This window comes from Eptesicus fuscus, chromosome 22 (assembly GCF_027574615.1).
Source record: "Eptesicus fuscus isolate TK198812 chromosome 22, DD_ASM_mEF_20220401, whole genome shotgun sequence".
Taxonomy (NCBI): Eukaryota; Metazoa; Chordata; class Mammalia; order Chiroptera; family Vespertilionidae; genus Eptesicus; species Eptesicus fuscus.
This window is the reverse complement of record NC_072494.1, coordinates 40,212,155-40,499,733: the sequence shown is the minus strand read 5'-3', so window position 1 is coordinate 40,499,733 and position 287,579 is coordinate 40,212,155. Positions and strand designations below refer to the sequence as shown.

The window sequence follows — 287,579 nt, the reverse complement described above, 5'->3', positions numbered from 1 at the left end:
GGATTCTTGGTACTGACTCCCAGCCAAGTATCACTTGTACTTCCTGAGGCCGGAAAGACGGGGCCCCGTGAGTCAACAGCCTCCTGGACGGAGCACAGTCGTCTCAGCAGCACTTGGCAATCTCCCCGCAGCTGACGGGAGCGGGGCTGCCAGGCGGAGAGCGGGGCTGCCGTTGCCTCATCCCCGGGAAGGGTCTGTGCGTGCCCTGTCTGTGAAGGCCAGTAGCCAGCGGCCGAGCACAGTGACTGCACGGTTCTCCTGCGACCTCGGAGAACTAAGGATGACACCTGCCCGGGGAAGCAGCAGGCATGTTGGCGGGACCCACTACTTGAGCTGCCGGAGTCACATTGTTTTTCATCAAAAAATGCTTTAGTCCAGTCGGTGTGGCTCAGTGGTTGAGTGGTGATCTATGAACCAGGAGTTCACAATTCAATTCCCGATCAGGGTTCGTGCCCAGGTTGTGGCCTTGATCCCCAGTGTGGGCATGCAGGAGGCAGCCGATCAATGATTCTCTCTCATCATTGATGCTTCTATCTCTAACTCCCTTTCCCTTCCTCTCTGAAATCAATAAATATATATCCTATATAATGAAGAGGTAATATACAAATTAACCCTCACACCCTCACAAGATGGCTGCCTATGGCCAGGCCAGCAGGGGTGTTAGTGAGGGATGACTAAACAACTGAACAGCAGGCTGCGTGGGGCGACCAGGCAGGTGTGTGGGGGGGCATGAGGGGTGACCAGGCTGGCAGGGGTGGTAGTTGGGGGCGACCAGGCCAGCAGTGGGGGCAGTTAGGGGCAAGAAGGCCAGCAGGGGGGGCAGTTAGGGGTAAGCAGGCCAGCAGGGGGGGCAGTGAGGGGTGACTAGGCTGGCGGGGGGGTGCAGTTGGAGGCAACCTGGCTGGCAGGGAGGGGGGCAGTTAGGGGCTACCAGGCCAGCAGAAGGGGCAGTTAGGGGTGATCAGGCCAGCATGCAGAAGCAGTGAGGGGTGATCAGGCCAGCGGGGGGGCGGGGGCAGTTAGAGGCAACCAGGCAGGCAGGCAGGTGAGCGATTAAGAGCCAGTGGTCCAGGATTGTGAGAGGGATGTTCCCGAGGGGTCCTGGATTGGAGAGGGTGCAGGCTGGGCTGAGGGGGACCACCCCCCCCCCGTGCACGAATTTCATGCACCAGCCCTCTAGTATATATATATATATATATATATATATATAGATATATAGATAGATAGATATAGATATAGATATGTGTGTATATAGATATATATATAGATATATATATATATATATATATATCCGTTTTATTCATGTGTGTTGTTCTGTTTGTGATGTTCAAGTTCAGGAGGAGGGGCTGTGGCAAGGAAGCCAGGTTGCAGAGGCTGCCAGGAGTGCCCACAAGTAAACGTATAGGCTGCCCTATAGCTGCGCCTTCATCAGCCTCAGGGAGAGGGGCAGCAGCAAAGACCGGCTGCAATGGAGCCAGAAGCTACAGGAAGAAGTCGGAGGAGCCCACACTTAAACCCTGGTTTGGCCCTGAGCTGTGTGACCGTGGGAAAATGACTTCACTTGTTTTAGCCTCAGTTTCCTTATTTTATAAATGGAGATAGTGGTGTCTGCCTTGCAGGGCCTTTTCGAGGTTAGAACTAACATTCAGAGAGATGCCAGGCTGGTATAGAACTAACATTCATTCAGAGAGATGCCAGGCTGGTGTCTGGCTCTGGAGCCAGTCCTTCACTCTGCGGGCAGCCTCTCGGTCGCCCTCCTCGCCTCCCCTCTCCCTCCTCTCCGCTGTCATTCGATCAGGCCATTGTCTCACGCTCATGCTACTGTTCCCATGCAGCTGCTGGATCTCGCGGAGTCATTTCTTGGCGCTGGGTATCCATGACAATAACGACTTGAATTGCATATTAGTTGTATTTTTGTCGTTGTCTCAGAAAAGGAGAGCGAGCAGGAGCTGAGCGGGAGCCAATGAGAGCAGGCGAGCCCAGAGAAGAGACAGAAACCACGTTTGATTCCGTGCGTTTGCCGGAGGCCCTGCCCAGTGCCTCCAGGTGCGGGGACAGACAGGTGTGATGGTCAGGAACAAATGCAGCGGGAATGGCACTCTGATGCCCGCTTCCCGGGCCCCTCGCCATGGTCATTCTCTCTTCTCTTCCCGGACCAGTCCTCCTCCCTGGGGCCTGCCTCTGGCCTGCCCTGAGCCTGCCGTCCTCGCGGAACTCTGGCCCCAGGCCTCCACTCTGTCCTCCCCTCAGGGCGGTCGGAATGACTCTCCTGACCCCGATGTCTTCTGTGGGCCTCTCTCAATGGGGCCGGCTTGGCTCCTCCCTGCCCACCCTCCCCCTGAGCTCCCCGTCGTTGCTGGCCTCTGTGCCTGGCTCCAGCGCTGTCTCCTGACTAGTTCGTGCTTCCTGCCGCCTCTTTGATCCCAGAAGACCAGGAAAATCTCTTGTGAGTGATGCTTGCACACCAAGGGCTAATCCACCGCCCAACGACCACATGTGACCTCGACTAGACATGTGTGGCCTGTCCATGTGCTAACCCTGGGCTCCTGCCATCAAGGGGCTCACGCACAATTGTCAGGTAACACAGACTTGTTGGCGGCTTAAAGAAAACTGGCTACACACAAGCCCCGAATGAATAAACTACCATGTGGAATTGTGTGATCTGGGAGTAAAACAGCAGATGCATTCAACAACGAAATGGCTACTAAGGGGTCATTTTCATGACCAGCCACTTTGAAAGTCATGCCACCATAACGCGTGAGCCTGATTTACTCCAGTGTAGCGGGCAGGAAAGAGAGACTGCTCAGCCGAGTGACCGCGGCAGTGCCACTGCGCACTGAGCGGTGCAGGGAATGTGGGGCGACACCACGGACATCGCAAAGTCGCACCAGCACCCGATGAGCTGGTAGCTTATGTTTCACAAAGAGCAGCGGTTCGAAAGCATTGGATTGCAATTAACACACACACAGCACGCGGAAGCAGCTCTTTCAATCCTTGCACCTTTTTTGCGATAAGTATTTAAAATTTTAGAATTATTGGAAACAAATCAAGTTGTTTGCATTTTGGATAAAGGCATTGTCTATAATGCAAACGAACGAGGGCTATTGATGAAAGCCGAATTATTCAAATAACTGAATTGGCGAATTAAGAAAACACCTGGAGCCCTAGCCGGTTTGACTCAGTGGATAGAGTGTTGGCCTGAGGACTGAAGGGTACTGGGTTTGATTCTGGCCAAGGGCACATACCCAGGTTGCAGGCTCAATCCCCACTAGGGGGTGTGCAGGAGGCAGCCAATCAACGATTCCCTCTCATCATTGATGCTTCTATCTCTCTCTCCCTCTCCCTTCCGCTCTGAAATCAATAAAATATGTTAAATAAGAAAACATCTGACCTTGCATGTTGGGGGACTTTGCATGTTGGAGGACCTTGCATGTTGGTGGACCTTGCATGTTGGTGGACCTTGCATGTTGGGGTCTGTAGGGAAATCTGTCCATGGAGTACGTGGCGTCTGCTTAGGAGGGTTTCAAAGGGGGAATTGCAGTGACCTCCACAGGCTCCCAGCTTGAGTGGTTCCGGATGTAAAACCCACAGTGTTGGGGGCTGGGCTGGGAGAGTAGGGTTCCGTGGCAGGATGCTACCAAAACAAATAGAAGCGGAGAGAGCCGGAGGACGGACTTGAACTGGAGTCCTCTGAAAGGTACGAGGTGAAGAAGCTGGTCCTGGAGCAGGAGCAAGAAGGTCAAGAGTGAAGTCAGGTAGAACTTGGAGGACTGCCAAGAACGGGGCAGGAACCCCAGGGTGACCTTGGTCCAAGTGGGTGTGGCTCACTTCCTCCTTCCCTGGCCCCTCCTGAGAACACAGCCCCAAATCACCTGCCATGCGGGAGCAGCTGAAAGAATTGTACCTGTTCAACCTGAAAATGCAACTAAGGAGCTGGGACCCTCCTCACATGAGGGCTGCAGCCGCGCAGAGAAGGGAGCAAGTGTACGCCACGCTGTCCCACGATGTGTGGGATCTACAAGGAGGCAGATTCCGAGGCGGGAGGCAGGGCTTCTGGGATTAGCTGCATCTGGTGATGCAGACAGCAGGTTGCCACCGCCTCTGTGTCTATTTGCCCCTCTGCGTCAGCATTGCAGGAGTCACCTAGGAAGCCCAGTGTGTGTGAGGGATCACAGCACAGGACGATAGACACAGGAAACAGGAAACGCTTTGCAACCATAAAATCTATACTAATAAAAGGGTAATACGCTAATTAGACCAGAAGACCTTCTGGGAGACCTTCCGGACGTCCTTCCAGACAAAGCCATGATGGCAGGGCTGAGGCAGAGGTGGTTAGGGGCGATCAGGCCAGAAAGAAAGGGCAGTTGGGGGTGATCAAGCTGGCGAGGGAGCAGTTGGGGGTGAGCAGGCAGGCGGGGTGCAGTTGGGGGCAAGCAGGCAGGCAGGGGGGCAGTTGGGGGCAAGCAGGCCAGCAGGGAGGGCAGTTGGGGGTGATCAGGCCAGCAGGGGGGGCAGTTGGGGGTGAGCATGCTGGCGAGGGGGGGCAGTTGGGGACGATCAGGCTGGCAGGCAGAGTGGTTAGAGGCAATCAGGCAGGCAGGCAGGTGAGCAGTTAGGAGCCAGTGGTCCAAGATTGTGAGAGGGATGTCCCAGATTGGAGAGGGTGCAGGCTGGGCTTAGGGACACCCCCATCCCCTCCGTGCATGAATTTCATGCAACGGGCCACTAGTATTAAATAAAAATTTTAAAAAATTTTGGTCTTCTTTCAATTTTCAACATTATCAAAAAGTGCATTTGCTTTCTTTCTTCGCTCAGACCTCCCCCCCAACCCCCCAACTCCCCAATCCCCCCATTAGAAATCTCACTCAGCCAGATGCCAACCAACCTTCCGTTCACTCCACTGCAATTCATTCAAAGTCATGGGAGTCCCCGGGTGATTAAAGGCAGGAGCTGGCGACGTGCATAGTGGGGCAGCCAGACCCAGGATGCGCCCCAAGAAGGAACATCCCTCCGAGGGTCCGGGCCAGTCGTGACACTGGTAGGGAAATGCACGCACAGGCAGGCGTCCTGGACAACTGGATGTCTCTTAGCCAGGAAATCGTATTTCAAATGAAGACATGAAAGCATGTTGCTTTGAGGTTCCAAAGGGCCTGAGGAAATGGTCCCGGGAAAAGGAATAAGGGTGGTAACGTAGACTGTACCAGACATGTTACCATCGTGTCTAATTTAATCCTCCCGAAGCCAGAGGTCACTATAGAGTGAGTGGCAGCCCCAGCCAGTTGGGCTCAGTGGCTAGAGCGTTGGCCTGTGGATTGAAAGATCTCGGGTTTGATTCTGGTCAAGGGCATGTACTTCGGTTGCAGGCTCGATCCCCGGCCCTGATCGGGGCTTGTATGGGAGGCAGCCAATTGATGTGTCTCTCTCACATCAATTTTTCTCTCTCTGTCTCTCCCCCTCCCTTCCACTCTTTATAAAAATCAGTGGGAAAAATGTCCTCGGGTGAGATTTAACAACAACAACAACAAAAGAGTGAGTGGCAGAGTCGCTGTGTGAACTCAGTTCGTCCTGATTCCAAAGCCATGGTCCTGCTTCTCTATCACGCAGCTTAATGTATTGAGCAATGGACTGCGGTATATTGACAACTTTGCCTTTAAGAAGGCGTTCTGAGTCTTCTTCCCAGAGTCTAATGCTACGTCAGGTATCTGATGCCATTGTGGTACCAGGTCACACAGCCAAGAGCAAGCATTTGATGGATGGCCAGCGTTTGCCCGGTGCTGCCCGGGCTGCAGGTGCCCATGGGCTCATCAAGGAGAAAGCTGTGGGCAACGTGGACCTCACCAACTCCGTGCAGCGCGGGCCCTGCAGACTGAGAGGCGGCCTTGCCTACGTGGCCCACAGGCTGAGCCTGCCTGTGTGCCGATGTTTACATTCTCATCATGTGATCAGAGAGCCAACCAGGAAGTGCAACCCCAGCAAAATCCCCAGCAGACACACCCACGAAGACAGAACCGAGGGGACAAAGGGCCTCTGTAGAGGCCCAGCTGTAGGTGAGGAAGCTTCTGGTGAAAGGCAGGCGAAGGATTTGGATATCAGAGCGTTAAGGGGAAACAGAAGTTACAAAGGAACAAGAGAGAGCCCACAGTGCATGCATGCCTGCGTCTTCAAATTCAGAGACTCAGAGTCCTAGCCTCTGAGCCCTGGAAACACAAGGGCCCGTGCTTCCATGCTACTGAGACCCGTGGTTCAGCTCATGGAAGGAACGACTATCTAGTCATCAGAGTCAATTCAAAATGGAATGACTTGTGTGGGGAGGTGGGAAGATCCTTTTTAATGGAGATGTCATGCCCCTCATGAAAACACACATGTGTGCGCGTGCGCGCGCGCGCGCGCGCGCGCACACACACACACACACACACACTTAGCCAAATTGCCATTGCCATGGTTACGGTGAGGGTACCATGTAATCCATGTGTCCCTGGTGCCTCCCAGCTTTCTCTATAGGAAGAGATCCCCAGCATTTGCTCCATGTCCCAAAGCAAATATTCTTTCCTGACCTTTCTCTGCTGAGTAAGTAGATGACCCCTCACTGTACACGCTGGGTGACTGCCTCCACTTGAGTCAAATCAGGCTTCTTTTCAGTCTTCCTGTTGGGATGTGTCCTTGCTCCCATATTCCTCACTCTGTGGTCCTTGACCTTTGTTAGCATGTCAATGGCTCACCTTCAAATGCAACCCAGGAGGCTGGCTGGGCTCTGGAACAGGATGGGTGAGTCAAGTACAGAGAGCAAAAGCCAGAGGGGAGGTTATTACAAGCATCCTCCTTACCAGCCACACCCTGCTCTGTTATCACAGTGTCTCCTCCATCCCTCCACTTACCCAGCGTCAGGTTCCAGGGAACATTCTCCTTTGCTGTTAGATCCACCCAAAGTCCACGGCGTTCACAGTCTCACGCTACTTCCTGAAAGCTGATTTTTGTTGCGTTGACACCATTGTATTCAAGGAAGCATGGAGTCTCAGAGCTGGAAGAGCTCCTAGATTCCTCACACCCTTCGTAGGGGAGGTGTCCGTCCTCAGGTAATGCTGGCTGGCAACAGCTGGCCTCCCGACACCTGCCATTCGGACCATTCTGCACGCACCAGGCTCTGCCTAGCTCATGTCTTAAAGTACAGTAGGACAAGGTATCCAGGCCTTTCTTTAGCAAAGATCATCACTCCTTCTGGTTGGGAGATCATTGTGTGGAGGCACCAGTCCAATCAGAAAACTAGTTAGTTTTGCTTTTGACAATATACGAAGGTGTGTGTGTGTGTGTGTGTGTGCTAAAGAAGGGAGGGGTTGCCCAGGTGGCATGGCTCAGTGGTTGAGCGTCCACCTAGAACCAGCAGATCACTCTTCAATTCCCGGTCAGGGCACATGCCCAGGCTGCCAGGCTCAATCCCAATGTGGGGTGTGCAGGAGGCAGCCAATCAATGATTCTCTCTCATCATTGATGTTTCTATCTCCCTCTCCCTCTCCCTTTCTCTCTGAAATCAGTAATAAAAATACATTTTTTTAAAAAGAAGGGATAGATTTAAACAAAAGATTCATATGAACCCAAACTGAGGCAAAATAAAACAATATTAATTCTAAAAAGGCATTCGGTTTTGTTTTTTTTTTTGTTTGTTTGTTTTTGTGTCCTGTGCCACCACCTAAAGTAAAGATTTACAAGTTTTGTTTATTTAAAATATAGTATAGACTTGAACAAAACCTATTTGTTTCTTAATCTGTAACATAACAAAGCTGGGAGATCAAAAATCTCAAACCAAATCCGCGCCATGCATTTGTCTTTCATTTTGTTGGCGTTCCTAATCAGCCCTAAATTACTGCAGATGGCACATTGTCATCCCATAAACATCAAGTCATCCAGAGACCAGCCGGCCCACAGCCCATCTGGTGGAAGGATGGAAACCAGCGCTTACCGAGCACCCACTATGTGCCAGACTCTGTCCGGTGCGTCCGCCACGTTGGTGCCACGGCAGCCCTGAGTGGACATTGCCATTGCATCGGCTCTCACGGTGGAGGGAAGGGGCAGAGCCGGGATCTGGCTGCTCTCCTTTTTCTCCGTAGCACACTGCCTGTCCCCAGACTCTCAGAGACCAGCCATAAACACGGAATATTCACTGAGCAGGCCTGTGCCGACCACTAGAGAATGGGGAGAAAGAAAGGACTCAGGACTCGGAGAAGAATGTCCACATGGTTCAGTGGTCTCAGCAGAAGACGCATTCCCACCGCATGGAGGAGAGCAGCCAGGTGGCCGGCTCCGGTCAAGTAGTGAAGCAGAGGCCGAGCCAGGGTCCTCTTGTCTGTCCTCACCTGAAGCCTGGGCAGAAGGCCAAGGTCAGCACACACATTCTTACATCGTGCACTTGGAAGTGGTTTGCTGCAGAGGAAAACAGAAGTCTAAGGGGAGTCAGGAGCCCTGGATTTGGGTTTCGGGCTGTCACTAACTGCTCCTCCCTGCTGACACAATTGTCACCTCAATCTTGTTAAAGAGGACTGGATTATATGACCTCTAACTGTGGTTAGTCTATGGATTATTTAATGCAGGTAAAGATGGTAGGTGTGAGTGTGTGTGTGTGTGTGTGTGTGTGTGTGCGCGCGCGTGTGTATAAAAGAGAAAGAGAGAAGAAGAATGAGAATATGAAAGGATTAAAGAGAGAGTGAGAGAGAGAGTACAAGGAGAAAGTACTTAACATCCTTCAGATAATGAACTTTTGAGGCTCCGGTTCTTACATAATAGTTCTAATGCTCAGAGCAAATGGGTCTGTGGATAGCTATTCATACTGTAATTCAAGTCAGTAAATAGCATCCATGTTTTCTGAAATGCTGGCTGGACTGCTGAGAGACAGGTAACTTAGCACCTGATTGTGGATATCGTCGGACTGGGAGATCTTTTCTGAGCTTCATGGGAACCAGGAGGATTTAAGAATTAGCAATGAGGAATCTGCTTTTAACACCATGTTCAAAGCTTCCCGATGGAAGAATAAGGTCAATGGAGAGTCTAAGTGAAAAGGAGATTAGCCTTGATCCTTCAGAGAACATGTCCTGAACAAAGTGTCGCTGGTGGGGAAAGTGGAGATGTCAGAAAATAACTCATTTGCTGTCACACCCACTGCCTGCAGAGCCAGGCTCTTAAGCTCCCCGCTTTGACCTCATACTCCAGGACCGTGTTTCCACTTGGTTGACTTCCTTCTTTGCTGTAGTACAAGAGAAATAGTGAACTGAGAAACTTAGAGCCAGTGATGATATTGGTGAGAAACTTACAAGGATTTTACTGTTTATTGGGTTTTCTGAATAGGTTGTAGAGCAGTATTCCAGAACCTTCCATCTCACTGTTTGCCCATCCTATTCCCCTCTTAAGGTACCCCTCATCCCCGCCCCCACAAACCTCCTTTCTTTTCTCTCTTCCTTTTTTCCTCTAGTCATTCTCACCTTCCTTCCTTTATCACTTCCTCCATCCATTTATTCATTCTATTGAATCAACAATTTTTGAAGGGAGAGTCTGCTATATCCCAGGCTTATACTGTGGATGACCGTGACCCATATTTCTAGGTGTCCCATCCTCATCCTTGACCTCCACTCTCTCCCTATTTGGGGGCGGGGGTCATGGCTTTTCTTTTCCTTTCTCTCCACCATTGTCTGAGTGCAGTGGACTCCCGCTCTCTTCTTCAAACCTGTTCTCAAATTCTCCATACGTTTGTAGCAGGGACAGACACCAATTTATTGTTGCCTCATATAAAACAATCGCCCCTACTCCACTTGGCTCATAGGTGCTCAGCGAATTCCTTTCTCTAATTCATCAGACCCCACATCACCTGGGCAGTTAGCCTTAGCTGGCAACCACTTGCATGAATACCTAATCGGTCAACTAACCAGCATGCATTGAGGGCCTACTTGATGCTGGCACTATGGGGCACCGTAGGGTGGCTTACACCACATGCCTTCTTCAAGGAGATGCCAACCTGGCTAGGGAATGTGTGTGTGAACACAGGGGAGATTAAATAACAATAGAAGATGTTGGTTCATCATGCTGAAGTCATAAAACCCACCCTAATTAAAGGCCCTATGACTGGCACTGCCATGCAGGAGGTGGAGTTCTGCAGACTGGAGAGAAATGGGATGCTCTCACAGAAGGAAAAGGACGTGAGCAGGGCTTTGGAGAAGAAGGGTTGGATTTTGGCAACCTGGGAGGACAGAGGGTGGTAGTTTATTCCGGGCAAACCCTTTGGCTTCTTCTCCAGTGACCTTCAGAGTTCTTGATTTCCCTTAGGACAGCATTCAGCTCCAGACAGGGGAAGGCAGCCCCAGGAACAGCACCAGGAAACACTGCTGTCTCCCACCTCCTCCCCTTGGACAGCCTCCCTCCTTGCCAGGTTCCTGTCTCCTCCTTCCCGGAGCTCAGGGTGATACAAAGCAGCCTTTCTTTTGTCTGAGGTTACTTAGAAGCAGTCCCCCATAATTACAGTAATCTTATCTCCTTTGAATCCACCAAAATTACCCCTTTTCCTTATGTTGGCACCGTTGCCATACGACAGGCATCGTTGGTAAGCTTTGTGTAATGCTGCAATGTTGTTTTTTTACAGTGACATCTGCTCAAAGAGACGAATGTTCTATGTGACTGACTCATTTGGTGGGAACTCATCCACATGCCCAAGTGAATGGGTGGAGGTGGAGGACGCAGGAAGAGGGAAGCATTTAGATGGATATTTTTCAGATTTTAGATTAAGAATATGACCATTTTATTTCCTACAGAACAGCAGAGAACATTAGTTGTAGTGGAAGTCATGCCTAAATGTCTCCTAATGTCTGAAATGTATCATGTTTCAGGATGGGTAAAGATGGTCATGTTTCGCTAATACATTTTGGTTACCTTGGTGATTCTCATCCACATTACCTTGTCCCCCTCAACCGGGAGCTTCCTCAGGTCCTCTCTCCAACTGTGGTCTTCTTGAGTGAACTCTCTGAGACAGCTCTGAGACTCCAAGATGAGCTCTCTGAAATTTCATGGTGAGCTCTCTAAGATTCCATGGTGAGCGCTCTGAGGCTCCACAGTGAGCTCTCTGAGGTTCCATGGAGAACTCTCTGAGGTTCCACGGTGAGCTCTCTGAGGCTCCACAGTGAGCTCTCTGAGGTTCCACGGTGAACTCTCTGAGGCTCCACGGTGAGCTCTCTGAGGTTCCACGGTGAGCTCTCTGAGGTTCCATGGAGAGCTCTCTGAGGCTCCACGGTGAGCTCTCTGAGGTTCCTCGGTGAACTCTCTGAGGTTCCACGGTGAACTCTCTGAGGTTCCACGGTGAACTCTCTGAGGTTCCTCGGTGAACTCTCTGAGGTTCCATGGTGAGCTCTCTGAGGCTCCATGGTGAGCTCTCTGAGGCTCCACGGTGAGCTCTCTGAGGTTCCATGGAGAACTCTCTGAGATTCGATGGTGAGCTCTCTGAGGCTCCATGGTGAGCTCTCGGAGGTTCCACGGTGAGCTCTCTGAGGCTCCATGGTGAACTCTGAGATTTGATGGTGAGCTCTCTGATATTCCATGGTGAACTTCCTGAGATGGCTCTGGGATTTTGGCCGTGCACTTTCTTGCCATCAACTCTGCAACCTAGGTCAACAGCCTTCCTCTCCTTCACCCACCTGGGAACAGCACTGAGGAGTTAGAGGAGCACATGGTTCTCTGTTACAGTGTGTTTACTCCGTTCATTCACTGAGCACTTCCTATGCACCAGGTCTTGGAGACTCATGGAAAAGTGAGTCAGAACAACTCTTTCCTCAGAGAGCTACAGTCTGTATGGCCATGGCCAGGGACACCATGAAAGTGACACACAAAGCTCAGCATCATGGGGGGGGGGTGCCAGATAAGGCTTTTCTGAGGTGACACTGAGTAGGACACCAAATCACCACCTTCCTTACACACTTCCAAATCTCTCAATGGCTGTTTCATGATATTCTAGGCCCACTGCCTGGATTACTCAGCCCTGCATCATCTAACCCCTCTTGCCATACCCACCCATCCTCCTTCCTACCATCGTGAACCATCTGGTCCTGTTGGTTCTCCTGTTCCCTTGTTTCCCCTGCGTAACCCCTTCTTCTTGACTCGGTCTTCATTCATACTTTCTGTTTAAAGTGAGCCTTCCTCCACCACCACCCCAATAACACCAGCAACAGCTCTCAGACCCATGTCACCTTCAGGGACCAGCTCATCCAAATGTTTTATGAGTCCTTCTCTAGCCACACTAAACATTTTATAGTTTCTCTGAATTCTCATAGAAGTAAGCTACAGGTACAACTTGGATAATGTATGGAATAAATAATACTTAAAATCTTGGAAAGCACAATGCAATCATAATTGCTATTACCTTTACCTGGTAGAAGAACTTCTGATGCCTTTACCAACACTAGCTGTATTTCTTTAGGCAAATTCTTTAGCAGCTAAATAGGGAAAACAACATTTCAGGGTTGCTGTAAAAATTAATCAAATGTATTGACATGAATATAAATAAAATTTCTGACTTGTGGTAGGCAGATCTTGATGGACTGATGATAGTAGTAGGGGTGTTATTTTTTCTTAAAGAGAATTCATATTTTTCGTATTATTTAATTCATGTTCCTTTATTGTCCAGTAGACCAAGATAGGTATGTGTTTTGGGGTGAGAGGAGCAGAAAAGGTCTCTTACGGAGGTTGATCATGAAGGATAACTGAACATCCTTCAGAGCCCTGCAACTTTCACCTCAGAAACCAGAGAAGAATCGCAATACTGCGATGGGTTGATGGCATCCCATTTCCTTTGTCATCACTTCTTGGCAAGAAGGCAATCGTTTGGCCCTGACATTCCCTTGGAGACTAAGGGGTCATTGTTCTCTCATAGACAGTGTTTGTCAGAAACGAAGGCCCTCACTGGCCCAGGGAAGCGGGGCTGAAGGAGGCAGCTGTCCTCTCAGGGAGTGGTCACTTTCTGACCTTTAAGGAGGCTCTCCGTGCAGTGCCTGGATGCTGCGTCACCAGCGCACACAGGGTGGCGAACAGGAGCACGGGATTGGAGGGAGCCAGGGCTGTGGGCCACCACCCTTCCAGCAGGGTTTTGCAACTTCAACATTATTGACATTTTGGGCCAAATAATTCTCAGTTAGGGTGCTGTCCTGTGCACTATAGGAGGTTTAGCTGCATCCTTGGCCTCTTCCCACCAGATGCCATGGAACCCCCATCCTGCCCAAGTTGACAACCAAAAATGTCTCCAGGCACTGTCTGGTGCCCCCTGGTGGGGTGGAGTGAGGGACTGTGGGTAAATCACTCCAGTCAGCAATACACAATAGAGAAAGGAAAGAAACAACAACAAAGTGACAAATGGAGTTCCATAGTATTTCTCAGACTTAAGGATGGCAACCAGATGTTCTAGAAAACTTGTTAACCAGGTGCCTGGGCCCCAGACTTCGATTCCGATTCTGTATATTTGGGGTGCGGCCTGAGAGTTTGCATTTCTAACCAGCACCCAAGTGATGCTGCTGCTGCTGGTCCAGCGACCACACCTCTGGAGCATTGCCGTAGAAAACGGTGCCGGAAGGAGGGAGGCAAGTCGATGAAAACTGTCCATTGTCTTCAGCACAGCCTCGGTGCGGGTGGGGCCCTTTAAAATCATGTAAGTGATACGTGTGCAAAGCTAAAGTTATCCACATTTCTATGCTGGAAAGATCACTAAAGAACCAGGAAGAAAGAAATTGGCGGCTCGAATAGGGGACCCAAGTGGCTCAATGGAAGGGGATTCTGAGCCTACAGAGACCCTGGGCGTGCCGGGGTCTTTGCCAGCTCATCTCTGGGTCCTGTCGGCCAGCTTGGCCAAGGCCGCGGAGAGGTGCTCCCAGAGCGTGGCCATTGCAGTGGTCCCTTCGGAGAGCTGCCACGACGGGAGACGCAGGAAACTTTAGACCCCGTGCCAAGCCAGCACAATTAAGCATACAATGTGAGTTTTTACAAAATGCTTTTGCATTCAAGCACAATTTCAGTGCACGCTTCTAGCCTACCACCCTTTCCCAACTAAATGACCACTCTCTGGAGAACGGAGCACACAGAAACGCTGACCCGCCACTGCCCAGGAGCGTGGGGTCAGCCCTGCCCTCCCTGCAGTCGTCTGACCCACTTTTGTGCTGTGTGTGAGATTTCACAGGCAGCAGGGCAGAGCCAGGGAGTTCACGGGCCTGGGAACAGGTCACTGGCTGTCTACACATAGACACCAAATTTAGATATTGACAGAGCTTAACACAAAGCTTCCTCCTTCCTCCTCCATTTTCCGTCTCCTTCCTTTTTATTTCTCTTTTTTCATGTGTCCAATGCCCATGCTCACCCGCGCTCTGGGAACAAGCAGTGATCTCTGTAGTAGTGGGCTCTGTGGCAGTGAGGCCTGTGGCCGAGGGCTCAGTGGCACTGGGCAGTGGGCTCGGTGGCAGTGGGCTTTGTGGCAGTGGGCTCCGTGGCAGTGGGCTCGGTGGCAGTGGGCTCGGTGGCAGTGGGCAGTGAGCTCAGTGGCAGTGGGCTCGGTGGCAGTGGGCTCTGTGGCAGTGGGCTCGGTGGCAGTGGGCTCGGTGGCAGTGGGCTCTGTGGCAGTGGGCTCTGTGGCAGTGGGCTCCATGGCAGTGGGCTCTGTGGCAGTGGGCTCTGTGGCAGTGGGCTCGGTGGCAGTGGGCTCCATGGCAGTGGGCTCTGTGGCAGTGGGCTCCGTGGCAGTGGGCTCTGTGGCAGTGGGCTCGGTGGCAGTGGGCTATGTGGCAGTGGGCTCCGTGGCAGTGGGCTCGGTGGCAGTATCCCACTTCATCCAGCAGTTCTTCGTTCTCCTTTACTGAACTGGCAGAACTTAAAGGCAGGTACAGTACCCTCCTTTTGTAATTAAATGTCTGTTAGGCCTTGCTCTTAATTAACCAGATGGGCCTGTAAGGATGGGGTTGCCTGGGCCTCAGGGGCTCCTGTCACACCGTCTCTGGATCTGAATGATCCGGCCAGAGGACTAGGACCAGGGACTGGCCGCCCTGCCTGCGTTATCCATGGGGGGCTGGTGGCTGGGAACCTTCCCCTCAGTTCAGAGATTGAGGCTACACAGCCACAAACTTGCATGTCACATGTGAAGATTAATGTCATCCTCAAAGCTGCCCCAGAAGAAGGCTCTGGGAGTTGTTTATCTCGAGTCTTCATACCTTATCTCCACTTCCCTCAAAAACAAAGTCTGTCATGGAAAATCTTATCCCTTCCTTGGAATTTTGGAATTCTGAGGTCAGGTTTCTGAAATTTCTCTCTGTCTTTTTTTGTTTTCCCATAAAATCTATCGGCCAAACATGGTGTCATGCTTCTGGACCTAGAGTTCTGTGGCCATTACGCCTTTGGCCTTCTCCCTGTCAGCACCATGGCCGTGGGAGTGACATGGCTCCAGGCACACAGGGTGTCACATTAGGGGAGATACGGTCCTTCCCTGAAAGGGGTGTTTGAAATTGTTGGGGGAAAAATAAAAAATAAACAAAATAAAAATAAAATAATATTGTCAGGCATATAATCAAATACCATCTTCAACAGATACTTCAGTGAGACCGCATCCTCCACCCTATTCCCTTTCTATGTGGCTGTACAACTTATTTGAGATACCTTAAGGTTCATATATTTCCATTTGCTTTGTGTTTGTGCTTTCCTTCCCATCCTTGTTGGTGGGATTATATGTGATACATATCTTTTAACTATGTAGGACATCTACATGCTTACAAAAGGCAACAATATACAAAAGATACTCCTCTTCCCTACGAATAACCCTATGCCACTCCATCCCAGGGCCTTCCACCTCACTTTTCCAACACCCGTGTCCATAGCCAATGTCATTGTTTTCCTGTTTATTCCTGTGTATATATATATATGTATACACACACACACACACACACACACACACACACACACACACACTGAGTGGCCAGGTTATTATGATCTCTGAATGCATAATAATCTGGCCACTCAGTGTGTGTGTGTATATATATATATATATATATATATATATATGTGCAGAAGGTTATTTCAAAAATGTAGAACCACCTAAAGGTCCAAGTATAAGAGATTATCTGAGTAAACTATGATATGTTCACTATCATGGAATGCAGTATAGTGTAAGGAATATATAAGAAAGATCTCTATGAACCAATATTCAGTGATATATATATATATATATATATATATATATATATACTGTTAGAGGTATAGCTTCAAAATAGAGCCTTGGATCAAATGAAAAATGCTAACCTTGACAAAGTTGCCCCCATGTATCAGGATGATGCTCTAGGCACCGGAGCTACCTGGCCAGAGCTATTTTACATTTTCACCAGCAATGTAGGAAAATGCCTGCTTCCCTAGCCCCATAATATGTGTAGTCAAGCTTATGAATTTTTGCCAATCTTGGTGAGTAGAAATAGTATCTCATCTATACATATTGTATCATTTTTCTCAGAGTAAAAAATAAAAAAGCACAAATGAAGCAGGAATACTACTCACGTGAACTGGGGTTCACAAGCACTCGATACCGAATGCTCAACTCAGAGAGGTTTCCAACCCCACCCCCCACCCCCGCCCGCTCCTGCGATGTTGGCGGCGTGAGCTCTGGAAGGGCCGTGTGCAGAGCTGCACGTTGAAACCTGGCCGAGTCCTATTTCTAACGCGCTCTGCCAACTGGAGAGCCAATCCACTAGCCCAAATGGGTTGTTCTCACAACTGCACTCTCGGATATCTCTGTCTGTCTTTAATTCTTTAATCTTCTATTTGGCTTTATTGCCTAATAAAAGTGGGGAAAAATTCCATGTGGCCAGTTGGTTCAAATATAGTGGCCACTTGACTTCACCGAATTCTCTGGAAAGACCATCTGTTATACAGCCATTTAAGAGTCTGACTCTGGTGGATCCGTCTCCTCCCTGCACGTCTGCTCTGCGGTCAGCTTCTGAGATCGCTCTGTGATGCGAGCCCTCAGCCTGCCTTTCAAGCCTCCTCCCACTTTCCCACAGCCCTGGTATTCCAGATCAGGGTTTCCATGGTAGAAAATGGTTTCTCAGGAAATTCAATCATATGAAAGATGTATACAAAGGATAAATCAGAAGATGGCCATTTGCTACACAAAACATTTCAGAAGAATATTTCTTTATTTGCAAACTTTCTACGTGCATTTTTATTTATTTATTTATTTATTTTTTGTATAGAGTTGAATGTATAACGCCAACTGATAAGAACAATGGCATTCTAGTGAAAAACATGACATTTTTTAATTCTGGGAGTAGAAATGACATTTGTCTTTTCATATCAACCTTGGGATCAATTTTGTTTTCAACAGGATCCCATGCAATCATAGACCATACTTCAATTATGTGGCTACAAATGCTTAAAAGGGGAGTAATAGCCCGGCTGGCATGGCTCAAAGGCTGAGTGTCGACCTATGAACCAGGAGGTCACAGGTTCAATTTCCACTCAGGGCACATGCTTGGGTTGTGGGCTCGATCCCCAGGGTGGGGCATGCAGGAGGCAGCCAATCCATGGCTCTCTCTCATCATTGATGTTTCTATCTCTCAATCTCTCTCCCTGCTTCTCTGAAATCAATAAAAATATATTTTAAAAAATAAAATAAAAAATAGAAGAGGAGTAATACTATTTCACTAGGGATCACTAGCAGTATCTAACAATAGTAGGCACTCACCATGAATATCAAGTCAGCCAAGTCTAACATAAACTATGCAAAGAAAGTATCAAGTGTAACATGATCACTACCTGTTAGCTTGTTGTGGGACCACTGACTTCATTTCTTGGACAAGGACATGTGACGGCTATGACTGCCTGAGCCTTGCGGGCATGTGATTAGGCAGAGCACCCCAGACTCACCCGGGCAGAAGTAAGTGGGTCTGAATTCCAAAACTCACTGATGCTGTAGTGCAAGAGCCAGCCATCAGCATTTATCATACGTTAGAGCAGTGGTCAGCAAACTCATTAGTCATCAGAGCCAAATATCAACAGTACAACCGATTGAAATTTCTTTTGAGAGCCAAATTTTTTAAACTTAAACTTCTTCTAACGCCGTTTCTTCAAAATAGACTCACCCAGGCCGTGGTATTTTGTGGAAGAGCCACACTCAAGGGGCCAAAGAGCCGCATGTGGCTCGCGAGCCGCGGTTTGCCGACCACTGCATTAGACCATGAGCACAGGGTGGTGAGGGCAGTTTTCTCATAGATCTGCCCCAGTAAGACTTACCATTGGCGGGTTCAAAGGGCCCAGTTTGTCAGCTCACACAATTGGTTGAGCACGGGCTTCTAAAATTAATTCATTACACATTTAATAAATATATTTTTAAAGAAGAGATACAGGATAGATAGATAGATGATGGAACGAAAGCCAGACATTTTTGCTGTCTCGGTGTTCCAGGCAAGGTGGCTTCCAGCAAGTGCCATGACACTCCTGTGCTGTCAGTGCCATGACACTCCTGTGCTGTCAGTGCCAGGACACTCCTGTGCTGTCAGTGCCAGGACACTCCTGTGCTGTCAGTGCCATGACACTCCTGTGCTGTCAGTGCCAGGACACGCCTATGCTGTAAGAATATTATTGGTCCCATTAGGCTTAGGGAAGTTGAGCAAGTTGCCGAAAGCGTCAGCTCCTGCGATGGAATGCGAGCCCATCAGTGACTCCCGTTGACCCTCCATTGCTATGTTAACACCATTTCCAGTTCCCAGTGCCATGCCTAGCCCCTCCCTAATACTCTTAAGCATCCAAGAAATTGAGGAATGTTGACCATTATATGGGTACATTATTTATAAACAAATATCAAAATCCTGATTTGATAATGTAGAGTTGCTTATTTGCTGCAAAAAAATTGTTCAAAATAATACACACACATATACACACACACACACAAGCACACACACACATATATGTATGTATAATCTCCCTGCATACATTTAAAATACCATTCAGTTTACCAGAAATCAAACTACACATAATTCTTTAAGCTTTAATAAGCCTCGTGAATAATGCACTGGATTTCAGCACCAACCTATCTTGTCTCTGAGATATGAGCCCACACAGTGTAACTTTAGGGCCACAGCAGCCAGCCTCCAGGACACCCCTCATGACCCCGCGTCCTGGTACTTGCCCTCTGCGGAGTCCCTCCCACAATGCACCAGTGTCTAGTGCTCTGTGTCAGTAGACGGAGGCGGAAGGAATAGCATGTCTCTGCTGAGAACAGGTTACACTAGACATCGCAGCTTCCATCTTGGCGGCTTTTCTTTCTCGGGAGAAACCAGCTTCCACGTTAAACAACCCGACTGAGTGGGCCACACGGTGAGGAACTGAGGCTGCCAGGGAAGCCAGCAGCCAGCGAGGAGCAGTCCTCCGGCCACTGGCATTGGCCGGGAGCGACAGCCTGGCCGCAGCCACAGGGCCACCCTGAGCCAGGACCACCAGGCTAGGCCATTGCAGAGTCCTAGCCTGCTCAATGTTGGAGTTGTTTCCCAGAAACAGATAACATTGAACCTCTACATCGATGCTCGAAAGCTCCTCCCAACCCCACTGGCCATGTGCTAATTCATTCATGCAATGATTATTTATTGATGTGTTTATTATGTAGATGCCAACCCATGTTGGGTTGTCAAGAACCTAAGACTGTAGCCATGAATGAGATTAGTCAAGTTCCTGTTTTCGTAGAGTTCACATTATAATGCAGTTATTTATAGTTATTTGCGTATTTATCTTATCTTCCTGGCAAGATCACAAAATACTTGAGGAAGGAACATTTATTTTTATATTCCTATAGAATTTAGTCTAAGTCTAGTTATTGTGCTGTATTATCCTGGTGTGTTTCCCCCCGCCCAAAAAAAAAATATCTGTGATTTTTTTATCCATAAGAGATTTCAAGATTCTTGAATGCAGAGATGTGTGTGTGTGTGTGTGTGTGTGTGTGTGTGTGTGTGTGTGTGTGTTGAAATAGTGACAGGATCCCCAAACACCTGCAGCGGCTGAACCAATGGGATTCTGGTGAGGATTCTGGGCCGGAATGCTCTTAGGATCACAGCTCCGTCGCCCTTCTCGTGGTTCCCAACGAGCAGCTGTGGTCGGGTCAAGTGCTCGGCGGGTCTTTGCCGAGAAGGACAGGACTCCTACAGATAAGGAGAAGTCCACTAAGTAATATTCAAAGCATTGAATCTTCTCTGTAGGGCTACTTAATCTATGCTAATTACTTAACTGCACGTTACTTAATCTCATCTCTAAAGTTGGGGTAACTTACTCCGAAAGGTGGCTTTAGTGACTAAACATGTTACTAGGTATAAAATGTGTCACCAGCGCCTGGCCAGTGAGACTCAGACTATGCGAGCGGGTACTGCAGTGCACCAAGTGTGAGCAGGTGCTGAGCTTCACCCGGCTCGTGGGCACGTGTCTCATTTACCCGTAGTGGATCCCACGCTACCGATTCTGCAGCAGCTGCTGAAGCACGATTTCCCGAGCAGCGGGAATCAGCGGGTCCCTGCGCCCCTCCGGCCCCACACCCGCGACGTCCATGCAGGGGTAGCATCGTCTCGGGCTGAGTTTTGCTTCTTTTCCCGCAAAGCGTTGGAGGTGCTGGGTGGGGGGAGCAACGAGATCGGCAGCCAGGCTTCAGGAGAAGAATTGGACAGGCATTGCCAAAACTTGGCTGCCCGTCAATGCCAAATAATAAGACTCCTTACTCAGGAACAGGGGCGCCTAGCGGGAGAGGAGCGTGAAGAATTCCAGGAAGCACAGGCTCGAAGCCCGTTTCCCAGGCAGCGAAGCCGCCCACCTTTCCTCGAGCAAATGGAGCCAAATCCATTCTCACATGTGCCTTTCTTTGCCTTTCCAAGCGGCCCTGAGGGGCTGGCAGCATTCGCTCCTGCACGAGGCCTGCGAGGGAGGCTTCGGTGCTGCCCAAAATCTGGCCTTGGCACTCCTTGTCCCACCCCATCCCCTCCCAGCACCTGCCTGCGCTTCCATCCACCTACGTGGTGGCCTCAAGCTCGGTTGTCACTTCAGCGGCTGTGGATCTAGAAGTGACAGTAGGTCTCTCGGGAAGGACTAGCACAGACCATGTATTGCTGGCTTCCAGGCCCTGAGGGTGGCTTTCCAAGCCTGGCTTTCATGGGAATGTGAGGCAGGGCGACCGATCTGGGGGAGGAAAGGACAGTTTGCTCAGATAATTATAGCACATCAATATGGCAAAATATTCTACAGCCACTAAGAAGTGTGCTGTATGAGAGGACTTAATTATGTAGGGAAAGTTCAAGGATAAAATATTAAATGGAAAAAAAAAGCAAGTTTCAAAGTAGAATTGTTCCAGTAAAGTAAAAATGTGTGTTTTCAGAAGGAAAAATACCAAAGTGTTCATTGTGGTTACATCTGGATAATAGGATTATGGGTGGTTTTTAATTCCTTCTTTGTTTGTCTCTTCTTTCAATTTTTCTACGATGAACACATTAAATTTTAATCATGAAGGGGTATTACTGTGGAATAAAACAGAAATAATGAAAGAAGTGCGATGGAACTCACCGGGTGAGGTAGGGCGGCTTATGCCAGAGTCCTCCCTGGACTCACAGCCTCCCTCATCTCTTCTCTCCACACCCTGCGCTCACCGTTCTGTCCACACAACTTCACACTCACTGTGGGGGCGTCCGACAGTGGTACTCCAGGTACTGCGGCCCACACATTGGGAATTGGTGAATTATTTCCAATGCTCAATACACACTTCCAATAAACCATGTACAGAGTTTTAAAATCCTGCACATCATTTGTTCTTTATATGTTAAAATTGTGTATTGAATCTAAATATATATAGTCTTTATATTATTCTCTGTCATTTTATTATTCACCAAGAAATTGTTGTCTTGGAATGTTATATCTTACAGAAAAGCAAAGCTTTTTATCAATTGCATTAAATCAAATCTATAACCACGCCACTTCAGGCTTTGTCATTTAGAGGCAGTCACGGTTTTACGCTGATGCATTTGCAGATATGTTACAGCTTTAGAAAAATCCATGAAAAAGACTCTGACTTATTCTAAATTGCAGGCTTTCAAGCAGGGCATATCTTTGAACTGAATGAAGACTTATAGAACTCTGAGGAATAACTGAATTCATAAAAAATGCTGGCAAATAATCAGGATAAACAAAAATGGTTATGGGACAAAAATGAACTAAGAATAATTCTTATGACTCTGTTTTAAATATTGCTGATTTTTAAAATCCTTTTGTTTTCCAAATATAAGGAAAACTAATAGGAGATATTCTGCATTATCATCAATGATTCATTAATAAGGTAATAGGGTCTGATAAATTAGTAGCATTCATTTCACAGTACCCCCAGGAGACGAAGACTTCAAAGACCTCGACTTACAACCAGAAGATTCTTGTCCATGGGGACAACATTAATTAAAGTCTCTCTCCAACAGTTAAAAGGGACGTTACCTCATCGGTGCCTACCCACGAATGGACATCTGCCCCTGACTCTAACACTGCCCTCCATCTGCAGTGGAAATCAAAGGCTTTTCAAGGATGAGCAGCTGCCGACCACGCAGGCGGCACACAATGGCAAGCTGTGGAACCAGGGTCTGTCTGACCTTCATGGGGCTTTAAAGGATGTTAAGAAAAAAATAAATTGTGAAAAAGAAAACAAGCCTAAACTCTTCCATTTCATACACGACTCCAAGTCATTTATGTGGTAATATGAGGGCTTACGCACAGGTCAGCCAGTCTCTCTCCTTCCTTCCTTCCTCCCATCCACCGGCTCTTGGCTTAGGAGAACTGTGCACAGTGGGGGCTTGGTTGCAGAGCCGGGGTCCTCCTTTGCTAGAGAGGCTGGCCTCCATGGTGATGGAGAGCCATGAAGGTAGATCACAGCCACGAGAGCTGATCCGCATGTCATGGTATTGACAATAAAGCTCTTTGCAGCTTAGCTAGCTGCTCTGGTATTATTTCAATACTAGAGGCCTGGTGCACGAAATTCATGCATGGGGAGGGGGTCCCCTCAGCCCAGCCTGCACCCTCTCTAATCTGGGACCCCTTGGGGGATGTCCGACTGCCGGTTTAGGTCCAAGGGGATCGGGCCTAAACCAGAAGTGGGACATCCCTCTCATAATCTTGGACTGCTGGCTCCTAATCACTCACCTGGCTGCCTGCCTGGCACCCCTAACTCCCCCCCCCACTGCTGGCCTGATCACCTCTCACTGCCTCTGTGTGCCAGCCTGATCACCCCTAACTTCCACCCTACCGACCTGGTCACCCCCAACTACCCCCACTGCCAGCCTAGTTGCCCCTTGCCCCTCACTACCACCAATTGCCCCCCCTGCTGGTCTGGTCACCCCCAAGTGCACCCCCCTGCTTCCTAGTTGCCCCTAACTGCCCCCCAACTGGCCTGGTCACCGCTTACTGCCCCCCATGCCGGCCTGGTTGCCCCCAACTGCCCCCCCCCTCGCCAGCCTGGTCACTCCTCATGGCCCCCCTGCCAGCCTGGTCACCCCATGCATCCTGCTGTTCAGTTGTTTGGTCATCCCTCACTAACCCTCCTACCGGCCTGATCGTAGGCAGCCATCTTGTGAGGGTGTGAGGGTTAATTTGCATATTACCTCCTTATTATACACTGAGTGGCCAGATTATTATGACCACCCCATCAGTACTTCGTTGGGCCACCTTTTGCCTTCAATACTGCGGCTATTCTTCTTGGCATTGACTCCATGAGATGTTGAAAGGTGATGTGAGGAATCTGACCCCATGCCTGATGAATAGCACTGTCCAGTTCTATGAGATGTGATGGTTGTGGAACCAGCTGCCTGATGGCTCTTTTAACTTCATCCCACAAATGCTCAACTGGATTGAGATCTGGTGATGGTGGGGGCCACCTAAGCAAGGTCAAGTCTCCCTCATGTTCTGGAAACCACTCCTGCACAATACGAGCACCGTGGCATGGCGCATTGTCTTGTTGGAAGAAGCCATCTCCATTGGGATACGCCATCAACATGATAGGATGAACTTGATCAGCAGCAATACTTAGGTGTGTTGTGCTATTCAGACGTTGTTCCACACAAATTAAAGGGCCCAAATCATGCCAGGAAAACATGCCACAAACCATAACACTGCCCCCACCAGCTTGAAGGGTTGTACTCATGCATGTAGAGTACACGCTTTCATGCTGTTTCCATGAAATTCTCACTCTGCCATCTGCATGATGCAACTGGAAATGTGATTCATCGACCACGTGACTTTTTTCCAATGCTCTACTGTCCAATCCTTGTGTTCCTGTGCGAATTGGAGACGTTTTATCTTGGTACCTGCAGACAGCAAAGGTGTTCGAACAGGCCTTCAGCTTCCATATCCCAAACGATGCAGTGTACGGCTAATCTGCCTACAAACGTCAGGTGGTCATAATAACCTGGCCACTCAGTGTATAGGATATTTGAACCAAATAATTCTGTAAAAGCTGAGTCATATATTCATACACTCAACAAATATTTACTCAGACCCACTTTTTTCAAGATGTCGTCATGAGCAAGACAGGCTTTTGCAAAGTTGTGCCAAGGAGAGGTGATGCCTTGAGGCAGTGACATGACAACAAGCACCTGTGACTCTCACCTTTGTCATCTCCCGGCAATACGGTGAGGCTCTCTGCAGGTTGCATTGCAGGTCTGTCCTTTGAGTTCCGCCAGTCCCCATGCATTAATTTCATGCTCTGAACGTCACACAAAAGCACAAGCAAGTCAACGGAGGGCTCACACAGCCACGCTGCCCTGCGTCCCCCTAAGTAATTGCCTGTTTTCTGTGCCTGGACCCTTACCGTTGTGGTAGACACAGGATGTGTTAGTGATTGCCAAAATCCCCAGAGACAAAGATCCCCTTAGGAAGTCACAGCACAACTGAAACAACAATGGCTCCTCCTGGGTTTCCTACAGGTGCCTGGAGTGGTTTCTTTTCTTAAGAACATGATACCTCCTGGGTCCGCCACAGCTCCCTTTGTCACCGGGTGTTAAAGAAGGTACAGTGCAATCGAACACTAACAGTACTTTGAAAAACCTACTTCTGTTTTCAAGGTATTTTACGGTGGCATATGTAGTCTCATTGAAATAGTAGTTCTTATAGATACACAATATAATTTAATTTTTAAATTTTACTCTTAAACCACAGAAGGGAAAATATTATCATAATTTTACAGATGAGAAAAACTGAAGCTTAAAGTTTTTGAGTCATACCATTCTGTTTGTTTCCACTGTGCAGAGCTAGAGGGTGATAATTTTATTTGAATGGATTTTTTTTTTTTGCTTCCACATTTTTTGTTTTTATATATATCCCAGAGGGCATTTTCTTCCATTGTTTATTTTCCATTTTATTCTGCCACAATTAAAAGAAAAATCAAAGAAAGGGCTACTGTGTTATTAGTTTTTTATTCTCTTAGTATATAATATTATCTTGAAACCAGACAATTATGGAAAATGGCCCCCTGTTGCTATCTCACTGGTCAGTAAATTATTTTAATAATTATTTTTGCTGAATTCGCTCACATATGATGTTGAGACACTATTATGGCTGAAATCTCTGGTCAGTGATTGAGATCCATCTCTTTATTACCAATAATCGTCATATAACCAGTACTTGTACACTGTCCGTTTAATACGACTCAGTGTGAAAGGAAAACATTTCTTGAAACTTTAGCCTGTAAGCTCTGTGGAGGCCGAAGCCACGCCTGTTTGTCTTCATGAGTTAAAGGCAGGGCCTGGCACAAAGGAGGGGCGCCCCTGAGGGCATCAAAACCCAGAGTGGGAAAAGGTGGGCGCACCAGGAAGTGGGTGCAGGAGGCTGGCACAGAAAAACAAGGAGCAGCAAATAAAATCCACGGAAAAGGCTCGGTTGAGGAAAAGGTTAAAGTTACTGACCTTGAAAGAGAAATTCTACCCGTCAGTTTCACAGCCACACAGCCCTGCCCTTTTCCCAGGCTCCCTCCCCGCCCCGGGTCCCCAGAGCCCCGTGCTCATGGAGACGTATGATGACAATGACAAGAGAAGGCCGAGGGGACATGCTATCTCATCAGCTCCCATCCTTACACACCCCTTCCCTGGAGGACTACATGGCTGTTGATAGATGGAACTTAGGAAAGAAATGCGGGTTGCTGATGGAGGTGAGTAAGGGGAAGGTCTGCAGAAATCTAGGTGTCTGAGTTTCAGAGCCACAAAATGGGTTGGTGATGATTAAAGAAACTCGATGAATGAAGCGTGGAGATGGGTGCTTCTTCATCCTTTTTGGTGTGGGCGATCTCTGAGGTTCTTATGAAAACCATAAACCCTATCTCAAAAACAAAACAAAAGAAAAGAAAAGAAAAAAGAAGGCTTGCTCCTACTCGTACTCATCCTTCTTCTCGGCTTCTCTTGGCTTTCCCTCTGCCTGATGGACCCGTGGGCTCCAAACCAACAGACGCAGGGCCGGAATTCCTGGGCCGGACTGTCGGCAAGGCCCTCCTGGCGCTAACATTCTGTTTGCCTCCGCGCTGACATAGTTGTGAGCAGATTGCAATGCGGCCAAGCGTCAGCCCTACGACCTGGGTTACGTTTCTTCACGCTGCTGAGTTCCGGCTGCTTCGTTGTAATTGTGAGGATAAGGAGGGATCGTGTGCGTGACCGCTAACCCTCACCTCTGCGGAAGAGCACATAATGGCCCCTTCCCAATGAGGCCCCACTCCAATGCAGCGTCCTACCAGCATGTTAGGTTATAGGCCAAAGGAGACTCTGCAGATACAGTTAAGGCAACAGACTTGTAGACGGAGATGAGATGGGCCCAGTCGAATCACTTTGGCCTTAAGGGCCGAGAAGCGTCTCTGGCTGGAGCTGGGGAGACTCCGTGGAGGAAGCAGCAGGAGAGATGAGGCGGAGGAGAGGTGAGCGTGAGGACCCAGCCTGCATCGCTGGCTTTGAACCTGGACAAAGGGCGCCATAGCCAGGGCATGCAGGCGCCTCTAGTCAGTAGTTAAACAAGGGAATGGGGACCTCGGTCCTACAACTGGGAAACGTGGATTCTGCCAACAACCTGGGAGGTCCCGGAGGTGGGCTCTGCCCCAGAACCTCCAGGAAGGAATGACACCTTGATCTTGGCCTTGTGAGACCTGAGCAGGCCCAGCCAAGGTCCCAGACGTTCGATCTGCAGACCATGAGGCAGTAAGTGTGTGCTGTTTTAAGCCTCTAAGTTTGGGGGTTATGCCAGCAATAGACAACCAATACCATCTCATCCCTCTACCCTACGACAACCTCCTCTCAGGAGTTGACACCGGGATGCTGCTGTTCCTAGGTTTTGGGGGAGAGGGGTGCCTCAAATTATACTCACTCTGCAGCTGGTAAGTGAAAGGAATCCCAGGCGGCCGAGCCAGCAGGAGTTCCAAGAGCGTGATGGGTTTTTCCTGGCGTTCCTGAAACTACCCCACGCAGGAAGCTGCAAGTCCCCTCGGCCTTTCACAGGTGAGACTCCGTGGGTGTCGGTCAGGTTCTGCGGGGACAACACTACACTGCCCCCCCCCCCACCACACACACACACACGAGGATGGCTCCCTTGTTTTTCCCGGACCCCGACGCTCCTGTAACTGTCCTCACCAGCCTGTGCTGCCCGGGGGCCCCTCCAGCATATGGTCCCAGAACCCTTCACTCGCCCACAGGAAGCCGGGGACAGCGGGTGGGGACACAGATCCCCTGGTAGATGAGCGGCTCCGATGGAGTCCCTGCGGGCTGGGAGCCGCAGAGCCCATCCCGAGAGCGCTGGGCCGGGGGGATGGCAGGTTGCTCCTCTGCAGGAGTGAGCCCAGTGCTCTCATCCGCTGCCTCTTCGGGTCAATACACTGTTCTGGCCCGACCGGCGTAGCTCAGTGGTTGAGCGTCGACCTATGAACCAGGAGGTCACTGTTCAATTCCCGGTCAGGGCAACATGCCCGGGTTGTGGGCTTGATGCCCAGGTTGGGGCCTGCAGGAGGCAGCCAATCCATGATTCTCTCATCATTGATGTTTCTATCGCTCTCTCCCTCTCCTTTTCTCTCTGAAATCAGTAAACATATATTTTAAAAATAATAAAATAAAAATAAACTCTCCTGACCATTAGTTTGCACAGGAAATGACTTGCACTTCAGGGGGTCATGCTGAGGAGTCCAGGCACCTGAGCTGGAAGGCCCCACGCGGCCTGGAGCCCAGGCGTGAACGAGGGAGGTGAGCTCGGGAGTCAGTGCGGGGCCTCGGCTCAGCAGGAAGCGCCATCACAGGGACAGCTTTCCGGGTGGCAGGATGTGGCTGGCCACCATGCTTGCCGGGATGCTGAACTACTTGGAGAGGAGAGATTTGCCTCTTTGGCTTCAGTGGCCATGGCCGAAGGGCCTGGGACCAGAGCCCGGGACCAGAGGCTGGGACAGCGCTCTCTCTGTGGGCATCTCAGGAGGTTCCTGGGCAGCGGGTGCAGGGCACCTCCGCCTGGTCCTCAGGGCCCCGCCCGGGCCTCCCGAGGGGCTGCCTTCACCGGCCTCTTTGATTGCTGCCCGTTCAGGTGCCCGTCTCCCAACTGGCAGCCGCGCTTCCTCTCCTCTGCCTGCTTCCTGCTGCTGCAGACAAAGCGCCCATTGTCTGGGTTACAACCCCCAATGCAGCGGACACAACGTCTCAGAATGCACTTTGCCTCTCGTTACGATGCCCTGAATGACTTTTTTCTTAATATCTACCCTTGGGAGACGTGCATCAAGACTTACAAGTGCTGTGGCCACAGCTAATTGTCGGGAGTCTCTATTCGGGACTGGGGGGCAGCAGGGTCTTCAGATAGGAGGAGAGAGAGAGCAAACGTTGGAATCAGAAATTCTGCACTTAAACCCCTGACCAGCCTGCAGCCACCTTGCGAGACGGTGAAATGCCTCTTCGCACATCTCTTAACTTTAAACCAGGGTAATCCGCTGTAACTGTTGCGAAGCTGCATTGGAGACCCATGTCAGACTATGGCCGCCATGCCCCCTGGACCTCTACCCTCCTCTTCCTGTCTCCCCACTCCTCCTGCTCGGGCCACGTGGGTCTGGAGGCGCTCCTCAGACGCACCTGCCCACTCTCTGAGGACACGCACACTCTTCCCGCCTGGAAAACCCTGTCCCCAGACAACCACCTGGCTTCTCTCCTCCCGTGTCCTCGGGTGAGCTGCTCAAAGCAGAGACCTGCCCAACCACATCTCCACCTCGCCACACGGCCCCGGCCCAGCCAGCCCTGCCACCCCATCCCTCTTGAGTACGGAATGTATGCCACACCTTGTATCACCCTGACATGTTACTTATTTGTTTATTTTGCATATTATTCACCCCCCTTCCCCCCCATACACACCCCACAGCAGGTTGGGGTTGATCCTTTGGTTCACTGCTTTCCCTGAAGCTCTTAGAGACGTGCCCAGAGCATTGCAGATGCTCAAAAAGTAAATGCTGACAGTGACAAGGGACTTACGTAAAGTGCTAACGTATAGCACCGGGAGGGGACCATAAGTCACAGCTAAACGGTGTATCGGCGGGGGAGTGGCTAACAGACCACTGTTCTTGGTGACTTGGGGTTGAAACGTATTTCACTTGGTGACTTGGAATTTGAACTTGACTCTGAAGCTCTGAGAGGAAGGGATGTTTTGGGTCTGGGGGACCAGACTTCACATTGGAAGTCGCTCCTTCCTGGCCGGTGGGGACTCTAGGCTGCTTCTGGGATCCGATTGCTCACTCCTCACTGGAGAGGAGTCCTTTGTAAGGGCAGGAGGTCGGAGGGCAGGAGGTCGGAGGGCAGGGGGTGTTCGGCTCTCTGAAGAAGCAGCCCCACGGAGCGGAAAATGCATGGATTTTGGCACCAAAACATCTGTATTCAGTTGCTGATTTTGCTGCGTAACAGCTGAGGGACTTGACTAACACGTGCCCTCCCTGAGCCGCAGGCTCCCTTCATGTTAGAGGATGGGAGAATCGGTATTATCGCACAGGGTCTGTGTCCTGTGCCGTCTCCTTGATGAGAAACAAGACGGTGTGTGTGCAAGTGCTTGGCAATCCGTTCATCGCTGCAGGGCTGCTTGCTTCTCTTCGGCGGGAACTGCATTTCTCCTGACCTCCGACCTCAAAGCCAGGCCACGCGGCACTTGGACCCGACTGTGATGCTGAGGTGCTGTTCCCCGGTGCCAGCTCCTCCCCCGGCTGTGACTTCCTTTGCTTTGGGTTTGATACCTAGCTGTCTAGCACATCCCCTCTCAGACCCAGACAGTGCTTTTCTTCCGGAAAATCACGAGGCTTCCCGGACGAGTCCTCGTGCCCCTCGCCTCCTGAGAGAAGGAAGAAGAAGCACCGGGCTGGCCACCTGGAGAAGCAGGACCGGGAAGCCAGGACCCCTCTCGCCCGCAGGGACGCCCATTTCCAAGTCTGTGGAGGGGGGTTGGCCCTCTTCTCTGGCCTCTGCTCCCAGGTCTACTTGGAGTCGAGGTCCCGATGCCCCCGGCCCGTGCGGAGAGCCGGGCCCTCCGGGAACATTGGGTCCAACAGGAACTTCAACGTAGACCGCCGTGGAGAGGAAATGAGGGGATTCATGCTGGCTGGCCATCCCAGGCAAGGCCCCAGCATCGCACCCCAAGGCCGGATCCTGATGCCCGTCCACACTGTTCACGGGGCCGCAGCCTCGGCTGCCCGTTCGCTTAGCGCCTGGGCAGCGGGAGGCCCAGCCGAGTCCCCGGCTTCCGTCAGCCCCAGATGACAAGATAGTGGCTTCTCAGAGCAGCTCCTCCTCAGACTGAGCTGACTAAACGCCTCGTGACTCCTGGGGTGTGGGGCTTTGGGGGGCTCCTGCAGGACCCGCAGTGCCAGACGGCCCGTCCTGCTTTCCATTGTGCCGTTTCGTTGGGCACAGAGGTGACAGGAAGAGACTGTGGGAACTGATGCTTTGGCTCGGTCACCTCCTGCTGTGCGTGTGTGTGTGCATGCATGTGTGTGTGCGTGCGTGTGTGCATGTGTGCGTGCGTGCGTGTGTGCATGTGTGCGTGCATGTGTGTGCATGTGTGTGCGTGTGTGCGTGCGTGTGTGTGCTTTCCAAAAACAGAACTGTTTCCTTTTGGGAAACCCAGAACTCAAGAAGGGCAAGACACACGAGGAAGCAAGTGCTTCCTGCCGGTGCTGGTTGTGCTTTTCCATAAACATTTACTTTTGTCCTCGCCCGGCTCTCCTTGACCTTGGCGCTCCTCCACCAAGTAGCCAGAAGTCCAGGCTCCCTCGAGGGCCCAGTGGCCGGAGGGGCGGGGCCCTGCCCTGCGAGTGTCCAGGCGGGGGATATCCCGTGGGCTCTCAGCTGTGGCGACGGCGTGCGGTGCAGCTGCCCTGGGCGGGGAGGCTCAGGGCAGAGGAGGGTCGGATGGCACGAGTTTAAGGCCAAAGTCTGTGCCAAAAGAAGTCCCTGGCAGGAAAGGAAGGAAAGAGAGGAGGGGGGTCTAGCACCCCCATGATGGTCAGTGGACTGGGGCGATCAGAGCGCTGCTCAGGCCAGACCCCCAGGCCCTGCGGCTGCTGGCCCGGCACAGGGGCCACTTTCCCAAGCGGGTGCTTCCCGGTGGGACGAAGTGACCGCTCAGAGCCGGGGACAGGGGCAGGACTGCGCCGCTCGGGGCACACCTTCCCCCACGGGGGCCGCTGCCAGCTTAGGTCTTCGTCTAACGGCTCACAGAACTCGGGGGGAGGGACAGTGGAGTCGTCACTGATGCTGTGCCGCCCTCCTGCCACAGGGACCCACCGAGGAGCTGGTGTGGTGGCCAGCGTGTCCCCTCCCCGCACCACGCGACACAATGCCCAACGCCACGCCTCTCCCCGCAGACAGAGTCCCCCGTGCGCCCTGTCACGTGGCCTCTGCCCTCAGGTGTCACACACACCGAAAGGACCGGAGCCTGCCACACTGCACCTGTGGGCGCCCCGCTCCACCGCCCCCTCCGGCTCCGCCTCGGCATCCTCCTGCCCGGCTGCGTCCCCGGCACAGGGCCAGCCTGGCCTTCGAAACCCATGACTCCTTTGTGCTCCGGGTGAGTCAGGTGACCTCGCTCAGCAGTCAGCTTCCCTTCATCTTCTTCCTTCCCAGGCCTGCGCTTTGCTTCTGCCGCCTGAGAGAAGGGCAGCGCTGCCTCTGGGGTGGCCAGGTGCTCGGCAGGTAGACTCCCCCCGCACCCCCCGCCCGGGAGTGGGAAGGACAGAGGCCTTGCTGAAAGCCTCTCTCGCTGGGTCGGGTTTAGCTGGCCGTGTTTGTGCATCTGCAGCCGACACTGAGGGAGGGAAGGACAGTGAAGTTTCTCTCACGTCGGCACCTGCTCTGCACTGTGGGTCCCCCCGCTGAGGACTCACAGAGACGGTGAAGGCGTGGCCAGCGCTGCTACACCGGAGTCATGCTCCTGAAGTGAGAGTTCCCACGCGCACCCCTAGCACGTTTCAGAAATCAGTGCAGGGCTGAGCCAGCCCCTCCGCCACCCCGGGGCCCTGGCTTTGCTCCTCAGCCTCCTCCCTCCACACACGGCTTCCTCCATCCCTGACAGTGATCACGGAGCCCGATGTCACCTTCGTCCTCGCTGGGCAGGCGCCTTCCCTCCAGCGCACCTCAGTTTGGAAAGACAGGTGAGAGAGAAGCTCTCTTATCTGTGCCAGGGGTGTGGTAGAAGGCGCCTGGTCACTGTGATGGCAACATGCTGTGAGAGTGAGTGCCCCCCCCCCCCTGCCCCGAGTGCTCGGCCCTGGGGCTCAGAGGCTCAGAAATGTGATCAGGGGTCAGACCTATGCCTCTGACCTCTCAGTACCATACCACCTTCCTGGGTACTCCCCACAGAACCACAGGGACAAGCTGGAAGAGGAATGGCCAGACACTGTGCTATGACGGACTGCTGTCTGATTCAGCACAGAATGGCCCATTTGGGGAAAGAGAATATTAAAGGGAACCTGTCAGCAGTTTCCAAACAGGTGAGGATGGCTAGTACCCAGGTTTTTTTTTTGGGGGGGGGGTGGGCGGGGGGTGCAGGGAGGAAAGGGACCAATAGGGGTAAAGGTTGCAGCGAGGCAATTTTCAGCTCGACAGGAAAGAGCAATTTGAGCCACACAAATCATGCTATCAATGAATTAGTGAGCGCCCCACTGCCGGGGTGTTCAATCGGACAACAGAACCCGCGCTACAGAGGACTTCCTTTTCTTTCTAATGAAAAAAAAGTTATTGAATTTATTGGGGTGACGTTGGTTAATAAAATTATATAGGTTTCAGGGGTGTGATTCTATAACACACCATCTGTATATTGTATTGTGTGTTCACCACCCCAAGTCAAGTCTCCTTCCTTCACCATTGTCACCCCTGAACCCCCTTCTTCCTCCCCCACCCCCTTCCCTCTGGTAACGGCCATACCGCTGTCTGTGTGTGTGAGCGTGTTTTCTCTTTGCTAATCCCTTCACTCTTCTCACCCATCCCACCAGCCCCTCCCCTCTGACAGCTGTCTTTCTGTTCTATTTTGTTGGTTAGTTTACTGTGCTCATTAGATTCCACAGGTGAGTGAAATATATGGTACTTGTCTTTCTCTAACTGGCTTATTTCACTTAGCACAATGCTTGATTTCTGCCATGAGCAGAATAATGGAGATGCTGTTGGAAGTTCCCACTAACCCTAATCTCTTATGATCATCATGTGAGACCATGGGTATTGGGCCAGGTCCTGGGCAAAGCTCTGAAACTACCAGGAAGAAGATTTCTGGGTTCATTCGTCCATTCTCCCACTCATGTAACCATACACAGAAGCGTGTACACAAACAGCCAAGGACACGGTGACACTAATTCTCCCTGTGTAGGCTGGCGAGGACGTCACAGCTGAGATGACACCATAGCAGGGGCTTTTACTTTTTAAAAAAATTTATTTATTTATTATTTCTTTTTTGTTAATCCTCACCCAAGGATATTTTCTCCATTGATTTCTAGAGAGAGTAGGAGGAAGGGAGGGGGAGAGAGAGAAACACTGATGTGAGAGAGACACATCGATTGGTTACCTCCCGCATGAGGGGATCAAACCTGCAACCCAGGGACGTGCCCTTGACCAGGAATTGGACCCACAAACCTTTGGTGTGCAGGGCGAAACTCTAACCATTGAGCAACACCGGCCAGGGCCATAGCAGCGGTTTTCAGATGGATACGTCTTCACCAGGGAAGCCGCCGTAGAGAGGGGGGATCCCCATGCAAAGCATCAAAAGAGACAGGAAGGGTCTGTGTGCAATCACACCCATTGAATGTGCAGAAATGGCAGCATGACCAACCATACCCATCACTGGCACGCTGGGTCAGGCACCAGACAACCCAAACAGCAAAAATACGTCGCGGTGGCAGGAGGAACGGGGCTGTGCAAGCAACCTTCGAGGACTCTTGTCCCCAAACTCCTTGCACCACGTGACGAGGCGTGGCTCCTGGCCGCCTCCTGGCCTGGATCGGTCTCTGAAGCAGAAACCGCTGCCCGTGAACTTTCTTAAGGTTAGTCCACGAAGGCCGACCCTCCTTCGGGAACCAGGTGGCTGCTCTGTCCCTCTGTCTCCCACGATCCTTCGGATTCCTTCTCCCCAGCCACACTTTTTTTTTTTTTTTAATATATTTTTATTGGTTTCAGAGAGGAAGGGAGAGGGAGAGAGAGAGATAGAAACATCAATGATGAGAGAGAATCATTGATCGGCTGCCTCCTGCCTGCCCCCCACTGGGGATTGAGCCTGCAACCCGGGCATGTGCCCTTGACCGAAATCAAACCCGGGACCTTTCGGTCCCCAGGCCGATGCTCTAACCACTGAGCAACACCAGCCAGGGCCCCAGCCACACTCTTTAACACTCCCTACCAGAGTCAGAGGAACGGTGCCCCCAAACTAGATGTAAACCTCTCCAGCGCTTCGGTGATTACAGCCTAACAAACACCCTGCAGCGGCCTTACTAGCCCGGGGCATCAGCACGCCAGTCCCGGTCATTTCAAGGAGGACTGTGTGGAGAGGGGGTGGAGGGAGACACCCAGGGGGACCGTTTTCCCCGCAGGGGAGGAGGCGGCCCAGAACGGCCACCGAAGAAAGGCTGGCACCACCCTGTGTGAGGGGCTGGCACCCAGCCACCGGGCACTGCCCCCGGCCTCCGTCCGCGGTGCGGGCCTCCGCCCCGTGGAAATTTTCTGCTCGTGTGGAAAACCTCCAGGAATGCAGACTCCAAGAACCTGGCGTGCTGGCGGGGTGCGCTCCGGCTCTCAGCATGCAGCGTGCGCTCCTGGCTGACGGTCCGCCGCATCCCCAGGGAACCACAACATACCCAAGAGGGGAAAATAAACTGCCCTTCCCGTGATATGAGAGACTCTGCGTTGAGCCCGCCGCGTCGAAAATGCTCGAAATGCTGGTGAGCTGGGTCTGGTGAACGGAAGTGGGCCTTCTGGCTGCTAAAAGCTTCTGTGTCTTGACCTAGGTTTTGGTTATACAGCTGTGTTCAGTTTGTGAAAACATCATGGGGTTGTATACATACAACCCCCACATAGGTCAGACTTGCATTAAAAGTCACGGAGTTCGCTATTTTCAATGTTGCTGTTGCAAGTGAGTGATCACGTGCAGCCAGGGCCACCTCTCCGTGAGCTACTTAAAGCACTTACTTGAGAGATTTAAAGGTTAATGTCTCTTCAAATACTCAGGAATCTGACATTTCCTCCTAGTATTTTCCTATGGGCTTCTGTAGCAAGTAAGTGTAGAAAGAAAGGTGAGGACGAAGGGGCCGCATCGCAGAACAATGCCCTCTATTTATCCTTCACAGCTCATCATAATTGTGATTATGTAGTTCTTTGTGAAATTTGTGTGACTATTAGCTTAGCATCCATGTCGTAAGAGTCAGGATTCTATTCCCCGCATCTAGCCAGGCGTCTGGTCCATAATAGATGCTCAGTAAACACTTGCTGAGTGAGTGAGTGAGTGAGTGAGTGACTGGATGAATCCCACGGATGAATGAACTTGAAATCTAGCATGAGTTGTAGCTGGGTAAGCAGTTGGAGCAGTGATTTTCAGCTGGTCAGATAAAAGGCTGGCAACAAAGAACACTGTAATAGCCATGTGGTGGGAATGAGTCAAAATTACACCTACATTTTTGTCAGGTCCGGAAGCATGTATGTCTGTGCCCGGAGCCACGCTCTTTTCTCTTAAAACTTCTCTCACGCCCTGGCTGGCGTTCTCAGTGGTGAGAGCATCAGCCTGTGCACCGAAGGGTTGAGGGTTCCAGCCCCGGCCAAGGGCATGTACCTGGGTTGCAAGTTCATCCCTGGCCCTCACTGGGGTGGGTGCAGACCAGTCAACCTTCTCACACTGGTGCTTCTCTCTCCTCACCTCCCTCCCTTCCACTCTCTCTGAACATCAACGGGGAAAAATACCCCCCGGATGAGGATGCACAGCAACAACAAAACTTCTTTCCTCACATTCCTTAAAAACAATAACAACTTTATTGAGATATAATTCACAGGCCATGCGATTCACCCGCTTATACTGGACAATCCCATCGCTTTATACTCACGGAGTTGTGCAATCATCACCACAAGTCATTTTAGAACATTTTCATCATCTCACAAAGATGCCCTGTACCCAGGAGCAGTCATCCCATTAATTCCCAAGCCCCAGGCCGAGGCAGCCACGGACCCACCTTCTGTCTCTGTCGATTAGCCTTTCCTATCAGGGGAGTCCTGCCACGTGTGGTCTTCCTGTCTGGCTTCTTTCACCATCATGATGTTTTCAAGGGTCACCTGTGCTGTAGCTTGTATCAGTACTTGATTTCTATTACCAATCGATCTACCTCAGTGAGGAGCTACGCCACCTTTCTGTATCCATTCACCAGTCGGTGGGCCGTCCATCTATGCCCACTTATTGGCTGTTACGAATGATGCTTCTGTGAACATTTGCATCTGTCCTTTCACGGGACGTAGAACTGGGAGGAAGTTTAGCAGTCATCTGGCCTGATCCCCGTTCAGCTCAGGGCACATGGCCCAGCAGACAGGAGATGGGAAAAGGGTGTCAGCCCCTGGCCAGTGTGGCTCAGTTGGTTGAGCGTCATCCTGGGCACCAAAAGGTCACTAATTCGATTCCCAGTCAGGGCATATGCCCAGGTTTCGGGCTCAGGGTGCACGCTGGTGGCAACCAATCGATGTTTCTCTCCCTTTCCCTCTCCCTTCCTCTCTCTCTAAAATAAACATTAAAAAAATGCCTGTGTTGGCATAAGACCCAACCCTACCTTCGGCACCAGTATTGCCAAGAGGAAGTACACACTCGTCCCTTAGTGAGCTCAGTCATTCCATCCCTGCTTCAGTTCCAAGTGGCTCTTCCCGCCTTGCCTGTTTAAGCCCTCAGGGGAGCCCACTGAAACTGATGGCTTTCTTCTTTATTAACGTCTCTAGAAGTGGCTGTTCCACAGGCCTCCTCAGACTCCAGTGCACCCACTCGAATCCGCACCCACCACCCTGCGCCAGGCACGGGGACAGTGAAACGGGTGCCCTCCCTGTCATCACTCATGCACAAATCCTGCAGCAGGCGCTGCCCTTGGTGCCGAGGGCGCCACCCGGGACGGCAGACACCATCCCTGTCCTCTCAGGATCTGAGTCCCATGGGGGAGGCGGACAAACACGGGGACCAATGACTGTGGATGAGTGTGAGGGCCATGAAGAAAACGAACGAGTGATCTGACCGACATGAGCAGAGGGTCCTGCTTTAGGAGGCATCACCAGGGGAGGCCCGAACAGTGAGTGAGTGAGTGAATGAATGAACGAATGGATGAATGAATGAATGAGATCACAAGCACAATGGAGCGGGCCCCGAGCAGCCTTGTCACTTGAGGCCCCTGTGATTTAGGAGAGTGTCTGTCACCTCGGAGTTCAGGTGGCCGCAGGGCAGGCAGCCTCTCTGGGTGGTGACAGGGCAGATTAATTGACCCAAAGATCCCATTCCGGGCGCTTATCTGTGGGGTTAGTGAGAGGGGGTGCATTGGGGTTGTGGACAGTCCTGTGGGAATAAAATGCAGTCTATCCCGAGACACCAGTAAGTGGGAGCCGTGAGCCTGGCCTTGGGGTCACCGTGAAAGGCCTGCAGAGCGCACGCTGCCACAGGTGCCAACACCCGACGTCACACCGGAAGGGCAGCGACAGGCGTGTGCTGGGAAGCAGAGCGGAGGAGGGGCAGGGCCTGCGGGTGGGGGTGGCGGGGGCCCTGCTGAGCCCTATGTGAGCGGGAGGGTTGGTGGGTTAAGAGAAGCGGGGAGCAAGCAGGATGTTTCCAACCGAGAAGAAGGCCAGAGAAAAGGCCAGCGAGGATGGAGCGTGGGGGGGCCAGAGTGGCCCGTGGCGCAGTGCGGCGGAAGAAGGGCGAAGAGGCCAAACTGGGCCCACCTGTGATTCTTCCAGAAGGAAGCACACACAGGGCGCAGAAACTCACATGCAAATTTAGATACAAGCCCTGGCTGGTTTGGCACAGTGGCTAGAGCAGTAGTCGGCAAACTGCGGCTTTCGAGCCACGGTTTGCCACTCTGTTGACTAATGAGTTTGCCGACCACTGCGTGAGGCATTGCCCTTACCCAGAAGTTTTGACTTCAGGTTAAAGACATTAGTACATTATTAAATGTTTTTTAAGTGTTTTTCCCTAAGGCAGTGGTCAGCAAACTCATTAGTCAGCAGAGCAGCAAACCTCGGCTCGAGAGCCGCAGTTTGCCGACCACTGGGCTAGAGCATCGGCCTGTGGACTGAAGGGTCCCGGGTTCGGTTCCAGTCAAGGGCACGTACCTTGGATGCAGGCTCCTCCCCTGCCCAGGCCCTGGTTGGGGCGCATGCAGGAGGCAACCAATCGATGTGTTTCTCTCACATCGATATTTCTCTCTGTCTTTCCCTCTCTCTTCCACTCTCTCTAAAAATCAAGGGAAAAATATCCTCGGGTGAGATTAAGAAAAAAAATTCAGATACAACTCCTGGAAGAGAGGCTCTGAGGTGGGGGCAGGGCGGCCCCCACCGGGGGTGCAGGCCCCTGAGGGGAGGTCCCTGGGGAGCTAAGGCAGGAAGTAAAGAAACGGGGCCCACGTCTGGCTCATCAGACCCAGAGAGGAGCGCCCTCCTGAGTCCCTGCCTCAGAGTAGCCACCACTTGGTCGCGCTGTGGGGGCCACATGGGGGCGCTCCTGGGAGAGGACTGCCGGGCCCCTCCCGAGGGGCTGTCCCGCCCCTTGGAGTTTATGGAAGGAGCCACACCTCCGGGCCAAGTGCAGGGCACGGCCAAATGGTTACATCCGGACCGGAAGGACCCAGCCACACCCTGTGAATGGCATGTGCCCCCGGGCGGGGTGGGGGGTGGAGAACATGGCCTCTGGTTGTCCTCGCAGGTGATCTGACACAGAGACCTCCTTGTGAGAGGTCCCAGGTGCAGGCCTCCAGCCACCTGACAGGATCAGCACAGGCCGGTGGCAGAGCGAAGACGAGTGTCTAACAGGAGGGAAGAGCCGCCACACTGAGAGAGCTTCCCCTGTGCCGGAGTACAGGCGTGTGCCCTTCCATACATGTACCCGTCCACACGTGAGAACACATGCTTGGACAGCGGCTTGTCAGATCTCATTGGACAAATGAAATCCTCCTCCATTCCCAGCTTTACCCAAGGCCCAGCGCCGCCCCACAGCTGGCCACCAGCTGCCCCACAGCTGCCTGGGAGCCGGCGTCCTCCCTCTCCACCTGTGTGGTGTGCGTGAAGGGCGCACGGGGGGAGCTGCACCCGCCTGCTCCAGGCTCCCCATCCACGGGACTTAGTCTTTTTCCCTAAAAAGCCTGACCGATGCGAACACCCCCCAAGGCAGGTAGAGCGGCCACGTGGGGATGCATCTGGCAAGGCCCATCAGCAGCGCGCACCTGATTCTCAGTGGCCCTGCGCCCGCCACACAGGAGTCACCGAGGGCAGGGCAGGGCGGGGGTGCAGGGAGGGCTCGCCCCACCACACCCTGCCCGCCGGCCTTGGGCCCTTGGGCTCTTGGGCGACTTCCTCCTGGAATCTCCGGTGTCATAAATCCGCACGCGGCCTCACCCCCTTGCCGCTCCTCTGTCCTCCAGGCCCGGGCGGAGGCCGGCTCTGACCTGCCCGGTGTGTCCTGGGCGGCCCTCTGGCATCAGAAGGCGGCTCGCTGGCCTTCCCGCCCCCGGCTCCCGCCTGTTCCAGCTCCCTTAGCCGGGGCTCGGCAGGCAGGGAGGAGAGCGGGCCGGAGCGGAAAGAAAGCTCCGAGGAGACAGGCATAAAACCCAGGGGAGCAGTGAGAGGGGATGAGAGGCAGGTCGCTTCGGCAGTGGGAAGATGAGGGGTCACCAGATGGAAAAGAACCCCCTGGGAGGGTGTGAGCTGGGGAGGGTGTGAGCTGGGCCTGAGAGGATGGGTGGGACCAAAGGGAGAGGTGAGGTGCAAAGGGTGGTGGCCGGAGGAGTCCATTGTAGAAACCTCCGCTGTCCCTGGGCCAGTGGTTCTCAGATGCCAGTGTGAGCAACAGTCTCGGGATCTTGTGAGAGCAGATTCCGGAGCCAGAGCTGCGGCTCTGGGTCTGGGCAGGCACTGGAGACCGCGTTTGTTTGGGAATGAGCAGCTCAGGAGCTTCTGATGAAGGTGGGAACGCTGTCCTCCTGTCAGGACGGCCCATCACACGGCCGCAGGGACCCCTGGACTGGACATGTTCCGTGCTCAACACTGGGACTCACCAGCCTTGTGCCACGAATGCAGAGGCCGGGCTTCGACAAGGGGCTGGCTCTGCCTCCAGGCACCACAGGCACCCGGAAGGGCCCATGCTTCCGGGGCCGCGGGCCCATCTGTGGGCGGAGGGTCAGGCTCACCATCTCCCAGGGCCTTTCGTGGAGAATCCTCTGTTTTCCTGAAACCCGGCCCATGTGGGTCTGGCTGGATAGATTTGTTAATGAAAAAAACCATTGAAACCTGTAAAGAATTTTAGTGAGTTTATTTGAGCCAAACTGTCGACATATGCCGGGAAGCAGAACCTCAATGAATTGAGATAATGCTCCAAGGAATGGTGGGTTACATCTGTATTTATACATTGCCATCAAAGGAGGGACATAGGTCAGCTACATGAAATTCATTGGTGACGGATTAAGGAGGTGGGATAAAGTCAAACGGTGGGAAACCCCTGGGATTGGATAAAGAGTAAAATGATGGACACATACTTAGGTGGGTACAGGAACAATTAACATGATAATGAAGGAATTTGAAGTATCTATCCTGGCGCCCACCACATTTGGTTGTGCCCCAGGGGCTCCAGCAAAAGAAGGAAGTTACAAGTTACCCAGACATGTCACAGATATGTTATCTTAGAGGCAAAAAGGCAAATGGGCTCAGGAAAGAAGATCTAAGTTGATCTTTGTCAGGGAAGATATCAGCTTAGGAATTACTGCCCACTATAACCTGTTTGTAGTTAAATATTTAATTTTCAGACCATCTTTTGTGGTTATTTTAGGTCTCTGAGTTTTCAAGACTGCCACACAGGCCTCCCCTGAGCTTGTCAGGTTAGCAGGTGGCTTCTTTCGTTCACAGATTCCACAAAGAGACCAAAACCAGCCCCCAGCTCCTTCCCCTCCAGGCACCGTGTTCGACAATGACCGTGTGTTGCTGTCTAAAGACAGGTTTGAGAACGGTGTTGTGCTCTGTGACCTGCCGTAAAGTTGAAGCCAATCGGTTAAGCTGTATGTGTAATGCTTCGCTCACGCCTTTCCTTTGAGCGTTTCTAACGCCTTAAAAGGAAGATGACTTGTGCTGTGAGGAGTCTGTGAAGCATAGCAGTCAAGGTCAAGGTAGGGGCAGTGGGTATTCCTAGGCCTCTTTCCTGGGCTTGCAGATGGCCACCTGCCTGCCGTGCCCTCATGTGGCCTTTCTTATTGCAGAGAAAAAGTGTTTTCTGTACGCACACAATGGAATACTATTCAGCCACAGAAGAGAAGGAAATTTCTCCATTTGTAACGACATGGATGGACCTCAAGGACATAAGTCAGATGGAGAAAGACAAATACCATTCGCTTTCACTTGTATGTGGAATTGAAACAAGCTCACAGATACAGAGAACAGACTGGGGGTTGTCAGAGGCCGGGGGAAGGGGTGATCAAAATGGGTGAAGGGATCAATTGAACAGACTTCCAGTTATAAAATAAATGTCATGGCATGTCCAGCACACTGACTATAGTTAAGAATACGGGGTTGCATATTTGAAAGTTGCTAAGAGAGTAGATCTGAAAAGTCTTCATCACAACAAAAAAAATTTTGTAACTATTCTTGTCTTGACAAAATAAATAATTTTTCACTAAAAATGTCAAGGTGATAAGAGAAATTTTTATTTTAGGCTCTGGAACTATATCCTAGATTTTTAAAGGACAGCTAATGGGATTAATATTTATTGATTGCATTCTGAATTGAAAACCAAAAAGCATTTTAAAGTATTATTGGGACAGTTGGGGACATTGGAATTTGGTCTTTGTATCAGATAACACGCCTTCAATGTTAGATTTCCCGAGTGTAATTTTTATGTTGCTGCTATGTAGGATAATGTCCTTGCTCTTAGAAGACATGTGCTAAGGTTCTGTGGAACCAACTCTCAAAAAGGTCGCCCAAGAATATGTGTAAGAATGTGCATGCTTGTGGAAAGAGATAAACCAATGTGGGAAGCCTGGCTGGTGTGGCTCAGTGGTTGAGCATTGACCTATGAACCAGGAGGTCATGGTTCAATTCCCCGTCAGGGCACATGCCTGTGGTATGGACTTGATCCCCGGTAGGCGGTGTGCAAGAGGCAGCCGATCAATGATTCTCTCTCAACATTGATGTTTCTATCTTCTCTCCCTCTTCCTTCCTCTCTAAAATCAATAAAAATATATTAAAAAAACTAGTCAACAAGTCCGATTGTTTCTAAGTCTGTAGTGTGGCCCCACAGTAACCAACACGCACATCCAATGTAGCACAAGACACGCGGCTTCAGAGCGCAGCTTCCTGGCTCGAACCCCAGCTCTGCCATGCACTTCTGTGACCCGCCTCCAGAACCTCCCTCCATGCCTCAGTTTTCTCACCTATAAAGTGGGGGGAGGGGGATGCTAACAGCTTCCGATGTGAGGGTTAAAGTAGTTCATCCTTAGAACAGCGCCCGGCACATAAAAGTGTAGCAACTGCCAGCACCATTGGTTCCTGTGAGCACTCAGGGTCCCCCGAGGCCTGCAGACCGTCATGGCGTCAGCTCCAGCGCTGCTTTCTTATTGCAGCTCTCTTAAAAAGATGTTCTTATCTTCCCTCTCTTATGCCCACTGCCTGTAGCATTTACAGTAAGATGCTGGCTCTTTGACAACTAGGGACATTTTCACAATCTGCGCTGGGGTCCTGAGGTCTGAACAATGAACCTACCTTTTCCATAAACAAGAGCCTGTGATTCCAAAGTGGCATTAACTATGATAGCTTTTTTCTCTCGTTCCTAGTTTGGCGTTGCCTTTCAAAAAAAGTAAAACCCAGCGGCCACACGTGAGGCGGTGATCGCCGGCTCCGGAGCACAGCTCAGACCACGAGCACCAGTCCGTGAAAGGCTGTACAGGTGTCTGTACTCAGAGTGGAAAATACATATTCCCCTGAAGAACCACACAGACTCCATCTCGCCATGCCCAGAGGCGAGGCGCACGTGCGCAGACACACAACAGAATGAGGAGATGACAAGCATTTTGATAAACACTCTATACGTTTTTCTCTCTCATAATTAAAACAAACACAAAAGGTAGTGTTATCATCTGCCCTCTAGAGATACGGAAACAATTAACCTGCCCTGCTCAACAGCCTGCCGGGCAAAGCCACGGCCTGAACCCCAGCTTCTGGCTCTGAACCCCCTTTCCCCCCACCCAGTGAGCAGGCTGGGGTGGGACTCATCAGAGGGGCCGTGCTGAGCAGCGGGGCAGGCTGAGGTCAGAGAGCCAGGGCACCTGCGGGGCCCCATCCGTTCTCGAAGAAGCAGGAGCACGAGACACCCCACCTGGGCGGGGGGGAGCCAGGTGTGCCGGCTGCTGCAGGGGGAGCCCCGCCGCGGCCAGTGAGGGCCGTACCAGCCAGGCCGGCCTCCTTGGCTTTCCACTGGGTTCTTCCTTTATTGGTGCACAGCCTCCTCAGTCGCCTGGTTATAGGAGCAATAGACTCGCGTTTAAAATTTCAGGCAATTCAGAACGATATTTTAAATACATAAAAATGTCCTCTAATCCCACCACATGGCATAACATTCTGTGGGGCGTGTTCATACCTTTTTAATGCCCCGAGCAGGACCCCTTCGGAACCCAGGGCCGCACCCATTGACCTGCCTCTGCTTCTGATACTCACGCTTCAGTGTTCCTTTGTAAAGTGGCAATAGGGTTACGTATTTTTATTTAACATAACATTACCATGCCATTTTGGCTGTAGGGGATGGTTTCTATTTTAAAATTAAGTTCTTACTACAGTACCCCCCTGCTGATGTCAACGTAGACGTTATAAAGAGTGCAGCCAAACAGTGAATATTGACACTTATTTTAGAACTAGAGGCCGATGCACAGAGATTCGTGCAAGAATGGGCCTTCCTTCCCCTGGCTGCCGGCACCGCCTTCTCTCTGGCCGGAGCCGCCTTTTCGCCTTCCCACGCTGCCCAGAGGCCCGGAGCGGCTGGGGCAGTGCGGAACGCCTGCCGGGCCGCTCAGCACCTGCATATGCAAATTAACCACCATCTTTGTTGGGTTGATTTGCATACTCACTCCTGATTGGCTGGTACAGTCAATTTGCATCTTACTCTTTTATTAGTGTAGATGCCGTTTAAATACTCGCCTGGAAATGTGCGAGCCCTCGAGCTAGTAAAGTCTGGGCGAGGTGCGGGCCGATGGGCGCCTCTGGGCCTCGTCCCTCGATGTGATAGAAACATCAATGAGAGAGTGAGGGCTGCAGGGACTATTCTGCAGAAACCACATCACTATTGGATACAGGAAGCGAATTGTGACGTATTTCTTCGTTGAAGTAAACCTCCTTGCTGCTGTCCTCTGCTCTTGATCGCGGTCTTTCTGTTGAACCTCAGCAGGTGGCATGTACCGTGCGATGTCATGTGACATCCGTGGAGGAAGGCGAGGCCTGGAGGAGGCCGACCAGCCGAGTGGGGCGCCTCTGGGGGCAGCATGTCGGCCCAGGTGAGGGAGAGGCAGGCCCTGGCTGCGCAGCACCGGCTCCCAGAGAGTGGAGTCCTTCCCGTGTCCTGACCGCCTGGTTCAAGCCCGCCCACACCAAGCTGACCTGAACTCTAAGTCTGTGGAAACAGGGAGAGTCCCAGCACAGGGCGGGGTGCGCAGTGAGTGAGCCAGTGAGGAAGAACTTGCCGTGGAAGCCGGATGTGGGCCACGTTCAGCAGATTAAGGAGGCGGGATAAAGCAAAGTGGGGGAAAACCCCTGGGATTGGATAAAAAGTAAAATGATGGATACATACCTCGGTGGGTGCAGGAACAATTAACATAATAACAATGAAGGAATTTGTGGCATCTGTCCTGGTGCCCCCTTGTGCCCCAAGGGGTCCAGAAAAAGGGAAGTTACAAGTGACCCAGACATTTCAAAGGGTATGTTATTATAGATGCAAAAAGACAGATGGGCTCAGTTAAGGTAAAGGTTGACCTTGTCGGGGAAGATACCGGCCTAGGACATAACTGCCCACCATCACTGCTTTAGTTAAAGTTTCATTTCAGACCATCCTTTGTGGTGACTTTAGGTCTCTGGGTTTGCAAGGCCATCATGCAGGCCTCCCCTGAGCTGTCAGGTCAGCGTGTGGCCCCTTCCGTCCACAGTGTCAGGGTCCGTGTGCAGGCAGTGTCTGTCTCTTTCTTAGAGACGCGCTTTTCAATGACCAGGCGCACGTGACCATCTGAGCATAAACAGCGGAAAGTAAAACTTAGAATAAAAAGCTCCTTTGCAGGTAGCTGAACTCATTTGCCGAAAGCAATAATTTCATTTCTTTTGACTCGTTTCTGCATGTTCTTCACGAGGGCTCCTGCCCCGTGCACCGAGGGGCCTGCGCCGCCTCAGGAAGGCCCGGCTCTGAGTTACCCGATATGTTCGGATTCCGTGTACACGCATTGGAAAATAAAGTCGCGCTCGATGCTGTCAGAGGTGGGATGCTGTGGAGAGACGCGCAGGGCGGACAGGGCCGGGCTGCTGGGAGAGGGCAGGATTAACAATGCTCGTCCAGATGGGCCTCGGAGAAGGCAATCTTAGCACAGGCGTGCGGGAGGCGAGTGTCCGGGAGAGCACACACAGAGGGAGGACAGGCTGAGCAAAGGCCCTGTGGTGGGGGTGCCCGGGGTAGTGAGAGTGCCCGGAGTGGTGGGTGTGCCCAGGTGGTGAGTGTGCCCAGGGTAGTGAGTGTGCCCAGGTGGTGGGTGTGCCCGGGGTGGAGGGTGTGCCTAGGGTAGTGAGTGTGCCCGGGGTGGAGGGTGCCTGGGGTGGAGGGTGCCTGGGTGGAGGGTGTGCCCGGGGTGGAGGGTGTGCCTGGGCAGTGGGGGTGCCTCGGGTGATGAGGGTGCCTGGGGTGGAGGGTGCCTGGGATGATGAGGGTGCCTGGGGTGGAGGGTGTGCCTGGGGTGGTGAGTGTGCCTGGGCAGTGGGGGTGCCTCGGGAGATGAGGGTGCCTGGGGTGGAGGGTGCCTGGGGTGGAGGGGGACCAGCCCCGGGTCAGAGGCACTGGAGTAACGTGAGTGAAGGGAACAGAAACAGGCGAAACGTCAGAGAAGAAGCGGGTCGGACTGACGGGCCCTTGGTCACTAGGGCTGCGGCCTTTGCCCCCGGGGGGAACCGTGCGGGGTGTGAGCAGAGGAACGAGCGATAGGCTCTGCTTCCCAGCCGGGCCCTGGCGGAGACGAGGGCTTGCAAGCGAGAGAAAGGGAGAACCGAGTGCCACCGTGAGAACGTCGCTGTTGAGGCAGCAACACAGCAGCCAGGTGAGCCTGCCCAGCCCTCCCCACCGGCGACGCTGCCGGAGCTACCATCCGCAGGAGTCACGGAGTCACCGGCCGTTTAAACGCCTCCTGCTTCCTGTTAGCCCACAGGCACCTCCACATCCCTTTCCTCAGCAACAGGATCTCTCACACCCACCGGGCCTGCTGAACGCTCGGTGCGCTGTCTCCCTCCCTCCCCTCCAGGGCACTGTCCCCCCTGCCTGCAACACCCTCTCTGCACACCCAACTCCTCTCCATCCTTCAGAACCCAGACCTAATCACCTCTGTGAGACGGCCGCACCCCTCCCTGGTCTCTTCGGAGGGGCGCTCACCTCGTCCTCCCCTGCAGTCTCAGGGCCCTCTGCGTGGTCCGGGACCTGCACACGGAAATGTAACGGGACTGCACGTCTGAGAGGCAGGGGCCGGCGCCGAACCACCGTGGCTTCAGACCTGGACTAACCTGCGTTAACACCCGGGCACTCGCGTGTCGCATCCTCTTTACTGTCTCTGAGCTCAGTCTCTAGTCCAGGGAACACTGCCTGTTTTATAGGCCTGCTGGCGAGATTAGACGCGCTGACAGGCAAGTCGCTCACTGTGGGGCCAGCACACAGTGGGTCTCGCAGGCATCGCTTCCCTGCAGACCTCCGGCTCCTCCGGGGCAGGCAGTTTCATCTCTGTCCTGTGTCCCAGCCTCCCAGGTGCCCGGCCGTGATGGTGCTGGATGGAGGTGTGCCCAGCCGTGATCGGTGCTGGATGGAGGTGCGCCTGGCTGTGATTGGTGCTGGATGGAGGTGAGCCTGGCTGTGATCGGTGCTGGATGGAGGTGTGCCTGGCTGTGATCGGTGCTGGATGGAGGTGAGCCTGGCTGTGATTGGTGCTGGATGGAGGTGTGCCTGGCCGTGATGGGTGCTGGATGGAGGTGTGCCTGGCTGTGATGGGTGCTGGATGGAGGTGCGCCTGGCTGTGATTGGTGCTGGATGGAGGTGTGCCTGGCTGTGATCGGTGCTGGATGGAGGTGCGCCTGCGTGAACACCTGCCTCTGGACACCGGCATGCAGGCTCGCTAGGGAGGTGCAACGAGTGGCGCAGAGGCTGTGCGGGACCCTGTGGGCTGGCGTGTGCATCCCTGGGCGCTCCCTTCGGCAGCTCAGGGGCCCTTCTGCTTGCCTTGGGGACACTCATCGTCCTCTGTGCATATGTTCTCATTGCTCTTTGGGACTTGTGCCACCGGCACCTCCTCAGCCGTCCTCCCGCCCTCAGCGCTGCTGTTCTGTCTTCCCCACCTGGTGCCCCGTACACCACGTGGCTCCTCCCGCCTGCCGTTCCCAGCCTCCTCCCCTGCCTGGCCTCCCCGAGGCCCCGCTCTGTCCGGAGTTGTCACACAGGAGCCGTGTGGCAGGGCCGTTGGGGTCACCTGCGTGAGCCTGAGCGAGCCGAGCCCGTGGTGATCTTCCGAGCGCAGGGCGAGCGCGTGCAGCCAGCCCAGTGAGCACCTGTGGGGCAGCTGCCGCCGGGAGCTGGCGCCCCATTCCTCCCACCGGCCGCAGGACGCACGAGGCTGCCCCCGGCAGGGCCTGGAGCGACTCTGAGGTCACATGGACGCCTTCTGCGTCCCCGCATCTTCCTGGTGGCATCTTACACGTGCTCCTCGGATTCCCTGAAGCTTAGTTTCTTCATTTGTAAAACAGATAATACCGTGACGCAGTTCCTAGTGGGTGACGCCTTCTTGTGATCGATGAATACTTGACCAACCTGCCCAAAATGTAGTGGCTTCCAAGAGCAAGAGCTGCCTCGTGGGCCAGGAATTGAGAGCAGCTGAGCCCGGCTGCTCACCTGGGGTCTCTGAGGGGGTCGCGGTCAGCTGGTGGCTCGGGTGGGGTCACTTTGGGAGCCTCCTCATTCCCGGGTCTGAGGCCTGGGCTGGAGCAGCTGGGCTCCCTGGCCGCTCCCTGGCCGCTCCCTGGCCGCTCCCTGGCCGCTCCCTGGCCGCTCCCTGGCCGCTCCCTGGCCTCTCCCTGCACCTGGGGTGCCTTGCCACGCAGCCTTCCTCCTCGGCCCCTGCTGGACCACTGGATTTCTTCCATGGGGGACAGGGCTCCCCAGACACCCAGCCTGGCCCCCAAGTCTCCAGGCGCCACCGGGCTTCCCGCTGGTGAGACGCGGGCCCCTCCTCCGCCCACAGTCTAGATGGGATGAGACTCTCCTCCTGTGGAGTCTGCTTTGCAAGGAGGCCCACCGCAGCCGAGGGCCTGGCCTTCAACAAGCAACGACTGTTGTTAAAAATGTATCTGGTGATTTTAAAGTAAACAGAAGCCTCTGCCCCCTCCATTCTCATCTCCACTCCCCACAAACTCCCGTCCTGTAAGGGGGCGACGTTCTGATCTATTTAGGTGAGAGACACAAAGACGATGGAGAGGAGAAGCCACATGTAGATGGCTGGCATTCATTGGTCGCTGGCTGCGTGCCAGCCCCTGGTAAACGCCTCTGTGCGTTCTCTGTTTCCGTCCTCAGCACAGCCCCGTGGGCTTCTCTCGGCCACCTCCCTGGCGGAGGGCTCTGCCCTCTGCAGGCGTGGAGAGAGCCCACCGGACAAGCGCTGGGAAGGGCAGAGCCGCTGCCTCGGCCATCTCGGCCGGTCCTCAGCGGAGAACCTCTGACGAATCCTTCCCATCCTTGGGGAGGAGCTGAGAGCAGAGTCCCTGGTGAAGCAGGCGCAACAGAGCCAGGAACACGAGGGGTTGTGAGTCAGAAGAGAAGGGCCGGGATGTTGATGGAGAGACTGCAGAGGGAGGCGAGGCCCCGCGCAGACACGGGCAGCGGGGCCGGCAGAGGGCCCGGGAACAGCGTCTAAGGAGAACCTGCCTCCAGCTCGTCTCCGGGAATAACGCAGGGGCTTCCCCACAGCCGTCCCTCCGGCTCTGGAAACCACCCTGGAAATGTGCTGAGTGACGGAACAGGGACCAAGGACAGTCTTGTCATCAGATTCAGTGCTGGCCGGGCCATGGGGGTGCTAAGCGGGGGAGCCCGGTTCTGTCCTGGGCCCACAGAGCATGGCCTGGCCCGGATCTGGACCCAGGCCAGCAGAAGTTCCCACGCACGTAAAGGTGAGCTGTTCTCCCACGTGGCTCATGAGAACGCGGGTGGGGCCACCCTGCCTTCTCCCGAAGCTCCTGCCGGCCCCCTCCAAGGCTCCATCTTCCACTTCTCTCTACCCTGCCGTCTAACTCTGCGCAGAGTCCAGGTGCACGGGGCACTCTCCTCTGTCCCACTGTGCTGTGGGCTCAGAGCACCCCCAATCCAAGCTCATCCAAGCCAGTCATTCCGAAATACTCATGAAACACACAGGAGACGCCAGACAGCTCGGGTGCTGGGGAGCCTGTAGGGACCAGACCTAAAAAGTCCTGTGCCCCCCCCCTCCACCCACCCCATCCTAGAGGCTTCATGGAAGGAGGGTCTTGATGTCACCACAAAGGCCAGTCTGGGTGGGGAGACAGGAAGGAACCCAGGGCAAGGTCAGTGATGGGTCCTTTTGCCTGAACCCAGCCAGCCAGGGTTCCAGAGCCCAGGGGGAGGCCACGCCCTGATGTTGAATGAAGGCGGGGAGGTGGGGGGGGGGGGCAGTTTGGGCTCTCAGCTGTGATGACTGCGCCCTTCATGCAACCTGGGAATTCACCTCAGACCTCACCTGAGGCAGGAATGCGGCCGGAGCTGGGCTCTGTCACCACCACCTGCCCTGGCTTTCCAGGGAGGATCCCGGGGAAGGGAAAGTTGCTACATCCACCCCAGGTGCTTCCTCCTGCTCTGCCCTTTGGTGTTTGCAACCGTCGCTGCCTGGGTCTCAGCAGGTGCTGGCCGCCCTCTGGGATAGCCTGTGGCGTGCGGCCCGGGCCGGGCACAGCTGCTTCACGTGGACAACATGCCGAGGGGGGTTCAGCCATTTAACTGGAAAGTGGGGGAAAGATCAGCTCTAAGTGAAGAAAAATGTTAGGAACTAGAATGAAGAAGCCCCATGAATTCCAAAGCTGAAGATGGACATCGAGTGGATTTCTGCTCTCTGAGCCCCAATCCTCCGGGGCGTGGGGGCCTCCCCCCTCCCCCCGCCTCTCGCCCTGGTTTGAAAGGCTCTGCAGGAGGGAAGGGTGGGCACCTTGAGGAGCTTCACACGGCCGTTAGGCACCCAGCCAGGGGGCCCTGGGCAGCGGGACAGGCCATTCCCTCTCGCAGTGGGAGCGTCACAGGTGGAGAGGATCCACGTTACTTACGTGAGCGGCAGAGACATCATCGAGGACCCAGGTTCTCCCCATGTCCTCCCTCTGCCGTCCCCCTTTGCTCATGGTGTCCCGTGTCATGTCCCTCAGCAGATGTCCCCAGGTCTCTGGCCAGAATCAGCACAACCCACCCCGCTTAGCACTCTCCAGGCCAGCGAGGAGTCACCCAGGGAGCTGGGCGGAGCCCACGGGCCTGAAGAGGACATGACCCTAAGAGGAGAGCAACCCCCAGGGCCCTGCCCGCCAGGCAGCGAGGAGGACGGCTCCCTGTGGGCATCCCACAGTGTCTGCGTGGAGCAGGTGGCCCATCGCCCTCCTAAGGGAGGAACGGAAAACGATCTCAATGTTATACTCCGGGAAAGCACACTATTCTAAGACCAGGATCCTGCTCGCTCAGCGCTGCGTCCCGTTGAGGAGATGAAGCCCCAGCCCCCCACAGTGATGACTCAGAGGGCTCCACACCATCCCTGTGGGCGGGCGACTCCGTGGAGGCCCCTGCAGCCTCTGCCAGGCTCACGGCGCACTGAGCAGGGTCTCCTGGTGGCACTGAGTCAGGCACATGCTCGATGGTGTGCACATCCTGATTCTGTTAGGGGCAAAAATAGAATATTGGGGTTGTTAAGTAAAAACATTCAAACCTGTGAAGAATAAACTGTCGACAATTGCCGGGAAGCAGAACCTCAGTGGGTGGGGATAGTGCTCTGGAGAATGCTGGTCTTTCATCTATTTTTATACATTGCAATCAAAGCAGGGAGACGTAGGTGGGTTACATGAACTCCATTGGTGATAGATTAGGGAGGCGGGAGAAAGCAAAGTGGGGAAACCTCTGGGATTGGATAAAAAGTAAAATGATAGGCACATACTTAGGTGGGTGCAGGATAGTTAACAGTCAACAATAACATGATAACAATAACAATGAAGGAATGTATGGTCTCTGTCCTGGTGCCCAGGAAGTTACAAGGGAAGTTATAAGTTACCCTGACATTTCAAGGATACGTTATCATAGATGCAAAAAGACAGAGAGGCTCAGTTAAGGTAAAGGTTGACCTTGTCAGGAAGGATACCGGCCTAGGAGGTGACTGCCCACCATAACTGCTTTTAGTTCAAGTTTAATTTCAGACCATCCTTTGTGGTGACGTTAGGTCTGAGTTTGCAAGGCTGCCATGCAGGCCTCCCCTGATCTTGTCAGGTCAGCATGTGGCCCCTTCCGTCCACAGGGACTAGCTATGGTTATGGGAAGTAGTAATCATGCTCTCTTAACCATGGTGCCTTGTGCTGGTTAAAGAAAGGACATTGTAAGCTGGCTGGGAGTTGTACGCCCCCAGGACCTGGGAGTCAACCTTGGAATGTGGTCTATTCTCATTCAAGAACTGCCCATTGCAATGGAAAGATTGACAACCTCTTTGCCCAAACAATGGAGTCCCGCCCCAGCCTGCATAGCCTACTTCCTCATGCCTGTAACCTCACTTCCCCATGTAATCCTTGTCCCACCCCATAGAAGCAGCTGGCTTATGGGAGGCAGAGAGATGTTTGTGGGTGACCTGCTGCTCTCCATGCTGCCGTTAGTACTGGAATAAACGCTCATATATGATTCAACCCTGTCTCTGCTGAATTGGCTCACGTAGTGACAGGCAGCCCGGACCCCCTGGCTGTCCGGTTACAATTCCAGATCAATGTCAGGACGGAAGCGGAGAGGCTTGGCCTCAGCTTCTGCCTGTGTGTCCCAAGTAGATCCCAGGAAAGGATCTGGGGTGTTTATCTAAGGCGTCCCTTTTGATAAACTTTAACTGGGCAGGTGTTGGGACATTCAAGTAGTTGCTATCGAAGAGGCTACTCTACGCAAGCAGGACCGAGGGCGGGCCTAGGACCGAAAAGACCAGAAGCTTTAATATTAATTTTAAGCGTACGCAAAATAATTCAATTATCTGCCGGAGGAATTACACCACATGAAACATATGCAGTTGCAAATCACACAGCACTTTATTACTCACAAAGTTCCTGATGCTGCGGGTACAGGCTTAATGGGGTCCCGGTGGTGCTGTCCTCTGGGGTCCGGCAGCTGGGCTGGTCCGGTCCGGGTGCAGGGGGCCGGCGTTCCTCACCGGAGAGCTCGGTCGCGTCTCGATCGGGAGGTACTAGCCGTTCTTCTGTCGTCTGGCAGGGAGAGGAGCCTGGAGCGGCGTCGCTTGCCGGACTGACAAAAGGACGTGCCTGTGTGGCGGTCTCGACAGGCGAGCACCATTAGCTGGCCAGGACCCATTCAGGTGGCTGTCAGTGAATGACGTCAGTGCACACATACTAACCTCAAACAGGGCGAGGGGCTGCACGTGGTGATCTAGGGGGGTACATCACTCACACACATGGTTCTCTTAGCAAGTCACTCTGAGTCCGTAACTGAGGTTCAAACCCTTATCTGTGGGGCACACACGCTTCAGGGCAGTGGGGAATGTGTCCTTAACATCACACTTTAAGTTTCAAGGAAACATTTCAAAACCTTCCTAACGTTTTTACACATTCTTTAAGCATTTTTAAACATTTCTATATTTTACTACAACACTGTGGGATCAAACCGGCCTGTGTCCCTGCCTGGAGGAAGCTTACTCTCAGGGATAAGAAGTGCCTGCCGCTCCACTGGAGATTCCGCGAGGGCTTGTGAAGGTTCTCGTCAAAACACTGGAAACCTTGTGAGAAAAAAACACCACGTAGCACTTCTACAAAGAGAGAGAGGCCAGAAGCCCGTGTGTCCTGGAGGCCGGACTGTCCTCCTGTGGGCCCTCCCCGCCGCTCGCCATCACTCGCTTGATTTGGGTGGGCTGTCTCTCTGATGCCCGCTCTCTGGGTCAGCAGGGCCGCCGTGCCTAAAGCACAGGCCTCCATCCTGGCTTTCTCAGAGGGGCCCAGGGAGCAGAGGGTGCCTGGGAGCCTCCTCCGATCCTCCTCCCTCTCCAGGAAGTCCTCCCGGGCACACACCCTCCTCCCACAGCAGCCTCCCTTCCACCCCACACTTGCAAAGCAGGGCTCAGATTCCTCAGCCGTGAACCACTGTCCACGTTATGAAACGTCTTCCTTCTCCCACTGTTCCCTCCAGAGAGGGCGGGTGTGTTCTGGCTCCGGCCACAGAAGCAGGTTCCTTCTGGAACAGTCTGGAGAAGAACTGGGTCACAGAACCACCCCAAGAAAACAGCCGGGTGTTGCCAAAGGGCCTGCCAGTTCCCAAAAGCGCGGTCTGCGTGGCTGTGCTTGTCTGAGACCCAGGCTCCCCCCTGCCAGGCAGCTGGCTGCACCGAACCCCGGTCCCTGCAGACAGGAGCGTCCTCCTGCCCGTGGGACTGTTAGGGGCAGAAGTAGGATAATGGGGACCAGCTGCAGTTATAAGAAATATGAATCACAAGGAATATTGATTCATATTTGAATAAAAGCTCATGTATGAGTCTACCCTGTCCCTGCTGAAGGAAACATTCACACCTGTCAAGAACTTTTTAATTTATTTAAGCCAAACTGTCGACAATTGCCGGGAAGCAGACTCTCAACAGATTAGGATAATGCTCCCGGAAATGGTGATTTTTTTTTTTTAAATATACTTTATTGATTTTTTTACAGAGAGGAAGGGAGAGGGATAGAGTGTCAGAAACATCGATGAGAGAGAAACATCGATCAGCTGCCTCCTGCACACCTCCCACCGGGGATGTGCCCACAACCAAGGTACATGCCCTTGACCGGAATCGAACCTGGGACCTTTTAGTCCCCAGGCCAACGCTCTATCCACTGAGCCAAACCAGTTAGGGCGAAATGGTGATTTTTTAACCTATTTTTATAAATTACTATCCAAGGAGGAGATGTAAGTGGGTTACATGAAATCCATTGGTGATAGATTAGGGAGGCGGGAGGAAGCAAAGCTGGGGAAGCTCTGGGATTGGAGAAAAAGAGACACGATAGACACACGGTGCTTCCTTTCCACAGGTGGACGTAGGATAGTTAACTGCCAATAACTAACATGATAATGCAAATTGTCCCCTCGGCCAGGAGTTTGACCAGCAGGCAGGCCGGCCAACCACCCATGTCCCCTCCCCCTGGCCAGGCTGGCCAGACCCCACCCATGCATGAATTCATGCACTGGGCCTCTATATATATATATATATATACTGAGTGGCCAGATTATTATGCGTTCAGAGATCATAATAATCTGGCCACTCAGTGTATATATTTTTAAAAGTTTTAATTTTAGACCATCCTTTGTGGTTATGTTAGTCCTATGAGTTTGCAGGGCCACCACTCAGGCCTCCCCTAGTTAGTCAGGTGAGCATGCGGCCCCTTTTCATCCACAAACCATGCTCTGTAACTGTGATTACCTCGTTCTGATGAAAGAAAGCTCATTCTAACCTGGCTGGGAGTCGAATGGCCCAGGGACCTGGGAGTCAACCTTGGAATGAGGTCCATTATCATGGAAAGATTACATCCTTGTTGCCCAAACAATGGAGTCCCACCCGCATTGCCTGTTACCTATAACCATTATGCCCATTCTTCTTCCTTTTGCCTACTTTTCCGTGTAATCTTTGTCCTACCCAATGTAAGCAGCTGGCTCATGGGGGCGGGGACAGAGCAGATTTTTGTGGATGGCCTGCTGCTCTCCACACTGCCAGCAGGATTGAAATAAACACTCATATATGAGTCTACCCTGTCCCTGCTGAATTGGCTCAGGTACCGACAGGCAGCTTGGACCCCTTGGTTGTCCAGTTTCAGGTTTAAGTTTTCAGTGTCAGTTGTGTGTGGCCCTTTTTCAGGGAAGAGAAGTGGAAGTCCCAACCCATAGATAGGAGCTAGAGATGAAGAGAAAAGAGAGGAGTTTAAACATTAAGGGTTGAAAATTCAACAGCGGCCAGGGTCAGCGTTGCTGCCGCGCCACGTGCTAACTGCACGGCCTCCATCGCTCACCCTGACCCGGAGTGACAGCGACCTCTCCCGGCTGCTGGTGGTTGTCCACCGGTGGACAGTACAGCCAGACTGTGGGCTGTGGAGGGAGGTGGGGAGCAGCAGCGCCCAGCAGCCCTGGGGATGGTCTTCAGTAAAATGGGGGCCCCACCCAAAGAACCCACTGATGTGAGGGCGCTCTCCGCATCTCTGTGGGGTCGAGAGGAGGAGGGGGAGGCGGAGGGCCAGCGAGGAGTTGCCCTTGGAGCTGGGTGGGGCCCACGGTCCTAAAGAGGACAGAACCCGTGGGGTGGAGGTTGCTGGGTGGACCAGCGGGATGGAGGGGAGGTGGTGAGGAAACAGCCCTGGCGCCAGAGGTTCCCTCCCCCTTGGGCTGAACTCAGTACGTTGGTAAAAGTGAGTAATGCTTCTCCCACTAGACTCGGTTACTCCATCTCAGACATTACTTGAAGTTACTCCACCTCAGAAGCGATCTTCCCCAGGCACGGTCACAGCTAAGCCACCTGGGACACACCCGGGGCAGCAGTCCAAGGCACACAGCTCTGGCCGCAGGGTCCGCGGCTACTGGGAAAAGAAGACTGAAACCAGGGAGCCCCGAGGAAGGTCACAGCCTGGCCGGACTCAGAACCCTCCCTGCCAAAGGCCTTCAGGAGGGACGCTCGCTCACTGGTGCCAGCATCAGGGGTCCTCCATCCTAAACGTTCTAACCAGTTCACCGCCACACGTCCAAAACGGAAACCATCCCCACACGCCACGATATTTTGAATTTAATTTTGAAAAGCCCTATAGATGCTTATGGTGTACTAAGGGTTAAGGGTGGAGATTTTAGGGGAGGTCTCAGGGGAAGACCTCAATAGAATTTTCAGTGGTTTTCCAGGTGTGTCCATTCAGGGTTGTGGTCTCCACTGATGGGTTGGCCAGCGCCAGGGCGGGGGTCAGTATCCAATGTCCTGAGGACCAGCGATATGCTGGGGGAGGGAAGGTCACCCGGGGGGCGGGGCCCCACCCTACAACTGATCGTCCCTTGCTGGGCACCTGGGCTTTCTACGCTGGCGGCCTTCTGTGCCTGGCCCATCGCCCTTGTCTGCTCACGTCTGTCTAACCGCCCACAGCAGACGGATGAACACGGAGGGGAAAGGGCTGGATGGAACCCACCACAACCCTAACAGCGGTCTCTAGATGAAGGGTGTGGGAAGGGTTATTTCCTTCTTTCTCCTTGCCTGAGTTTTTCTAATTTTCCAACACAAAACCGTATTTATTTTACAATCAGTAACACATTCTTCTTTTACGTAGGTAATTTTTTAAAAAATTACAAAGCAGAACCTCTCGCCAAGTTGACCAGGGGACTTTCAAGTACTAATAGGTCATCTCAGAAGGCAGGGCCGGCCCTGCAGGGACCTGCTTAGGCCGGTTTCATAGGAGCCTGACTTCTAGGCCAGGCCCTGGGTCCCCAAGCTCCAGAGAGGATGAGCGTCATCTCGATGCCCCTCTCCTTCCCTCCCCACCACACCCACCACCGCAGCATCCTCACTCCCCAAGGATTCTGTGCCTCAGTTCCCTTCTGTTCACACAAATCACAACCTGACAGCCCCGGGGCCAAACAGGCTCATAGATCCCTTTCTCGGATGACCCTGCCCTAGTGTGTGCCTTTCGTTTTAATGAGGCACCACATGGAAAACAGGAGAGCTGTTCTCTCCCAGGAAGTGGGAGCACCTGCCTTCCCCCCTCCTCCCTCAGCACGGTCTGCCACCCAGGACCTGCTGCACACACAGCAGACAGAGAGGATGAGACGGGGAGGATGAGACGGGGAGGATGAGACAGAGAGGATGAGACGGGGAGGATGAGACGGGGAGGATGAGGTGGGGAGGATGAGGTGAGGAGGATGAGATGGGGAGGATGAGGTGGGGAGGATGAGGTGGGGAGGATGAGACGGGGAGGGTGAGACGGGGAGGGTAAGGTGGGGAGGGTGAGGTGGGGAGGATGAGACGGGGAGGATGAGGTGGGGAGGATGAGGAGGGGAGGGTGAGACGGGGAGGATGAGGTGGGGAGGATGAGACAGGGAGGATGAGACAGGGAGGATGAGACGTGTCTGGGCTCTGGATCTGCTGCTGTTGTTACCCGCGTCCCTGCTGTCAAGCATCCTGGGAGGGCTCCCTGCCTGGCCCACAGGCATTTGACTTTTCAACTTTTGTTGCCCCGGATTCCTGACACCAGGGTGGCTCGGTCGTGTGAGGCAGTGCGTTCATGGAAGCATCTTATCTCGTTACCTCTCCTGTCTGAAAACTGTGTCCCTGAGACATGACACCACGTGTGCAAACCCTTGAAAGTCAGACAGACCTGAGTCAGAATCACAGTTTTCCCATCTGACCTTGAGCAAACGACTTGCATTCTCACATCTTCACTTGTAAACTGGGGAGAGTCGTACATGCCTCAAGATGACTGAAACACGGGCCATCGCTGCAGAGCCGCTCGCTGCTGTTCCCCCAGCACCAGGCGGCCTCTCTCTCACTGGGTGGGGTCCCTCCTTAGTAACCAACAGCTTGGCCCAGAGAGGCTGGCTCCCCGGAGGTGTGGACACATTTACCATGAACTCGTGATCCTTCCCGCCGGTCTCACCATCCTCCTGAAAACCCTGCAAAGCGTGCTTGTCTCATGCCCATCTTGCGAAGGCGGGCTCTGAGGCCTGCGGTTGTTTGGTGGTTTAAGCTTCCGCCCAGGCCTCTGACCCTAGGAGCTGTGGGTACCCGAGGTTCCCGCCGCCCCGGCTGCCTGTGGCTCAGCAGAGCTGGGGAGAGGCTGTTCCAGACCCCCCGACACCGGCCCATACCTTCGCAAGGTTGCTACAGGTAAGTCTGACACTGGTGACCTCCTGGCCAGCCTCGGTTCCCGGCCAAGGGGAGACAGAGATTTCCATGTCCATTTCTCCTTCCTCCCTGACGCAGGAAGTCTCCGGAGGAGCAGGAGTCGCACAGCCGGCGCCCTGCCTGGAGGTTCAGCCCCGGGCGCCCAGCAGTGGCACAGACAGCCGGGCCTGCGTTCCTATAGCAGCCCCATCGGCATCTCTCCCGCAACCCGATGATCTTCCTTTGGCACCGACTTACATTGGCGAAGAGAGGGGGACAAAAAACACACCGCACAGGCCGAGGGAAATCTTAGCTCTCCCCTGAGGGTGGCTTGCTGGCCGAGCTGCTCCGGGCCCGTCCCTCGCCGGAGATGAAGCTACTCAAAAACAACAGGACACTCCCTGGCTCCTGACACGGCGTCCAGGAGCTTCCCAGGGTGTGAAACCAGAGAAACGGCCGAGGCGCCTTTCTCAGCGGTCGGCCGGGCCTGTCCAGGAAGACGGAGCTGGGCTGGCCGCCGGCTCCCGGGCTGTGCGGGCCTGCGCAAGGCCCCACCCGCTCCTGCTAAGCCGGTGCTCTCGTTTGTAAAACGGAGATGGTGATCATTGCAGGCCTTCCTCACAGGGTCTGTACAGGGGATGCAGAAAGTGCTGGCTCCAGGGCCCCAGACTGGGCACTCGGCAATGGTAGGGGGTTCCATGAGATCTGTGATAGGTCAGAAAAGCGTAATAGCCACCAGCAGTGCTGCAAATGCTGTTTTCCCATATGCTGAGAAACGGTGCTGGTGGTGAGAAGGCTAACCCCTATTTTGTAAAACTACTGTTTGGAATTCTCTGCTATTTTTCAGATGGCCTCTTCTTCTAAAAAATAACTTTGCTTTCTAGCCTGCTTTAGCCTGCTTGAATAATGAGGAAGATAAACTTAGCTGTCTGACCTTGTAGGCCAGAGACTAGATATGCCCATTCTCTCAATGCCATGCCAGGTATATTTTTTAATTGGATAGAACTGTGTTGTTTTCAAGGCCAGCAGAGAGATAACCACTAAGCGCACATAGGGCTGGCTCCTTAATAAAAAGGGAAGTTCTGCTTGTAGCTCTGCTTAGAATTTGAATTCATTTTCTCTAAGCCCACTGCGGTGAATAAAGTGTGACTCCAAACTCTCTGAGCATGGCTTGATGTATTCAGGTTCTCTGTAACAGTGGGGTGGTATTTTAGGTATTATCAGCAAAAAAGCCAGAGGTGGGAGGTGGAAACCAGACTTCAGAGAGTGCTCTGGGGGAGTTCACCTCCCACAAAAGTTTTATTTTTTGGAGATTCTCTTTTGGTTTTTAAAAATGAAACCATGTTTTCCTACTACATTATAGTTCCAAAAATGTTCTCTCTTCAGTTGTGATACATTTAACTATTTTCTTTCAATGATATCCTGACTTCTCCTCTTTCTACCTCTATGATCTTGGCCAACATAATTTACCTCTGTAAATATTTGTTTTCTCATCTATCAAATTAAGTTCTAGAATCACCTTTGATAATGGACAAAAAAGCTTCATACTCTGTGTGTGATTCCAATTATGTATCATCCTAGAGAAGGCGAAACTGTGGAGACAAAAAGGATCCATGATTGCCAGGATTTGGGGTGAGGAGGAGGCAATGAGGGGATGACTAGGCGGAGCACAGAGGACTTTTAGGGCAGTCAAAACACTCAGGGCCTGGCCGGCTGGCTCTGTTGGTTAGAATATGATCCTGATAATTCAAGGTTGTGGGTTCAATCCCTGGTCAGGGCACATGCACAAATCACCAATGAATACATAAATAAGTGGAACAACAAATTGATGTTCTCTCTCTCTCTCTCTTCTCTCTCTCTCTCTCTCTCTCTCTCTCTCTCTCCCAGTTCCCCTTTCTCTCTCTCTTAAAAGTCAATAAATAATTTTTTTAAAGTCTTAAAAAAAAGTGAATGCACATGGCTATTGTGGTGCAGAGAACAATAATCACTCACCAATTTCTGGGTATGACTCTCCTCATGGGCAGTTTGATGATGTATGAGTATCCAGAGCCTTTGAATCAGAATGCCTCCTCGCCAAGAAATTCCACGTTAGAAATTTACTGTAAGAAAGTAATCGAGAACATGTACAAATATTTAGTTTTAAAGATGTCCATTTGTAGTAGATAAAAGTCGGGAGCAACTTCAAGTGACCACAGCCCGTTAGTGACATAGATACGTACAAATGTGCATACAAACTGTAGCTTTTATAACACGTCGTCGGTGTGTGTTTATCAACATGAAGGCTGTGCACAGCGCCTCGTTGCAGAAGAGCAGGCTGGAGGAGCATGCAGACCCCGGCACCGCCTGCGCTGTCACGTGGTGCTGTCAGTGTGTCACACAGAGCTCTGTCGAGGTGCACAGCGCGGTGGCAGCGTCACCGTCTCTGGGTGACAGGGTTAGGGGGTAACTTTCTACCCTTTCCGAATAATTATATGTGCCTTTTACAAAAGATGCACGTTGTTTTCATTTTCAAGGTCTTTAAAGTGAGTCAATAATGGAAGAAGACCGAGCCCACTAGGACTGCGGCACGGAAGGTAAGTGTGGTTCTGGACCACTAGGACGGGTCCGTGTGGTTCTGGACCACTAGGACGGGTACATGTGGTTCTGGACAACTGGGACGGGTCCTTGTGGTTCTGGACAACTAGGACGGGTCCGTGTGGTTCTGGACAACTAGGACAGGTCCGTGTGGTTCTGGACAACTAGGACGGGTACGTGTGGTTCTGGACAACTAGGACGGGTACGTGTGGTTCGGGATGACTAGGACGGGTCAGTGTGGTTCTGAACAACTAGGACGGGCACGTGTGGTTCTGAATGACTAGGACGGGTCCGTGTGGTTCTGGACGAGTAGGACAGGCACGTGTGGTTCTAAATGACTAGGATGGGCCATGTGGTTCTGAATGACTAGGATGGGTCAGTGTGGTTCTGGACGACTAGGACGGGCACATGTGGTTTGGTTCTGAATGACTAGGACGGGTCAGTGTGGTTCTGAATGACTGCTGATATTTGGTCCCGCTGGTGCTGTAACTGTGCGCCAAGCGAATTGCCTTTTCCAGCCCGCCGACGGAAGGAACGGCGAGGAAAGGACAGCATCATTTGATTCTGACTACGGCTCATGCTTCTGCTCTGGGCGTTCACATCGTAGTAACTTGCAGATGTGCTTTCAGCAGAAAACTCCCACAGCGTTGTTCTCTGTCGTGCCCTGGCCAGGGGAGCCATCTCGTCGTCTGAAGAAGCACCCGGGGTGGTGTGTGTGGTGGTTTTCCTTTCCCGGTTCCCGGGGCAGCCACAGGCCGCGCTCCGGCCGCGCTCAGGGACGCGGCTGACTTCTGGAAGCGAAGCACCGAGTAGACACAGCAGGCAGATTCCTCTGCCCTAACAGCTCCGATCAGGACACGAAGAAACCACGAGAAGCCACCTCCCTGTCCACGAGAAACACACGGATAAGGACACCGAGAGGAGCCTTTCCCCGGAGACCGGACACCAGCCCCAGAGCCATCACCGTCACCGCCTGGAGAGAGCGACACAGCACTCGGAGAGGGTGGCCTGCCCGGAGTCAGGCCGAGATGCCGAGGTGAGGCCGGGCCTAGAGACCCTCTCCCCGACTGTGCCGGAGGCTCTGTAAGTAAAGCAGGCAGTGCCCTGTGACAGGCGGGAACAGGTTTGCTCAGTGTCGGCGTGTCCCTTAATGAGCTGCGTGTCCTTGGGCAGGAACCTTCCCAGCGGGACTCTGCCTCTCTGCCCGGAGCACGAGGAGCTTCTATTGGAAATGCTTCCTCCTTGGAGGAAACAGCCCATGCTGGCCAAGTCGCTCACGAGCTCCCCTCCCCTGGCCCTGCAGGGTCAGGCCTCACCGGCCGCTTGCCCCTCTGGGCGCCCTCTGTCCACCTTCCCCTGCACACCTGTCCCCTGATCGCCCAGCTGTGCAAGGTCAGGGTGTCCTTTGAGCTGGCCCGGCAGGTGCTGGGACGTGTCCCCACGGCGCCTCTTGTTTGTTTGTTCTGTTCTGCCCAACTGGCCTAACCAGACACCCACGTCTGTAGGCAGAACACCGCTGAACACACTTTGCAGAGTAAACAGAAGTTTAATTTTCCCTAAGCGGACACCTGTGGAGTGTGAGTGACGTCCCCCGGCAGCCTGGGGAGGGCCTGCCCAGCCCCGACCCGGCCCTGACCCGGACAGGAGGGAAGAGAGGGGTCTGCCACATTGAGCTGTGCCAGATCGGAGCACAACCCAGGTGACAGGAGGGACCGAGAGAACGGGACTGCCAGTCAGTTCTCAGCTCCAGTTCACTCTATGGCGGGACAAGGTGGGCCCGGTGCCCAAGTCAGCCCAGTAGGTGTGTGTGCCCGCGGCGGGCTTCGTCCCAGCGGCCACAGGTCATACTGAAGGTCACAGAATTAGGTTTGGGGCCCTCAAACCAAATGTATGGCAAGGGTCTTCTCTCCTCATGAACTTACAGTTTTACTTTAACATACAGTGTGCAAAAATAAAACATAAACAAATATTTTATTCAGATAGGATATTGTTACAATAGTCACTTCCTAGGCAGGTTTCTAAAGTAAAAGATGTCACTAAGAAGTGGACCTAACATGTTCTTACCCAAACAGTTTGCTGTGAGGTTTCCATTTCTAGTGAACATCTAATCCAGCCGGGTCTTTGGCTCGTTTCTGGTTGGCTGAGGTTCCGTGTCATGGTCACCGTTGATGGAGACCCGCCCCGCATTATTCTTAGCAGGAACCCAGCCCCAGAGGCCAGGCCGGAAAGCACGAATAGGCAACAGATAAAATCAGACCATGAACAGATTATGACTCTAGCCAGCAAGTATGTGATAATGGCTAAGCTTAATGTTTAAACAAATATTTGTTTCATCGCAGGTGAAAAGAGGGAGTGTACATACGTTTTTGATACAACATAGGTATGGCGAAAGCCTCCACATGCCTGACAGACAAAGCCTCCCCTCACCTGGTGGCAGCGGGCACTAATTGCACAGGTGTTTTCTTGTGAGCTTCCTGTACTAAATGACTGAGGAAGCGCATTTGTCCCTATGAGACCTAGAGTACTGAGCTGTAAGGAACCTACCAAGTCAGCTAGTGTAATTCCTCTCGTGTTATAAAAGCTGAGACGCAGGTATTTTTTGTTCAAGGTCGATGTTTAATGACTAAGGTGATACTAGAATTCAGGTCTCCTGACTCTCAGAGCAGTTAATGTTCCACTATACCAGGATGCTCCTTGGATTCTGTACTTTGCCCTTGATATATTCATATAAAAGTTAAAGCTCAAGTCTATAACAGGTCAATGTTCACAAATAACAAAGAATCTAGACGTCCTACCTATTTCTCCGCTCCTGCTCACAGCTCACTCCTCCACGCCCACGGGTGGTCGGGTGGTCGGGTTGGTTGGTTGGTTAAAGATACTCTGCAACTGAATTAAAAAACCAAGAGGTAATCAAAGCCTCCCGAGGTTTATGCTGGAGTTTTGATGAGCATTTCCAAAGAAGGTCATTGTTATCACTAATGCAATCACAACACCAGGCATGTGAGAAAGAAAATATACATACATAATTGAACATATATGTATAGAGTTATTCATACTAGTATATGTAACGAAAAAGTATATATCATTATATATATACTAGAGGCCCGGTGCACGAAATTCGTGCACAGGGGTGTGTGACCCTCAGCCCAGCCTGCACCCTCTCCAATCTGGGACATCCCTTTCACAATCCAGGACTACTGGCTCCCAACTGCTTGCCTGCTTGCCTTCCTGATTGCCCCTAACCGCTTCTGCCTGCCAGCCTGATCACCCCCTAACCACTCCCCTGACAGCCTGATTGATGCCTAACTGCTCCCCTGCCAGCCTGATTGCCCCTAACTGCCATTCCCTGCAGGCCTGGTCATCCCTAACTGCTCTCCCCTTCAGGCCTGGTTGCCCCCAACTTCCCTCCTCTGCTGGCCTGGTCACACCTAACTGCCCTTCCCTGCAGGCTTGATTGCCCCCAACTGCCCTCCCTTGCAAGCCTGGTCCCTCCCAACTGCCCTCCCCTGCTGGCCATCTTGTCACAGCCATCTTGTGTCCACATGGGGGCAGCCATCTTTGACCACATGGGAGCAGCCATCTTGTGTGTTGGAGTGATGGTTGATTTGCATATTACTCTTTTATTAGATAGGATATACATACATACATACATACATACATACATATTATATATATACTAGTAGCCCGTTTGCACGAAGATTCGTGCAATAGACCTTCATTTACCTGTCTGCCTGCACCAGTTTTCTGCCGGCACCAGGGACCCAGGCCTTGGCTGTGGCCACCGCCTTCTGCCTTCTTTCAGGGTCGGGGCTTGGCCCCAGGCAGTGGCCTTGGGCTCGGCTGCACCCAACATCCCTGCTAAGGATCGCAGGAGCCGACCCACGGTGGTTTCCTGCGATCCATGCAGGCTGGTGCCCAAGGCCGGGTGGTGCCCAAGGCCGGGAAAGCCTTTGCCTGAGGCTTTCCCGGCCTTGGGCTCAGCAGCACCCAGCGTCCCTGCAACGGTTTCCTGGTGGGCATGGTTGGTGGGCATGGCTTGGTTGGTGGGCGTGGCTTGGGCGTAGCGAAGGTGCGGTCAATTTGCATATTTGTCTATTATAAGGTAAGATATATATATGCATATATATGCATATATGTGTGTGTATATATATATATATCCCTTCATATATATATATATATATATATATATATATATCCCTTCTTGTCTTCTAAATATTTGAGCATTTCTTCAAATTACATACATATAAAAGTTAAATTATATACATATATAATTATGCATATATGTATAGAGTTATACATATATGTAAAGAAAAAATATATATCATATATATCTTGCCTTCTAAATATTTGAGCATTTCTTCAAAAGTTACATTTTTCAGGGGACTGCATGGCTGGTGAGTGTGGACGGTGGGGCTACATGCTTGTCAGAGATAAACGATACAAACAATCCTGTTCTGAACTTTTCTCCCACCCGCCCCCCCCGCCCCCCGCCCCCAGCAAAAACCGCGGGCACCGCAGCTCCCAAGGCGGAAGCTCCGGGGTCCTGTGCACTCCACGTGCTCCCTGTTGGGGTTCTCACTGGTTTCCAAGTGCCCGCACTGAGGCCTGGGATGAAGGCCAGGACCAGGGCTGATGCGGAGCAGCTCGCTCCCAGAACGGCACCTCCTGCCTTGGTGGGAAATGACAACCTCCCCCCAGATGCTGTTGGTCAGACATGGTCCACCTGAATTCCAGCTGCAGAATACACCGTGTAGCATTAATAATGTGGCAAGTCAGCAGCCGGGGGCCGAGAGCCTGGCCTGGGCAGCTCTGCTGACCCCAGCACCGGTGGAGAGTGAGCAAGGGGGGAGAAGCAGGCTGGCACTCCGAGCCCCTCGACCCCTCAAGGACGGGCACGCGCTCGCCCTCAGCGTCTCCAACTGGGCACCCGTCTGCTCCCCGGACTCCAAGGCAGAGAGCGTGGCAGCATTGAAAGGTTCAGTGGGGACAGGCGTCGGGGAGGGCGGAGGCACCAGGCACTGAGCTCCTGCAAACCAGCAAGAGGAGGTGTGGGGGCACAGCCAGGGACCACCGAGCTGTCCTCCAGGCCACACTGGGGCCAGCTGGTCCCCGCTCAGCCGCGGTGTGGCCAGGCGCCGGCCCGGCCCGCACACCCAGGTGCACGGGGACAGTGTCACACAAGCGTGTTTCAGGGCTCCCTGTGCAACGATGGCCCGGGACCCAAACCAGGGCGCCGGGATCATGTCTGAACAGGCAAAAACATGAACGTCATCCGATGCTTCAGGATGACTCCCATCCCCAGTCACAGAATCGCCTCTGGCAGCAGCTGATACAGAGCAAAGTCCTGCCCCTTTAAACCCAATGCCCTGTCCCCCAAACAAACAAGCCCAAATCCTTTCCCAGCTCCTCTGCCCGAGACACCCTGTGCACTTACCCTCAACGCCACAAGCAGCAGACCCAGCGTGTCCAGCGGGAGACGGGACTTGCAGTGTGGCCTCAGCTCCATGCATTCAACGGGCCGTCCGTCCCCGCTCTACTCGCTCATAGGCGACAGGGCTGGAATCACTTTTCTCTCCGCAGGGCACCTGGGTCTCCGCCCCAGGAAACTGGGGAATTCGGTTTGTGAAGGTCTGAGAGCACGTCGTGTAGTGCTGACAATGTGGTATGAAGAAGAAAATTGTGTTCTGTGTATTTTTAATTTTAAGAGATTTGGGCCAATTAGCATGAGAGCCTCGGAATGAGGATTTAAAATATAACTGGGTAATTCACGTGGAGTTTTTATGATTGTGAAGTGATTTTTTACCAGGTTTATTGGATCAGATAAGAGAACTTTAGGACCCTATACATTAAATTAAAGGGCGGTAATGTATATAAGCATTGAAGGACTCCAGAAAGCTGTTAGTTAATTCAAATGTGTGTGTGTGTGTGTGTGTGTGTGTGTGTGTGTGTGTGTGTGTGGTGTATGCATACACTAGTATGTGTGTATATAAGGTTTATAACCGCAGCTTAAAATGTTCGGAGGTAACTGACTACCTTTATTCATAGGCCCTTCCGAAGTGATTGCTGAGCTCCACTGGAAACATCGCATAATTACACCTGTAAGCTGAACGAAAAGAAACCCTTCTTCTAGTTTTTACTTGAATTTTAGTAAGTAAAATATCAATTTTTAATCCAGAAAGTGAGCCTTTGAATGATGTTTTCTGCACACAAAAGGCACCTCCGATGACAACTGAAAACTGATGTGAACAGAAGCAGATGCCCGGTGAGGACAGGCATGTAACAGGTGTGTGACAGGTATGCAACAGGCATGTGACAGGTGAGTGACAGGGACAGAATGCCGTCGGGGAGAAGCAGGACACCCCACTCTGGGCATGGGGGGGGGGAGTCTTTGGAGGAGAATCAGGGAAATCCAGAAAAAGAGGAGGACCAGGCGCATAGCCAGGGGCCCAGACGACAGTGAACAGAACAGGGTTCCCTCAGGAGGCCAAGGCCAGGAGGTAAGAGGGGGCATAGTCTCTTCGGGGAAACAGGAGAGAAGTTCAGGGTGAAGACACCCATCCCGGCGGGTGGACGGTCCCACTCGGTCTCCATGAAGTGCCTAATGCAGCGCTGGGGACATGAGAGCCTCAGCCAGCCATGTCTTTTTTTTTTTTTTTATATATATTTTATTGATTTTTTACAGAGAGGAAGGGAGAGGGATAGAGAGTTAGAAACATCAATGAGAGAGAAACATCCATCAGCTGCCTCCTGCACACCCCCTACTGGGGATGTGCCCGCAACCAAGGTACATGCCCTTGACCAGAATTGAACCTGGGACCCTTCAGTCCGCAGGCCGACGCTCTATCCACTGAGCCAAACCGGTTAGGGCCAGCCATGTCTTCTTCCTCGAGGGGCCTGTATTTAACTTCTTTTTGCTCTGGGGTCGGAAGCCCATTGTAAATCAAGCATTTAAACTTACCTGTGGCTCAACCACCTACAGTGGTCAGCAAACTGTGGCTCGTGAGCCACATGCGGCTCTTTGGCCCCTTGAGTGTGGCTCTTCCACAAAATACCATGTGCAGGCACGCACGTACAGTACGATTGAAACTTCGTGGCCCATGCGCAGAAGTCGGTTTTTGGCTCTCAAAAGAAATTTCAATCGTTGTACTGTTGATATTTGGCTCTGTTGACTAATGAGTTTGCCGACCACTGACCTACACTATTGAACTATGGACCCTTAACCCAGTGACGCTGAAACCTGAAAGGCCAAAGGGGAGTAAGACCCCATCTTTGCTTAAGCCTAAGGTCCCGTGCATGAGCCTGAGGTCTGGGCTTGAGCCTGAGGTCCCGAGCTTGGACGGAGGTCCCGGGCATGAGCCTGAGGTCTGGGCTGAGCCTGAGGTCCCGGGCTGTGGGGACGGCATCTTTGTTCCTAAAGACCCTGAAGACCTGCCGAGGGTGGCCCTTGTCCCCAGGGTTGCCATGGGAATGGGTAGCTGGGTTCGGTGAATGCCCTGCAGATAATGGCTCTTTTCCAAAGAGAAAAGAGATGCTATTTTCCAAAGGCCAAATGGGGGGCGAGGTGGTGGTGAAGGGGTCAGGAGTCTGTGAGGGTCGGCAGTGGGGACTGGGGTTGGATTCAAAAAAGAGCGGGGACAGAAATGGCTTCGGGCCAGGCGCTCGAGAGCCATGCCCACCCTCCGGGACTGACACTCATTTTCTTTCATTTTCATATATTTTATTGATTTAAGAGAGGAAGGATGGGGGAGAGAGATAGAAACATCAATGATGAGAGAGTCATTGATTGGCTGCCTCCTACATGCCCCATGCTGGGGATTGAGCCCACAACCTGGGTATGTGCCCTGACCAGGAAACAAGCCATGACTTCCTGGTTCATAGGTCGACGCTCAACCACTGAGCGATGCCAGCCGGGCTCATTTTTTATTTAATAGGCAACAGCTGTGAAGTTGGTCTAAGCAACATCACATGTCTAACGGAGCCCCTGGTCTCAGGGAGGCGGTGAGAAGCATCGAAAAGCATCCCCCACAGTGACACTGAAGGGCTCCAGTGCAGGCCCCGCCCCAGCGCGGGCAGGCCCGACCATGGCATGTGCAGGCCCCACCATGGCGTGTGCAGGCCCCACCATGGCATGTGCAGGCCGCACCATGGCATGTGCAGGCCCCACCATGGCGTGTGCAGGCCCCACCATGGCATGTGCAGGCCCGACCATGGCGTGTGCAGCCCCCACCATGGCGTGTGCAGGCCCCACCATGGCGTGTGCAGGCCCCTGCGCTGCAGCCCTCTGGGTCTGAGAGCCGCAGGACACCAAGCCTGGCACCTGGGCATGCCCTTGGGAGCTGCTGGTGGCCCTCGGGCTATAGGACTAGGACGCTCTCCCCAGCGCTCCATGGAAGATTGTCCCTGCGCTTCCTGTCACAGCAGGTGAGCCACTCCGCTTGATGTTCCAGGTGACCGGATGTCCCAGGTGACCCTGACCGGAGCTGGATGACTGCGAGGTGGCAGCCCAGCCCTGACATCTGCCCAAGGCCAGCAGCCAGGGCTCCAGGAGCTGGAGGGCCATGGTCCGTGCGCCTGCCACCTGTCACTGGTTTCCCCTGCACCTCGGGCACCGAGTCCTCACTCCCTGCCATCTGTGAGCTGTGCATACAGCACCGCGTGTCCTTCTCTCCCTCCTCCCTCCTCCCTGCTCCCTGCTCTCGCTCACCTTTCCTCCCTCCCTCCTTCCCCTCCTCCTCCTCCTCCCGCTCTCCTCTCCTCTCCTCTCCTCTCCTCTCCTCTCCTCTCCTCTTCTCTCCTCTCCTCTCCTCTCTCTCTTTTTCTCTCTCTCTCCCCTTCTCCCCCCACCCCCCAGAAGATAATGTGTCTGTAAAGTACTTTGAGCTCCTTAGAGATAGAGGGTCTATAAATACAGGCTGTTATCACTGTCGCCATGGAAACAGAGGCTGTGCTCCATTCCTGCATCTGTGAGCAGAGCTCTGGCCGCCCCTGGCTGCGGCTCCTGGAGGCTGCCACACCCCGGTGGTTTCAGGCAGCACTGCAGCCAGGTCGCGGTGGGGACCCCGGGCAGCACTTGTTTGCTATGGACGCTCCTTCGTGTCCGTTGCTAAAAGCTGTGCTTCTGTTCGCTAAGGTAGAAGATGGAATGAGGCTGGCCAGATACTAGTCCAAGGATGCAAACCATGACGGGTGCAGGGGTGCCACCCAAGCCGGGGCCCAGCCTAGAGTGAGCTTCAGAATAATATTCCGCCCACAGCGGCTCTGACCCCTGGCCCCTCGGCCTCACCCCCAGCCTGGTGAAACGTGGGGGGAAGGGGCCGCGTCTGAGCTCTCTGCCGCCTGTGACGCTCCGGAAAGCAGGAGCTGTGTTCTTCCTGGTTGTCTCTGCAGTGCCTGGTCCGGCGCCTGGTGCACAGCAGATGCTGGACAGAGGTTTGTGGGGGGAATGACCCTGTGGCAGCCATTCCTGTGACAACGTGTGGCTGGGACACAGTGTCCCCAGCACAGCGGTCCCTGGTGGCCAGTCTGCTCACCCCACCCCCTCCCCTGCTCATAGCCCCCAGGCTGATGATGCCCCTTCATTCCCAGCTTCCTGGGTGGTCCTGGGCTCTAGCTGGGTAACGGAAAGCTGGGAGCTAGAATAAGTATCCTGCTTGTCAGCCCAACAGCCGTGAGAGGCGCGGGGAAGGGAGGGTGAGAGCGGTGGGCCAAGTCCCATCCTTTCGGGCCATGCTGGATCTCAGGGGGTTCCCCAGGCAGGAGATGGGAGGGGCGTTGGCGTCACGGTCAGGATTCCACGGGGGAGCCCTCATGCACCCCGTCCTCAGTGCACCCGCTGTGAGATCAGAGGGGCAATCCCCAGGCTCGGGCGATGGTGAGGCAAGCACCGCCCCCCCCCCCCCCCCCGACCCCCGGGCTCCACGTGTGGGATTAACGCGTCGTTCCGTCCCAGCAGCGGGGCCTGGGCACAGGAAGCAGCCTGTTTGGAATAACGCACCTGCCAGTTTATCCTCCAGGTCTGGCAGGGGTTCGATCCCACCACACGTGGGCGTGAGTGCCCCGCCTGGGGAAGAGGTGGGCGAGGGGCGAGAGGGCGCAGGCTCTGTGGTTGGCAGGATGCTGGGCAACAGGAAAATGCGAGGCCGCTGGTGAAACGATTTCAAGAGGGAGGGGCGGCGGCGAACTTGCCTCTGGGTCCCAGCCGGGGGGGGGGGGGGGGGGGGGGGGGGGGGAGCTCACACCGAGGGCACAGGTCCACGGTGTTGCTCAGACGCGGTTTGTGTCGTCCCTCTGAGCCTAAGACAACCGTGGGGACCAGAATGCTGTCCACAAAGCGCTCGGATGCACGGAGTTCATGTTCTGAGCCAGACGGGGCCGCAGGGAAGGTCACTCCCGGAGAAACGCTCACAAACACAGCCGGACCCCACGGCTGCCTAACGATGCGCGGGATGCATTTCCCGGCCCGGCGGGCTCCCGTTCCCTCACTCAGGGGTGCCGGGTGAGGTCCAATGACAAACCACAGAAAGGACGTGCACGATCTATTCAATCGCTACTTAATGAGCCCCTACTGCATACCAAGAAGGCGCCGGGCATGTCAGGGAAACAGAAGACTGTCTTCAGCCAAAAATGAGGCTGGACTAGATGATGCTCAAGCCCTCTGGGCTCTAGCATCTCAGGAGTCCTTGGCGCGGACACGGGGCTCACCGGTAAGAAGCTTAAATCTGTGCGGCAGCGAAACGAAGCCGCTCCGCGTGGAGCGCCCTTAGAACCCGCTTCCGTCTTCCTACCTACGCCTTCCTGTCTGCTGGGCTCGCACCTGCTCTCGCGCCTAGATTTTTACGGAGCCGTCCAAACACTGAGAGTATTGTCTTTGTTGTTGTTGGTCCTCGCCCGAGGATATTTTTGCCATTGACTTTTAGAGAGTGGAAGGGATGGTGGGGGGGGGGGGGGAGGAAAGGGAGGAATTGAGAGAGAGAGAGAGAGAGAGAGAGAGAGACATCGATGTGAGAGAGACACATAGATTGGATGCCTGGGATCGAACCTGCAACCCACCTATGAGCCCTTGACCAGGAATTGAACCAAAGACCCTTGGGTGTGCGGCTGACACTCTAACCACTGGGCAGCACTGGCCAGTGCTCAACTCCAGGCCTGGCCCAGCAGGTCCTGGCCACTCAGCCCACGTCGCCCACACCTGCCCCTCCTCTTCTTTCCCTTCCTTCTGAGAAGCCTGCCGTGACAGAATGCGCTGTTTCACGGAAAACCACGCCCGGGGAAGGGCAAACGCCCGCAGAGCGCGCCAGGAACCCAGGATGGCGCCCCCGGGACAGTGCTGAGCGGGTTAAGTCTAAACACTGACTCTGTTTTCAGCGTCGAATGTGCCAGCTCCCACAAGGCTTTCTGGGGTCCCTCAGCTGATCAGAGCCCTCACTGGGCGCCGCGCCCCGCAGACCTGGTTGCACTTGGGGTCACACAGGGCAAGGGAGCCAGGTTGGGGAGGCGAGGCCAGGGCGCGCCTGCTCCCCCCGCCCCCCCTGCCCTGCACCTGCGGCCCTGAGCTGACCCAGCACTTCCGGGGTGTTGGTAGGCGGCCCCGCCAGCCATCCTACAGGACAGAGTAACCCCACAGGGAGGAAGAGGGCTCATTTTTTACAGACGGTGTCCTCTGAAGAGGTCGGAGGGATGCTGCAGCAACGTGCACCAAGGACCTGGCTGGGTGCCATTTGCAGAGCAACAAGAGCCCCGATAAACCGAGACTGATGCCCCCCGGCCTGAAATGGGCCCGTTACTAAAGACTCACATGTCACTATAAGGCCGGAGCCCCAGGAGTCCCCGCACCCCACCTCCATCCTCCCCCCCAGAGTCCCAGGCATCCCTCACCCCGCACCCCACCTCCCCCCTCCCCCACAGAGCCCCAGGAGTCCCCGCACCCCACCTTCCTCCTCCCCCCGAGAGCCCCAGGAGTCCCCGCACCCCACCTCCATCCTCCCCTCCAGAGTCCCAGGAGTCCCCGCACCCCTCCTCCCCCCTCCCCCCCAGAGCCCCAGGCATCCCTCACCCCGCACCCCCCCAGGAGAGCCCCAGGAGTCCCCGCACCCCGCACCCCCCCCAGGAGAGCCCCAGGCGTCCCCCACCCTGCCTTCCTCCCTCCCCCCCCCAGGAGGGTCCCAGGAGGGAACGCACGGATGTGGGAAGGTAAGGCAGGGCTCCCACGGGCAAAAATACGGGAGAGAATGAAGGCTGCCAAAGTCACGGTCAGGCACCCAGGGGCCTGGCTCGGCTCTCGGTGGAGGTGACTGTGCCCAGGTCGGCTCACAGGCGTGTTCTCCCCTCACCACACCCCACCCACCACCGCCATCCTGGGGGCCAGACCTGTCCTCTCGGGGTTTGTGTTCAGGGCTGGCTCTGAGCCCCCCAGTGACATCAGGTGTATTGCAACCTTCACTGAGGTCTGAGGGATTGGAGGTACGTTGTTCGAATCTGCAGCATCTGGTACCAGAGAAGTTTCCACTCGCTAATTCAAGGAAAGGGGGTTACTGGCCCGTGTGGCTCAGCTGCTTGGAGTGTCATCCTGGCAGCAAAAGGCGGCGGGTTCAGTCCTGGCTGGTTTGGCTCAGTGGTTAGAGTGTCAGCCCTCAGACCCAAGGGTCACAGGTTCGAGTCCCTATCAAGTGCATGTACCTCGGTTGCAGGTTCAATCCCTGGCCCCCGTCGGGGTGTGTGCTGGAGGCAACAGATCGATGTTTCTCTCTCTCCCTCATTCTCTCTCTCTCTCTCTCTCTCTCTCTCTCTCTCTCTCTCAAATAAAAATAAATAAATAAAGACACAGACGTCTCACAGGCACCCAAGGTTAGGGCTGGGCCCACGCGCAGGCGGAGGAAGGGCAGCTGCGTCAGGTCTGGCAGAGGTGCCCTCTGTCTCCCAGGGTTCGTCTCAGGACCTTCTTCCTGTGACAGACCCTGTGCTTCCCGGGGGCACAGCTGCCGTGGTCCCAGCCGCCTCGCCGCTGGGGTGACTGTGTGAGTAACGGGGTATAAATGGAAGCGAGATGTGTAAATGTGGCATCATCTTCAAATCAAAGCCACTTGTCCTGGATCTCCTCCTTGCAGTGAGACGGGTTGGAGGTGTGCTGTGGACCAGCCTTAGCCAGGCCGGGACGGCCCCGGGGGGACGCACAGGTTCAGAGAACCTGCGCTCGGCTCGCCTCTGGCCTGTCCTGAAGGAAAGCGAGCGGCTCTTTTTGAGTCACTTTATCTTTTTTGTTTTTGCTATTAATCCTCACCCGAGGATATTTTCCCATTGATTTTTAGGGAGAGTGGGAGAGGGAGGGAAAGACAGAGGGAAACATCGATGTGAGGGAAACGCATCGATTGGCTGCCTCCTGCATGAGCCCTGATCAGGGTCCGGGCCGGGGAGGAGCCTGCAACTGAGGTCCGTGTCCTTGACCGGAATCGAACTCAGGACCCTTTGGTCCGTAGGCCAACGCTCTATCCACTGAGCCAAACCGGCCAGGGCTTGAGTCACTTTATCTTGAGGTCTCCGTTGCAGCGTCTTGGTTTTCGTCCTCACTGATCAAGGATGGGGGCAGCCCACAGAGGGAGCCCCCTGGGGCAGGGCCACCCTGGCCCACGGTCTCAATCAGCTCGAGCTGCGGTGACAGTACCACAGGCTTCCATAACAGACACTATTTCTCCGTCCTGGAGTCTGCAAGTTCAAGACCAGGCGCCAGCATGGCGGGGGATTGGCGAGGCCCTCCTCCTGGCCGCAGACAGTCCTGCCGCATTCGGGGTGCAGAGACAGAGGCTCGGGTGTCCCCTAGAAGGGCACTATCCCTCCACGGGGCCCCACCCTCACGACCTCATCTGCACCTAATTTCCTCCGAAGGTCCCACCTCCTGACAGCATCGTGTTGGGGGGTAGGACTTCAGTAAATGAGTTTGGGGGGACACACACATCCTATCTAATAAAGAGGGAATATGCAAATTGACCATCACGCCATCACAAAGATGGCGGCGCCCACAGTGGAGGTGGGTTTCTATAACACAATATGGCTGAACCCACAGCCGAGGCTGAGTTCCTGTAAGGAGCCTTAAGGAGCAATCAGCAGGGACCTGAGGCTGTGCCCCCCGCCCTGTGGGGCTTGATGGGGGACCTGAGACTGTGACCCCCACCAGGCAGGGCTTGACGGGGGTGGGGCCAGCCAGGTCTGGATCTCGCCCAATGGGGGTGGGGCCGGCTGGGTCTGGGTCTCACACGATTTTGAGGCACCGCTGGTGGGCGGGGACTTGACTCTGGGTCCCATGGCACGCCCCAGACTCTGACAGGAGGAAGATTTTTCATATACATTTTATTAATGTTCTTTCATCTCTGACACTTTTATTATAGAGAAAGGGCAAATAGCAATATTAAAATATTTCCTCTAATTAATCCCCTATTAATGTGCACGAATTTCGTGCACCAGGCCACTAGTTTGGTCTATAATGGCCTGAGTGGGCGGTTCGGGCAGGACTTGCAGCCCACAGACCACGCCTGGGGCCGGGTAGGTGAGTCCGCAGCTGAACGCACATCAATCACTCGGCTTAGGCTCCTGAGAGCCCTCTGCCTGGAGGGTGCTTGTTGGTAAGCGTCTTCCTCTCACCTCTCTGGTGGATGCTGTTTGCCTAGTGCCAGGCATCTATTCTTTTTAATTTTTTTTCTGTTTCAGACATTTTATTTTTCCAGCTCTAACATTAGGCTTTGATAGGTACAAAAGGCTCACAGGTACAAACATTTCTGTATCGCTTTGCAGTTTTAGAAAAAAACACCATAAAAACAAAACAATTTTTTTCAGTTGGGCAATACTCATCTCTGTATAGCTGAGTGACGGCGTTCTTGAAGTGTGGCTGTAAAACGGCAGGAAGTATTTCACTGTGATGACATCGACATCTCTGTGACTCTTTTCCACTTGTTTCGGGAAACCTGTCCTGTGACATGGATGCTGGGTGGACTCCTTGCTCCTCACTCCCTGCTCCTTCAGGGCTTCGACGGGGACGCCTTCGCGGTGCGGCCCTGATGCTCCGACCAAAGGAAGGTTCTGGCCCAGCTTCAGCAGCAAGTGAAGCTTAGGTTTGTAACTATCATCCTTCCGATGTGGAAGAGAGGGTGATGATGAAAATGATCAACGAATTTTTTCCGTAATAATTTCTCTTCCGGCAAGGGTTTAATTTACATAGGCACACTGCAGATGAATTACATTGGATGAGCTTTAACTTTTTCAACGTATTTTTAAAAAACTCTCTTGAAAAGATGAATTCTTCCTACCTGTAGGATTCTGAGTACAAATGGCCCGCTGGAACAGGGGAAGTCTGAGTTGATCTTTGTTTTCCTCCTAGGAACCTGCTGGACACAGAGAACAGATCTCTAGGTCTTCATTCAGCAGCTCTGGGTGTGGCGGAGATTAAACAAAACAACAAAACAAAACTCACTTTAATGAGTAAGAAGATTGGCAGAATGCTGTAGACTCGAAGCGCAGACCAACGCTGGAAAGCCAAGTCGGCAGCTGTCTCACAGCCTAGACCCTTTTTCCTCTGCTTACTGAGAAGAGTTATCCTGCCCTCCTCTCCACGCAGCGCTCCGCTCCTCAGCCGCCCGTGGCCCCCTCCCACAGCTTGTCTTCTCGGGCCTGTGCTGGAGGGAGTGGTGAAAGGACTGCGAGGCTCTGGGTGTTGCAGGTGCCGAGGGAAGAGTGGGTTCTGGGGCCTCTGGGAAAGTCCTCGTCCACGTCACGACACCTGTGGGCCTTCCTGTGCTTCCACGCTCTCCCTGGTTCCTGCCTGTTGCTTCTTTTGGGGTTTCTTTCTCTTCTTGAGGCCACCTGCTGTTTCTCCTTGAGGCCGGCCTCTTCTTCGTGTCATGGTGGGACCTCTGATTCGCTGCTTTCATATGCGGCCTCTTGAACTGCCTTGGAAAATCCCCATTTTTCTGGAGTTCTCTTACTTTTCATTTTATTTTGTATTCTTGCTCCCGAGTTTCATGTTTGTCATCCTAGTAGTAGATGAATGGAGATGTTGGAGAGGTCTGGTGAAACATTCTCCGTTCTGTCCACTCATGTCCATAAGGGCCTTCTTGACCACAGCTGTAGCAGTACATCGAGGCTGATTGCCCAGAGGGGTCTTCGGCTCTTTGGGGGGTCCAGGTTGAGTCGTTAGGTGATACTGCCGTCAGGTTTCCGGGCAAGCATCAGCATAGCGGCCTAGCATATCACACCGGTCACACTGTGTTCTCCAGGAAGGTCTGCCATGACACCTGTGCGTAGAAGACAAAGGCCAAGAACAGCCAAGCCAAAGCGGGCGGCACGGGCATACTGGAGGTGGCCTCTCTCGGAGCAGAGGGAGCAGGCACGGACTTTTTGTGGTAAGGGGCAATTTTTTGACATATGGCCACATTTGTCACAATTTCTACAGGTGACGACTTTGTTTGCTGTATGGTATTGGTGGGTCCCTCTTCCAGATGATCTGTTATTATATATCTGGGCCTCAACGTCTTTGTCACTGATGAACCAGTTTACACCATCTTCTCCTTTTGTAAATCAGAGCTCCCTTGGAGTCAAGTCATCTATTCTTGAATCCATGAGGGACCTGGTTAAAACTGGAGATCCTTCCTTTAGTCATTTATTCAATCGGTAATTCTTCAAACCACTGAGTCCCAGGCCCTGTGCTGGGAACTGTGGAGTGCAGGTCAGACAAGGTCCCTGTTCTCCAGGAGCTTAATTTACAACTGAATGGGAGCTGGCTCAGTGGATAGAGTGCTGGCCCGTGGACTGAAGGGTCCCAGGTTCGATTCTGGTCAAGGGCACGTACCTCAGTTGCAGGCTGGATCCCTGGCCCTGGTGGGGACATGTGTGAGAGGCAACCAGTTTATGTGTCTCTATCACATCGAAGCTTCTCTCTCTCTTTGTCTCTCCCCCTCCCTTCCACTCTCTAAAAATCAATGGAAAAATGTTCTCAGGTGAGTATTAACCAAAAAAAAAAAACACAAAATAAAAATGTATTAATCCTTTGCACTCGCTTGCTTTTTTCTCGATTCCTTTATTCTAATGCTAACTGTGTCGAGTCACACTCGACATCCGAGTGCAAAAGGTTAAAAAATAAATAAATAGCCTGGCTGGCATGGCTCAGTGGTTGAACATCAACCCATGAACCAGGAGGTCATAGTTCAATTCCCAGTCAGGGCTGTGGGCTCGATCCCCAGTGTGGGTCGTGCAGGAGGCAGCCAATCAATCATTCTCTCTCATCACTGATGCTCCTCTCTCTCTCTCTCTCTCTCTCTCTCTCTCTCTCTCTCTCTCTCCTTCTCCATTCCTCTCTGAAGTCAATAAAAATATATATTTAAACATAAATAAATAAATAAATAAAACCCATTGTCAGTTACCATGCTGCAACTGACCAGGCAGCTGCCGGCTGGGTGGGTACCTCACACCCGTGCCACCACCCCGCAGGCCAGCTGCCCCGGGTGCTAAGTGCCCTGTGCGCACTAAGATTAGGCGGCAGCTGTCACATCTCCCCAGCCCCAGGGAGGCTGGTGGTTCTGAACCCGTGGCGGCTGCGGGAATGTGAGCAGCCCAGCCCTGCCCGTGGGGCAGAGCCGCAGACTGTGCCTGGAGCACCTGCGTCTGTTTCCCGGCCGCCCTCTGAGACCCTGTCCAGCTCTGGCCCTGCTCTTTCCAGAGCCTCCTCTGGCCCGTGGCCTGGACACACCTAATGAATTACTCTCCTAATGAATTACTCATCTAATGAATTACCTTCCAATGGCTCCTCATTGTCTCCACAAAGGGAAGAGGTTGATGCTCTTGTTGGACAAATGTCAGATGATGGCAACCCTCTGGGCTCTGTCATTTGAAAAGGGCCTGGATGACACTAACTCGCAAATCCATGTGTCAGTTCCCCGGATTGCTGTGGCAGAGACGGACAGACCCTCCGATTTTCCCCTGCACAAGCTGCCCAAAGAGACTGTGCGCCTCAGCTCCCCTGCAGCCAGGCGCTGCCCCGGGGCCGCGTTCTGACCAGTGAGCCCAGCAGACGGACCTGGGCGGTGTCTCCATCACAGGCTGGCACGTCTGCCCTTTGTCTGCTCCGGCCTTCAGGCCTGGCTGTGACGACCGCCCACGCACCACTGGGGCCAGGGGAGCAGGGGCTATGGGAGGGCTGGTCAAGGGTGAGCTGGAAGGGGCCTGGCCCCTGAGGACGCAGTGAACAAAGCCAGCATCCTCCTCCGGGACCACCTTCCGGGACTGAGTGAGAGGGAGGAACCCACACTGTTGATGCCATTGTATTGTGGGGTTCTCTAGCTCACAGCCAAGCCCCAGCTCTAAGGATAACATTGTCCCTCCCTCCCTCCCTCCTCCCTTCCTTCCTCCCTCCCTCCCTCCCTCCCTCCCTCCCTCCCTCCCTCCTTCCTTCCTTCCTCTTTCCTTTTCTTTCTTAATTTATTTAGTGTTAAATTCACCGTTTTATTTTTTAATATATTTTTATTGATTTCAGAGAGGAAGGGAGAGGGAGAGAGCGATAGAAACATCAATGGTGAGAGAGAATCATTGATCAGCTGCCTCCTGCACACCCCACATTGGGGATTGAGCCCAAAACCCAGGCATGTGCCCTGACCGGGAATTGAACCGTGACCTCCTGGTTCATAGGTCGACACTCAAGCACTGAGCCACGCCGGCCGGGGTCTTGTTTTCTTTTTAATGGAGGGTCACAGGGAAGCCTCTCCCAGGGCCCCTCACGTGTAGACAACAGTACTCTCCACCTTCATGTGGTCATCTCCGGTCAGCCCAGCGGAGTCGCGATGGGAATGGACACGGACGGGGCAGGCGTTTCCCTGCGCCTCATCGTCCTGGTCGGAAGAGTGTCCTCTCAGTTCTCTACAGATCAAAGCCCTGCTCAGGCTCAGCTCCTCTGAAAGGGGTGCCTCTGCTCAATCCCCACTATTTCTCTCGTCAGTGCTGTCCGCCGCGGGACTTTGTCATCTGCCCCCTTGCATATAATAATAGGACTAAAGCAATAATAATAATAATAATAATCTATAATAATAAGAGTGTAATATACTAATTAGACTGGACAGCCGAACAACCTTCTGGATATCATTCCGGACATCCTTCCAGACGAAGCCATGGCAGCAGGGGCTGAGGCAGAGGCACTTAGGGGTGATCAGGCAGGCAGAGGTGGTTACAGGCAGGCAGGCAGAGTGGTTAGGGGTGATCAGGCGGGCAGAGGTGGTTAGAGATGATCAGGCAGGCAGAGGCACTTAGGGGTGATCAGGCAGGCAGATGAGTGGTTAGGGGCAATCAGGCAGGCAGGTGAGCAGTTAGGGGTGATCAGGCAGGCAGAGGTGGTTACAGGCAGGCAGAGGTGGTTAGGGGCAATCAGGCAGGCAGAGGCAGTTAGGGGGATCAGGCAGGCAGGTAGAGTGCTTAGGGACGATCAGGCAGGTAGAGGTGGTTAGGAGCGATCAGGCAGGCAGGCAGGCAGGCAAGTGGTTAGGAGCCAGTAGTCCCAGATTTCGAGAGGGATGTCCAACTGCCAGTTCATCCCCTGAGGGGTCCTGTATTGCAAGAGGGTGCAGGCCAGGCTGAGGGACTCTCACCTCCTCTTCCCCGTGCACATATTTTGTGCACCGGGCCTCTAGTAATCCTATCTAATAAAGAGGGAATATGCTAATTGACCATCACCCCATCACAAAGATGGCTGCACCCACAGCTGAGGCCAAGTTCCCTTAAGGAGCCTTAAGGAGCAATCAGCAGGGACCTGAGGCTACACCCTCCCCCGCCCCCATGGGGCTTGACGGGGACCTCAGGCCTTGCCCCTGCCCTGATGCCAGGCCAGGGGACCTCAGGCCGCACCCCCTGCCCCAGCACCGGGCCAGGGGACCTGAGGCTGCGCCCCCCTGCCTGGCTGGGCTTGACAGGGGACCTCAGGCCGTGCTCCCCACCCAGTGGGGCTTGACGGAGGACCTCAAGGTGCACCCCCAGTGCTGGGTCAGGGGAACTCAGGCCGTGCCCCCCATTCTGGCACCAGGTCAGGGGACCTGAGGCTATGCCCCCTGCCCGGTGGGGCTTGACAAGGGTGGGACTGGCTGGGTCTGGATCTAGCCCAATTGGGGGGTGTGGCTGGGTCTGGGTCTCAAGCAATTTTGAGGTGCATGTGGGTGGGCAGGGACTTGACTCTGGGTCCCCCTTTTATTTATTTTATTTTTATATATATATATATATATATATATATATATATTTTATTGATTTTTCACAGAGAGGAAGGGAGAGGGACAGAGAGTTAGAAACATTGATGAGAGAGAAACATCGATCAGCTGCCTCCTGCACACCTCCTACTGGGGGATGTGCCCACAACCAAGGTACATGCCTTGACCAGAATCGAACCTGGGACCTTTCAGTCCACAGGCTGACGCTCTATCCACTGAGCCAAACCGGTTTCGGCTGGGACCCCCTTTTAATGTGCATGAATTTCGTGCACCGGGCCACTAGTCCTATATAATAAAAGCCCAGTGACTGAAATGGCGGAACGACCAGAACAACGAGAGACCAGAACTACCATGGTCCCTCGCCCAGTGGCCGCCCTCCAGTGAGTGGTTAGGGACAATCAGGCAGGCAGGCAGAGGCAGTTAGGGGCAATCAGGCAGGCAGAGTGCTTAGGGGCAGTCAGGTAGGCAGAGGTGATTAGGGGCGATCAGGCAGGTGAGCAGTTAGGGGCCAGTGGTCCCAGATTGCAAGAGCGATGTCCGACTGCTGGTTTAGGCCAGATCCCGCAGGTATTGAGGGGTCCTGGATTTTGAGAGGGTGCAGGCTGGGCTGAGGGACTCCCCCGCAGTGCATGCACCAGGCCTCTAGTAATAATAATAATAGGACTATACCAGTCAGGGTTCTCCAGAGAAATAGAACCAATAGGAGATCTATGTACCTATCAATCTATTATCTATCAGATCTTTTTATCATCTATCATCTATCTATTTTCTATCACCTGTCTACTTATCTCCTGTTTATCTATTATCTATCATCTATCTATCATCTATCACCTGTCTATCTATCTACCCACTTATCTATCTAACTAGAGGCCCAGTGCATGAATTTGTGCACATTGAAAGGAAATTAATAAGAAGAAATATTTTAATATCACTATTCGCCCTTTCTCTATAATAGGTCAACCAAATTCACAATCAACAATGACAGATGGAAACACACATGTGCAATTGGTGCCAGCAAGAGCTTTATATGTATAGATCAACTTAGCCTTTTATATATATAGAATAAACTTGCTTAATTAGACCTGCTTTCTGATGTATCTAAACTTTTTCCAGCCCAGTGAAGCACCCCAACTTCTCTTTCAGGTATTGTCAGCAACACAGCAGTAAATATCCACAAAGCATACTATTATTGTGGATCACGCAGGGAGAACAAAGGGTAAAATATTTAACTGCAGCAGTGTTTGACTATATTCTGCACAGTGAGAAAACCTGAAGTCATTTTCAAGGTCCACCATTTCTTACTTCTTTTCAGTCGGGTCAAGTTTCTAAGCTTTCTAAACCTCCATTTTCCAGCTAATGAAAAGAAAATAGGATTCCACCGAGTCTCCTATCTACCTACTCTAGGACTTCTGTGAGGATCAATGAGATGAGGCACAGGAAAATGCTTCACAGACATTTGGTTAAAGTGTAAAATGTTTCCACCTGGCTATAAAGCAAGTCATGTTCCTGGGCTGAAGAAATTGCAAGGAGGCTAGTCGTCGCTAGGGAGAGGAAGCCAGGCGTTGCTATGTGACATCATTCCCCAGATGGTTGGATACTTAGCATATTAGCCTTTTATATAGAGAGATGATAGGAACTGTGGAGGCAGAGAAGTCCCCTACTCTGCCATCTGCCAGTGATATCATGCAGGTCAAGTGATATCGTTCAGGCCAAGTCTGAAGGCATGAGAATCGAGGGCAGATGGTGCAGCCCCAATGGGAGTCTGCAAGAACCAGGAGCCCTGATGGCCGAGGGTGGGAGGTAGACACCTGGGCCTGAGCCAAGGCTGAGAGGTAGCCCTGCCTCCGCCTTCTGTCCCACCCAGGCCTCAGCAGCTGGACGCCCAGCTGAGTGCATCTCTGTTAACTCGTCTACCATTTCAAACCCAGTCTCTCCCAGATACACCCTCACAGCCATGTTTTACCAGCCACCTGGCATCACTCAGCCAGGCCGACTGACACGGAAAAGTGACCGTCACCAGACCCACCTCCCTGACGTAGAAAACAGGAGAAGTTCATCCACAGTACATACTTGGCACCGCGCCTGCCTGGAGTGTCTGTCATGCAGTTAGCACGCATCCGTGTGGATTCCCGTCGGCGGGCGGCAGGAGGTGTAATGGAGCCGGAGCTGTTGGGAAGGCCCGTCTTCTGGCATTCTGCTCACTTACGGGGGCTCCGTCCCCCATGCCGCTGTGAGGGAAGGCACCCCAACAGCTTTAGAAGCTGAGGACCTGGCGGGGGTTATGCCATGTGATCGGACACAGGTTACCTGCAATCCATACATTTGGGCAAGGGCACAGGTCTCCTGGGGGTTGTGGGGTGATGCCACGTAGATGGTGGGTATGAAAGGCGGGTGTTCCCTTTATTAACACAAAAGCTACTCTGTGAGCGAGCTGGGATGCAGGTACCGCAAAGGCAGACCCCGCACACAGCCAGTCCGCCGAAGGGTTTGCTCCTGAGAGCGCCCCAGCCGCCCTTTGCCGTATGCAGGGGCAGAAATTAGGTTGGAATTGTCAGCAAATGTTGTTGTGGTTTTTTTGTTTTGTTTTTTGTTGTTGTTGTTTTTGCATTTCCCTGCCTCCCAGCTCCTCCTCGAAGTAAAATAAATGCAAAACAGCCTTTTTCATTCCTCCCTTGGGTTTGATTCCTACGGACTAGCTCCTTAACAGGCAGTGTTTCTAGAAGGACGTGGAAAGGTCAAGTCCGTCAGGAAGAGGAAAAGCCGGCATGTGTTACAGCTGGGCAGGTTCCGTGCTGCCAATCTGAGTGTCCTGTGCCCCCCACAGCTCGGCAGCCCCGGGAAGGGCACGGCCCCTCCTCCGTGTCCCAGCCACGTGGAGGGCGGTCAGTGCTGAGGCCGGTGATGGTGGGATCTGTGGGCCTGACCCCCGCCTCGACTGAGACTGAAGGCAGAGCAAGCCCAGACCAGCCGGCAGGGGCTGCAGATGCTGGCGAGGGGTGCAGGCCCTGCCAAGACTCGCCGGCTGCCATGCCCAGCTGCTGCCCTGCACATGGGGCATCGCGGCTGAGGGGGTGGGAGGAGGAGACCAGCCCCTGGCGGCAGCGCCCCCCCCCCCCGCCCCCGCCGCAGGCGGTGTTTGCAGCCCGGGGCCCCACCCTGAGGGCGTCAGGTGTGTCCCTGTCCTGGAGCTGGACTGAAGGGGGCGGGGGGCTTCCTATTTCTCCCCAAGAGCAAAGCCTTTTCTGAAACATTCACCCGGCTTCGGCCGGAAGGAGGCCTGGGCTCCAGGAAACCACGAGGCCAGTGCTGGGAGGACTAGCGATGCCAGTGCCGCGGCCAGGGCACCCTCCACTCTGCCGCCTCGGAGCCAGGTCCTCGCTTTAAAAAGGACGTCAATAAACTGGAGCCGCCGGCGTGGCTCCTGCTTGAGCATCGACCTATGAACCAGGAGGTCTCCGTTCAGTTCCCCATCGGGGCACAGGCCCGGGTTGCGGGCTCCATCCCCAGCGTGGGGCGTTGAGGAGGCAGCTGATCAATGGTTCTCTTCCATCACTGATGTTTCTCCCTCTCTCCCTCTCTCCCTGCCTCTCTGAAATCAATAAAAATATATTTACAAAAACTAAATGGAAAAGTGCCGAGGAGAGGAGCTGAGCATGACGGGGAAGGTGAGAGACCACCTCACAGGGGGCTGGAGAAGGGACTGCGTCCATGTGAAGGGTGAACATTCCAGCAGGAGGAGGGCTGTGTCGCCCATGGAGGGCTGCGCCCCGGGCCTCCCGCCCTCCAGGTGAGCAGCAGGGCTGGGCCGCAGGTGGAAGGAGCCAGGCTTCCGCTCAGCTTCCAGCAGCGGGATGTCCCCGGCAGGTGGGTGTGCACAGCCCGACAGTCACCTAGAGGCTGACTGTCCCGGGAGATGGAGATGAGCTAGGACACCCGGGCATTAGCGCCCGCGCTGGCCACGGTGGGCTTGGCCGCGGCGACCTGCATTGCCGGGAGCCCTGAGCTGAGGCTGCAGGACGAAGGTAAAGACTCCGAGGACGGACCACAGCACCGGCGTTTCTCAGATCTCTGGCAAACTCAAGTGGTCCCGCCAGAAAAGGATCGTAAAGTGCCCGCTATTCCCATCTGCACCTGCCCGAGGCCGAGGCCCTGAGCCCACCCTCTCAGAGGGTCCCCTTGTTATCTGTTAGAGAGAATTCCCCAGAGGAACTGCCCTTTCTGAGGCCGAGAGGATGTGCTGGTTGGTACCAGACCTTTTTCCAGGGAAAAGGCAAATGGGACCTCTTAGCCCTCGGGAAGGAGAGGGCAGGCAGGCTGGGAGGCTCTCACAGTGTGGCCAGGCCCCCCAGCCCTTCGCCCCGCCGCCCTTCCCACCCAGGATCCCTGCGCTGACCGCGCATCGCTGTGTGTCCCCGCTACTCTGCCACCTCCACCTGCACACGCCTTACAACTAATTGGCAAAGGACCCGGATGGTGGAGAGGAATCCCAGCCTCTCCCGCCTCACACGATGCTCTCTGGACTCACACGATGCTCTCTGGACTCGCCAGTTTCCCGACTTACAAGCTAGGGACCAGGTCAGCAGGAAGCAACTTCTGGAAGTCTGCCAGCCAGGGCCCGGTGACCAAGGTGGCAAGGTCACTTCCACTGAGGGCAGGCGCAGTCCGCCTTCCCAAGGGGCCTTCTAAAACAGCCCCTCCTTCTAACACTTCCACACCACGTCCTCACCTAGAGCAAGAGCTCAACCCCAGACCCAGTGACAGGCAAGGGGCAGATGACTTAAATGCTGACACCGAAGGGACCTTTCTACTTGTCCCCATTCAGGGTCCCTGGTCTCCCATCAGACACACAGGGTCCAAGGGGAAGCACCGAATGACACCATATGGGGCTCCTGTGATGGCCGGTGAGGGGTTCCCACCCAGCCTGCCAGGCCTCCACCCACATCCCACCAGCGTGACCAGTCGGCCCCATGTCACAGTGCTCCCCACTCCCAGCCCTCACCCCACTGCAGAGCTGTGCATCCGGGCCGCTCGCCACTGCGAACAGACCTGCCGTGGAGCATGGAGTCCTCTTCCTCAGCGTGCACACTTTCTGCTGCCAGGATGAGTCATCATGCAATCCGCACCCTCCCCCGCTGGGCACCCTCCCCTGTGGGCACCCCCCCCCCCGCCCCCCGGCACTAAAGCAGCAGGTGCATGAGCTGGCTGTGGCCCCGATGGTGGCTTGCCCTCGGAGGCCTCTGCGGGGCAGTCTGCATTGTTGGCCCAGGGGCTCAGAGAGCCAAAAGCTGGGGTGGGGGTGGGGGTGGGGTCTGATTTTTAGATCTGAATCTCCCTCATGCACCTGCCAAGCCACACCCCCTCTTCTGCAGGCCTGTGAAGCTCCATTTCAGTCTGTTTCCTGGGTTTGAACCTGTCCTCCTCACTTGGATGAGGTCCCTAACCCGCTGCTCTTCCTGCCCTCTGCTCCCCTCTGCCCAGCCCGCACACCTCACCAGTCCTGGGCAGAACCATTCACTCACAGTCCTCCAGACCCATTCCTCCCCTCTCACCTGCACAGAAAAGAGATGTAAAAATTGCTCTCTCTTTCCCGCCCCCCCCGAGGCTTCAAATTCCTCCATCCTCTTTTCTGCAGAGAAAAACGATCTCCGTAGGCAGGCACTGAGCCACTTGCCTGGTTCCCGTGGTCCACACCTCCTCCCCGCTCCCCACGCCCAGCCACACTCTCCACCTGCCAGAGGCTCCCTGCCCTCCGGAGAACCTCGAACTTTCCACTTTCAACTCGCTGCTACAGCACCCTTCGCCGAAGGGGCCTCAGAACAAAGGCCCAGCCCAGCCCAGCCCAGCCCAGCGCAGTCCAAAGGAACACCGTGTGCTCAGGTTATTCATTACTAGAGTCAGAGGAGGTCACCGGGCGCGAAGCACGTTGGAAAGCAAGGAGAAAGGTGCTGAGAGGATGGGGACCTCCTAAGGGTATCTAAGGGCATCCGAGTGGGAAGGTGGCAAAGTCATAGCAACAGCCCCGAGGTTGGATGAGGTCAAATGGAAACAGTTCATTACAATTAAGCTAGCTACTTAATAGCTCTTGCTATGCAATAGGCACTGTGCTTAGTTAGCACTTTGCCACAACTCCCATTTGATCCTTGCAACAATGTAGCACTCCATTTTTACAACGGAGAGAGGACAGGCGACTTGACCCAGGTCACACAGCTAGCACGGTGGCAGCTGGGAGTGTGAATGCAGGCCCGCCTTGCTCTTCACCAGGTGGCTCTTTGTGGTGATGCACTTAGGTGGGTGACTTAGGTGGGTGACACAATTCTGGAAGGTCTAGAGTGGCAGGGAAGCTGGCATCTGCACCGGGTTCCCATGGGGCTGAGATCCTGTTCTCTATAGGCAATGCGGGGTTCGAGGGCGGGGGGCGGGGGTGAGCAGGGAGTTCCTCGGAGGCCTAGGGGAGGCTGATTTAGAATGAGATTCCTCTTTGGCGGAGAAGGCAGGACCCTCAGGGCCTGTCAGAGTTTACACGCAGGGAAGGGAAAAGGAGCGAGCTGGGGAGCTAACGTTTGATGGGGAAGGGGAAGGAGTATCCCCCAGAGGGAGACAGTAGGTCAAGGACAAGAGGGCAAGTTCATCCTGGCCAAACGCAGTCTCCTTGGCATTTGCTACAGCCCCACAGAGCTAGAGAGCTAAGACAACTCTTTTTTTTTTTTTTCTCTTTAAGACAAAGTGGGGGTTCTAATTAAAAATCTGTCACTCTGAGCCTTTCTCCACCGGCTTCGTTTTATGGCAGGCTTCTACTGGGAAGGAAAGAGAGGAGAGACGGAGACAGAGAAATCAGGGTGGGGGGTGGGAAGGGTGGACAAGGCGAGTGTGCACAGGGAGGCCCACTCCCTCCCCACCCCGCGCGGCCTGTTCCACCTCCTCCGCTCTCATCCATTCCTGCCGATGCTGCCCTCCAGCTCTCTTCCCTCTCACGGGCAGCTGGTGTCCAATGCACACTCGCCCTTGCAAGTGACCTGACCTGCTGGAAACTCCTCCGTGAGGCAACTCCTGTGGGCGGGGCCAGGGCATCCTGTCTGCAGGTGCAGCCTCTTCCTGCAGCGCTTCAGCAGCTGGCGCTCTGCCAACACAAACTGCAGGGGAAGCAGGGCGGCTTCCGGTCTCAGCACTGGTCTCCGGGTCGCCCTTGAGGCAGCCCTGCCGGCAGCACCCCCTGGGGCTGGGCAGACAGGTGGCTGCTGCTTTCCAAAACTTCAGGGATTTTCAGGTTTGCCCAGGCCTTGCAGGTGGGTCTGAAGAAGGATTCGCGGGAAAGAGCGCATTCCATTCAGTTCATGCTTATCCTCAGACCTGCAAGGTTGACCTTGGAGACAAAGGTGCCCCAGACTGGGTGATTCCTGGACACGGGGCTGGGAATCCTCCCCGAGGGGCCCTGTTGCCCTGGGATGGGATGGATGCCCCTCCCCTGTGGTGACTGCAGAGCACCCTGCCTTTCTGCTGTGTCACTGCCCCGAGAGGCACGTGCGAAGCCGCTCAGGGGCTCCGGGAGGTGGGGGAGATGAAACCAAGGAGTCTGGCTTTTCAGCAATAGGGACGGGAGGGGAGCGCATGCCCAGGACTGCCCGGAACGTCTGGCCATTTGAGCTGTCTCCCCAATCCCTTCCGTCCCAGGGATTTCACAACCAAACGAAGGGGTCGGGACCCGCAAAGGGGCGCCAAAGCATGCCAGCCAGGGACTCCGCACCCCGGAGAGTCCGCGGCGGCTGGGTCACGTGCAGACAGGGTCGCCGGGGTCTAGACTAGCATGGATCGCCTGGCAGTGCCATTGGTCTCCGAAGGAAGACTCCGTGGGGTCGGTCGGCCTCCACCACCTTCCAGGCCCCGCGGCCCGGCTGCGCTCTGGGTGGGTCTGGCAAGTGTCCTGCTTGAGGTGGTTCGGGCCGCCCACACGGAGCGCAGCCGGGCAGCCGGGGGAGGGCAGGGCTGGAACTTCAACCGCAGCGGCGGGGAGCGCCCAGGGGGCGGCAGGTGCAGGAGCGGGGAGGCGGGGCGGAGCTGGGCAGAGTCCCCGACTCCTAGGCGTCCCGGAGTGACCTTCCCCACCCGCCCGGGCCTAGGAGGGCGGACCTGCGGCAGAGGAAGCCAGGAGCGCGCTGGGAGAGCGGGCGCGGACGGGACTGCGGGGCGCCGGGCGACGCAGGTGCAAGACCCCGCACGACGGAGGGGCTGGTGGGCGCCGGGCCGGAGCGAGGAGAGGGCTGCGCGGGGCCGCCTGCTCTCTCCCCGCCGCCCCTTTCCGCGCCCCCGCGCGCCTGCCCACCCCTCTCGCCACCGCGGCTCCTTTGTGCCGGCCCCACGCCCGCCCCCCGCCTCGCCCCAGGGCCCCGCCCCTCCGCGCCAGCGATTGGCCAGCTTGGCCGCTAGTGGGCGGGGCCCCGCGGCGCCGCGGCGCGGTATATAGTAAAGGTAGAGCGCGCGCCCTCCGCCAATTGCTGGGCTCGCGGCGTCGCAGTCGTGCCCGGCGCCAGCCCGTTTGTCCGTCCTTCCCTCTGACTTTCTCCGGCCCCGGCCGTCTCCGCAGAGGTCACCGGAGGCGGGGGCCCAGTTCGCGTCCCCGGTGGCAGCAGGAGTGGCAGCTGCGGGCTCCCGGAGCCCCCCGAGCTCCAAGGGCAAGAGGAGCGGGTGGTGGACCAAAGAGAGCCCGTGAGCGGCCGCGTGCCCACCAATAGGTGCGGGGCTCGGAGCCGCCCAGCCCGCGGTCCCTCCCTCCGCCCCCGCCTCCTCCCCCCTCTCGCTCTCGCTCCCGCTCCTCCGCGGCGCGTCTGGCACTCGGAGCGCCGCAGCGGCAGCGGCGGGTGCAGCCTGCGCAGATCCCGGCCGGCGCCGAGCGGCAGCGGACCCAGGGCGCACGCCGCAGTCCCTCTGCAGCCCCGCGGCAGCTGCTGAGCCGCCACCATGGCCCGCGGAAAAGCCAAGGAGGAGGGCGGCTGGAAGAAATTCATTTGGAACTCGGAGAAGAAGGAGTTTCTGGGCAGGACCGGTGGCAGCTGGTGTAAGTACGGGGGCCGCGGCTCCCCCCCGGCGCCTGTCTCTAGGGCGGCGCATCCCCCGCGGGCCGCTCCGCTCCGCACCGCACCGCGCGCCGTGGAGGGTGGAGGCGCCGCGCCGCGGCTGGTCGCCCAGGGCGGACTGCGGAGAAGCCGGCGCGGGCGCGGGGTGGGGGCCGAGCGCAGGCGGAGGGTGCTCCGCACCGTAGCGGTCTGGTTTTGGTCATTTGCGGTCTATCGATCGAGACCTTCCCTGCTGGGAACCGTCAGGCATGGGAAACCAGATGGGTCTCTCCCAACGGTCATGTCCCAGGTCCTTAAAAAACAACCAGGAGGCGTGAGGATGAGGGTGATCGGGCGCAATGCCGGCGAGGCTGCGTGTTTCAGCGCCTTGTAGCCTCCATAGGTGCCTGGGGCGCGGGCGGGCACCGTCCCCACTGCAGTGTTTCAGAGCGGTGCCCAGTCCCCCGCGACCTCCCCCAGCCAGCACCGCCCGCCGGGGCCCTGAATCACCGCAACGTCTGGTTGTTTCCATGTCCACTCAGAGCTGCGGCATCGGTGCCGAGTGGATTATGGTGAAGGGTTTGTCTCAGGAATAAATGGCACAAAGACAAGCAGGTCATTGTGTAAGATTTTGGGCAGCCTGTAGCTTAGCTGGATACGTCCCCCCCCCAACCCCCATTGAAAATTAAATACCACACGTGTCTTCTGCCTCCCTGCACCTGGAGGGTGACATAGGTGTGTGTGTGTGTGTGTGTGTGTGTGTGTGTGTGTTTAAAGGTCATTTTGAAGGGCAGAGTTGTAGGCAAATCTGAGTCGTGACTGCAGTGAGAGCGGGAGGGACCCCCCTGCTGCATCACTGCCCCCTCCCCTCTGGTATCATCACCACCACCATCATGGACACCACCTGCACCCCTTTGCAGCCCGAGGGAGCCCGGACAGGGGCCGGCGGAGGGTCCTGATTGGGAGACGCTGTGGGCATCAGCAGAATGAGTCAGGGAAATAGTGCTTGGCTGACATTTTGAAATGGAAGAAGCCATAATCTATGGTTTTTTCATAAAGAAAAAGAAAATGCAGCCTGTGGTGTAGGCCCCTCTTGATTGAAAAGTGAAGGGTTAATAATGCATCACCCTTCAAGGTTAGTCAAGGTGAAACCTCATCCCGAGGTGTCCCTGGGAAGCACGGGGCCCCTGAGCCGTGTTACATGTAGATCTTCACGGAGATGGCTCTTCGCTCGTGTTTTATGTTTTCCTGTGTTCGGGGGAGACTGTTCTTCAGTGGGTGATTGCCATAGCGGCTCTGCGTTGTCCTAACGCGGAGGGAACCTGGCAGTCAGGGTGTGTGGCGTGAACAGCTCCCTGTGACTGGATGGAGGCCTGGGGGTGGGGGTGCCTTGCGGAGGGGCCCCCTTCTCCCACTCCCCGGAACCTCCCTGCCCTGGTGGGCTGTCTCCAGCCTTGGCAGGGGCCGTGGCCGCATTGACTCTGGGAATATTGCGAAATTTGCCCTCTCGTGTCCCCCCCTCCCTGACTAAGTATATATTTTTTTCCTCATTCCAATTGCAGACTAATATTTGCTTTGGAGGGTGAAGCTGTATGGAAGTGCTTGTTCTCTAAGCCGACATTTAAGGGGGCAGCACCTCCGTGGGAGAATGGGGCGGGGGAGAGGGGGAGGGAGGGAGAGGGAGTGAATGTGTTAATGTTTGTGTCTCGGGTCCACACCGCACAATGGATGGGCACGCAGACACCGGGACCGTGGCCTGGCCCACCTTTCCTTCGCTCCCGGGCAGGTGCCGGCCGGAGCTCAGGGTCTGCTCTGCGCCAACATGTCGCGGCGCCGGGCGCTGTGGGAAAGGTCAGGGCCCGGCAGCAGAGGCAGCGGCGGCGGCCTCCCCCGGGAAAGGCCACCTTTGCAGCCCGGCCTGCACGCGCCCTTGGGACTCGGGCAGGGCGCCCTTGGCTCAGTCTCGCCTGCAGGTAGACGTCACCCAGGGGCGCGAGCCTCCCCGGCACCTGCTGGGAGACCTTGGCAGGAAGTCCCACCTTTTTAAGTGAATGCACATCACCCGTGCCCCCCCCCTCCCACCCTGCTTTACTGCGTTCACAGGACCCGCAGGTTTCATGTTTCCTGCTCCCTGTGACCCCTTTGAAGGGTCCTCCCCTCCCCACTTTGGACAACCTTTATATTACCTGTATTTTTTAAAAGGAAGAAAAACTGCAGCAGAGAAAAACGCCTCTACAGCCTGCCCCCTGTGCCCTGGCTGGCTGGTGCCATTTGCCCAGCTCTCTCTGAGCAGCCCCCGGGGGCCAGTGCAGGCCCCGCCAGACCAGCGTTACCCCCACCCCCCACCCCCCACCCCAGGGGCTGCGCCGAGGCACCTGGGCACCTTTTGCTAAGTGACACCTCGGAGCAAGAGGGGAATTCCTCACCTCCCCCCGCCTCCCTAGGCCCATGCATCTTAAGTGCAATCAGAGTGGCTGGCCCGTGCCCTGTTCCCCCGCCTCCCCCCCCCCAGCCCCCCCTCCCGCTGCATTCATGTTGCAGATGGCAGCCTCCATTATGCACCTCCCCATGTGGTTGGCGTGGGGGTTCTGGGTCCGAGGGCAGGTCTGGAAAGGCTCTGGGCGTTGGAGCCAGTGTGGCTGAGCCAAGGGCACGGCCGAGGTGGGGGCAAAGGCTCCGTGTTCTCGCGGACCGTGCCGCACCGCCTTGCACCTCTCAGGAGCAGCCGCTGGAAAAATTTTCCAGATCTCTTGACGTCACGGCCTTGCCATTTGCCTGCCGCTGCCTGGATACGGAGCAGCGCTTAACCCTTGCTGGCCGGGCGGCCGCGACGGAGCTGGGCAGCTGACTTCTGCCTTCGGCCGCCTTTGCCTTTGCCTTCGCTGGCCTCTGCCTGGACCCCTTCTGAAAGGGTCATAATCAGTCACTTTGGTGTGCTTTTTTGGCATGGTTTGCTTATTTTAACAACTCTCTGGTAGGATTACTTGCTGATAGGAAAGCTGGGGTTTTAAATGGATGGAGACCTGGCTAATGCCCCCCCAACCCCACCCAGCACCCACACACACACACAGATCCCTCTCACCACCCTCGTCCACTTCTTTTCAGTAACACGTTTGTTCTGTAGCTCGTTCCCAAGGACCCCGCACCTCATGCCTGCGATCTGGACCTTTTCTGGACGCCACGCAGGGCCCCTCTGCAGTCACGTTGCAGATGGTAACCTCACGCTCACTGCTCCCCACTTTGCATTCGCGATGAGCTGTTTGGCTGGCGCAGGCGGCCGGGCCGCGCCTGGTACAGCCTGTTACCATGCGGCTAATCGGGAGGTAATCCTGGTAAACCGGTAACTGATAGCTCAGGGAGCCTCCGGCCCGGGTTTTTGGCTTTTTTGCTTCTTCAGCTATCTCAGCCTCTGCTGTTCTGGGAAAAAGAAAATGCAGCTCACATTAGTCATGTCATTCTTCTGGGTGCAGTCAGAGGATGAAATACAAATGGGCTGGCCATTTTTACTAGTGCATTTTCTTTCTTTTTTTTAAATACTTTTTTATTGATTTCAGAGAGGAAGGGAGAGGGAGAGATAAAAACATCAATGATGAGAGAGATCATTGATGGGCTGCCTCCTGCACGCACGCCCCCTACTGGGGATCAAGCCCACAACTCGGGCATGTGCCCTTGACCGGAATCGAACCCGGGATCCTTCAGTCCGCAGGCCGACTTGCTACCCACTGGGCCACACCAGCCAGGGCTGCGTTTTCTTTTTTTCTGGTTTGGTGCACCCAGAGGGAAGCCTGGGTGTGAGTGACGAGTGACGAGCAGGAGAGCCGCCGGCCCTGGGCACTCCTGGCGGCCGCAGCGCCGTGTGCTGGAACGAGCAGCAGAGGCATGGCTGTGAGAGGGAAGTGGCGGGTAAGCTGGCACCGCACAGGGTTCTGCGGGAAGAGGCTGCCATTTGCAGCGCGTTGCAGAAGCACAGACAGGGCCCTGGATTTCATGGGCGACCTTCATGAACGTTTCTTAAATTTGGGGAATACAATTTTTTCCTATAAAGAATCTTAGTCCTAGTTGAACATTCCTCCTACCCCCAACCCCCCCTGACAGGCACACCGCAATGGAGGCTCTCCCCCCACCCTCCTCCCCCCGCCTGTCATACTGGTCAGGGCCAGAGCAGGAGCCCTGCAGCACAGGTGCGGGGGTGGCGGGCGGGGGGGAGGAGAGGAAGGCATGCACGCTTCTCTGGGAAGATTCGAGGGGCGTTCTGAGCACGTGACTGCATCACAGCATCTGTTCTGTCTGCTCTCCTTGCAGTTAAGATCCTTCTGTTCTACTTGATCTTTTACGGCTGCCTGGCCGGCATCTTCATCGGGACCATCCAGGTGCTGCTGCTCACCATCAGTGAATTTAAGCCCACCTACCAGGACCGCGTGGCCCCGCCAGGTAACGTGAGCGTGCGGACGCTCAGTGCTTCCCGAGGGGGTTGGGGGGGGGCGGGCCGTGGAGGCGGATTCTCTGACAGCCGTCCGTGAGGCAGCAGGACACAGCCTGCGGGGACAAGCAGCAGCTTCCCTCTGAGTCCGGCTCCTGCCCTCGCTGCAGGCGGAGCCGGGCCACAGGGGGCATCTCTCCGCTCCCCGCCCCCGCCACTGGCCATGGGGTCCAGCTGGCCTCCGTCCTGGGTCCGGTCCCTGTGGGCCACAGGCTGTTAGGGGGCTCTTATACACTGTCTCGAGGGGACTGTGACTCAGAGAAATCCTTTAAAACACCGCTTGGCTCCTGTTTTCGAAGGCGAACTGATTTCACACGGGAGGAGCCAGCGTTTCAGGGGTCCATTCCCCGACCTGCTGCTGACTTACAGTTTGACCTTGAACAAAAGCTCCCTCTTCTGTTCTCAGTATTATTACCTGTTTAGTGAGCATCTATTTACTGGCTTTTGGGACCCACTGCTGTTTAACTGTCTCCTTTAGCTCTGAAAACGTGACTTCCCAAAGCTTCTGGAAAATGCAGGACCACACGAGGGCCGGCACCCCCGCCGCTCGCAGGGCAGGGCGTGCAGCCTCGGGCGTGGCTGTCCTGTCTCTGAAGAGTCACTGTCGGGAGGGCCTGGAGGGAAGGAAATGTTGCATAACTTCCAGGTTCTCATATAGGTGACCTTGGGGGTGGCCGTGGCGTGTCCCCTCCAGTGTCCCTGGGCAGCTGTTGGGTAGCAGCTGTGTTGGGGTGACAGTCCTGGGCTGTCTTCGGGCACTGAGCAGCCTCGGTCCCGTATGGCTGCCGTTGCAGACTCGTCACACCACCTCCTTGGCTGTGGGAGGGACTCAGAACATCCCCGAATGTGGAGGTGGCGAGCGGGCCTTTTAGCCTCACGTCAAGTTGTGTCTGATGTCAGGAAACCCCAATATTCCCAGATACGTTTAGGTCTAGGGGATGTGGGAAGTGGAAAAAGAAAACATGTAAGTATATAAAATTACTTAAACCTGCTCTTCATAACCCCGTTTCCAGCAACATCCCCAAGGAGAGGGCGTCTGTGGGAGGCTGCAGGGGATTCTGGGAAACGTCCGCCACAGCAAAGCGTGGCTTGTCTTCCTGCGTCCTCTTCTGTTCCAGTGTTACGGGGGCATAAGTAATCCTGGTTTAAATTTGTACAGACCTTTCGTTTGCCATTTGAAAGCTATTTTTCAATAATGATGCTGTTTTAGAAGAATTCTTACATTTACAATCACAGTTGACCAGATAGTCCAGCATCTTGTCTCATGTGCCACAGTTAGAAAATGGTCCTTTAGGTGTGGACTCTGGGAGTCAGCCGTTGCTGACGTTCCGCATCTCCTCCGTGTCCTGTGCAGAAGGAGCTGCTACTTTCAAGGGGAAACCACGTACCTGCCTTTCCAGGGGGATCCTGCAGGTGACCTTGCAGATGACCTTGCTGGGAAACCCCTGGCCGAGGCGCTGGTCCTCCCGCCACCCTCCCGCCTCGTCCAGCCCCTTCCTGAAGGCACATGCTTAGCGCCTATATTTAGCGTCCTCGCAACCATTGCGGTCCCTGGCCCACAGGAATGCCGGTGGCTCATCTCGGAAATATGCGGTCCTGTCCTCTGGCTGAGTCACAGCCTCATCCTCCCGCTTCCCTGCCTGTCACCTGGGTTCTTGGTCGTTTCTCTGTCTCTCCTTTTCCTCCGCGCCTCGCCCTTCACTTTGCCAGGGGAGTCTAGGCCAAGCCCCCTCAATCCGTGGCCTTGCCAAGGGACGTGGCATTCCTTTGCAAACGCTGGCGGCCTGGAGGGGGTGGCCAGGTCGCAGAGCTCCGCCTGCTGAGGTGCTCCCAGGGGCCCCCGCGCCCTCCTCCTGGCATCGTGGAGAGCAGGTCTGTATCTTTGATCGGCCGAAGCTGTCCTTCAGGCTGCAGGCGGAACAAATGTGTAGAAGAAAACCCTGGCCGTTTTGGGTCTTCAACTCAATGTCTCTAAGCCTCTCTTTGACATTTAAAGAGGGAAAATTGTAGTTTTCAGCAAACGAACCTAATGAGTGTGCCCGAGTGGGCCCAGGTCACAGATGGAGGACAAATGGAGGCTGAATTGGAGGTCTAGCAGCCGCCTGGCCTGGCTGGGCGTGGCCCGCCCTGTGCACTCGGAACCGTGAGACCGTGGCCAAGGGAAGCAGCTGGGCAGAGCACTGGGCCCTGCGTGTCTCTGACGCTGGATAAGCCGACAGGCTGACCACGAGTCTCGGGACTAGATTACAAAATGAAACGCAGGTCAAGGGAACACAGATACCTCGGCCAGGTTCCTGGGCCAGTGGTCGGCAAACTCATTAGTCATCAGAGCCAAATATCAACAGGACAACGACTGAAATTTCTTTTGAGAGCCAAATTTTTTAAACTTAAACTTCTTCTAACGCCACTTCTTCAATAGACTCGCCCAGGCCGTGGTATTTTGTGGAAGAGCCACACTCAATGGGCCAAAGAGCCGCATGTGGCTCGCGAGCCGCAGTTTGCCGACCACTGTCCTGGGCGGTGGTGGCCATCGGCCCTGTGGCGATCCTGAGCTCCTTGCAAAGCGCTGTTGCTGTAGGGTGCTGAGCAGACCTCCCACTTGGCCTGGGAGGCCCGGGCTAGAGCCTCGGCCGAGATGTTCTGTTGAGACATAGTAAATTACTGTACTTTCCGGCGTATAAGACAACTGGGCGTATAAGGTTTTCCTGGGTTAAAAAGTCATTTTATACGTCGGAAAATATGGTATATTGGACTATATTGATGGGATTAGATATAATGGATTAGATATATTGGACTACTATATTTTCCGGTGTATAAAACCACTTTTTAACCCAGGAAAATCTTACACGCCCAGTCGTCTTATATGCCGGAAAATACGGTACTTTCTTGTGGGTCAGAGTGGCTGCTGGTGGCAATTTCACGTTGCCCAACCTGAATGCGGTGCTGAGCCATTCCACCTGCGTGCACAGTAACGCTGACCTGACAGGGAAGGCGGCCTCTGGAATTGGACACAGCCGCACGCACTGCTTCACCTCACTCAGCCTCAGTTTTCTCATCTGCAAAATAGGAATGCTATCCTGGGAGGATTAAATAAGCGTAGGTAAGGCAAACGGGTGGCATTAAAAGGCAGCTATTAACAGCCACGTTCCATAACCCCCGGACGGGCTGAGCTGTGGCTGATACAACGGAGGCGCTTTATGCACTCGCGTTTCCTGAGGTTAATAGAATCCTGGCTTTCTGTGAAAAGTTTTTGGGAGAAATTGGAATAGGAAGCATGTTTGGGAAACGAAGTAAGTTTAAATGACATTGTAGTTCTGTAATCTCCCTCTAGAATACCCGTGCCCCTGGGGTTAGCCCCAGGCAGACCTCTTAGGGGGGTCCCGTGGTGGTCAGCTCTGTCCTCTCCCGATGATGCGGCGGGAGGGCTCTGGACAGGCCGAGACCCACATGCTCACCAGCTCACGCCCCCAGGCCCAGCCCTGGTTTGCCCCTGGGTCCTCGCCCCCAGCTCATTGAGCAGCAGTGGCATGAGGAAGGTCCCTGTGTGTGGCTCGGCCAGGGAAGGTGGAGCCAGCTCTGGCTTCCTGCTGAGCAGGTATGAACTTGTACTCTTGTCCTTCCTCGCGAGGTTGGGGGTGGCCTTTGTTTTGCTTTGAAGTGCGGAGGGCTCAGGGCACGTGGCTCGTTGGTGGGAGGACGGTAACCAGAACCGAGGTGGGGGACAGGGTGACGGAGCCAGACCTCACAGCCCCTCCCGCGGCCTCGGCTGCGTGTTGAGGGCCAAGGGCACATCTCGTCTTCAAGTCTGTTAGGGTCCGAGGCACTGCCGCTCCAGCTCCGATGAGTGGTTTCTTGAGACGTCATCGCATCCATCAGAATTGCCTTTTTCCCGACGATGTCACTCGGCCGACGGCCTTTCCCTTACACCTCAGGGGGGTTGGCACCGTTTGCCCGTTGTATTTTGGAGGAATCGTTTCTTCAAAGCCAAGAAGGGGCTTTCCTGCCGTTTCCGATGAGACGGCACCAGTTTGTGATCTGTGAGCCGAAATGATGAACAAACACACCGGCCTCCCGTGCCCCCTCCCCCTCCCTCTCTGATGGACCCTCTGAGCTCCAGGCCGCGATGGGTGGCACTGGGGGGTGGGGGTGGGGGTGGGGGAAGGCAGGATTTCCTAAGTAAAGGGTTGCGGCTGCAAACTCCAGTTCCTGTCCCTCAGGGTCCCCACCTGCCCATGTTGCTGTTTCTTCATTTCTAAAGACAAGGATACAACCTATAAGCCCACTCGGGTGCACAGGAAGCCTGGTGGTTAGCGTAAAAAGTTCTTGGAGCCCCCAAAAATGGGTCTTGCTCTGATAAAGAGACCAGGAGGCTCGGGGGGTGAGGGGGGGGTGGACAGGGCACCGGCCTCAGGGCCTCCGACCCCAGGTGGTGCAATGTGGGGGCGGCTGCCTCAGTGCCCTCATCCTAGTAATCTCGTGACCCGAGGGCCGATGTGACGCAAACGAGTTGGGGGGAAGGAGGGGTAGGGAAGTATTTTCTAGTGGCTTCCGAGCAGAAAAGCATACCTTTCCCCACCTCCACGCATGAATAGACACAGTCAACACCAGGTCTGACGCGGTGTCCTGTTTCAGGACATCGGCCCCTCGGCCAGCGTTTGTTTTGTTCCAGGCAAGGCAGACACACGGCTGTGCTTGTCCCTCAGCTCGGCCCGGACGGGGCAGAGTTAACGTAAGAGGCTGGGGGTTGCCTCTTGGTTTTTATCTCCCGCTGTGAGAGCCAGACCTCATTGGGGGGAGCACATCGGGAGCCGCACAGACTGTCCGCGCCGCCCCTGGGGAGCCATGTGCCTGTCAGGCAGCCGCGGGTGCCTTGCCCAGCTCACCTGGGGGTGCGTGTGCGGCCCAGGCAGTGCCTCCGCCCAGCGAGCATGGCATTCATCTTGGACGGAAGAGGCCCGTCCACCGAGGGCTGTTGAACGCCCAGATGGGTTGCAAAGACAGTCCAGCAACTCGTCTCTCAAGGACTTTTCAAAGGAGGCAGATTCCCGTTGTCTGGAGGAGGTCATGGGGGGCTGCCTGGAGGGGGCCGCAGGGAGCTGCCTGGAGAGGGGCCTTGAGTCTGGGTGGTCCCTGGTCACTGTCAAAGCTGAGCCTGAGGCGGGAGGTGAGGCAAAGGCTGCTGGCTTCCCCTTTACCCTTCCTGTGCCGTTAGGGAAACTGATACTGACCTTGAGGAGGCAAAATAAAACCCATAAATATCTTAGTGGCATTTGAAAGGGGAAACTGCATGCACACATATGTATGCACACACATGTACATGTACACGTGTGTGCAAATGTACATGTGTGAGTCTATACATAGGTGTGCAAGTGTGTGCACAAATGTGAGCATGTATATGTGTACACCTGTGTTAGTCTATACATCCTTGTAGACATACATGTATGTATATATACAAGTGTGTGAACATGCACATGTATATGTGTGTACACATATGAATGCATGCACATGTGTGTGCACACATTTTGGTTGTTGCATGTATGTGTGCACACATATGAGTGTGCATGTGTATGTAGGTGTATATGTGTACATAGGTATGTGTGTGTGTGTATGAAATATACCCCCCATTTTTTATTGAAAATTACTTCTCGGTGCACAGGAGAGACAGGATATGCAGGGAATGTGTCCGTGGCTGTGTTGACTAGTGTTTCTCTGCCCTTGGTGGTCAGAGGGGTGCCTCCCTGAGGTTTCTGTGGAGAAGGAGGCTTATTTGGAGAGAGTGCAGGTGAACCTTGAACAACAGGAGGGTTAGGGCGCTGGCTCCCCTGTGCAATGGAAGACCCACCTCTAACTTCTCACTCCCCCAAACTCACCGCTCATAGCCGCCTGCCGACCAGACGCCTGTCCGAGAGCATAAACAGCCCATTAACACATTTGGTGTGTGACATGTGTTGCCTCCTGCGTGCTTACGATAAAGTGGCTAGAGAAAAGATGTTATTAAGAAAATCATACAGAAGAGAAAATACATACATATGTTTTATGCATTCATGACATACCTTTTTCTTAATTTTAAAAAAAGTATTTGTAGAATACAATATTTTTGCCTGAACTTGCGGAGGCAAATAAGACCCATAAATACCATTCATCTGTGAGTTTTTCAAGTTACTACAAACTTCCAGAAAATTTTCCAGTGAATTGAAAGAACCCTCACGCTGGTCGGCCGCGGTCCTGGGTCTGTGACGTGCCAGAGGGACCGCTCGGCAGGCGCCCGCCGCTGTGCTCCGGGCTTCACGTGAGTCACCGCTACGAGGTTCCGTGGCTGCGATCTCACATACTTCACACTCACGAGTAGGTTGAGAAATTATCAACTTGATACATTTTATAAACCTAATGGACACAAAATCCTTCTTTCTCAGTGAAAAGCCTCTTTCTCCTTCCTTTCCCTTCTCGGACTTGCGTTCCCCTCGGGTTACGAACACCCACTAACACCTTGTGTCTCAGGGCCGAGGACCAGTGCGAGGCACGTGGTTTCCAAATCCTATGGGAAGCTGACATCAGCATTAGAAGCCAGATGTTAAAATCTGCACATCCTAATGATCACGTCAGTCCTCTTAGGGGCTCCATTAAGTTATAATCAAGACGTACTTGAAGGCAGAGGGTCACATTTGCAAAGCCGTGCAGAGCTCAGCACGGTTAACGCCAGTCCGGAGACGGAGGGGCCGCAGGTCAGCTGTTTCCTGGACTCTCACCTGAAACCACGAGCCAGGCTGGGTGTCCTGCTGTCGGTCTGGAGTGACCACCGCAGACAGCGCGTCCTTGTCCACACCGGGACGAGCCGTCGGAGGGGGCAGCGGGTGGAGGCCAGGAAGGAGAACCGGCCCACGTGGGGCCCACGGTGAACGGCTGCCCGGTCCCGCCCCTTCCTTTCTGTCTCCCCATTCGTCTGAGAATGACAAGGTAGCTGAAAGGATGTAGACGGCGGGTCCGGGGCCTCCTCGGCTCCTGGGGGTGTGACTGCTTTGGGGGAGTCACTGTGAGAAGGGGAATGCGTTCCCAGCGCTCGGAGGCCTGAGTCGCCGAGCTAAGGCTGTCCAGGCGGACGGGGACCCCGGTGGCTTCAGGAGCGAGCCCTCCACCGCAGGCCCTGGAGGAGGGCCGACGGGGTGGCAGGGAGACCTCCCGAACCTGGGAGGAGAGCAGAGCGCTTGTCTTGTGCTCCTCAGGGGAGGGTTCAGGAGAGCCGACCGCGTGACCTAAACCCAAACCATTGGTGCTGCTTTCTGGGAACGTCCACAGGAGAAGTGGCTTTTCCGGGAGGAGGTCACCGAGGCTTGTGCCGGTAGCTCAGGCCTCAGAGGCCGCGAGGGAAGCTCCAGCTGTGGAAGAGGGACTCAGCTCTGCCCTGGGGACTCGGCCCCCGCCCCTCACACCCAGGCTCCGCCGGGAAGGCCTCCGCCCAGGTCTGACCCGCCACAGGATTCCCACTCCGCGCTCAGTGGTCCCTGTCGCCTCCAGCTTCCTGGTGTCACCAGTTTCTGGTGCTTCTCTGCACAGGACAAAGTCAGGATTCTTCCAGAACCTTCCATCTGCATTTCTCTCCTGTCTTATAGGCTTGGACAGGCGTGGCTTGTGCGCCATGCTGCCCGGGGGGTTCGGGCTCGGGAAACGTGTGATTCCATTCCTGGGTTGTCATTGCTCCTTGCCCCCTTCTGGGGAGATGGAGACAAGTTGTCTCTGGCCGTTGGTGCCGTTTGCATGTAGTCGCATCCGCATTTGCGGAGATCAGGCCTGAGGTGCTGAGCACAGGGGCGCCGCTGGCTGCTCATCGCAGGGCTGAGCCCCGGGTGAGCGCGGATGTCGCTGGGCCGCGCCCTCCGGGATGAAGGGCGCCCGGGGCCGGCGCCCGGGGGTGAAGCCCAGGCGCTGACGGGGCAGCTGGTGTGTGGCTCCCGCCTGTCCCGGGTCTGGGCAGAGACCCTGGCGGCATCACGGGGAACGGAAGGCGTCTGCAGGTCCCTCCTTGCCCGCTTTGGTCTGGGAGAGCCTGAGGGGTGGGTGCAGGTGAGCAGCAGGGGCGGTGAGGGAGCCAGGCCAGAGGGGCCGTGAGCTGGGACTGACCTGGGACTCCCCTCGCAGCTCAGGTCCTGGGGTTACCTCCACCCAATCGGGCTCCGGGGCTCACTTCCGCTCTGACTGTCCGAGGCTCCCTAAGCTCGGCCCAGGCTCGCTGACATTCTGTTAGCAGTTTGGTTTTTGCTGTGTCACCCGCTCTGCTGATGGCCTGTGGACGGCATGGTGGCACCAGTCACCCTGAGGTCCCTTAGGTCTGCCGGCCAGTCCTCCCCACGCTCCCCATCCGTCCCTGAGGTTCGGGAGGCCGCTCTCCTGTGCTCCCCTCTGTGACCACCCTCCTGCCTCTGCTTCCCCAGCCGGGGACTCTCCGCCCTGCCTGCTGGTCTTGCCCATTTCTGCCCCAGCACACAGAATCCTGGGTGGGTTTCTACCTGGGATGGGTTTCCCAGGCCCCTGTCCGCAGACTCAGAGGCCTTGTCTGAGTTCTCCGGGGCCCTGGGGAGTGACCCTCCGGCCCCACTCCCCCCACTCTGGATGCTCTGGGAGGACCCCACTCCAATTGTTCTGGGAGGACCCCACGCCCCCACTCCGATTGTTCTGGGAGGACCCCACGCCCCCACTCCGATTGTTCTGGGAGGACGCCACGCCCCCACTCCGATTGTTCTGGGAGGACCCCACTCCCCCACTCCGATTCTTCTGGGAGGACACCACGCCCCCACTCTGATTGTTCTGGGAGGACCCCACGCCCCCACTCTGATTGTTCTGGGAGGACACCACGCCCCCACTCCGATTGTTCTGGGAGGACCCCACGCCCCCACTCCGATTGTTCTGGGAGGACCCCACGCCCCCACTCCGATTGTTCTGGGAGGACCCCACGCCCCCACTCCGATTGTTCTGGGAGGACCCCACTCCGATTGTTCTGGGAGGACGCCACGTCCCCACTCCGATTGTTCTGGGAGGACCCCACGCCCCCACTCCGATTGTTCTGGGAGGACCCCACTCCTCCACTCCAGATGCTCTGGGAGGACCCCACTCCGATTGTTCTGTGAGGACCCCACTCCCCCACTCCGATTGTTCTGGGAGGACACCACGCCCCCACTCTGATTGTTCTGGGAGGACACCACGCCCCCACTCCGATTGTTCTGGGAGGACACCACGCCCCCACTCCGATTGTTCTGGGAGGACACCACGCCCCCACTCTGATTGTTCTGGGAGGACCCCACTCCCCTACTCCGATTGCTCTGGGAGGACCCCACTCTCCCGGGTTCGGTGACACCTCTGGCCCTGGCTGCCTGTTTCCTGGGGGCCACGAAGGTCACCTCGACTTCAGTGTCTTGTTGCAGTTCAGACCAGTTAGGCCACCGCTCACAGGCCTTCCGACGGTGGGGCGGGGCCCAGGCACCTGGCCCAGGCCCAGGTCCCCGGAGAGCCCCTCCTCACCCGGGCTCATTTCCCTCTTCATCTCTGTGGGTAGCTGTCAACGGTACCCAGGGGCCTCTGAGCACAAATCCCACAGCCAGTTTTCCCAGTTTATTGTAGAAAGATTGTTCAGGGGACATTATAATTCCTTTGGTCATATAATTTTCTATGGTTTGGGAGCATTTTAAAAAATGTAGATTATTTTGTTTTATTTATTGATCTTAGAGGGAGAGAGAAACATCGAATTGTTCCACCATCCATGTACTGCCTGGTTGAGTCTTTTGTTTTGTTTTTTAAATATATTTTATATTGATTTCAGAGAGGAAGGGAGAGGAGAGGGAGAACAAGATAGAAACATCAATGATGAGAGAGAATCATGGATCGGCTGCCTCCTGCACACCCCCGACTGGGGATTGAGCCCACAACCCAGGCATGTGCCCTTGACCAGAAATCAAACTGTGACCTCCTGGTTCATAGGTCGATGCTCAACCACTGAGCCATGCCTGCCCGGCTGCCTGGTTAATTCTTGTATGTGCTCTGACCGGAGATCAAACTGCAACCTTGGTGTGTTGGGACAATACTCTAACCAACTGAGCCACCTGGCCAGGGTCTAAAAATTATCTTAATTGTAGTAACCTTCCTTTATTTTTAAGCAAAGACTTAAAACGTTTTGTTTTTATGAGCGAGTTCTGCTGACTTCCCCTGGACTCCCTCCCTCCCGTTGACAGCTGCGTCCCCGGCTCCTTCAGGTTCTCATCAGCCTGTGGAAGATCGGGCAGGTCTAGGAGGTGGGTTGCCAGGTTAGCAAATAAAAATACGGGAGGTGCAGCTCCATTTGAGCTAAAGATCAATTACAGGTGACCTTTTAGGTGGTGTCCCATGTAATGTATGTAGTACGTGTCCATGTAGCATGTAGGCCATGCTTATGTCAGAGTTCCTTGTGGCTTATCTGGATTTCTGGTGTGGCCAGGCATCTTGCACTCACCTGCATCCGGGACAGAATCCCACTGTGACGGGCACTCCCCGGGGCCCCTGGGAGGGCCGGGCGCTGCTGTGCACACGTCTGGCTAGGAGTCTGGTGAGGGCAGAGTCTTCCGGAAATGACAGTCTAAGGCCCGGGTGAAGCGTGGCGCCCCGGGTGCGCGTGCTGAGACCTTTACCCTGCTCAGAATAACCACTCACTCCGGAGTGGAAAGCAGGTCCCTCGCATCCATCCCGACCCTCCAGCTCAGGGTTTGAGCCGGAGAAATGTCTGTGGGGTAGGCTGGAGTCTTGTGTCTTGTAGGGCTTGGAGTGGCCTGACCTCACTGGCAGGAGGAGACCCGGGGGGTAAGGCCCGCCGTGAGGCGGGAGGGCGCCTGCGCAGACCGAGCCGGGGTGGCGTGTGCGCACGAGGGACCGCGGGGCAGGGGACCGGCTTTGGGTGCTGGCGTGGTAGGGTTGGAACCCCGGTCCCACCGCTTCCCCTGTGACCTTGGGCCCAGTGCTTGACCTCTCTGTGCAAGAAGTGCTTTCATAACATGGAGACAGCGCCGATCATGAAATGGTACGCTGTTCTGGACGCCGAGTGGTTTCCCGAGTGGAGATCGAACCCGTCCCTTTAGGCAGGCGGGGTGAGCAGGGGGGGTGTCCGCGGACAGTCTGCCGTCCGTGGATTCTCTCGGTTGACTTGCTTCTCGCCGGTGATGGTCTGTGTTTCTGCCTCTGCCTGGGCCAGGACTGACACAGATCCCTCAGATCCAGAAGACCGAGATCTCCTTCCACCCCAGCAAGCCCGAGAGCTACGAGCCGTACGTGCTGAACATCGTCCGCTTCCTGGAGAAGTACAAGGACTCGGCGCAGAAGGACGACATGATCTTCGAAGACTGCGGCAGTGAGTCACTCACTCTGGCTGCTGGGTGGGCTCATTCCATCCCCGTTTCTGTCATTTAAGCACTGGACGACACTCCTGGGATAATGAGAGATTGCTCTCTGGTCATGTTGAGGGGCCATTTTTAAAATTGGTTTCTTAGAGAGAGAGAGAGAGAGAGAGAGAGAGAGAGAGAGGAAAGGGGGGCTGGAGCGAGACATTGATGCGAGTGAGAAACATTGATTGGTTGCTCCAGCCACTGGGGATTGAACTCCCACCTGGGCATGTGCCCTGATCGGGAATCGAACCCACAACCTTTCGGGGTACCGGATGACGCTCCAGCCAACGGAGCGACCAGGCCAGGGCCATTGTGTGTGTTTCTGAAGCAGGGAGACTTTCTATGGCTCAGGCCTGGATGCAGTGGAGGAAACATTGTAGCCACAGGGCCCATGGCTTTTGAGAAGTGCAGTTGCCTGTATTTCCAGATTCCCACCCGCCCTGCGGAGGCACAGGGCCTTCCTCCCGGTGGCCCTTGGCGGGACCATCTGTAACCGCGCTGGCTTCCCACCACACAGGACGCCTCTGGCTGGTGGCGCCACGCCAGTCCTTCCGATCCCCCCCCAGCACCCAGCAGTCCCACCTTTGCCGGCAGGGGGTCCCTTCCCCACGAGGAGGGCGGCTGCCCTTGTAAGTCCTTTAAGAAAGATCCACTAGTTTAAAGGAACGTTTCACCACGTTTTTCTCTTTAGAATTTAAGTTTTCATCTCACTTTGCAGTAACTTAGAAGGCCTGATGGATTGAACTGAGGCACATTACCATGGGAAGGGAAAATAGTTAATTTGTGACCTTGAAGATAAATATAAATTATATTTGCCTCAGTATTCTGCAGGATGTTTTGTACCGACTTTGAAATGTACATTTCTTTTCTTCTTTCTCTGGGTTTGGTATGAGGAATAAGAAAAAATGCTCCAACGAAACTTCTCATTTGAAAGAATTTGTAAGAACTCACAGCTGTGAAAGGCAAAGAACTCAAATCCGAAAGAACGTTTTTAGAAAACCTTGAGTGGCGGTTGAAAAGGAAGCAAACCAATTCTTTCCCTCTTTCCTGTTTAACCTGCCAATCCGAGGCACAGCCCCAGGAGATCCTGGCCCCAGGCCTCCCAGTCCTGAAGATGAGGGACCCTCCCCCCTGGGTTCTCACTGTGCCGTCCGCCCTCCGCGGGGCCGGGCTGTGACGGGCGATCCAGCTTCCCCTCGAGCTCCCGACAGCTGAGTCATCCATTATTTAAGGCGGAGAAACATTGCCAGAGACCAGCTGTCATGAGCTCCTTACCGAGCACGCCGGGGCCCTGGTGGGGGTTGTGTGCCGGCACCGGTGTGCTGGGAACCGGGCTGAGCCCAGACACGGCATTCCGGGCGGAGCGGCCGCTGAGCCGGGCCGGGAAGTGGGGGACGGGTGCCCATGCGCTTGCATTTCCAGGTGTGCCCAGTGAGTTCAAAGACCGAGGCGCCTTCGACAGTGACCCCGGCGAGCGGAAGGTCTGCAGGTTCAAGCTCGAGTGGCTGGGCAACTGCTCTGGGATAAACGACGAGTCCTACGGCTACAAGGAGGGCAAGCCCTGTGTCTTCATCAAGCTCAACCGCATCCTGGGCTTCAAACCCAAGGCGAGTCCCGCGCCTCCCCGGCGGGCGCAGACGGGCCGCGCTGCGCGGAGCAGAGACGTGTGGCGGGAGCGTGGGGCAGTGTGAGCGGGAGCGTGGGGCAGTGTGAGCGGGCACCAGCGGAGCAGAGACGTGTGGCGGAGCGTGGGGCAGTGTGAGCGGGCACCAGCGGAGCAGAGACGTGTGGCGGAGCGTGGGGCAGTGTGAGCGGGCACCAGCGGAGCAGAGACGTGTGGCGGAGCGTGGGGCAGTGTGAGCGGGCACCAGCGGAGCAGAGACGTGTGGCGGAGCGTGGGGCAGTGTGAGCGGGAGCGTGGGGCAGTGTGAGCGGGCACCAGCGGAGCAGAGACGTGTGGCGGAGCGTGGGGCAGTGTGAGCGGGCACCAGCGAGGGCTTTTGAGGCGCAGCCAGTAGCGCAGCCTGAAACCTTGGGGCCCACCTTGAGGTTCCGCAGCTTCTCCTTGGTCTGGCTTTCTGCAGGGGTTCGGGCGGGGGGGGGCGGGGGGGCGGGTTCCCAGGTCAGCGGGTGACCGTTCTGCACCCTGTACTCAGCTCCAGAGAACGGCTTTTATAGCGTGAACTCTTTCTGAGTAGAAATAGGAAAGGGTATCTTTAAATTTACAAGCTACCTGCACACAGAGCCATACGCTGGTTTCGGTACTCTCAGAGCCGGGTATTTTTAAAAACTAACCGGTAATCTGAAAGAACGGTTTATTTTCCTGAACGAGGATTCCCTCGCAGAATTAACGTTGAATACCACCTGAGTGGAACTTGATGACGGGGCTGTTGGCTTGCGCCTCCGACGGGGGCCGTCCTGGGGTCCGAGGGGTGGCAGGTGCCTCTGCTTTTATAGAACGGGTGACCGTATTCTCCCATGAACGGCTAACGCTGCCTTCCTTCCCCCACAAGCACGGGCCACCGGCAGGACCCTGGTCCGCCTGCGAGGGCACCGCTGCTGGGAGGGCGTGTTCGTCCTGATGGGATCGACCGCGGTGCCGCCGAGTCATGACCAAAGCTCACTTCGTTTCTGGAACCTGGCCTTTCTGTCCGCCAGTGTTGTCTTCCTGGTTAACGTTGCAGGGGTTGCTGGCAGGGCGTTCCGAGTCCAGTCTGGATCGTTCCTTTCTGGTCTCACGCAGCGGCTAGGCCAGAGTGTCAGTGCCGGCGGTCCTCCCTTTCTGTCTCACTGCACGCGAGGCTGTGTGTGTGCATCGCGTGTCGAGAAGGAGTCATTTTCAAAGCGTGCTCGGGCCCCTTCAAGGATGGACCCCTCCTGGACCCCGTCATTCAGGGCAGGGCTCCCCTACCCGTGTGTAGACTGGGCGTCCCTCACAGCGGGAATGCCCGGGCAGTGCCCCCACTGGAGGGGAGGCAGTGCCCCCACTGGAGGGGAGGAAGTGCCCCCACTGGAGGGCATGCTGGAGGGAGGGAGCATTAAAAGTTATTTACAAAATTACTGACCAATGTGGGTTTTATTTTTAGCCTCCCAAGAATGAGACCTTGGAGAATCTTCCAATGTTGAAGTACAACCCCTATGTCCTGCCCGTCCAGTGCACCGGCAAGGTGAGGGCTGGCGCTTACTGAGGGGGCGCGGCGGGGGCGGGCCGAGGGGAGACAGGAGCTGAGGGAGGCTGTTGGAATTAGAGGTAAAACTTTAATATGGGACCTAAGAAACATTGCTCCTGCATGCAGTCTGTGTCAGTCAAGTTGTAACTATGGAGTAGAACTTCTTAAAAGAACAGAAGATGTCAAAGAGTGAAACCGCGTGTCATTCCCCCGGATGAAGAAGCGGGAAATGTGGATTGGATCAGGTGGGAGGAATGTCGTTTGTGGAGCTGAGAGGGGACCAGCCCACACGGCTTCTCTGGTCCCATCGGGGGTGAGAAAAGTGGAGCCCAACCTTTCTTTTTTTTTTTTCGTTTTTTTCTTTAAAAATATATTTTATTGATTCTTTACAGAGAGGAAGGGAGAGGGATAGAGAGCTAGAAACATTGATGAGAGAGAAACATCGACCAGCTGCCTCCTGCACACCCCCCACCGGGGATGTGCCCGCAACCAATGTACATGCCCTTGACCTGAATCGAACCTGGGACCCTTCAGTCCACAGGCCGACGCTCTATCCACTGAGCCAAACTGGTCAGGGCCCAACCTTTTTTTTTTTTTAATTGGTGATTTCACATAAAAAACTGTCTTCGGTTTTTCTTTTAAAAATATGGGCAGATTCAGGGTAACACTCAGCACATGTTCCCTGTAGACCTGAGAGCAGGTGCCTGGTGGCTCGTTTAGAAGCAATGCGAGAGAGGACACGGACACCTTTCCTGGGAAGGAAAGGCGCGTGAGGAGCCGTGTCCCGCCCTGCCCTCGGGCCTGTGCTGAGCAGCACTGGTGGGCGCTGTTCCCACGTGTGCGGGACGATCGCCTCCGACGGGACCATTTCTCAAGGCGGCTTTTACAGACCGTCCGTGTCGCTGCCTGTGAGACCCTGTCCCAGTGTCCTCGGGCCGCGTCCCCGTGTCAGCGTCGGCTCACTTCCCGAGGACCCGAGGGCCCGGTGCGTGTGAGAACAAGCCCCATGCCGCACCTGCGCCTGTAACGTCTCGTTTCCGTTCGGTTTCTAGCGGGACGAGGACAAGGATAAGGTTGGGAACGTGGAGTACTTCGGCCTGGGCAACTACCCCGGCTTCCCGCTGCAGTACTACCCCTACTACGGCAGGCTGCTGCAGCCCAAGTACCTGCAGCCCCTGCTGGCCGTGCAGTTCACCAACCTCACCCTGGACACGGAGGTGCGCGTCGAGTGTAAGGCGTACGGGGAGAACATCGGGTACAGCGAGAAAGACCGCTTTCAGGGACGCTTCGATGTAAAGATTGAAGTTAAGAGCTGATCACAAGCACAAACCTTTCCCACTAGCCATTTAAAGAGTTAAGAAAAAGATACAAAACAACCTACTAGTCTTGAACAAACTGTCATACGTATGGGACCTACACTTAATCTCTATGCTTCACACTAGCTTTCCGCATTTCATAGGTTAGAATGTAAATTTAAAGTGTAGCAATAGCAACAAAATATTTATTCTACTGTAAATGACAAAAGAAAAAAATACAAATTGAGCCTTGGGACGTGCCCATTTTTACTGTAAATTATGATTCCATACTGACCGTGGTGAGCAGTGTTCCTGCCCCGAGCATTGCTGCGTGCGCATTTCAGTTCGTGCGCGTCCCGCGGGCGCGCACGCCGGTCATTTTCAAGCCATGTTTTATCGTATCTGTTTTCTACTTTCTGTGAGCAAGTTTGCTGTCCAAGGTGTAAATATGCAATGGGAATGAAACTGGCATGGTACTTTTTTTGGGGGGTGGGGGTTGGCTCTTTCAAAGATAAAGACCCACCTGTGAGCGTTTTCACACACTCCATAGTCTCTCCTGTGGTGTTAGGTCTTTCTCCCCCGGGGCTGGGGGGCTGTCGTGGAGGGCTGCACTAGGAGGAACACGGACGGGGAGGGTGTGCTGTGCCGTGGGGAACGCTGGCTGCCCTCGCCCTGTCCCCGCGCTCTGACGCCGGAGGAGAGCGGGCTCGCCATCGCCGGCCGGGATCAGCCCAGGTGTTTGCTTTGAGCGTTTTCCTTTCCTTTCTCTGAGGCATCACGTGCTGGTGCTGTGTCTTCATGAATGTGTTAACCATTGTCATGGTGGAAGAATTTTATATTTATGCAGTTGTACAATTTTATTTTTTTTCTGCAAGAAAAAGTGTAATGTATGAAATAAACCAAAGTCACTTGTTTGAAAAATAAACCTTTATTTTGGACTTTATGAAAGCAACGCAGCAGCCCGTAGACGTGTCCGTGCTGTCCGCAGCCACCTCCTGTCCCCGTGTGTGCTAGCGCAGACTGCAGCGCCCTTGTTCATCCTGTACTCGGTCGGGCTCAAACAGTGGGCAATAAAAGAATGAACGTGCTCCCCGTGCCTGAGTCCTCGTCTCCGCGCCGCGGCTCCTCCGTCTCCACGGCTAGTTGTCCAGGATCTTGAAGAAATACTGGACCTGAAAGACACGCATGGCTTCAGTGCGGGTCACCCGGGGCGGCGCCTGCAGAGGCCACGGCGGGCCAGGCCTCGGGCTGCGCTCGCCCGCCCCCCCCCCCCCTCGGACAGGTGGGCTGGTGGAGGCAGGCCCGGCGAGGAGGGTGTGCACGTCAGACATGGTGGGTGCTCCCTCCCCGGTCCCTGCCGGTGCTTCACCAGATGCGTCTGGTTTAAAACAGCCCCGTTGTCACAGTTCAGTTAAAAAACCAGGTTAGTCTGAGGCTCGGTAAATGAGCAGGCGCCTCCTTGCCGTTGGGGTTCAGGGTCTGCCCAGGTCCTAACTGGGCCATATTTCAAACCAGCCTCAGTGCGAAGACAACACAGGGCTGCTGAGAACTGAGCTGAAGGGTTGGTGTCGCTGAACCAACCTGGGGAATGCCCAGGCAGAAGCGGCGGCTCATGTTTCTGGACAGGGAACTGCGCACAGGCCAGGCCGAGGACCCCGGCAGTGAGCACGCCCCCCAGGGAAGCGCGGTCCGCGGGAGGCAGTGTCGCTTTCAGACCTGAAACCCACGCCTGCTCCGTTACAGCCCCGCGGACCGGCTGCTCTTGTCTGTTCTTTAGAAATATTACCTGAGACGCTGGTATCGCTAGAGCAGCAAAGCGTGATGGCACATTTATACCGGAGGGACAATGGCCCCATTGAACAGCAGCAGGGAGCGCACGGCACAGGCCTGGCTGAGGCGCGGAGGAATCGGCAAAACCTGAAGCAGCACGAAGCGGCCTCAGAAAGTAGCCCCTTCTCCCCCCAGAAATGGGAGGTGCCCTTTCTGTGACCCGAGGGGTGTGTTGCTGAAACCCCTCATTGCACAGGGTCTTAAATGTGTGATGTTTATGCACAAGAAGGGAATGTTTACTTTTTAGAGTGGAGAGGAGGGAGCGGGGGAGAGAAACATTGATGTGAGAGACACATCGACGGGTTGCCTCCTGCACCCACTCCAACCAGGGCTGGGTATTGAGTCTGCAACCGAGGTATGTGCCCTTGACTGGGAATTGAACCCACGACTCGTCTGCAGGCTGATGCTCTAACCACTGAGCAAACCAGCCAGGGGAGTGGTTTGCATTTTTGAGGCTGTTCTAAGGTCACAGCCATGGTCAGACAAAGGACCTACTGCTTTCACATACCTTCTGTTCTGAGCCGTTGCATATGTGCATGCATGTGTGCCTGTGTGCGCACATGTGCGTGTGTGTGTGTGTGTGTGTGTGTGTGTACACTCTGCCCATCACTCCCTTCAAGCTCCTGTCCAGTCTTGCTTCCCTTGCCCACCTATTCCCCACCTGTGGTCCTCAGGGTTAGATCTCCAACCAGGAGAGGGGAGTGGGCTGAGTACTCTGAAGCAGGTATTTGTGGGCGGCCTGCTCTGTGCCAAGCAGATTTACACTGAGGGTCGGGTCCAGGAGAGAACAAGGCACACACACGTTGCCTTTCTGCCGCAGCTCACAGCTTAGCGTGAAGCACTTGTCGGCTTTCAGACCTCTTGCTGCTGCTTCCCCGCCCCCCTCGCACCAGCTGGACACACACGGTCCCCTAGGAGGTCAAAGCCACAGAGTCAGGGACTGGGCCCCTGCGACCTCACACGGAGGAGACTGCTAACTTGTAGCTTTAACTGTGTTGTCGTGAATAAAAAATAACATTTTCTTGTTAAGCCACTGAAATCTTGGGGCTTATTGGATAATGCAGCTAATACAGTGCCTTTTTTTAACGAAAAAAGTGAAAGGTCTGTACTCTGAAAACTATACGGCATTGAAGAAAGGCTCTGAACAAGATACAAATAAATGGAAGGCTATGCCTTGCTCATTGATTGGAAGGATTAACACTGTTAAGTGTCCACACTACCTAAAGGAATAGGCAGGTTCAATGCAACCCCTAGTTAAATGCCAGGGGCATCCTTCTCAGAATTAGAACTGACCCTAAAATCTATGGAGAATCACAAAGACCCCAAATAGCAAAAGAACCCTTGAGAAAGGACAAAGTGGGTGGTATCATGCTTCCTGCGAGCAAACTACATTACAAAGCTACAATAATCAGGACGGTACGGTGCTGACACAAAAGCAGATGGGAGAGAACAGAGAGCCCAGAAGTAACTTCTCATTTATACAATCAATTAACCTAAACAAAGGCAGCAAGGAAATACAATGGGGTGAAGACGGCTCTCCAGTAAGCGGTGTTGGGACAACTGGACAGATACAAGCACAAAATGGAACCTCCACGTGTTTGCAACATATACAAAAATAAACTCAAAATGGGTTAAACAGTTAAGTGTTAGGCCTGAAACCATAAACTAGGAGAAAATGCGCAGTGAACTCTGACATCACTCTCAGCAATACCTTTCTGGATATGCTCCTCGGGTAAGGGAACCAAGGAAGAGTAAACAGCCTGGCCGGCTGGCTCAGTGGTTGAGCGTCAATCTATTGCACCAGGAGATCACGGTTCGATTCCCGGTCAGGAAATCTCTGTGTGGGGTGTGCAGGAGGCAGCTGATCAATGATTCTCTCTCACCATTGACGTTTCTCTCCCTCTCCCTTCCTCTCTGAAATATATATATATATATATATATATATATTTAAAAAAGAAAAGTATACAAATAGGACTATATTAAAGTAAAATATAATATTAGCCACAAAAAGGAATGAAATCTTGTCATTTGCTGTTATGGCAGCAAAACAGATTTAAGTATAATAATGCACTTAAAGAACAGCAGTAAGATTTCGGCTGGTTCTCAGCTATGGTAAAAATCACGCAGGTGATACATGGCTGATGAGAACTTAAGAACCTTTGCTCAAATTACAGCATGAAAAGAAGCCAAGGTTGGCGGTTCTGTACCTGTTTGGGCCAAATCTACTTGAACTCGGTTTAGAACAACGGCTGCACTCATCCCCGGAGGGCCCTGCTCCAAGCCCAAATTAAAAACCTTATCGGCGATCAGAGACCAAATGTTTCTATACAGTGAAGGGAACATCAACAAAAGGAAAAGACAACCCACTGAATGGGAGAAGGTAGTCCACAAATGATACATCCAATAAGGGGTTAATATCCAAAATCTGTAAGCAAAGAACTCGTAAAACAAACAAACCCGAAACCCAATCCAATGAAGAAACTGGGCAGAGAACCTGAAGAGACATCCCTACCAAGAGGACAGACCGGGGTGGGGTGGGGTGGGGGGTAAACAGGCATGAAGGTACCCCAACCTCACTTCTCCGGGAAATGCAAAGTAAGCCCCAGAGAGACCTCACACCTGTCATCAACAAATCAACCACACGTGCTGGCGAGGCTGGGCGAGAAGGGAACCCTTGCGGACTGTTGGTGGGATTGTAAATGGGTGCAGCCACAGTGGAAAACAGTATGGAGGTCCCTCAAAAATTTAAAAATAAAACTGCCAAATAGTCCACCAATTTCACTTCTGGGTATTTATCTGAAGAAAACAAAACCACTAATTCGAAAAGATACATCGCCCCCCCCGCCATGCTCCCTGCACCATCACTAGTAATAGCCACAATAGAGAAGCAATCCAGATGCCCATGGGAGATGAGTGGATAAAGACGATGTGGGATACAATAGAATATTAGCCACAAAAAGGAATGAAATCTTGTCACTTGTGACATGGATTAGACCTACGGGATATTATGTCAAGTGAAATAAGTCACAGAGAGAAAGGTAGATAGCAGATGATCTCACTAATATGTGGAATCTAAAAAAACAAGTGAATAAACAAAACAGCAACAGACCCACAGATATAGACAATAAGCTGATGGCTGCCAAAGGGGAGTTGGGAGATGAGCTATAAACAAAGAAACAAACAAGGAAGTGGAACTCCTGCTTCTAAACCATCATCAAGTCTTTCTCTTCTCATCAGGGTGCCCCGTCCCTCAGGGACCACGTCCTGGGTGTAAGGACAGTGTCATTGCCCTCCTTCATGGTATCCTGACTGCACCCCAGAAAGGAGTTTTCACACAAGGCCAGCCAACCCAATACTGAATTCCTATACAGACTAGAAGGGAACGAGTTTTCCGAAGGCCAGAGTTTTCGAAGGTGGGCAGATCACCTGGGAGCGAGCATTAGGACGGTCCATTCGGAGACGGAGGCCGGCCCCGGCTCAGCGCCTGGCCCTGTGCAGGCAAACTCGGTCACTTATTACATTGCATCTGTTTAATGACCTCTAATTACGGGCAAGTAATACTCGTTTTCCACTTATGGCAGCAAAACAGATTTAAGTATAATGAATGCACTTAAAGAACAGCAGTAAGTAAGATTTCGGCTGGTTCTCAGCTATGGTAAAAATCACGCAGGTGATACATGGCTGATGAGAACTTAAGAACCTTTGCTCAGATTACAGCATGAAAAGAAGCCAAGGTTGGCGGTTCTGTACCTGTTTGGGCCAAATCTACTTGAACTCGGTTTAGAACAACGGCTGCACTCATCCCCGGAGGGCCCTGCTCCAAGCCCAAATTAAAAACCTTATCGGCGATCAGAGACCAAATCCAGTTATCAGGAGCTTTCCAAGTCACTGACCGCCCAACTGCTGGCTTCCAGGGGATTAGTAACGCTTGGCTATCTGTTGGGCCCGCGGAGGACGGAGGACCTTGGGAACACAGGGAGGCTACGCAGTGAGTGGTCAAGACCAGTTTTAATCGAGTGAGTCAAGTGACCTTAGTTTCAATTTCAAGAGAGAAATGTGCCTCGTTCCTCCTTCAGGGCAGCACTGACCACACATGGTGCCTGCCATCCCCCAGGCCCCGCCTCTCCTCCTTCAGGGCAGCACTGACCACACGTGGTGCCTGCCATCCCCCAGGCCCCGCCTCTCCTCCTTCAGGGCAGCACTGACCACACGTGGTGCCTGCCATCCCCGAGGCTCAGCACCAGGAAAGATGACTGGGAATTAAAGAGACATGAGCCTTTACTATTCTGTTAGCACCCATCTCCTGCCCACTGTAGGGGGGCAGAGGGGGGAAGGCTGGATGCAGGCAGACACCTTGGTATGCGTTTTAATTCTGTATTCTTCCCTCAGATTGTCAGCATGACCTGTTTTGAGGGAGTAAGTGTCTCACTCAGGTGCCAACTCTTACTGCCCACAGAATGCAGCCGCAGACGAATCCCACACCCTAAGAAAAGGCCCACATTGTAGTAAAACCATGACCGCCAGCTTGCTCCACCACCACACCGTAACAAAACCGGTTTTCTTAAGAGCAGGACTCTGCCGTGCCTTCCCGAGGGAGAGCGTGGCTTCCTCTAGCGCAGGCCTGTGGACAGGCGCAGGGGGATGGACGAGAGGGGAGAGAGCCCGTGCCGCCACAGTGGCCGCCGACACGGGCGCTGCTGGGTCAGCCCCGGGGTAGGCGCTTCCTAAGGGCAGTCTAGGGCTCCGGACACAGGGCTGGGAGGAAACCTTCAGGCCTTGACCGAAGGGAGGTGACAGGATGTCCTCGCCCACATCACAGCTACGGAGCCCAGACGTCCTAGGGCTGCGGCTGTCCCCTCAAATCCATGGCAGGTACAAAAGCGGGCCTGAGCCATCAGAGTAGCTCCCGCATATGACTGTCTTCCCCATGAGCACAGAGGCCATATGTGAAGGGCTGTAAGACAAAACAAAAATGTCGCATGAAGTGCTAGGCCTTGAGTAACTCTGTAAAGCCCATGTCCTCAGGATTCTCTCTGCAAGCCCTGGACCCTCCGACGGTCCCTCGCTAGTGGGAACAGCTCTCTGTGAGCGGGAGGCAATTACTCATCAACTCAAAATAGATGGCACTGCCCTTTCTCCTTGTGGAACAGACACCCCTTTTCTAATATAACTACCGACGCAGGAAACGGCTCTGGAGTCTCATTCTAAAACTGGGCTTCGTGACTACTAAATGGCCTTGTCTCCTGAAGGTGGCTTTGGCTGTAGCCAGTCCGGGCCCAGCCCCTCAGACAATCTGAAACCATGAACAGACATTTGTCGCTTCCGTACCCTTCTCCCCACCGCCCCCCCCCCCCACACCCGATGAAAAAGCACTGAGTTGCCACGTCTCAGTGTGAGTCATGCCAATTTCTCAATATTTACATTTTAAATTTCACTTACTCTTGCTACAGATTCAGTGCTTTAACAGATTATCCTGCATGATCCTTACATGTTTACCAAGTAGCTATCAGTCCCATGTTTCAGTCGATGAAACGGGCTTTTACAGCTGGTAACTTGCCTGGGGGCACATGGCTGAGTACCTGGGATCCCCGAAGCCTAAGTGCTCACAGGAAGGTGGAGCCTGGCTTTGCCACTTCCGGGCCGGATGACCTTGAGCAAACCATGCCCCTGTGTCTCAGATTTCATATCTATGACAAAGTGAACCTATTACACAGGGTTGCTGTGGAGATTAAATTAGATCACGGAAAGCATTTACAACAGTGCCAGCAGGTACTGAGTACCACGTAAGAAGTATTATCACTGGTTCTCCAATATCCCCACACTGCATGGCGCACCCTGCTGTGAGTCTATGAAGACACAGGTTTCTGAGCCATCAAGAGAGCCGAGACTGAAGGCCATTCCTGCTTCTCAGGGGACAGCCTGCATCACTGAGCAGGTCACTTCCTGCCCCTCAGGGGACAGCCTGCATCACTGAGATCCCTCCCTGCCCCTCAGGAGACAGCCTGCATCACTGAGATCCCTTCCTGCCCCTCAGGGGACAGCCTGCATCACTGAGATCACTTCCCGCCCCCCAGGGGACAGCCGGCATCACTTCCTGCCCCTCTGGGGACAGCCTGCATCACTGAGATCACTTCCCGCCCCTCAGGGGACAGCCGGCATCACTTCCCGTCCCTCTGGGGACAGCCTGCATCACTGAGATCCCTTCCCGCCCCTCAGGGGACAGCTGCATCACTGAGATCACTTCCTGCCCCTCAGGGAACAGCCTGCATCACAGATCACTTCCCGCCCCTCAGAGGACAGCCTGCATCACTGAGCAGGTCACTTCCTGCCCCTCAAGGGACAGCTGCATCACTGAGATCCCTTCCTGCCCCTCAGGGGACAGCCTGCATCACTGAGATCACTTCCCGCCCCTCAGGGGATAGCCTGCATCACAGAGATCACTTCCTGCCCCTCAGGGGACAGCCTGCATCACTGAGATCCCTCCCTGCCCCTCAGGAGACAGCCTGCATCACTGAGATCCCTTCCTGCCCCTCAGAGGACAGCCTGCATCACTGAGCAGGTCACTTCCAGCCCCTCAGGGGACAGCCTGCATCACTGAGATCCCTTCCCGCCCCTCAGGGGACAGCTGCATCACTGAGATCACTTCCTGCCCCTCAGGGGACAGCCTGCATCACTGAGCAGGTCACTTCCTGCCCCTCAGGGGACAGCCTGCATCACTGAGATCCCTCCCTGCCCCTAGGGGACAGCCTGCATCACTGAGATCACTTCCCGCCCCTCAGGGGACAACCTGCATCACTGAGATCACTTCCTGCCCCTCAGGGGACAGCCTGCATCACTGAGATCACTTCCTGCCCCTAGGGGACAGCCTGCATCACTGAGATCACTTCCCGCCCCTCAGGGGACAGCCTGCATTACTGAGATCACTTCCTGCCCCTCAGGGGACAGCCTGCATCACTGAGATCCCTTCCCGCCCCACAGGGGACAGCCGGCATCACTGAGATCACTTCCTGCCCCTCAGGGGACAGCTGCATCACTGAGATCACTTCCTGCCCCTCAGAGGACAGCCTGCATCACTGAGATCACTTCCTGCCCCTCAGGGAACAGCCTGCATCACTGAGATCACTTCCTGCCCCTCAGGGGACAGCCTGCATCACTGAGATCACTTCCTGCCCCTAGGGGACAGCCTGCATCACTGAGATCACTTCCTGCCCCTCAGGGGACAGCCTGCATCACTGAGATCCCTTCCTGCCCCTCAGGGGACAGCCTGCATCACTGAGATCCCTCCCTGCCCCTCAGGGGACAGCCTGCATCACTGAGATCCCTTCCCGCCCCACAGGGGACAGCCGGCATCACTGAGATCACTTCCTGCCCCTCAGGGGACAGCTGCATCACTGAGATCACTTCCTGCCCCTCAGGGAACAGCCTGCATCACTGAGATCACTTCCTGCCCCTCAGGGGACAGCCTGCATCACTGAGATCACTTCCTGCCCCTCAGGTGACAGCCTGCATCACTGAGATCACTTCCTGCCCCTCAGGGGACAGCCTGCATCACTGAGATCCCTCCCTGCCCCTCAGGAGACAGCCTGCATCACTGAGATCCCTTCCTGCCCCTCAGAGGACAGCCTGCATCACTGAGCAGGTCACTTCCTGCCCCTCAGGGGACAGCCTGCATCACTGAGATCCCTCCCTGCCCCTCAGGGGACAGCCTGCATCACTGAGATCACTTCCCGCCCCTCAGGGGACAGCCTGCATCACTTCCTGCCCCTCTGGGGACAGCCTGCATTACTGAGATCACTTCCTGCCCCTCAGGGGACAGCCGGCATCACTTCCCGTCCCTCTGGGGACAGCCTGCATCACTGAGATCCCTTCCTGCCCCTCAGGGGACAGCCTGCATCACTGAGATCACTTCCTGCCCCTCTGGGGACAGCCTGCATCACTGAGATCACTTCCCGCCCCCCAGGGGACAGCCGGCATCACTTCCTGCCCCTCTGGGGACAGCCTGCATCACTGAGATCACTTCCCGCCCCTCAGGGGACAGCTGCATCACTGAGATCACTTCCCGCCCCTCAGGGGACAGCCTGCATCACTGAGATCACTTCCCGCCCCCCAGGGGACAGCCGGCATCACTTCCTGCCCCTCTGGGGACAGCCTGCATCACTGAGATCACTTCCCGTCCCTCTGGGGACAGCCTGCATCACTGAGATCCCTTCCCGCCCCTCAGGGGACAGCTGCATCACTGAGATCACTTCCTGCCCCTCAGGGAACAGCCTGCATCACAGATCACTTCCCGCCCCTCAGAGGACAGCCTGCATCACTGAGCAGGTCACTTCCTGCCCCTCAAGGGACAGCTGCATCACTGAGATCCCTTCCTGCCCCTCAGGGGACAGCCTGCATCACTGAGATCACTTCCCGCCCCTCAGGGGACAGCCTGCATCACTGAGATCACTTCCTGCCCCTCAGGGGACAGCCTGCATCACTGAGATCACTTCCTGCCCCTCAGGGGACAGCCTGCATCACTGAGATCACTTCCTGCCCCTCAGGGGACAGCCTGCATCACTGAGCAGGTCACTTCCTGCCCCTCAGGGGACAGCCTGCATCACTGAGATCCCTTCCTGCCCCTCAGGGGACAGCCGCATCACTGAGATCACTTCCTGCCCCTCAGGGGACAGCCTGCATCACTGAGCAGGTCACTTCCTGCCCCTCAGGGGACAGCCTGCATCACTGAGATCCCTTCCTGCCCCTCAGGGGACAGCCTGCATCACTGAGATCACTTCCCGCCCCTCAGGGGACAGCCTGCATCACTGAGATCACTTCCTGCCCCTCAGGGGACAGCCTGCATCACTGAGATCCCTTTCTGCCCCTCAGGGGACAGCCTGCATCACTGAGATCCCTTCCTGCCCCTCAGGGGACAGCCTGCATCACTGAGATCACTTCCCGCCCCTCAGGGGACAGCCTGCATCACTGAGATCCCTTCCTGCCCCTCAGGGGACAGCCTGCATCACTGAGATCACTTCCCGCCCCACAGGGAACAGCCTGCATCACTGAGATCCCTTCCTGCCCCTCAGGGGACAGCCTGCATCACTGAGATCCCTTCCTGCCCCTCAGGGGACAGCCTGCATCACTGAGATCACTTCCCGCCCCTCAGGGGACAGTTGCATCACTGAGCAGATCACCAATGACAAAGACCTTTGGAAACAAAGGCGGTACAGAGACATGAGAACCCAATGCAGCATGTGATCCCTGAATGGATCCTAGCCCAGAAACGTTTCTTCTTTTGCTACAAAAGACGATTGTGGAGGAAACTGGAGAGCTTGCTGCTCACAGAGCAGTGCTGTTGTGATTTCCTGATTTCGAGTCTCTGTTCTGTGGTGACAGAGTACCGTGTTTTAGGGCACATACTCTGAAGTGTGGTACAGTAACGGACAGATAGAAATAATCCCTTCCATCTCTCAATGCTCTCGAAGGTCCCTGGGCTGCAAACACCGCCCTGCCCTAGGGAATCAGGAAACGGAGGTGCCCAGAATCCGGGCTGGACCCAGGCCCATCTAACACCATCGTAAGTGATCTTCGGGAGAGAATGAGATCTTGTGTTCACCAGCCTTGCTGGCCCGCATGGTACATGGGGCCCTGGGCATGAGCGGCGTGCCGAGGAGATGGGCGGGGCCTCACCCAGTGAAATGGGAGTGTGGGCAAGAGGAGGCGGAAGGTTAGCAGGGACACCTTGGGCATGCGCGAGAAGGAAATCAAAGTGGGCTCATGGAGCAAGTTCTCTAAGTATCGCCGGTGACTCTGGAAGCATCTGGAGGGGGTCCTGGGGCTCCCTGAGGACTTGGGTCGGAGGCAGCTGCTGTCCGCGGTCATGCTGCTGCCTGGCCTCAGAGAAGATGGGACAGGGCTCCGAGGACCCAGGGCCTCTGTCAAACACACCGGACATCTCTTCATGGAAAAACTCTTGCTGCCACAGTTCCTGCACATTTCCGTTTGCAAAGCTCCAAAGGGAAATAATCAAATTAGAAAACAACTAAAATTACTTGGAAGACAGGACGTCACTTTTATAAGGACATCAGAAAAGTCAGGAAAGGCTCTTAGATCAGATCTGACCGAGGCTGACAGATTGCGTACTCAGAATTTAATAGTTAGTGAGTGGATAGTGGCATGGACTTTGTCACTTCAATCCAGAAAGAAATGGAGAGAGCAAATGTTGACGTAATTGAAGATTTAAGAAAAAAAATGACTTTCTTATATCCAAAGATATCAAGTCAAATGGTCAGAACCTATGTTGATACTGTCTTTTGAAGGGCAGGCTGGAGATGCAGAAGGGATACCCTTAATCTCTGATAGCAATGCCCTAAAAGGCAATTGCTATAGCTATATATACAATAGCCTAAGCGACTGAACGACCTAACGACCAGTTGCTATGATGTGCAATGACCACCAGGGGGCAGACATTCAATGCAGGAGCTGCCCCATGGTGGTCAGTGCACGCCCACAGCCAACCTCCCACAGTTGGCCAACCTCCTGTGGTCCCTCCCCTCCGCCGGCCAGCCCCAATAGGCCCCAATCGCCAGCCAGGCCGGGGGACCCTACCCGTGCATGAATTTGTGCACCGCGCCTCTAGTATTTCTATAAACCACCCCCGCTGTCACTTGCATCAAGCTGTCCTGGTTAAATACATTGCGTGAAATGTCAAGTGTCTCCTTAGGCACAGCCCCCGGGCAGGCGCATGGGACAGCGGCCCTGGGCTGGGGGCCAGTGCCTTGGCAGACAGATGCAGGACAGAGGGGCACTGTCACGGGTGCTGTGAATCAGGGGCTCCCATGCCCCCTGCGCTCTGTCCACCACCGTCACTGTGAGCAGTCTCGGGACAGACATATGCAGCCTCAAGGATACTACCTGCTCCCAGTCAAACCTGGCGGCCTGTTTCTCTGCCTTGCATCAAATCCTAGTTACCCCAGTTGGGGCTCTCTCGAAGCATCCGACAGGCCCCACACCAGCTTGTGTCGGGCTCCAGGCCCTCCTTCCCTCCTGAGCTCACGAGCAGAACAAGGCTTCACCCCTGGACAGTCCTTTTGCACCTCGAACTCCTGCTCCTTCCTGCGCACCGCGTCCTGCGTACAGTGGCCCTAAGTACAGGACCAACTGTCTCATCTGCGCTCGCTAGCTCTTCTTTTCGCGCCCTCACCCTCCTCCTCCAGCTGCTGTGTGTTAAAGACTCCACGCACTGTCCCTCCCTGCCCCGGCCTACATGCTGCTGCCTCCACCACACACACCGCCGTCCGTGACCAGAGGGGAAGGGGCTGTCCCGAGGCCAGCAAAGGCCACGCTGTCCACACTGGGCATCGCAGGCAGGGCCGGCCTGGGCGGATTCGGGAGGGTAAGACATGAGTGACCACGTTCCCATTGGAAAGGAAGGTAAATCAGATTTCCAGAAAGGGACACGTGTGACAGAGACAAACCCTTTTTCCATCATGAATTAATCACATCAGTGGCCCATAAAGATTCCAAAAGTTCTTAAGAGTTTCTGGAATAGCACAGAACAATGAGTTATCTAAAGCTTTCTCGGATGTTATGAGAGTGGCTTGGCTTAGTTTACAGCCTTATTTTGAATGGTATACTTCGGCCATGGCCCAGCAAAGTCGAGATGACTTATTCTAATTAATGTTTTATGTTCTCCTAAACTACTTAGAACCCAACCAATGAAAGTATAGGCGACCTGTCTATCGGCACACTCCCTGGTGCTGTTTTTGAGATTACTGTTGACGACTGAAGAAGTGTTTAGAACAGGGAGGTACTCTCTCCATGAGCCTGTCTGCGGGAACTTTCCGGAGAGAGAGGAGGCGTGTTCCAAGGTAACACCGAATGGCAGCAACAACGACTTTGGCAACAACGTGCGCGCCCGGTCCTCAGTCTCCCTTCCTCTTTGCAGAGAGAAGGCTGGTTCTGCTGCCATTACATGTGTAGGGAGGGAGCACGTGACGAATTCCTGACCGATGTCACATACGCTGAAGTTGTCGCGTAGGCTTCCAGGAAGCTCCTTAAAACCAGGCACCCAGGCCTGGCTGATTTGGCTCAATGGACAGAGCATCGAGCTGCGGACTGAAGGATACCAGTTCGAGTCCGGTCAAGGGCACAGGCCCCAGTTGCGGGCTTGATCCCCAGTAGGGGGTGTGCAGGAGGCAGCCGATCAATGATTCTCTCTCATCATTGATGTTTCTATCTTTCTTTCCCTCTCCCTCTCCCTTCCTCTCTGAAATCAATAAAAATATATTTAAAACAAAACAAAACACCAGGCCCTCAGCAGGTGTAAGTGTCCCTCTGCCCTGGTTCTTTCTGCCTAGAACGAGCACGTGACGCAGGAGAGAATAGCTGGCTTGGAATGAGCAGTGACGCGAGGGAAAAGCTGAGATTCCCAGAGCTCTCGGGACTGGTTTCCAGAGCTGCTGTCACATCGACCTCCTCCTTCTTCTTTCCCAATAAGAAACCTCTCATTAGTTCTATTTTTGGCGTTTCTATTCCTAGCAGCCCAATTCGTAAAGGCTATAAATAACCGTGATAACCACGACAACGGTGACAGTAGCAGCCCTGTTCTAGACGCCTCGCATTCTTCACCGTTTAACACTCACGATGCTCACTGACCTGTGAGCACTATGTCTGTGGACAGCTGGGGAAACTGAGGCTTCGATCTACACTCAGCTAAGAAGCAGACTTGGGAGATGAGTCCCAGCAATCCCGCTGTACCTGTGTACCTGCTCTCTCCTACCTCCTAAGTAAGGGCAGACCGCCAGCCGCTCAGCCGAGGTTCTGGGGTCCCCTGGGCTGTTCTCCACCCCTCTTCTCCTTAGGCTACACAGCTCCAAGTCAGGCTTCTCCAACAAATTCCTAAAGACATTCGGGTTGTCTCCGTGTCTTGGCTATTGTGAATAATGCTACAATGAACTGAGGGGTGCATATATTGTTATGAATAAGTGTTTTCAAGTTTTGGGGGTAGATAACCAGAAAAGGGATCGCTGGGTCATATGGTAATTCTATTCTTAATTTTTTGAGGGACCTCCAAAGTCATTCTGTTTTTCACAAGGACTGCAGCAACCTACATTCCCACCAGCAGTGTGCAAGGATGAAGAAGACATGGTACATACACACAATGGAATAATACTCAGCCATAAAAAAGATGAAATATTGTCATTTGCAACAACAGGGATGGGTCTCAGAAGTATCATGCCAAGTGAAATAAGTCAGGTGGAAAGGGACAAGAACTGTATGATTTCACATATCTGTGAGATATAAAACAGAAAGCAACAAATGAACAAACAAGCAAACAAGCTCTATACAGACCACAGAATGGTGGTTACCAGAGGGGAAGAGGGTGAGGGGGACCAGAAGGTAAAGGTGGTCAAGTAGACGCTGATGGAAGGAGACTAGACTCCGGGTAGTGAGCACACAATAGAGTACACAGAGCTCATGTTATACACCCGAAACTTACGTTATCTTCAACCAATTTAATTTAAAAATCCCTAGAACATACAAAATAAATGTTTAAAAAGAGTGAAGGCAGATCAAACAGTTCCAGAAAATAAATCTTCACTGTGAGAATTTAGAGCCTCCTGCTGTGTCTGTCAACTTCCTAACTCACCAAACAGAGCATTTCGACTGCACCTGGTCCTCACCTGTGGGCATCTGGGATGAGACCTGTCTTCACTGATCTACCCAACCTTGACCTTGCCGATGACATCATCACCAAGGGCACCAATCAGGGCCAGCTTCAGTGGTGGTGTCTTCAGTCAGGCGCCATGCCCCCTCCTGGGACCTGGGCTCCCCTAACACAGGTGGGAGTTTCTACCTGCAGCGGGATGCACTTGGGTTGAGATTGAAACAAAAACAAAACCAACCACTGGAAGTTGCCTGTGAGGCCCCCTTCCAAGTGTGAAGTGACCTTTCTCACCAGACTGCTCTCTGAATCCATCACAACACTACAGTCAACAGGAGGGGAAGGGGGGATGCTGGCTACTGGGGAAATTCATGGACTAGTTTGGAAAATCAGAATCACAGGAATTAAGAACTGAAAGAGACCTGAGAGAATGTTGTACAGTCCCTTTAATTCCATTACTTTCTTGCTTTTACACACTTTCCATTTCCTAAAGATGGACAACAGAGAAGGTGATGTTTAACATGTCTAGTCAGAGACTCACTTAGGGCGTGCAAGACTGGAGACAGGAGCATGTCTCTGACTCTGTGCTTGGACCTTCCTCTCATGCCTCCTTACCAAGGAAACAAGACACGCCCACCACTACTTGGGTCTAGTCTTCTAGGCCAAATTCCACTACAACCACTTGTTTCTCTCGGATTTTAAACTCCAGCCACTCTGATCTTGAATAATTACCTAAATACTCCACCTTATGCTGTATTTCTGGGTCTCCAGACATACCATTCCTTTTGCCCATATGCTCTTCCTAGGCCTCTTCTTCCCATCCCCACCTCTGTACCTGTGACCTATTCTCTACTCTAAGCCTCCAACCTACCAACAAACAGAAAACAAAGAAAAATTCTTATGGAACTTAAACAACTCATAAGTGGCCAGACTAAGCATTTAAATTAGGGATCACCAAATTCCTTCTGTCAAGGGATAAGGCAGTAAATATTTCAGGCATTGTGGGCCATACATCTCTGTTGCAACTCCTCAACTCTGCTGATGTTATGTAAATGAATGTGTGTGGCTGTGGTCTAATAAAACTTTATTTATAAAACCAGGGAGCGGGCCAGATGTGGCTAATGGGCCATGGTTTGACGAGCCCCACTAAATCACGCTATGTCTAAACAGCATCCACCTCTCTAGCTGGCAACATACAACAGTTCCCATGAGTATGTTAATAAATAGCAATATCACACTGATCATACACAAGAAGTTGTACCTCCCACATGGGATGTCTTTATACATCTTACCAAAAAATCTAATTAAAATAATTTAAAAACTCATGAAAGCTCATTTTTTTAGGGTAAGGACTATTGATCATACTTGAGTAAATGATACATATCATTTAGCAATTTGTGGTACTTAACAAATGCTAAAGATTACACCACTGAACGCAGATGAAACACACATGCCCCTTGTTATTGGTGAACTGTGCAAGGTTCTTTGTTTTGTTTTCATGCCGCTTCCTCCCTTCGTCCACTCCTCCCTCCTTCCCTCCTTCTTTCAAGAGAATTGTCTGACTCTGAGGAGCCGCCAGAACCCCGCTTTGGTCAGTGCACAAAGCCTATCACCTGCAGCTGAGTGAGAAGGGAGAGGCTGGCACTGGTGAAACTGGGCCGCCTTATGCTGCTTAGTCCACACTCCAGACCTTGCAGTGGCCCAAGGCCAAGGTCTTATTTGTCTCCAGGGGCCTTGTTTCCTACAAAGATTAAATATGCTACAGTCACATAAGTTCACTGATACTACTTAAATATTACTTTCTGAAAAACACTCCTTGTTTTTTGGGAAAAAGCACTAAAGTGCTTGCTTCAAAGCCATTTCTATATTTAATCCTGAATTGAGAAATCACTCAGTATTTGATATGCCGCTAATGCCTCTCCCCCCACTTCTTTCCATTTCTGTTCTTGAGCAAACTTGAGTGGTAGCCAGTCGCTCAGGGTGGCCCTAATGAGTCATGCCATCCAGTAACTGCGGTCCCGGGCATCCCCTCTCCACGGAACTTGGGCTGGCCCGGGCTCACGTTAGCCAAGGTGTGATGGAGGAACAGTGCCAGCTCCGGACCTCAGAGGCCTGGCAGCCGGTTCGCTCGCAGGAGGAGGAGCTTGGAGCCCGCGTGGAGGGGGAACGTCAGCCGCCCTGAGCCCAGGGCACCTCCGAGCTGAGAGAGAAAATGCGTTTTTTAAAGCCACTGAGTTTGGGGTAATTTATGCAGCAGCAGGTACTCAAAACACTTTGAATGATGACAAAGAACAGAAGTGACTTCTTTTCTGGGAACCAATGCAGTGAACATCTGAACCATACAGAGTTCCACCTGGAGTTAGTAAAAAAAGAAAAAAAAGAATTTTTTCCTGAAAAAGCTTATTGACCCAGTCTTGACTTGGCCAAGAGGAACACAGTGAAAAACTAGATCTCCAGAAGGGGGTAACTTTCTGCAGAACGGGGTACTGTGGGGCTTACCTATAACAAGTGGCCAGTCACCATGTTTTCTGCAGAGAGAAGCAAACAGGCGCACTGGAAACCCGAGTGCAGACGGGGGGCGATGCCAGCACTCTGTGCACTTGTGTGGGACCCTGGGCCCATCAGCGCACATCAGTATCCTCAGTTCCCAAGTGAGAACCGCGGCGGTTTGTACCTTTCAGGACTGTTTAGGGACTCAGTCAGGCAGATGAGTGTAAACGCCCAGCACTGAGTCTAGTACACACTGGCACTCAGAACATCTTATCCCGTTGCCCTTCGGAGCTTCGTGACAAGGTCTCGGCTGAGTTGCAGGCAGAGCCCTGGGAGAGGCCTCTGACCTGGGACCCCTCCTCCTGTGCAGCTCCGTGGATCCACAGGCAACGAGCCATTCCCCGGCCCGCACCACGGTCAACGCTGTGAAGCTCTGAGCTTGTGCTAACCCACAAGGATAAAGAAGTCCGGCTACTATCCTGGCTGAGCTGGGTCCCCCCAAACCCATATGTATCTCAGAATGTGACTGTATTTGGAGAAAGATCTTTAAATGGTGACTATGGTAAGATGGGTCTTTAGGGAGGATCTGAACCCATGACAGGTGTCCTTGTAGGAAGAGATCAGGACACAGAGGGATGATGTGTGGAACAGGAGGCAGCCACCTCCAAGCCTGGGGGTATGTCCTCAGAAGAAAACACGCCTGCTGCCACCGTACCCTCGACGTCCAGCCTCCAGAGCTCGCAGGAAGTCAGTGTGTGTAGTTTGAGCCGCCCTCCTGTGGTCCTTTGTTGGGAAAGCCCTGCAAACAGCATGGCTGCTCTGAAAGGATGATGGCGACTGAGGACGAGCTAACACACCAAGGCTGCGAGGGCCCGGGAAGGAGGTGCCGCACTGGCCACCTAGACGGAGAGGAGGACGGAGCCGGGCCTCGGCTCTGGGGAGCTCGGGGCGCGGTGGCCTTCTGGGGTTTGCCTGAGGCCATGCCTAAGCTCGTAGGTACACAGCTCACCCAAGGACACTTTAAGCAGAAATACCACTGACAGCAAAGGCTGAGGGAAATGAAGCTCCGTCGCTCGGACCTCTTTCTTCTGGAAAGTTCTGAAGCATCTCACAGGACAAGCAGGAAGGGAAAACGCTTCGCTATTTTGAGCCCCTTTTCTGCTGTAAGGCCATCTGCAGTGCCAACTCAGTGGGAGCTCCTCCGACTCTGGCGCTGCTGCCGCCTGGGAGAGCCAGCTCCACGAGCAAAGGCCGTATCAGAGCGACATCTGACATGAAGCACAGACACTGCATCGGAGCGGGTTAGGGATAAAAATGTCAACTGTGTGTAAAATGGAACACCACCTTCCTGAATCCTTTGTTGTAGCATCATGGAAAATGTCCCAGCCTCCCCAACGAGAGTGTCTGATGTTGGGAACAGTAATTCATAAGCGGCCTGACTCCACAGTGAGTCAGAGGGACTAAAATACTCTGGATAAATGCTGCATTTATTTTATTGTTGGGTCAAAACCACAATGTGTTTGAGCATCTAACATGGGTGACATTAACCACCGTGCACCCTCCAATGCGCCCTGTGCTGCTGGTACACGCAGGAAGCTGAGCCGGGTGAGTGGGGACCCCAACCTTGAAAGCCAATGAAAATGGACTGACCCCACAGGCAGCCTCAGTGATGATATCAAGAAGAGCTATTCTTATGAACACAGGATCTGGGCATCGAGGACGGCCTAACCTCATCTCTGGCCCTGGAAATCTAAAATATCCTCTTTTAGTAAAAAAAAAAGGGACATTCTATTGAAACTTTAATTTAAATTATGCGAGGTTATGAGAATAGAACAAAACCAAGACATAAAAATCTACAATTTTAATTGTTACCTTTTTTACTTCCTTTAAAAATGGAGCCCGGCTGGTGTGGCTCAGTGGTTGAGCGTCGACCTATAAACCAGGAGGTCACGGTTCGATTCCTAGTCAGGGCACATGCCCGGGTTGCAGGGTTGATCCCCAGTGTGGAGTGTGCAGGAGGCAGCCAATCAATGATTCTCTCTCATCATTGATGTCTCTATCCCTCTCTCCATCTCCCCTCCTCTCTGAAATCAATAAAAATATTTTTTAGCCGAAACTGGTTTGGCTCAACGGATAGAGCGTCGGTCTGCGGACTGAAAGGTCCCAGGTTCGATTTCGGTCAAGGGCATGTACATTGGCTGCGGGGACATCCCTGGTAGGGGGTGTGCAGGAGGCAGCTGATCGATGTTTCTCTCTCATCGATGTTTCTAGCTCTCTATCCCTCTCCCTTCCTCTCTGTAAAAAATCAATAAAATATATTTTAAAAAAATATTTTTTAAAAAATGAATTAAATGCCATAAATTAAAAATGGCGGCAAAGTAAGTGTATGCTGCACAGACATGCTCCCAGGAACAAACTGGTATTACAACTAAAATACATAAAAACTTCCTGAATAATCAACAGAAAACTCACAGGAGAGACCCTGACACCCAAAGACTGAAAGTGGAGACCACATAGAGACTGGCAGGAGGGGCCGAGGTGCGAAAGGGCTGGCCTGGCACCCACAGACGGCAACTGAAGTCCTGGAGAGATAACTCAGCTGTGGGGGGGGGGGGGGGGGGGGGGTGCCACTGAGAACTCTGGATCTACTCCCCAAGCTGGTCCCCGAGCAGAGAGCACAAAACTGAGGAGGGTATACATAAGATCCGGCTGTGAAAAGCAGTGGGGTACTGTCTGCCAGGGAGTAACAGCAGAAAATTCAGGCACCCTCTTAAAGGACCAACCAACAAAATTCCCTGTGGAGCCACTCACCTTGTGCTCCAGCAGAGGGAGGGTGGAGTGGACTGGAGCTGTGAGAGCAGAAGCCAGGACTGCGGACTCGGGGGATAGAGCTTAGAAGGCAGACACCCCAAGTTTCCTGGGCTGAGTCATTCCCTCACGCAGTGGAGGACATCTTTCCCACATACACATTTGCCTTGCCTGGGGGAAAGAGTTGACACACCCTATTGGAAAAAACCTTGCCCTGAGGCCACTTAAGAGATTAAAAATAACAATTAGCCTCCAGGTAGAAGCAACTGCCCTACCCTGTTGAAAAAAAAAAAGCTGGAGTAGCAATACTCATATCTGACAATATAGACTTTAAAATGAAGGCCATCAGAAGAGACAAGAAAGGTCACTACATAATACTAAAGGGATCGATCCAACAAGAGGATATAACCTTGGTAAACATATATGCATCCAATATAGGAACATCTGAATATATAAAAGAAACTTCTAGAGGAATATAATGGAGAGATCAACAACAATACAGTCATAGTATGGGACTTTAACACCCCTCTGACTTCACTGGATAGAACTTCCAGACAAAAACTTAACAAGGAAACAGAGACCCTAAAGGACACACTGGAGCAGATGGATTTAACTGACATTTATAGAACATTTCACCCCAACACAGCAGAATGTACATTCTTCTCAAGTGCACATGGATCATTCACAAAGACAGACCACATGTTAGGACACAAAACAAATCTCTACAAGTTCAAGAAGATTGAAATCATAGCAAGCATCTTCTCAGATCACAGTGGAATGAAATTAGAAACCAACTACAGTAAAAACACCCCAAACATTCAAACACATGGAGGCTAAATTGCATGTTATAAACAACTAGAGGCCCGGTGCACAAAATTTGTGCATGGGTTGGGTCCCTAGGCCTGGCTGGCAATCAGGGCCAATCTGTGGGGCGACCAGTGGGGTGATCGGCCCCCCCGCTTGCACCCGCCTTGGCCGGCCTGCCACTGACCACTGGCCGGCCTTGCCCCCCGCCGCTGCTGCCAGTTGCCTCCCTCTGCCCCTGCTCGCACCCGCCTTGGCCAGCCTGGGGCCTGCAGGCTGGGGGCAGCTCCTGTGTTGAGCGTCTGTCCCTGGTGGTCAGTGCATGTCATAGCGACTAGTCGTTCCGCCAGACGTTCTGCCATTCGGTTGATTTGCATATTAGACTTTTATTATATAGGATGAATAGGTTACCAACGAGATCAAAAAAGAAATCAAAAACTTCCTGTAAACAAATGAAAATGAACACACAACAACCCAAAATCTCTGGGACACAGCAAAAGCAGTCCTGAGAGGGAAGTTCACAGCACAACAGGCCTACCTAAAAAAAACAAGAAAAATCAGCAATAAACTATTCAACACTACCACTTAAAGAACTAGAAAGAGAAAAAGAAAAGCCCAGAGTAAGTAGAAGGAAAGAAATAATAAAGATTAGAGTAGAAATAAATAACATAGAGACTGAAAAAAAACACAATAGAAAAAAAATCAATGAAACCAAGAGCTGGTTGAAAGGATAAACAAAACTGATAAAACATTAGCCAGACTCATCAAGAAACAAAGAGAGAGGACCCAAATAAATAAAATCAGAAACGAAAGTGAAGTAGTAATCACTGACACCACAGAAATAAAAAGGATTGTAAGAAAATACTATGAACAACTATATGTCAATTCCTAGAAAAATACAATCTGCCAAAACTGAATCAGGAAGAATCAGAAAACCTGACTAGGCCAGTAACAACTGGTGAAATAGAATCAGTTATCAAAAAACTCCCACCAACAAAAGCTCAGGTCCGGTCAGCTTCACAGGGGAGTTTTACCAAACATTCAAAGAAGAACTAACAACTAAACTCCTCAAACTATTTCAGAAAATCCAAGAGGAAGAAACACTTTCAAACTCTTTTTATGAGACCAGCATTATCTTAATTCCAAAGCCAGATAAAGACACTACAAAGATTGAGAATTACAGGCCAATATCCCTGATGAACACAGATGCTAAAATCCTCAACAAAATATTTGCAAATCGAATCCAGCACTATAATAAAAAGATCATATACCATGATCAAATGGGATTTATTCCAGGGACGAAAGTCTGGTACAATGTTCGCAAATCAATAAACATGATACATCACATAAACAAACTGAATGACAAAAATCACATAATCATATCAATAGATGCAGAAAAAGCATTCGACAAAATACAAAACCCATTTTTGATAAAAACTCTCAGCAAAGTGGGAATAGAGGGAGCATATCTCAACACAATAAAGGCCATATATGACAAACCTACAGCCAACTCAATGGGCAAAAACTAAAACCATTTCCCCTAAGAACAGGAACAAGACAGGAATGCCCACTTTCATCATTCCTGTTAGACATAGTACTGGAAGTGCTAATCATAGCAATCAGACAAGAAGAGGAAATAAAAGGAATTCAAATTGGAAAAGAAGAAGTAAAACTGTCATTACTCACAGATGACATGATATTGTACATAGAAAACCCCAAAGACTCCATCAAAAAACTACTAGACTTAATAAATGAATTTGGCGATGTAGCAGGATACAAAATTAACACCCAGAAATCTATGACTTTTTTTATACACCAATAATGAACTCACAGAAAGAGAAACTAAAAAAAACAATCCCATTTATCATTGCAACAAAAAATTAAGTTACCTAGGAATAAATTTAACTAAGGAGGTAAAAGACCTGTGCTTGGAAAACTACAGGATGTTGAAAAAAGAGATAGAGGAAGACATAAACAAATGTAAGAATATACCGTGTTCATGGATTGGTAGCATCAACATTATGTCCATACTACCCAAAGCAATCTATAGATTCAATGCAATCCCCATTATGATACCAACAGGATATTTTCCAGACCTAGAACAAACTCTCCAAAAATTAATATGGAATAAAAGAAGATCCTAAATAACCCTAGCAATCCCGAGAAAGAAAAACAAAGTTTGAGGGATCACAATACCAGATATCAAGCTATATTATTAAGACACTGTTTTTTTGCAGCACAATTTACAATAGCAAAGATTTGGAAACAGCCTAGGTGCCCGTCAGCAGATGACTAGATCAGAAAACTACATCTACACAATGGAATACTATGCTGCCATAAAAAAGAAGGAATTCCTACCATTTGCAGCAACCTGGATGGAATTGGAGAACATCATGCTAAGTGAAATAAGCCAGTCCATGAAAGAAAAATACCACATGATCTCACTCATCTATGGATAATAAAGAAAATTATAAGCTGTTGAACAAAAAGATAGATACAGAGACAGTAAAGCATCAAACAGACTGTCAAATTACAGGGGGAAGGTTAGGGAGAGGTGGGGGAGATAAGAGATCAACCAAAGGACTTGTATGCAAGCATATAAGCATAACCAATGGACACAAAACTCTGTGGGGGTGAGGGCATGTATGGGAGTGGGGGAGGGGCAATGGTAAGATATGTACACATATAATACCTTAATAAAAAAATGAAAAAAAAAGTGTGTTTGTGTTTGAACACTACCAGCAAAAAACAAACAAACATAAAAAACAGTGGTACATCTATACAATGGAATACTATGCTGCTGTAAAAAAGAAGGAACTCTTACCATTTGCAACAGCATGGATGGACCTGGAGAGTATTATGCTAAGCGAAATAAGCCAGTCAGAGAAAGACAAGTATCACTTGATATCACTCCTTTTGTGGAATATAATGAACAACATAAACTGATGAACAAAAATAGAGCCAGAGGGGAAAATATTTAAGACTATAATAGAAGCAATCCTGTTATTTGCAGATTTTTACTATTTCCTACAACTTTTGTGATATTATTCTATGTTAGTACAGTTTTGGTAATATTATTATATTTAAAACTAGCGTTCCCGTTGCAGGAAAAATTCTGCAATAGGATTTCCTGCTGCACTCTATCCCGCCTCCGTTCCTCCCTTGTCCCCTGCCTCACCTTCTCCTCCAGCCTGCCCGCCTTTCCCTTCGCCCCCGGCCCCGCCTCCGCTCCGCCATTGTCGCCCGCCCCGCCTTCTCCTCCAGCCCCCCGCGTTTCCCTTCGCCCCCGGCCCCGCCTCCGCTCCGCCCTTGTCACCCGCCCCGCCTTCTCCTCCAGCCCGCCTGCTTTTCCGTTCGCCCCCAGCCCTGACTTCGCTCCTCCCTTCTCCTCCCCTCCCCTCCTTTCGACGCTGTCTTGATATGCAAATTAGCCGCCATCTTTGTTGGGGTAATTTGCATACTCGTCCTGATTGGTTAGTGGGCGTGGCTTGGCTGGTGGGCGTGGCTTAGGTGTAGCGAAGGTGCGGTCAATTTGCATATTTGTCTATTATTAGATTAGATTTTTTTTCTTGAAATATTAATGTTTATTGCATGTAAAAAACAAAACAAAAGGAGGTCCTGCAGCTCCTATGGAAACCTAACCGCTGGTTAAAAAGGAGTGTTAAGAATGAGCCACGGGCTATGGACTCTAAGGCTGAGATTAAGTAAGTACATCAGCCTTGAGGGCTTCTACCTTCACCAAATACCAGGGAACTACTAGTCCACGCTGCTCTGTAATCTCCACGAACCTCCTACTTCTCTATTTGTGGGTTTAGTTGGTAGTGGAGGGGATTTTTGAGCCCTTCCAGCGACACTGTAAAACTCGACCATGCTTCTAATTTGGAAGTTAATATGCCAAATAATAAGTTAGAAACACTGATCTCTACTTGCATAGGTTATTCCCTATTGGTTTTGTCTAGAGCCATGGATTTAAATGTACAGCATCAAGTTTTAAGTTAGGGAACCTGAGTCTAACCTTTGACTATAATGGAAAAAAATGCTCCCTAAACCGAAGTGACAGTTACTGAACGGTTGAGACAGCTTGTGCTTGGAGGAAGAAAAATAATATGTATTCATCTCATGGGAATGGAATTAGTCATAAAATCCCCAGCGATGACATGCTTATCATGTGCTTTGCTGTCATTCTCAAAGAACTAGTGAAAATCTCTACATGTCCCTTTGAATAGAAAACATATTCTTTGCTTCATTTCCTTTAGTGTATAAACACATTATTTACATCTTTCTTTTAAAAACTATATCCTTCTTTTTTGATGACACAAGAAAAGCATGGGTACAAATGAACCTCTCTTAACCTGAGTACAATTTAAAACACTGTTGACCAGAAATGATAATGCTGGTGGATGCCCAGTGATGTTTGGGGTATAGCCATTATGAAATGAAGCTAATTTCCATGACCTCTTACCTGGTTCCCATTACTACGCCATTAAATATCGCTGGGGATTTAGTGTGGAGACGGTCCAGCAACTCGGCACTCAGATGTGGCCACCGAGTGACTCATACAGAACATCTTTGTTTTCATTTAATTCCTATCAGTAGCTCATACTTCATTAGTCCCATGATGGACTAAGTCCTTGGTGGTGTGTCTAAGATCAGGTCACAGCAAGGACGGAGCCGCTGGACTCCAGGCGGGCAGTGGGAGCGGCCAGTCCCAGAGCGCTTTCTGTCCAGAAAATGCCACAAACGCACTTTGTGAAAACGGTCACTTTCCTGCTGAAATCCGTTTCAGGATTTCTACTGCACTCCCAGTTGCCGGCAACCAGCCAGCGTTTCTGTCGATAAATGAGCTATTGGAGAAGTGTTCCTCCCACAAAGGATCCACGTTCTGTAACCTCACGCTCCCTGGAGAGCCCAGTGCTGTGCTCCTGGAGCCAGAGCAACCATCCCCCTAAAAAGACGGGGCGGGTTTTACAAACCTGCATTGGGTGTCCATGTGAAATGACCATGCTGTTCACGAAATTCTAAACTTCAAGCCCCACATGGAGGGTTCTCTACCTGCTTAATTAAGCTCATCGTCCACACCTGTTCCTGCTGCACAGCCCCTTTCACTCCAGCCAGCAGGTGCAGTCTCATGTCTGTGAACATGTGCATTGCTCTCCCACGTCTTTACTCAACATACTTTCCCCTTGTGTAGTGCTCAACTTTTCTTACCTCCATTTCATGTCTAGTTAAGTCTCCCTATAAGATTTTTCCTAATTGTTGCGGCCTCTAACTTCTCTTTTCTGGTCTCTATTTGTATTTATATGGGAAGGTAAATCACGGGAATATATTTTAAAAATTAAGAACAGGATATAACTAGTCTGACAAAATATTGCTTCATATGCACGTGTCTCTTACAGCTTCGGGTCCCCAGGAAACAGAAGGAGCTCAGTGTGCATCTGTGGCAATAACAGCGAGGAATTTCGGGATGTGAGCATGCAGACTTGCATTTGCCCGGGAGGCTTAAACAAAGCAAGATGTTAATCCAAGCTTCTACCTTAGAAAACCAGAAAAGATGAGCAAATTAAATCCAAATTAAACAGAAGAAAAGAAATAATAAAAACGAAAGCAGAAATCAATAAAATTTAAAACAGGAAATCAACAGAGAAAAAAATCACTAAAAGTTGGTTTTTGAAAAAGATCCATAAAACTGAGGAGCTTCTAGCCAGGTCAACTAAGAAATAAAAAGACAGAAAAAAAATTACTAATATCAGAAATGAAAGGGGGGGGGGGACATCACTACAGATCCCATGGCAATCAAAAGAATAAGAAAAGAATGTTATGAAAAACTCCATGCCCACGAATCTGACAACCTAGATGAAATGGATTGATTCCTTTAAAGACACCTGCAAAAGAAGAGACTATCTGAACAGGCCTATATCTAATAACAAAATTGAATCAATAAATAATAAACTCCAAAATAGACAGCACTAGGCTCTGATGAGTGAATTCTGCCAAAACTGGTAAATTCTACCAAACATTTAAGAAATTATACAAATTCTCTACAAACTCCTTCAGAAGACAGAAGCTCATTCGATGAGGCTAGCCTTATTCGAATACTCAAACCTGATGGGCACGACAGGAAAAGAAAACTACACAACAATGTCTCTCATGGAAATAGATGCAAACATCCCCAACCAAGTATCTATGATAATAAAAGTGTAATATGCTAATTAGATCGGACGACGACCTTCCAGAGGAAGCCAGGGCTGCGAGGGAAGCCCGGGTCCTGGGTGCCTGCCGGCGGCCAGAGGGAAGCCTGGGTCCCAGGTGCCAGAGGGAAGCCGGTGCCAGCAGCCGGGGGAAGGAAGGCCTACTCTTGCACGAATTTCATGCATCGGGCCTCTAGTTAGCAAATAAGACCAAGTAGCTGTTCACACCTGAATGCTGCAAAGCACACCCATCAGTAAACAGGGAACTTCGCTGACTGAATCAGACCATACACAGAACTTGGCTCCCTTATTTACTACCTCTTGGTGGGGAGGAAAGGGGTCTTATAAACAATGGGTTCAAACATAAGGATTTATATTTAATTGCACCCTAGTGCATTCCCTTAGAAGCAAATCAACCTCTTAAGGTTAATGGAAGGTTACATAGTAAATTAGGTGTTGACCTTAAGTGATACCTGTCCTCCTGCTGCAGTAGGTCCTCAGGTTACATCGGAGATCCGTTCCTATGGTGCGATGTAACGCGATTTTCACCCTAAGTCGGAACCCACCTACATAGGCACCTACGTCACTCACATGGAGCACATACACAGCAGTACTGAAGTGAAACAGTAAAAAAATTTAAAAGGAAGATAACAATTCCTGACCTTCACTTGTGGTAAATAAATAATAAAAACCATACAGCACATATGTACATACATCGAAATGACGGAACTTTTGTTTTAATAAATAAATGGGAGATGGCGACATAACCACGAAATGATGTACATCGAGTCCGATGTAACCGAGGACTGTCTGTACTAACATACCAACGGCGGCACAACCAACATCTCAATTTCCATTCCATCCGCCTTCTGTTTGGTAGCCGGAAAGCTACAAACTATATTTCCCAAACTCCCTGGCAGCTAAGGGTCTTGCTACAAATCAGGCTCCACCATTAGCTGGCTTTGTGTGAAATCTGGGAGAGAGAGGCAAGACCAGGCCACCTTCTTAGGCCGTGGCTGCGGCCAGCGACGCGGAGGCCTGTGCTCGCAGTGGCCGGCCTCGGCCTTCCCTGCCTCGTCTTCCGTTCGCGGCTGCGAGAGGCAGGTGAGTCACACTGTGGCTGCGGCGGCACCAAGACCGCACCTGACCCTGGTCACAGGACAGTGATGTGGCAGGAGATCAGGGCCCCTGCGGCACCCCGGCCCTTCTCTGGTCTCCCCTGTAGGAAACCCTTTTCTTGCTGAAATCCCTCGAGTGTCTGTTTTCTATCCTGAGCTCTGCTGATTTAGTCCTTTACACAGGTCGTCTCATCCAGGGCTTAATGTGAATGCCCTTCTTTCTTTCTTTTTGTTTTTTCTAATCCTCACCAAGGATATTTTTTCCACTGATTTTTAGAGAGAGTGGAAGGGAGAGGGAGAGACAGAGAGAAGCACCAAAGTGAGAGAGACACATTGATTGGTGGCCACCCGCATGCCCCCAACCAGGGCCAGGGCTGGGGCCAGGGCCAGGGAGAGCCTGCAACCGAGGTATGTGCCCTTGACCAGAATTTAACCTGGACTCTTCAGTCCGCAGGCCAACGCTCTATCCACTGAACCAAACCAGCCAGGGCTGAAATGTCGCTATTTCTATTCTGCAATCGGGGAAAGTGAGTCTGAAGCTGAGGGTAGAGAGGGTGGGGTGAGCTCTGGGGCCCACCTCGTGCGCTAGGGTTTCCTTAAGGCCGAGGGAAGCCCGTGGGACACAGTAACATGCACATGCAACTTTAAACTTTTGATTCACCTTTGAACTCAAGTTCAAATCAAGTGGAAGTTCTGAAAAGCTCAGCTCATTTCTCTTCCTAGTCGCCACTTGTGTCAGCTCATGGACTTTGCACTGCTGGGAGCAGGAGTGCTGCTCTTGCAACCTTTCAGCTTAGTCAGAACGCCAGAGGTCAGGTTCCCCAGGGCCCCGCGGAGCAGAAGTTTCAGCTTCAGGTTGGAGTAGAAAGAGGCTTGATGTCTTCGAGCAATACATTGTTACCAGCCTTCGGGAAAGAATACGCTGCACCTCTGTTCGCAACCAAAGCAAAGACAGAAGCGCCTGCAGCCCTGACAGTGATAACCGCAGCCAGTCAGCCGGCTCCCGGGCCATAGAGGCGACGCCCCGGAGAACCCGGCACCGCTGGGCAGGAGGCTGGAGCGCCACACACCGGCCCAGCGCCAGGCCAGCCACTCTCCTCTGGGAAAACAAGGGGTTAAGTGTGAACGTGAGCCCCTCAAAGCCTAGCAGCATGAAGCGTTAGCACAGAGAAAGGGAAGTAGAGCAGGACTTCGCCATCGCTGCCGCACGGTTCCCAGAAAACGCTAATCCTCGTGTGGCTCACGGAGGGCACGGGAGAAAGGCTGAAGGACGGCCCGTCTTGGGGCATCAGCCTTGGTCACTTGTGGGGAAGCCTAGCTGAGAGGAACACAGCAGATTTATAACCAGCCACACACCAAAACCCAGTGCACGGCACTGATGCACTCTCAGCGTTTACACTTAGACATGATCTGGTCACTCCTCCCCAACGGGCCCCCTTCAGTCCGCTTTCCACTTTCTACACAGCAACCAGGAAGCTCTCTCAGAAAGCACAGACCGGACCATGTCAGTGCCCGGGGTAAAACCCGTATTCGTTAGCAGAGGGACAGCCCAGCAGGCCCTGCACGGCCCAACCTCCCAGGTCCCCCCACTGTGTCCCTGCATCAGCGCTGTGGTCTGGGGCCTCTCCTTCCCCAGCTGAAACAGAACTAATTGCTTCAGGTCTCAGTTCAAATGTCATTCCCTCCAGAAAACCTCCCTGAGCCCCTTCTGGTCAGGTTCCCCTGGTGCACCTCCCCCTGTCTCACTGCGCAGCTGATGGCGGCTGGAACTGGCCGCTTGGTGATCACCTGGCGACTGTCTGCTTTCCTCCTTAAACACGAGGCTCCGGGTCACCGCTGTCCTCAGCGCCCCCCGCAGCGTCGCAGGCCGTTTACGAACAACCGCTACGGGAATCTGACACTCTTGGTGGAGAAAGCTGGAAATTCTCCATGGTGCCAGGGTATGTTTGTTCAATGAATGAACCTAAGGTTTGGTTTTGGCTACACAGTAAGTCCTCACTTAACATGTCAATAGGTTCTGCAACCTGAAGCAAAATGCAGCTAATTATGCCACAGGCCAGTCGATACAAACGAGTTAAGTTCCCAGGCATCCCATCACCGTTATAAGGAAACGCCATTGAATGAAACAATATTATTTGAGAACCTGGTGTACACAGGCATTTTCCTGGCAGCTTTAATCTTTGAACTGACATAGGTCTGTATATTGAATTTCTTATGTGAAATATGGATATGGAAAGACTTTACTTCAGTCTAATTAACAAACAGAATGGTCATTCACTTAAAACCTTCCAGTGCAAATATTCTGAACAATGTTTGGGTGGTAGAACACTTAGAGATCTAATAAAAGCTTTAGATGTTTTTATTTTCCCAAGGAAATGAATGTATTCACTATAGTTTGCAAACAGTCTCAGGCAGTTAGTTTATGGATGTCATTTTAAATTCTAAAATATCAAGTTGCATGTGGCTCCCCAGCACGCACGGTTTCCTCGGCCTGGAATGCCATTCCCACCATCACTCAGGCAGAGCTGGTACCTTGCAGGGGCCGCCCTGACTCCGCTCCGCGCTGGGAGGGGGGACCAGTGGAGGCTCAGCCTCCCAGCACTTGCGTCCTGGTGGGAAAGATCTATTTAGTTTACCGTCCTTCCCAGAGAACATCAAATCCTGTGAGTTCCCCCTGGTGTTTGGATCAGTGAATGGCACAAACAGGCCTCTGACCACTGTATGCGAACTTGAACGGGGAAGGACCAACGGTAAGGATGGATCGCAGAGAATCCACAGACACTATCCCTCAGGGGAGAAGGCAGGCTGGAAGGCCAGCAAATAAGCAGAGGTCGGCAGTGGATAACTGTCAGCAAAGGCTACTAACACAGGAGACACATAAAGTTATTTTATCCTAAAAAAAATCGAGCCCAAGATATCAGTGTCACCACGGGGTCGATTGCAGAAAATTATCAGGGAACAACGGCTTCTTTGTCCGACTCCGAGAGCGCACACTGCGGTGCCCCGGAGGCCCGTGCCGCACCGGGCGCCCCTGCGCGACGCCTTACGTTCTTGTCCCACGAGGAAGCAGCAGACGCAAGCTCTCAGGTGCTGACCGCACCGTAACGGAAAGTTAATGTGTACCAGGCAGAGCGGAGAACTTTGCACAGAAACTATGTTCAATGATGTCCAAGCAAAGGACTATTTTGCCACCTTAAACCTGCGTCGGTTACTCATTGACGGAGCGGATTACGCGGCTTGTGGTTCTGCGGCTGTGCCAAGGGGTCCAGCAGTTATCACCGGGGGCGTGCACCCCTTACACAACGGACTCAGTGTGGAGGGAGGGTCAGTGAGCGGGACCAGCCCACGTTGGCTTTACTGACGCTGGGGCTCTTCTCTCGTGTCAGGGTCACTCGCTGTCCTACGGGCAGTTAGAGCCGCACAGTGGGTGGGGGTGGGGGGAGGCAGGGAACAGATGCTTCCATGGAAGAACAGTACCCCCACCCCCCACTGAGAGACGACACACCCTTTTCCATTCCAGCCCCTACTCCCGCTCAAGCCACCGCGGGAACCGAGACAGCACGGATGGACGAGCGGATGACATGGAGTGACGGGCGGTGAAAGACTGAAACCACCGGACAAGACCGTGCTCACACAGAGATGGAAGCCGACCTGTATGTCGATGGGAATTTAAAAACGAAACTTGACTTATGTAGGAAAAGAGTTGTAAAGCCCTTTGGCTGTGGGCATACAGTGCACCCGAGAAGTGACCTGGGCTACGTGATGAGGTTGGGGAGTGGTCGAGCCTCGGGGAGAGGGGGGCACCAGGTGACACACAGTACCTAACAGTTCCAGAGAAGAGTACCGATGCTGCACGCAGCCTCACATGAAGGAACATCTGTGTCTTTTCAAAGAAATCGGCCATCATTTTCCAAGGCAGACCTCCCAGCCTACGTCTCCACCAGGAGACAGAAATCTGCATGCCACATGGATTTGGGCCACCTAGTCAGCAAAACCAACATGCTTATCAATAATCACGTGACCTCACCATTGCCCTGCTGATGGTGCAGAGCCTGCTAGTTGAGAGAGTTCTGAGGAATAAACAATTTTATGTTTCATCTAAAACTGAGGGGGACAAGTTCATGAATAAAAGTAGAAGCCAGTGAGGATAAAATATAAGTAAATATCCACACATCCTCACTATTTCTGAGGGAGGCCAACTATTCTGGCTCAACATCCTGTAGCATTTTGCCCCCAAGCTGAATTGTCCTGCTCTCACTCAGCACTGCCCCAGGGCCCTGGAGAAGAGTTCAGATTATAACACGGGGAGGAGAGGGGAGGTAGGGAGAGTGGATCGTGGACGGTCCGGCTCCTCTCTGCTGTGTGACCTTGGAGGGGGGGTAGGGAGAGTGGATCGTGGACGGTTCGAGCTCCTCTCTGCTGTGTGACCTTGGAGGGGGGGTAGGGAGAGTGGATCGTGGACGGTGCGGGCTCCTCTCCGCTGTGTGACCTTGGAGGGGGGGTAGGGAGAGTGGATTGTGGACGGTCCGGCTCCTCTCCGCTGTGTGACCTTGGAGGGGGGTAGGGAGAGTGGATTGTGGACGGGGCGGGCTCCTCTCTGCTGTGTGACCTTGGAGGGGGGTAGGGAGAGTGGATCGTGGACGGTTCGAGCTCCTCTCTGCTGTGTGACCTTGGACGGGGGGTAGGGAGAGTGGATTGGGGTCGGTCCGGCTCCTCTCCGCTGTGTGACCTTGGAGGGGGAGTAGGGAGAGTGGATCGTGGACGGTGCAGGCTTCTCTCTGCTGTGTGACCTTGGACGGGGGGTAGGGAGAGTGGATTGGGGTCGGTCCGGCTCCTCTCCGCTGTGTGACCTTGGAGGGGGAGTAGGGAGAGTGGATCGTGGACAGTCCGGCTCCTCTCTGCTGTGTGACCTTGGAGGGGGGGTAGGGAGAGTGGATCGTGGCCGGTGCGGGCTCCTCTCTGCTGGATTCTGCTATGTGATTCTGGGCAAGTTGCTTAACCCTCCATGCCTCAGTTACTGAGCCAGAAATAGGGTAATGATATTTACTCCCCTGAAGTCAATATGTTAATGTATGTAACACATGCAGAACAATACCTGGCACATGGTAAGTACCCCTAAAGTTAGCCAATAGTGACCCCATACACATACATAAAAATATAAAATTAGTAAGCAGATGACATGAAGGAATTAATACAAACCAATTTCACAGCATAGCTATCTTTTACACTTAGCCACACACTGTATCAAGTTCCTACCTTGAAGTAAACATGTGTCCAATATAAGATTTAAAAATAGTGCCCCCAGCACTTTGGGTTTCACTGGTACTTGCACCAAGGAAAGAATGTGTGGCCTTTGCTGCCTACGACACCGGCAAGACGTCGGCGCTACCTTATGGCTAACGGGGTGTCCGGGTTAAACAGGAACAGGAAACAGCCCTGTCGTCACAGTCACTCACAATCATCCCGCAGAAACCTGCCGACGCTCTGTGGTCGTGGTGGTATTTGACATAGGAGGCCTGAGGGCCTTTCAAGTTTAAAAGCTTTCCCTCACCTGCAAACCTTCTCTACACATTTGTTCTGGAAACACTGGCCTGGCATTTCCTTCTGTCGGACTATCCCTCTGTTTTCCCTGTTAAAACAGAAACGGCCCTCACTGTCTAATGGGCGGAGAACCGTCGTGGGCTTAGCAACCTTCACCCTAAAACCAAAGCAGGAGGAGCAGCAATGCTCTCTGAATGGGAAGGAGGATGGACTTGACCAGGTCACTGAAGCTGACTTCTGTCCCCTCTGGAAGGACTTTAGTCACTGAGAGTTACTTATCAAGGCAGCTCACGCTCAGTCATGGGCTGGCAAATGAGGCAGTGTGCAACCAAAGGCAAGAGTCCCGGTCAGAGTGCAGAGTGCAAAGGCCAACGCCGCCCTTTTCCAGCGTCAGGGAAAGGAAGGGACGCCGCCCGGGAGGTGCGGCTGGAGCTTTATCAATGTGCCAGGTGAAGAGCCACAGCGCCTGGAAGGTCTTTCAGAAACTCCGTGCTGATGGGAAATAGGAGCTCCCGTGAGCACGCTTACTGATTTGTTTTAAATAATATTTAACTCAGAGGGTTACTATTTTAGTTACACATTTCTGTCCATCGCTAGAAGATCATACTTGGTTATAATATAATCTTAAGAAACGTAGATTATGTAGTTCTGAGATGAGTCGGTATTAACTTCTTTCCAGTTTGTGCCTATGGGTTCCTTCATGATTCTTAATCATCTTCACTCAATTATTCATCATGGATTGAAGCCCTCGACAAATACTGAAACTCTGAAGTTAACACATCCGCGCTGGCCACGGCTCCTCCGTGCCCCAGGCCTCCTGGGAAGGCTGCTGCGGCGCCCCCTGCCGCCTCTCCCCTGGCTTATCACTCCCCTCCCTGGCTGACAGCCACGGTCCTTCCTCAGCGCGCCTACCTGCAGGCCCTGGCCCGTGTCAATCCACCTGCTCATCAGAAACAACAACGCCACGATGCGCCTAATCTCCCCACCCCCCGCAGCCTAAGTATCACCCAGAGGTTCCATTCTGTGGTCAGCCCCTCTCCAAGGCTGTTTCAGACCTGCCCCACTGTCTTTATTCACAGCGCCTGGTGTCTGACGTTTTGAAATGGGGACTACGATGTGGTGCTCACACCTCATACTACACACTCTCCCCGGAGTCTGGGAGCTCCCGTAACCTCCACACCAGCGTCTGTGCAGCAGAGTGGGCGGTCACAGTGCGGCAGTCACAGTGTCAGTCACGGCATGGGCAGTCACAGTGTCAGTCACGGCATGGGCAGTCACAGTGTCAGTCACAGTGTCAGTCACGGCATGGGCAGTCACAGTGTCAGTCATGGCGTGGGCAGTCACGGTGTGGGCAGTCAGTGTCAGTCACAGTGTGGACAGTCACAGTGTCACTCACAGTGTCAGTCACGGCATGGGCAGTCACAGTGTCAGTCATGGCGTGGGCAGTCACGGTGTGGGCAGTCAGTGTCAGTCACAGTGTGGACAGTCACAGTGTCAGTCACAGTGTAAGTCATGGCGTGGGCAGTCAGTGTCAGTCACAGTGTGGACAGTCACAGTGTCAGTCACAGTGTAAGTCATGGCGTGGGCAGTCAGTGTCAGTCACAGTGTGGACAGTCACAGTGTCAGTCACAGTGTAAGTCACGGCGTGGGCAGTCACGGTGTGGGCAGTCACAGTGTCAGTCACAATGTGGACAATCATAGTGCCAGTTACAGTGTGGGCAGTCACAGTGTCAGTCACAGTGTGGGCAGTCATGGTGAGGGCAGTCACAGTGTCAGACATGGCTTGGGCAATCACTCAGGTGGGTTCTGTAGAAATCATACACGTGACAGATCAGGTTAGGCTCTGCCATCAAACTTACGAAATAGGTCAGTATCACAGAGGAAGGTACCCATTAGCCTCTCCGCCACCACCTTCACTTGGGGATGTGAGTTAATCCTGTCTCCTGTAGGTTATCCTTCACACCCATTCGTCTCTGAGGTTGTCAGCTGTGCCGTCCGAACGCCTTTGGAAGCTCTGCTTTGGGCTATCCATGCTGCGACTTCCTTTCAGGCTACAGAATCCTCCCCGGGGTGACTGGGATCCTCCCCGGGGTGACCGAATCCTCCCCGGGGTGACTGGGATCCTCCCCGGGGTGACTGAATCCTCCCCAGATGTCTTGGTGTGTCGGTACAAGGCCTGTGCTGACTCTTCCTGCCATTTTCTCCCTCAGGGTCAAGCCCAGGGCTTACCAAGCTATTTTTAGATATCTGAGAGAACGCTGCTCTTGTCTTTGTACAAGTTGTTCCTCTTTGACGAGGTACTAGTAAAAATCACAACTCTTCCCTCAAGATAGAAACTAGAACTGAAGATAGGTTACGAGTGTGGGTGTGTGTGGGGGCCTGCGCTCGCCGCGGCCAGGAGGGCCAGGCCGCCTCTCTTAGTCTCCCTGCACCTGTTCGCTCTGGTTGACGCATACCCTGCAACCAGCACCATGCAGAAACAGTTATGCAGCCAAATCCAGATTTGTTTTGATCACCTATATACACCATGAAATAGGTTACGTATTTCTTAACCTTTTATATTATAACCACAAACATGATATAACCCAGTGACAGACTATCTGACAAAGATAAACAGAGCCATACTTTGGTCATTCCAAAAAGCAATGACTCTGGTGACCACTCCTGGAAGACAAGCTCCAGGAGGGCAGAGCTACATGGATCCTGTCCACTGCTGTGTTTTAATCCTTTAAAAATGTAAATACCTGGCCCGGCTGGTTTAGCTCAGCAGTTGAGCATAGAGCCAGGAAGCAAGAGGCCACCGGTTCAATTTTTGGTCGGGGCACATGCCCAGGATGCGGGCTCCATCCCCTCTTGGGGGCATGCATGAAGCAACCAATCGATGTGTCTCTCTCACATTGATTTTCTCTCTGTCTTTCCCTCTCTCTTACACTCTCTCTAAAAATCAATGGAAAAATATCCTTGGGTTAGAATAAAAAAATATATACATTGAAGTATTCAGAGATTATGGGGCATTGTGTTGGCAACTTAACCCCAATGTTTATTTTTAAAAAAGTTTTTGTCTAGTACTTGCAACTCTTCTGTAAGTTTGAAATTATTCCAAAAGGAAAAAAGTTGGACTCTCTAAGGGTGGTCTGAGCATCAGATTTTAAAAGTGGCCGAGGTGAGTCTAACATGAACCAAGACCACTGGTACAGGTAGGTCTCCAGGACCATCATTTAAAAAAAGCTCACATACTGCACCTGAGTACATGAACCATAACTTATTTACCCAAGCCCTCCCCACTTTCCCATAAAAATGACTTAACGGGGAGTTTTCAGATGCCAGGCAAGACAGATCCCTTCCCTGTGAGTGCTCAGTCTCGCGGGGAAACACACATTAGGAGACACACACTGTAACGACACAGTTACTGGCATTTGCTCAGCAGCGGCTCTGTCTGGGCACCGTGCTACTGACGGCAGGCGCTGCGCAGACCTTCGTTTACAGGATGGGGAACCAGGTCAGTGAGATGAGTAAGCGCCGGGAGCAGAGCCATGCCCACCGTTGGCTGCGCTGCTGGGTTGGAGGGAGCGAGGGGCTATGAGCACACATGGACCTTTCTCAGAGGAGGAAGGCCAGCTAACCCGCAGCCACGCACCCTGTCCGGCTGTAATCACCGCAGCTCCTCCTCAATGACATCGCGCAGCGGCTCTCCCTTCGCACCCCGCCGCCCTCCTCCTCGGGTTAACTCTGAGGAGTGGCATTCTGGGGCAAGTTGTATGGAAGAACCCATGGCTTTCAAGCCCTGTGGCCACATCACTGGCACCAGCCCCTGAGGAATCCATTTTTCTGGAGCCTCACGGAAGTGGGCGTTGACACTTTAAAGTGTGGCCATCGGTAGAAACTAGTATTCTTTTATTACTAGTTAAACTAGACCTCTCCCATGCACGCTCTCTTTAAAGCAGAAACGTAAGGTTTTCAGTCACTACCGACAGAGAATCGGGGACACCCCAGTGAAACGACACCCTGGCCTGTGTCCTCCTGCAGCCGCTGTCCTTCCTCCTGTAACCACCAGAGCGGCTGTGTCGCAATGAGAGGCGTCCAGAGAAACCCATCTCCAGATTCCTGCTGAGACCCTCCGCGACCTCTGACACTTATGGTGAGCTCAGTGCGAACAGCGGAAGGGTTGAGTTGCTTTGAATTCCTAGCTCAATGTCAGCAAAGAAAACCCTCTATGTGGTTTGTTATGAGGACAAACTATAAATTGAAATCCTACTTCCTGGACATTCGGCACAAGCGAGGCTCAGGAAACATCACGAGGGAAAGACTGAGGGTAAACTGCCTCCTTCTTGCCACAGCAACGGGAGCCCACAGCCCCAGTGCCCCCGACAGCTCTGGCGTAGCCTTTGCGACGGGAACTGGCTTTCGGAAAGGTCCTGGACTGGGCAGTAAAGGTCACGGTCACCTACAACTAAAGAATGCTCCCTCAGGAACAGCACGTGTGGGTACAAATGTTCCCCGGTCAGAGCTCGTGTCTGTGTCACGCCGACCTGCACTTTGAAGACCCGTGAGCAGATAACTCTTCTGGCCTCCATGTGTTATTGTCCCACTGCTTGACCATTTAAAGCAAAGTAATCTGCAACTAGCTGATCCCTGACTAAGAGAGCAGTCCTTGGTGTATCAGCATTCTTTGTTCCATTCTATTGATAAGAGACCTGAGGCCTGGAAAGAAAAAGTGACTCACCCACCCGAGGTCACATCAGCTATAAGTCACCAGCCACAGGACAGGAGGCTGTTAGAGCACCAACTTCCACTTTCTGTATTGTTTTTTATATTTGCAATTAAATCTCCTGTGCAGTCAGGTTAGAACGGTTTTAATCATTTCATAAATGGCTTTGTAAACTGCAGGCGGTAATAGTCTAAATTGCATGAGCAGGCACGGGCATACTTGGGTAGCATTTTTTAATGGGCATAAATTTCATGATTAATAACGTTTCAATTTCGCTGAACAACACTCTGTAGTCAAACCTAGACTGCAGGTCCTGAGCTATTAGAAGGTGAAGGGAATAGTCATAAAATAGGTGGGAATTTAAAACCAACACTTAATCCTTTGGGTAATTAAAAGGTGGCGTTCGTACCATTTTTACGTTTTGGGAGTATGTCAGTATTTCATACCAGGGTTAGATAAGATTTTAGTTTAGATAAGATTTTAGCCAATTTACACCCTGGGTTACAGGAGAAAATCTTAGTGGAGCTAATGAAGTCATTCTCTACAGCAACAAGAACAAAAGCTGGCGGGGAGAAAGGTGACAGGCTGTGCCCAGGCCCGCACAAAGAGAAGGCTCTGCGGGCGTAAGGGAGGGCAGGCAGGAGGGGCAGCCACCTGTGCAGGTGGAGGCTGGCCTCTACAGACACGTCACCCCACACTAATCACAAACACAGCGGATGTCAGCCCGGGCCCCCTGGCATCCTGTGGGGTGGGGTAAAGAGCTCGACAGACTCATGCAAAGTTCACCTGGAGGAATAAGTTAAAGAGAATAACCAAGAAAACTTTCTTAAAGGATAAAGTAACTGCAGTAGTAAAGTAGTATTTTTCTGGCACCGACCAGTGGAATAAAATGGAAAGTTCAGAAACAGGCACAGGTGTACATGGGCATCAACCAACGAGAAACAGCAATGAAAGGAAGCACTGATGAGCAACGTGGTAACACTGACTGGATCTCTCCCTCACACCACGTGTCCACACAAGTGCCAGGTGCACTGAGCATTTCAATGCAAGAAAATTAAACAAAATGGGGAAGTCTTCTCTACATATGATTTCAAAGGTAGAAATAAAGTAAAAGATTGATACATTTGACATAAAACAAAAAATACTAAAGTAAGATGTTTTATGGATATCCTTTTTCTGTCCTTTATACTACAACTAGAAGCCTAGTGCACGAATTTGTGCACCGGTGGGGTCCCTCAGCCTGGCCTGCATCCTCTTGCAATCCAGGACCGCTCGGGGGATGTCAGACTGCCAGTTTCGGCCCGATCCCTGCAGGCGGGGATGTAGTAGTGCGCGAAGCAGCAGGAGGCCAGGGAGGAGCCCCGAGCCAGGGCTGGGCACCATGCTGCTCCTGCTCATCCCGGACCCACTGTGCCTGCCAGTGCCTCCAATCACTTGGTAGTGCTACTGTGGAGGCGGGAGCACATCCATCAGCCGAGTGGCGCTCCCACTGTGGGAGCACACTGACCACCAGGGGGCAGCTCCTGCATTGAGCATCTTCCCCTGGTGGTCAGTGTGCACCAGTCATAGTGACTGGTCGACCAGTCGTTCAGTCGCCCCATCTGGTTGTCTGGTCGCTTAGGCTTTTATATATATAGATTCCTTAATTTAGCATTTGTCTTTTCATTGTATTAGTTCCTTTAGACACATAAAAAATTTTTAAACTATAAGAAAGAATATCAATCCTTTCCTTAAAGTTTCTTTGCTTTGGCCAACAAATGACTTTCTTAACCCCAAACCAGAACAATTTTTCTTTATATCCTACCCAATAATAGACAAATATGCAAATTGACCACACCTCCGACATAAGCCACACACAAGCCATGCCCACCATCCAATCAGAGTGAGTATGCAAATTAACCCAACCAAGATGGCTACAGCCACAGAGAGCAAGGTTTCCTAGGTAACAGAGCAAGCCAAGCTTTCCGCCTGCCCTTGCCAGGCCTAAGCCTCCACTCAAGCTACAAAGTTTCAATTATAGAAGGTAAACAAATTCAAACAGAAATGGCGGCAGAATGGAGCTTGAGAGAGCAGGCCAGGGTTGCTCCTGGCAACAGGGGAAGCAAAACTTTCCACACACCCTGGCCGGGCCCACCCGCTTAAGGCAACAAAGTTTCAATTATAACCCCAACAGAAATGGCTGCCAGCCGTGGAGGGAGCCCCAGGCTTGGCTCTGCTCCAGGCTACAAAGTTTCAATTGTAGAAGGAAAATAAATTCCAGATACCAGGGCCTCCACTTGGGTTGCCAGGGGGCGTGGCCTGCCTGCAAACCACCACAGGCCCCTTGCTCAGGCCGCCCCACACCCCAAGGGAACCCCACCCTGATCAGGGACGCCCTTCAGTGCAAACCAGCTGGCCCCCACCCCTGTACCAGGCCTCTATCCTATCTAATAAAAGAGTAATATGCAGATTGATCATCACTGCAACACACAATATAGCTGCCCCATGTGGACACAAGATGACCACCACAAGATGGCCAGCAGGAGAGGGCAGTTGGGAGGCACCAGGCTTGCAAGGGAGGGCAGTTGAGAGGGACCAGGCCTGCAAGGGAGGGCAGTTGGAGGTGATCAACCCTGCAGGAGAGGGCAGTTAGGAGTGACCAGGCCGGCAGAGGAGGGAAGTTGGGGGCAAACAGGCTCACAGCGGAGTGGTTAGGAGGTGATCAGGCTAGCAGGCAGAAGCGGTTAGGGGCAATCAGGAAGGCAGGCAGGCAAGCAGTTGGGAGCCAGCAGTCCTGGATTGTGAGAGGGATGTCCGACTGCCCGTTTAGGCCTGATCCCAGAAGGGTCCCATTTTGGAGAGGGTACAGGCTGGACTGAGGGACAACCCCCCTCGGGTTGTGGCCTCTAGTTTTCTTATAATTCTTTGTTTCTTATTTTATGTTAATTAACACATTAAGTGTCCAGTCAGTCATTGGTGACTGACACAATACTTTCCGTCTGGAAGACAAAACAGGCTGGGCGTTTAACGTGTTGAATAGATGAGAGGTCAGAACATGGCTCTGTTCTATATGTATTGTTTGATTTGAGGATGTTACTTAACCCCTCTGAGTCTCAATTTCATTTCCCTGATAAAACAGATATAATATCAACTTATTAGAGTTGCTGTGGGATGCCTAGAAATAATTTACACGAAGCACTTACGAAGGTAGAACCCGATAGAGTCAACGAACAGTAGCTATTTCTTTCAATGCTCTCACATTACATATTAGACTTCTGATTTCATTGATAGATTTCCATGCTTAGCCACTTATGGTGATATTTTCACCTGACTTTAAAACAGGTTTCATACTATTTAATTAATGCTGTAGTTTTTCACTTTTGAAATTACTTTTAAGCCATAATATATGCCAATCAGAAAAATAACCGTTCTTTGAAGGCTGTCCAGTTATAAACCGTATCCTACCGCTTGGTCTTTTAAAGCTGCAGTCTGAGGTTATCAAATGACCATTAACAGTATCACCCAAGATTAAGAGGTTCTTACACACCAGGACTGCTGAGCTTATTCGTGAACCTGAGCTATACGCACGTGTTTCCGACTCACCTCCAGCAGCCCGTCCTCTGGCAGGTCTGTGCAGTGCACGGCGTTCTGGATCTTGGATTTGCCGAAGACCGCTCGGAGGGTGCAGGGACGCAGATGCCGGGCAATTTCCTGTTCAACACACATACGCAGATGGGTCAAGTCAGCCAATTGGGGTTGGTAAGAAAAATGCCAGTAATATAAAACGTTGGAATTGTTTGTTTATGGAATACACGAATACATTGAGGGGACTAATTTTTCTCATAAATAGCATGAATGTATGACAACTTTTCCTGCTGATGGACATTCAACTAATTTATTCTTTTCCTCCTCTCTTTCTCCCTCTCCCTCTCCCTCTCCTGCTTCCTCTCCCTCTCCCTCTCCTTCTCTCCTACACACACACACTTCACACATACACACAAGGTTGCACAGATAGACATTCTGCTACAAGCATTCTTGGACGGGGTGTGGTGCAAACATACAAGAGTTTTTCTGGAATCCTAGGACACATGCGTGTTCAATTTTACTAAGCACTGCCAACCATTTTCTTTTCTTTTTTTAAAAGTATTTTTATTGATTTCAGAGAAGAAGGGAGAGGGAGAGAAAGATAGAAACACCAATGATGAAAGGAAATCATTGATCAGCTGCCTCCTGTATGCCCCCTATAGGGGCTCGAGCCCGCAACCCGGGCATGTGCCCTTGGCCGGAATTGAACTGGGGACCCTTCAGTCTGCAGGCCAATGCTCTATCCACTGAGCCAAACCGGCTAGGGCCCAACCATTTTCTTAATTGGCTATAACAATTTGCCCTCACCCATCCGTGCACAAGAATTCCCACCATCCACATAAAAGCCAACCTCTGATGCTGGGTGGGTTTAACGTTGCCATTCCGGTGGGTATGAATAGCATCATGGCCTTGGTCCAGCTTTCCCTGGAAACTAAAGAAGTTGAGCGTCTTTCATACACATCCTCTTCTGTAAAGTGCCCATTCTTATCTTTCCTCCATTCCTCCAGTAGGTTATTCTTTTTCTTTTGAATGTTATTCTTACTATATTCTAACTTCTATTTTTTATCAGTTATATATGATGCGAATATCTTTTCCCAGTATGTAGCTTGCCTTTGAGTTTCTTTAGTATGTTTTCTGATGAACAGAAATAATTTTAATGAAATTAAATCGTGCCGAGACTGCTGAGCAGCAGTGGGGCCTCCTGAGGTCAGTGGTCATGGAGGTGAGGGGTCACTCAGATTGTCTGGGTTCCCAAGCCACGTTTCCTGGTATAAAGTATTGTGTTTAGATGACTGGTAGTGATGAAGCATAAAGGCACAGATAGCAAGTGTTCACTTCACAGCTGCTGTTAAAATCCAGGCTTTCATTTTGGGTAATTTTTTTAGGGAAATGCATTGATACTTTAATTTTATGTTTGATTACTGTAAAATATTAGATATGCCTAGGAAAGTAAAAAATACTGTAATACTAAAAGTGAAAGCTTATTGGATCCCCACAGACCATGTCCCCTCCATCTCCTGGACTCCCTGCTCCTCCCTCTCCTCAGACTCCATGGTGAAAACCATCCTCAGGCCCAGGCACCACCCTTGATGAAGCCAAAACGAGTGTCAGACACATAAAAGCAACACCAAGTACCAGTATGTGATTTTCACTGAATACCACAAATAACTGTTTAGAACTTATCACAGCATGTGTGAGGGGTTTAAACAATCTTTCAAGATCTACCACATTGCCCCCATACTCACCCCCCACGCCCACCTGCCTGCTCAGCCCCAACCCGACGAATGCTTGGTCAGTGCCCAGCTCATCACAAGCACTAAAAATTCAGCTCAGGTAGTCCTGCAGCGGGAGGAAGTGTTCTGCTTGAAGAATGACCTCTACATCTGAGAGGTGGGAAAATGCACTAAGTAGAATGGTGATTAGCAAAATGCTGAAAATAAGGAAGAGCAAGTGTGTGCAATTATTCTATTGCTGTGTGCATTAAAAGAACATTATTGTTTACTGAATAACTAGAGGCCCGATGCACAAAATTCGTGCAAGAGTAGGCCTTCCTTCCCCCAGTTGCCGGCACCAGCTTCCCTCTGGCACCCTGGACCCGGGCTTCCCTCACAGCCCCAGCTTCATCCAGAAGGACTTCTGGAAGGACATCCGGTCTAATTAGCATATTATGCTTTTATTATTATAATAGGTCTATTCAACTGATAAAATATATTATAAAGCCATTCTGTTTCAGTTCTCCATAATATGGGAGAGATATGCAAGAATAAAATGACCTTCCACTTAAGAAATGAATTAAATTGAGCCCGAGCTAGTTTGGCTCAGTGGGTTAGAGCGTCGGCCCGAGGACTGAAGGGTCATGGGTTCAATTCTGGTCAAGGGCATGTACCTTGGTTGCAGACTTGATTTCTGACCCTGGTCGGGGTGCGTGCGGGAGGCAACCAATTAATGTGTGTCTCTCTCATAGATGTTTCTCTCTCTCTGTCTCTCCCCCTCCCTTCTATTCTCTCTAAAAATCAATGGAAAAAATAGGCAACAAGGGTAATAGAACGTAATATGAAAGGCCAAGGAAGCAGCTGCCACCATTAAAACAGCACAGATCCACGCTGGTTCTCCCCACAATGAGCCCAGCACTATTAACAGTCCTCTTCCCGGCCCCTCGGGAACCTCAGCAATATCTCACCAAAGCTCACGAGCAAACTGCTTTCCCTGTTTGCATGCAACTGCGAGTTAACTCAGGCAGTTGCAGTTCACTGTACATTCCTGGAGATAAGCAGTATCAGACTGACTCACGACTGAAACAAGGTAAGGGAACACTGGGAGGAAGTGGAAGCGGGAAGGGGAGCGGAGAAGAGATGGAAAGGCTCCTTTCTGTCAGCCCAAGGATCCTCTCCCACCAGGCAGGACTCGGGACTCAATGAATGAGCCAGCGGGGAGCCCACAGTGAATACCCTTCACATGGCTTACATCTGAGGAACCACTGAAGCATCTGCCTTCTCAGCATTTAGCACTCCGGAGCCACCAGCTATTCTTTCCTCCGCCCACGCGGCACCACGGGCCAGGCTCCCCGCCTGACGCTGGCTCCTGCCAGGGCTCCCTCGGGCTCTGTCTCCCCTCTGGCTCTCCCTGGGCAGCCTCATAAAATGGTTCTGGGAACTAGAGCAACAGTTTTGTTTTATTTTGTTGGGTCTCGGTTCTCTTCCATGATTTTCCTTATTGTTTGTCTGCTTTTCAGGGGATGGGGTTGGGATAATCAATAAATGATTTCAGTAATGAGAAAGAAAACAATAAAAATTACATTAAAATGTTTCATTTCACTCGCCAAGAACAGAGATGTCTTCCAATTTCGTTACAGAGGCTTTTGTTTAAAGCCTAAATGTAGTGAAGCCCAAGTAGAATTATTCACATACAATCTCATCTAATCTGCAACTACTCAGTGGATACGCTGAAGTCCATTGATCAAATAAAGGAATCAGAACAAAGCAAAACAAAAAGGACACCCTACACCTTGCATTATTCACAGAAATTGACTTACATCTGTGTTTACTTCCTAGTGCTGTGTTCATATTCCAGACGAATGAGGCATTTAATAAAACTTAAATCTTTTGTCCTGTTTTGAAACAAATAGCATAGTCAAGAGACAGCTGCTGAAAGTTTGCCAGAGACTTGAAGTGTGGTCTGTGGACCAGAGGAGTCACATCACCTGAGACTGTCATACAAGCAGAATTTCAGTCCACCCTACTCAGATGAAAAGATAATTTACAATTCAACAAGATTCCTGGGGTTTCCTATGTTCATGGAAGTTGAAGAAGCTCTGTGTTAGAACTTGTGGCATTGGAGGTACCTAAAAGGTATAACACGGGTCCTTGAATTAGCATCTAGACCAGGAGATGAGGGGCATTCATAAAGGATAAATTACACAAGGAACTCCTGCCAACTGCCAGTCAGAAGCGCAGACCATCAAAGGCAGGGGGTTGAGGAAAACAAAGCCGCTCTAGGCTGGGCCTTAGTGCTTCTTAAAGACAGAACTTGGAAACGCAGAGAAACTGGAGTACAGCAAACTCACCCCCTCTGCACAAATCCAGTTTTGTAAATCTGACAGACCCAGAGCTTTGCCCACTAATATGCATTTTACCTGTTACACTACATCTTACATTTCAGCTTTACTCAGAATGTAGAGAAACCTCTTTTTGAAGCACCCCTGAAAGGAAGTCTATTGGAAAGAACAGAATTTCCAAATAATATGAATAGTCAATTCCTAGGTTGTATGCACTGAGCTAATATTTTCATTATGTTTTAAGTGCTTTCAAAAGCCCCTGCCCACACTCACTACGGAGGAGCCGGGTCATTGTCCTGCCATCTCCGGTCACCAATCAAAAGCCAACAAACAAACACGAAAGGGGGCACTTGTCCGCATGGTCACATTTATGGCCCCGAATCCCTTTCTTGGGCTTTGCCAGCAGTAGGACTGTCTCACCAAGATATAAGTGAAACGCCTAGGAACCGCCTCCCCAGGACACTGTGGCTCAGGACTGTTCCTGCCACTGCAACTGATCCTGGGCCCAAACCTGGCGCCGGTGCCCGGGCTTTCACCTACTGAGAGCCTGGGAAGGTGGCAGGCTCTTTCATGTCCCAAAACGATAACCGCCCAGGGTCTGGAGAAGGTTTGAAAATACATTCCTCCCGCCTCGCCACGAAGCCTGTGTCTCTAGGACCGTGGTCGGCAAACTGCGGCTCACGAGCCACATGCGGCTCTTTGGCCCCTTGAGTGTGGCTCTTCCACAAAATACCACGGCCTGGGCGAGTCTATTTTGAAGAAGTGGAGTTAGAAGAAGTTTAAGTTTAAAAAATTTGGCTCTCAAAAGAAATTTCAATCGTTGTACTGTTGACATTTGGCTCTGCTGACTAATGAGTTTGCCGACCACTGCTCTAGGAAGTGCAGTGCTGACGCCCGAAACTGACAGCTGCGTGTGCACTGGGGAGATTAGGCTGCCCGCGGCTGCAGCCCCCGGGACTCAGATGCTGGGGGCTCTGCTGGCCGCTGCGCCCAGCCCAGGACGGAAACTCTAGCCCCTCCTTCTGACTGTGATGGGGACATGTCTGATTGGAGTAGGATTATTTTCTAAGAGAGTCAGAGCAAGTGATCTTCACTATGAATAAAGAGAAAATGGAAGGGTGTGAGAAATGGCTCACCTGTCCGAATTTCAAATGACAAGACTGGGGAACAGAAGCATGGTGAGAATGAGACTCTTAATAACACTCTCGAGAGCAGGCATTGTACATGCACACACGTGGGCAGGGATCATAGCCTATTTATTTAGTCCCTCCTCCGGTTCCTCATTGGCTGGTACTATGAGGCCACCTGTTTCCTGTGCATTGCCTCGGTCTTGCTGTCTCACGTTGGGCCATTTAAGATTGGGCTGAGGCCTTTCTAGCTGCCTCCACCTCCCCTGTCTAGCTGAGGCAGATGCCTGGTGGGGTTTCTACCAGGATGCTGGCCCCACATTCTACTTGCCCTGGGGAAATTCCGCAAATTCCATCAGAAGCCGACCATGCTGGAGATGGATCACAGAGGTCCATTTCTTACAAAAGGGAAAAAAGGGACACTATTAAGCTAAGAGATCTTGAAGGGAATAGTATCATTGGGGAGAAAACACTCCATGCAGCCAAAGAGAGGTAGAGAGTCACAAAGGAGGAATATGTTATAAAAAATAAAAAGGGAAACAAGGCACTTAGAGGGAAACTTATTGGGAGGATTGTTCAGATAAATGCACTAGGAAATGGGGGTGCAGATATAAGGAAGGGGAAATGAAAACAAGTGAAATGTCAAAATCATACACACATGTGCACACACACACTCACACACATGCATGCTTATGCACACACATAGTCACACACTCAGAAGAAGAAGAAAGTAAAAAGGCCATTACAGGCAAAAAAAGATAGTCACCAAAATCTCTCAACCCCTGTGGGGACCGAAGTGGCACCTGTGGAATAAAGGGTGAGGGAAAGAGGCTGGGTGGGGCAGAGGGGACATGGTCTCAGCCATAACAGAGGATGGAGGGGTGGGGCAGAGGGGACATGGTCTCAGCCATAACAGAGGCGGGGGGTGGAGCAGAGGGGACATGGTCTCAGCCATAATATGGTGGTTCCTCATATGTAAGAAGAGGGGATGTCCTCAGCCATAACAGAGTCTGGCAGGGGTGGGGGGGCAAAGGGGATGTGGTCTCAGCCATAATATGGGGGAGGGGGGCAGAGGGGACATGGTCTCAGCCATAATATGGGGGAGGGGGAGGAGAGGGGATGTCCTCAGCCATAACAGAGGACGAGCAAAGCAAAAGACCTTACAGGGAAAACAACATTCAAAAATATTAGGAGAGTCAGAAAGGTCCAAATCCAAAAAGATACAAGTGTCTTCGAAACAGTGACAATCCACCTGGGCGGTGTCATGAGGATTACTGAGCCAGAAGGTCGCACGGCTCACCTTCGGATGGAGCAGGGATCTGGGCAGAGACAGAGGGGCTGGCGGCACCGGCACCGCCAGGAGCATGGGCTCCGTGCCAGAGGCCACGTGCTAAGAGTCCTCAATAGACTGTGGCGACGGCTGTGCAGGTCTCCCCAGACCTCAGAGGCTCAGAGCGTGCGGGTGGGAGGGTTCACGCTGGGAAAGAATAAAACAAAAGCGGCTGCCTCCAGCCACACCTGGCCTTCCACCTCCAGGGCCCATCGGACCCTGCGGTGCTTCCTCTAGGACAGGGGTTCCTCACGTGCTGGTGCCTAGGTCTCGTCTGATGAGGTCTGAGAACCTTGCTCGGAGTCCTGTTTCTAAATGTCACAATGGGATTAGAAAGGAAATGGGTTATTTTGAAACTAGAGGCCCGGTGCACGAAATTCGTGCACGGAGGGGGGTTGTCCCTCAGCCCAGCCTGTACCCTCTCCAATATGGGACCCCTTGAGGGATGTCCGACTGCCCGTTTAGGCCCGACTGCCCGGTGGGATCGGGCCTAAACGGGCAGTAGGACATCCCTCTCACAATCCAGGACTGCTGGCTTCCAACTGCTTGCCTGCCTGCCTTCCTGATTGCCCCTAACCGCTTCTGCCTGCCAGCCTGATTACCCCCTAAACCACTCTGCTGCCAGCCTGTTTGCCCCCAACTTCCCTCCTTTGCCGGCCTGGTCACCCCTAACTGCCCTCTCCTGCAGGGTTGATCACCTCCAACTGCCCTCCCTTGCAGGCTTGGTCCCTCTCAACTGCCCTCCCTTGCAGGCCAGGTGCCTCCCAACTGCCCTCTCCTGCTGGCCATCTTGTGGTGGCCATCTTGTGTCCACATGGGGGCAGGATCTTTGACCACATGGGGGCAGCTATATTGTGTGTTGCGATGATGATCAATCTGCATATTACTTTTTTATTAGATAGGATAGAGGCCTGGTACAGGGGTGGGGGCCAGCTGGTTTGCCCTGAAGGGCGTCCCGGATCAGGTGGGGGTTCCCTTGGGGTGTGGGGCGGCCTGAGTGAGGGGCCTGTGGTGGTTTGCAGGCCGGCCACGCCCCCTGGCAACCCAAGCGGAGGCCCTGGTATCTGGAATTTATTTTCCTTCTACAATTGAAACTTTGTAGCCTGGAGCAGAGCCAAGCCTGGGGCTCCCTCCGAGGCCGGCCGGCAGCCATTTGTGTTGGGGTTATAATTGAAACTTTGTTGCCTTAAGTGGGTGGGCCCGGCCAGGGTGTGCGAAAAGTTTTGCTTCCCCTGTTGCCTGCGGCAACCCTGGCCTGCTCTCTCAAGCTCCATTCTGCCGCCATTTGTTTGAATTTGTTTACCTTCTATAATTGAAACTTTGTAGCTTGAGTGGAGGCTTAGGCCTGGCTAGGGCAGGCGGAAAGCTTGGCTTCCTCTGTTACCTAGGAAACCTTGCTCTCTGTGGTTGTAGCCATCTTGGTTTGGGTTAATTTGCATACTCGCTCTGATTGGATGGTGGGCGTGGCTTGTGGGCGTGGCTTGTGGGTGTGTCGGAGGTATGGTCAATTTGCATATTTGTCTATTATTAGAGAAGATACAATCATCAAAACATTTTTAAAGTTGTGGTATAATAATGTGAATCTTTATCAAGAGCTAGCAGCTGAGCCAACAACTACTGTGCTTTGCAGGGAGCAAGGCTGTCCAGCACAGGGTGAGCTATTACAGCTGTGGTGTGGTTGGTGTGGAACCTGATTCCGGCTGGGAGCAGAGTGCAGCACTGCAATGTGTGATGCTCACTTCGCGGGAATTCTAACCTTCAGCAGGAGACGAGTGAAAATAAGTGTGTGGGTTTCCCCTCATCCAAATCCACAGAGTCCTAAATTCTATTCCCCGACACTTGAAGGGTCTGTCAACACCAGGATGAGAATCCCGCTCTAGGCCAGTCCTCAGGGCAGGGGGGAATTTCCAAACTAAGCCCCCTCCATCCCTTCAGCAGGAAAAGGGGAGGGAGAGAAAACAAACCAAGGAAACAAAACTACTTTTCCCAATTCCTTTACCTTCAGACACCCCTTTCACTCTGTAAGTGGAGAATGGCCTACAAGGCAGGTTCTGTGTTAGAATATGGGGGTGAATAGGTTTCAACAACAGGACAAGTGATCACTTTCTAGCGTTGATGAGAAGTCGAAGGCGCGCAGCGTGATGGCCCTGGCCAAGGCTGGGAGGGAGGTGCAGGCTGAGGCTGCAAATCCAGGAGCCACATTCTGAAATTTAGGTTTTCTTTCTCTCCTCCCTAAAAAGGCAAAGCTGTTTCAAAGCGCTTTATGATCTCCCCAGGTGCCCGCACCGGCTTAGCAGGAATTCTGGTTTGGATTTTCTTCTTATCCTGGCCGTCATCACTAACTTCTGGCAACCAAGGGGGAAAGCGCTCCGTGAGTGTCTGGGGATCCAGGATGCCGTGTAAAGAAACTGGATTAGCTTCACCCAACCCAGGATTTCTCCATCTCATTTGACCATGAATGGTTTTCCCATTAGATGGGTGCTCCTGTTCATCACGGCAACCCCAGACTCCATGGTGATTGCTGACCACACGGCGGTTTCCTTCCCCGCGGACCGAGGCGCTCTGGCTCCGGGAAGCCTGTCCTCCATCCTTCCATTGCCAACCCCAAGAACACGGGGCACCTGCGGGTCTGTGAGTGCGGGGCTGGCCAGTGGGCTGGCCGGTGGGTTGATGGACTGAATAATGGATGGCAGAGGGATGGAAAGAAATGCTGAGTGCAGGTCGCCGTGCGTCCCTCTGCCGAGCGCAGGGAGGCGAGCAGCGGGCAAGGCCAGCGCAGGGGAAGTTTATCACAAACTTCAGTGCAAGTCTAGTCCATGTCCCACTTAAACTGAAATACCAGGGCAGCCCTCTCGCTGCAGAAGAGGCAGGCACGTCCTAGTCCAGGCATCTGGAGCTCCGAAGCGACAGAGACCAGGTCTCTAGTGAGTCAGTAGCATCTCATCTGCAGTCTGTGCATGCTTAATGGGACATCTCAGCAGGTAGCACAATTCCTAGCAGATTATGGCAGCTAATAGGAAGGTTAAAGGCCAAAACTGGGCATGATCCTAAACAGTTCCTAATTATAACATTTAGTGGGTTGGATCATATTTATAGGAGATAATAAAGTGGTAAAAAGTTATTCATAGAGGTACAGATTTAGGAGAAAAACATTAATAGTTGGATTTCAACCCGGTAAGCCTTTAAAGAATGTTTTTTCATCGACCATCTGTTTTAGGATCCTGATCAACTAATTCCACCCACTGCATAATCCCAAAGCAGAACTAACAAGAAACAACATCTGCTGGTTACAGCAGGGTGACATATAGCATTTTTGTTTTTACAAAACTTGAGTTCAAAAAGAATCTTCAAAATTAAAATTAACATTGAAGGACCTGGATGAGAGCCCACTGCCGCCATACTACATTCTTTAACAATAAACCGAACAGGCCACTCAAGAGCTTTTTTGCCGAAGACCCAGGGGTTCGCTTTTCCTAAAGCTGGTCGGGGCTTAAGTAAGAGTTTAAACTCAAGACTGAATGCTTTTTTCTATTTCTATCTCCTACTTCTGGGAACAAAAGCTACTTATATGTACCTGAAATTTAAATCAATAGCTCAGGAAGAACAGTTAAGGAATGATAAAGAAGCTTTGGTGTTTTAATCACTGTTTCTTTATTTCTTTCAAAATCTAACCGTCCCTTCTATCAGAAAAACATGTTTACTATAGTAGATAAGCCACCTGGCTGCTCATACCCACACCAGAATCACCATGTCCCGCAAGCTCGCTTTCCAAGACAGATTTACCTCGTGCAATAATGAGGCAAATTTTGGGGTTTCCTACCATCTTAGTTTTCCCGGGGCTGAGGGATTTCTCAGGTGCTGAACCTGGGCGAACTGGGACAGTGTTGGTTACTCTGATGGCTCTATGACACTGAGATAAGTGGGGTGTTTTTTGTTAGAAAAGTTATTCTTCACTAAAAACATGATTTAAACAGGATTATTTTTCATTGCTGAATCACTCAATAGCTAGTGTAAATTATTGCATGCAAATCACTTCAAATTCAGGAAATTACTATCACGTGATTGCACAACTACTCTCCATTCTTATTGTACTTGGAACACTTTCAATTTTCTTTAAAAATACACTTACTACCTTTCTGGAGATGTATTTTTTATTTTTATATTTGCCAAAATCAATGAAATGCTTATAAAATAACTGAGCTGGTTATTCTAAGAAAAGGTGTTTCCTGTATTTTACTGTAAACCAGCAAGAGGAACTGTGGTTTGGCTGGTTTCCACCTGTGCGTGTGCTGTGGCCTCTGGTCGGGCATCAAAGCCTCTCATGGTTGCCGGGCACTGAACTGACCAAGGAGGGGCAGGGACTCACCCTCCACTCGGCTCATCTGCAGACTGAGGGGAACCAGCAGTGAAGAGAGTTCCGCTCCATCCGATTTCCACCCCGTAGAGCGGAGGGCCCTCCACATTCCTTCTCTATCCACTCGTCCACTCAAGATAAAGAGAAGAGCTTCCTAGCCAGTTTGGCTCAGTGGATAGAGCGTTGGCCTGTGGACTGAAGGGTCCCAGGTTTGATTCTGCTCAAGGGCACGTGCCAGGGTTGTGGGCTCAGTCCCAAGTGGGGGCATGCAGGAGGTGGCCGATCCATGGTTCTCTCTCATCATTGATGTTTCTATCTCTCTCCCCTTCCCTTCCTCTCTGAAATCAATAAAAAATGTAAAGAAAAATAAGAATTTCTTTAAGAGAGAGAGAGAGAGAGAGAGAGAGAGAGAGAGAGAGAGAGAAGAGGTAAGCTAGCCAGTAAACACCACCTGGCTGCTTCCCCGCATGCCCACGGCTCCCACCCCGGTCCACGTCACCAGCATCTGGGGCCTGGACTGCGACCCTGTCTCCCTTCAGACTGTTCTTCACTAGTCAGAATGACCCTGTTGAAAGTCTAACCGTGTCACTACTCTGCTCAAACTCTTCAAAAACTAATGGTCTCACACAGAGACCATAAACTCTCACGTCATTACAAGGGTCTGCCCACCCTTCTCTCTGACCTTGATCTCACGAGTAACATTCGGTGAACACTTGCCACCGTCCCTCTCTCCAAGCCGCCTCCGCAGCAGAGCCCATCTCAGTCACTCTGGCTCAGCCACACACACACTTGCTTCCATCCTTCCTGCTCCCCAGAAACGAGACAGTAGGTCCTGCTGCCTCCCTCTGATGTCAAGGTCTGTCCTCCCGACTCTAGAGCCCCTGCCGCCATTCTCAGAATTAAGCGAGAGGCCAGGGAGTCCTAGTTCGTACCGTGTGGGATTCTAACGACACAGAGGCCACCATCTTCAGCCTGGCTTTTAAGGCTGCCCGTCCCACACTCCCAACCCGCCCCACCGCATTTCCTCTCGGCAACTGGATTTCCTTGTGCTTCCCGGGATGCACTGCCCACCGAAGCCCAGCCGATATGCCTGCTGTGGGCCAGTCAAGGTGCAGATTTCTTCGTCGCTGCCTTTGCACATGCTTCAGAGATTTCCTCATTCTCTGTGCCTTGACGCTTCTTCAAATCCCGTTTACGTCTGTCTCTTCCTCTGACAAAGTTTTCTCCGTCACTTCCACTTCCTAATAACTGCTCCTTTGCTAACAACCCCGTGACACTTGTACTTCACCCGAACGTTAGTCCTTGCTCGCGGGTTTCTCTGTAAATTTTCTAAACACCTTTTGTGTATCTGCTCTCCCCCACAGCGCTTCAGAGCACTTTCTCAAGCTGACTCCTTAGCAGGTGCTGCTAGCAGACTGTCCTACACCTATGGGCATTCCCATAAAGGCTGTCTGAATCAAAACACAGTGGATTGGCGCCCGTTTACCGTGACTGTTTACAAGTGGTAGTGAAATGAAAAAAAAAAGCTTAAATGTTAGCTAGTATTTAAAATCAGTAACACTTCCCATGACCCTGCCAGCCTGTACCACACACGTGGAGGTTTCTCATGTGTCCAAAGGCAACTTCTGCTTTTCAACCCGCTCTCTGACCCTCACCACCAAGCGTCCATGTGAAGAGAGAGCCCAAAGCCATTGGAAGGTGTACAGAGAACATCAAGCTGCACCAAGTCCCACTGCTCACACTTAGTGTCGGATCTGGTCTGAGGCCACCAGATCCACATTCTTTATCCTGACCGCTCACTCACGGCCTCCCTATGTCAAAAGAGAATTAGTACCTTGGGCAATTTCCACCACAGAGCTTGATGAATTTACTTACCTCGACAATTCAGCAAGAAGAAACAACAAAAGAAAATGCCACAGTAAATGTTGCTGCCCATTCTGTACCATCACTAGGCTAATAAAAACTCACTGTTTCTTAGAGTATTATATAAAAAACTAGAGGCCCAGTGCATGATTAAATCATGCACGTGTAGGGTCCCCTAGGCCTAACCTGCCATCCAGGCCATATCCACTGCCCCACAAAGCCTAGCACGCTCCGCGGACACTGCTAGCAGCCTGCTCCCCGCTTTTGATGGCAGGGGGTCCGCTAGTGCTGGAGCGGACACACAGCTCCCCGCTTTCGATCGTGGGGGAGCTGGCTATCTGTCCGCTGGTGCACCAGGCCTTTCGAAAGCCTCCGGCGTGTCCGCTCCAGCACCAGGCCTTTCAAAAGCCTCCGCCACGCCGGAGGCTTTCGAAAGGCCTGGTGCACCAGCGGACAGACAGCCAGCTCCCCCACTTTCGCTCCCCGCTTTTGATGGTCCGCAGCAGGACGTGGGCTCGCTGCCCCAGAGGCCCCTTCTGTGCCGCAGCACAGCCATGGCGCAGACGCTGAGCTCGCACCGCTGCTGGCGACGCGAGCTCAGCGTCCCACCAGCCCAATCAGCCACCCCGGCCACCCCAAGTCCCGCCCCCTGCGCCTCCCGCTGGCCCAATCGTGGGCGTAGCGGAGTGATGGTAATTTACATATTACCCTTTTATTATGTAGGATAAATGATGGAAAATGCTACTTGGAATAAAAAGTTTTGTCTAGCCGAAACCAGTTTGGCTCAGTGGATAGAGCATCGGTCTGCGGACTGAGGGGTCCCGGGTTCGATTCCGGTCAAGGGCATGTACATTGGTTGTGGGCACATCCCCAGTAGGGGGTGTGCAGGAGGCAGCTGGTCGATGTTTCTCTCTCATCGATATTTCTAGCTCTCTATCCCTCTCCCTTCCTCTCTGTAAAAAATCAATAAAATATATTTTTTAAAAAAAGTTTTATCTAATGTGTCCCCATTTGTATTACTTCTTTTAAAAAGCAAACTGAAGCTATGAAACCAGTGGAGACATTTGGTGAATGACTGAAACGGACGTGGCGCTATTTAACGGTAACTCACAGGATCCGCAGGCCCACAGAGCTCTCGGAAGGTCTTTGCAGGGTTAGTCTGCAGGATCTCCAATGCCACGCAAGGGCCAGAATACATTTCTGTCACCATCTCCTGTGATATGTAACATAAAATATTAAAAATTAAAGTAAAAATTACCTTTGACTTCTTCCCCACCTACACTCCACCTGCCAAGCAGTTCCCAAATTTTGTCCACTTTCCCAACAAAAGTGTCTGTGTTCTCTCATCTCCATTCCCACCACTGCCACCGCGTGAATGTAATCCTGGACACTCTCACTATCTGAATTCATCTTCTAGTACAACTTCCTTTCAAAGGGTCTCTCCTCATGAGCACAGCACTGTCGAAAGCATCTCTGAAGAAATAAATCCCAAAGCGCTCCTTCCAAAGACATGAGAAACGGCAGGGAGAGGTTTATCTCCTCATTAAACATCGGGAAAGCAGACCCTCTAGATGGAGCCACAGTCTTCAGACACTGGGTGAAGGGCAGGCCAGTGGTCCCGGGAGAAGGGAAGCGAGCGAGGTGAGCTTGCGACTGCCCAGCTCCCTGCCTGGAGGCCCTTTCCAGACAGTGGGACAGGGCGAGGAGCCAGAGCCCAGCATTCTCAACAGTCCAGGAGACAAAGACCGGGCATGGACTAGACTCGGCGGGAGGGACTACTAGAGGGGGTGCAGGAGCCCTGGGAGGGTAACCCCAGGGATCTGCCAAGAACGTCACTTGAATTGTTGGCTAAGAGACTGTGTGCAGAGGATACACTCCAAGGCTGAGATAAAGAACTCCCAGAAGCATATGTGGAGTGATTCAGAAAGACACACGAAGCTGAGAGGGCGGAGTGGCCAGCCCTCCTACAACACCGAGGGCATCGGACAGAGTTCGGGGGGGATGTGAGCTCAGCAAAGGAGCTAGGGCATCGGTCCTGAGCCAGGCCACAGGGAAGCAGCAGAGACGGGGCCAGACCATGCAGGGCGTGGCCATTGTTGTGGCCTTGCAGGGCTTACGGTACACAATGCCACAGTAAAATAAGAGTTACTTGTTACAGGACACCACTTCGATACTAATCTGAATGTAGTCATCATACCATATAAAAGTGTCAGAAGTTGAGAGAGGTGGGAGGGGACGTCATAATTAATATGATCCCCAGAGCCTTGTCCCTGAGGGCCCTGACTGTATCCCCTGCAGCCACTCTGCTATCCATGAAGGTCCTGTGTGACTGATTTTGGTGGGTAATTGGGGTGAGTGTGATTTCCTGTCTCACGCTCCTGAAGTTCCGCCTGCACTAAATGACAAGAGCCAAGTTCTCAGCAGGTGGAGGTGGGGGCACGGACATGCAGGGCTGAGGAAGCCCAAGGCCGCGATAGAAGGGTCACTCTCAGCCTTGACCACACGGGCTGAGGAAGCCCCAGGCTCCAGCGGTCCTGGGACCAGCCAGTTTTCCTGGTGAAGGAAGGTTGAAAGGAAAGGGCCCCAGAAGGGAGGGGATGGAGGTCTCGTCTCATTGTAAGGAACAGTGAACTTCATGCAAAAAGAAAAGTCAAAACTCTCTCTGAAACAGCAGGGCTAATGGGGCAGTGCACCAGCACAAATGTGTCTAAGACAATTTGGTAGAGAGGGGAAGGAAACTAACATTGATGAAATGCCTAGTATGTGTTATCTTAAGGAACAATTTGGCATACTTGAATATAGTCACTTGTTTCCAAGGGCCCTTTTAGTCTTGTTTCTTCTGTCTCCGCCACATTTTCAGATGACTCTACCCGCATTTGTGTCATTAAAGTAGATGGTGAGTGCTGCTATGAAATTACACAATCATGTTAAGAACTACTTGCTTTTATCTTTCTAAAGCATTTGGGACAGTCTCCCCCCATGAGAATATTATAAACTTCACAGATAATGTCAAAATGTGTCAATATCCCAGCAAGGCTTGTCCCCCTTGCATTTTCTGTTTCCAGTGGCTCTCAGGGGTAGAATATCGTAGTCACTGGGCACCATTGACTGGCAGCTGGCAGAATCCTGTATACTTTAAAGAATACTTTCCTCATTAAAGATTATCCTGAGATTCCCCAGATGTGAGACACACAAACTGCTTTCAGGACAAATGCTTTACGTTTAGTTTGATACTTACGTTATACTCAGACACCACTCCTTTATAAACTTCGTAAAACTCTTCAACGTTAGCTCGATCCATGTTGAACTATATTAAAAAACAACAACACACAACACCAAAAACCATAAGTTGATCAAGCAAAGAAAATGAACTACACTTAAGCACTCAAGATTTATGATCTCCTGGATATATTTTCTTTACTTTAAAATGTAAAGTTTGCATGAATCAAATACTCTTCAAAGAAGGAAGTGTTATCAGAGGCTTGGTCATCAATAATAAAATTATGTAACGATTAGAGTGCTTAATGTGTCAGCATTGCTCTTGGTCCTGTTCACGCAACATCTCCTTTGATGCTGCGACCACCCTGCCATGTGAGGGGTGGTACCAGCCCCGATTTGCATGAGGCTAAGACTCAGAGGGACTGTGGAACCCCCACAAACCTGGGTTCCATCTCAGCCTGACCTCACTGGTCATGCTCTTTACCACAGCATGACACCTCTCTGAACTAAACCTCATTCCCAGCATAAGAAAGAGACATATATAATGCAATAGTGTTTATGGATAAGCTAGAGGCCCGGTGCATGAAATTTGTGTGTTTGTGTGTGTGTGTGTGTGTGTGTGTGTGTGTGTGTGTGTCAGCCCAGCCTGCACCCTCTCCAATCTGGGACCCCTCGAGGGATGTTTGACTGCCCAGGATTGGGCCTAAACGGGTAGTCGGACATCCCTCTCACAATCCAGGACTGCTGGCTCCTAACCGCTCGCCTGCCTGCCTGCCTGCCTGATTGCCCCTACCCGCTTCTGCCTGCCAGCCTGATCACCCCCTAACCACTCCCCTGCCAGCCTAGTCAACTCCTAACTGCTCCCCTGCTGGCCCAATTGCCCCTAACTGTCCTCCCCTGCTGGCCCAGTCACCCCTAACTGCCCTCCCCTGCCAGACTGGTCGCCAACTGCCCTCCCCTCCTGGCCTGGTCGCCCCTAACTGCCCTCCCCTGCCGACCTTGTCACCCCCCACTGCCCTCCCCTGCAGGCTTGGTTGCCCCCAACTGCCCTCCCCTGTAGACCTGATCGCCCACAACTGCACTCCCCTGCTGGCCATCTTGTGGCGGCCATCTTGTGTCTACATGGGGGCAGCCATCTTTAACCACATGGGGCGGCCATCTTGTGTGTTGGAGTGACAGTCAATTTGCATATTGCCTCTTTATTGTATAGGATAGGTGGCACAAGAAAAAAAATGTTACTAGAGAAAATTACCTCAAATTTTGTTGAGAAGGCTAAACATAAGATTTTCTCCCAAGCATTCTAAAGTCCCTGGTTAGTCTGGAATTCCTGCTGCTCTTCAAAAAGGGTTGTAAGATATGCTTACAAGGTAAGCCTACAAGACTCATTCCTGCCCCAGCTGCACTCAAATTTAGTTAGAAGTAAAAGTTCATCAAGTTTTAGTGTCTCAAAAACTAAGACCTTAAATGTTTTCAGAAATAGCCTCAGACGCTCCAATTTTATTTCCCACCTCACTCCACTCACTTTATTTATTGTTGCCAGGACTGACAATTATGGAGAAATTTCTGCCTACTCAGACAATAATTCAAACTAGGGGGATTTATTTTATGAGCAACATAACAATTCAGCGAGGGAATTTTGTTTGGTTTCAGATTGTTGTTTTTTTTATCCTATATTCATTCACACAACCTGTACTATTAATATAATAAAGTAGTAACAAAAAATGTAATTTATTAAATACCTAGCAATTTGCACTGGAAATTCCACAATTCTTGCAATGGAAATTCTTCAATTAGGTAGGGTTATTTCATTTAATCTACTTAGGCAGACAATAATGGACTCCTTGCTTAGCTGATAAAACTGAAGATAAGAATATTTGAGCCCTGGCCTGTGTTACTAAGTGATTAGATTGTTGACCCACACACTGAAGGGCCATGGGTTCAATTCCCGGTCAAGGGCACATACTTGGGTTGCAGGTCCAATCCCCATATGGGAGGCAACTGATGGATGTGCCCCTTTCACATTGATGTTTCTCTCCCCCCACTACCCCCCCTGGGCTCTTTCTAAAAAGCAATGAGAAAATATCCTCAGGTGAGAATAAAAAAAAAAAAAAAAAGCTTGACATTTGGCCAAGGTCACATACCTAGAAAGCAGCTGACCCGTGACTCATAAATAGATCTTTAGGACTCCAAAAATAAAGGACTGTGATTGTCACTAAATCACCATGCCTCCCCCACAGGGTCAATGAATCCTTTTAAAATAATTCTTGTTTTCACTGAGCACCTACAAGGGTCAATCACTGAGTTATGTTATAGGTTGATCTAGCCAGACTTAGATCAATTTTACTAAAATTCCCACACTGGTTAATTTTTAAGCAGGCTTAGGTCCCACAAATACATCGCCATGCTGCTACTTTGTGAAGGTTTTGGCTCACAATTTCTTTATAGTCCTACATGAGATTCTTCTAGATAAGATTCTTCAAATACCAACTTCCTCATCAGTCTTCAAGTTTTTGCCTGAAGGCTTTGCAAACCAGTGGATATTTCTGACCTTTTTATTGGCCTCTGGACAGCCCCACCAATCGGATCAGTATTTCACTATCATAACAGCAGAAGCTTGCTGGCCTTCCATACTGTAGCACCCACATTTGTTTATCTGGTTCCTGTAATCATTTCCACCCGATTCCTCCTCAAGTGCACTGGTAAGTGGAGCACAGAGGCCTGAGCTCAGGGAGCGGTGCTGCTTCCTGGTGAACGGTTTCCTAGACGTGAGTCGGGCAGTCTGCCAGCCACAGAGGGCTCAGTCCATTATTGTCTGCCAGAGGGGCTGCAAGGCGCTGGCTCCGAGTAGGTGCCGGAGGGGAAAGCCAGAAACCAGTGCAAGGCCCTGGTCGGGAGAAATCCATCCGAAATGGTCTCTTCCCCCACTGCCCTCTGAGTCACAGACCCAGACAACAGAAAAGTCACTGTAACTACTCGGCTTACTTCTATCTTTTGTTTGTAAAAACTGGATACTTTGTTTCAGCCCATATTTGCCAGCAAAGTTCCAAGAACTGCATAAACCTGTGCCAGCTTCAATTAGGTGCACAACTTGACAATTAGTTTTCTCAGTGAAGGATTTGATGGGTAAAATAATTTCAAAAACATTTGTATTATAAGATTACCAAATTCAGTAACTCTATTTTTTTTTTTTTTTGTATTTTAATGCAGAGAAAACTCAGTGTAAAACATCTTAAAACTTATGTAGAAAAAAACAATTCCTCGATAGGTTGTGACTCATTGCAAACTACGTACCATCTGCATAGCTGAGACCTCAAAGCCTGCGTCTCGGATGGCCATTAGGATCTTCCCCAGCAGTCCTGGAAATACAGAACAAACGCTTGAAAAATGCAAAACTTCTCAGGCATTTCGGTTGCTTAGAAATACAAATTTTCTGCATCAAGTTACTTTCCTTTGCTTACACTCTCTATGAGGAAATCACATTTCCCAAGGGACACTAAGTCCCTGAGACAGCCTGCTATGGTCATTCCATCCACCGGGAAGTAAGGGCTCCGGGAACATCAGGGGTGACCCTGAAGACGAAACCACTTCTAAAATACCATTTTGCTCTAGGGCCCCTGAAGTCCAGTGATGTAGAGAACATGAAAATCAAACCACTAAGACTAATACTACAAGAAAATGAAATTCCCAAGTCCTAGGTACACAGAAAGTTCAGAGGAGAAACATCAGATTATAACTGAGGAGGAAGCAGAAGCTCCATGTGAGTCTGGGACAGTGAGCATATCCTCACAACAGTGAGATGTCAAAAAGAAAACCAGCTGAAAAGAGAAACGGAACCCAAACGGTTGAAGGCCCTGGGTGTCAGCAGGAGGAACTGGTATAATGGGGTCTGTGAATGCTGCAAGGCTGGGACTGATTTTCCGATTCCATTCACTTTCTATAAAAATATTCAAAGTTTCTTTATTTTTTCATGTCAACTAAAATTCTCTCTCACACACACATTCACACAACCCATTCTCACACTCACACACACCAACTCACACTCACATTCACACACACACACACACACACACACACACTCTCACACACATTCTTATACTCACACACATTCACTCACACTCATACACACCCACTAACACTCACACACACATTCTCATACACACACACACACACACACACACACACACACACCATATTCTGGGTCATCTGGGTGCTCACCCAGTCATCCCAAATCACCAATAAGGACCAGTGTCTGGATGTGCATCTTATTTAGGTTATTGTTATTGCAGCCAAGCAGTGCTATTTTCCTTGTAGGAGGGTGAGGGATAAAAAACAATAAAAAACAATGCCATCTAGTTCTCAAATGACATATTGGTATCACGTGAAGGCCAAATGACATCATAGCACACTGTACAAACAAAGGCTGTGCAGAAGTCTGAGCATGTAACAGGCTCATGTCAAACTCTGAACAGTCTGTACCGTATCTACATTGACCTTCATGATTTAGTTTTGGCAAACATCTATATATTTAAAAGCCAAGCCACTGAGATGACAGAATGATCAAAACAACCAGAACAACGAGTTGCTATGACTCACACTGCAGCGGCCAACCGGCCATGGCATCAGGGCCCTGATCAGCCCCCTCAATGTCCCGCAGCTCCTCCCCCACAGCCGGCTCCGCCCCCGATTGGCCTTCCCCACCCCAATCAGGGTGGGGTCAGTGGCCAACCTCCCGCAGCCCCTCCCCCTGGCCAGCCCAGCCCTGATCAGCCCCAGTTGGGGCAGGATGGCCAGACTCCACCTGTGCACGAATTCATGCACTGGGCCTCTAGTCACATTATAAATTTTATCCATTATATAGCTTTGTTTGTACCGAATTTATAAAATTGTTTTAAACAGTTATACATGAAAAAGTTCATATTTAGCTTTATATTTGGACATATTTGTGTTGCATTATAAGTAAAATAATTTATGTTAACACTGGGAATACATTTTTTCTTCAAAAGGAAACCCTGCCTGGTGTGGCTCAGTGTTGAGCATTGACCTATGAACCAGGAGGTGACTGTTCAATTCCCGATCAGGGCACATGCCCTGATTGCAGACTCAATCCCCAATAGGTGCATGCAGGTGGCAGCCAATGGACTATTCTCTCTCATCATGGATGTTTCTATCTCTCGCTCCCTGTCTCTTCCTCTCTGAAATCAATAAAAATAAATTCTACAAAAATTTTAATATGTAAAAATAAAAGGAAATCCCGCCAAAAGCAATGGAGACTCCCAGAAAGCCTGAGCTGGACAACACAGGACAAACGTGAAGTGTTCTAGGAAGGTTACTAAGGCAACAATGATGGGGCGGCTGATCTGAGGGAAGGAGTAAAGGACAGAGAAGAACAAAGGCTTCTGAAATGACCAGCATGCCAACTGGGTCTGGGTGGCAGCAGCAGAGAAGGAAGGAAGGAGTAGAAGACGTTGCCAAACAAATGTAACAGGACGAACCTCGACAGACTGGAGAGGAAGGGGGAAGGTTTTGAGTCGAAGTGACTGGCAGAATGTGGCACTTTAAAGAAAAACAAGAACACGAGTAATGTAAACAAAGGAAGGGAAAAGACACGAATTATTCTGAACATAGAAACCGAATTTTAGAGCAGGACACAGACGGGTACTTGAGGACAGAGCTTGGCCAGTGGCTGAAGAAGATCACTGAGTAGTGAAGGAATGAAGTCCCTGGGTTTGGGGTACAGGTGCCATCCAACAGACAGAGATATAATGAGGTGCAGAGAGGTTAGAGCTGAAATGATGAGAATAGATGACTACTGTTTGACAAAAGGAAGGGCAAAGGCAAAAAAGAGCTTTGAGTTTTAAAGTTTGGGAATTGAAGAATGAAAATGAATAAAGACACATAAAAGGAGACATGCTAGAGAACAAAGAAGATACTACTGTGACATGACAGTAGTATCACAGCATCAGATGGAGGGGGAGTTCTTAGAATAGAGGGACAGTTAAGACTTAACGGAGATTAAGGACCCTGGGAACTGAGATAACATATAATTTCAAACCTCTCCCAGTGAACTTTTTTTACCCTGGGAGACAAAATCCACTGGTCTCTTGTACTCTGAATGAAGCGTTCACTCGTGTATGATTTCCTAACCTCACACATTGATCATTTAGGAAATGTTAGCTCGCTGAGTTACGCAGTCTTCCAAATGCTGACTCATTTCATGGGGCCACACTGAAAAAATCACCACCAATTAACACCCCACCAATGTCATCAGCAGTCTTCAAGCATGGGGAGCTGTCAGGCTCAAAGTGGTGAGTACAGTTTTCCAAGATTCTAATGCTAGTGTTCACTGGGAACTTTATCATCACTTGGGTCTTTATCTTGGGCAACAAACTGCTGTCAGCTGCCATGTCTTTGGAATGACAGGATTACTTAATTTTGAAAAGAGTTACATTGCAAACCAGTGGATATTTCTGGTGTGGCTATCAGTCTTGCAGGTAAATGTGGGACTCCCTAAAAAGGCCCCTCATTGAGTTCACAACTCAAACAACGGTACAAGTGCTTTTCGTAAAGACAAGGTTGTATGTGAGTGTGGTGCACAAGTGCCCTGGGTGTACTGCCTTAGTTCACACGGAGTATGAGCAAGACCTGTACTTGAGGGTCAAAAATTACTCACTTCCATTGCTGCAACGAGGACATTCTTACGTAAGAGTGCCATCCCCTGCAGCACCTGATAGTTAATTAAGCATGCTCGAACTACGAGCTTGGTGAGCCTGTCTTGATTTGTGCGAAGGCCGTTTTCCCGGCCACTGCTCTTGCACCATCTGTGCAAATGTCAACACATTTAAAAAGGCAAATAAATCATAAGGTTCCGAACTTTCCCACTTTCCACAGCATGGTATTTTCATATGACTGCACTCACGTGTGGGATATAAAACTAAAAACAACAATGAACAAATAAGGCAAACAAACAAACTCAGACACAGACAACAGTATAGGGATCACCAGAGGGAAGAGGGGTGGGGGTGGGTTAAGGGTAAAGGGGGTCAAATATATGGTGATGGAAGGAGATTTGACTCTGATGTATCATAGAAGCATACACTTGAAACCTATATAATGTAATTAACCAATGCCCCCCCCCCAATAAATTTAATTTTTAAGAAGGCAAATATAAACTCTTGGTATCATTATGTAAACAGATTTGACTTCATGGATACTGCTGGTGTCTTAGCACAAATCAAGGTCTTGTTTATTTTGATAAAGAAAATGCTTTACATGACTATTTAAGAATCCTGATCTAAATATGAAGGTAGTATTAAGCCTTCTGCATTAACCAATACGAAAGGAAATCACAATCTATACCACATTAAACCAGCCCTGCAAAATGTACCATTGACAGAACAATTCCATTCACAGATAAACCAATGGAAAGTTCTAGTCCCGCAGCACTGCCTTCTGCCCAGAGCAGTCAGACACGCGGCAAGGACATTGCTTTTATTTCTGTGGTTACGTGTGGAGGCAGGACAGAGAGGACTTAAAAAACCCGTTCTGTGTTTAGCAGCCTGAAAAGACAAACTGTCAATAACCACGTCCTTTACTTTGGCCTAGATAGGAAATGTTCAGGTGACTGAAAAAATGAGCAATAACTACGCAAATGAAGTTAAAATGCAAAACTGCGTGCGTTGCAGCCAACAGGCTGGAAGGGCACACAAGGCGAGGCCTGCTTCCTGGGCGGGTGTGCGCCCAGCTAACTGGTTCCCCCGGTTTGCTTGTAACTCTGTGAATGTTACCTCTTCGCTGTTTTGAATGTCAATCACCTCTCCATCTCCACTTCCTGTGCCGCAGTTCATAGCCTCAGAGTCCTCACTGGGATGGTTCAAAAGCCTCCAACTGGCCATCCTGTATCCAACCATTAACAGTATCTTTCTGAAAACTCTTGTTTCTCCTGGGACTAGGAGCCCCTCCATCCTCTCTGACTAGAAAGGAAGTTGCCACCCGTCCTGGTGTGGCTCAGGGATTGAGTGCTGACCTATGACCCAAGAGGTCACTGGTTCAATTCCTGTTCAGGGCACATGCCCACATTGTGGGCTCAATCACAGTAGGGGACGTGCAGGAAGCACCCGATGGATGATGATTCTCTCTCATCGATGTTTCTCTCTATTCCTCTCCCTTCCTCTCTCTCTAAGAATCAATAAAAACATCCTATCTAATAAAAGAGTAATATGCAAATTGACCATCACTCCAACACACAAGATGGCTGCCCCCATGTGGTCAAAGATGGCTGCCCTCATGTGGACACAAGATGGCCGCCACAAGATGGCCAGCAGGGGAGGGCAGTTGGGAGGGGTCAGGCCAGCAGGGGAGGGCAGTTGTGAGCGATCAGGCCAGCAGGGGAGGGCAATTGGGAGGGACCAGGCCTGCAAGGGAGAGCAGTTGGGGGCAATCAAGCCTGCAGGGGAGGGCAGTTAGGGGTGACCAAGCCGGCAGAGGAGGGAAGTTGGGGGCGACTGGGCCTACAGGGAAGGGCAGTTGTGGGGGGACCCAGGCCTGCAGGGGAGAGCAGTTGACGGGGGATCAGGCCTGCAGGGGAGGGCAGTTAGGGGCAAACAGGCTGGCAGGGGAGCATTTAGGCATCAATCAGGCTGGCAGGGGAGTGATCAGGCTGGCAGGCAGAAGCGGTTAGGGGCAATCAGGAAGGTAGGCAGGCGAGCAGTTGGGAGCCAGCAGTCCTGGATTGTGAGAGGGATGTCCGACTGCTCGGGCCTAAATGGGCAGTCAGACATCCCTCGAGGGGTCCCAGATTGGAGAGGGTGCAGGCTGGGCTGAGGGACACCCCCCACGCACCATGCACAAATTTCGTGCACCGGGCCTCTAGTATTAAAATAAAAACAAAAACATGCCTCTGAGAGTGGTCATGTGGTGAGCATCCACCCAAACAGGGTCAGCCTTAGCACTCAGCTTCCGAGACCCGAGCAATTCCCTTAGGAATGGGCATATTGTTTGCACAAGCCAACCAGAGTCCTTCCCTGGGGTTTTATTTATTATTCATTCATTCATTCATTCATTCATTCATTCATTCATTTTAACTAGAACCAGGTTAGAAAGCACTCTTCCCACTGGGTTCATCAGTTCATTGCTGGCAGCCCTCACGCCCTTTCATGGTGCTGGGGAAAGGGCATCTAAGAGCTTGCCGCTGACAGGAAAGCCAGAGACCCGGGAGATTGCCCGAGGCAGTTTAGAGTCCTCCCTAAGCCCAGCTGGCCCCTCCCTCCCACCGGCAGTCTGGGTACAGGAGCCAGGACTGGGAATTCAGGTTGTGTTTCTGGAGTGCACTCTGTCCTCGCCCAGCCACTGACTGTGTGGAGGTGATACTGCAGCCTGGGAAAGGAAGGTTGCAGTAGGAAGGGTGGGAAAGGGCACACATTAAGAAAAGATGTGTGAGCGGATTAATAAACGGTCCCCTGCTTTTCTACGTATCGGCGCCTCTTTCTTCCTCTGGAAGGCCCGCGGCGCACAGCTCTCCCTTGTGTTGGTGGGTCACTTGCCATCTATCACACGTTTGTACCCTACTGCATCGGCGTTGTCATACGCTGGCCTGTGTCTGTGCAGAGCGGAAGTGGGTTACTCACCCCGGTTTTTCCTCCAGAGCTATTTTCATAGGAGTCAACTATAAATACATTGTCAGACTCTCAGCACTTAAAATCTGCCATGTATGTAACTCCAATCATCCTTTACAGTCTTAACACATGAGATCGTGCTGCCTTCGATTTTCATTCCTAAAACATTTCCTGGTAAAGTAGCATCACATGGCCTGGGTCTCTGGACTCGGCTCCACAGGGACCGGTCAGCTCCTGGCCTGGACGAAGGACAAGTCCGAAGGGCAGAGCCACGGCCAAGCAGAAGGAGCTCCTGTCCTCCTCTGCGGTTGTGCCTTTCTGCAGGGGCGGGTCACAGGACACAGAAACTAGTGCCTGGGGCTCCTCCGCGGCGGGTGGGGACTCACTGTCTTTGCTACAAACTCTCTGAGATCCGTTTTATACACATCTAGAGCAAGTGTGGCTCTGCTCAGCTGCCGTCACCACGTGCCCTAAAATGGCAGGGTCCTCTAGCAGACACGTGGATGCAAAGCAGGCGAGGGAATGGAGCTGTCACCCAAGTTCCGCTGGAAAGGTGCGGCGACTGCCCCTCCTGGAACCCTGGGCAACCTGGGACCCGGTGGGTGAACAGCTCTGGAACTCGAAGGCAGGCGTCAAGGCGCTTCCAGAACGTGACGCCCTGAATGGTGACCGCTAAGTCCTAACGTTCAAGAAAGCGAAAAAGGGAGGCAATGAAGTGTCCACCTGATTCTCAAATGAAACAACACTCTTTCCACTAAATACGGTCCCTTAAGTAATACACAGACAGGGTGTCCCACAAGTCTGAGTGCAGCTTTTAGTAACGTAGAAGACACATGCTACAAATATGAAATAAAATAGTATTTGAAAGTTTCATTATATACATTTTCTTTTTAAAATGTTTACCAAGACACAAACTTAAAATCAAGTATTTTTCAAAATCTAAAAAAATGGAATATAAACTAAATTAAATAATTACACTTGCAAGTAGTATTTTTAGTTTGTAACATTTGTACTCCTAACGTTACGAAAGCTAAAAACTGCATTCTGACCTTCCAGACGCCTACCTTAGAAGTCACACAGCGACCCAGGTATACCACGAAGGATCGCCAAGGGAGCCCAGGGCACGCACAGAAGGGTGTGGACTAACACATTGTTGCTAAGGAGCTAAGTTCTGGGATTGTTTGTTATAAAGCAACAGATAACTGAAACACTGCTGATTCGAGGTTTTAAAATATGTGTCGTGATAGAATCATTACAATTACTATAATTAATAGCTAACACTTCTTGAACACTTACTATGTAAACTGTTCTAAGTGCATCACATGTATTAACTTGTTTATGAAGTAGGTCCTGTCACCTTCATCTTGCGGATGAAGAAAATGAGGCCTGAGAGAGGCTAAGAAATTTTTCCGAGCAAGTGTCGAGGCATGAAAGGATAATCGTATCTGAACATCACATCCTACAATAATCCCTGCCAGGTACCCAGGACTTTCACGGGCTCGTGGCCATCCCTTTATTGTGTTCCTTATAATTCAGACAGACGAGCATAGGTCTTGTGCTTGTCACACACATCACTAAGCTCTGAAGGGAGCCCGCAGTTCCTGAGACTCACATCACGGTTGCTAGGTGCTAGTGCCCGGCTGCCTAGCAACAACTGCTTCTTTATTCTAGTCGGGTGGGGAGAGCAAGCCTGATGCCTGAAGATAAAGGACAGGGCAACCTCTCATTGCTTTGTCATGGACAGAGCCCCACTAATCAGAAAAGTGCAGAGTGGGGCCTAGTCAGTGCTCCTTCACACAGTGACACTGTATTCAAACAGTCAGTCTGTCTACTCATCCTCCGAGTGTCTCTAGGGAGGCATCAGACAAGACCAAGTTTATACACGCAGGACTTCATGACTGAGAGCTTGAGACACTGTAACATAACATCAGAACTGCACACTTAGAACATGTGTGTTTATGCTATATAATTTATACAACAATAAGGTTAGGTAAAAACGTTTGAAATTAGAACAGACATTCTCACATTAATAACTTGGAAGATGGGAGGGGATTCCAGTGGCTGTTTTAAACATTCTAAAATCTTCGTCTTAGAAAAAAAATCTGGAGAGAGTGAGCAAGTCCACATTTTATTAAAAAACTAGAGGCCCGGTGCACGAAATTCGTGCACGGAGGGGGGGTTGTCCCTCAGCCCAGCCTGTACCCTCTCCAATCTGGAATCCCTCTCACAATCCAGGACTGCTGGCTCCCAACTGCTTGCCTGCCTGCCTTCCTGATTGCCCCTAACCGCTTCTGCCTGCCAGCCTGATCACCCCCTAACCACTCTGCTGCCAGCCTGTTTGCCCCCAACTTCCCTCCTCTGCCAGCCTGGTCACCCCTAACTGCCCTCTCCTGCAGGGTTGATCACCTCCAACTGCCCTCCTTTGCAGGCCAGGTGCCTCCCAACTGCCCTCTCCTGCTGGCCATCTTGTGGTGGCCATCTTGTGTCCACATGGGGGCAGCTATATTGTGTGTTGCAATGATGATCAATCTGCATATTACTCTTTTATTAGATAGGATAGAGGCCTGGTACAGGGGTGGGGGCCAGCTGGTTTGCCCTGAAGGGCGTCCCAGATCAGGTGGGGGTTCCCTTGGGGTGTGGGGCAGCCTGAGCGAGGTGCCTGTGGTGGTTTGCAGGTGGGCCACACCCCCTGGCAATGCAAGCGGAGGCCCTGGTATCTGGAATTTATTTTCCTTCTACAATTGAAACTTTGTAGCCTGGAGTGGAGCCAAGCCTGGGGCTCCCTCCGAGGCCGGTAGCCATTTTTGTTGGGGTTATAATTGAAACTTTGTAGCCTTAAGCGGAGGCCTGAGCCCGCCCAGGATGTGTGGAAAGCTTTGCTTCCCCTGTTGCCGGCGGCAACCCTGGCCTGCTCTCTCAAGCTCCATTCTGCCGCCATTTGTTTGAATTTGTTTACCTTCTATAATTGAAACTTTGTAGCTTGAGTGGAGGCTTAGGCCTGGCAAGGGCAGGCGGAAAGCTTGGCTTCCTCTATTACCTAGGAAACCTTGCTCTCTGTGGCTGTAGCCATCTTGGTTTGGGTTAATTTGCATGCTCGCTGTGATCGGATGGTGGGCGTGGCTTGTGGGCGTGGCTTGTGGGTGTGTCTGAGGTATGGTCAATTTGCATAATTGTCTATTATTAGATAGGATTCAGAGTTAGGTACACATGCTAAAATTTTGGCAGGGTCAATTAAAAATGCACGGTATGCAAAGGCCAAAAAATTTTTTCTGTGAAGGGTTAGGTAGTTCATATTTTAGTTTTGCAAGCCACTCTGACTCTGTTCCATCTTATAAAGCCCCTTCCTGTTTACTGTTTCAAATAGAACATAAAACAACCACAAAACTCCGCAACTGTGACATGCTAAGCAAAACTGGGCCCACTCCCAGAGTTTTTATTGAAACTGAGTTAGATTTACGATGTTTACATCCAATCTCTTTACACCAAAAAGTTCACACCTCTGCCACAGTATTCCAGAGGCTAAATTATTTGAGGAAAATCTACTATAGAAAAGGCGGGAATGAATCATATTAATCATCCCAATCTCAGGAAGTTCCACAGGGTGGATGTGTTTCTCGAGCTCTTGGCCTATTGAGCATCAAAATTACCATTCAGGGAGGAAACTGAACCTCTGAAAGAGGCTCTGGGTAAGAACAGCTGATTGATAAAAGTAAGGAACTTGATAAACATAACCTTGCTGAGAACAGTCCTCCTGCTCAATTAGCAGATCAGAGATAATTCTGGTTTTACATTTACAAAGCGGCCAATATTCTACTAAATAATGTGCTTCTTAATAAGTGAATTGCAGACAGACAATATGTCTTTTTAAAAATAAAATCTAAAATTACTTTCCAACAGCCTCCATGAAAACAGAATGTTTACAGCCAAAACATAACATTAAGATACAGGACACAATTATTTTTTATGAGAATTTTCTACACAATTTCACAGAGTAAGAGAACACCTGGGTTTAAAGACTAAAGGAAACTGAATTTCAGAAAGGACCATGTTATGAACAACGCAGCCAAACTGTTCTATGCATAAATCTGCTAAAGAAAAGATTTCCGACAGAATTCGGGCTCTGATACTTCAGAAGGCTAACTTGGGGGCATGGCAATTGCAGAGACCGCTCTCCGGATTCGCCACCTCCTCGTGCCCAGTGCCAGCCTCCCGGGCCGCCAGGGCAGGTAATGGAGGACGCTGCTAGTCCACCAGACAGAAGCAATGACCGCTTCAAGGACTTCCCGTAACCAGACTTTAACTGAGGACAGCGCTTAGCTCCTTCAACAATGAGATGGATCTTCTTTCTTTCTGTGGGTGACAGATGTGGATGGTGGGTTTTGTTAGCATTGTAAGCCACTGCATTGTTACTAAGGAGTTACGGTAGGAGTCCTGGCAGCGGTAGAGGAGTACTCATCACAGTAAGTATGTCCAACACTGACGCAGCACTCAGCTCAGCACTGGGCACTGGGCCTGGGACAGTCCTCATGGTTAATTAATGTTAGTTATTAGCCATTACATTTAATGCATAGTTACCTTGTGAAGAAGGGATACTGCTAATCTCACTTCACTGATGAGGAAATAAGGCGGAAAGAGATTAACCTAAGTCGGTTACCCAACAGCCCACGGAGAGTAAGTAGTGGAGCCAGGATTCAAGCCTGTTGTAGCCTGATTTCAGGGTAAAATTAACTTATTTTATCAATGGAATTGAACTAACTACATATAAGTAATACTGAGGACATCAAAACAAATGCATTGCATCATCTCAAAGTTAAAAAAGAAATAAAGAACACAAAAATATTTGCCTTATTTTTCTTCCCTTTTAAAATCTGAGTCCCCCAAAAGACAAAATATATTTCAATCGACATATATAACAAGCCCACGCATGCCACCATCTGTCCCACAAACTACGCTCTGTATTTTTTCCTAGCTCTCTCAGAAGGGAGACGCTAACCACTGAATCCATACAGATTAACCACAGGACTAAGAACTAAGGCACCTACATCCATATGACTTTATTATTTGTGCTAAGAAATTCCTAGCCACCAAGATAAGGCTGTAAATCAGTAAATGACTTCATTGTTCGTGTCAGGAACTTCCCCAAAGTCCATTTACACCAACGATAGACTACTCAAATGATCCCCTTTTCACAATATCCCCTCAACTTGGCTAACAACTCGCTGATCTAACAACTGTGTACTCAGGAGACTTGGTTAAGATCCTGCCGCACTGTTTCCGCGAATCCTACACTCGATCTCACGAACTCTGCCCAGTTCCCATGAGATCTCTGCACTGACAGGCCACCTTCAGTCTCTCAAGGTGGACCTGACACTCCACCAAGTCCGCCCAGGACCTTCCCTGTGAAGTCTCCTGGGGCTCCCCAAGGTGTGCTCTCTCCACTGGAACAGCAGTCAACTGCGCTTTGCTTGGTCGGCAGCTACCCTGGCCTTTGGGGGAGCTGGTGGTCAGCCTCAGGGAACAACCCTACTTCTTTTCAGCTGCTCGCTTATCAACAACTTTTTCTTTAGCGTCTTTTTCTCCCAGATCCACACTAGACCACGGGTGAAATTAAATATGCCAGGAAATGGGATCATTATAGAAAAAGATAAACATAAACCAGCCATTGACAGGGGGCCAAGTGAATCTAATAGTAAATTCAATATGAAACTTTAAACTGTATTTTATTGTAGCCACAGTTTATTAACTCTAAGCTAAATTGGGTTAATTACACATTTCAAAATAGTCTTAAAGCATCCCTATAATTGAGGTTTAGAAATAAAAGAGGGGAAAACACCTTGAAATGCCAAAGTTTCAAGTGTTTTGTCACTTGATTAAATTTTACAAAATTTCCTTTCACTTTAACTCATTTACCTCAAATGCTATGTATCAAATATGAATACATGAAATATAGTTAATCTTTAAAAAACAGCTCTGACTAAAAAGGATTTAAACCTGTATAAATATAAAATTAGTCATGTGACATCATTTCAATTATGTAATCATTTTAAAAAGATTTGTTATATTTATCTATGCAATTATTAAGAGCTATAACTAGTATTCTATTTTATTTTTCTTTCCACGCATCACATTTTTCCTTAGAAAAAATAAGTCAGATAAAGATCAAATTGAATGTATTAAAGTGACAAATATAAGCTTTTTATAAAGTTGAGGCCCTTAAATAAGAATTTGCCTCATCACATTAAAATGTGTCTGTATATTGGTTGATTGATTGATTGATTGATTGTGTGTGTATTTGTGTGTGTGTGCTTGTGTGTGTGTGTGTGTGTGTGTGTGTGTGTGTGTGTGTCCATGCCCAGGGAAGAAAAGTGAGGGTAACATAAAATTCCCATTTTCTTCATACACTGTCAACCCAGCCATTGCAAATGCTACTGCTACACCACGTGATGCTCTGCCGGGACTGCTGCCGAACAGTGGGTATAGAGGAAGAACCAGAGGTGACAGGAGACCAGTGTCTGCATCCTGGCTTCCCTGCTAACCTGGGAAATGACTTATTCTCATAGAGCCTCATGTACCTGGGAAAGACTGACAAACCCACCTATTTGACATGATTGCTGAGATTAAAAGAGATAGTGTTCAGTCTGCTACCTGGCACATAGTGGTAAGTTCTCCATGAATGTTTATTACCCATCATGCATGTTGCTCCCCTCTAATTATGGTCCTAAGGATCTATAAGATATTAAAATACTTCCTAGATAATCAAAGAAGTATTAATTATGCAACAAGATCTTTAAGGCTCATATCCTTTCAACCAATACTTCTACTACTAGGAAACTAGCCAGAAGAAAAGCCTGGAGATAGTGTCAAGTACTTACATACAAATATATTCTTCAAAGCTTTCTTCTTAACATCAAAAAACCGGAAATAATCTAAGTATCCAACTCTTATACCACATCTATAAGGTTGCATAGTGTACAACTATTAAAATATTAATTAAGAATTAAGTGTAGCCAAAACTGCTCCCAAAATTAAATTGAAACCACAGCCTATAGATCTATATCTTGAACACGTTAATTACATTCACATGTGTCAGTTACACACATATACATACATATGCAGAATAAAAAGATTTGGAGGAAATATCAAAATGTGAACAATGACTATCTCAGTATAATTAAAAACAGGTAACTTTTATTGTTTACTTAAACTTTTTCATATTTTCTACTGTGTACCTGAATTACTTTAATACTAAGAAAAAAATTAATCCATTCAATTATGTTTATTATTTAGAAGCAGAGGCTTGGTGCATGAATTCGCCCATCAGTGGGGTCCCTCAGCCGACATCCCCCGAGGGGTCCTGGATTGCAAGAGAGCACAAGTCAGGTTGAGGGACCCCACCGGTGCACTATCGGGGCCGGGGAGGAATGTGGGAGGTTGGCCAGCCGGGGAGGGACTGCGGGAGAGCTCCAGGGCATGTCTGGCCCATCTCACTCAGTCCCGATCAGCCAGATCCCAGCAGCAAGCTAACCTAACTGTTGGAGCATCTGCCCCCTGGTGGTCAGTGCACGTCATAGGGAGCAGTTGAGCGGCCTTAGCATATCATTAGCATATTACACTTTGATTGGTTGAACGGGCGACCAGATGACTAGACACTTAACATATTAGGCTTTTATTATATAGGATATTCTAGTTTTTTAAGGATTATTTTTAAATTACATCCCATCTCATTTCCGAAAGAATTTGCTCATTTTTTCTATGAACAAAATGAATTGGACATATTGTATTCGACATAGCACTTACCTTCGCTGATGGCATGGGGCTTAATAATGCAACAGGTACAATTGGTAAATTTAGCACTGTTTGCTGGTCCACAGACCCCACTTGAAGGAAAAAATAACTCCATTTCCTAGAAATAGAGAGAAATGACTGACATGTGTAAAATGGAGGTCAAGAATCAGAACTATTGTTAGTTCAAACTAAATACTCACTATAGTCCTGTGATAAAACTAAATTAAATGAACCATATTTTGTAGCTAGATCCAGGCAGTGTTTTCTTAAAGTGTGAGAGAGGAAGGAAGAGAGGGAGAGAGACAGAAACATCAATGATGAAAGAGAATCATGGATCAGCTGCCTCCTGAATGCCTCCTACTAGGGACCAAGCCTGCATCCCAGGCATGTGCCCCAAGAGGGAATTGAACCATGACCCTCCTGGTTCATGGGTCGACCAACCGCTGAGCACACCAGCCAGGCCACACTGTGTTGTTTTACATGTGGTTCACTGAAACAACAACCCAGCCATGTGAACTAGTCAAAGATGGTCACACTCATCAGTCCCATCAATTATTTAAACACACTTCCCTATCTCTAAGCTTCTACCACTATTAATCCAAACGAACATTTGCAAGAGCACACTTTTACTACCGTATTTTCCGGCGTATAAGACGACTGGGCGTATAAGATTTTCCTGGGTTAAAAAGTCGTCTTATATGCCGGAAAATATGGTAGTCCAATATATCTAATCCATTATATCTAATCCCATCCATATAGTCCAATATACCGTATTTTCCGGCATATAAAACGACGTTTTAACCCAGGAAAATCTTATATGCCCAGTCGTCCTATATGCTGGGAAATACGGTAATTCAGAGACTTCACAGAAAGTAAAGTTACACAAAAAATTTTTCATATTACTTTGTGATTTGAGCTGCTTAAATATTTTCCATAAAGCTCCTCTCCTTTTAGCCTTTACTTTTCCCTAAACTGACCAGAAAGGAAGGACAAAGATATTTTGTCCCCTAAATAATTTTCTCCCCTAAATAAAATTAGACTCAATTTGATAAGCTTTAAGTATATTGCTTTTATACTATATTTTATTTAACAAATTGTAAAGCATATAGTTACACTTTTTCATAAATTTCACCTTGATCAGATCCTATGGTAACCTCACAAAAGCATTTGGCTAATCTACATTCATATCTTTAATTATAAAAATAAATGGTTGCCAGTTAAAAGTTTCTCCCAAACTTGCACATAGTAATTTATATAAATACTAGAGGCCCAATGCACAAAATTCGTGCACAGGTAGGGTCCCTAGGCCTGGCTGACGATCAGGGCCGATCTGTGGGGCAACTGGCGGGGTGACAGGGGCCCCTGCTAGCACCCACCTTGACTGGCACCGCCCACTCAGTGGCCCCGCCCCCCGCTGCTGTCGTTGGGCCATCGGGGCTGGCATCACCTCCACTGCTGCCCACTGCCAACACCACGTCAGCAACACCCGCCATGTTCTACGTCACCCCCTGGTGGTCAGCACACATCTAACTCCTGGTCAGTCAAACTCCCACCCATGAGGACAATTTGCATATTAGCCTTTTATTATATAGGACGAGAGGCCCAGTGCACAAATTCATGCACCAGTGGGGTCCCTCAGTCTAGACAGCGATCAGGGCCAATCAGGGCCAGACCAGCTCGGGGGAGGGACTGCAGGAGGTTGGCCAGTCAGGGGGAGGGGCCAGGGGGAGGGGCCGGGGAAGGGGCCGTGGGAAGTTGGCTGCGGAAGTGCACTGACCACCATGGGGCAGCTCCTGCATTGAGCGTCTGCCCCCTGGTGGTCAGTGTGTGTCATAGCGACTGGTTGACCTGTCATTCCTGTCATTCTGGTCGTTGGGTCATAATGGTCGTTTAGGCTTTTATATAGAGAGATTATTTTTGTAACTGCTCCAGATTAAAACATTGAAAAATACCAAACTTTCTCTCTACATACTCTCCTAATATCAAATAAAAACCCTTCCATCAGAAAATAATCCAAAACACTAAGAAATGCAATATGAAGTGGCATGAACAATGCACCCTTATTTACAAATATGAGAAAAACCTCAAACCTAACCTTCAAAAGGGAACATTTAAGTAAATCATGTTATTTCCATGCAAGAGAATAGTCTGCAGCCATTAAAATGTACTCTTTTGACAGTAATCTAGTGACATGGAAAAATGTTATGGTATAATATTAAGTGAAAAAAGTAATTAAGTTAAAACCATGTAAAATGGTGTTTACTTTGCAGGTTACATAAATAATCAAGGAAACGAGCTGGGAGAATCCTATATAATAAAAGCTTAATATGCTAAGTGTCTATTTGTCTGGTTGTCCGTTCAACCAATCAAAGCATAATATGCTAATGACATGCTAAGGCCGTTCAACTGCTCGCTATGACGTGCACTGACCATCAGGGGGCAGAAGCTCTGACTGGTAGGTTAGCTTGCTGCTGGGGTCCGGCCAATCAGGACTGAGCGAGACAGGCCAGACATGCCCTGGAGCCCTCCCGCAGTCCCTCCCCGGCTAGCCAACCTCCTACGACTCTCCCTGGCCCCAATCATGCACCGGTGGGGTCCCTTGGCCTGGCCTGCGCCCTATCACAATCTTAGACCCCTCGGGGGATGTCAGAGAGCCAGTTTCGGCCCGATCCTGCAGGCCAGGTCAAGGGACCCCACTGGTGCACGAATTCGTGCACTGGGCTTCTAGTATGCCATAAATAGGTAAATTGTAAATGCTGCTGACAGAATTACTGATGACACAATTTCTTTTCTCTAGTTCCTATGACTTGCACATTCTAAAAGACGGTGAGTAGGCTACTACTTCAGCACACGCAGTGGAGGGAGTGGTCACGCATGTGGCCCAGGTACGTAAACTCACTGAGTCTGCTTCTGCACCAGTAAATTGGGATAACAAGCAACTGCATAGGATGTCTGAGATTTAAATGAGGCACTCCACTGCTTAGAGCTGTGCCTGTGATACACACAGTGAGCCTTGATAAACATTAGGTTTTTTATCATTTTTAATTCCAAAACTTTTAAAACAGCTGTGATCTAGATCCTTGATGTCTGAAGATAAATTAGACATCTTCAAGAATTCCCAGTCTAGCAGGAGGCTAAATACAGAATCAGAGGGATGCAGTGGGCATGGAGCAAGCATCAAGGAAGGGTGCCGTGCACAGAACCAGGGAAGTGGTAACAGGTAAGCAGAGCTGTTACTGTTTTCCTTAAGTTTTGTTGAGACAGAATTAACATACATTAAGGCCAACAGTCTTGTACTACCGGGGTCAACAGGACCACATGACCACTTCTGTGACCTCATCTGCCCCTTCTCCCTCCCCCCATCCAACCACACTGCCCTCTGGGCTGTAGGCTGAATAAGTCAGGCAGAAGCAGGCCATTCTAGGAGCAGCAAGGTGGTCATACACCTGGGACACAGGAAGGGAGAGACTGGTGAGAGGCTAAGTGTAGAGAGAGGCAGGGGCCAGGTTCGGGGGAGCTTTGGACGCTATGCCACAAGAGACAAAAGTTCATGGAAGGGTTTGCAATTGTTTGTTAATACAATTTGTTTTAAGAAGGCCACCCTGGGCACAGTTAATTTTATTTGGGCAGGATAAAATTTCTATAAACTGAGTAACAGGAGAAAAGAAAAGAATCAGGACGCTTCTGCAGTATCCCAGAAAATATAACGGTGATTGGACCACAGTGATCAGATTCAAGGTCTCATTTGAAAGGCTAGCTGAAGGGATTTACTAATAGACTTGTAAGAAAAGCCAATTATTATAAAACTGTCTAATATTATTTAACTGCAAACATGACCAGACTAAAAGCCACCTTAAATGAACTGAGAAATGTCTCTTGATGCCAAGTATAAACTTGCACTCCGTTAACTCAATGTCAGTGTAAACCCAGCGTAATACCTTATTTGTGTGAATTTAAAATAAGGAATGATGTAGGAAAACTTTTTCATAAACACTAGGTAGATATAGGAAAGAAAAGGATGTTAAACTTGGAATTAGAGTTCTAGGAGCCAAGGAGAGAACATAGCCAATGATGCCTTCTTTTTGAATATTCACTGTCTGTAAACTGGTATTCTTCCATAAACTCAATAATTCAAACATTAATGAGCCTTAGTAAGTTCAGTCTTTGGAACAAGAAGTGGGACAAATATTTTAAATGGAGAAAACTTACCTTGGCTGTAACCAGATTACCAGCTCCCGGGGGAGATGTATCATTGAAACACTGCTTAATCCCAGGCAAAGGTCAAGGTTTTCTCTACTATGAGATCAGCTGTATCGATCCACCCTCCATCAGCAGTGACGGAAATGCTAAACGTTGACATCAAACATTTCCCCAAAAAAACTGAGTGACCATATTTGAAACGCCCTACCCGCGCCGCACAGGCGAAGGAGTCGGGGCCGTGAGCTGCGTTTCTGATGCAATCGGCTCCGAAGAGGGCTCGGATGCTTCCGGGCGCATCCGCACGCGCCACCACAGAGTTGGCAGGTCCGAGCAGTCTCTTCCATTCACTGATACCATCATCTCTTAAAATCTCCATGGCAATGACAGGACCGCTTGTAATGAACTGGATCAGCTCACTAGGAAACAGGTGAAAGATGGATGTGCTTCATTGTTCTGGCAGACTAGGCATCTCTCTTCACAACAAGGATACATTAGAATATGAGTATTTCAACACATACATGGATATTACAATCTCAGAACTACTGGGTATAGTGGATTTTACGTGTACAAGATGCATTTTTCATAAATCAAGTGTATTGCAGTGGCTTGAATTGCTAGTGCTATCAAAGCAATTACTATGAGCAGAAAAAACACTGTTTCATTGGACTGAGACTATTTCGCTGCCTTAAAATGCATCCTGTTGATCCATGCTTCAATCAATAAGCATTAAGTTTGTCTAGTTATAAAAAAAAATCAATAGGCCTTCAAGAAATACCCTTTTGTTAGCATAAAAGCTGCAGTGACTTATTCTTATCATAAATTTCAAAGCCTACACATACACCGAGTCAGACAGTGCCCCAAGATATAAGAAACAAAACCTAATTTTTTACTTTATTTGTGTACAAGGCAACAATGAAAAGTTTAACTGTGAGCTAAGAGACACCGTTCCTCCTCCTGTGCCTAGTGGAGACAGTCTGCTTTTAAAGAAAGCCCATGCTTCTCTCTCACCTAAGCGAAGAGAGGTGGGCCCTTCCTGGAGAGGAGCAGGGCACCGCAGCCCTCTGTGCCTTTAAATCTTGACTGCTGCACACACTTCCTGCCCTGGGGAACCATGTCCCATGAGCCAACCCTCTTCAGTACTGACTTTTTAAATCATTTCATGTTGCCTGGCTGATGTGGCTCCGAGATTGCGCATTAACCTATGAACCAGGAGGCCATGGTTTGATTCCTGGGCAGGGCACATGCTCAGGTTGCAGGCTCAATCCCCAATAGGGTGCGAGGAGGAGGCAGGCGATCAATGATTCTCTCGCAGCACTGATGTTTCTATCTCTCCTTTCCTCTATGAAATCAATAAAAATATATTTAAAAATAATAAAATACTTCTTTGCAGTTGCAAGATGTTGCTGGGGTCCTTTTGATAGATTATTCTCATATAACAAAACTTTTAATTGTAAAACTATGACTCGTTTTCCAGGATATTCTCCATTAGCCTCCAATTCAGTACCTACTTAAAAAAGGGCTTTGACTGATGGTCCATATGAAAATCTGCTGCTTCTTTCCTATAAAATAATAAAAATGACCACATTTAGCAATTACATAAGGAAATTATTTTAGCTTACATTAATAAAATAAAAATAAAACCCTCTATTCATTTTATCTGAATGTGAATTATTTTTTAACCAAATATTCTGCTCAAATACCCTACTTTCCATTTTTTGCATATGCCATATTACCAACTTCAAAAAAAATTCTAGAGATTAAGGGGAAGAATTCACAAAACTGAAATGGATATATATATTGCAGTCTACAATGAGGTAACACTGCATGCCAGAAAAACTCATTAATGTGGCATTTCAGAAGAGTCAGCAGCAAGATGACAAAACAACCAATTCTATCTTTCAACACAACTAACTGCCAAAAGAGAAAAAACACACAATCATAATCTTTAATATCAACGAAAAGAAGAAAACTCTTACTAAACTACTAAAACGGTTTCATTATTTTTTCCTACATGTCCCTGGCCCCGCAGTTATCTCCATTCAAAATCTAAAACTGAAACCGCGATGAGGGTTCATGAATTTTCCCCATCCTTCTTATCTCCTTCTTCCTTAAAACGTGTCGATGGAAGAGATACTAACAAGTGTATCACCACTGGAGAAGAGCTGCTTGGTTTTATTCAGAAACGCCCCGGTCTCTCACAGGATCTAACCACTGATTCTTCCATGAAGTATTTACTGACTGGAAGCCTTGATCCAAGAACTAGAAAGACCAAGTAGAATGAAACTCGGCTGCTGCCTTTGAGACACTATGCTAACGGAGGGACTGACGCTGGAGCCAGTGAGTTTAGAAGAGATGGAAGTATCGGCAGACCTCCCATGGTCTCTGGTGGGCCTAGCGTGTCTCACTGGATAAGCTAGGAATGTGAGGCCCTGACCGCTCTTTATCCCGCCGCTTCTCAGAGTCCTGTTCATGGTGATTATCTCTGAGGGATGAGGTCATGTCTCTTCAGTACAAAGAGCAGGCTTGTTTACTGCTTCTGATGAAACAGTGGCAACCCAAGTTCAACGCTCCGCACTGTGATGCAATCAATTGTGCATACAACACCCAGCAGGGCCCATATTCCATTATTTCCATGGCCATGGAGGAGGCAAGAGGAACCAACACAAACATGACGTCCGTGCTGCTTGCTGTGCCACAACAGGGTCCTCTGTCTCTGACCCAGAAGTCTCCTGCCTTCTGCAGCAGCCATGGAAGAGCACCAGGCTACCTCATTAGCTCTTGAGCTGGGTAAAGCCAAGACTCGAGAGTCGTGTTAATAGAGATGCATGAGATGGTATGAACAATGAGAAGAAGGTTTCTTGGGCATCTCTAGCATGGGAAGTTTGATGCCAAAGCATCAGGCACTGGGAGTGTGGCGACATAAAAAATGTTCCATCTCACTGAAACTACTGAAATTATCTCCATAATCCAGTCCCATTGCCTGCTAGAAGAGCAAGCATTCTCAATACCTACAGAAATGGGACAAATCTGACTACTTAGAAAGGGTCATGACCTTGGTTTCCAGGAAATAATGATATCACTAGTACTAATGCTACTACTACTAATGGCAAACACAGAGGTACACCTACGATGGGCCAGGGTTTCTCAAAGCACCTGACATACAGTAAACGCATATCGGCCCTATGAGAACTTTCTGGCACAGGTGCTATGATGACCTACATTTCACAAATGAAGAGACTGAAGCACAGAAATCAACTGTTCACAGTTACACACCTAGTTAGCGGCACCGTTACAAGCAAACTAGCTCTAGACTCTGTGCTCTGAGATATAAGCCCCCTGCCTTCCTGGTAAACTTAGAAAACACCTGCTCAGATAGAATGGAATAGTAAACAGGTATATTTCCCAATTACATATATGTTGGTTGGGTGGAGCTAAATACAAACATTTCCAATGTATCACTTTTGAAAATCTCAACAGTAACACTCCCATGTCAATGGGAATAATGCAACATTCATTTCTCCTTCTTTCATTTCTATACAGTGTTCCACTGATGTATTAGATCACAGTGAGCACACAGTGAGTTACAACTGCAGGTGGGGCTGTGGAAGACAACACAGGGAATGAGGCAGTAGGATCTGACAGCTACTGCTTGCCAGCTGCCTTGCGTTTCTCATTCTAATTAGATAACATTCTATTTATCGTTCAGTGTGAGGTTTTAAAAATTTAAACAATGAGATGAATGATAAAAGGTGATTAAAAAAAAAAAAAGGGAACCGGACATTATGTAACTGAAAATTATCAACAAATTACCTTGAAAGCATCATCATTCTGAGTTTGGTGATAGTAAACCCAGCTTTGTTTATTATTTCAATTATTTCTCCAGCTTTTGAAACGGCATCTGGCTTAATCAGGGCTAACGTTCTGCAAAGAAAGAAAGAAGTTTGAAAGCAGCTCAGCAGATTCTACTTTTAATTCCCAGGCAGTGGTTGTCTCCCTGCTCAAACATCACAATAAATTATAAGAGAAGTGCACTGAAGGTCTCTTAAAAACTTCTGCAAACTAAGTTAACTATTTTTTTCCCCCAGAAAATCAAAACAAGGTACCCAATGTAACAATAATAATAGCTTAGGGAAAAATACATTAAAATTGTCATTTTAATGTGCTGAAGTTGGAAAACGCTTTTTTAAAAGTTCTAGTTCTTAGAATACATTTTATGAAAGAAAAAATTTTCTAAAACGTTGTATTAAGCCGAAACCGGTTTGGCTCAGTGGATAGAGCGTTGGTCTGCGGACTGGAGGGTCCCAGGTTCAATTCCGGTCAGGGGCATGTACATTGGTTGCGGGCACATCCCCCGGTGGGGGGTGTGCAGGAGGCAGCTGGTCTATGTCTCTTTCTCATCGATGTTTCTAATTCTCTATCCCTCTCCCTTCCTCTCTGTGAAAAATCAATAAAATATATTTTTAAAAAAATAAAAATAAAACGTTGTATTAAATATATTATCAGCTTGATTTCTGGTCTCACTGTCTTTAACTTGTATGCTATACATTGATGGGAAATAATTATAAATTCTTCTATTAACAATTACATATTATTCGCATTCATATTCATAGCATGAGTGATGCACAAAGAACCAAACACCTTCACACTTGGTGATGAACATGGTCAGCAAACGCCACCCTAACTTTTTTTTAAAATATATTTTTATTGATTTCAGAGAGGAAGGGAAAGGAATAGAGAGAGAGAAACATCAACGATGAAAGAGAATCATTGATCGGCTGCCTCCTGCACGCCCACACTGGGGATTGAGCCTGCGACCCAGGCATGTGCCCTGACCGGGAATTGAACCTGTGACCTCCTGGTTCATAGGTCAGCCTTCAACCACTGAGCAACGCCGGCAAGGCCCACCCTAACTTTTTAAATCTGTCTCCTCCAAGGCTACCCCAGAGCAATGCACTCCCCTCCGAAGCCACAGGACTAATGGGCTTTTGATGATGGAGATCACCTGGGTGCCCTCATTTTACTAATGAGAAAACTGGGCCCAGAAAGGCAACTTGGCTAAGATCTCAAAGCCGGTCAGTGGCATCTTCAGAACAAAGCAGCCACCTGACGACATTCCCAGTCTGCACTTTTCCTGCACCACAGATCCGTCAAGATTAATGTTATTAAAAGGAACATCATCACAAAACCCAAGGCTACTATTGCCAGCTTGATTTCTGGTCTCATTGGCTTTAACATGTATGCTATACATTGATTTGGAAATAACTACAAATGCAAGATGAAAATCAGACCGGTGGGAGTCACTCAGTGTATATGACACAGATTGTGGTCAAGAACAGCAGCCACTTCCGCTTCATTTTCAGTTGTACGACACGACATTAACTCACGGGTCCACAGATGGAGATTGGTCGGGCTTTTTTTCTCCAATGAGACGCACTTGGCTGAGGCTCCCATGATTTAAACAGCCTTCCTTACAGCTGGATGTAACTGATGGCTGGCTATTAAAACTTTTGAAAAACAAATTATTCATCTTGGTCTGTTCAGTACCAGACTATCTTTCTTCTTTGTTTTGGAGCAGATGAGTCTCCTACAGTATTTTATATCATACGGCTTCATTGAACACAATGAAAACGAGGCCCTTTTTAGCTCACATTATTTAAATATGACAAGCCAAACCCATCAACTGTCTATGCTGAACTCTGGGAGAACTTTTGCAAACCACAGCTCTTGAAACACAGACACATCAGCACTCGTCGGCATCTGCGAGCAAGAAGCAACGTGAAAAACACGAAATGGACAGGACTTAGTTTAAGATGCATTTCTGATTTCTCTCTTAATGCCTACAGGAGACAAAGGGTTGCTTACTGCAATTAAAACCCTAAACCCCGGTCATATCTTTTCTGCTTAACTGTTCCATAGATGACAATTAGAATGTACTTTGGAGGGAAAATAAGACAGGCATCAGCAATCATGTGCGTCATTGAAGAGTGATGATGGCACCAGTATGAACAGTGCCTTCTTTCTGCGGCTATAGGATGACCACCCCAAAATGCAGCGGCTTGAACCCCTTCCTCAGGATCCTGTGGGCTGGCTGGGCAGTGGTTTCACGTGGGGTCGCTCACGCAGCTGCGTCTGGCTGGGGGCTTGCTGGGTGTGAGGCCTCTCCTTCCTTGTGGCCCTTCCTCCTTTAGGAGGCCAGGCAGGGCTTCTTCGTGCACAGCCGCGTGTCCGGTGTCCCTGCACTTAGCAAGCAACCCCTGGACCACACTTGCTGCTGTCTCTTTGGCCAATGCTAGTCATACAGTGAAGCCCAGTGTCAAGGTTAAAGGGACAGTCAAGGACACAGCAGCCGGGAAGGGTGGCTCCCTGGGGCATCACCATAATGACCTTCCCCTCACCTGCTCTGAGGCAAGCTCTGCAGCACACGGCATGAGATGCTCTCAGAAGAAAACTAAGAAGGATGATAACCGTCCTTGGACATTAAAACTTCTCAGCAGTAGCGAGTGAAAAAGTTTGGCCAGCCTTCACAAGACTCATGCAGTTAGGGATTTCTGAAAAGCAACAATCCTCACAGTCAGGCAGAAAGTATGTTCTTTCTACACCTTCAGGCTCAGAATGGAAATTGCAAGTATGGATGCGACGAAGATGACCAATCGCACACTGTCCCACCGACATCCTGGACGGCACAGCGCTGTGCACTCCTTGAACGCTGCCCACCTGCAGGAACGCCTGTGTCAACTTTAACCACGTTAGTTTATGTGACTGTTTCCAAAGGTATTCATCCTTTCCCTAAGCATGAAGAAGCCCAACCTCAAACAGCAACCCTAGGCCCAATTTACGGTTTCTTTTAAGTTTTGTTTGCGAGGGTGGAGTGTGTGCTTGCCCAGGGTGAGGGAGAAGCCTTGTGAGACAGCTGTGGTCTGGAGGGAAGGGCCGAGCCAGAGCTTTCCACTCACAGCAATGCAAAGCTATTCAGAGCAATCCTTCCACGGAAAACTAAAAATAAGGACAAGTATTTTCCTAAAGCAAAGATAAACTGACTAGGTATTAAACAATGATTGCTACCAAAATGAAAGAAAAATGGGAATGAACGTTGCATTAACTTGGCAGCACCGCCTGCTGGGCAGATCTGAACTTTAACTCCCAGGTCCCTGGGCGCAGGGAGCAGACCCCACAGAGGATGCTCTGCAGTAATCTGGGGCGGGCGGCTCCACCCTGAGGGTGAACCAGGTAGAAGGCCTGGAATGCTCTGGCAGCACAAGTCCCCCTCACCCAGGTGGTCTGGGAACTTCCAACTGTGAACTCAGCGGTCATCCAGGTTGCTACAATGCCTCCTGGCAACAGTCGGAGCAGACACAGTCCCTCCCAGGAGGAACTTCACTTCATCCTGTATCTCAACTACTTCACATAACAACACACAGCACACATGATCCCACACACATACACATGTGGCAATCATCCCCAGTGGCGGCACATGTGGGAGGCAACCAATCGGTGTGTCTTGCATCAATGTTTCCCTCTCTCTCTCTCTCTCTCTCTCTCTCTCTCTCTCTCTCTCCCTCTCCCTCACCCCCTTTTTTCCCCCTGCCACTTTCTCTCTGAAGATCAATGGAAAAAATATCCTCAGGTGAGGATTAAAATAATTAATAAATAATTAATTAATTTTAAAAACGGATGAAAGATGGTAGACCATGCAAACATCATTTGAGGAAAGCCAGGGCAGCTACTGCCTCACCAGGAAGACTTCAAGGTTAAGTCCATCGCTGGAGATAAGGACCATCTCTTCATAATAGCAAAAGTTCAATTTTCCAAGATTTAACAATTTAAAAACCTAGTGACATACCCTCAAAATTATAACATAAAGAGGAACATAGCTATGAGGAAAAGTAGACAGATGACAAGTATAGTGGGGCATTTTGACACAACCTTGGTAATTGATAGAATTAGCTGGGGGGAAAATCGTGACTATGTGAAAGGTGTGAACACCATAATCACAAATTTGACCTGACAGACACAAACCTAGACCTCAACTAAAAAAGAAAAAAAGGAGTAAAATGGTAGAAATATGTACAAAAATACCAGTAACACAACATATTTAAAAGTACATGTACTTATCTACCACTGAAAATCTAGAGCTTAAGGTCCTACTTTTCCCACATAAGCCATGTTTATCCCATACACCAAAACTTTTTCTATTCCAATATTCTGCTTCCGGTTGGATGTATGCTACTACGATTGCTGCAGGTGGATAAAGTTGGTATTTCTTTTCCTGCAGAAAAGAATCACTGCCTCAGACTATGGGCATCACCCTGGTAGCCACGTGAGGAGGAAATCACAGAATCCGGTCCATGGGATTCTAAAAATGTCTCAGCACTGAACTGGGTCACTGAAAAACGTCTACATTGTAAAAACAAGATAGAGAAAAAAAACACCACAAAATTCGGTCCCCAGCCAATGTTGACAGAATGAAAAGACTATCACATGGCTCCTTACTTTTCCTTCCTGCTGCCCAGCTGGCGAGCTGTGTACTGGTCCCCGTAATCAATCAGCACCAGCTGCCGGGAGAAGATGTTCACTTTGTTGCCGATGAACAGATCTTCCAGGTGGAGGTCGTCATACCTGGTCCGTTTCAGAAAGGTGCGGCGGTTCTTCACGTCATGCTAGAGCCGAACGACAGCAATGATGGGAGGGAATGTTCATCTCTGCTTTATTAAACACAGGCCACATTCTGCTTCACTTGGCTACAAAGGCAGACCTAATTTCTTTTAAAACTTCTGTATTTCAGAGTCTACTCCAGTAATAACTTAAGAAATTCTCCTTACAAATGTGCTACTTCGTAAGAAAACCCTGACTATAACGACGTGTTTACTGCCAAATCATCTCAGCAAGTCACTACCTCTGACATCCCAGAGAAATTCCAAATGTCTGCTTTCTCGCCCAAACAGATCTCCAATGCCAAAGGGAGTCACCCGTAAAAGGGGCTGCCAAGGAAGGGACGCGAAGAAATAAGCGGGACCTCAGCTTGGTCTTCTTCAATCGGGCCTTTTGCAGAGGTGCCAGCTTTCAATAACGGGGACGTATCTGTGACCATGACCAGCTTTATCTAGAGCTACTTAATATCAGCTCTCTGACCAAAAAATATGAATTCCTATTTTTCAACACTTAAAAGTAAACTGGAATTATAATACCAAAAGAGAATCCCCATTAAAAATACACATGGGAAAGTATTTGTAGACACACTATCTAAAAGGCAAGCCCATGCCTCTCCCTTCCCCACCCTTGCTCCCTTGCCCGCTTGCAAACCACGAAAGGCTCATTTACCATTTCAACAGATCCGTCCCCGGGGTAATACAAAAGCTCATACCGGCGAAAAAGGGAAGCGTTTGGATCGTACCACTCTGTGATGAAAACGAATCTTTCACTCTGACTCTGCAAGAAAAAGGAAGATTTTAGCACTAATACATACATTACAGGCACCCTTGTAGAAATCATGTACCGTATTTTCTGGCGTATAAGACGACTGGGTGTATAGAAGATTTTCCTGGGTTAAAAAGTCGTCTTATACGCCGGAAAATACGGTACATTGAAAACAGGAGTTACCAAATATGTACAACAACCCATCTGTTATACTTCTATCGAATTATTCTGCTTTTCTACAATATATCAGTTATCAACACACCCCTGATTTATTAAATATCCTTAGAGCCGAAAGCGGTTTGGCTCAGTGGATAGAGCATCGGCCTGTGGACTGGAAGGTCCCAGGTTCGATTCCGGTAAAGGGCATATGCCTTGGTTGCGGGCACATCCCCAGTAGGGGGTGTGCAGGAGGCAGCTGGTCGATGTTTCTCTCTCATCGACGTTTCTAGCTCTCTATCGCTCTCCCTTCCTCCCTGTAAAAAATCAATAAAATATATTAAAAAATATATATATCCTTAGATATCTTGAACATGGCTTAAGAACCGCTTGATACCTCACAGCCACCCAGTCTTTCTGAGTAAATCAACCATGTTTAAAACACTTTTTATAACTGTAATAATTCAGTCCTGCCAAAAGCAAGTTTACACATACACAATCAATAAACTGCCATGAAAAAAAAAAATTCTGATTGATTAGCTCTCAATTACATAAAGCTTTAACTTTCCTAAATTTAAGTATCTAACAGTGATAGCATATTATTACAATTAAAATTTTAGTAAACTAGAGACCCAGTGCGTGGATTCGTGCACCGGCAGGGTCCCTCGGCCTGTCCTGTGCCCTCTCACAATCCAGGACACTTCAGGAGATGTCGGACTGCCGGTTTCGGCCCAATCCCTGCAGGCCAGGCTGAGGGACCCCACCAGTACACAAATCCATGCACCAGGCCTCTAGTATGCATATAAGATCGTTGGCTAATCTCTTCATACCTTCCCCCCTCTCCCCTTCCCTCTGAGGTTCATCAGTCTGTTCCACGTTTCCATGCCTGTGCGTTGACCATCTGCCCCCTGGTGGTCAGTGCACGTCATAGCTACCAGTCGAAAGGTCAAACCGTCGCTTAGGCTTTTATAATAGACTAGTGGCCCGGTGCACGAAATTCATGCACTTGGGGGGAGTCCCCCAGGCTGGCCTGTGCCCTGTCACAGTGCGGAAGCCCCGTGATCCATCGCCCCAAAGAGGTAGGCCCCGCCCACCCACCTGGGGCTCCTCAATGGATTGCCTCTAGGCTGGAGCTGGTGGTCCCGCCTCCGCGCCGCAGGACCCCCAGGCCTTGCTGTGTGGAGCCGAGGGACCCCCAGGCCTCATAGCACGAAGGCCTCTGGACCCCCGGCGCAGGCGCATGGAGGCCTCCGGACCCCAGGCTTCCTGGTGATGGATTGTGACGGTGTGACGCAAGTCCCCGATGCTGCAAGTCCCCGCCCACTGGCGCCTGCTGTGCACACAGCCTGCTGACCGGCCATTATGCGTGAGGGCATCCTGACCATTTGCATATTACCCTTTTATTAGTATAGATACCTTTTCTCTCCTTAGTAATTTAACCTGATAGTATCTTTTTTATTTTATTTTTTAACATATATTTTTTTATTGATTTCAGAGAAGGTGAATGAGAGAGATTGATAGACTCATCAATGATGAAAGAGAATCATTGATCGGCTGCCCCCTGCCTGCCCCTCACTGGGGATTGAGCCCACAACCCTTGGGCATGGCCCTGAACGGGAATCAAACCCATGACCTCCTGGTTCATAGGCTAACGCTCAACCACTGAGCCATGCCGGCTGGGCTGCTAGCATCTTTTTATAGACATTGTAGGAGAATGTGTAAGTCTAGGTCCTCTGAGAAGCAGATAAGGAGGACCATGAAGGAGGATTCTGCAAGGGAAACTCCTGCCAGTGAGAAGGGGGAGGAACTGGGGGAGCTGAGGACCTCAGGACAAGTCCGACCCTGGATGGAGGACAGAGTGGGGGGATCCATGGGATCCTCCTGGGTTGCTGGCAGTCTGGGGAAGGCTCAGCACAACCACCAGAGAGAAAGTGCCCGAGCCAGCCAGCCCTCAGAGTGGTTCCTGCCTTCCAGGGCATCCCTGCTCCTCCCGGGCCCTGGCTGGGTACCCTTGGAAAGCCCGCCCTGTGCCCTACCTGCAAAGCAGCCCCGATCACAGAGCACAGTGGCAGGGGCCCCTGGTCATTCAAGTTCCCTCTGGTTGGAGGTCTGCCAGGGGCATTCTTATGGTTAACACAGAGGATAAGATGAAAAAACAAGTCTAAGATGGGCCCTCCCTCCTTGACTATTTAGCAGTATTTCCCAACAAACATATTATTAAAAAGGTCTTAGTCCCCAAAGCCTTTCATTACAATAGCAAAATGAAGAGGGATGAAAAAAGGAATCTAGGAGTATTGTTGCTAATTCTGGATTTAATGTCTGAGTCTCAGGTTAAGGTATATGAATGTTGATAATTCACTTATAAATGTGAATTATGTTAATAATACACTTACATTCTAATAGTTATGTTTATGAGTATACTCATATCTATAATGTAGATAGTTTTTAACACACTATTTCATTTTCCTCACAATCATCCATAAATGATACATTTAAACAATGCTTTTAAAAAATATATGTATTTGTATTGATTTCAGAGAGGAAGGGAGAGGGAGAGAGAGATAGAAACATCAATGATGAGAGAGAACCACCGATTGGTTGCCTCCTGCATGCCCCCCACTGGGGGTCAAGCCCACAACCCAGGCATATGCCCTTGACCGGAATTGAACTCGGGACCCTTCAGTCCACAGGCCGACACTCCATCCACTGAGCCAAACCAGCTAGGGCATAAATACAGATTTTTAAAGCTTAGGTTTCACTGTGCCTTCTAGTATTGTACTCTTTTAATATAAAATTTGAATATTAGTAGCTTATTAAATTTTTACTATCTATAATAAAATATTCATCCACTCAAAGACTTGATTGAACTAGTGCCTTTGCCCGAAAATAAATACAGAACACTACAAAATGGAAGAAAGGAGGCACATCTACCTACCGGAAAGGGAAGGCGAAGGGCAGGGTGGTCCGGCCAATGGAAGCCCAGGGCCCCTGGCACCTCCACTGATCCAGGTAGCCTACCACAGAACTGGCCATGGCACTCGAAGTCTGAGGCAGGAAGTCCAATTCTGCACATACACTACCCAGAAAACAGTATTCATATGAAGAATAAACTACTGTTTATGAGAACTATTGTTTCTGGCTGACAAAGTAGATTATAGCAAACACATGATATCTCCCAAGAACAACTAGAAAAGTGGAATACAAAACAACAACCGAAAACAAACCAAGAAACCAAGAGTCCTCTCAGGCAGAGAGCAACTGTGAGGGAGTCAGTGAGAGAGGGTCGGTGAGAGAGGGCAGCTGTCTACCAGGTGCCGCTGAGCACCATGGAGACCGCGACCATAAGAAATCATAGGAGATCACTAACAGTGTAAAGAGCGAGAGTCATTCGAGAGTTGTAGGAGGCCATGGGAGCCCTTTTGTAAGTTTCTGACACCTGCATTTAAGATGTGTCCTACCAGGCCCGGGCAAGGGACATGATTCTTAAGAAGGAAATCAGTTCATGGAATGGAAGGGTGTGCGTGGCAGAGAAAAGATGCAGAGGCCACAGTAATATGGTGTGGTGGTGTGGGTTCAAAGACATAGCGGATGTTGGCCTGGAAATGTCTTTATTTCGCCTCCATTAATACAGAGTATTCTTTTTATTGGTTATAGTGTTTCAGTGTTTCAAGATGAAAGAGCAACGAAGATGGGTGGTGGTATGGTTGCACAATATCGAGTGTATTCAATACCACTGAATTGTACACTTACAATGGTTAAGATGGTAAATTTTATGTTGTGTATTTTACCACAATAAAAAAAAATGGGGGGGGGGAGGGGGGGAAAGAGACCACAGATGACCAGACAGCCCATTCATGCACTGACTTATTCGTTCCCAAAACATTTTTCGACTGTTTATCTGGTGCCAAGTTTTGTGGTACATTCTTTAAATTCCAAGAAACAATCCCTGACTTAAAGGAGGTCAATGCTATAAAACCCAAATATGTAAGCAAATCATTACAGGCCAACATGGCAAGAACAATAACAGTGCAGAGCTCGCACTTTCCATTAGGTACTTGCTATGTGCTAAGTACACAGTTCTAAACCCTTACGTATTTTACACAACAACACTAGAGGCCCGGTGCACGAAATTCATGCACAGAGGAGGGTTGTCCCTCAGCCCAGCCTGTACCCTCTCCAATATGGGACCCCTTGAGGGATGTCCCACTGCCCGTTTAGGCCCGATCCCACTGGGATCGAGCCTAAACGGGCAGTCGGACATCCCTCTCACAATCCAGGACTGCTGGCTCCCAACTGCTTGCCTGCCTGCCTTCCTGATTGCCCCTAACCGCTTCTGCCTGCCAGCCTGACCACCCCCTAACCACTCTGCTGCCAGCCTGTTTGCCCCCAACTTCCCTCCTCTGCCAGCCTGGTCACCCCTAACTGCCCTCTCCTGCGGGGTTGATCACCTCCAACTGCCCTCCCTTGCAGGCTTGGTCCCTCTCAACTGCCCTCCCTTGCAGGCTGGGTGCCTCCCAACTGCCCTCTCCTGCTGGCCATCTTGTGGTGGCCATCTTGTGTCCACATGGGGGCAGGATCTTTGACCACATGGGGGCAGTTATATTGTGTGTTGCAGTGATGATCAATCTGCATATTACTCCTTTATTAGATAGGATAGAGGCCTGGTACAGGGGTGGGGGCCAGCTGGTTTGCCCTGAAGGGCGTCCCAGATCAGGTGGGGGTTCCCTTGGGGTGTGGGGCGGCCTGAGCGAGGGGCCTGTGGTGGTTTGCAGGCCGGCCATGCCCCCTGGCAACCCAAGTGGAGGCCCTGGTATCTGGAATTTATTTTCCTTCTACAATTGAAACTTTGTAGCCTGGAGCGGAGCCAAGCCTGGGGCTCCCTCTGAGGCCGGCAGCCGTTTGTGTTGGGGTTATAATTGAAACTTTGTTGCCTTAAGCGGGTGGGCCCGGCCACGGTGTGCGGAAAGCTTTGCTTCCCCTGTTGCCAGCGGCAACCCTGGCCTGCTCTCTCAAGCTCCATTCTGCCGCCATTTGTTTGAATTTGTTTACCTTCTATAATTGAAACTTTGTAGCTTGAGTGGAGGCTTAGGCCTGGCAAGAGCAGGCGGAAAGCTTGGCTTCCTCTGTTACCTAGGAAACCTTGCTCTCTGCGGCTGTAGCCATCGTGGTTTGGGTTAATTTGCATGCTCGCTCTGATTGGATGGTGGGTGTGGCTTGTGGGCGTGGCTTGTGGGCGTGTCGGAGGTATAGTCAATTTGCATATTTGTCTATTATTAGATAGGATTCCGAGAGAGATGGTATTATGTCATTTTAAAGATGATGAAACGAAGGCTCAGGTAAGTTAAAAAACATGTCCAAGATGACATGGCTTATACACAGGTGGACCGGGCCGGCTTGATGCCAGACCCCATGCTCTTACCCGCCCTCCTGAGAGTGGGTAGGGCGCTGAGGAAACAGGGCCGGCAGTCTCACAGGCTCTGCTTGCTGGGTGTCCAGAACCGAAGTGAAACCCTTCAGTTTAATCTCCTGTGAGAGCAGATCTTAGAAAGCAACAGGACAACAATGACAATCGGGCCACACTGTCAGACTTGTCGTTCTATCCATGCGCTGAAAGGTGTGTGTGGCCCTCTATGATGCTGTATTTCAGGAAAAACTCCTTCACAACAGGCAGCAAAACAGTTTGGTTCTTACGGAAGTGCTCCCTTGCCCAAGTCGCACTGGAACGGATTCAAATACTACCTCATAGAGAACAGTGTGGAACTAACCAGAAATCTGATGTTCAGAATTTGCATGATTGAGAGTTAATAAATGGTCTCAATCGATCTTAAGCCAATTATCTGTTTCAGTGGGACTTCATAGACACTCTGGAGTAAACTCCAGATGATGGAGTTGACATTTCCACAGGCTTCCACCCCGAATGACAGCATAATAGAAACCCACCCTGAATGACAGCATCATAGAAACCCAAGTGCGCGAGAAACCCTTGCTCCTTCCAGTAACGGTTGGGGGAACGTGGTTTCCCAAGAAAAACCTTCGCCTGGCCTTGAACGCTCTGAGGCCGCAGTGGACCACTGAAGGTCTCTTACCTGACACAGTAGGCAAATACACAGAGCAATTCCTAGTGCTTCACTTCGATGCCACAGTGATAAGTACAATGAAACAAAAAGACAACAGCCAAATGTTTATATGTTCCCCTGACCACCGGGCTGGGCTTCAAGTGCTAACTTGATTTTACCAAATAGCCTTCCTCCTGGACTTCTTCAAGGACCAAGTATTTCTCGCACATTGGACTGTGTCAAATATTAACTCAGAACCGGTGTGAACCTGTCTCAATTCTTCTCAGGGGGCTACTGCTCCCTCGTGAACCCAGCTTGAAAGGCAAGCAGAAGGTGAGCTCCTGGGAAAAGGGCCTTCGTGTGGAGTTCTAGCTTAGCGTTTCTCACCAAGTCTGACAAACATATTGCATAAGAGGAAAAGGCAGGTGAATTATTAAACTTAATTATCCCATTCCCCTTAAATTCTTTAAGAACTAAGTAAAAGGGTTGCAATCACTTTTTTTATTTTTTATCCTCACCCAAGGATTTTTTTCCCATTGATTTTTAGAGAGAATGGGAGGGGTGGGGGGAGAGACATAGAGAAACATCGATGTGAGAGAGACACATCAGTTGGTTGCTTCCCACATGCCCTTGACCAGGGCCAGGAGCCTGCAACCAAGGTACATGCCCTTGACCGGAATCAAACCCGGAACCCTTCAGTCCACAGATCAACACTCTATCCACTGAAACAAACTAGCTAGGTCTATTGCAATCACTTTTATCTTTTTTTAAATTTACAGTTTAAGGCCAGATGTCTTCTCCTTTTGTGAAAATATGATGTTCAACATATTTCCAAGATGGTATTTTTAAAAAATTGATTTCAGAGAGGAAGGGAGAAGGAGAAAGAGTAGAAAGAAACATCAAAGATGAGAGGGAATCACTGATCGGCTGCCTCCTGCACGCCCCACACTGGGGATCGAGCCTGCAATCCAGGCACGTGTCCTGACCAGGAATTGAATCGTGGCCTCCTAGTTCATAGATTGACGCTCAACCAACTGAGCCGGGCCACGATAGTATTTTCTTTAAAAAAAAAAAAAGTCATCGGAGATAACATGGCAGAAGTCGGAGGTGTCCCTGTAGGTCTTTAACAGAAAAATAAGTCAAAGCTGAGTAAACAGAACACAAGCTCAGGTGGGTCCCCAACTGTGACACTCAGGTATGCACTCTCAATTTAATTAACGAGCAAAAATAGCCCGAAAAGATCCATTTCCCTAGATAAGTGGAATCGTTTAAAAAGGCACACATCCAGGGTCAGGGAAGAAAGGGCTTTCTAAGTATTTTCCAGCATGGGTCCTGTGGATTTCTTGAAAATTCTTCCTCCTAGGCTTCTGCAGATCACTACGTAAACTTAAGTCTACCTGTTGCCCTGTAAAAACCACAATGCCACACGCTGCCCACCGGGGGTGGGGGACCTTCCCTCTGAAAGCCAGGCTGACCTCTGCTTTAGATCTCTTCAAGAAAACACAAGTATTGCCAGACCAACCCCAGCCACCTGATATTTCTGTGCTTGGTATTTGATTTTCACAGAATTTCAGGCATCAAAGGGACACGAATGACGAGGAAACAGAAGGTCAGCTAGGTGAAGTGACTTGGCGGGAGTTTTATGACTTGTTTCCTGGGAGCCAGATGTGATGTTCTGTATCCATTTCAGGACCAGCTTCCCAATTTCTGCCAAAATATGTGCTGGGATTTTGATAGGGGCTGCCCTGAATGTATTAACCACTAAAGAGAGAATTGCCACCTTCACAGTATTGGTTCTGCCAGTCCCTGAGGGTGCAATGCGTCTCCATTTGTGGAGACATTCAATTTTCCTCTGCAACGCTCTGCAGTTTTCAGTGTAAATCTTGCACTTCTGCTAAAAAGACTCCTAGGTTTGATGCTGATGTGAATTATTTCCTAATTTCCTTTTCAGATTGTTCATTGTAATATATAGAATATAATTGATCTTTCTATATTGATCTTAAATTCTGCAACCTTGCTGAACACACAAGTTATAAAAGTTTTGTTTTGTTGTGGGTTTTTTTTTTTTCATTTTGAAGATTCCTTAGAATTTTCTACATTTAAGGTCATATCACCCGCGAATAAAGAGTTTTACTTCTTCCTATCCTGTCCGGTTGCCTTTCAGCCCCCTTTTCCTTAGACTGCAATGCCTAGAGCCTCTGTTACAATGTTGTGTGAAACCAGCCAGAGGAGGAAGGAGTCTGAGTGTTTCTGAGCGCCAGTCCTTGGAGAAAGCACGGTGTGGTCCGTCAGTGCAGACTCAAGTGGCCCACGCACCACGGCTCCTGTGTGGGAGCGGAGCCTGGCGTCGGCAGGTGTCTTTGGCCGTATGAGAAATAACCTGTGGTACTGCGTACTCTGTGCTTCCTAGGTGAATGGAATTCATATGCCACCTCAGAGTGATTAAAAGTAACAACTAATCAAATCCATCAAGGACACCCTGAAAGAATGTCCAACGGTGGAGGGGTGCCATCTAGTGTTCAATGTGGGTTTCAACACATCCAGGCCTCAACCATTTTACAACCGGCCTCACCCCTGCAATGTTAGCGCTGTCATTATATATTAAATCATCATAATTTTGCAGAAGCCCTAATTATCAAAATACAAATTATGATTTTTGAAGAAAATTTGTGCCACTCGTATGCGCTAGAAATTCAGTTTTCAAAAAGGGAGTAAAAGGTATTCACTTCTCTCTACAGCCACAAAAAAAGCAGAAGAAAGTTACTCCTAAAAAAAAAATAAACACCTGGACACCAGCTGCAGATTAGAAGGAGCACAGGCTTCCAGGCTAAACAGGTTCAAGGCCAGGCCCTGTCACTTACTAGTAGCATAAATTTGAGCAGTTTTTGTTTTGTTTTTTTAAAACTTCTTTTCCTTCTATGAAAAGAACTTAATACGAAGTAGGCACTATATTCAATAAATGAAAAATGTTAACAATTAAGAAAAATAGATTTCCCATCCTGATTTATAAGTTGTGGAATCCCTTGTCACGTCCCGCGTGATTCAGGGTTCCCGTTCAGGTCCGGTTTCTGGAGAAGGCCGCAATCAAAATGAAAAGAAGCTAGAAAAGAATCAATTTGGGTAAATGGGGGGCCAGGCGGGAGTCCACCTCTAGGGGGAGGACTGCTCACTGCTCTGGCCTTTGCCATCCCTTTTATTGGGGTTCTGAGATACACCCATATAGGCAGGAAATTCCAATAATAGACAATCAGCAAAAATTTACATATGATTAACAGGTGAGAGTTGCTTTAACTACCAATGTCTCAACTAAACAATGAGTGACTAGCTCTGACCATTCAGAGCGATTAAGGTTGACCAGCATTCCGGATTCCCTTTTCACATTTAACTTCCAATGTCTCAATGTTCGATTTCCAGCAATAAGTCAGTAAGTTTCTTTTGGTTTTTAATATATTCCTCTCCAGTCACCAATTTCCTTTCTTTCTAATCCCTTGCATGAAAAAAGGCCTAATCTGAGTTTTTGTTTTTGTTTCTTTATCTATCCCCCAACAACAAAATAGTTTCAAGCAAGTTTAAATCAGTTAAAGCTTTTTCTGTTTTCTGTTTTTAGCCACTGAAGAAATCACCAGGTTCAAACAGCTGCTCTCATGGAAGCTGAGGGCTCTTCACTGCTTTCTAACATCTAATAAACTGCACAGAGAGGTTTTAAACAGTTAAAAGCAATGCTTTTTTAAAGAATCCTGTTAAACTATTTCAAGAATATCTTTCTCGTGACATAACAAATGGTTTAATCTGTGCGTGTGTGTGTGTGTGTGTGTGTGTGTGTGTGTGTGTGTGTGTGTGCATGCGCGGGCATCCTAATAAAAGAGTAATATGCAAATTGACCATGATTCCAACACACAAGATGGCTGCCCCCATGTGGTCAAAGATGGCTGCCCCCAAGTGGTCACAAGATGGCCACCACAAGATGGCCTGCAGGGAAGGGCAGTTTGGGGGGGACCCAGGCCTGCAGGGGAGGGCAGTTAGGGACAAACAGGCTGGCAGGGGGGTGGTTAGGGGGTGATCAGGCTGGCAGGCAGAAGTGGTTAGGGGAAATCAGGAAGGCAGGCAGGCGAGCAGTTGGGAGCCAACAGTCCTGGATTGTGAGAGGGATGCCCGACTGCCCGTTTAGGCAGTTGGATATCCCTCGAGGGGTCCAAGATTGGAGAGGGTGCAGGCTGGGCTGAGGGACACACATCTCCGTGCATGAATTTCGTGCACCGGGCATCTAGTGTGTGTATAAAAGAATGCTTTTTATTTTTTTTTTATTTTCTTTCTTTATTGATTAAGGTATTACATATGTGTCCTTATCCCCCCATTGCCCCCTGACCCCCACTAATGCCCTCACCCCCCTGGTGTCTGAGTCCATTGGTTATGCTTATATGCATGCATACAAGTCCTTTGGTTGATCTCTCCCCCTTACCCCCACCCTCCTCTACCTCCCCTCTGAGGTTTGACAGTCTGGTCGATGCTTCTCTGTCTCTGGATCTGTTTTTGTTCATCAGTTTATGTTGTTCATTATATTCTACAAATGAGTGAGATCATGTGATATTTATCTTTCTCTGACTGACTTATTTTGCCTAGCATAATGCTCTCCAGCTCCATCCATGCTGTTGCAAATGGTAGGAGTTCCTTTTTATAGCAGCATAGTATTCCATTGTGTAGATGTACCACAGTTTTTTTAATCCACTCATCTCCTGATGGGCATTTAGGCTGTTTCCAAATCTTAGCTATGGTAAATTGTGCTGCTATAAACATAGGGGTGCATATATCCTTTCTGATTGGTGTTTCTAGTTTCTTGGGATATATTCCTAGAAGTGGGATCACTGGGTCAAATGGGAATTCCATTTTCAGTTTTTTGAGGAAACTCCATACTGTTCTCCACAGTGGCTGCACCAGTCTGCATTCCCACCAGCAGTGCACGAGGGTTCCTTTTTCTCCGCATCCTCGCCAACACTTGTCGTTTGTTGATTTGTTGATGATAGCCATTCTGACAGGTGTCAGATGGTACCGCATTGTCATTTTGATTTGCGTCTCTCAGATGATTAGTGACTTTGAGCATGTTTTCATATGTCTCTTGGCCTTCCTTATGTCCTCTTTGAAAAGTAACTATTTAGGTCCATTGTCCATTTTTTTATTGGGTTGTTTATCTTCCTTTTGTTAAGTTATATGAGTTCCCTGTAAATGTTGGAGATTAAACGCTTATCAGAGATAACACTGGCAAATATGTTCTCCCATGCAGTGGGCTTTCTTGTTGTTTTGTTGATGGTTTCTTTTACTGTGCAGAAGCTTTTATTTTGATGTAGTCCAATTTGTTTATTTTCTCTTTAGTTTCCATTGCCCTAGGAGCTGTATCGGTGAAGATATTGCTTCTGCATATGTATGAGATTTTGCTGCCTGTGGATTCCTCTAAGATTTTTATGGTTTCCCATCTTATGTTTAAGTCCTTTATCCATTTTGAGTTTATTGTTGTGTATGGTGTAAGTTGGTGGTCTAGTTTCATTTTTTTGCATGTATCTGTCCAATTTCCCCAACACCATTTATTGAAGAGACTGCCTTGACTCCATTGTATGCTCTTGCCTCCTTTGTCAAATATTAATTGAGCATAGTGGTTTGGGTTGATTTCTAGGTTCTCTATTCTGTTCCATTGGTCTATATGTCTGTTCTTATGCCAGTACTAGGCAGTTTTGAGAACAGTCGCTTTCTAACACAGCTTGATATCTGGTATTGAGATCCCTCCTACTTTGTTCTTCTTTCTCAGGATTGCTGCAGCTATTTGGGGTCTTTTTTTATTCCAGATGAATTTTTGGAGAATTCATTCTAGGTCTGTGAAATATGCCATTGGTATTTTAATGGGGAGCACATTGAATCTATAGATTGCTTTGGGTAGTATGGGCATTTTAATGATGTTGATTCTACCAATCCATGAACATGGTATGTTCTTCCATCTGTTTATGTCTTCCTCTATCTCTTTTTTCAGTGTCCTGTAGTTTTCTGAGTATAAGTCTTTTACCTCCTTAGTTAAGTTTATTCTTAGGTATCTTAATTTTTTTGGTGCAATGGTAAATGGGATTGTTTTTTAAATCTCTCTTTCTGTAAGTTCACTACTGGTATATAAAAATGCCATAGATTTCTTGGTGTGAATTTTGTATCCTGCTACAATGCCAAATTCATTTATTAAGTCTAATAATTTTTTGATGGAGTCTTTAGGGTTTTCTATTAAAAGAATGCTTTTTAACCCTTGGATTAATTTCATTAACTTACCCTTGCAAAGTTTCCAAACTTAAGTCTCTTTTGAGGCTAATCCTATCTTTAAAATTACAGATGTATTGTGTAAGCAAGAATTTAGCTATAATACATTAAGAGCATTCTCCTGACAGCTCTTTGCATCAATTCGGATAGTCTTTTAAGCTATCTGTTACTGAGGGCCTCCTTAGGCCAGGCCTGGAAATGCAAAGGACCCTAAGAAATCAGCCCTGCCCTCCTGGCGCTCACTGTCCTCAGCTCAGGGTGGAGCCCTCATTGGGAAAGCCAGGAGGCAGGTTGGAGGTAAGTTCCCCATACAATGAGCATCTGAAAGCAGATGGGCCCAGCACCCACCAGCACTGCTTTCCTAGGAAACCAGGGCCTTGGGGAAGGGGCAGGGACAGCAGGAGGGACAGGCAGGGACCAAGATGTCCCAACTAAATTCCATCCTTCTACTTTCTTCACCCTCTTCTCCCACAGCCTGTTTAATTGTTTCCTAACACTGATCAATGCTAACATTACATAATCTGTTTGTTTGTTTATTGTGTGACTCCCTACTCCCAGAAATTGTAGCTCCACACCAGCAGGACCAAGTCATTCATGCTCTAGCTGGGTGCCACAGACAGTGCCCCATACCGAAGAGGAACTTTAAAATCATTGAATGAATGAATGAGTCTAGAGTTTCAGAATAAAAGACTCCACTGTTTTCTACTTAGAATTCCAGGTTTTCTCTGGTGGCGAACAAATACTAAGGGTACCAGTTAATAATGCAGATTTTTTTCAATAGATGGAGTTACACATATGATGATATATATGCAATTTGATATGTATGCTATTTTGTTGTGTTGACAGCAAGCTTCAAAATTTCATATGTCAAATTTGCTGAAGGTGTTAACATCATAGATATGTTTACGCTTAAAAATGTCAAATTTCATGCCAAAAAAAAAAGAGCATTTGCGGGAATTTTTAATTCATTATTTTGAAGAAAAAGTTATCATATACTTCGGGAAGCTTATTGTGAACATGCTCCATCTCAAGATACTTGTGAACACTGGTTTAAACGCTTTAAAAGTGATGATTTAGATGTGAAAGACAAAGAAAGTCCAGGTCAACCACAAAAGTTTTTAAAGAGCAACAATTACAAGCATTATTGGATGAAGATGCATGTCAAACTAAAAAACAACTTGCAGAAAGATTAAATGTTGCTCAGCAATTTCCAATCGTTTACAAACAATGGGAAAGATTTTAAAGGAAGGAAAATGGCTGCCACATCAACTGAATGAAAGACAAATGGAAAACCGAAAAGTCATCAGTAAAATGTTGCTTCAATAGCACAAAAGAAAGTCTTTTTTGCATCCAATTGTGGGTGATGAAAAGTGGATTTATTTTGAGATTCCCAAATGCACAAAATCATGGGTTGATTCAGGTCAACCATCAACATTGACTACAAGGCCAAAATGCTCCGGAAAGGAGACAATGTTCTGCATTTGGTGGGATCAGGAAGGTGTGCTGTATTATGAGCTTCTAAAACCAGGTGGAACTGTTAATACTGATCGCTACCGACAACAAGTAATCAATTTGAACCACACTTTGATCGTGAAATGACCAGAATATGCCAGAAGACATGGCAAAGTAACTTTGCTTCATGATGATGCACCATCACACATTCAAAACCAGTTAAAAACATACTAAAAGATCTTGCCTGGGAAGTATTAACCCATCCGCTGTATTCACCAGACCTTGCTCCTTCAGATTACTTGTTCCAATCGATGGCACACGCACTTCCTAAGCAGCACTTCAAAACATACAAATTGGGTCTCTGAATGGTTTGCCTCAAAACAAGAAAAGTTCTATTGGGACGGTATCCGCAAATTACCTGAAAGATGGGGGCATGTGTAGCTAGCGATGGACATTACTTTGAATAAAGCACTTTTGATGTTTCTCTTGAAATTATCATGTTTTCTTTGATTACAAAATCCGCATTATTAACCGTACACCTAGTAATTCTCCACACCTGGTTTCTCCAAAGTGACCAGGAGAAATTCAGTGAAAGTAACTTCCCTCCTTTAAGCTGTCTTTCAGAGCATTCCTCATCTCCCTGTGGGTTTTGCCTCTCTGATCTATACATACCGATTTTCCTTCTCCAGGCACAAAATTCAGTAAGTTTCTTAAAGAGCAAGACAATTTAACATAAACTGTACTTGCCACTAAAAGGAGGAATTTCCTTGTTCCCAAAGTTGTATCTCTGAGCCTACGTAGCAAGAACCAGATAGGCCTGAATGGGCTCATTGTACTTTCACAATCAAATCACCAATTATAAAATTTCAAGACTCCCAGATAATCCATTTAAGCTGAGTATAAATTCATGGGTCTCAGATGTAGTACTTGTTAAATATATGATCAGACATGCTTAGGTCTCAGGAACTATTCCTGCCACCTCCCCTCCTTCTCTCCCTTTTCACGGACCTTTATTGTTCCATCAGGAAAATGAACTATAACAGAAATTGAAAGAGAATAAATTTAATACATTAAAATTTAAATATTGGACAATAACACCACTAACCTCAAATATTTATTTCTAAAACTTGTTTTAGATTTTAATATCCTTCCATTTCTCCCAACTATCTTCTCATTAAGCCGCATTCTAGTGAATATGAAAAGAATGCATTCACACGTGTAGTATGTTACAGTTTATAAATTCCTTTCATATACATTATCTCACGTGATCCTCACAAAAATGCTTTACGGTATTCTGAGCAGAAAATATTATTCTGATTTTATCAGTGAGAAAACAATTTCCCAGAAAGATTACAGGTCGCACAGTAAACAAGTGTTGAGGCTGAGACTGGAGAAAGGGCCGAAACTCTTAGCTTCTAGCTCTACACCAGGTGCTCTGTGGCGGGACAGGCTGCCGCTGCAGAAGAGGCAGGTGAGACAGGGATAGCACACCTGTCTGTGAATAACAGCTGGGGAAGGTTACCTCTATCTTCTTCCGTACATAGAGCCAATAAATTCTGAGTTTTAGCAACTTATAAAAGAATAATTACAGGTAAGTATTAACAGTGCATTTCACCTATAGAACACATAGCATTTATAATCTTTCTCAACACACTGGAGTTTTATTAAAAGTTCATATCCTTGGTTTTATGTATGTATGAAATGTATAGAGGTTCCAGGTTAGAGCTTAGGAGAAATGGGCACCACGGCATACTGCTAGTGGAGTACAAATTGGCAAGGCTTTTCTGGGGGTAATTTGGCAATGAATATCAAAAAGCCTTAAAAATGCAAATGGCCGCTCACTCAGTTATTCCATTTCTAATTTATTCTAAGGAAAAAATTATGAATGTGTATAAAAATGTATCTGCAAAAATATGTTAACTATGGTGTTAAAAGACCAAATTAATAAATGGATTGGTTAAATAAGAGCACATGAAAGAATAAAATATAGTTCTTAAAAGTGATCTGGGACAATGCCTAAGGTATATTAAGTTAAAAAAAAACATCTGTAAATAATTTATACAATAGAAATTTATTTTAAGATACACACATGTATGTGTATACATATATATGCACGTAGGTATGTGTGACTGGAGTATTATACAAAAATATTAATAGTGATTATATATAATCAGTGATATTTCAGATTAATTTAACTATATAGTTTTTTACTTCTATATTTCAAAATCTCCAAAAATGACTACATTTCTACAACAGAGTAAGTTAAATATTTGATACAGATATAAATATGTACATGCTATATGTTTTTATATATTATATATTACATACGTATTACATATATATTCAGTATAATTACTATATATATATACTATACTAGACGCCTGGTGCATGGATTTGTGCACCGGTGGGTTCCCTCAGCCTGGCCTGCAGGGATTGGGCTGAAACTGGCTCTCGGACATCCCCCCGAGGGGTCCCGGATTGCAAGAGGGAGGTTCTCGGGTGATGCACCCCGGAATCAGGCTCCCTCCTCTCTGGTTCCGGGTGCGTCACCCTAGAACCACAGCTGCCAAGTCACCACAGCTCGGCAGCTCCTGCTTTGAACGTCTGCCCCCTGGTGGTCAGTGCATGTCATAGCTACTGGCCAGTCAGCCAGTCGCTTAGGCTTTTATATATATACTAGTGATCCGGTGCACAAAATTCATGCACATTGAAAGGGGATTAATTAGAGGAAATAATTTAATATTGCTATTTGCCCTTTCTCTAAAATAGAAGTGTCAGAGATGAAAGAAAATTAGTAAAATGTATATGAAAACCTTCCTCCTTTCAGAGTCTGGGGCACACCACAGGACCCAGAGTCAAGTCCCCGCCCACCCACATGCACCTCAAAATCGCATGAGACCCAGACCCAGCCACCCCCCCCCCCCCCCAATTGGGCTAGATTCAGACCCGGCCAGTCCCACCCTTGTCAAGCCCTAAAGGGCAGGGGCTGTAGCCTCAGGTCCCCTGGCCCGGCGCCAGAACGGAGGGCGTGGCCTGAGGTCCCCCAGCCCAGACCGGGGCGGGGGCGTGCCTTGAGGTCCTCCATCAAGCCCCACCAGGTGGGGGACACGGCCTGAGATCCCCTGTCAAGCCCTGCTGGGTGGGGGGCATGGCCTGAGGTCCCCCGTCAAGCCCCGCCAGGCAGGGGTGGTGGGGCGCGCAGCCTTAGGTCCCTGCTGATTGCTCGTTAAGGCTCCTTATGGGAACTTGGCTTCAGCTGTGGGTGCAGCCATCTTTGTGATGGAGTGATGGTCAATTAGCATATTCCCTCTTTATTAGATAGGATAAAATGCATATTGCACATATGTATATTTAACTTGGATAATAACTATGGAAAACAGAGGATGAAATTGAAATTTACATATGTCAGAGAACCTAGAGCTATTAAGCATACACATGGAAATACATTTTTAAAAATAAAGCAATATGAAGAAGGCACAGCACATAAGAGGAGTCAGGAGAGAGAACGATAGCAACTTAATTAGGCAAAGCACCTAGTACCAGAAAATAAACTTGGATTGAGCAGTACATTTTAATAGCTACAGTTTCTCACTTCTAATTAACAGAAAGTCTTAAAATGCCAACAGCTTTTGAAAGTGAAGTACTTGGGCAGTTTTCGCAGGAAAGTGGACGTAAGGTTCATAGGAAGTGTTGGGGAACAAGTCAGTTCCGCCTGGGGCTGCAGCACCACCCAGGAGTCTTAGGAGAAACCACAGCAGAACACACACTGCCTACGTAGAAGCTGACACACACCTCCCTGCGGGTGCAGCTCTGCTTGTCATGCCTCAGAGGAGATATGGAAACAAAAAAGGGCAAATTGTGAAAAGGCAATTATAAGGGGAGAAATTAGGAACCACTGATCTTCAAAGACAAAAGCAGAACAGAAAAATGTCTTCCAAAGTTTACAGGTAGAATGAAAATAAGCACCAACTAATATGGCTGAAGTTTAAATAAGGCAGAGCCAAGGAAAAGATGTCTTGATGGAACAGGAAAACATAGGAGATGCATCATCCCACTACATTTAGAGTGAACTCCAAAGTCCTTCCCAAGTTCCGTGGGCCGCTCAGATCTCTCCTCCTGTTCCCACCCCTGTCCCCTCCCCAGGCCCAGCCACACCGTCTCCCTCCTGCTCCTCTGACAGCCTACGCCTTGCTGCTGCCTCCGCCTGAATGCTCTTCTCCTAGCTCCCTACCTGGCCAGCGCCCGTTTGAGATCTCAGTGTCAAAGTCACCTCTAAGGGGGACCTCCCCTAGGTGCCCCACACAGGACCACCCGCTCCTGGAGGCTGCCATTATCACACTACTTGGTTTCATTTTCCCCACAATGCTCTGCGCCATATGAGGTGGCCACATTCATTTACATCGATTGTGTGTCTCCCCAAGTAAGAAAGAAAAGAATTTAAAAGTTACACATCTAGCAGGCTTTCCCTGACTACCCAGGCGAGGTCAGATCACTGTATTTTGTTCTACTTTTCTACCTCATCTTGTAATTTTTCTTTTGCAACCCAAATTATACTTGTAATTTCTTTTCTAATATGTGTTTTTCTCAAGAAGTTCTATGGGGTAGAAGCCACTGTGTGCTCCCCACCACTTCCTCTTAGATAAAACGCGCTGAGGTGGAGCCGAGAGCTTGAAAAATGCAACGAGGAACATGCAAACATTTAATGAGTTTGAGGAATGATGCTTCACCTCAGGCTGGCACATGACTAGTCTAGGGGCTCCGCAGCCCCAAAGAGACGACAGGGTGAAGGTGCAAGGGCCGGGGACGCCCCGAGTGCGCACACGCCCCAGGACCGGGGACACTGCGACACCAGGACCCTGGAGCCGTCCTCTGGCCTCGGCTGGCACTCACCATAGTCTCAGGAGCTCAGCACAAAGAAATCGGTAGCACTGCCACAGGAAGACACCAGCTCTGACACCGACGCCCGGTTACCCTGGCAACAGAGCCCCGCCCCCTGCAGGACGCTGCGTAGCGGCCGCGGTCCCTCTTCCTCGTCCCTATTGGCTGGGGGTAACCAAAGCTCCGCCCACCCAGTCGACGTTCGCAGCCCTGGACGCCGTGGCCCGGAGCGACGGAACACGGCCTAGGTCTTTCCAGCGTCATCACTTCCGTTTCGTTGACAGCTGACCCGGAAGTTCAAGCCAGTATCCGGCTAAGGTCCAAATATTCTCTAATTTATTTTAAAATAAGCATCTGTCCAGTTTTCACTCACTGAAGCCTACACCGTCTGGTCTGTGTTGCTTGAGTTTAAACGCAAGACAGAGTATGTTTACCTGTTTGTTTGGAAACGTATTCCGGAAACGAAACCCTGAGTAATCCATCGGAAGTGACAGGAGGGAGCGGGAAGTCGCTGTCGCGAAGGCCGGCCGGGCGGCTGGGAATGGAAGGGGCCTGACTGCGGAGAAGTTACCCCAGGATTTCGCGCCGAGCCCCCTGGACCGGAAGGCCCGCTGGGTAGGAGTGAGAGTCCCAGAGGTACGTCCAAGCGCGGGCCGCTGGGACCAAGGGGACGTAGACGGTGAGGAGTCTGGGCTGGAGTGTGGTTGTCCGCGCCTTTGGGTCTAAGGCTGGACCGGTCGGAACTTCGGGTACGACTCCCCGGGACGGCAGAGGTTGAGAGGCGTGTCGCCTCCTTACCGGTCGGCTGTTACCCACTCCCTCCACAGCCCCCGCCGCGGTGCTTGTCCATCGCTCAGCATCTTCCCAGCGCGGTTGGAGGGCTCCTTGCGCCCTCGAAGGCACTGTGAGACCTGTTTTCGGGGCAGTGGACGGAGTTGGTGACTGCCGAGGAGGGGAGTCCCGGAGACCCGGTGCCGAGCTACGGCGAGTACCCAGAGTGATCGTTTTTTTGTGGTGAAACCAGTTGCTCTCCCCTGTACAGTTCACCACATATTAATATTGCATTCGTACCACCTTCCTTCTCATGTTCTGCAGTGACTCTTAGTCGATACTTTAAGGCCACGCATACATTTCTGAAAGTACATGCTATGCCATTTTAATCTTATTTCTGAGAAAGTGCATATTGAGCTATCATGAATATTTTTATTGTTAAACATCTAAATAGAAGCTCCTCTCTGATACACAAAGTGAACAAATTAGTGCCAATGTCTGCTGGCACTGATTACTTTAAATTTCCAGTTGTTATATCAATGATGCAAGAGCCTCTGCAATAGCTAATGTGCTATTTCTGAACTAAAAATCAGGACACACGTCCAATAATTTAGAGTATACTGGTGAGCACAGTGACACGTAAATACCACCTGATTTATTTTTATTTTTGTGAGAGAGATTTGGTAGCTTTAACAATATCACCTGTTAAAAAAGGGATATGAGGGATACTTCCTTTCTAAATGCATGTCACTAAATACAGAAGTAAGTAGAATATATTTAAGTTTCAGGGTAAATGTGTTTATACAGTATTGTTTTAACTCTTTCATTTTATATATTTTTAGGTTATTCAGTAGAAGCCTTGGGGTGCATTTTCATTGATTAAAAATGACTACTCTTGGGAGTTTAGAAACTAAAGGTAAGTCTTCTTTTGATGATAATTGTTTTTAAAACATGACATTTATGATGATTGGGCAAAGGAATGTTTGAGCCAGCGGAGTAAATCTCAGAGAGGCCTGGGGAATCATCTGTGTCTCAGACTATAGCTGAGTTTTTCACTAATGATTGAGTGTAGAGGGGACAAAAATTAAGCAGTTTTAGGATGAGTTAGTTACTGGCTGTTAACGTGAAATCTTCTAGGGAATGTGTTAACGTCAGTGAACTTCAGGAAGCACCAATTCATCTTTTCTGTGCCAAGCACATTTCCGGAAGCTGAGGAGACAAAGGCTAGGAGGCAGCCCCAGCCTGACCAGCTCCCAGCACTCTAGTCCGCAGGAAAAGCAATGATTTGAAGACACTCTGGTGTTTGCATTACTCTGGAAGCACTGAGGCGGGAGGAGGGTAAAGTTCAGGGATTTGCCCCAGGTCACACAGTATGTGGCAGGAGGGACTGGAGTTACCATATTTTAACTCAGCGTCTGGGTGTTCTTTCTATTGCACCATCATGCTTAGGGCATCTGTTTTCATAGATTTTCACTTTTATGAGAAAAGGAGAAATGTTTAATAACAAACTACAAAATCATCTTCTTTTTGCCTCAGTATTCTAGAGCAGGGTTGAAAATTGGGGCCCTTGGGCCTCCAGCAAACATTTGCAATCAGTTTGTGAAGAGGGAGCACTAACTGAATCCCACTTAAGCCAAGTGTTATCCCAAATAAAAAAGAATTCTGTTCTTCTCATTATTAGACTTATATATTTAAAAAAAAAAAACAAACTTTATTCAATTATTAGTTGGAATTTCATGTATAAAATTTTGGGATTTTTTTTTTTCTTCTTTTATAAGTACCTACGTAATATGCTCAGCTTTGTCTCATGGTCCAAACAGCTTAAAATATTTATTATCTGGTCCTTTACAGGAAAAGTTTGCCAACCCCGGTCATTTGTTCATTCCCTGCCTTTCAGCATCCTTGGGGAAGACAATAAGAATGAGCCGGAAACCTTAGATATGTCTTAATCTTTGGTAAATGATCACAGATGGAAATACTGTTGCTGCACAACTGAATTATTTTGTCAGTTCCCTTCAAAGAGTGGAGGAGGATAGGGCTGACATTGTGCCTTACGTAAGCTTTGCTCATAATTATGGAGCTGGCACCACACATCATGGTCCTCCCACTGGGGAGAAGGCCATTGCTCATGAGTGTGTCCTGGGTTGTGCCCAGTGCATGTGTAATAAAGGTTTCTATGTGTGTCATGAGAAAAACAGAATTATGAAAGGTGAGCTACTGGGTGAGGAAATGTGAAGCCCTGACCCCCATGTGCCTGCTTGTGCGCGCCTGTGGGCTTGCTTCGTAGCCATTACAGAGAGGGAGCCGCCACGGGGTACATAGTACACCTTGGCACTCGTAAGCCCTTGAGTAAGTAGGACAGTTTAAATGCAGCTAAGAGTAAACTGGTGGAACCAAGTTGATTGAATTTGATTGGAACTTGAACATATTTTGTTTGAAAGGAGATTTCTTTTAAGCTTCAGCAGGCCTGAATGTAAAGCTCTAGTTTCCTTTTTTTAAAAATATATATATATTTTATTGATTTCAGAGAGGAAGGGAGAGGGGAGAGAGGTAGAAACATCGATGATGAGAGAGGATCATTGACCGGCTGCCTCCTGTACACCCTCCACTGGGGTTCGAGCCCACAACCTAGGCATGTGCTCTGACCAGAATCGAACCGTGAACTCCTGGTTCATAGGTCGGTGCTCAACCACTGAGCCATGCCAGCCAGGCTAGTTTCTTTTTCTTTTTTCTTTTTTAAAATATATTTTTATTAATTTCAGAGATGAAGGGAGAAGAAGAGAGAGAAACATCAATGATGAGAGAGAATCATTGATTGGCTGCCTCCTGCACACCCCTACTGGGGATCAGGCCCACAACCTGGGCATGTGCTCTTGACCCGTATCGAACCTGGACCCTTCAGTCCCTAGGCCTATGCTCTATCCACTGAACCAAACCAGCTAGAGCTAGTTTCTTAAAAAAAAAAAAAAAAAATTGTAGTTAATTCATGATTCTACATTACTTCTTAAATGCCAGGTGGGCTGGTGATAATTAAATTTGCATTAGCCAGAGATCCTTAGGAAGAAGGGTTGAACTGAGATTTGAAGGGTGGGTAGGAACTAACTGCAGGGGAAAGGGTGTTAGGAAGAATATTCCAAGCAGAGAAATGTCTGGAGAGGAAGGCAGACTTTTGCTGCTATTGAGACCCCTCCAAAAAGCAAGTCAGGCTGGAATACAGAGTCTGGGGGTGAATGGCAGAAGTGGAGCCCAGCAGACAGGCAGGGCCAGATCGCGGAGAGCAGGGCAGGCCATGCTAAGGATCTTGTTTGTTCTGCGAGAGATGGGAGGCCATTCCAGGGTTTGATGCAGATCGGCTCTGCATGATTTTGAAAGCTCACTATAACTGTCATAAATTCTGTGGGCTCCCGTGGTCTGCCAGGTAGTGTCATTAGCAGAGACTAAGTTCGGGTTGATGAGGCAGTAGTTGTGGTTTGTGGATGGCCTCCTGGGCCAGTTAACAGCTTACTCTGGAGTCAGATTTGGATTCAAATCCCAGTCTGACACAGATGATTTGGATAAGCTGTGCAACTTTTCAAAGCCCCTTTTTCTGTCTACAAAATGTGCATGTTGTGCTTACCTCATGAGACAGGTGTAAAAGTTAAATGTCACCCATCTGAAGGACGTAGAGAAGCCCTTCACACACAGTAAGTTGAATAAAAGTTAATTAGTACTATTTGTGGGCTCTGCCTCCCACTTCTCCAGTGTGTGCTGGACTTGTCAAATGGCAGGAATCTACGGTGGAGCTCACAGGGCTGCTATGCATGAGCTCAGGGGCTCCGTGTAGGTTAGGTCACCTCAGTACCTCCTCAAGCTCTGCAGCACTTCCTGTTCTGGCACACCCTCCGTTCTTCCCCAGCGCTAAACCACCTCTGCCTTGAGTCAGTAAAGGGAGCCCTTTCTTGGAGAGCGGTGACTGACACCTTTCTTATACTCCTCACTGGCGGTAAGACAACGGGTGGAAGAGGCAGATCTGTTGGTTACTGACTGGAGCAATGGCAGTGTGCTGGTGAGCAGAGCTGCCTTCTTGCTTACTCGAGGGAAGATAATTTATTTCAGTTGAGCAGATTAGTTTGGTAAACGTGTGCAGCAGTGCACTAAGCGTTATGGAGGACAGGGATGGGTGCTACTATTTATTGAATGCCTGCTATTTACTTGTGTGCTGGACACTTTATACCTGAACTTGAACTTCGGGACACTGGAAGAGGCAGTATATGCAGTGGGGAAGGCCCCAGTCTTTGTGAACAGACTGCTAAGAATTCACTTCTGCCTCTTCACTTACTAGCTGTGTGGTGTGACCTTGGGCAAGTTGCTGGACCTCCTTGTGCCTCATTTTCCTCATGAATAAAATAGAGCTAATCATACTACTCACAGGGTTATGTAAGGATTACAAGAGTTCTATGTAAAGTATTTAGGGTAGTATTTGGCACATGGTAAGTCTTTTGTAAGTGTTGGTTACCTGTTACTTAATATTTTCTCATTTAAAATTCAGATTTAATACTACCTGGATGTAAGTATTATTAAATTAATTCCATGGAAGTTAAAACTAAAGCTGAGATCATTGTAGGATTTTGTGCAGATAGTAATAGTGTAAAGGAATTCAAACCAGATCTGGGTGATCCCCAAAGTCCTATCATTTCTATGGCACCATGTTCCTTCCACTTGTATGGGGCATAATGTCTGCTCTTAATGTGCTTATCAGACTTACTGGGAAAGAGAAAATAGCATGTACAAAACCCTTAAAATGATAATGTTGGTTCATGATTAAGCTTCAAACTGAATGTTTGAGACAGTAAGTGCCATGGGTATTCTTCAGAGAGTGGGCCGGAACAATCAGAAAGATTTAATGTGAAGTGTGGAGTTGAAGCTGACTTCTTAGGGGTAACCGAGAACCACAGTGAGGGCCAAAGAAGCCACGTAAGAGACTAAGAAGCAGGAACAGCGATTAGAGGCCTGGGAGAGAGAACATTGAATAGTTCAGTTGGGTAGTTTGTGCAAAGCATTTTTTGCCAAGAGTTCAAACAACAGATAAATTATTTTGAAGTAGATGTTTTCAAGTATGCATATATAGAGCTGCATATTTTTTATAGTTAGCCGACATTATTGAGTGTCTACGGTGTGTCAGGCTCTTGATCTGTGTTCTTGCATACCATAACCCTGTAGCACAACTGTCATTGTCTCCGTTTTGCAGGTTAGGACACTGAGATTCATGGAGGGTTAACTGATTTTCCTAGGGTCATACTAGGAAGTAGAAGTCAGAACCAAACACCCTGATTCCAAATCTGTATTTCCTGCCAAGAGAGAGGCCATTTACTTAAGGGAAGCTTTCTTTGACACACGATGGTTTTGAAAATTACTTTCAGTCTGAATATTTCCATTTTGTAAATGTCAGTGATTCTGATGTAGGGTGAGACGTGTCTTGGCATTTTCCTGGTTCTTCTTTTCAGTAAGTAGTTTATATTTTTTGCTCCCTCTTTCAGTCACCCTGACTTCAACCCCAATCCGAGGAGCAGGAGATGGAATGGAAACGGAGGAGCCACCTAAGTCTGTTGAAGTCACCTCTGCAGTCCAGCCTGTAAAGCCCCACGTCCTTCCGAGTCCACGAAGGAAAGCAGTCGCACCAGAGAGCCCGGGAGTCCTGCAGCTGGGCAAGATCCTCACTGAGAAAGCGGTGGAAGTCGAAGCTGTAAGAATATTGGTTCCCAAAGCTGCTATCACCCACGTTGTCCCCCACAAAAATGCCAAGGGTAAGCCTCTCGGACGTCAGAAAGGGGAGCTCTCTGGTCAGTCCGAGGGAGCTGCCGAGCCCCGGAAGGAGCTCGCAGAGGTGAAGAGCACCCTGGAGAAGCTCAGGAACTCGGAAAGGAGGCTGCTGCAGGACCGAGAGGGCCTTTCCAACCAGCTCCGCGTGCAGACGGAGGTAAGGACCGTCCCGGGCTGCAGCGGTGCCTGCCACACCTGGCCCTGAGCCTGCGAGTTAGGAACTCCATTCCTCCTGGGAAAGCAGGTGCCCCTCACTACAGCTCGTCACCTCTCTAGATGCTTCCTCTCAGATTTCACATTCTCAGGGCCTCACATGGAACTAGTGTATGTCAGGAACTTATACTCTAACCCACGTTGAAGAGGGAAGAGTGAGGAACACCTAAAGTTATAAAGGAGGTTACAGTTGTAAACTTCCAGACCAAAGACTGGCCAACTCAGGCTTTGAAACTGACTCGTTCGTAAATCCTGTTTTAAGGATCCATGAATTCCAAGTATTTTACCTATATATACATAATGCTTGGAATAAAGAGAATGGTGGGATAAGTATTGGTCTCGTCATTGTAAATGGAAACCATCTACAATGTTTGATTGTGTTTCTTTAATCTTTTCATCTTAGTCAACATTGCCTTAGCCTCCACTTTTCCCCTTAGTCTTTGTGACACTGGTTAGTGGTTCTTACCCAAATATATTTTAATATATTTTTAACAACTAATTTCTAATTATAAAAGTATTTGTAAACAATTTGAAAAATAAGAAAACAATGAAAATAATGCCACCTTAGATGTTAATGTTTTCCTATGTCACAGAACATTCTATTACAAATAGTGCCACCTTAGTGGTTAACGTCTTCTTATGTCACAGAATATTCTATTACAAATAGCCACAGTTCTTCAGTGGCTGCATCATAAACTAATACCTGTGATTGGACATTTATATTTTGACTCCTGTGTTTTCAATATTAATGTAAAGGATGTACTTGTAGAGAATCCCGAGTTTCTTCCTTTACTTAAATTCTTAAAAGGAAAAATCGTAGGGCACAAAGAAATTATTTTTCAAAATATATTTTATTGATTTTTTTTTTTTTTTTTACAGAGAGGAAGGGAGAGGAATAGAGAGTTAGAAACATCTATGAGAGCGAAACATCGATCAGCTGCCTCCTGCACACCCCTACTGGGGATGTGCCCGCAACCAAGGTACATGCCCTTGACCGGAATCAAACCTGGGACCCTTGAGTCCGCAGGCCGACGCTCTATCCACTGAGCCAAACCAGTTAGGGCAGAAATTATTTTTTAAATGTTAGAGTAGATTAAAAAAACACATAAAACATTCTCTGTCCACTGGCCTTTGTGGCTCCATCCAGGAACCAAGAGGTTCAGGCTCGATCCCCAGGAGGGAGCCTCCAAGAGACAGCCGATTGTTGATATTTCTCGATTGATGTTTCTATCTCTCTACCCCTCTCCCTTCCTCTCTCTCAAAATAAATCTAAAAAATATATATATTTTTTAAATTCTGTCATTTTTTAACAAAACTCACTGTTTAGTTTTTTAACTTTTCCCTTTAAGTGTTGCTTGGGAGCAGCTTGTTATTTTTATGATAATAACTTGTGCTCTTATTATAAGAGGCTCAGTTTATAACCACCTGGGCTATAAAGATAGAAGTAGGCTTGGTTAATATGTGTATATCATGACACTTAGATATTTACTGTCACTTTTTGATCTTTAAATAATGGAGGTTCAAATTACACAGAACAGTTTTTTTGTTCATTCTGTACATTGTAGTCACTGACACGCCCCTGAGCGTGTTACATTGTTATGTGCTCTTCTAGGTCAATCGTGAGTTAAAAAAGCTGCTGGTGGCTTCTGTTGGTGATGATCTTCAGTATCACTTTGAACGTCTAGCCCGTGAGAAAAATCAGCTTATTTTAGAAAATGAAGCCCTAGGTCAGAACACAGCTCAGCTTGCCGAGCAGTTAGAACGAATGTCAATACAGTGTGACGTGTGGCGAAGCAAATTCCTCGCGAGCAGGTATGTTCTGCTTTAAATAGTTTCCATTTTCTAGTTTTGATCTATTAGCCTTTTGACCCATAACACAAGAAAGTCAATTGTAGAGTGACAAACTCTGATCAGGTTGTTCATGTATTATTGAAGATGTGAACTCTCACTCCTGTGGATGGAAGCACAGACTCCCTAAAGGGAGAAGAGATATAAGGATCCTCCCTCATTCCAGAATTCTAGGTTACTACTCTATAGTAGAAATCACTCCCACTACAATATCTAATACCAAAACAAAATTGTCAATTCAGATATCTAGTAAACATTAAAATCACAATAAAAAAACTAAAATATTTTCTGGAGAACTCATGTCATTGCCACTCTGTAACATAGTATTTTTTGTCCTTCATGCTTGTTCTCATAGTTGTTAATATATAATAGAGCTTCCCAGCCTTTTTCTCTCTTTGCACAAATAGAGAAGGATGGCATAAGTATGCATAGTGCATGAGGCTGCGCTCCAACAGGACCATGGACACACTGATAGTTGGGAAATTGCAAGAAATTGTGATTCTTTATCTATTTACTAGACGCTTGGTGCACAGATTCACGCACCAGTGGGGTCCCTCAGCCTGGCCTGCAGGGATCGGGGTGAAACCGGCAGTCCAACATCCCCCAAGGGGTCCCGGAGTACGAGAGGGTACTCTGCAAAGTTGCTGTCGCTCGGCAGCTCCTGGGTTGAGCATCTGCCTCCTGGTGGTCAGTGCACATCATAGCTACCAGCCGGTTGGCTGGTCTGCCGGTCGCTTAGGCTTTTATATAGATCCCCTCCTCCTTCCAATGTTGTGTTACTGGAGAATGGGGTCTGGGGGTTATCCAACTGTGTATTCCCCGTGCTTAGCCAGTGTTTCACACGCAATATGCTTACTAGTAATAACATCCAATCATTTGGCGATATCTCACAAAGCCCCAGAGGTTTCCCAGGCTGTACTCAGACTGTACGATGGTGATGAATAAATTTTCAAGAAAATGTTTCTTCATGTCTTAATACCTGTGCTACATTCTAGTAATTGACTACTCTCTTCAAGTCCTTACTTTGTTTTCTAATTTGACTATGTTAAATATTCTTTGTAACTTTTTGAAAATGACAGTATAGGATGCTGTTTGGAGAAATGAACATACTGCTTATTGTCTTAGAATGAAAGTTAATTAATTCTCCTTGAACAGTTTAAGAGACAACAGATTATTGCAATATGTAACTTTTTTAACATCCTGATCAAAACTGACAATAACGTTCTAAGGGCAATAGAGAGTATACTTTAGTGATATTTTAGTTGATTTAATCATCCGTTGAGAAAATTTTTATTTTATTTTACGGAATTTAGTTGTTGCTGTAATTTGAGACTTTAATTTTAGTTCTAAGATTTTCCTCTGATTAAACATACCTAAAATTTGCTTCAGTCCCATCAATAGGGAATTGATTAAATAAACTTTGGTACATCCAATCAGAAGAAAACATGAAGCTTTATTTTTAAAAAGGGAGATGAGATAGTTCTATATGTACTAATACTAAAAACTCACCAAGATAAACTATTAGGTGAAAAAAGCAAAGTATAGAAAAGTTTATATTAAATAATCCCTTTTTGTAAGTTGAAAAATATATTTATTTTTAACCCATAGTTTTATGTTAAATATACATAAATTTTTTTCCTGGAAAAATGTATAAGGAACTGTACTGGTTACATGTAAAAGAAGGATGGGACCCTGGACAAGAGAGAAGGCTTTGTTTTCCTGTGTGGAAGCCTTTTTACATTATTTTAATATTCTTCTAAGGGCAAAGAGGTAATTGAATGGCAGGAACATAATGCATTTTTGTTTTCCTCTAAACTGTTTAATATTTAAAATGTTTTATTAATGTTATGTTTTCCAAAATTTGGTCAATCTGAAGGAAGATTGAGGAACATTCCAAAAGTCACTATATATAAGGAAAGCCTGTTTCCTTTGTCATTTTGTAAATATTTTAATTGAATCCCTTCAGTGAGTTCTCAGCTTGTAAACATTTTAAATGCTTCTTAGTGAAGATTGAAACACTGAGAAGTAATATATCTATGTTAATTATTCTTTGTAAGCTTTTGAAAATGACAGCCACCAAGGTCATATATTAACTTCTTTGCACTGTGTTGTCGTCGGAGAATTTATAGGTAAGATTTTAATCTCTTCCAGGGTTATGGCAGACGAGTTGACCAATTCCAGGGCAGTTCTGCAGCGTCAGCACCGGGACGCGCAGGGTGCTCTCCAGGACCTACTGAGTGAGCGGGAGCAGCTTCGCCAGGGAATGAAAGCCACCCACACGTATGGCCCTTTTACATCCGGACTCTTCTACGCTCCTGCAGTTCCCAGCATGTGGCGGTTCTGTACTGTTGCTGCATTTATAGCTTGTGGAGTATATACTTGAGTAGCATTTCAAAACAGATGCCCAGGAGAAGGCAGATGACTAAAAGAATAGAAGATCTGCTGCTTACATTCTTAACTGGAGAGAATTAGTTATATTTATCATAGAACTCTCTGTACTTAAAAGTCATTTTTTATTATATTTGTTGCACTTCTGTGTAACTTTTGATAGAAGCCACAGCGTGTACTTGTTTGTCCTTCGGAAGGGGGTCTTTTTGAGGACCACTCTGCAGTGTTTGAGCTTGCTTTCATCTCCAGAACTGGCAAAATCTGTGGTCTCCCTCCAAAGCACTTTGTACTTCTACATCGTTGATGTTTTTAAAATATATTTTTATTGGTTTCCGAGAGAGAGAGAGAGAGAGAGATAGAAACATCAATGATGAGACAATCATTGATCGGCCGCCTCCTGCTCGCCCCCCACTGGGGATCGAGCCTGCAACCCTGGCATGTGCCCCTGACTGGCATCAAACCCGGGACCCTTTGGTCCGCAGGCTGACACTCCATCCACTAAGCCAAACCGGCCAGGGCTACATCGTTGATTTATTGTAAAACAGATCAGTACAGGCCAAAGAGGAAACTATAGGGAAAATTGGAAGAATGAAAATATCAGATTTTATGGGAGGCAGCTAACGCAATGTTTAGAGGGAAATTTATGACTTTAAATGTTTATCTTAGAAAAGAAGAAAGGTCTCGTCAGTAATCTAAGCTTTCTCCTTAAGAAATAAAAAGAGAAAATTAAGCAAAAGAAGAAAACAATAGGATGAGAGCAGAAATAAATGAAATAGAAAGCCAAATGTGGCTTCTTTGAAAAGATAAAATTAAGAAACCTCAGTATAATCAGGGAAAAAGATATACATGACCAATATCAGGAATGAGAAGGAGGAGGCCTCACTGTAGATTCTATAAACATAAAAAAAAGATAACAGAGTGCCTGGCTAGTGTTGCTCAGTGGTTGAAGCATCAGCCAGCACACCAAAGGGTCTTGGGTTTGATTCCCCATCAAGGGCACATACCTGGGTTGCAGGTTCGCTCCCCGCTCCCGGTCAGGGTACATGCGGAAAGCAACCGCATGTACCCTGTGATGTCTCTCTCACAATGATGTTTCTCCCCCTCCAACCTCCCTCCCTTTCACTCTCTGAAAAAGCAATCAAAAAAATTATCATCAGGTGAGGATTAAATATCTATATATATAAAAGGCTAAGTGTCCGTCTGTCCGACCGGCAGCTATGATGTGCACTGACCACCAGAGGGCAGGAGCTGCCATGACGCGCACTGGTCATTTAAAAATAAATGGCACCATGGACCTGGAGCTGACAAACCAACACTCAGCTTCCCCCAAGTGGGACCCAGGCCCGCTACCACCCCGGAGCAACACCCCACCAAATTGCAGCCAACGCTGCCAAGACTCCATGGCGCAAAATGCGGCCCACAGCCCAGCCCAGCCCGAAAACGGTGGCTGTGGGCGCCGGGTAATGACGTCATGTAGCAACACCCGGCTTCAGCTTCCTCTCCCTAGGGACTAGCATCCTTGAGCATCCTTGGAGTTTCTTCAGCCCAGGAACCCAACTTGCTTTATAGCCTGGTGCAAACATTTTACAATTTAATCAAATGTCTGTGAAGCATTTTCCCGTGCCTCATCTCATTGGATCCTCACAGAAGTCCTGGAGTAGGTAGATAGGAGACTCGGTAGAATCCTGTTTTCTTTTCATTAGCAAGATGCCAATAGCGACAGTCATGCTTTTTATACAGTCATGCTCTGTATAAATATTAAAATATTTCTTCTAATTAATTTCCTTTCAATGTGCACAAATCCGTGCACTGGGACACTAGCGTATATTTTACAGGGGGATGTTGTGAACAGCTCTATGCCAGTAAGTTCAACAGCTTAAATGAAATGGATAAACTCCTTAAAATGCACAAACTACCTAAGAGTATCAAGAACAGATAACCTGAATAGCATAACCTATTAAGACGGTTGTATTTGTAATTAAGAACCTTCCAGTAAACGAAAGTCCAGGCCTAAAGGGGTTCACTGGTGAATACTAGCAAACATGTAAGGAAGAAATAAAGCCAAATTTACACAAACTCTTCTAGGAAATAGAGAAGTAGGGAACAATTTCCAGCTCATTATATGAGGCCAGCATTATCTTGATACCAAACCAGACAGAGACATTGCAACAATACTACAGACCAGTAGTTCTCATGACAAAGATGCAAAAATCCTTCACAGGATTTTAATGAATCAAATCCAACCACATACAGTCATGTGCCGCATAAAGATGTTTTGGTCAGTGATGGACCTACAGTGGTCCCATAAGATTATAATCGAGCTGAAAAATTCCTATCACCTGATGACGTGGCGGCGTGCTTGTGGTGATGCTGGTGAAAACCAACCGAATGCACTGCCAGCCATATGGAAGCTTAGCACATACAATATGTACAGTCCATAAACCTGGTGATCACAAATACCTATGTTACTGGTTTATGTATTTCTATACTATTTATCATTATTTTAGAATGTACTCTTCCACTTACAAAAGCAACAAGTAAATAGTGCGCCATGTTATCCCAGCAGCAGCCTCATCCATCCAGTGTCTCTGTATTGCATCAATTTCTCTTACACTTGCTTAATCTCATGTTGTACAGCAAGCATGTCAAACTCACGGCATCCAGCCTGCTAGCACAAGTTTGACGTGCTTGTGTACAGTAACCTGCTGTACGAGTTTGTAGCCCAGGAGCAATAGGCTATACCAGACAGCCCAGGTATGCCGTAGGCTGTACTATCTAGGTGTGTGTAGTGCACTCTGTGATGAAATTGTCTAACGATGCATTTCTCAGAAGATATCCCTGTCGTTTAGTGGAGCTTGACTGTATAAAAAGATTTATACGTCATGTCCAAGTAAGTTTTAGCCCAGGAATTGTAGGTAGTATGTCATTCAAAAATTAATTAATGCAACTCACCAAAAGGAAATACCATATGAGTAAGATGCACAAATCAAATCAGTAGTACTGTACAACTGAATGATATACTAGTGTATTATACCTGTTATAGGATATGAGGACAAAAAAGTACTGCTTGTTAAGTTATTTCCAGATAATAATATAGTAAATTGATAAGTGCTTTTTGTAATCTAACTTCTTTTCCCAGACTTCCTGATTTATTGAACTCTGAAAGAAAGATACGGGAGAAAGATATAACTTCAGAAATATGTTTCTCATTCATTGAGCATTCCTGATTTTTGTATTTTGTCTTATTAATGTTCAGTGTTCATGCGTGTTCTCTGCAGTTTACTGGAGGAGCTCCTGGTCTCCCTGCAGTGGGGAAGAGAGCAGACGTACTATCCTAGCACCCAGCCTCACAGCACAGCAGAACTAGCGTTAACCAATCACAAGCTGGCAAAAGCGGTAAATGCTCATCTCCTGGGAAATGTTGGAACTAACAGCCAAAAAAAGAGTCCACCAACAGTTGAATTCTGCAGCACCCCAGCGGAAAAAATGGCTGAAACGGTAAAATATTCCTTGTATGATCTGTGGAACTTCTAACACTGACCTCTCGCTGAAGGGTGGCGTGTTGTAATGGCAAGTGCTTGGCACTGGAGTTCAGGAACATGGGATTTCAACATGAGCTCATGCACATGAGCTTGTGATCTTGGAGAAAATCATTTCCTCCTCTGAACTTTAATTTCCTTGAATATCATTATTCTGTTCTTAAAGAGAAAAATGTAATTGTTTTGAAAGAGGGCCTATTTTTTTTTAGCCTTTTCTCGAATTCATTTTTATATGAAAACTACCAAGTAGAACTTTTCATTTAGTAATCATGAGTAGATAATAGGTTACTTCTGATTTAAGGAATTACTTGTTAATTCTCACATATAGACCAGTCCTATGTCAATTCAACTTTCTGTCTTCTTTGTTTCTATTCCCATCAAACTCAGCAGCAGGTGACTGGTTCCTCACATACAGAAGGAAAAGGGGGCAGAGGCAGAAAACTACTGCAAGGTCCCACTTGATATCTAGGCGCCTGCCTGCATGGCAGCCAGCTTTCCATACATCCCTCCTACTGGGAAAGGTGTCCCCTTCTCGCTAAAGCTCCCCTCCAGGCTCAGCAGGCTCCCCAACACTCACCCCTTCTCTCTACTGGCTCTTTCTTTTTTTGGCTTAAGAACGTGCCCAAGTGCCTCGCATCTAAAATGAAACATCCTCCCTCTGCCCTAAGTTCTCTGCAGACGGCCTTACCACCTTCCCTTCACAGTCAAGAATCTTGGACAAGATGACTTGTTTCTCACGTCCCGTCCACCTCAGTTCCCGCTGTCACTTACCCTAGCAGACTTCTCGCTCCACTGTTCTCCAGGTCCTTACCAAGGTCATGAGTGGTGAATGACTCTTGTCCTATGTACTACATGTCACTTCTGTGACATTACTCTTTCCCGGCCCCATGCTGCCTCGCTGAATTCCTTGTCATAACCTTGTCTCCTCCTCTCCATGTTGATGTTCCATAGGAATCTGTTCCCCATGCTTTTTAACTTCCATAGTTTCTGCAACAACTGCTGTTTCTGTGACCATGCTTCCTGGGATCTGAGGAACGGAGCATCCTTTCCCTGTGCCCGCTCTTGAGCATTTCCTCACACAACAGACTCCTTATCCCGAAGCTTTCTGCTTATGACTTTAACTGAGACTTTTTTTTTGTTCAAAAGACATATCCAGGTGGATATTTCTGTTTGTCCCACAGACACCTAGAAATAGAACAATTACTTTTCTCTTCGCTTTCGCACATGTGTTCTACCCCCTCCACGAAGAAGGAGAAGGAAAGCCACCCCCTTCCTCTCCACTACTCCCTGTCTTAGTAAACTGCACCTGCTATATAGGGATGTCCTGAGGATTCCATAAAAGAATGCATATAAACCCCAGAGCAGGTTCCAGTGTGATGTAATTTCTCAATCAATGGTAGCTATCATTTTTATTATTTCCTTCATCCCCCGGATCCTGTTGGTTTTACAAATCCTATCAGTTCCTTGGACTTTGTGCTCTATCCCAAGTTCAACCACTGACCTCCAACCTCAACTATTGCAAGAGCCTCCTCACTAATATCCCTGTCTTGCTTTTCACCTGCCAGAGAGTTATTTCAAAAATGTCAATTCCACACACCCCCTCCCCAATGTTAGTGCATTCCTCCTAGTATTCCTGTTCAAACAGCTCCCAGCCTCCGTTATTGAGTTTGAATTCTTTATATTGTATAGGAGAATTTTCATAATCTTTACTCCATTTTTCCTTTCAAGGATCATTTCCCAGGTGTACCCCCCACACACATGTACATATAATTCACATGTCAGTATTTAAACACTTGTTATTCCACAGATATGCCACTGTGTCTCACCCACCTATACATACTATTCCTTCTGCCTCGACCATCCTTCCTGTACCTCTCTACCTGAAGAATCAGCCCTCCCTGAATCTCACTGGCAAACCTAGATGTTTCTTCCTCCAGGCTTCCGTTACATTTTGTACATATTTATTATAGCTCTTTAACATGTAAAATTGCAACTGTTTGATTCTCCGTCTCCCAAACTATAAGCTTTTTAAGGGCGGGGGCTATGTCTGATGTGTCCTCAAGGTCTGGTATAATCCTTTACACATAGTAGGTACTCAGTTATTTACTGAATGAATCAGTGGCTAAAACTAAACCCATCATCTTTACCTTTCTGTTCTCCTCCATTCTCTTTGTTGGGAAGTTGTGTCCCTGGCTCTGAAGCTGCTGCCCGCAGCATTGGCTAGGCCTGACGGCTCCTTCTTGCTTGTAGCACTCTCTTCCCTTGGCCTATGGAACCAGTGCTTCTCCCAATTCCTTTCCAAGGGCACTGCCTCCCTCTTTCCCACCAACCCGTCCTCATCACACGATGACAGGCAGGAGGAGATGAACAGGAGAAACAGGAACTGTAGCCAGCATTATCATGTGACCCTTATTGGACAAGTTTTTCAACTCAAGAGCTCCTCCTGCTGTGGGCCTCAGTAAAGCAATAGAATAGGGAAAGTCAATGCAGAAGAATGAGGGAGCATGGTGTAAGAGAAATGAAAAGCCATTGATTTTTATAAGTAAGTGATCAGAAACTGTGAAGTAGGATTTCAATAGAAGAATCCGGGTAGAATCCTGATTCCAAGCAGTTCCATGAAAGACTAAAGGAAGAAGATAGGGGTACTTTTGATTTAGGATGAAAATGGACATAAGGTAGAATTTATATACCCTTATTTTCTTCTATGTTTTCATCAGTATCCATAAGAGAACATCAATTTCTTCATTTTTAAAAAATACGTAAACTAGGTAGTGTAATAACTAGACATCATTGTTAAATTTAGAGCTTTTTGAGAAAAGGAATAAGTTCTCTCATCTAATTCCTTATTCAGATGTTATTTTTATGATAGTTACATATTAATGAAATGGAGCTACATAGGTAGTTATACCTCAATAAAACCCAGGGGTTTACAGTCCCTGCTGCATATTTCTGACATCACTTCTTATTTTCCTTAGGTGCTACACATTTTGGACCCAGCTACCAGTACAGAAAGCTCACCTGATAATCGGTTTTCTGAGTCTTCACCAACCACCTTACTTGCTACCAAGAAAAATATTGGGCGATTTCATCCCTATACCAGATATGAAAACATCACCTTCAACTGCTGCAACAACTGCCAGGGAGAACTTATTGCCCTTTAACGTGTCACATTGGGGCATGCTGCAGGCACGAGCCTGCTACCCCGGAGTCATTCTTATTGGGGAGCGGGGGTTCCTATAATGCTGTAATCTCACTTTCTACTTGAATAATGTTTCATGTACTAGACTCCAGGTTACCCTTTCTTAATAAATGTCTCAGGGTAAGAAAAGAACAAAGCAGTGCAAATATATATAAAGTGGAGAATGCTTCCCAGGCATTACACGATGCTTTTTCTAATGGGCTTTAAAAGGGAAAAGTGATATACCTTCTTTTAGGCCCCAAATTATTGTTTATCTCGCTATATATTTTATATGAGCAGATTTAATTTTGGTAATCAAAATCAATGACTTGCAAACTAGAGCCATGGGCCTTAGGCAGCCACCCATCACTTACTGCTGTCTGCGGTGGGCTCTTGTAGTCCCACAGCAGAGCTCCACAGAGGAAACAGGCTGCAAAGCCTAAAATATTTCCTATTTGTCCCGTTACTGACCCCTACTCTAATCAGCAGAGGGATGGGGAGGAAGTGTTTTTTCCTCTTTTTGGTGAATTTGGGGGGCGGGGTGCTACAAAGGAGGCTTAGGAAATACAGTAGGTGAAGGGATAAATCTTTTAAAAATAAATGCTATCTATTAGGAAAATTAGGAATTGACAACCACATTAACAAGAGTTTCAGCAAAATGTGTTCTGTTTTTGTGCAGAGGATTCCATATTTCGAGTGGACGCCACTTGATACATATATAGAAGAAATAGGTTCCCAATTTGATATTTATAAAATAAGGTGGGGTAAGTAGGATCTTTCTAGGATACGGTACAAACACAAACATGTAACCCATCAATTAATTTATGTAATATCCGTTATTGTTTATGATGGATAATCACAAAACACCCTTTTATAGGCCTTTAAAACTATCCATAAAATGTTTATACCAAATTATACTAATTAGTTACAGAAGTGCCTGTCAATAGAGAAGCCTTCAAGAAACAAATCTGCTCAAAGTACATTGTATTTTAATGTCAACCTAGTGATTTTTTTGGTCTGATTCATCTGAGTTATATTTATAATTTCATGTGGCAATAAATTTCTCTATCTTCTTTATTCATTGTTGTCTTTTTTTCCCTCGGAATGATGTATTTCATTTCAAGTCTTCATCTAGCTTATACTATTTACAATTGATTCTTCAGCTTGTCCTTTAGTTTTAGTATAAAACTTAGAGGAAAAGCTTCATGACATTGGATTTGGCAGTGATTTCTTAGATACGATACCAGAAGCACAGGCAACAAAAAGAAAAAGATAAATTGAACTTCATCAAAATTAAAAACTATTGTACATCAAAGGACACTACCAACAGAATAAAAAGGCAACCCACAGAATGGGTGAAAATATTTGCAAATCATATATCTAAGAAGGGTCCAGTACCCAGAATAAGTAAAGAATTACAACTCAAGAACCAAAAGTAACCCAATTTAAAAAATGGGCAAAGGACATGAATAGAAATTTCTCCAAAAAAAGTAAAAATACTAATGGCCTATAAGCACATCAAAAGATGCTCAATATCACTGATCATTAGGGAAATGTAAATTGAGTACTTCATACCCATTAGGATGGCTATTATCAGAAAAGCAAAATAACAATGCAAGAATGTGAAAAAATTGGAACTCTTGTGCACTGCTGGTGGGAATACAAAATGGTACAAACACTATTGAAGACAGTAGGGCAGTTCCTCAAACACTAAACCTAACACTGCTGGCCTCATGGACAAAACAAGACTATTAGGGTTGTTACCAACATTATACCCAGTTATTTATGTAAAGCATTTACAGTACCAGGAACATTATACACTAAGAGCTAGCTAATTTTGTAACATACCTAAAACAGTATTATGCATAATTGTTACTTTGTTTTTAAAGAAGTAGGCCTACCCCAGTGGTCGGCAAACTCATTAGTCAACTGAGCCAAATATCAACAGTACAATGATTGAAATTTCTTTTGAGAGCCAAATTTTTTAAACTTAAACTTCTTCTAACGCCACTTCTTCAAAATAGACTTGCCCAGGTCGTGGTGTTTTGTGGAAAAGCCACACTCAAGGGGCCAAAGAGCTGCATGTGGCTTGCGAGCCGCAGTTTGCTGACCACTGGCCTATCCTATTGCTTAGTTTGCCACAGCTAGTCAAGGTTAAAGTTGATGTAAATAGGACTTTGTATAAGGCCTTGAGCCAGGCTTGTTCAAGAGGTAACTCCTCTTGCCTTATGAAATGTCCTATTGCAATTTTTCATGATAATAAGAACTAAGAATAGAAATATGTGCCTTGTGGTTCTTTCCTACTAGAAACATTAAAATAATTTAGAAGTAAGTGAATAAAGAATGTAGAATTCATTCATATTCAATTTGTTGCATGGCCTAAGAAAGGGTATAACACATTCCCACACATCAAGAGAAGAAGTTTATTTTGTTCTAGTGTAAAAAAGAAAGGATAAATCACTGTCAACATCACCAAAAAGATATGTACCATTTCCATAATTCAGAGTATAACCAAAGCACATGAGCATAAAAAAATAATATCCAAAATTCTGAGGATTGTGGCTTCAAAATGAAGCATTTAATAGATACCTTCAGTTGTAATGATCAGTAAAACGGAAGGATTTGGCTTCGGACATATATGACTGATTCTGCAACTGTCTGGAACGCTTTGCTTCCAGTCGCAACTGTCTAGTCCTTTCCTTGACAGCTTGTTGCTCCACTAGTTTTTCCACCCGCTTCCTTCGTAGCCACCTGCAGGAACAGACATGTGATCAGGTCTGGTGTCAACCAGCATATATGCTTCATGCTATAAAGTTACTGCTATAGACAATTAAAAGAAATGTAATGTCTTTACAATGAAATACTATAGTCACAACACAAATAAAAGTATTAACTGAAAAATTTCAGGTTTATGCCCTAGACCCACACAAGAAAACTGTTATATCTGGTATTAAATGCTTGAATTAAGTTTGTCTTATAATGAAATTGCAAACATAATATTTTTTAGTAATAAACACTGATTTACATGTGATACAGGTCCTATCCTTTTTGAAAAAATATGGTTTTATAAGTAAATAAGTATGTGATAGATTCCAAATAACTAATTTTTTTATAACTAGCTGCATGCTAAAACCTTATTTAACCAGGCTGAGAATCCGAGCATGCATCAATGTTGCCTTGCTTTTCTTGGTGGGAAATTACAGAGCTCTTGATTTTCATTGCATAAACTAGTTCTTCCTTAAAGCAGAAAAATAAGCCTACGCATAAAAAACATCAAAAAATGGAAAGTCCACATTCTAACAAATTTAAGTCTATAAATCTTGCTTAGGTAAAATAACATAAAAATGATTTTATACACACATATCTAGTATGTAAGTACGTGTGTGTGTGTGTGTGTGTGTGTGAGAGAGAGTGAGAGAGAGAGAGAGAGAGAAATGGCTCTGGGCTAGAGGTAGATGAGGTCATTAATGAAAATAAGCCAATTGAGAACAGTTTGTAAGTATGATCTCAATTTTTATTTTTAAATTATAAGTACAGAGAAATATCTAGAATATATGCACTAAGGTCCCAACAATAGTGATTTCTGAGTGATAAGAATGTGATGTTTCCCCCTCCATTTCTACAATAAATATTTACTACTTCTATAATAAAGGGTTATATATTTTTTAAAAAGGAAGAAAGAGACGAAGAAAAAAAAGAGAAATATATAAAAAACAAAAACAGAAATGAAAGTAACTTCAAACAACAGGACTCCCACTGGCTTGCTGGCAAAATGATAAGCCAGGTGTGTTTCCTCAGAACCAGCCAGGTAATGCAGGATCTTACCCAGATACTGAAAGGAGATCAGGATTGCCTTTAGCCACCAAAACATGTACCCAAATCTCCTCTCATTTGGTCTATTCAGATCTTCCTCCTCGGTCTGACTGCCTTTCCTTACAGAAAAGTAGTTCTGGGTAAATGAACTCTTTATTTTTTCTGAGGACTATGTAAGAGAAGCTATAACCAATCTGTGGCCCATTTCTCTAAGACGAACACATGAATGAATGGTAGGCTCTCACAGGCTATCACACTGGTGTGCCATAAGAAACCATTTGAGTATTGAAAACTATCTTGAAAGAATGGTATCAATATTGTGCCAAGTGTGGAATTAAAGAATCTCACACATTTATTAAAGTGTATTTAAAATGGAATAGGATGCAATGTCCAAGATCCAATATTTGGCATTTCCCCCCCCAAGCTTTATCGATATATAACTTTCTAAAATGACCGTGAGGGAGGGGTGTGCTCTGCCTTCGACTTACTGTTTAAAGGCCCGTTCACGGCCTTCTGTCCCCTGGAGGAAGAACAAGCATTCCTCCTGCTTTCGTAGTTCTTCTGTCTTTCTTTCTTTCATCTGCTCTTCATGCTTCTTTTTAAGCCATAATCGAAAAGCTTGTTGGGGGTCTCTGTTTTCCTGCTAGATACGAAAACAAGCTTCGCTTAATTTAATAAACCACAACTACTTTCTGAGGCCCTGCCTAAAGGGCCCTACAAGAATATGTCCCACTCATAAATGTTTCATAGTAATGCCAGCCCATGACCTGCACTCCTCATATCCAAACCAAATATATCACATTTGAATCAGCAACACTGACTACCCCCTGACAGAAAACTCAGCACTGAATTCACTGCCATGTGGCTTCTTTCAAAAGTCTTAGTGAGCATGGCCCTCCCATGTTTATTGCAGCATCATTTACAACAGTCAACATGGAAACAACCTAAGTTGTGATAGGTGAGTGGATAAAAAAGATGTGGCATTTATGTGCAATGGTGTACTACTCAGCCATAAAAAAAAAGATGGCATATTGCCATTGATGACAACATGGATGGATCTCAAATGTACTATGCTAAGTGCACTAAGTCAGATGGAAAAGGACAAAAAAACCGTGATTTCACTCATTTTTATGGGGAATATAAAACAAAAAAGAAACGAACAAACAAAACAAAATAAAACAATGTCAGGTACAGAAAACAGATAGATGGTAACAGAGGGGAAGGCATTGGGGAAAGAGCAAAATGGGTGAAGGGGTCAACTATGTGGTGATAACTGGGGAGCACACTACAGTGTACACTGATATGGAATTATAATCCTGCGTACCTGAAACTTATAAAATGTTACTAACTAATGTTCTCTCAATAAAAAATACACACATACATACATGCATGCATACATAGAAGGAAAGAAAAAACAATACAGTACAACAGCTATTTGCATATCATTTACATTGTATTAGGTATTATAAGTAATCTAGAGATGATTTAAAGTGTATGAGAGGATTATTTAGGTTATATGCAAATACTACACCCTTTATATAAGGAACTTGATCATCCAGGGATTTTGGTATTGCAGAGGGATCCAGGGATCAATCCCACACAGATACTGGGGGACGACTGTCATCAATAAATGAAGGTCTAAACATAGTGACTTGCAAACTTTGCAAAGTTGAGCCCTTTGACAAAGAAAATAATTTTGTACAATGGCACAAACAAACGGAGAAAGGCAGTATGAGTAGAGTTGAGGTCTTTGTAGCAATTTGAAGAATGTCCGTGGAATCCAGTCTGAAAACCAAAGATCCAACACTTAACGTTATTCAGCCTTTCTTTAGATTCTAACTTTGGGGATCAGACCCCAGATTTCTCAGTGGGAACCCCATAGCTGAGCTATCCCTCCGGAACTTCAGCTGCTGCCCGGGCAGCCTCCGGGCGATTCCGCACTTCCTACCAGTTTGTATGCGGTCTCCACTTTCCACCCTTGGTTATCAGGGTTCTCTCCAGCTAGTCTTCATTTGATTATTCAGGATGGTTTTTCTATATTTTAGTTGTAATTTTAGTTTGGTCCTGGGAGTGTGTCAGTGTAGCTTCCACTTCATCCGCCGCCACCGTGGAACTTCACGAGATCCCAACTTTGATTTTTAGCTTTTCGAGCATCTAGCTGCCCAGCCCACCTCCAAAGCTGTAATTACTCTTATGGGGAGTGGCTTTAGCATTTGCAGCAGCTAGTGGGAGTAGCCTGTTGTGTTGAAAAAGCTTATTTGGGAGAATAAAGAGAGCAAAGGGACAGATCTGGAGCCTTGGGGTGGATGCCTGGCTGGAACACTCATTTAATACTTTCCCCAAATATGAGCCCTGTGATAGAGAAGACCTTCTCCTGCGTCTTGCATTTTCCTTTCCCTGTGATCCACATGGCAAAGCATACTGATCTCACTTATGAAATGCATGTAACTTAGGTTCTTTCGTATACGACGCTGAACCTGGTGAAGAGGACTCGTGGACCTAAAGGATATTACTGAACATCTAGAAATCGCGGAGTGGCTGCAGATGACAAAAAGTGTTCATCTGGAATTATAGGTCAGAAGAGTCAGGAATTCAGGGATGAACAGGATTGATGGGTATCTCTGTACATTTATTCATTCAACTGATATTTACAGAGTATCTGTTATATAGAATATCTACCGGCACATGAGTACTCGGTCACATCAATGAAAAAACCAGGTCCGCTCTCCCATACATCCTAAGCCTTTACTGTAGAACACAGTAGCCACTAGTCACATGTGGCTACTGACAGAGAAAATGTAACATTCAGCATCTGGGTCACATTAGCTCCATTTCCAGTGCTTCACAGCCACATTGTGGCTTGGTCGCCAGCACAGGTACAGGCATTTCCATCAGGTCAGAAAGTCACACTGGGAAGTGTTGTTCTAGACGAGCAGATAAAAATAGATGCTTGATATTCAGATTCAAAGAAAAGTGTGGTAAGGAGAGAGACTAATAACGGGGAGGTGAGGAAAAAGGAAGGCATTTAGAGAGAAAGTGAGGGAGCGAGTTTGGAGACATCTGGACAAAGTGTCTTCCAAGCACTGGTAGCACAGCACAGGACCTGACAAGGGGTTGTGTTTTCCACGTTCAATAGAAAGCAAAGTCAAAATGAAGCGGTGGCAAAGGGGCTGGCAAGTGGAAGGAGACGAAGTCAGAATAACAGGGATCCGACAGTGTACAATCTTCTAGGCGGTGGTAGGAACTTGGGACTTTATTTCGAGATGAGAAGCCATTGGAGGTTTCTGAGCATTCGTGAGGCAATCTACTCCGCATTTCAGAGGCTCACTCTGGCTGCTGTGCTGGAGCGGAATGGAGTTGGGGGCAAGGTGGAAGGAGGAGGAGCAGTTATCAGCCTTTTGCAGTGGGTCAGGCAACACAGTGGTGGTTTAGATGAAGATGGTGGGACTCGGGATGTAAGCTGAAGATAGAATAGACAAAACATTCTCCTAGATTGAATGTAGGGTTTTATATCATGCTTTAATAGATTATTTTTTTAAATATTTCCAGGATTTGTTTTTATATTTTTTTATAAATACAACCATATAAAACCAAACATTTCTTCATTATAAAACAAAAAAAAATAAAAAACAAAGGAAAAAAGTAATGCAGTAGATTTCTCAAAGAAGATTTCCTAACAGAAAAGTTGACAAAGAATTTTTCTATGAAAAGAATATTCAAACAGCTCATAGGTGATCAGTCTCGCTGAAAATAACACTGCAACGCAACAATATTTTCTACCTGTCATGTTGGTAAAAATAAAAACACTTGAAAGCACACTTCTCAATGCAGGTGCAGGGGGTGTTTTGTGTGTTCACACTATCTTTGCCCTATTTGAATATAAAAGTTACACTGTCTTTAAAAAAATTGGTAGCTTTCCCTACTTGGTGCTATGAAAGTTTAAATGAAATAGGAATCACTGGGTTTTTGCAAGGCTTCTTAGGATGTGCCTGATGCATCTTTTGCGAGGGTGGTTCCTGGACCACTCTCTCTACTTCTCCCAGACGTTCTTAGTCTGACATCCAGATGCCCTTCCGTAAGCAACTTCCACCTTCATCTCTGTATGAAGTTAATTTTCATAGAAGTTTTACTTACTCTGCTGCTCATGTCTTCAATTTCCTTTGCTCGCTGAACTCTCCTCATTTCGACGACCTGTTCTCTTTTCTTTTGCAGCCACGCTTTAAACACTATGTCGTTCTCCTTTTTCTTTTCTTTCTCTTCTTCTATTTTCCGTTGTTCTTCCTGGTGGAAAGAATATCAAAAGGCATTAATGAAAGATTTAAAACTCATAGATGAGTCCTAAGAGTAGAGAGATATATTTTTGAGATCTGAAGTTAGTATTCCCTGCCTCTAAAACTTTCCATCAAAAAGCTAGGTGTTCTTTAATAAAATAATAATAATAATAATAATAATAATAATGCCTCTAATTTGCTTAGGAAGAGAATGAAGATTTTTAAGATAGATTAAACTGTAGAGACAAAGGCTACAATTATATGGATGTACAATACATACTGTTCAGCAATTCCTTTAATCTCTCCTCCACTTCCTACTTTAATTTTGGTCTTAAATTGCAGCTAAGCCACAGAAGCACTGTATGATGTCCATAAAAGCAGAGAGATGTCCTAAATGTTTTTATTTTATTGTTGCATTTGCTCATTGTAATAAATGGCATTGTGGTTGCAAAAGAAAAGGCTACAGTCAGAGATGAACTTTGAAGGGTACAGGTGAGCCATCATGTGCTATCTAGGACCTGCTCTAAAAATTCCTTAGCCAAAGAAGGAGATGAAGCAAACACGCCAAAATCTCAGTGATTATTGAATCCGGATGATGAGAACAGAGGGGTTAGTTGCACCTTCAGATATGTTTGGATTTTTTTATTATTATGTTTAAAAATATTTTCAAATAGCATATATTCATAAATTAACACTTTCCTATCAGGAAAAATCCTATCTAATAAAAGAGTAATATGCAAACTGACTATCACTCCAACACCCAAGATGGCTGCCCCCATGGGGTCAAAGATGGCTGCCCCCATGTGGACACAAGATGGCTGCCACAAGATGGCCAGCAGGGGAGGGCAGTTGTGGGTGATCAGGTCAGCAAGGGAGGGCAGTTGGGAGGGACCAGGCCTGCAAGGGAGGGCAGTTGGGGGCGATCAAGCCTGCAGGGGAGGACAGTGAGGGGTGACCAGGCCAGCAGAGGAGGGAAGTTGGGGGTGACCGGGCCTGCAGGGAAGGACAGTTGTGGGGGACCCAGGCCTACAGGGGAGAGCAGTTGGGGGGGACCAGGCCTGCAGGGAAGGGCAGTTAGGGGTGAATAGGCCTGCAGGGGAGGGCAGTTAGGGGTGACCAGGCCTGCAGGGGAGGGCAGTTAGGGGCAAACAGGCTGGCAGGGGAGTGGTTAGGGGGTAATCAGGCTGGCAGGCAGAAGTGGTTAGTGGCAATCAGGAAGGTAGGCAGGCGAGCAGTTGGGAGCCAGCAGTCCTGGATTGTGAGAGGGATGTCCGACTGCCCGTTTAGGCCCGATCCTACCGGACATCCCTTGAGGGGTCCCAGATTGGAGAGGTGCAGGCTGGGCTGAGGGACACACACCCCGGTGCATGAATTTCGTGCACCGGGCCTCTAGTGTTTATATAATTAGTTAAATGCAAGAACAAAATGAAATTTTAAATGTGAATTATCGACTAATGTTCTAAAAGGTAGTGACTTAAACTTGAAGGGAGGTACTTAATGGGACCCAGTTACATATAGCGACGAGGCAGCGAGTGGGAGCCACGCTGCGCGGCGGTGGGAAAAGCAGCGAGCTCGACCTGAGGGGCACTCACGCTGCTGCTTAACACAGTGTTCTCATCTCTCACGTGAGCTGCCTTCACAGGTCTCAAGTCATCACTGAAATGAACTGAACTACACAGTCCATGCTTACGTTTTCTCAAAGAATGGAAGTCAGAATTCTTTCCTTACATTTTGACAACAGAGAAAGTCCTTCTAATTCCTTTGAATAGGAAGGAAAGGCAAAATCCTATCCCCTTAACAGCAAATAATACCTTTTAACATGCCTGTCTACTATTTTCTAAACCCTAATGGAGCTTACATTTTACAAAAAAAAAAAAAAAAAAGGACGTTGGATGCCTTGCATGCACACAGACAGCATGGCAAGATGATTATCTCTCCAGAAGGAACCTTTCCAGTGGTTCTCAACCTTTCTAACGCCGCGACCCTTTAATACAGTTCCTCATGTTGTGGTGACCCCCAACCATAAAATTATTTTCGTTGCTACTTCATATCTGTAATTTTGCTACTGTTATGAGTCGTAATGTAAATATCTGTGTTTTCCGATGGTCTTAGGCGACCCTGCTAGCGGTTCTTAACCTGTGGGTCGCGACCCACAGGTTGAGAACCGCTGCTGTAGAGCCTAAGACCATCGGAAAACACAGATATTTACATTATGATTCATTAACTATGAAGTAGCAACGAAAATAATTTTATGGCTGGGGGTCACCACAACATGAGGAACTGTATTAAAGGGTCGAGGCATTAGAAAGTTTGAGAACCACTGCTTAGACACTTACTAGTACACAGATGACATCAGCCAGGACCCAGCTAACAGAGCTGCCAGGGAGAACGGGGAAATGGCTCCTTAGCAGAGAGCCAGAGCACAGCAGCCCGGCCCAGCAATAATTTGTCGGGCATAAAAAAATAAAGCCTGTGAAAGAAGCTAAATAATATTTTTAAAGCCTTAGAACGTAAAGCCGTGCCTTCAGCAAGTACAGGAGGGAAGGGAAACAGCTATGCGGATCGCTGACCCGAGGAAAGAACAGTGTGTGTGATGCCCAGAAAAGAGGCTCAAATGCAAACAGAACAACCTACCAGCCACAGCAGTCACAGTCACCCTTAGTTCACTGGTGAGAGACCTGAAATGGTGTAAAACCTGCTCCATCACTTTTATAGAAATACACCCACACCTATGCATGGATGTGTGCGTCCAGTTATTCTCAACAAAGAATTTTGTAGTGTCATAAAGTTAACAGAGCCCTTTAAGTATTGTTACGTATCTGACCCAAGTAAACCGAGCCTGACTGTTAGAGCTTAGAGACCAGTGGCCGAGCAAGAAAACACGTGAGTCTGCATCCTTTCAGACTCCGGCCTGGGTGCTATGGGTTCCATGTTCTTGCTGACTCTGTTTTTCACTTTTTCTGCGAATGTGAGTTCCTGATAAATGAAGAAATTCCCCCGGTAGTTTCCTACCTAAATGGAAAATGTACTATTTCTCAATGAATGCCAAGAAAACTGGGACTTTTTACTCCAACTTTGCTGCAAACGAGGTGAATGACTTTGGTAAAGTTACTTAAACTTTCTGCACTATAGTTTTCTGATCTGCAACATGATCTTTAAGCTTTCCTCTAACTGTCATATCCTATTAACCCATGATTCTGTTGAAGTTTGGTATTTACAGTTAGACATTTTGTGTAGTTCAGCTTAATACCATTAGTTATCCAGTAAAACAGAGAATTTGGGGCACTGATTTAAGTCATTTCAAGAAAACACGCCAGTTTTGGCACCTGGAGTTTTCAATTATAAAATACTTTTATTTTAAGAGCAAAGAAATACCCCAAAATAATAATTTTGGATTCCATAAGGCATTCTGGAGCTATTTCACTAAGGTTATTAGTTCTATTCTTAATTTGAAACTAATATCCCTGAACTTGCCCTAACCGGTTTGGCTCAGTGGATAGAGTGTCAGCCTGCGGACTCAAGGGTCCCAGGTTCAATTCCCGGTCAAGGGCATGTACCTTGGTTGCAGGCACATCCCCAGTAGGGGGTGTGCAGGAGGCAGCTGATAGATGTTTCTCTCTCATCGATGTTTCTAACTCTCTATCCCACTCCCTTCCTCTCTGTAAAAAATCAATAAAATATATTTAAAAAAATAAAGTAGAATCCCTGAACTCAAGGGATTATAGGCATAGACGATATGTGAAACATACACATGCCACAGAATTATAATCCAATTCTACCTGTTGCCTCCTAAACCCCAACACAGCTTGCCTGCACTTTCCCCCCTGACATTTGATTCTCACCTGTCTCACATCCAGGTTACTTTCAGCAGTCACCTGATTCCTCTGAGCCTCACCTTTAAAATGAAAGGATCAGATGAAGTCCCCACTGCACTCGGCCCCAGCTCTAACCCAGGTGTTCTTTACTGTGCTTTGGGAGCCTTACACCAAGGACCAAGGTAGCCACGGTGTTCATCCCATCCATACACATCCTCACCCCTCAACCCTTCATCTAACGATAGAAAAACAGAACAAGCAGCAAGTATACCCAACACTCTGAGGAACCGTTTCAATGGCTGCTGCACCTGTAGAACATGAAGACAGACTCTCCTCTCAACCCAGTGCCCACGCGGCTCTCACCTCTCTCTTCAGCTTTTCTCTCCTTTGTTCCAGCCGCTTTTGCAGTTCCTTCTGTCGCGGAGAAAGACAATACGTTGAGGTCACTGGAGATACACCGGCAGACTGTATCCTGTGATTAGACTTCCCATTCCCCTTACTGGGCTCTGAGCTGGCAGCGGAGTTTGGCCGAGCCTTGGGGTTGGGCGGCGACTGAGGGCGGAAAGCCACTGGCTCCTCTGTGGATGAGCCCTGGATCCTTGCTGCAGGCTCTTCCTTCTTGACACCACTGAGAGCTGAGCTGGAAGACCTGGGCGACGACTGCTGAGCCTCATTTTCTGAACTGTTGACATTGCTAATGGGGGGCAAGAACCCCTGACTCTCAATGTCTTGCAGATTCAGAAGTTCAAACTTCCCGTCTCTCTCTACCAGTATCTTCCTGTCCTTGCCCTCTTCACAGCCCCCGCCAGGGAGCGACAGCAGCACACCTTCCTGTCCAAATCCATTGGAAATACGTAACTGTGACAGTTTCCCAGACACATTACTCTCATTTTCAAAGTAATGTTTGTAGTCGTCGGTGTCTTCCAGCGGAGGAACTTCTAGATCCACTAATTTGTCCTTGAACTTCAGTTTCCGCTCCCTCTTATCATTCACGGGTTCCTGACTCTGTAGAATCTTGTTGGCTTGTATAATTTTCTCCATAATATATCTCCTCACTTCCTCATCCTCGTCCTCCTCCACGTCTTTCTGGCTTTCCAGTTTGGATTCCTGGAAAGAGTTTTCACTGTCTGAATCTGACATGGGTTCCAAAGACTGGCTACTCGGTACGGAAATGAAGTCCTTTCTTCTTGGTGAAACCTCTTCCCTCGAGGATGTGTCGGGATCAGAAAGCTGTCCGGTGTGTTCGGCTTCGGTTTCATTCTCTTTTAACTCTTTGCTAATGCTCTCTTCATTCCCACCAGCCATCTAAAAAAAAAAAAAAAAAGATAGGAGGTTCTCTTTTCAGTAAAATGGAGACACTTTGTCTATTTATATGCAAAAAATCAGAAATGGATTTTCAGATTCATGTAATTTGTTTTAGAAATGGAAAAATAACATGCTTCCAGCTCACTCTTTGCTCATCATATTCTAACTCATATTTGTGAGCACCCCTGGGGACATGCATGGACAACAGCAGTTAGGAAAAATTTAACTCTAAATTTGTATTTCTTGGTATTGAGTGCTATACTGATATTTAAAATTTTTTATTCCAATGCATGAAAATGTAACTATAAATAATATTTTAATATTCTACCCTCTATAAAATTGTCCTCCCTTTACATTTTCAGAAGTATATATTTTAAATGTTTTCTTTTTATAATACTTGTATTCTTCAAAAAAAAAAAAAAAAAGTATCTTTCTCCCCAAGACCATGAAAGGTTACTGCCATTGGTCAAGTCTTATTTTGAGGTTCTTAGAATCCCTTGAGATTATTATTACCATTTTTTTGCAGAACCCAAAATTCCAGATCAATTTTTACCTCTAGATTTTCTAGAGTGAAAAAAAAGTAATAGACCCTTCATGTTTTCCTATATTAATTCCCTAAAGAGCTCATTCACTTGTCTTTTCTTTGTTGCTCAGACCTTATTTACTCTTAAGGTTTCAAATATTAGCCAAAAGACCATGTTTTTTGATGATTTGCTTCATTTGTCATTTATATCAAACCTCCATGATTTTACCCAAGTTTATATAAACTAGAAATGAATTGTACTCATTTTTTACTGTTAATGCAATTAATTATATTATTTATATTATATAAATTACAATTTTAGAATTATAATTTTAGCTTTATTAAGTACTAACTTAATCCCTGTTCTCTCACTAATTACCCCTATGCCTTATGATATTTTTAAACTCTCCGTGCCTCAATTTTCTCATCTATAAGATGGGATGATGTCATTTGTTCTATGTACATTAAATAAATTTTGTGAGGTTTAGATGAGATAATGTGAAACTCTTCAAGAATTACAAAACACTTTGTTAATATCATCATTATGAATGCTGTTGGCAATTTATATATACCTCTATTATGTTGACATCACTTTGTTCTTTTTCATTAATTAACCACTCCAGGTCCTTTTCAAAGTCATCTTCATATTCTCCAGTTTCTTTGGAATCAGTATCTTTATTTTCATCCATTTTCTGTGTGTTAGGGAATAATGCTGCGAGACGAAATGTGCACTTCAGGTGTAGTGTGAGACCAGTGTTAAAGATAAGCTAAAGAACACATAGACGCACTAAGTATGGGGTGCTCAGAATACACATGTACCTGTGGACTTACAATGGCCAGGCATTTTTTAAGGGTACTACTCCTAACCACTCCCCCCAATTCCTGAAACAGGAATTTGCAAGGAGACTAGAGGCAGATAAGGAGACTATTGGCGGCTTCGAGAGGGATGTTCCACATTCCCCACACAGCATTAAAACGCCTGTGCGTCAGAGAGCTCACAGCGCATGACTCAGCTTCTTAGTCTCACTCATCTGCATTTTCTTATGTTTAAATGAACACAAGTATATCAATTCCCAACCTCAGTTTCTCGATCCTTCTTGAAGAAAGATCTAGTCATTTATAGGCGTAACTATAATTGGTGACCTGAGAGCTTTTTAACTAAGTAATAACTAATTATCATTTATGGTAAATGCTGATTTCCACAGAAGTCAGGCTGTTATCAACTCTAAATAAAACATTTTTTGTTATAAAAACAAACACTGATGCCTAATACTAGAAAACAGTGACAATAAATAGAGATGTCAGACGAAAGTTAATAAATGTTTGCAAAATGACATGTAAATTCATTCATTTTTAAGAGAGCTAAGCTAAAGTTATCTTCAAATTGAGGTCAGTGCATAGCCATGTTAATTTTTTGTGCATAACTTTTCAAACAAAAGAAACATGTAAATCTCTACCTATAATGTGTCTGTATATGTGTGTGAACATATCACATATATGTACAATTTGGCACACACTTGTTAAACAGCTATCATCTATATATATATATATAAAAGCCTAATATGCAAAGTGTCCCCTTGGGAGTTCGACCGGGAGTTCGATCACTTGCTATGACGTGCGCTGACCACCAGGGGGAAGCATGGAACAAGGGAATGCCTTGGCTGGCAGCCAGCTGGCAGCCACTAGGGACCCTACCTGTGCACAAATTTCATGCACTGAGCCTCTAGTATTCCTATAAAGATTATACAAGACCTCTGGCCTACTCAGTCTGATACAGAAGGCAAACATAAACAAAACACATTAATTAAAAATGTAGGAAAAAATAAAAATGTAAGTAAATGAGGTTTAGATAAGATAACTCAGTCTAAATTGGAAACACCATGGAAAGCTGAGCAGGGTTTGATTACTGAGTCTGAGAGTCCATCAGTTATTCCACGCAAACAGAATAGCACGAGAAAGAACAAACAAACGGACAAGCCTGGAACTGAACATAAACGTGCCACTAAAGAAAGATCTGGAAGGAATATGGAGGGGTCAGTTTGATGTCATATTATCTTTCACAAAGAAAAGGGTTGAGGGAAAATTGTTTATGTAGATTTGTCACAAAATAACCAAAGGTAGAACTATATATCGATAATCTACACACTTCCCACTATTGACTTAAACAAAATAGCCATGCTCTCTAAATGTACACAGAATATCAGACCCAGTTTCAAAAAAACTGTAGAAAACTGATGTTAGGGCCCCAAGGACCTGGGAGCCTGTTCCTATACCTGCTTCTCTGGCTCCTCCACCAAGAATAAGTTGCCTAAAACCCGTTTTGGAGGTAAAAGAACGGATGTCAAGAACGTGATAGACCTCAGCACATTTGTAAAGATGTAACATGAGAGCTATTGTGGCTGAATTGATAAATTCCCCAACTGAACTTTGCTTTAGCCATTAGCTTCACTTTACTCTCCCAAACATTTGAGGAGACCACCTTGTCCTGGTACCAATTTCACTAAAGTGAGATTTAAGTTGTCTTCCTTCCACTGTTCACCGAGAACTGACAGTGGAAGCGTGTGGGAGGACATCTCCCCCCTGGCTGCACCCGACAAGTGGCAGGGCGTGTCAGCACTACATGTGACAAACTGCAACAGGCTTTAGTGGACACTGGGTTCAAAATGAGTTTAAAAATGGAGACACCCCAAACGTAAAAGAGTTTGGGGGTATCTCCAAGGCTGAGACTGTGGGTGAGAAACAGACAACACAGGAAGCCCTGTACCCGTTTCCTGTGCTCCTGCCGTTCAAAGAGCAGAAGGCAAGCTGGGACTCGCTCGGGGGCTAGCAAGCCAGGAGAGGGGATCAAAGAGGGGAGAAGGGAAGAAGGGAGGTTGTGAGAGTGAAGTGTCTTAACAGCGGACGCTGGGGAGCACTCGAATGACAGTCTAAGGAAACACAGGACCTGGATGGCACCTGTTCAACACTATTTAAAAGGCTGCCACGTGAAGGGGCGTGGACTTGTAGCACGTCAGGTAGTACAATTAGTACGGAGGGCTGGAAACGAGGGGCAGATTTAGGCACATGGAAGAGAGACGTTCCATTTCAAACCTTGTCCGGAAGTGAGCTGAGACGCCCACTGAAGTGCCTAGAAGATGACTCGGGCATGAGTGTTTTCCAGGAGATCGAGGCTTTAGAAACGTTGAGCCAGATGACTCTTAAGGTCGCTTTTAACCTTTTACATAATATGCAAATTAACAAATAACTGCCAACTCATGAAAAGCAAGAGAATTTTAAAAGCAAATGCATAGCGCCACAATAAAGTGTATCTAACAACCAAAATAGAGACAGACTCATGGAGAGCAGGATGGCAGCTGTCAGGGGGGAGATGGGAGGCTGGAGGAGAGGGGGGAGGGGTTGAGCAAAACAGAATATGAAAAAGGGAAACTCTGATGGAAAAAGAGAGAGAGAAGTGCAGATGAGTAGTTATAACATAGTCCTGGGCTGTAAAGTACAGCACAGGAAAAGCAGTCAATAACACGGTAGTAACTGTATGATGCCAGTGGGTACTGGAAATATCAGAGGGAACACTGGGTAAAGCATATGGTTGTCTAACCACTATGCTGCACATCTGAAACGAACACAAAATAATACTGAATGTAAATATATATGTACACTGCAAAAAATAAAATAACTACTTAGTATCTAAATAACTAAGTTCAAGATTTAAAGACACCGTGGAGTCTGTCTCATCTAAATGTCATCTTTCTTTGTCTAGTTCTTCATATTGGTTTCCTTTCCTTCTCAAGACAAAGTTAGTCTTCGGTAACTGAACTGTCAATTATTCAACTGGATAATTATAACTATTTCTAAGGTATTAGTTGGACTATAATTACTTCTAGATATTTATTTCTTTTAAACTAAGATTACAAAATGGACGTTCTTAAAGGACTCAGAGTAAAGCTGTGATCATTTATAAGTCAGAGGTTGAGAGCAATAATACTGTGAGGTGACCTCGAGAAACCAAGTCAGTATTGCAGAGTGAGGTTACTCACCACTGCCTACCGGCAAGACAGACTGAACCACATCAACTGGTACGCCTCCTTACCTAGCAAGTGAACTAAGGTTGCCATGAGTCACGCAGAATAAACTGAAACTCATTGTGATTCAAAACACATACATAGTTCTATTTTCCACAGTCACAAACGCCTTAGGACCCCTAGCTTTCTTTTCAGAGCAGGGACCTTGAAATGTACTATTTTAAGATGTTTAAGTTACATAACTAATCGTTAGAATAAGATTTGTATGGAACTCTTCAGTGCTTTCCCTTAATTTTATAATAAACAGAGTGGAACTTGTAAATAAATGGTTGTCTAAAGACTTTCATTAATATGCTTTATTACTTACAAAGAATCTCATTCATGGGAAAACTCAAATTTAAAGCCAAGCCATAGCATAAAAACAATAAATAAAAATAAAATGATTACAAATTAAACATATTAGGTGTTATTAAATCATACTAATATGCCATACTTAAAAAAGAAAGCCACAGTTGAAGTGACTCTGAGAAGTAATTGATAGGTTGCGTCAAATCAAAAGTGCCATTCTTTTCCTATAACTTTAAAAAATTCATGGCTAGTTCCCAAGTGAACAAAGAACATGAATCATAAACCTGTTACCTAGTCCCCTAAGCCTTTTTCAAGTGCGTCACCGGATATTCAATCCCCTTCAGTTCCTTTAATCTTCATTCCCAGGGTACTGGCCATATGATACACAGTCAACGTGCTCCAACAAAAATACTCCTTACACCAACGGAATCACCCAACACATTTCCTGTAAGTTTCACACATTGAAATTTCCATGTTTATCCTCATTAAAAACTGGTAGTGGAGAACTACCTTCTTAACAGGAACTGTAGTAAGAGACAGAAATTAATTCCTTCTCCCTGGTGTCTGCTCACTCCCATGAGGGAACATGGCTGCAGATCTTTTTAGTGTTGAGTCTGAGCCCAGAGGTACACACAATTTTGGTGTGACTTTCAGGATTCAAACCTTTCAAATATAGTTTCATCGAGTTCATAGACTCCACTCTTATCTCGTCTCCTTTTAAACACAAGGGTGTTTAAAATCTAAGAAAACTGAAAGAATGTCAAAGAGAACACCTTTTAATATAAAATAAGGACTTAAGCAAAATCGAAGCCGTGGTAACATCCTGCGACCACCTGGCCCATCCTTCCTGCTGCATCCTGCCCAGACTGTGATTCATTCCCAGGGCTGAAAGCAGGCGAGGGATTCACAAAGAACGTATGTGCTTAACCTGTGGACACAGACAACAGTGTGGTGATGGCCAGAGGGAAGGGGGGTCGGGGTTTGAGTGGAGGGAAGACAGGGGGGTGTGATTAGGGACATCTGAAATAGTGTCAACAATAAAAACAAAGAAAAAAGAACTTATAATCTGTCACACCAAGCCCGAGGATAAATAATAGTGAACAGCCACCAGGTGATGGTTTTCACTTGTATCCCAGGGGCCCCGGACTCAGTGAAGGCCTTGGCCTCTTCTCGGAAGGGAGCTAACGTCCTAGGAGTGAGTTTTCTGTCCCGGGAGGCGACGTGGAGAGGGGAGCGACCACGGCAACAATGACAGAGACGCAAAGCCCAGCCAGGCGCTGCCGGGCTCCGCGGACGCGGGACTCGGAAGGATGTGGAGCCCACAGGAAGGCTCCTCCCTCGGGGCTTCCGCCCACCCTTCTTCCCACCTGTCCCCGGCAGTTCCCCCTTTTCACTCGCTCCCCCGCAAACAAGTCCGCACCATCCTTCCCTCAGGCCCTTTACAGCCCCTCCTGCCTGTGAGATGCAGCGGCTGAGGTCACAGCGATGGCCGGGGGTGCTCTCCTCTCCTCCTCTTTCTTAGCTCTGACCAGGAGGTGAGGGAGACCCCGGCACCTGCTACCTAGGCAGCCAGGACCCGGCTGCCATGGCAACGGCGCGTCTCCGCGTCCTCCATCCGGGCCTCTCTCACGTGAGGGCCTGTGGGCGCGCGCAGGCGCAGACGGCAGCCTGCGGCACTGGCAGCTGCTGATGCTCGCGCTTCTCGGTAGGTGGCCTCGGCGGACCTGCCACTCTGCGGTTTCCAGGGAGACAGCCGGGAACGCCTCTGCCCCCAACACACACAGAGGTTTCCCGAGCGTTGGCGCCTGGCCGAGGGCCGCTCTCTCTCTTGGCTGTGAGTTTTCCCACGGGTACCTGCCTCTCGCCAGTTTTTGGAAGGTGTGGGACGTCATAGAGTATGTTTCTGTACATTATTCTCTTAGTTGCTAACGTCAAAAACTAGTTTGTCTCCTAGGTAGATAAGCATAGGAGATATGCTTACCAGTTATCAGATTTGGGCCAGAAGGTCTCCCCGTCCCGCCCACCAATCAGAATCAAAACCCAATTTACCCGAGTGGTCAAAGGAAATCGGATGTTTGCTCCAGCCTTCAAGCATGTCAAAACGGTCAACTAGAATTATACAGTTGAAACCTATAGAATTTTATTAACCACTGTCATCCTAATAAATTTAATTTTTAAAATTCATAAAAATGGTCAACTAGAATTCCCTTAAATCCTCAAACATCCTCTTTATGTATAGAGAGAAAGCAAGATGGCCCCACCCGCGTGGCTCAGTGGTTGAGCGTTGACCTGTGAACCAGGAGGTCACTGTTCATGGTCAGGGCTCCATCCCCAGATGGAGGCAGCTGATCAGTGATTCTCGCTCATCATTGAAGTTTCTATCTCCCTCTCCCTTCCTCTCTGAAATCAATACAAATATATATATTTTAAAAAGCGAAAGCAAGATGAATTTAGATTGTGGTGACAAATGAAAGAAATTAGGACTATCTCTTCCCTGCCAGAAATAAATAAAAATGAGGATAAATGAAAATATTTGCTTAGTACAACCCAGTGTTCGTTGTTTTTAAAATTTGTATTACAATTTCTATCATTTGATATAATAGAGCACCTTTTCATAAAAAGAGACGCAATGTAAAATTGAGCTTTTAAGTATTATTCAAACTGTAAGTTCACCAAAAAAATTTAAGGTTAAAACGGATTACATTTCCTAGCTGCAGTGTAGAACTTAGAGTTGTAATGACCTAATGCTTCTTCTGCTGCACAACCTGGTCTGAGGCCACGCACTTGAAAAAAGACACAAAATAAAATGAAATTTTTGACTATGGAAGGGCAAAGGAATTTTAGTCAAATCTCCTTTAGTGAACATGGAATTACTACCAAAGCTAGAGTAGACCTTAGGTTTCAGAACTCCTAGTTTAATATTTTTTCCACTGACTCTCCGAAATACTTGGAAATGTTTGTTGCAAATATTAATGGGATATAGCAGTTCTATTCATAACAGCCAAAAATTGGAGACAAATATGTGGGGCGTGGCTACAGTGTTTGGATAGGTCCAAGCCTCGGACTAATGAGAGGGCACAGTCCTCTCGTGGCCACATGCAAGTCCCAGCTTGGAGGGCAGGGCCCTCCCAGCACAATTATAGCCAACAGCTGTAGTTGTAAGCTTGAACCTGTGGTCCGAACATGTGGCCCCACATGCCTGAGTGATAGAGTTCAGGTGCATGTAGTTGAATAGGATTGAAACCCATGAGAATGTTGTAAACATCTTGACCACGCCCTTACTTTGCCGAGTGGCATCTGCTATAAAATAAAGACACGGTTTGTGGGGTGCGGCGCTGTCTCTCAGGAAAGTGTCCCACCGAGACCCAGCTTTCATTCTCTTGTCTGTCTTTTCTAAGCCTTTCAGCTGCGCCCACTCAGGTTCACCCTTGGCCGGGCCGGCGTGGCACACAAATGTCCATCAAATGATGACTGGATAGATAAAATGTTATGTCCATGCAATGGAATTGTTTTCAGCAATGAAAAGGAATGAAGTACTGGTAAATACTACAACATCGATGAACCATTAACTTATAAACATTGTTAAGTGAAAGAAGCCAGACACAAAAGACCACATATTGTATGATTCCATTTTTATGAAATATCCAGAACAGGCAAATCTACAGAGACAGAAAGATTAGTGGTTGCCTAGGACTGGGTGGTGTGTGGGTGCTGCTATTGAAGATCAATTGGGTGGGTGACTGCTAACGGATGAAGTATATGGTCTATGAATTATATGTCAACAATAAAAAACATTATAAAAATATTAATGGAATACTGGGCAAACCATCACTGGAGAGTTGAAAATAATTTTTTTAAAAGAAAGTTTTCAAGATTAATATATGGGTCCTGTGTCCTGTGCTTAACTAGCTTATAGATTTTAATTTCGAAGTCTAGTTACACCATCTTTAAAACAGGGATAATGTTAACACTTGCCTTTAGAACTATGAGGATGAAGTAAGGTAATCATGTGCTTAGCCTTAGCACAATGCTTGATGCATACAAAGTGATCAATAAATGGTGACTATTACCATTACATCGTTTTCAAAAACGATGAGAGTAGATTCTAGAGTGAATATCTTTAAATGTCCAAAATGAAAATAAGAATAATTTTAAATTATGTGTGGAATTCTACAAAAATATTCTCTACATTATCAGTTTGTACAGTTGAAACCTATATAGTTTTATTAACTAATATATAAAATAGCTAGGTGTTGATGTATCCATTTCAAAGAAATGTACATGAAACATTACAATCATCAGAGCCCTGTGTTATCTAAGTGAGTATAAAACCTGGATTATCTCTTCCGTAAAATTTAGATTTACACCCCACTTAAATGGAAGTTAAGAGTTCCAGTTACCTCAAATCCAGTTGCAAACAAAAACAAGTGTAAAAACACTTGAAAGCAATAATAAAAAATTACTACAAAATTTGTGAGCTAAGCTGGAGCTGTTTGTTAGTCTCTCACAGTCCTTATTATAATAAACTAGAGGCCTGGTGCATAAATTCATGCATGGGCGGGGTCCCTTGGCCTGGCCAGCAATAGGGGCCAATGGGGGCCGCAGGAGGTTGGCTGGCCAGCTAGATCGATCGGCTGGGGGTCGGGGCACAGGAAGTTGGCTGTGGGAGCGCACTGACCACCAGGGGCAGCTCCTGTGTTGAGCATCTGCCCCCTGGTGGTCAGTGCACATCATAGCAACTGGTTGACCAGTGGTTCGGTAGCTTAGGCTTTTATATGTATAGGTTCAGGTCTGTGAGTTCCCAGCCCAGAAATTAGAATGTGATCATTGGAAAGGAAGGAAAAGAAAAGAGGTGATTTGTTAAAAGTAGATAAACACTGACACCAAAAAAAAACACACAAAACTAGAAGGGTGACAGACTGACAAATAGGGAGAATAAGTAAAAGGAGTTCAAAGCAGAGGCTACCTAGAATAAAACTCAAATCTTGGCTCATCTGTTCTACAGGCAAGCAGAGACAAACACTAAATTACAACACTGTACAATCTGCAGTGATAAACCTGAGCCACTTTAAAAAGGGTTTATTTCACCATCACTCATTTAAGAAGGCAGAGAAATATTAAGACTAATTCCTAATATTTGCATGAAGGAGCTCACACACTTTAAAAGAAGATGGGGTTAAACAGAGGGAGCACAGGGTGCACAAGGGTGCATTTAGCTAAGAAATAAAAAGGGATTAGGAAAGGTGACAATAAAAAGACTTCTGCAGAGCGTTGATGTCAGCGCTGACTTCTGAAGAATGAAAAGACTGCAAGAGGGCAGGCAGGGCATTGTACACAGATAGATGGTGGCATTTGTGAGGGCCCATCGAGTTGACTCCAGGATCTTTAGGTAGTTCAGAATCTCTGGCATAAAACACAAAAGGTGGGGTGGGGCATAAAAATGCAATCTACCCCCAATTGCTGTGGCAGCCTCTGGGATATCACAGACATATGGTGAAAACCACTGCAAGATGACCTGTGAACAAACATTTCTATTAGAATCAGTACCATCTTTGGGCAAGTTAAGTGTATCATTCATTTCTTCTAACCTGTACAGATAGAATATTTTTGTATTTTTGTGTTTGATGAGATATTTTGCAGACCTGCTACATTAATTGAAGTTCATATTGGGGGTGGGGAGGGGGTAGTTAACCAAACATTACTCCAGAGAAATTCAAAGCTTATGACAGGTGGCAACTATTCGATTTCTCCTAGTCAGCAGAAAATGTTCCCGTCAACGTCTCAACCAAAATTGGCCTGAGTTCTGAGCAAGGAATGCAGAAGGATCATAGAAACACTGATCAAAAGTATGAGGAAGTTGGCAAAGATGTACTCTTTAAAAACCTAGCATTCTGAACTCCCTCCCATCAATATTAATGAAAAAAAATAGAGGAATTAGGACTACTACAAGATCCTTTTCCAGAATCAAAGGAGATGATGTCCAGAAACGCCTTTTCCAACCTAAATCGTGTTATACAAATGTAAGGTATTAATTATGAGGGTGCCATGATTAAGTAAAATAATAACCAGTTTCTATCATTGAAGCACAATGCCTTGAATAAAACGTCCCATGGACTAGAGCTTATTTGTAATCATTTTAATCTTAATGTTTTATAAAATAATGGGCATTTAGCTGTTGCACTGGCAGATGGCTCTATTGAGCCCATTGCATATCACTTATATAATTCAACTAGAGGCCCGATGCATGAAATACGTGCAAGAGTAGGCCTTCCCTACCACCCGCCCCTGCTGCTGGCACCTGCTTCCCTCTGGCACTCAGGACCCAGGCTTCCCTCGCAGCCCCAGCTTCATCCGGAAGGTCTTCCGGTCTAATTAGCATATTATGTTTTTATTATTATAGATATTCATATGTCACTGGAATGTATTCTGCAACAAAAGACAAAAATAAGATAGGATCCCTGCACAGAAGGCATACAATCGGAAAGGCATACAAGGGTTAAAACTATAGGAACAGAAAACTTAATCTTTAAAAAATTGTGTTTCCATGAAAAATTCCCAAGTCTTTGGTGATAATCAATAAAATGCCTTAATGAAGCAGGCTTTGGAAGTGGGTATTAAAGGGAAGGTGCTCATTGGTTGTAAGAAAAGATGGATTTGTTTCTGGGACATGATGACCAAATGATTCTCGACGGATGGCAGGAAGATGCTTCCCTGGGTGTCAGAACATTCTGGGCGGGAACAAAGAAGCTGGGAAGTTTCAGAACAAGATGATAGCTTCTGCCCTTGAATTGATTTCATTTATTTTAAAAATGCAGATAACACTGATGAGAATGTGGGCCTTTTGTTTCTAAAAGGGAGAATGCTTTAAAAACAGAGATGAGAGATATCAAGATGAAGATCAAGAAAAATGAACAGTGCAATGCAGTGCTAGAAAAAAATAGGAAAACAACAGAAATAAGGGGAAGAGTCAAAGGTAAAGACCACAAAACAATGGAAGAATTAATAAGACATCAAGGTTAATTAGGAAGGTCAGGTGAGGGGAAGGCTTAATATGAAATCTGTCTTAGAAATTATTAAAAGATTTAAAGTTATAATACAAAGGTCCCACTGAAACGAAAGACAAATTTAAAATGATTTTGATTTAAAAAGGGAAATATACCGTAAAATATTTATTTAATAAAAATAATTTTATAAGCTATACAGAATTGAATAAAAAGTACAACAAATTATTTCCACTTTGCAAAACTGCATACAGTACAACTTGCAAATAGTGTTCAGCATTCTGCAAACATGGCCACCCACCAAGACGTGAACCTGTTACTGTCTTAATAAGTAAAGGCTCCAGTTGTGTGCCACAGACTTCAAATTAAATTCCAGGGAGATAATGCTTTGGTAATGTGAACACTTTGATTATATAACAGTCCATTTTATTTAAAAAGATTAAATAAAATCCCTCAAGTACCACTCTTCTTTTGTTTCTTCATAAACAATTCCCTATATAGCAAAATAAAATAAAAGATAAAAGAATTCCAGGCTGTTACTTTAAGACATCATGTCCCCTTCCCTTCCATAGCTAGTGTTCTTTTCCTTTCCCTATATCCAAAAAGACGTTGAATGGAAAATGACCTATTCTTATTCTATTCATTTACTTTTAGAGTTCCTGCTTAAACCAAATATATGTCAATTTTGCAATCTTGACACTATTATTCACAGTTTAGCTGTGTCATTCGAAAAATATTAACACCCCCAGATGAAAGCAGCTAACGAGGTTCTTTTCAAGATAAGGCAACAAAGTTGGCTTTAAAGTCCTCTTCACGTCTCACATATTCTAGCAGCCACTAGGTAGGTTGGCTGATTTGTTAATGTATAAATGTATACATAATATTTTTTCAAGTACCTTGGAACTGGAATCACTAGCAGTTATTTTAAGCAAATATTAAAGATGATCCACCTTTAGAGCAAAGGCAGATTTAATGTACAAAATGCAGGAATCGTCTCTATCCTGGTTCCTGTCCCATTGAAATCATCAAAAAGGCTCAGTTTGTGAAAAAGGCCTTGGAATAATCCAACTCCTAATGACAACCTTATCTTGGATAAGAAGGACAAATATAAAAGTTATAAATGGAGATGAAGTTATTTTAAAAAAGACTTTTTCATTTTATTTTGGAAATAAAAGGGAATGCAAATACAGAGTGGGCTAGTTGTGTCTTTAGCCCAAATTTTAACTTTTCATCATGGAATGAACAGTCCTTCCTATGGAGGAATAAAAGATGAGGAAATCTACCTGCATTTTCTGATTAGTTCTCTTCACTCAGCTTATTAGCAGGCTTCAAACGTGCCTTATTTTCTAACTAAATGAGCTCCTCTGGGAAGCATAAAATGATGCAAACATGTATTTCAAACAAAAATCTACACAAATACGGAACTGGCAAGATGGGAACTGAGAACATTCATACAATGAATTCTTAAACATAACTTACTAGGGCAAATACTGCCTGTGATAGGAACAACTTTCATCTGTAGAAAGCAAGTGCACATGAGTAACACAAAATAAGAATTAAGTTGTACAGAGACAGGTGCTGTTACAACATATTCCTATCTTGACCTGTAACATCTGTGGCCCCTGTGAGACCCTGGTCTCAAGCTTCTGTTTAATCAGATGTAGAAGTACTTGACCTATGAGACACCAAGCTCACTTGCTATCAAGTATACAACACCATGTGCTGTTTTACTGCTCGCCATGGCTTGGTTTTCAAAATCAAGTTCACTTCTGAATCAGAAAAAAAGTCATCCTTAAATAAACAAACTTTCCTTCTGTTCCTCTGAACACGATTATGTTATGCTGGGAACACAGGTATAGTCAATTGGCTGCTTTGAAGCCATGAAATGCACATTCATAAATATATGTTCTACACCTTAAAAAATTAAATACATCCAGGGACTGTGGCTGTGCGGAGTTCTTGCTATAAGAAGCTTGTCAGTAGTGAATTATGAAGTGGTTACTTGAGAACTTGACTCTGGATCTTCCTGCTTTGTATATTTCTTCATAATAGTGACTATACCATTAGCCAGGAAAACCACAGCGATGAGTGCAAAATAACCTGCGTAGATCAGGAACTAAAGGGGGAAACAAGTCATGTAGAGAGTTATTAATAAGAAGAGCTGTTGTATTACACATATGAAAACATACTCTATAATTAAAAGGAATTCAGTTTCTCAATAGAACTTTAAAAAGCAGTGTGCCCAATGTACGAGGCACTGAAAACACAGAGGCAGCAGAGTGCGGTGGTACAGAAGCCTGGATGCCTCGTGTGAATCCTGTTGACACCCTTGACTACCTGTGTGACCTTGACTGAGATACCTAATCTCTGAACCTTAACTTCATTTACAAAATGGAATTCATATTTCCTACTTCACAGGGTTGTTGGGAAGGATGAGATCATGTATGTCAATGTTTATTAGCACCATGCCGATGCTGTTAATACTACTGTTGGTATTTTTGTTGTTGTCACTGAGTCATGGTCTCTACCCTCAAGCTGGTAGATTGGTACCTGGGTATGACTAACAGGCCAAGTTCTGAAGATCAAGAACTTAGATTCTTCCCCAGAAGAGGGCAGTAGAAGGTCAACTACAGATTGGGGCAAAATTAGATTTATAATTGTTTGTATGGAAAATAATACAATAATTAATATATAATAATAATGAATAAACCGTGTTTCTGTAAACCTACTTTTGCCCCACCCTGTATATTCCATTATAGGATTACATTTTATATGGATCCTCTCTAAGCCAAGTTTTTTTTTTTTAAGCCAACTTTTTAATGTGGCTATATAGATTAGCAACATAGTCACCACCATATTCTTCTTAAAATATCTTACTAAATATACATAAGCTGGTTCATGGGTTCAAGAAGAGAGTAGCTCTAAGTTCTGAACTAGATTTTTAAAAGATTGGATACATTTTCCTATAGGAAATCTGTTAATCACGGTAGCTAAAGGTTCAGCACAGCCCACACATTCCTATTACCCAATATGTCTAAACCCCTAATTTTATAGCAGGTTCTAGTTTCTGTCCTACCCTCCATCCTTAATGAAGCACCTAACTCTTGCAAGGTCTCCTGAGGTTTCTACTCCCAGTAGTAACTGGGAAACATACAAAGTAATAAGCTCCCCTCCTCTGCTCCCCCCTCCACCTTTTGGAGGCAGCAAACGCAGAGCGAGACAAGTAGGCTTCAGAGTTAGATTCTGGTTGAGATCCTAGCTCTGCGCTACTATTGTTGAGTCGGTGACCTTAACACTTAACATTATTTAACTCTCAGATTATTTTCTCCATTCTAAACCTGACAACTCTACAAAATCCTGTATAAAGTACCTGGTACGTAGAAAGCACTCAGTGCACATTACCTATTATTATGATTTCTCTTTTAGAGCTCACCAGTGAAAATACAGTTAATTACTGCTGATATGTTGGGACTTTCTATTCTAACAAAACTAATGTGGAAGTATGGAGGGAATGACCGAGAAGCAATTTTCTGGCCTGAGATGGGGCACTTTTTGATTTAATCACCTGTACAGAGCAAACCCTACCTATAGGCTCACAATGCATGAAGGCATATGCAACCATACGATCCCTCAATGAAGAAATGTGTTCACATAATCTTGGGTGTTTGTTACAGGTGTTTTCTCAATAGGTCGTGTGTTAAGAATCAGAATGCTATTCATCAACAGCAAGTCATTACCCTGTATCTGGGGGAGGGGGATTAAATAAAGAAGGGAGGAGACTTAGCTGCAAGATAAGGCAGGTTGCCCCCAACATGCTCCAGGTAGCAAAGAACTACAGAAGGGGGAGGATTGACAAGAGGGGACACCGTCACTTTTTATGTTATGTCAGTCTATACTGTTTGAATTTTTCATTAGGTATCTCCCACTGTGTCACCCTGATCAAGGCATAACTTCTTCAGTGCAAAACAGCTCTTACCTGAGTGGTAATTTCTAAGCCAAGGCCACTGGCATCGACTACAATGAGTGTGAGCAGCGTCTGCAGGGCCAGAGCAATGAAGGTGTTGACACCAAACACTAGGGCATAACGCTCCATGCTGAGGTTTGCTGCAATCTGAAAGCTTAACAAATAAAGAAGAATAGATAAGAATTTCTTCCTGGGTAAAATTTTAATTTAAATGGGAAGGGTACTCCCTTCCTTCTACTGTCAATCACCTTCCCAACCAAGTGAAAAGTATTTTGTTGCTAAATGATGTCAATCTCATGCAAAATCTGGAAACAGCGGGAACACGTGAACGAGGAATTAAATGAACCTTGCCTAAATGCTTCCTCAGGAGAAAACAAACAATACAGTGCTCTCTCCCTTTTGCCTCTTTTAACTAGAAAATTTCATTTCTTTGTAAAGAAACCAAAAGGTTTATCCAATCACAACTTTTCCTAATGCTTCTTTGATAAAATACATACGTTGCTATAGTGATGAGTAACATGTAGATGATTCTGAAGACAACATAGGACGCGTAGCACACCCAAATGTTACCCACGGTGTCCATGATGTACACTGCGGCCGCAATCAGGAGAGAACACAGAGACAGTGTCATTTCTCCCCAAGTGGACCAGGAAATTTTTATGTAACCAACTGCAAAAACGGCAACAGCACCTGCAGAATGAAAAGAGCAATAAATAAAGACTATTTAAAACAATTTAAATCAGCTTAGATTATTCCATTTTAATGCTGTGAACTTACATAGAGGGTGCTCAAGATTAGGGAGGGCCTTGAAAGGGAGGCAGAGAATTTACTTGATGGACTAAATGCTATAGAGCCAGGGAGAGGATGAGAGACTGAATCAGGGCAGTTGGCAATGAGATGGGAAAGGAGGCCACAGATCCAGGGAGGCTGATGAAGAAATGCGGCTGAGGCAGAGGCCATGTCCAAAAGAACTACTGCTCCTAAGCTTGGCACCGTGGCAGGACAGGGCCTCTCTCCTCCCTGAGGAGCCATTGAGAACATGGCAAAAGGGCATCTCTGCCCTTTGGTAAAATGACGACAATGATAATGACAGCTAAAATGTACGGAGTGCTCCTGAGTGCCAGGTGCAGTGATAAGTGTTTATAGATATCATGTAAAGTCTTCCAAAAACCTTATGAGGCATGTCACCAAATTAGAAAGGGACAACAGAATAAAGCAGTCAATGACACCGGCTCTGAGTTCAAATCTTAACCTCACTACTTACCATCTATATTACCTTGGACAGGTTAATAACATATCTGTCCATGGTTTCAACTATAAAATGGGATGGCAATTGCAGCTATCTCAGGAATTTTGTAAGGACTGAGTTAATATACATAAGTTATAATATCTGAGCTCAAAATAGGTAAATCATTCTTTGGAGTTACTTCCCGTTTGGGAGGGGAGAGAAAACCTGATTATGGTTGACGACTACCAGAGGAATCCCCCTCCTGACCATCCCTAATGCAGCACTGCTTACCCAGTAAGGTGGAAACGGCCTCCACACCTCCGTTATAGATAGCAGCATAGCGAGAAGGCATCACCTGCTCCCACAGGCCCTGTGTGTAGTTGATCACTTGAAAATAGCCACAGGTGGAGAGGGCCCACCACACGGACCAGCAGAGCAGAGGGCGGGAGGAGTAGCACATCAAGAAGTCATTCCACAGTACCTTCAGCACGAGGAGCCGGTCTGGCTGGGGCTCCTACACAACCACAGGGAAGAAAGCTCAACCATCTCGAAGGCAACTGGACAGGAAGCAACTGTATAGACTCAGTATTTAATTTGACAGGTGTTACTCTTTTCCTTTGTGAAAAATATACAGGGTGGGGCAAAAGTAGGTTCACAGTTGTTCATACGGAAAATAATAATAAATACAAGAATGAACTCTTGATACATAATTATAAAATTTTTCTTGTAATGAGAACTTTTTTTTTTAAATATATATTTTATTGATTTTTTACAGAGAGGAAGGGAGAGGGACAGAGAGTCAGAAACATCCATGAGAGAGAAACATTGATCAGCTGCCTCCTGCACACCCCGCACTGGGGATGTGCCCGCAACCAAGGTACATGCCCTTGGCCGGAATCGAACCTGGGACCTTTCAGTCCGCAGGCCGATGCTCTATCCACTGAGCCACACCAGTCAGGGAGTAATGAGAACTTTTAAGACCTATTTTATTAGCATCTCCCAAATATTGCAATACTATCATCACCATATTGCACATTGTATCCCCAGGACTTATTTTATAACTGGAAGTTTGTACCTTTTGACTCCCTTCACCCATTTCTCCTACTGCACAATCCCAATCTGGTCTTTATGAGCTTTTAGATTTTTGGTTGTGTGTGTGTGTGTTCTGTTTTGAGATTCCAAATATAAATGAGAGCATATGGTATTTGTCTTTCTCTTTTTGACTTATTTCTCATAGCATAATATACTTGAAGTCCATCTATGTTGTTTTTAAATGGCAAGAATTCATTCTTTTTTTTTTTTTCTTTAATCCTCACCCAAGGATATGTTTTTATGTATTTATTTTTTAGAGAGAGAGGAAAGGAGAAACATTGATGTATGAGAGAAACATCAATTGATTGCCTCCCATACCTCCCCCAATCAGGGATCGGACACAAATCAAGGTAGGTGCCCTGACAGGGAATTGAACCCGCAACCTTTTGGTGCACAGGACAAAGCTCCAATCGAGTCACCCGGCAAGGGCAGAACTCATTTTTTATGGCTAATAATTTTTCATTATTATACACATTTTCTTTATTTGTTCATCCACTGATGGACACATGGGTTGTTTCCATATCTTGGCTATTTTAACTAAAGCTACAATGAACATGGGGGTGCAGATACCTTTTTGAGTTAGTGTTTTTGTTTTCTTCAGATAAATACCCAGAAGGAGAATTGCTGGATCATATGGATATTCAGTTTACACTTCTATCAATAGTGACAAAGGGTTTCCTTTTCTCCACATCCTCGCCAACACTTGTTATCTTTCTGAGAACAACCATTCCAACAGGTCTGTGTGGTTTTGATTGCATTTCCCTGGTGATTAGAAGCATCTCTTCATGTACCTGTTAGCCACGTGCATGTCTTCTTTGGAAAAATGTCTATTCAGATCTTTTGCCTGTTTTTCAATTGGATTTTATTTACTATTGAGTTGTATTAGTTTTTTATGTATTTTGGATATTAACCCCTTGTCAGATATATAATTTGCAAATATTTTCTCCTATTCAGTAGGTTGCTTTCATTTTGTTGACTGTTTCCTTTGCTATGCAGAAGCTTTTTAGTTTGAAGGAGACCCACTTATTTTTGCTGTTGTTGCTTTTGCTTTTGGTGTCAGGTTTAAAAAATCATTGCTAAGACCAATGTCATGAAGCTTACTGCCTTTGTTTTCTTCTAAGAGTTTAATGTTTCGGGTCTTACTGTCTCAAATCTTAATCCAGTTTGAGTTAATTTTGTGTAGCCTCTTCTCCTTTAAATAGAACCTTGACAGGGTATTAACTTTACAAGTGAAAGGCCACTCTTTATTGAGCTCAGTCATGCAAAGGGAAATTTATCTATAGTCAAACCAATGGCTACGATGGAAATTTTTGAGAATAAGTTTGACAAACTTATTATTTGTCAAAATATGGTTCTATGAGTCAGGACTGCACTTTATTCTGATTTTCATGGCTAGTTCCTTTATGTTACTCAGGTCTCAACTCAGACAACAGCTTTCAGAAGCCATTCAGTACTCTTACCAATCATTACTTCTCGATACTACATCACTTGCTAGCCCATTTTTCCTTTCTATAAAATCAAGATCAAACCACACACCTACCTATATATTCTTCTTTACCATAATTACTTCAATTATAACTTATGGTTCAGTTATGAGCTTTGTCAACTTAAAATGACAGTGCAATCTCCAACATCCGTATTTTGACTTTCCTTCAAGCTTGTCAAAGAAAAACAGTATTTTAGGGTTGTAAGAGCCAAGCAGCACTGCCTGCCTGTTGGGGTGCCAGGAGCAAAACCAAGGACATCATGGTATGGGCTTGAATCCTAATTTTTACCACACTGTAACCAACAGGATGGTTCTGACTGCTGTCACCCCATGAAAGACTTCATGGAGCACAGTATAGGTTGAAGTGCATCTCACGTATATTCTTCACCTATGTTTAGGAGTATATCTGTGTAATTCTACAGTCACGATCTCTGATCCTGATCCTCCTCTCTAACATGAGAGGGTTGATGAGATCTAATGTCCCTTGTAACTTTAAGATGCTCTTATTATTCAAAGACTTGTGGTTTGAATCACTTTTAACTCTAAAATGTTATAATTATTCATGTTAAGTATTTACACTTTGCCTATCTATAAGTAACAAATATCAAGTTGCTCTATGAATGTAAATTTCAACTCATTAATTGACTAGGTTTCAACTCATTAGTAGGTAATAAAATCAATTTAGTGAGCAACGACCACATGATAAAAAATAAAGTGAATGGAATGTGTCAGAATAAAATAATGTATTTTAAAAACCATGGTTTCAGTTACATATAAAGTATATACACACACACACACACACACACACATGTGTATGTGTGTATACATATGTGTGTGTGTGTGTGTGTGTGTACATATATATATATATATATAATATAATAAAGAGCTAATATGCTAATTAGACCTAACAGCAGAACAACCATCCAGACAAACTTCTGGACGAAGCCCCCGAGGCAGCCGCAGTTGCAAGGGCTGAGCCCCTTGCACAAATTTCGTGCATCGGGCCTCTAATATACACATATACACATACACACACACACACACACACACACACACACACACACACACACCTATGTACTGGTTGCTACATAAAATGTTTCTTACTAAGTAGTTTCCTGTTTATATTCAAAAAAGTTTAAAACTTACTGGTTTATAAAAATCTTTATAGAACTATGGTCAATATGTTAATATTTAAAAAATGTATATATGTATTATAGGTATGTATATACATATTAGTCTTAGCTAAAGCCATTTTGACACATTTGAAACAGATTTTTAAAAGGTTCTTATTCTTTCTTCTACATGAGATCTATCGAACGATCACTCGTACACCTTTCCCTCCCTCAACAACTTTGTTGACTCTCTGGCGTCACCTAACAAACTGAAGGAGTCAGCGTTTCATTTCTACTTAGTTCCTGGTAACTGACTGAAGCTGCCCTCATCGTCAAAGTGAGTTTATGGTAAGTGTCACCAGGCTCTACAGTGTGACCCAAGCTCTTTGGGATGATAACCTACATTTCAACGAGTAACCAGAGTGAAGAAGGGGGGAAGGCGAAAGAGACTAATTTTCGATGAGGACATCAGATGCCACGTTGAAACAAGTTGGGTTAACTCCAGGTGGAGAGTCAGGCTCTATTCATGCTGGTCCTTTACTCTCAGCCAGCCCACAAAGCCTACGGGGCTTGGCTTTAGGCCTGACAGAACCCGTCTACAAAGATGGAATGTTAATAGGCTTATTAACAAACACATCCCAGGAAAACTAAGATTAATTCAGTATGTTTGAGAGGAATCTTGCCCCTCATAGCTTATAACCTGATAGAAAGATACACTTTTATGAAAAGGGTGACTGACTGGGGGAGGCGGTGAATCTTCCTGTCTAGAGAGAATGGATGGATGAATTATTTTGATGCCATACCTCTTCTAAGAAACAATTTCATAGTCACACTTCTAACATTATTTCATCTTCTTAACTATTCCTTTTGATCCTCTTCTCCTGTATTATTCATTACCACGCACTTCGGCAAAGTATAATTTCCAGCACAGAAGAGGACAGTAACTCCTATCCGTAAACATTTGGCTTCAAGTCAGAAACTGGAAGTAGATATTCATCATTTGTTGGAATCATTTCACCTATTCATTTTGCAAAAATCTTCTGAGTGCTGTATTTATATGCCAAGATTGAAAGATGAAAGAAGAGATAGCCCTTGCTGTGGCTTCTAAAACATCTCTGACACAAGCAATAGAATGTTGTGCCAGTCTGACCTTGAAGGTCATTCACTCCAGAGGAAAATACATTTGTCATTCCTAATTTAAATCAACCTTATCTTGACTCAATGAATGAATGAACCTCCGTCCAACTCAGGATAAAACCTGAATCCACGTGAACACAAGGTCTAGCATAAGGGGTTTCCTGTCTGGTTTTTCACTGCTGGCCTAGCCCCCCGAGTAGCAACCACAAGACATTTAAAGTTGGACTTACCGGTTCCTCCACGGGAGGGTCCTCCACATTTAGAGGGATTTTTGACTCAACATCCTCCCACCCAGGAAGGTGGTTAGAAGCTGAGGTGTCAGTCACAATACCACCATTTTGTATCTTGATACCATTCACTCCCTTGCAGGTAGAATGAACATGGTGAAAAAAAAGGCTCTTCTGTGGCATAGGCAGAAACCAGGCCACGGCAAAAGCCACAGAAACACAGGTAAGAGAGATGACATTCAGGCTGAACAGGGACCAGCCTGCCACTGAGACGAGGATTTGCCCTAGGACTGAGCCCACTGTGAAGCCCACCAAGGTGGCAGTTCGACTGTAACTTGTGACTTTCTGGTACCTGCTCAGGTCTACCACACTGTAGATGTAAGAGTAATAGGCGATTTCAGTGGCTGTGGCGATGCCATAGAAGAATTCCAAGAACTGAATGGCCAGCAGTCCCTGGGCATAGAGCAGCATGAACCATGTGACGATAAGGCTGAGCCCTTGCAGCAGAACAACGGGTTTGTAACGGAGGTAGTCTGTGGCAAGGAACACAGGAAACAGCAGCACCAGGTAAGAGTAAGTCCATACTGGATAAATTTCATTGAAGACCTGACAGGCAAAGAAGGATAAAAACTTATTAGTGATATCAAAGGACCTGGAATATTCATAACAATTTATTCTTATAAAACAACCTACTAATACCTCAAATACCTCATCCTTACCAACCAAAGAAATCATGACAACAGTTCTGAATATTGTTTGGAATATACTTCCCTACTTCCCCTCCATCTTTTTCTTAAAATCCTGCCCATTCATCAAGGCCTCGTTCTTAGGCTTCCCCGCCCCAGGGAGACTGCTGGCGCTGACGATCTTTGTACCACAACACTCAAAGCTCTCTGGACACTGCTTTGTACGTGTCATCTCCCAGTTCCTCACATCACTGGTTCTCAGCCATGGCTGCACATTTCCTGAGGAGCTTTAAGAATTCTGGATGCCCAGCCATCGGAATTTTTTAAAAACCTCCCAGGAGATTTTAACATGAGTCAGATCTGAGAACCATTGCCTTATAGTTCTTTAAGGATGGACTCATCTGCACAACCTAATATCCGGCCTACTGTTTAGGACATACCTGGCTCAATAAATGTCTTCAAAACAAATAAATGCCTTGGAATCACTGACAATTCTTTCTTCGGGGCACAGGACAGGAAGCCTTGATCCTTCTGCTTGACTGATTAGGAATGATTTGAATCCTCTAATTTTAAGTTTCATTTCTTTGGGAGCCCAGGAATAAGAGGGTTAATCTGTTTACAATCTTTTAAAGATATATATATTTTACTGATTTCAGAGAGGAAGGAAGAGGGGTAGAGAGATAGGAACATCAATTATGAGAGAGAATCATTGATCTGCTGCCTCCGGCACGTTCCCTACAGAGGATCGACTTCCTGGTTCATAGGTCTATGCTCAACCACTGAGCCACAGTGGCTGGGCTGTTTACAATCTTGATAGAATATCTGTGGGTGGTAGAATTATGGGCAATTTTGATGTTCTTTTTGCTTGAAAAGTAGTAGTGTTGGCTATTTATTTTCAATGTATTTTTAAAATTGAGATATAATAGAAATAATCTTTAAAATAAGCATTAAACCATTAAGACTCCCAGCTAGAATTTCAGTTTCATCATTTGCTGTGTGATCCTAGGCAAGTTCTTTTAGTTCCCGTTAGACTTAATCTCCATCATCAATAAAAGAAGGATAAGACCTACACCATAGGGTTATTGTTGCAAGGAATAAATGAGAGAATATGTGTAAATCACTTACTCCACTTTATTCATAGGTCTGAAGACTTGAGGACTAACATGAACATACAGACCACTTGGAACAATATGAATTAGCTAAATTAACTGAACTGTCATCCCCATTCTTCCAATAAAGTCATCATAGGAGACTTTTCCTTCCTCTTATATGTGCCTCGTGTCTAGCAAGGTCTAGACCAGCCAGTTTTTAAAGATCATTTCAAATTCTGCATCAGTGTTCCCAATTATTTATTTATTTTTTGTTAATCCTCACTCAAGGATATTTTTTCCCATTGATTTTTAGAGAGAGTGGAAGGGAGGGGGAGAGACAGAGAGAGAAACATTGATGTGAGAGAAACACATCACTTGGTTGCCTCCCTGACCAGGGCCAGAACCTGCAACTGAGGTACGTGCCCTAGACTGCAATCGAACCAGGAACCCTTCAGTCCTTGGGCCGATGATCTATCCACTGAACAAACTGGCTAGAACAATGGCCCCAGTTTTTAAGTGCTTTCTAAAAGGTTGTCTTGGTAACAGGCTAAATACTTTGCAATGGTGCACTGTAACCCTAGACTTTGACAATCTAAGTTCAAGGATGACTTTCTTTTTAACTCTTATGTATACCTCAGTTTACCCAAGTATAAAATGGGCTGTTTTAAGGTTTTAGAGGAGCAACAGAGTAAACAATTATTGTGAAATCTTTTTTCAGTGCAGAACACAACTATAAAAGTAAAACATAATCTGAAATACATTCCAGACTTGATTTCTTTCTGACTGGCCGAATACCAAAAGTGATTTATCTAAGAGCCTCACCTTCATGAATTTTTATCTAACTTGTGTTTGTAAGTCATTTAGCAACCTCCACTTGATCAGGAAATGTTCTAGCACCTGAACATGTGCATGAAAGAATAATCGAGAACTGTGGAAATTATTCTAATTCAGAAGTGTGGAAATTTTAGCAAATGAGGAACAAAGTACACTTTGCTGGCTTAACCACAGTGGAAGATGCCTCTCAGTAGAAAACCAAAGGGACCAAGAGTATACCCTGAGAAGAAGGCCGACTTTTCGTAGTTGCGTTCCATTAACAAGGTCCCACTGCTTTTTTGCCTGTAGTTTTACAGATACTCTCCTAGTTTTCTTAAGTTTGAAAGTGCCTCCTGGGTTTGACTTAGCATGTTTCCTCACCTTCCCATTTCCCCAACTTGTGTTCCCCAACAAAGCACCACAGAGCCATCAGCCATCACACCTCTCCATTGAAATGCCCTCCATCCCTTACTGCAACACCCCACCTTCTTTTGTTTTCTACCACACCCCTCTGGACTTCAATTTACTTCTTCACTTTAGTAATATGGTCTGTACTGAGACTTTATACACCTTTCTTTCTTTTTTTTAAATATATTTTATTGATTTTTTACAGAGAGGAAGGGAGAGGGATAGAGAGTTAGAAACATCGATCAGCTGCCTCCTGCACACCCCTCACTGGGGATGTGCCCGCAACCAAGGTACATGCCCTTGACCGGAATCAAACCTGGGACCCTTCAGTCCGAAGGCCGACGCTCTATCCACTGTGCCAAACCGGCTTCAGCTTTATACACCTTTCAATAATAATTGTCCCCAAATGATTACCTGCCAAATTTTCATTACATAAATCTCATCCTTTTAATTAATGATTTAAAGTGTTTATACTTACAAATCTGTTGCTATTCCTAATACAAAACCACAATATAGATCATGAAGATGAGGAAAAGTAACATTGCCAGACCTGCAATGCCAAGTAGAAACAAAAACAAAAGGCAAGCAGGCAGAGACCAGATGGCTTCTCTTTAACTCACTGTAAATAGGAACCCAGACTTTCCTCCTGTGAGAGAGGATCCACCTAACATGAATGTCCCTCTCACAGTATGACCTGCATTAGAACAGCAAATCTCTACTGAGGAGCTACACACTGTGCTAATCACACCTACATGACCCCATTTAATCCAAACAACAACCCTAGGAGGGAAATGCTTGTCATCCCTATTTTAAAACTGAGGAACTTGGCCTCAGAGAAAGGTTACATAAACTGTCCCCCAAGTTATCATAGGTCGTAATTGGCAGAGGGAGAAACTGGACCTAGATATTCTGAATCCACCACACTTCAATGCCTCATTTCTTCAATCAGAAAACTCTTACTGATCATTTACTGTGTTCCAAGGTTACTTCTAATGCCTGCAGCAGCTTTTTTTCCAGAGAGAGAGAGAGAGAGAGAGAGAGAGAGAGAGAGAGAGAGAGAGACAGAGACATCGATCAGTTGTCTCCTATATGCACCCAGGCCAGAGATCAAACCTGCAACCTAGGTATGTGCCCTGACCAGGAATTGAACCCTTCACTCTGGTGCATGGTAGGACATTTGACCCAACTGAGCCACACTGACTAGGGCTACAGCAGCTTTTCAGCCTGCATTGAGGCGCCTGTATAGGGCATTCATGAAGAGATAAAGACCACGTCTCCAGAGGTTAGCCATTGGGTCTCCAAAAAAAGGACCCCTTCTTTCTCAATGCCTCCAAGGAGAAGCTGTCACGCCAAAAATACTTCTTTGATTGATACTTTGAATCTTGAAGGGGAACTTCCTACATGCAGAAATGGACAAATTACAGGCTCTACTGTCCAGACCCTGGACAATGTCTGATGCCAGGTAAAACCTGGCATGGGAGCAAAAGGAACTGATTTTATTGTAAGGCACCTGTCACAACTCTTGGGGTCAGGACTTGTTTGTGGCTTTCCTCTGAGATAGAAAAGTCAAGGGGGAAGAGTTCGGTTTTGATTTCTAACTCAGATTTAGACTTTATTTTAGAATCAAGTTCAATTAAACTAATAAGCATTTATTTGCACAACACTGTTTTCAAGCTGTATGAAGATTACAAGAAAAAAGAATAAAATGAAACCATTTTTCCAAGAGCTGTGAACTAGTGTGGAACACACACACACACACACACACACACACACACACTATTGATCAGGGAGATCAGAAATACGGGGTTGCTTCTGTGAGATGGACCTGAAGGATGAGGAAGTTGGAGGCGAACAGAAAGATATGGTATCAATGGATACATACGTACGGGAGGCTTTCTCCAAGCTGAGATCTCCTCTTCAAGTATAGACCAGGAGATGAGTCCCTGGCCGTGCTGGACTTAGGACTCTGAGATGAATGTGGAAGGAGCTAGGGCATGGGGAAGAGGGTAAGGGGAAGAAGGGTGTAGGCAGTGGAAAATAAGGCTGTTCCGGAATTCAGAGCCAAATTCTGAAAGGCTCTGAATACCAGGCAGTGAAGGTGGAATGTTTTTTTAAGGAAATCAAAGGAAGGTAATGAATGTCTGTCAAATCACATGCTAAAAAAGATGAAAGGATTAAAAATATTTTGTAGGTAAAGAGCTCTCTTTTATTAAATATTTGTCTTTCCACTCTTGGGAAACAATCAAATTTTAACCTGTTTAAAACTTATAAAGTGGTGCCTAACAGAGGTGAACATTTTTCCTGAAATACAAGAAAAAAATATTTTGAGAGTCTGTCCTTCCTTCCCCCCTTTTGTCTTTGGACATGGCTAACAACAGCTCTATTTAAGACGATCCAGCTTGGCCCTTCTCAAGTCTTCTAGGGGGAAATACAAACTTCAACACAAACATCACTGAGCACGATTAACACTCACTCTGCCTGAAAACCATGTCAGAATTTTATTTCACTGTCATCGGTGAAAGCATGCACTCAGTCAGAAAGAACACATTGTTCTATTTATTTCAATTATTAGATTATTTTTAAAAATCTAGGATTCTGGAGAGAGTGAACAGAGCCACACTGCACACAACCAACAGACTCAGCCCTAATTCCGGAGGCCTCAGAGACTAATGACATCCCTTTTTCCAAACACTCGCTTTCTCTCCAAACCCTGCCCTCTTCCTTATCTAATTTGCAATAACAGAAGTGTGCTATGGTTTTGTTACACAATCAGCAAATATTTCCAAGGCCTTCACCCCCGCCCCCTGCTTTATTCCTATGCCCCTGAACATATTTCACTCACCCTAGAAAGCTTGCTGGTAAGACAGGGCACGTCCCACAGCATGGAACATCCCACAGCAACTCTTTGCCCAGGGCACGTGACAAAACAGATTGCCTTTCAAACATCAACACTGGGAGAATGTTTCTTGGCCTTGCGCTTGGTCAGGCAAGGCACACACACTGATCACATGGCAGTTCACATGAAACTTTAATTGTCAGCAGCTCACCAGCAGTATCACCTCTGCTTCAGTGCCGACACCTCTGACCCAGTGGCTGTGTGGGGTGTCCAGGATCATTCTCTCACATTTACTGCAGTAATTTTCTTCTTGTAAAACCACTCTGTTCACAGGAGTTGGCCCTTTCCATTTTATTACAGCATTACAATTCAAATATGTAATGAGTAACTGTTGCAGTCCCTTGTGGAGTGGAGTGGGCCATAAGACTGCAAAGTAGAAGACCTGAAGTTGGGTCAAAGTCAGTGATACTTGCTAGAGGTGAGACTATGAGAAACTCAAATGAAACCCTCCATCCAGTCTTCAACACCCAACCTTCAATTCCTTGATGAGGGACCTTAAAAACGGAGGAGCAATGCAATAACAGAGTGGGCTGTGAGTAATGCCACCCTGCTCTGACCTGTGATGCAGGGATACTGAGAGGTGATGAATCAGGGAGAGGAGCCAGGTTTAGACAGGAGCATGTCACCGCAACTGGGAGGAAAAGTGAGCCTGGGCAAAACGGGCGAGCGAGCAAGCGCCCACGCAGCGTTCCAGAAAGGAGCACCAGACCTCAGCTTTCAGGCTTTGCAGCCTTCAAGGGAGAGCATGTTGAACCTGCTTTCTTCTGGTTTTGTGGGGTCACCCTGAGTGTCGTTCCTTTTTCAGTTAATATAATGTCTTTCTTCTTCAGAAAACACAAGTGTTGAGACTGACCATAAGGTGTGAGAGTTGGGACGTTTTTAAGGTACACAGTGCACTTGTGAAGTACGGATACCCCCTCATCTGGGGAAAATCAACCAGCAGGAAGTTCCTGATCACGGACTGCGGGCTCCCGATCACTCTGAACATCACAGAGGGACAGTTTTGCAAGATCTCACCGTGCAGTTGAGCAAAACTAACGTCTGTGAAGCAACAATTCACAATGCAAGAAAAACTGTAATTAAGGGCCAACTCTGCGATACCATCTAAGTATCTGCTTTTATCCCAGCAGGTGTGTGTGTGTGCGGGGGGGGGGGGGGGGGGGCGCATACCCTTGGACACAGTCCCATCCAACTAAGAATCAAGGCAAATTAAGACGACGGGCTCTCGCGGTCCCGGACTGTCCTAATTTGAGCACAGCCATCAAGTCAACGGAAAACAAAGTAAGGGATGGGATGGGAGGGGCTGCAGTAGCGGGAGGGCGGATCCTTTGAGAAAAGCAGGGGTTACTCAGCATGTGGGTCCCCGCTTTCAAACAACAAATATGTACTAGACCTCCACCGTGTGCAAAGTACAGCTTGCTGTTTTCACTTTTTTTTTTTCCTCCAAACACATCCCCCTTTTCCCGCCAGCCCTCCCCCGGCGGCCTGGAGCATCTCAGCGCCGCGGCTCCGAGCCCGGAGAAGGCGCGCCCCCCAAACCAACGGGCAGACAGCCTGAATTACTGCGGCGCACAGCGCGGGCCGCCGTCCAACCGGGAAAGTCACAAATCTGCCCAGAAAGGCTCCCGCCCCTTCCCTCGCCGCAGCCCCTCCGCACACCTGCCGCCCGCGCCCGCGCCCGCTCCCGCCGCGCGTACCTCCCTCTTGGTCAGGTTCTTGTCGGGCCCCAGCAGGTAGGGCGTCAGGAAGGGCTCGGACGGCCTGAGGCTGGCGAAGAAGCCGTAGGCGCAGAGCAGCGAGGTGGGCAGGAGCCAGCCCTCGCGCGGGACCCGCGCCGTGCGCAGGAGCATGGTGGCCGCCGCCGCCGCCGCCCGCCGGGACACCGGGCCGGGCACATCCATCCGGAGCGCGAGGGGCGGAGACCCGGCCCCTTCCTCCTCCTCTTCCTCCTCCGCCAACTGAAGTGAGGCTCAAGCGTCGCCCCAGCGCCGGCACCTGTCACCACCCGCGGCGCCTCCTCCCGGCAGGGCCCGGCCGTCCTGGGTGTCGCTCCGGCCTCCTCCGCGCCGGGAGTTTGCAGTGCAGCCCGGCGACGCGCGGCCCAAGGCAGGCACGCCCTAAGGCCCACCCTCCGCCGCCGCCTCCAGGCGGGGAGCCAATCACAGGAGAGGTTTGGAAGCTGGCTTCTCTCCCATTGGCCGGTGGCGGCACGCCAGACGGCTGACGTCGGCGGGCTGAAGCGTGGAGGACGGGCTCGGTGGAAAGCCGAGCTGTGGCGGCGGCGCGCGCTGGTCGGGCGCGTGGCCAAAGGGGCTGCGGGCGCCGGGGGCCGGGGGCTCGCCCGCCCTCCACGCCGCCGCTCACCTGTGAGGGGAGCTCCGTGTGGATCTCCTCCCCACCGAAAGGAAGGCGCCGCGGTCTCTCATGGCCACCGTCCCTCTGGGCGCCCTTTCAGATTCTCCCTCCCCGGCGCCTTCGCGGGCGAGGCCGGGCAGAGATTACACCCGGGGCAGGGGCTGCCTCGCCTACCTGTTCTCCGTCGTGCTCTGCGGCCGCGGAGAGGTGAGAAGCCCGGGAGCGTTTACCGAGAGAACGAACCTGAAGAAAGTGCGTAAACCATTGTGAGAAGCCTGAGCCAGCTCGTCATTAACAGAAGGACCTAAATGGAGTGCTGGCCACAGGGATTTGGCTCTATTTTGTCACTTTTCGCAAGCAGGATACAAAGAGAACAAACACAACTGAATGCGATAGCCTGTGTTTAAAAGGAAAGTGGGAAATTCTGAATCGTTAAAGCAGTTATTAAATACTACCTATTTGTTCGTTAAAAAAAAAAAAAAAGACTTGGCATAGTTTTCAAGGGCAAATAGAGACAAGAAGTCCCCGTGCTTCCTTCCATTTCGCTGTAAGCCTCTTTCGGCCTGACTCACAGCCCGGCTCCTTCCCAATCCTGCCACTGCAGACCAAGCTGCGCCGCTTAAAGCAATTTTCTCTGTGCAGTATTTGCAGAGTAAGACATTTTTTAACTCTCTGTTTTGCTTTAATGTATGCTACGGCCCATCTACCTCAATTTTCCTCTTGTAAGCAAATGACGCTTTTTGCCAAAAGGATACTTTTTGCAAACAGCTACACACACACACACACACAAAAGAAATAGTCTCCTAGATGGAACAATACTAGTAAAAGGGAAGAAGGCTGTACAAGCGAATGCACCAAAATATATGACATAATTAATCTCCGAAGAAATCCAATTGTTGGCATTTACATCTATCCAAGAGTCTCCAAGTGTGGTCCAGGAAGCCCTAGGAGGTCCTTCAGATCTTTTCAGAGTTCCTCTAGGTCCATGGTCGGCAAACTGCGGCTCGCGAGCCACATGCGGCTCTTTGACCCCTTGAATGTGGCTCTTCCACAAAATACCACGGCCTGGGCAAGTCTATTGTGAAGAAGTGGCATTAGAAGAAGTTTAAGTTTAAAAAATGTGGCTCTCAAAAGAAATTTCAATTGTTGTACTGTTGATATTTGGCTCTGTTGACTAATGAGTTTGCCGACCACTGCTCTAGGTCAAGCTACTTTCATAATGATACGAAGACTTTCCTTTTTTACTCTAGAGACCACATGATGTGTGATGAAATCATCACTCCAAAGGCTAAGAGAATGTGTGCTTGTGTATTTTTGTGTTTAATTGGCTTGGGCCAATTTCTGGGTTCTCTGTTCCGCCCCCATTGATCTATATGCTGTGGTACATTTACACAATGGAATACTATATGGCTGTAAAAAAAGAAGGAACTCTTGCCATTTGCAACAGCATGGATGGACCTGGAGAGTATTATGCAAAGTGAAATAAGCCAGTCAGAGAAAGATAAGTATCTCATGATCTCACTCATATGTGGAATCTAATGAACAGAATAAACAGATAAACAAAATAGATCCAGAGACATAGAAGCATGGAACAGACTGTGGAATCTCAGAGGAAAGGCAGGGGAGGGGGTGGGTGGGAAGAGATCAACCAAAGAACTTGAATGCACATATGCATAACCCATGGACACAGACGATAAGGTGGTGAAGGCCTAGGGTGGTGGTGGAGGTGGGTTAGAAGAGGTCAATGGGGGGGTGGGAAGGAGACATATATAATACTTTCAATAATAAAGATTAAAAACAAAATTTCCAGACTTGCCCAGCCAGTGTGGCTCAGTGGTTGAGTATCAACCCATGAACCAGGAGGTCAGGGTTCAATTCCCGGTCAGGTACATGCCTGGGCTGCAGGCTCAATCCCCAGTGGGGTATGTGCAGAAGGCAGCTGATCAATGATTCTGTCTGATCGTTGATGAGTCTATCCCTCTCCCTCTCTGTAATCAATAAAAATATATTTTAAAAAACATTCCAGACTTAATTTCTAATATGGCATTTATCAATAGATATAACCCACAAAAATAAAATCTTTAGTGTCCTAAAAAATAAGAGTCTTAAGACTAAAAGGTGAGAACTTCTAATGTACATAATACAATTATGTAGTCCCCTCATCATGACTACAGAGCGAATACCAGTGGTCCTCTTGGCAGTTGCTTTGTATTAACTTTCAGTCCTTCAGTAGAAGGAAGAAAAAGAAAACCAGGAGAGACCTCAGAAAGAGAAGGCCACTCTGTCTCTTGCCTGAGGCCTGCAGCCCTGAATTGTGCTAACCTGTAAATCACTGGTTCTGAACATTTTCCTTGGTATAAATCACAGACACCTCATACCTTTGCAATTTTGGGCATCAATACTAATAAAAGGGTAATATGCAAATTGGTCAGGATGCCCTCACAGTAACGACCAAACAGCAGGCTGCGTGGGGCGACCACGCCGGCAGGGGGGGCAGTGAGGGGCAACCAAACAACCGAACAGCAGGCTGTGTGGGGCGACCAGGCCAGCAGTGGGGGAGACCAGGCCATCGCGGGGGGGGGGGGGGGGGGGGCGCAGTTTGGGGCAACCAGGCCATCAGGGGAGGGCAGTTAGGGGCGACCAAGCCAGCAGGGGAGGGTAGTTGGGGGCAACCAGGCCGGCAGGGGGGGGGGCAGTTAGGGGTGATCAGGCAGGCAGGCAGGTGAGCAGTTAGGAGCCAGTGGTCCCAGATTGTGAGAGGGATGTCCCACAGGGATCAGGCCTAAACCGGCAGTTGGACATCCCCTGAGGGGTCCCGGATTGGAGAGGGTGCAGGCTGGACTGAGGGGACCTCCCCCATGCACGAATTTCATGCACCGGGCCTCTAGTTAACAAATAATTGTTCTTGAATTGGGTACAAACTGCTTTTTACAATTTTTCTCCAAGAGGTCAAGGTAGGCAGAATTCTAAGACGGATCCTTGCCCTTGTAAAATCCCTCCCCCTTTGAGTGTGGGGTAGAATCCAATTTGATGACCTAATACAACTGTGATTGTTACATTATATGGCAAAAGTGAGAATATCCACATGGGCCCCATCTAATCACACCAGCCATTTCCTTTTAAAAGCAATGACTTTTCTTCTGGCAGCAGAAGCGGAAGTCAGAGATGTTTGAAGAATGAGAGACTTGGTGTACTGGTGCTGGAGGAGGCTATGTGCCAAGGATGGGGTACCCTTTAGCAGTTGAGATTAACTCTTGGCTGATAGGCAGCAAGGAATCGGGGATTTCAGTCCTACAGTCACAAGGACCTGAATTCTCCTAACAACCGAAAGGAGTTTGGAAGTAGATTCTTCCTCAGAGCTTCCAGAGAAGAGCCCAGCCCGGCCCACACCTTGATTTCTTCTTGTAAAACTCTAGAGGAGCTACCCAAGCCCCCCTGGACTTCTGATCTACAGAACCGTGAGCTAAGTTATTATAATTTTTTATGCCATTTAATTTGTGGTAACTTATGCAGCAAGAGGGAACTAACACAGAGCTAAAGAGAATATACAGGGTGTCTCCCCAAAATGTATTATACCCTTTAACAGCTGATAACTCAATTTTGAAAATGAAATGTATTTTAATAAACACTGCCTTTATAATTACTCAAAGTGTGTGTATACATTTTCTTGGGTCACTGTATATTTTACAAATTGAGGTAATACTTACATAATGAGATTACCCATTAAACTTACTTAAGTGTACAACTCGGTGGCATTAGTACATTCACGATGTTGTGCGACCATCACCACTGTCTAGTTCTAAGACATTTCACCACCCCAAAAGGAAATTTGTACCCGTTAAGCAATCACTCCCTAAACCCCGCCCTTCCCATGGCTCCTGGCAAACACTAATGTGCTCTCTGTTTCTATGGATTTATCTATGTTGGATAATTCATACAAATGGAATCATACAATGTGAGACCTTTTGTGTCTGGCTTTGATTTAGATAACATTTTCAAAGTTCATTGTAGTATGAATCAGTATTTAATTCCATTTAATGTCTGAAAAATATTCCATTTTATCTATATATCACATTTTGTTTATTCTTTCACTAGTTGATGGACATTTGGGATATTTCTACTTTTGGGTTATTATGAATAGTGCTGCTATGAACATTTGTGTGCATGTATTTCTTTGAATACCTGTTTTCAATACTTCAGGGTATATAAGAGTGGAATTGTTAGCTCACTTTATAATTCTGTGTTTAAATATTTGAGGAACTGCCAAACTGTTTTCCACAGACCCTGCACCTTGTAACATTCCCACCAGCAATGTATGAGGGTTCCAGTTTCTCCACATCCTTGCCAACACTTGTTATTTTCCTCTTTAAAAAAACAAAATCCATTCCAGGGAGTGTAAAGTGGTTTTGATTTGCATTTACCTAATGATCAATGAGGTTGAGTATCTTTTCATGTATTTATTAACCATTTGCTTGTCTTCTTTGGAAAAATGTCTACTCAAGTTTTTTGCCAACTTTTTAATTGGATGCTTGTCTTTCTGATGTAGAGTTGTAAGAGTTCATTATATGCATATTCTGGAAACCAAAGCCTTGTCCGGTAGATGATGTGCAAATATTTTTGCCCACTTTGTAGGGGTAAATGCAATGTCAACAGACATTTTTCTCTATATATAAAAGCATGTGGGGATGGGTGTTTTGCAAAAAGTAGAATTACAGTCCTAGCCGGTTTGGCTCAGTGGCTAGTGTTGACCTGCAGACTGAAGGGTCCTGGGTTCAATTCTGGTCAAGAGCGTACCTCAGTTGCAGGCTCGATGTGGAAGGCAACCAATCGATGTGTTTCTCTTACATCGATGTTTCTTTCTCTCTGTCTCTCCTCCTCCCTTCTACTCTCTCTAAAAATCAACGGAAAATATCCTCGGGTGAGGATTAACAACAACAAAAAATAGAATTACATTACACACCCTTTTGAATCTTGCCTTTCTCACTCAGGAATAATTCATGGAAACATTTCATGTGATAAGGTTAAGTTGTAATTCTTTCTAATGTTCTATTGTGTGAGTGTACCATTTCCTATTTATAGTCATTCATTCTGTCTTTAGGTTTTTGGTCACTGCCAGCTGCTGAAATTAACATCCTTATATAATATATGTCTGTGTGTTGTTTGCTTCATTTTTATGGGATTTATTCTCAGGAGTGGGGTAGGCATTTTTCAGTAATTTTCCATAAAAACTATAAGTTATGTTTTTACTGGCAACTATAAGTTATTTAAAACTATAAGTTATGTTTTAAATTGTTGCTAGTATGATAGGTGGAAATTAGTGGTTCTCAACCTGTAATGATTTTGTTCCCCATCGCCCCCCAACCTCTAGGACGTTTGCCAAAGTCTGGAGATAGAGATATTTTTGATTGTCATAACTGTCAATCATAGTTGGGGGTAAGTGCTACTGGTTTCCAGTGGGAAAAGCCAAGAATTCTGCTAAATATCCTGCATTACTCAAGGCAGCCCCCACAACAGAGTTATCCAGCCTAGAATGCCACCAGTACCCAGGCTGAGAAACCCTGGTATAAAGTGAGACCTCATCTTATCTTCAATTTGAAAATCTTGATGGGTGACTGAGCATCTTTCCATATATTTGCCAGCTATTTGTATTTACTCCTCTATAAATTGCCCATTCATGCCTTTCGCTCATTTTTATTTTGGTTGTTTATCCCTCTCATCAAGTTATAGGAACACTTTATATTTTATAAACCCTTTGTTTGTCTTCTTCATTGAAAATATTATTTTTCAAATATATTTATATTGACTTGTTTACAATATCTTTTGCCAAATAGATCTTATTGAAGAACATAAAACAAGGTCTGGACAAATGGTCAGAAATACTGTGTCCTTGGATAAGAAAATAGCATAAAAATATTCATGTCCCTAAAGCTAATTTTATAACTTTGATGAAATTTCAATAGGAATCAAACACTATCCAATTAAGAATCCAAACTACCTTAATGTTTATATAGAATAATAAATACACAAGAATAAAATTTTGCAGAATAAGACTAGTAAGGGAATACTTGCCTCACCAGATATCAAAACATACTTTAAAAGTTCGAGAATCAAATCAATTTAGCAATATAATTGAAATAGATAAATATATAAGTGAAACATACTAGTGAATCAAAAAATAGGACTCACTATATATGAAGATTTAATAAGTGACAACTATTTTGTTCAATAAAATGAAAAAAGGATGGATAACTTAATAAGTGTTACTGGAAAAATTGTCGATCAATATGAAGGAAATTAAATTTGGAAGAACTTTTTTCAAACTATTTATAAAACAAGTTCCAGATGTAGAAATGACTTAAATTTAATAATCCTCAAGAAAAATCTAGAAGACAACCTTGTATTCTAGAGGACAAAGTAATCTTTCAACTAAGAATGGAAATGCACTAATATAAAATATAAAAATATGAACAGAATGATAAATGGTTGTATTTATTAACTTGATCTTATTGAGG

The 287,579-nt window shown here is 48.6% G+C and overlaps 5 protein-coding genes and 1 pseudogene across 13 annotated transcripts; 2 read left to right on the top strand and 4 right to left on the bottom strand.

The window, feature by feature from the left end:
* Positions 1–77,211: 77,211 nt before the first annotated feature.
* LOC103296572 (zinc finger CCHC domain-containing protein 7-like) lies at positions 77,212–84,094 on the bottom strand (annotated as a pseudogene).
* A 6,272-nt stretch (positions 84,095–90,366) lies between these two features.
* Positions 90,367–112,346, top strand: ATP1B1 (ATPase Na+/K+ transporting subunit beta 1). Its single transcript, XM_054711699.1, has 6 exons — positions 90,367–90,919; positions 95,220–95,348; positions 106,604–106,759; positions 108,216–108,400; positions 109,880–109,960; positions 111,016–112,346. Exons 1-6 carry the CDS (start codon positions 90,823–90,825, stop codon positions 111,277–111,279), a joined length of 912 nt encoding a protein of 303 aa, XP_054567674.1. The 5' UTR covers positions 90,367–90,822; the 3' UTR covers positions 111,280–112,346.
* On the bottom strand, positions 112,333–219,829 carry NME7 (NME/NM23 family member 7). Its single transcript, XM_028127830.2, has 12 exons — positions 219,754–219,829; positions 200,816–200,923; positions 199,988–200,154; positions 195,308–195,418; positions 193,006–193,056; positions 191,706–191,913; positions 187,310–187,415; positions 173,193–173,257; positions 169,921–169,989; positions 167,794–167,895; positions 153,973–154,080; positions 112,333–112,430 (listed from the first exon to the last, which is right to left on the bottom strand). The coding sequence occupies exons 1-12, from the start codon at positions 219,754–219,756 to the stop codon at positions 112,398–112,400; spliced, it is 1,131 nt and encodes a 376-aa protein (XP_027983631.2). The 5' UTR covers positions 219,757–219,829; the 3' UTR covers positions 112,333–112,397.
* A 230-nt stretch (positions 219,830–220,059) lies between these two features.
* BLZF1 (basic leucine zipper nuclear factor 1) lies at positions 220,060–238,550 on the top strand. Its single transcript, XM_008153123.3, has 7 exons — positions 220,060–220,377; positions 221,355–221,428; positions 226,029–226,468; positions 228,137–228,336; positions 230,524–230,652; positions 234,039–234,258; positions 237,275–238,550. Exons 2-7 carry the CDS (start codon positions 221,398–221,400, stop codon positions 237,458–237,460), a joined length of 1,206 nt encoding a protein of 401 aa, XP_008151345.2. The 5' UTR covers positions 220,060–220,377; positions 221,355–221,397; the 3' UTR covers positions 237,461–238,550.
* Positions 238,551–239,886: 1,336 nt separating this feature from the next.
* CCDC181 (coiled-coil domain containing 181) lies at positions 239,887–257,176 on the bottom strand. 3 transcript variants are annotated; one of them, XM_054712036.1, is made up of 6 exons: positions 257,027–257,176; positions 251,777–251,916; positions 249,740–250,681; positions 245,425–245,571; positions 241,779–241,930; positions 239,887–240,228 (listed from the first exon to the last, which is right to left on the bottom strand). In XM_054712036.1, exons 2-6 carry the CDS (start codon positions 251,891–251,893, stop codon positions 240,069–240,071), a joined length of 1,518 nt encoding a protein of 505 aa, XP_054568011.1. In that variant the 5' UTR covers positions 251,894–251,916; positions 257,027–257,176; the 3' UTR covers positions 239,887–240,068. The 3 variants fall into 3 exon arrangements, with proteins under 3 accessions (XP_054568011.1, XP_027983633.1, XP_054568012.1); XM_028127832.2 differs by having other exon boundaries at positions 241,779–241,933; positions 257,027–257,171; XM_054712037.1 differs by lacking the exon at positions 251,777–251,916 and having other exon boundaries at positions 241,779–241,933; positions 257,027–257,169.
* Positions 257,177–262,725: 5,549 nt separating this feature from the next.
* SLC19A2 (solute carrier family 19 member 2) lies at positions 262,726–280,819 on the bottom strand. 7 transcript variants are annotated; one of them, XM_054712033.1, is made up of 7 exons: positions 280,410–280,819; positions 277,699–277,803; positions 272,822–273,424; positions 268,056–268,278; positions 267,034–267,226; positions 266,549–266,690; positions 262,726–264,688 (listed from the first exon to the last, which is right to left on the bottom strand). In XM_054712033.1, the coding sequence occupies exons 1-7, from the start codon at positions 280,611–280,613 to the stop codon at positions 264,560–264,562; spliced, it is 1,599 nt and encodes a 532-aa protein (XP_054568008.1). In that variant the 5' UTR covers positions 280,614–280,819; the 3' UTR covers positions 262,726–264,559. The 7 variants fall into 7 exon arrangements, with proteins under 7 accessions (XP_054568008.1, XP_054568009.1, XP_054568010.1 ...); XM_054712034.1 differs by lacking the exon at positions 280,410–280,819 and adding an exon at positions 278,864–279,009; XM_054712035.1 differs by lacking the exon at positions 280,410–280,819 and adding an exon at positions 278,659–278,928.
* Positions 280,820–287,579: the final 6,760 nt, after the last annotated feature.

Bases quoted from the DNA above. Each gene is read 5' to 3' on its own strand.
- CCDC181 (XM_028127832.2), bottom strand. From the start codon at position 251,893: ATGGATGAAAATAAAGATACTGATTCCAAAGAAACTGGAGAATATGAA. The intron at 250,682-251,776 runs GTATATATAAAT...TTTTTTTTTTAG, and splicing joins GTGATGTCAACATAATAGAG to ATGGCTGGTGGGAATGAAGA. The intron at 245,572-249,739 runs GTGAGAGCCGCG...TCTTTCCACCAG, and splicing joins GAGAAAAGCTGAAGAGAGAG to GAAGAACAACGGAAAATAGA.
- ATP1B1 (XM_054711699.1), top strand. From the start codon at position 90,823: ATGGCCCGCGGAAAAGCCAAGGAGGAGGGCGGCTGGAAGAAATTCATT. The intron at 106,760-108,215 runs GTGAGTCACTCA...TTGCATTTCCAG, and splicing joins GATCTTCGAAGACTGCGGCA to GTGTGCCCAGTGAGTTCAAA. The intron at 108,401-109,879 runs GCGAGTCCCGCG...TTTTATTTTTAG, and splicing joins TCCTGGGCTTCAAACCCAAG to CCTCCCAAGAATGAGACCTT.
- BLZF1 (XM_008153123.3), top strand. From the start codon at position 221,398: ATGACTACTCTTGGGAGTTTAGAAACTAAAG. The intron at 221,429-226,028 runs GTAAGTCTTCTT...TCCCTCTTTCAG, and splicing joins TGGGAGTTTAGAAACTAAAG to TCACCCTGACTTCAACCCCA. The intron at 228,337-230,523 runs GTATGTTCTGCT...AATCTCTTCCAG, and splicing joins AGCAAATTCCTCGCGAGCAG to GGTTATGGCAGACGAGTTGA.
- SLC19A2 (XM_054712033.1), bottom strand. From the start codon at position 280,613: ATGGATGTGCCCGGCCCGGTGTCCCGGCGGGCGGCGGCGGCGGCGGCC. The intron at 277,804-280,409 runs GTACGCGCGGCG...CCCATGCCCTAG, and splicing joins AGAACCTGACCAAGAGGGAG to CTCCTTCCACATTCATCTCA. The intron at 267,227-268,055 runs GTAAGCAGTGCT...TTCATTCTGCAG, and splicing joins GGCCGTTTCCACCTTACTGG to GTGCTGTTGCCGTTTTTGCA.
- NME7 (XM_028127830.2), bottom strand. The intron at 193,057-195,307 runs GTAATTTGTTGA...ATTATTTTATAG, and splicing joins AGAATGATGATGCTTTCAAG to GAAAGAAGCAGCAGATTTTC. The intron at 191,914-193,005 runs GTAGGTACTGAA...CCTGTTTCCTAG, and splicing joins CAGTCAAAGCCCTTTTTTAA to TGAGCTGATCCAGTTCATTA.